At 43.0% G+C, this 243,151-nt stretch overlaps 2 protein-coding genes across 5 annotated transcripts in view; one reads left to right on the forward strand and one right to left on the reverse strand.

The window, feature by feature from the left end:
* Positions 1-51,670: 51,670 nt before the first annotated feature.
* Positions 51,671-199,714, forward strand: tmem181 (transmembrane protein 181). Of its 3 annotated transcripts, XM_078556829.1 has the most exons (18): positions 85,896-85,977; positions 86,834-86,982; positions 93,219-93,322; positions 127,640-127,701; positions 129,889-129,979; positions 137,373-137,494; positions 163,066-163,188; positions 165,221-165,301; positions 169,506-169,605; positions 170,514-170,644; positions 173,148-173,239; positions 182,356-182,413; positions 183,814-183,916; positions 184,823-184,874; positions 189,869-189,951; positions 190,580-190,669; positions 196,940-197,006; positions 198,491-199,714. In XM_078556829.1, exons 2-18 carry the CDS (start codon positions 86,969-86,971, stop codon positions 198,567-198,569), a joined length of 1,452 nt encoding a protein of 483 aa, XP_078412955.1. In that variant the 5' UTR covers positions 85,896-85,977; positions 86,834-86,968; the 3' UTR covers positions 198,570-199,714. The 3 variants fall into 3 exon arrangements, with proteins under 3 accessions (XP_078412957.1, XP_078412956.1, XP_078412955.1); XM_078556831.1 differs by lacking the exons at positions 85,896-85,977; positions 86,834-86,982 and adding an exon at positions 51,671-51,801; XM_078556830.1 differs by lacking the exon at positions 86,834-86,982 and having other exon boundaries at positions 85,874-85,977.
* Positions 199,715-227,685: 27,971 nt separating this feature from the next.
* LOC144690120 (dynein light chain Tctex-type 1-like) overlaps positions 227,686-243,151 on the reverse strand; it is a 23,617-nt gene continuing 8,151 nt past the window's right edge. Inside the window, exons 2-5 of one of the 2 annotated variants that reach the window (XM_078557597.1) lie at positions 237,943-237,984; positions 237,730-237,853; positions 231,951-232,028; positions 227,686-228,057 (exon numbers count right to left, since the gene is read on the reverse strand). In XM_078557597.1, coding sequence (XP_078413723.1) covers positions 227,987-228,057; positions 231,951-232,028; positions 237,730-237,853; positions 237,943-237,984 — 315 coding nt within the window. In that variant the 3' untranslated portion in view covers positions 227,686-227,986. The remainder of the gene's footprint in view (positions 228,058-231,950; positions 232,029-237,729; positions 237,854-237,942; positions 237,985-243,151) is intronic. The other variant, XM_078557598.1, reaches the window with a different exon arrangement.

Here is a 243,151-nt window from a genome sequence, read left to right on the forward strand (position 1 = left end):
TATCCACCTCGGCCTTAAAAATATTCAAAGATTCTGCTTCCACTACCCTTCCAGGAAGATAGTTCCACAGATTCATGACCCTCTGAGTGAAAAAAATTTGCCTTATCTTTTTTAAAATGGGTAACCGCTTATTTTTAAACAGTGACTCCGCGTTCTAGATTTTTCCACAAGAGGAAACATCCTCTCCACATCCACCCTGTCAAGACCCCTCAGGATCTTATATGTTTCACAAAGGTTACTGATAAAATTAGTACTATGAAAAGATTTACATTATGAGAAAAGTGAAGTTGCAAAGACATATTAGAACAATGAAATTTACATTGAAAAGGGAGAAACATGTATAAAGAAGATGAGGTTGTGTCAGGGAGAAGGCATTCTATGATCCAACATGAGTGAAAAAAGCTTCCAACCTCTATGCATCAAGTTGTTGTCTACAGGAACCGAAGCTAAGAAAACTTACATTGAATATCACTGTCCAGGGTATTGTATGCTTTGCCTGGGTCTGTTGAAATTTATTTGTTTTACTTTTATCTTAACGGAGGTGTAACGGGGGGTCAGATTAATTAGGGGAATTACAAGTTAGTATAGTAGTAATTTGTAGACCTATGTATGTGCTTAAAGTCTTTTCTTCTATTAATAAATGTTTAATTGAGTTTTGTAAAAAACCTCTGAGACTTGGTGGACTTATTACTCCTGAGTTCAAGGCATGCATCTCGAAATAAAATACAAATTGCAAAACAGTTGTGGCAGCTGTTTCAAGTTTCCCTCTGGGATTTGAGCAGCTCGACATTTACCATCTGCTGTGACATAACAGTAAGGTGACCAATACTGTACACGGTACTCCAAATGTGGCCTCACTAGTGCTCTGTACAACTGAAGCATAACCTCCCTACTTTTGTATTCAATTCCCCTCACAATAAATGATAACATTCTATTAGCTGTCCTAATTACTTACTGTACTTGCATACTAGCCTTTTGTGATTCATACTCTAGGTCAGCCAGATCTCTCTGCATCTCAGAGCTCTGCAATCTCTCACCATTTCGATAACATGCTTCTCTTTTATTCTTCCTGTAAAAATGGACAATTTCACATTTTCCCACATTATAGTCCATTTGCCAGATCTTTGCCCACTCACAGAACTGATCTTTATCCTTTTGTAGCCTCTTTATGTCCTCTTCACAGCTTATTTTCCTACCTATCTTTGTGTCATCAGCAAATTTGGCAACCATCCCTTCAATCCCTTCATCCAATTCATTCATATAAATTGTAAACAGTTGAGGTCCCAGCACTGATCCCAGTGACACACTACTCGTTGCATCTTGCCAACCTGAAAAAGTCCCATTTATGCCTACTGTCTGCTTCCAGTTAGTCAGCCAATCTTCTATCCATGCCAATATGTTACCCCCTATACCATGAGCTTTTATCTTCCACAATAACCTTTGATGTGGCACTTTATTAAATGCCTTCTGGAAATCTAAGTACAGTACATCTCCTTGATCCACAGCACAAGATACTTCCTCAAAGAAGATATCTATCTTATACTCTAACATTCAGAATTAACAGGCAAACTGTAGACGAACGCACATGACACATTAAGTGGCAGATATGACAAAGTCAGATCCTACTGATTTCTCAGCAACCCACTCAGATGTCAATGACCATAATAACCAATACTATGTTAAAATTCCGTCTCCCTTATGAGGGATTTCAACTCCTCACTTTCGAAAATCTAGCCTCTTCAAAAGCCTCTCTGGCCCGGACTCTATCAATGACTGCTTCCTCCCTAATTAAGCTAAGAAAGCCCACCTGCTGTTTAACACCTGCTGTTTCCAGCTGTTAGTCCCTTAAGTTAACATGGCCCCAACCTTTTAAGTGTAAGACTCCAAGCTGCTTTAGTTGCATTTATCTCATTTTCTGAAGTTAAACTTTAATCTTCCCAGAACTAAAAATTACCTCTAAAATATTAACATGAACCATGACCTAAATATTCATCACAGGTGTTACAAGTCCACAATTTGCAAATCCTGAGTGGCAGGTGGTGCTTGGAGGCCAGATAGATAAGTTCTTGGGAGGTTTGTGCTCCAATGCTTTGACTTTGCTTCTGTGTATTTCTAACAAAGTTCCTCAATGTGTTTGGTACCTTCCAAATAAACTTTCCCACTTTAGTTTGTCACTCCTATTAGACGGCGGGGATATTTGATATTTTCAGGGGTGCTTTGAGTACATCCCTAAAGCCTTTCAATTGTCCTCCTGGGAGTCTCCTGCCACCACCATGTTTTGAGTAGAGCAGTTGCTTCAGGAGTCTGCTGTGAGAGTTAAGAATGACATGTTCTGCCCAGCAAAGCTTGTTTTGAGTGATTAGCACCTTAATGCTGGGCATGTTGGCTTGGGAGAGGATACTGCTGTTAGACTGCCTATCTTGTCACCAGATTTGGAGAATCTTGCTAAGGCAACATTGGTGGTACTTCTCCAGTGCTTTGAGGTGATGGCTTTAGGTGGTCTGAACCTCCGAAGCATATCGGAGTGGAGGGATCACTGCTGCCCAGTAAACCATGACTTTAGGTTTGGGTTGGGATCCTGGCCCTCAAATATCTTTTTCCTCAGTCGGCTGAAGGCTGAGCTGACACATGGAGGCAATTATGAATTTACAGTACAGACGGAAAACTGTTCAACCTACACCACCTTCAACCAGCGTGCAGATGTCACTTGTGTGTGCACTCACGCAGAAACTCAGCTTCAGGTCATTGTCAACTCCTTCTCAGAAGCATTTGATTAAATGGGTTTTTCACTAAACACCCAGAAAACTAAGGTCCTCTTCCAAACAGCTTCCCCATCAATTAAGGTCAACAGCGAGACCTGGAGAATTTTCCATATCTTGGGAGCCTCCTCTCAACGAAGGCAGACATATGCATTTGTAGCCTGATGATGTCAGATGCATCTTGAGCATACTTTTTGAATACTTGAACTCGTGCCACCGACATGAAAGGCATTAGGATCAACTGCGCATGAGCACTCAGCACACACTATGGCCACCAGCACATGCACAGATTCTCTCAACAAGATGGTGGGTGCGTGCTGTTTTGCTCCCAGGTCAGTTTCACACTGCAACTTTAACCACTAAATAATGTCTTTCTTTTGATTTATTTGAACAAGTGGATAGGTATTGTGCAGGGAGTTTCCATAAAGTCCCATTATTTCCATTGGTAGATATTGACCTTCTAAATCCCAGGGCCATGGTTTCATGGTGATTTATTTTCTTAAGTACTTGGTTCAAAAAACTTCTTTATAGATTTTAAACCAATGGTGAGAGTTCACAGCTAAGAGCATGTAATTTTGGTTTCCATGACTGGTTTTCATTCAGACTAATTGGTTGTTGGGGAAAACATATCTGTTTTTACCATTACAGGAATTTGACTTTAAAATGGTTGCAATTAATTTTCCATCACCTGATTTTGTTTTAAAGGAGACAGTCAATAGACACCAAGCTTAAAAAAAACTGCATAATTCAGTGACAGAAAGCAGAGCTGCACTTAAAAGCATCGCTCATTTTAAACAGCCTGACCTTGACACTGCATCTGCAGTGGAAGTGCTTCCCCCTAGTTTTGTGGCACAGATAAACAGAGCCCTTTTTGACCACTGGCATGTTGTAGGCGCTGTGTCTTTGTGCTCATTTAACTCTAAATTCTTATTTAACAATGAAGCATCAAAATAGATGTGGTCCATGCTTGTCAGTATTAGTTCTTCAATGATTAGCTCTTGTATATTTAACTTGGGGACATTCAATCACTACTCCTTTCATTTATAGAGCATTTCTAAGGCATAAAAAGATTCCACAATATTTAAATTAAAATTGTTATGGGGATGCACAAAAATAAATCAATAAAAGTGGATGTGAGCCAGGATATGAGACTTAGGAGACTGATACCTTTGTCAAAGATATATTTTCAGGCCTTTAGAGTGGTGGATGGGTACTGGAAAATAATTCCAGAAAATGGGCCAAGACAGTTGAGTCTCTGTCACAGTGGGGTGTACCGTCGTCTCTCAAGATAAGGCTTTTGTTGTGGAGCATAAACACCAGCATGGACTTTGAAGAAGAGTCATACGGACTCAAAATGTTAACTCTGTTTCTCTCTCCACAAATACTGCCAGACCTGCTGAGCTTTTCCAGCATTTTTTGTTTTTATTCCGGCAAGGATTAGTCAGGCAGAACAGATGGTTTCTGTGTGCTATTTTCTATGTAATGGCTTTATTGGCAGCTCTCAAATCCAGAAAGAGCATAATTACCTCAGTGGATTCCTAGGTATGCTCTCTCAGATCTTAACAATGCTACCTACCTTTACCCAACATCCATGATCATGAAGCGAGGCAGGTAGGTTGGGATGGTAGATGGAGAGGGGAAAAGGGAGGACAGGGAAAGGGAAGGGGGTGGAGGGCAGAGAAGAGGGAAGGAGACCCGAGGAAGGGATGTGGGTGAGGGAGCGAGGGTTATTTTTTACCTGGAAAACTGTTGCATCTGGTGCATGGACAAGACGGCTGTTCATATCAGATTAACAGTGAATCTTGGTCAGCAATGTTGTTTCGTGGAAGATCATTGATGAGCTGGCAATCTTATTCATTGGAATACTTTGATCTGATATCCATATTCAACAAGGAATTTTTGTAGTATTTCCTCCCAATAAACTGGAAAAGGAATTTGCAGACCAGAGCCATGACTGAGACGTGGTTGAGGGAAGGGCAGGATTGGCAGCTCAACATTCAGGATATAGAGCGTTCAGGCGAGACAGGAGAGGGGGTAAAAGAGGAGGAGGCATTGCATTATTAGTTAAGGAGTCAGTTACTGCAGTAAGGAGAGATGATATCTTGGATGGGGCATCGAATGAAGCTTTGTGGGTAGAGCTTGGGAATAAAAAAGGGGCAACCACATCATTAGGTGTTTATCATAGACCCCCAGATAGTCATGGGAAATTGAGGAGCAAATATGTGCATAATTTGTGGAGGTGTGTAAAAACAATAACAATAGGGTAATTATATTATGTGATTTCAACTTTCCCAACAGTAATTGGGTTAGACATAGTGTTAAGGGCTTGGATGGAGTGGATTTCTTGAAATGTGTACAGGAGAACTTTTTAGGTCAATATGTAGAGGGTCCAACAAGGGATGGTGCATTGCTGGACCTAATTCTGGGGAATGAAGCTGGACAGGTGGCTGAGGTGGTGGTGGGCGAACATTTTAGCGATAGCGACCACAACACAGTACAGTTTAAGTTTGTTATGGACAAAGAAATCGACAAGTTGCAAAAAAATGTTTTGGATTGGGGGAGAGTGTATTTTAGTAAATTAAGGCAGGGCCTGGCCAAGGTAGACAAGGGAACAGTTACTTGTGGGGAAATCTACAGAGGAGCAGTGGGTTGTGTTCAAAAAGGAAATGGGGAGAGTACAGGCTCAACATGTTCCCTCTAGGGTGATAGGAAGGAGTAACAAGCCCAGAGAACCATGGATGACCAGAGATATTCAGGATACGATGAGAAGGAAAAGAGAGGCTTTTAGCAGGTACAAGGGAAACAAATCTGCAGAGGCATTAGTGGAGTACAAACAGTGCAGAGTGGAGCTTAAGAAAGCAATTAGGAGAGCAAAGAGGGGATATGAGAAAGCTCTGGCTGGTAAAAGTAGGAAAAATCCTAAGATATTCTATAAGTATATCAATGGGAAGAGGATAACCAGGGAAAGAGTAGGGCCCATAAGGGAACAAGAGGGCAATTTATCAATGGAGCCAGAGGACATCGCTGGAGTGTTGAATGAATACTTCACGTCCGTCTTCACCCAAGAGAATGAGGATGAAGGTATCGAACTCGGAGAGAGAGACTGCGAGGTTCTTAAGCAAATTGATAAAGGAAGTGACAAGGTATTGGAGGTGTTGGCAGGCTTAAAAGTGGACAAATCTCCAGGTCCGGATGATTTGTGTCCCAGACTGCTGAGGGAGGCAAGGGAGGAAATCGCAGGGGCTCTGACCCAAATTTTTAATTCCTCTCTGGCCGCGGGGCAGGCGCCAGAGGACTGGAGAACATCTAATGTGGTTCCGCTATTTAAGAAGGGTTGTAGAGATAAGCCAGGGAACTACAGGCCAGTGAGTCTCACGTCAGTGGCAGGGAAAATATAGGAGAAAGTTCTGAAGGAGAGTATCTATCTCCACTTGGAGGGGCAAGGTTTGATCAGAGATAGTCAGCATGGCTTTGTCAGATGGAGGTCATGCCTAACAAATTTGATTGAATTTTTTGAGGAGGTGACCAGGTGTGTAGATGAGGCTATTGCAGTTGATGTAGTTTATATGGATTTCAGCAAAGCCTTTGACAAGGTCCCACATGGGAGACTTATAAAGAAGGCAAATGCACATGGGATACAGGGTAATTTGATAAGGTGGATTCAAAATTGGCTTAGTTGTAGGAGACAGAGGGTGATTACAGAAGTCTGCTTTAGTGACTGGAAGCCAGTGTCCAGTGGCATACCACATTATACCATCCCCTATTATTCGTTATTTATATAAATGACATAGATGACTATGTTGGAGGTAGGATTAGTAAGTTTGCGGATGGCACAAAGATTGGCCGGGTGGTTAACAATGAGGCTGAGTGTCTTGGGCTACAGGAAGATATAGACGTGATGATCAAATGGGCAGATAAGTGGCAGATGGAATTTAACCCTGAAAAGTGTGAGGCAATACACTTTGGAAGGACTAATTTGACAAGTAAGTATTCAATGAACGGCATGGCACTAGGAAGTTCTGAGGAACAAAGGGACCTTGGCGTGTGTGTTCATAGGTCTCTGAAGGTGGAGGGGCATGTTAGTGGGGTGGTAAAAAAGGCATAAGGGACACTTGCCTTTATCAATCGAGGCATAGATTATAAAAGTAGGGAGGTCATGTTGGAGTTGTATAGAACCTTGTTGAGGCCACAGCTGGAGTACTGTGTGCAGTTCTGGTCGCCACATTATAGGAAGGATGTGATTGCACCGGATTGGGTGCAGAGTAGATTCACCAGGATGTTGCCTGGGATGAAACATTTAAGTTATGAAGAGAGCTTGGATAGACTTGGGTTGTTTTCACTGGAGCAGAGAAGACTGAGGGGTGACCTGATCGAGGTGTACAAGATTATGAGGGGCATGGACAGGATGGATAGGGAGCAGCTGTTCCCCTTAGTTGAAGGGTCAGTCACGAGGGGACATAAGTTCAAGGTGAGGGGCAGGAGGTTTAGGGGGGATGTGAGGAAAAACTTTTTTACCCAGAGGGTGATGACGGTCTGGAATGCACTGCCTGGGAGGGTGGTGGAGGCGGGTTGCCTCACATCCTTTAAAAAGTACCTGGATGAGCACTTGGCACGTCATAACATTCAATGCTATGGGCCAAGTGCTGGTAAATGGGATTAGGTAGGTAGGTCAGGTGTTTCTCACGTGTCAGTGCAGACTCGATGGGCCGAAGAGCCTCTTCTGCACTGTAATTCTGTGATAGCTGCATCTTTAGAAAATGCTCATCAGTCTTAGCCATCATTTCATGACTACCAGGTTTAAGACCACATTAGAAAAGCAATGAAGGTCATAACATATTATTTGCGAACTTGACCAAACAACATATGGGAGTAATACTGCACTTACCTAATTGTACTTTCAGCTGGTAAAACAGAGTGGAAGAATGTAAGCTTACCACTGATTCACTGGTTGATCGTCCACTTGTCTTTTTCTGCTTTTCGCTGCTCCTACCAGGAAATATGCTGTTATATTTCCATGACTAACTGGGGGGCTTATACTGTGTGAGGGCGAATATCCTTGATCACCTGCCAAGTGGTATAACTATGTCAAAAGGGGAAGGTAGGTAGTGGAAACCAATATCCCACAACTCTCTAAATCTCACTGATGTCTGCAAGTATCTGGTTGTGCACACCAGCAGCCTACCCTGGGATCTCGGCTTGCTAGTTGTGCAAAACTAAATGAGGGGCCCTTCAGCTTCCTCTGGTGTGGTATGGGGACATCATGCCTTCAAAGTGTACAAAGACTGGGAATGGCAGATGAAGCAGAAGATCCTAACAATGGACAATGCCTCAGAAGGCAGAGACAGCAGGGTGTGTGACAAATCCATGGTGCAGTCATGATGCTTAGTAAGGCAAGTGGCCAGTCACCTGTGAAGAGCCTGGGACCTTACACAGTATAAGCTGCCTAGTCAGTGATGGAAATGTGACATTAAATCTCCTGGCAGGAGCAGCTACAAGCAGAACAGGCCAGGAGGATAACCAAACAGTGAATCGGTGGTAAGCTTACATCCTTCCACTCTGTTTTACCAGCAGTAAGTATAATTATAGCACCAAGCAGTGCAGTATTACTGACCAGCAAAATAGGGCAACTGGTCAGGTAAGAAAATCCCAGTGAGAAAATGCCCTTTTAATTTTGACAAAACATCTAGTATCTGACTTGCATTTCAGCATAGAGGCATAAATGTAAATCTTTCCCTTGTATTTATGTAGGCCTGGGAACAACAAAATAGTTAAAATACTTTGAGGATAGGTTGGTAGATTTTCATCTAATTATTACTAAGTAAAAGATAGATTCATTCCTGACATTACAGCAGTGATTAAATACAATATTTTAAATGCTGTTATAATACTGGCAACACTGGTGCTCAATTGGGTGCTTTGAGATGTCTCAAAATATGTCCTTCTGAAAGGTGCTTTATAAATACAAGTTTGTTTTTCTTCAAGACTCCAATAAAAGGTGTAGACCAAATCTTCCACCTTCTTCATCTCATCCATGTTCAGTTATTGTCTCCCGGAATAGAACTGTAAGTATTTTGGATTCAGGACATGGATGGTATGCACAAACTGCTGTGATGTGACACTCCTTGTCGTGGTTATGTTGAAGCTCATATGATAATGACTTTGTCATGAAGCTATTAATGTATATAATATTATTGGAAAAAAACTTCTTTTAAAATAGAGATTTAGTCTGTGGGTGTGTCTTAGTTGGATTAAAGCCAGCTAGTCTGGGTGCTTTGATGTGTACTAGTTTTGAGATGTAAACAGAGAGGTAGAATGCATTTGCATTTTTTGAATAGAGCATTCAAGAAGTGAGGTGAAAACTGATGCCTATCTAGCAGATACCAAGCAATATGTTTATATTACTAATAAAATTGGTACAATGAAAGAGGTTTTATTGTTAGCAAGGTTTAGTTCAGAGGTTGGTGATACAATGAAAATTTATCAGTGGGGGTGGTAGGTATAAGTTCAGCAGTTTTGTGTGCGCAGGGCAGAGGCAATGTAAGATCAGAAAACAGCTGTAAGCCTCCAACTGTGTCCACAGGAACCAAAGTGAAAAGAATCTCATTTTGAATTCGTAAGGTGAAAATGCTTTGCCTGGTTTTTGGTTAAATCTATGGGTTGCTGTTGCCTTAATGGAGATTAGTTTGGGAATATGTTACAAGTTATGAAAGTAGTAATTTGAAGCCTTGTGTATATATATATTTTAACCTGTGTAAATTAATAAAATGTTTCAGTTAGTTTAATGTAAAGCCTTGAGGACTGGTGGTCTGATTCCTGAATTTAGAGTCGCATCTCAAACATAACACTTAAAATGATAGGTTATGACAGTTGTTTAAAGTTTCCCTCTGGGATTTTTAAATAACTCCGCTTTATCAACTGCATTGGTCATAACAACTTTGCAAACAAAAAGTATCTGGAAATAGATTGCAGTGAGACACAGAGCTATCAGTTTGGAGAGATTCTCATGTGGTGCCTTGATCTGCTGCTGTCCTTTACCCTGGACACTACCAAATGAGTATTAGGCCCCAAATCCTAGGGGAGAGATCCATGTGGTGTTTGGTTTGGTCAATTTTGGTGGAAAACTTGAGGAGGTTGGCAGCTACTGTGTGATGGCATACTTCCCATCAATAGCAAGGCAGTGACATCTTTAGTGCTCTGCTCATAGTCTTCTTCTATCTAGACTACAATCATCATCACGGGAAGCTTTCAAGATTGGATCTGCATAAACTAGGCGTGGAGTTAGCCTATTAGACCCTTAGTTAGACCCCAAGACAGCAGGCGACTATATGCCGCACTTGACCATCAGGGGTTATCTTCCTCTCAGCACTTAGGCTGCAAAATTCAGCTCTGCGTGATTGGCAGTTTCCAAAGCTGGTTGGCTGACAGGCACCACAAAGGGCACTGGTGGTGGCAGTGGTGAGATCAAGAACGCTGTCATCTTGAGAAAGGTTTGAACTTGATGGAGTCACTGACGTTTCCCCTGGGCAGCACCTCAGCAATCCTGTAACCTGCTGTAGTACAGATTTCTGGACTGCCACAAGATCCTGAACCTTCATCTGAGCACTGACATCCACAGGCATGATGGGAGCAGTCAGCCTGCATGGCAACAAGTTCATGTTTCATGACCTCAGTCTGAGCTTCCACAGCAGTACTCGGACCATTGGGTGATGTCTACTTGTGCTGCTATGGATGCTGAGACATTGGCCATCTAATCCTGCTTTGTGGTCAGGTCTGTAAGTGGCTTCATGGAGCTGGGCACCACATCCACGTCAGAAAGGTTGGGCTCTAAGCTCTGCACGATACCCTGTGTCAAATTGAAGCCAGCCTCCGCCATGCTCCTTGACAATGCCAACAGGCTTTTTGGTGGGCAAGCCAATGTATCAAGCATTTCTATGTGCCCCAAAGTTCTCATCTGAGCCCTCTGCAGCAGCTCCAGGATGTGACCTTGTCCTCCAAGGAGCTGACACCCATGCTATCCTTTTACCCTCCCATGGCTGCAGCCCCTTCATGCCTGGTGACTAACAGAATCACAGAGTCTTTACAGTGCAGGAGGTGGCCATTCGGCCCATCGAGTATGCACGGGCTAACTGAAATAGCAACCTACCTAATCCCACTCCCCTGCCTTATCCCTGTAACCTTGCACGTTCTTTCTTTTCAGATAGCAACCCAATTCCCTTTTGAATACCTCGATCAAACCTGCCTCCACCACCTTTTCAGGAAGTTCATTCCAGACTCCAACCACCCTCTGGGTGAAAACATTTTTCCTCATATCACTTCTGCTCCTGTCACCCATTATTTTGAATCTGTGCCCTCTAGTTCTTGATGTACACTTGAGAGGGAACAGTTTCTCACTATTTACCCTGTCTATACCTCTCAGGACCATGAATACTTCTATCAAGTCTCTTCTCAGCCTTCTTTTCTCCAAGGAAAACAGTCCCAGCCTCTCCAATCTATCTACAGTTCTTCATTCTGGGAATCATTCTTGTGAACCTCCTCTGTATTCTCTCCAATGCCTTCACATCCTTCCTCAAGTGTGGTGCTCAGAATTGGATGCAATACTCCAGATGAGGCTTAACTAGTGTCTTATACAAGTTCAACATGACCTCCTTACTCTTGTACTCAATGTCCCTATTAATAAAACCTAGGATACCATATGCTTTAACTGCTCTCTCAACATACCCTGCCACCTTCAATGATTTATGTACATATACGCCAAGGTCCCTATCTCTTTGAAGGTAGCCCATTGTTCAGCCACTGCCTGTTCCACCAACATTTGATTCCAACTCATTTGACCCAGATGCATTCTCATCCCATCGAAGTTGGCTTTCCCCCAATTAATTATCACTGCTCCAGATTGCTCCTTGTCCTTCTCCGGATTGACCTAAACCTTATGATACAATAATCACTGTTCCCTAGAGGCTGTCCCACTGATCTTTGATCCACTGTGCCAACTCATTCCCCAGAACCAGTTCCAACAGTGTCTGCCCTCTCAATGGACTGGAAACATACTGCCGCAGAAAATTATCTTGAACACACTCCAAGAACTCTCGCCCTTCTTGTCGCTTAGCACTATTCCAATCCCAGTCTATATTTGGAAAATTGAAGTCCCTCATTATAATTACTCTATAATTCTTGCACGTCTCTGTAATTTCCTTGCAAATTTGTTTCTCTACATCCTTTCCACTAGTTGGTCGTCTATATACTACACTGATCAATGTTATTGCACTTTTTTCATTCCTTACCTCTAGCCAGAGAGATTCCATCCTTGACCCCTCTGGAACATCCTCTCTGTACAGTACTGTAATGCTATCTGTGATACCAAGTAAAGGGTTAACCTAACAAGAACATGTCAGAAAACAGCTAATGCAGAGAGATGGGCATGACCAGGGACTGCTGATCACATTCCTGAATGATAATAAGCTTACTTGAAATTGTTTAATCACATGAAGATGTGGTATTTGCTGTGATGTTGCACTTTAATGATATCACAACAGAATTGATCACATTTGGAGCTGGAGGCATCCTCACCATGAGGTGGGGCCCATTGTGTCCTGTTGTGAAGAACACAAGAGATGAGTTAATCAATAGTACAATACCACTGATAAGCTGAATTCCAGCAGTTGTGGTCATGCACGAAGAAAGAAGGATGAAAGGAAGACTGAAGGCCGGGCAGGAGAACCCGGGACCAACACTCCAGAAGCAGACCCGAAGCTGGACTTTGTGAGCAAGTACCCCACCAACAGGCTTGATCAAACTGAGGACAGATGGGTAATATTACACACACAAGAGAGTATTTGGTTAATGTAATTGGGATATTTAGTGATGAAGCTACCTTTAGTAAAATAAAGCATTGTGATCATTTAATTGGAAACTTGTGCATCCTGGTTGTTACTCGATACCACTGGCAAGCGCGTAGGACATGCAAGACGCAGGTCAACAGAGTGGCAACCATGAGGGACTTGACTGTGATACTTCTTGTCAAAGAGATTCCCTTGAAACCGAACTAAGCAAAATTTACCAGTGAACGGTATTGAGTAACAACCAAGAGAAATGGCTGTGAAACCAGGATGAAGGCAGGAACTGCGTGCATATCTGGATAGGAAGTAGCCATATTGGTACAAAGTTTTGGCCTGTGTGACAGATCCTGAGAAACCTAAAGGAAGTCAGGTGTGGGAGGTAGCCCCAAAGCAACAGGGTAAAAAGGCAAAGGGGTTGATTGGACCAACCGCGATGCTCCCTGTTACTTAGCAAGAGATGATTCAGAGGAGAGAAATAAGAAATTGGAAGAAGAGAATCAGAAATTATGAGACGAGTCAGAAAATCTGAAACAGTGGATCTGCAGCCGCTGAAGCAAATCAGCATAGCTCGGTTATACAAAACAAAAACAAAAATACCTGCAAAAACTCAGCAAGCCTGGCAGCATCTGTGGAGAAGAACACAGTTAATGTTTCGAGTCCAAATGACCCTTCAACAGAACTACATAAAAATAGAAGAGAGGTGAAATATAAGCTGGTTTAAGGGGGGGGTGGGACAAGTAGAGCCAGTGATAGGTGGAGATAACCAAAAGATGTCACAGACAAAAGGAAAAAGAGGTGTTGAAGGTGGTGATATTATCTAAGGAATGTGCTAATTAAGGGTAGAAAGCAGGATAAGCAAGGTACAGATAGCCCTAGTGGGGGTGGGGTGGGGTGAAGGAATTGAAAAAGGCTAAAAGGTAGAGATAAAACAATGGATACACTTAAAAATAATGGAAATAAGTGGGAAAAGAAAAATCTATACAAATTATTGGAAAAAAAGGGGGGGATCGGAAAGGGGGTGCAGATGGAGGAGAGAGTTCATGATCTAAAATTGTTGAACTCAATATTCAGTCCGGAAGGCTGTAAAGTGCCTAGTCAGAAGATGAGGTGCTGTTCCTCCAGTTTGCGTTGAGCTTCACTGGAACAGTGCAGCAGGCCAAGTGGGCATGAGAGCAGGGTGGAGTGTTGAAATGGCAAGTGACAGGAAGGTCTGGGTAATGCTTGCGGACAGACTGAAGGTGTTCTGCAAAATGGTCACCCAGTCTGCGTTTGGTCTCTCCAATGTAGAGGAAACCGCATTGGGAGCAACAAATGCAGTAGACTAAATTGAGGGAAGTGCAAGTGAAATGCTGCTTCATTTGAAAGGAGTGTTTGGTCCCTTGGACGGTGAGGAGAGGGCAAGTGAAGAGGCAGGTGTTGCACCTTCTGCGGTTGCATGGGAAGGTGCCATGGGAGGGGGTTGAGGTGTAGGGGGTGATGGAGGAGTGGACCAGGGTGTCCCGGAGGGAACGATCACTGTGGAATGCCGCCAGGGGGGGTGAAGGGAAGATGTGTTTGGTGGTGGCATCATGCTGGAGTTGGCGGAAATGGCGGAGGATGATCCTTTGAATGCGGAGGCTGGTGGGGTGATAAGTGAGGACAAGGGGGACCCTATCATGTTTCTGGGAAGGAGAGGAAGGTGTGAGGGCGGATGCGCGGGAGATGGGCCAGACACGGTTGAGGGCCCTGTCAACCACCGTGGGTGGAAAACCTCGGTTAAGGAAGAAGAAAGACATGTCAGAGGAACTGCTTTTGAAAGTGGCATCATCAGAACAGATGCAACAGAGGCGAAGGAACTGAGAGAATGGGATGGAGTCTTTACAGGAAGCGGGGTGTGAGGAGCTGTAGTCGAGGTAGCTATGGGAGTCGGTAGGCTTGTAATGGATATTGGTGGACAGTCTATCACCAGAAATTGAGACAGAGAGGTCAAGGAAGGGAAGGGAAGTGTCAGAGATGGACCATGTGAAAATGATGGAGGGGTGGAAATTGGAAGCAAAATTAATAAATTTTCCCAGGTCCAGACGAGAGCATGAAGCAGCACCGAAGTAATCATCGATGTACCGGAGAAAAAGTTGTGGGAGGGGGCCGGAGTAGGATTGGAACAAGGAATGTTCCACATACCCCATAAAGAGACAGGCATAGCTGGGGCCCATGTGGGTACCCATAGCCACACCTTTTATTTGGAGGAAGTGAGAGGAGTTTAAGGAGAAATTGTTCAGAGTGAGAACAAGTTCAGCCAGACGGAGGAGAGTAGTGGTGGATGGGGATTGTTCAAGCCTCTGTTCAAGGAAGAAGCGGAGAGCCATCAGACCACCCCGATGGGGGATGGAGGTGTAGAGGGATTGGACGTCCATGGTGAAGAGGAGGCGGTTGGGGCCAGGGAACTGGAAATTGGTGATATGATGTAGGGTGTCAGAGGAATCACGGATGTAGGTTGGAAGGGACTGGACAAGGGGAGAGAGAATGGAGTCAAGATAGCAAGAAATGAGTTCCGTGGGGCAGGAACAGGCTGACACGATCGGTCTGCCGGGACAGTCCTGTTTGTGGATTTTGGGTAGGAGGTAGAAGCGGGCCGTCTGAGGTTGGGAGACTATCAGGTTGGAAGCTGTGGGAGGAAGGTCTCCAGGGGAGATGAGGTCAGTAACAGTCCTGGAAACAATGGCTTGATGTTCAGTGGTGGGGTCATGGTCCAGGGGGAGGTAGGAGGAAGTGTCTGTGAGTTGACGCTCAGCCTCTGCGAGGTAGAGGTCAGTGCGCCAGACACCAACAGCACCACCCTTGTCATTTTTTCATTGAGAACTGTCAGCGTGACATTAGTCGTCTCAATTTCTCTGCTCCTCTCACCCACTCTAACCTGTCTCTCTCTGAACTTGCTGCACTCTGTTCTCTCAGGTCCAACCCTGACATTGTCATCAAACCCGCTGACAACCTGATAGTCTCCCAACCTCGGACAGTCCGCTTCTACCTCCTACCCAAAATCCACAAACAGAACTGTCCCGGCAGACCGATTGTGACAGCGTGTCCCTGCCCCATGGAACTCATTTCTTGCTAACTTGACTCCATTCTCTCTCCCCTTGTCTAGTCCCTTCCCACCTACATCCGTGATTCCTCTGACACCCTACATCATATCATCAATTTCCAGTTCCCTGGCCCCAACCGCCTCCTCTTCACCATGGACGGCCAATCCCTCTACACCTCCATCCCCCACCGGGATGGTCTGATGGCTCTCCGCTTCTTCCTCGAACAGAGGCCCGAACAATCCCCATCCACCACTACCCTCTCCGTCTGGCTGAACTTGTTCTCTCACTGAACAATTTCTCCTTAAACTCCTCTCACTTCCTCCAAATAAAAGGTGTGGCTATGGATACCCACATGGGCCCCAGTTATGCCTGTCTCTTTATGGTGTATGTGGAACATTCCTTGTTCCAGTCCTACTCTGACCCCCTCCCACAACTCTTTCTCTGGTACATCGATGATTACTTCGGTGCTGCTTCATGCTCTCGTCTGGACCTGGAAAAATTTATTAATTTTGCTTCCAATTTCCACCCCTCCATCATTTTCTCATGGTCCATCTCTGACACTTCCCTTCCCTTCCTTGACCTCTCTGTCTCAATTTCTGGTGATAGACTGTCCACCAATATCCATTACAAGCCTACCGACTCCCACAGCTACCTTGACTACAGCTCCTCACACCCCGCTTCCTGTAAGGACTCCATCCCATTCTCTCAGTTCCTCCGCCTCCATTGCGTCTGTTCTGATGATGCCACTTTCAAAAGCAGTTCCTCTGACATGTCTTCCTTCTTCCTTAACTGAGGTTTTCCACCCACGGTGGTTGACAGGGCCCTCAACCGTGTCTGGCCCATCTCCCGCGCATCCGCCCTCATACATTCCTCTCCCTCCCAGAAACATGATAGGGTCCCCCTTGTCCTCACTTATCACCCCACCAGCCTCCGCATTCAAAGGATCATCCTCCGCCATTTCCGCCAACTCCAACATGATGCCACCACCAAACACATCTTCCCTTCACCCCCCCTGGCGGCATTCCACAGGGATCGTTCCCTCCGGGACACCCTGGTCCACTCCTCCATCACCCCCTACACCTCAACCTCCTCCCACGGCACATTCCCATGTAACCGCAGAAGGTGTAACACCTGCCCCTTCACTTCCCCTCTCCTCACTGTTCAAGGGCCCAAACACTCCTTTCAAGTGAAGCAGCATTTCACTTGCACTTCCCTCAATTTAGCCTACTGCATTCGCTGCTCCCAATGAGGTTTCCTCTACATTGGAGAGACCAAACGCAGACTGGGTGACTGCTTTGCAGAACACCTTCGGTCTGTCCGCAAGCACGACCCAGACCTCTCTGTTGCTTGCCATTTCAACACTTCACCCTGCTATCATGCCCATATGTCTGTCCTTGGCCTGCTGCATTGTTCCAGTGAAGCTCAACGCAAACTGGAGGAACAGCACCTCATCTTCCGACTAGGCACTTTACAGCCTTCCGGACTGAATATTGAGTTCAACAAGTTTAGATCATGAACTCTGTCCTCCATCCCCACCCCCTTTCCGATCCCCCTCTTTTTTTTCCAATAATTTGTATAGATTTTTCTTTTCCCACCTATTTCCATTATTTTTAAATGTATTTCCATCCATTGTTTTATCTCTACTTTTTAGCCTTTTTCGATTCCTTCACCCCACCCCACCCCCACTAGGGCTATCTGTACCTTGCTTATCCTGCTTTCTACCCTTAATTAGCACATTCCTTAGATAATATCACCACCTTCAACACCTCTTTTTCCTTTTGTCTGTGACATCTTTTGGCAATCTCCACCTATCACTGGCTCTACTTGTCCCCTCCCAACCCCCTTAAACCAGCTTATATTTCACCTCTCTTCTATTTTTATAGTTCTGTTGAAGGGTCATTTGGACTCGAAACGTTAACTGTGCTCCTCTCCGCAGATGCTGCCAGACTTGCTGAGTTTTTCCAGGTATTTTTGTTTTTGTTTTGGATTTCCAGCATCCGCAGTTTTTTGCTTTTAGCTCGTTCATACATATATCTAACTTACAGACCCAGGCTGTAAAGGCTGAGAACAGCTGGAGTGAGACTGAGAAGGAAGTCCAGAAGTTAACAAAAGATCTGGGTAATGCCCGACAAATGTGCACCGATTTAAAGGCAGCACTTACGGTGTTGAGTAAGGAACAGCAAGCTGAAAAACCATACTAAGCAGACCATACTAAATGTCAGAAAGGAATAGATCAATTAAAAGCACAGCTGTCCACCCAGAGAGGAATCATTTGTGCTATGGGTCAGAGTAATAACTACACTGATGAAGGTGACTCTGAGGAAGTGGATTGGGGTAGTCTGGCAGAGGAAGTATGCAGGTATGTATACCATGATGATCGTGACTGGGACCAACCTCCTCTGGAACCCATACCGGCACGCAAAACACCACCTGTACCTATGGTTCTGTTTATAACTCAGAGGACAACAAATGCAGCAGGGACGGAAGCCACATACAGTACTCCCTATTCAGTCACCCAGTTACTGGACATGTCTAAATTAATACCGAAGTATGATGGTACCAGAGATCCATTTCAAATGTTCACTGCCGTCACCCAACAGAGAGAGATGCATCGGTTGGATGAAAGAGAGGAAGTGAAGCATTTGGGTATGTGTCTGGACCCAACACTGTTTTCGGTGTTGGGCCAGGAACAACAGAGAGGACAGGGGACAACCCAGGCAATGAAGGATGCAATTTTGAATGTAGCAGGATGGGGAAGGGGAGATCCCGCAGAAGGATTACATAGATGATGTCAGGGTCCAAATGAACACGAATGACTGTGGGGAAATTTCAGTGGAGTGTATGGGCCAGACCTAGATAGAAAGGACTTAACAGGTGACAGGAGAAGGAGATGGTTGCGTACCCTTATCTCAAAATCTAACTCAGAGACACAGGTGTGATGTATTTGAACCAGAAGACAATACCCATACGGAAGCTCGGGTACTAAAGCATATGACCAAGAACGGGAAAAAGGGATAAATAAGAAAGGCAAGGTACACGCCCTCTAACCCAATTTGGGAGGAGGTCATGGGGCAGTAGCCTGGCGAAATGAGGGTCTGGGACGGCCGGGACCTCGCAGACCTCCTCCACCGTATCGAGGATGTTGGCGAGACCCACACTGGGGTATTCTCCAGCCTTATACGGGGCACCGTCTGGACAGTGGTGGAAAGTTAACGGGAAAATGCTTTTACTGTGGAAAAATAGGACACATGGCGAGAGATTCCCAAGGTCTCAGTCTAGGGAACGAGCCTTTGGCTCGCGAAATGGGAATGAAACCGACACGGAGGGTGCAACTCGCTGTAAGGTAGAGGGAAACCAAGGAAAGCTGTACCCAGTACATGATTTGCGACAGGTTAGATTTATGGAGGATGATAGTAGTGATGAGGACTGATGGGGACAGGTCTAGGTTGAATAGGTGTGTGAGTGTGAATGAGATTCCTTTGGGCGACGGGTGGTCACCTGCGGGGTAGGAGGCCGCTCTGCTAAATTTTTATGGGACACCGGAGGTTCTAAGACAATCTTAAACACTAGCCAAGGATACAGCCCAGATTGGCAAACCATAGTTTTGAGCGGATTTACAGGACATTCACAAACTGGACTCAGAAATTACCTTTTCGAATGGGAAATTATGAATTCCAACATAAGTGTGTTCTGGTAAATTTGGGGAAGGATGATTTGAATATTTTGGGAGTAGATGCTATGAGGAAGCAGGGCTTTATGTGGGACACAGTTAACCATTGTATCTGGCGCCACCCCGACTGAATGGGACCATTACAAATGCCCTCAGGGGAATGTACCAAGCAAGCTTGTTGTATGGCTACCTTTTGGGTAAAGCCAACAGGAAAGTCAGATGATCCGGAAGTGCAAAGGGTAATTCAAATGCACGAGCAAGCCTTTGCCACCCATAAGCATGATTGTGGAAAGATAGAGGGCGAGGTCCTCTTGGAGGGGCCTGACCATCGCCCGCAGAAACAGTCTGGCTTCCTGTGTAATGCTGAGGAAGACGTCAGAAAGATAATGGATAGCTTGCTCCAACAGGGAGTGCTGTGACCGGTGGCATCAACCACTAACTCAGCTATATGGCCCATTCGGAAGCCAGACAGATCCTGGCAATTAACAATTGACTATAGATAACTTAATAAGACAATACCTGCTGTCTCCCCAGCAGTAACCACTAGCCCTGAAACACTGATGAAGCAAATGCCGAGAGCTAAATGGTTCACAGTTCTCAACATTAGTAATGTCTTTTGGTCTGTGCCTTTAGCTAAGCAGTGCCAATATAAATTTGCATTTATATTCCAAGGACAACAGTGCACATGGATTTGCCTCCCCCCAGGGATTCCATAACAGCCCCTCAATCTTTCACCAAAGGATGGCAACGGATTACAAAGGTTCTCATGTCCAGAATGTTTAGTACAGTATGTTGATGACTTATTGTTACAGACAGAGACCAGGGAGGAACACCTAACACTGCTAACCGAACTGTTAGCTCTATTAACACAAATAGGAGTCAAGGTAAACTCTAAAAAACTCCAAGTAATGAAAGAAAAGGTGTCATATTTAGGCATTGTATTATCCACAGGAATACATTCCATGGAGGACAATTGGATGTGTGCCATACGTCAACTCCCCATCCCAATGGATGTGTAGCCTCTATGATCCTTTTTAGGATTGGTAGGCTATTGCCGTAATCATATCGAGGGTTTTGCGGAAAAGGCTGCCCCCTTGTACACACTGTTAAGGAAAAATGCACCTTGGGAATGGAATGACAAGCACACTCAGGCAGTGGTTGATCTTAAGGAAGCATTGTTACGGGCACCTGCTCTCCAGGTACCTAATCCAGGGGATCCTTTTGCTTTGGAAGTAGCTGCGGGAAGGGAAGCTCTATCTGTGGTACTCCACCAGAACAAACATGGTAAACTTTGTCCTGTGGCATACGCCTTGAGGGTCCTAACGGCAGTAGAAAAAGCCTATACAGTCTGTGGAAAGCACTTATTAGCTCTCTTCTGGGCAGTGCAACATTTTGTTTATATCGTAGGACTTAGTCCTATAACAGTTTTAATGTAACATACACCCATCCAGCTGCTTTTAGACAGACGTCTGAAGGATGGAAATGTTTCCCAAAATTGCCTTGCACGTTGGACCCTACTGCCCCAAGGCAAAGACGTATCTGTACAAAGGACGCATATGACACCTCTGTTGGCCCCTAATTTACAGTACCATGGTGAACTCCACGAGTGTAAGGTTGTGACACCTCGGGCCCCGAAGGTCCCTTCATGTCAAAGCCTGTGGGGGGAGAAGAAAAGGAAGCTCCATTAAAAATCTTTGTAAATGATTTGCCTATGGTAAAAAATGGTGTTAGGAAAACAGGGTGTGGTATCCTGGTAACATAAAATGTCAAACAATTAGCCTGAAACTACCATTGGACATGTCAGCCCAAGGAGCAGAGTTGGCAGCAGTAGCCTATATAGTGACGCACCCATATAAATTCCCACCACCCCTAAATATATACTTAGACTCGATATATGTATGCAACAGCCTGACAGAATTCTTGCCCCTATGGGAATTTGTGTCAGCAGACGGAAAGCCATTGCCATCTGCGCCCTTACTAAAGAAAATTTTACGGCTGCCACAACAGCTAACAGCCAATATGGAATAATCAAGGTTAAAGCCCACAGTAAGACCGCGGCATAGGCCAAGGAAAATGGGAAAGCAGACCTTTTAGCAAAAGAAGGAGCAAGATGGTTAGGTAAAGGATGGGTTCCAAAGGAAAGTACTGATGTAGAAGAAGTAGCAGCAGTAAAGGTGTCACAGGCAAATATAGAAGACTTAAGGGAAGCGCAAGGGAAGGACCCCGAGCTAAAGTTAATCCAACAAGAACCCCCAGATAGATGGCCCACAGAATGTAAAAGGGAAGAAAATAATATAAGAATAAAGGAGGGATTGATATTGAGGAATGTACTATACGTAATGCCAGTACAGGATAGAATCACAGAATCACAGAATCACACAGCGCAGAAGAGGCCCTTCGGCTCATCAAGTCCGCACCGACACATGAGAAACACCTGACCTACCTACCTAATCCCATTTACCAGCACTTGGCCCATAGTCTTGAATGTTATGATGTGCCAAGTACTCATCCAGGTACTTTTTAAAGGATGTGAGGCAACCCGCCTCCACCACCCTCCCAGGCAGTGCATTCCAGACCGTCACCACCCTCTGGGTAAAAAAGTTTTTCCTCACATCCTCCCTAAACCTCCTGCCCCTCACCTTGAACTTATGTTCCCTCATGACTGACCCTACAACTAAGGTGAACAGCTGCTCCCTATCCTCCCTATGCCCCTCATAATCTTGTACACCTCGATCAGGTCGCCCCTCAGTCTTCTCTGCTCTAACGAAAACAACCCAAGTCTATCCAACCTTTCTTCATAACTTAAATGTTTCATCCCAGGCAACATCCTGGTGAATCTCCTCTGCACCCCCTCCAGTGCCATCACATCCTTCCTATAATGTGGCGACCAGAACTGCACACAGTACTCCAGCTGTGGCCTCAACAAGGTTCTATACAACTCCAACATGACCTCCCTACTTTTGTAATCTACGCCTCGATTGATAAAGGCAAGTGTCCCATATGCCTTTTTTCACCACCCCACTAACATGCCCCTCCGCCTTCAGAGACCTATGGACACACACGTCAAGGTCCCTTTGTTCCTCAGAACTTCCTAGTGCTATGCCATTCATTGAATACTTACTTGTCAAATTAGTCCTTCCAAAGTGTATTGCCTCACACTTTTCAGGGTTAAATTCCATCTGCCACTTATCTGCCCATTTGATCATCACGTCTATATCTTCCTGTAGCCCAAGACACTCAGCCTCACTGTTAACCACCCGGCCAATTTTTGTGTTAACCGCAAACTTCCCCCCCACACAGTCATATATGTCGTTTATCTCAATGACAAATAATAGGGGACCGAGCACAGATCCCTGTGGTATGCCACTGGACACTGGCTTCCAGTCACTAAAGCATCCTTCTGTCATCACCCTCTGCCTCCTACAACTAAGCCAATTTTGAATCCACCTTATCAAATTACCCTGTATCCCATGTGGATTTGCCTTCTTTATAAGTCTCTCATGTGGGACCTTGTCAAAGGCTTTGCTGAAATTCATATAAACTACATCAACTGCAATAGCCTCATCTACACACCTGGTCACCTCCTCAAAAAATTCAATCAAATTTGTTAGGCATGACCTCCCTCTGACAAAGCCATGCTGACTATCCCTGATCAAACCTTGCCTCTCCAAGTTGAGATAGATACTCTCCTCCAGAAATTTCTCCAACAGTTTCCCTACCACTGACATGAGACTCACTGGCCTGTAGTTCCCTGGCTTATCTCTACAGCCCTTCTTAAATAGCGGAACCATATTAGCTGTTCTCCAGTCCTCTGGCACCTCTCCCGTGGCCAGAAAGAAATTAAAAATTTGGGTCAGAGCCCCTGTGATCTCCTCCTTTGCCTCCCTCAGCAGTCTGGGACACAAATCACAAATCAGAAACCAGATGATTTATCAGAATCACGATATGCATGAGCATCAAGGCATTGAACCCACGGAGACCCAATTTAGACAATTATGCTGGTGGCCCAGTATGGGAAAGGACGTAAAACACTATGTAGAAAACTGTCTAATATGTACTCAGAATAATCCAGACCAATATGCAAACAAGGCAGAATTGAGACATACTCGACCAGTGGCGGGACCATGGATTAATTTATGAATTGATTATGTAGGTCCATTGCCAGCCTGTAAAGGAGGTTATAAGTTTATTCTAGTCATAATAGACACCTTTAGCAAATGGGTAGAGGCCTTTCCTATGAAAAACAATACCGTGGTTAACACTGCAAAGTTACTGATACAACAGGTCTTCACAAGATGGGGATTATCTAGGAGTATAGACTCAAATCAAGGGTCATACTTTACTGCCCAAGTGATGCAGTTGGCAATGAAATTGCTAAGAATCCAACAGAAATTCCATACAACCTACTATCCTGAATCCAATGGTATTGTAGAAAGAATGAACAGAACTTTGAAAACTATGCTCAGGAAAGCAGTACAACAGGTACTGCAAAAGTACAACCTGGGACAGAGTGTCACCCTATGTCCTAATGAAAGTATGAAACACTGTATTAAGTTCCACTGGATTCAATACCATGAAGTAATGATGGGGAGGAAGATGAGAGGGATTGAGCTCTTATTAGGAATAGACTTACCAGAACCACAGCTAGAAGCTATCAACCATGAGACCTACATAAAGGAACTAGTAAAAACTTTACGAGCATTACGATTGGCAGTAGCTGTAATATTGGGGAAAAGGCAAAGACAAAGGAAAGCTTATTTTGATGGATAGGTAACCCCTGTCGAACTATTGATAGGAGAACAAGTGCTGGTGAGAATACAACAAACTGAGAGTTTTCTGACCCCAAAATTTGCAGCACCATATATCATTTTGGACAAACCCAGCCTGTCGGTATACAAGTAGTATCACATCAATCAGTTAAAACCATACAAGGGGCCACAAGGGAAACAGGCTGGATTCTGTGAAGAATATCACTCGAAAGCAGTTCAGTTGGATTCTTTAGATGATGCAGGGAATCAGGAAAATCGAGTAGGAGTGCAGATGGGTTTGCAGAAGTAAAAAGGGAAGAAAATGAGGATGATGAGGAAAACATAGGGATATCAGAGGAGGAAGGGAAAACCATAGCAGACCTGATAGCCAGAAGGAATAAAGAGATACTAGAGATATTTGATGACCCCTCAGATGAGGAGGACTTTGAAGGATTTTGACTGAGAGGAACTGATATTGCCTTAATTTGCCCCAACAGGCCAACACAAGGGAGCAACGCCATGAAGTGGCTTGCGATATTCAGATTCTTGTGTTGGACAATCTGGACTGCCAGAGCCAGCCAAACGAACTGTGACCAGATATTAGGAACGCGGACAGAACAGAATAAGGTAATTTGGGAAGAGGCATGGACAGACTTGGATTTCTGGGAATTTTGCTGAGATGAAACTAAGACCCAGGGAAATGTGGTAGATCCAGAAGCGTTGGTAATGGCACAATTGGCCCAGTGCCCTAGCGGAAAATTGCAGCAGAAATTAAAGGACTGTAAGAACTGTGAATGCCCTGAAATGTCACCAATACCCATCTCAGGACTGGTGGTAGGGCCACCATACAATATACATCATGAATGCTATGTGAAGTTCAGAAAGACGTTGTTTAATCTGGATCCTATGTGGCCCACTCAGTGTGATCATACCTTATCTAAAGTAGTTATTCAGAATTATATTAGGAAACTATTAAAACACTGGCATTGGAGAGCTCATGACAGTGACGGTCTGTCTTAAAAGCGTAGAGAAAGGTCAGTGCTAGAAACCCTAATGGGATTAATGCGTGCAAGACTTGGAAAAGTTGATTCAGCTGATCAGGCAGCATTGCATGGATATTTGACTCAGTTTAGCTACCAATTAAAGAAAATCATACTCCAGGGCACAGAAATAGGTAAACATTTGATAAGCAATTTGGGATACAAGTAAATACAACGGAAGAAATTAAAAACATAACTGAGAAAATTCGGAAGTGGTCAGAGAATCTAGCCATGGCCCAAGGAGAAATTAATAATGCGACCAATATTAATATTAGTTGTTTAAAATATGCAGACTGGTGGAAGTCTATAGTTGAGGCCACTATCATGGCCTTACAATTGGGAAAGGCACCAATATGGGACAAGGGAGAGGATACCATCAATAACTATGTATAGCTCGTCCCAATACCAAAGAATAAACACAATATCTAGTTGATTGGATATGTAGTTCAAGACTGGGTAACAAAGGGAAGTACAGACAAGGTACACCCTCTCCTCCCGATGGGGAAAGTAACCTTTAAGGATGGGCTCCCAACGAGGCACTGATGGAAAGCCTCAAACTGGATAGGACGGAATGGTACTAATATTATCGGGATTGATACAACTAACTGTGAGCTGGAACATGCCCATGGTTGGCTCTGTCCTTTTGTAAATCTCAAAACCCCTGAAAAAACCTATTTGGCATAAACGGTTTGATGATAATGGATCAGTGTGGTGGTGCATTGTCGCCAGTAATAACTGGGCCCTATGAATCAACAAAACTGAGTGTAATTCATACCCAGAATCAATATGAGTGAATGGATCATGGGGTGATATGAATAATACCATTCACTTTCATTGGTTGCACATGGGAGAGCGGAGCATGTCTGTCGATTCCCCAAATCTTCCATTTGATTACCCACCCTGAAGCTAGATTACATTAAATTGAATGCTTTAATGCAAAAGAGTAAGGATAAGGTGTGTCAGACCGAAGTCTTAATTAAACAAAATACTATAGAGATCCACCACCTGCCAGAAGTGGGAGTCAGTGAAATAAGTAATGGGTTCTCCTTGGACTTTGATTGTTGTATGTGTTGTGTTGGGTATTCAGGTAATGGTGTTATTCTGTGTATGTTGTCTGTATTTCCGAGTGAATCAAGAAGTTTGTTTTGTGTACCAGAGATTGTCTCACATGTAGTGTAGGTTGTAATCATGCTATACCTAAAGCTAAAGTGGAATTTAGAATGAAATGTAACATGATGAATCAATGTACCTTATGTGTATGATCCTACTTGGCTTAGCCTCGAGGATCAAAGGGGGAACTGTGATACCTAACAAGAAAACAGCTGATGCAGAGTGATGGGCATGACCAGGGACTGCTGATCACATTCCTGAATGATAATAAGCTTACTGAAAACTGTTTAATCACATGAAGATGTGGTATTTGTTGTGATATTGTACTTTAACGGCATCACAACGGAATTGATCACATTTGGAGCCGGAGGTGTCCTCACCATGAGGTGGGGCCAATTGTGTCCTGTTGTGAAGGACAACACAAGAGATGAGTTAATCAACCAGCAGGAAGGGCCCGAGAGATGAGTTAATCAACAGTACAATACCACTGAAAAGCTAAATTCCAGCAGCTGTGGTCATACTTGAAGAAAGAAGGATAAAAGGAAGACTGAAGGTCAGGCGAAGCAGGAGAACCCGGGACCAACACTCCAGAAGCAGACCCGAAGTTGGACTTCATGAGCAAGTACCCCACCTGCAGGCTTAATCAACCTGAGGACAGGTGGGTAATAACACACACATAAGAGAGTATTTCGTTAATATAATTGAGATATTTAGTGATTAAGCTACCTTTAGTAAAACAAAGCATTGTGATCGTTTAAGTGGAAACTTGTGTGTCCTGGTTGTTACTCGATACCACTGGCAAGTGCAAGGACGTGCTAGAAACAAGTCAACACATCTTTAATCAATATTGCCACTCACCGCCCCTCTTTCTCTTCCTTTCCTGTCTCTCTTAAATACCCAGGAATATTTAATGCCCAGTCCTGCCCTTCTTTGAGCCAGGTCTCTGTTGTAGCAATAATACCATAGTCCATTTGTCAACCTATGCCTGTAGTTCACCAGTCTTATTAGTCACACTCCGTGCATTCACATACATGCACGTTAATCCTGATTTAGGTTTTTTAAACTTTCCGCCTTGTTCTGACCCTATCTAATGACTTACTGTAGCCGACTCTAGTTCTATCAAACTCTCCAAGTATTCTATTTACCTTGATATTACTCTCTGATATATCCTCCTTATCAATGAATACTTCTCTTCTTCCCACTGCCAGTTTTCCTCCTCTCCTCTCCAAATTTCCCCTCAGGTTCCCATCCCCCTGCCAAGCTAGTTTAAATCCTCCCCAACAGCACTAGCAAAAGTCCCTGTGAGGACATTAGTCCCAGTCCTATTAAAGTGTAAACCATCCTTCTTGTACAGGTCCCACCTACCCCAGAATCGGTCCCAATACCTCAGAAATCTAAAGCCCTCTCTCCATTTCTCCGGCCACGTGTTGAACTGCTTAATTTTCCTAGTCCTATGCCCACTAGCATGCGGCACTGCGAGTAATCCTGAGATTATTGCTCTTGAGGTCCCGCTTTTCAATTTCCTTCCTAACTCTTTAAAATCTGCTTTCAAGAACTCATCCCTTTTCCTGCCTGTGTCATTGATCCCAATGTGGACCACGACCTCTGGTTGCTCGCCCTCCCCAAAAAGAATCAACTCGTGTGGATCCCACTCTACGCTACTCTCTAAACTATGCACAGTACCAGTAGTGGCTGCGAATGTAAGATCGCGTGACTATGTTTCTTCTTCATTAATTTCTTCCCCCTCCAGACCTTCAGCTTCCTGCACCGCCGAATGGCCATGCTGCAATTCTTAGGTTTCTTAGGTATCTGAAAATATAAAGGCACAAAAGCAAGATACGGGCGAGAGAAAGGGTGATGGAGGTAAACAAGTGTTGCATTGTTACATCGCCTGCAGCTTTTAAATCATCACAAGTTGAGGGATGAGGGTGATGTGGGGTGTAAGAGGATGGGGCATACCTTCATCCTCCAGGGCTTCAGCTTTGTTGTTGTCCACTGCCTCAGTGACTGCCACTTCAATTATTTCTAGCACCACCCCCTTGGTGGGGTTGAGGATGTGAAGTCGTGTACAGACCCCTGCCCATTAGGTGCTGCTTCCACCTATCATGAGCCAGCATGCCCTGCAAGAAAGGGAAATTTGCTGGTGAGTGTGATGCAATGTGTTTGGGTGATATGCTTGCCGCAGTTGTACACAAGTTGTGAAATGTGAGATCAAAAAGCAATAGAGAAATCAAGAAAATCAACTTCTAACATAGAGCATAGAGCACAGATTTTCGTACTGTTGCAAGATCCTGAACCTTCATTTGAGCAATGGCGTCCACAGGCATGATAGGAGCAGTTAGCCTGCATGTCAGCAAGCTCATATTTCATGACCTTAGTCTGAGCTTCAACAGGAGCATTTGGACCTTTGGCCAGTGAATCTAAGAAAGAGTCTTTCAGACTTGCCAGCAGAAAATTTAAGGGTTGAATTCTGTTGGCCACCGACCTGAAACATTGAGTGGAATTTTCCATCCTGGAGGCTAAGTGCAGAGGTGGGCGGGAAAGTTGGCATGATTCCCATTGGGTGGCGGGGCAGATTTTTCCACTTTTCAGTTCATTAATCATGCATCAACGAGGAGCTCATCGAATTTTGTGGCGCTGTTACCCCATGGGTCGAAGGACCTGGTGCCATATTTAAACCGCAACAAACATTCACTCACTGCATGCCGAGTGTGTTGTGAACTTCTACTTCACCATGGCGCCCAAACGTTCCAAACCCTCATCTCCACAGTTCAGCAAGGCCTCCCTGGGTATTCTCCTTCAGGCCATCCATCAAAGGCAGGAGATCCTCTTTCTGAGGATGGGAGCAGACTCTCACCTGACGACGCTGGCCTGGGAGGAGGTTGCCAGGGAGGTTAGCACCCACGGCCAGCAGAAAAGGACCATCCTGCAATGCAGGAAATGAATGAATGATCTGATGCGCTCCTCCAGGGTAAGTGAAATTTCTATTCACTTCAAACTCACACTCTCATAAGGGCATCAGGCAATCTAAGAGTTAGAGCCCACAGGGATGTCACACATGACCAGCTGTCATGTGATGCAACGCCCCACATTCATTCAAGGGTACAAAATAAAGCCCCACACTAGCTCCCACCCCCCCACAACCCCACCCCACCCCCCCACCCCACCCCCACCCACCAATTATCTCTCATCTTGTCCCTCAGTTCCATTGAGTCTCAATCAGTCCCATTGGGTGAATCACCTTTAATTCCACACCTACAATATGAACAAAGGCACTTCTTATATGAAAATAATGGCTGAACAATACACATGTAACTCTTGCATCTCAGACAGACATTATGTGACCTCATGAGAACTGTTCATTAAGTTAGTGATTATCTGATGCTGTCGCAGTGAAATCTGTAGTTTGTGGATGTGTCGCGACCAACATTGGAATCTTTTCACCCAAGCACACTTTGCAATTGCCTTTCTTTTATGATTGAGAGGTTTTGGGCAAAGTAGTGTTCATCCTCGATCACCATAACCTTTAATGCCTCCCTGCAGCGATTTTTCATCTCCGCATTTAAGGCTGAATGTTATTCCTCTATTAGTTCCCACTCTTCCCCATGCATGACCCTGAGCAATGGAAGTTGGTTCTCCTCGGTGACACTTGAAATGTCTGCTAGACAGGAATGAGTATGTGCTGTCAGAGGTGTGTGCTCATCCTGATGAACTTGTTTACTTACCTGTGAGGATCTTACTTTGCTGCTGAATGGCTGCCTAGTAGTGTTTCATGGAATCCCTCTGTGAAGTCACAGAACACAAATTGAAATGGAATTAATTGCATGACTGTCCACTCATTGACTTAGGGTTCATAGAAATGATTGGCCTTTGTAAGATGGACAATGTCAAGGACTGTAATGGTATGAAAGTGATGCTGCAGCACATCTCCTGAGTGCTCTGCAGTATCTATGACGGGAATAAGTTACCATTGACTGTTGTGTCAAAACTGACCAGCCCACGTCTCTCCCAAATGTCAAGGCAATGCAGGATGTAGACTTGGCAGATTTCCAACGAATGGAGGGTAATGAGTGTTCGTCAATAATCACATGATGCCCCTGCTGAACCACTGTGAGGACAATGCTAACTGAATTGCAGCTTTGGGTGTATGCTGTCGTGTAACAGATCATTGTATCAAGATGCGACCTCTGCATCAATCATGCTTGAGAGCTGGCATTTGGAGAGATGTTGCTATCTGGATGTAGCCCCCTCTTGAGATGGTCATGCACTAACCATTGATGAATGTTATTCCGATTAGTGCCGTCTTGCTAAGCTGCTATCATATTGGCATGAGTGCACGCATGTGGGCAATGATATTTCAGCTACTTGAAGGATGCCATGCCCACTGACTTGTTGCCAGCAGAGAGACCAAACGCAGACTGGGTGACTGCTTGGCAGAACCCCTTCGGTCTGTCCGCAAGCACGACCCAGACCTCCTTGTCGCTTGCCATTTCAACACACCACCTGCTCTCATGCCCACATGTCCGTCCTTGGCCTGCTGCAATGTTCCAGTGAAGCTCAACGTAAACTGGAGGAACAGCACCTCATCTTCCAACTAGGCACTTTACACCCTTCCGGACTGAATATTGAGTTCAACAACTTTAGATCATGAACTCTCTCCTCCATCCCCACCCCCCTTTCCAATCCCCCTTTTTTCCAATAATTTATATATATTTTTCTTTTCCCACCTATTTCCATTATTTTTAAATGTATTTCCATCCATTGTTTTATCTCTACCTTTTAGTCTATTTTGATCCTTTCCCCCCACCCCACCCCCACTAGAGCTATTTGTACCTTGCTCGTCCTGCTTTCTACCCTTAATGTCACCTATTAGCACATTTCTTAGATAATACCACCACCTTCAACACCTCTTTGTCCTTTTGTCTATGATATCTTTTGGCAATCTCCACCTATCACTGGCCCTCTATCTAGCTCTACCTGTCCCACCCCCCTTAAACCAGCTTATATTTCACCTCTCTTCTATTTTTCCTTAGTTCTGTTGAAGAGTCATACGGACTCAAAACGTTGGCTGTATTCCTCTCCGCAGATGCTGTCAGACCTGCTGAGTTTTTCCAGGTATTTTTATTTTTGTTTTTGTTCTAGCTGAGCGCTTAAATTGGAGGGAAACTTGGAATAGTAATCAGTGACTAGGAGAAAGTCATCACCATGGATAGTGAATAAATCTGTTGTGATTTTAGACCAAGGTTCTTTCCATGGATGTGGCTGGTGACTCTGGCATGGTCACACATTCTCACTGTCTTCTGGATATCGTTATCGATCTCAAATAAACAGTGTACCTTGCCAGGCGACTTGTTTGCTCTTTGCCCATATGCCCCTGGTGTAACTGTGAAATTATACCCTGGTGAAGAGCTTCGGGTACAAGCACCTGTTTTCTCTTGAAAATCATGCCTTTGGAGATACCTTTTTAATCTCTGTATGGCCAAAAACATCTGAGGGTGCCTGGCAACTCTTGTACCACATCAGGCCAACATTCTACAATGACTCTCCATAATGCCTTCAGTTGTGGATCATTTTCCGTTTCCTCCTGAGGTGTTGACAAAATTCACCAATCGGCCTTGAGTACACCTGCTATGTCAAAGTCTATGTCATCTACTTGTAGGTCCAGCAAGGTATTTGCAGTTTTTTTTCAGATTGGGTAACCTGTTTGTCTGAAGTAATCATTTTGCTACCAGCTTTGTAATGAACTTCAGAGTCGGAGCCCTGCCTTTTTTTCAGAAGTCATTGTAGTCTGGGTGACATACTGGTCAGTGGCTTGCGCCAAATCATTTCCAATAGTTTGTAATCAGTTTCCACAATGAATCATTTACCAAATAGGCACATGTGGAATCTTGTGATAGTGAATACCAGAGCAAGTGTCTAACGTTCAATATTGAAATAGTTGGATTGCGCTTGTGGACCTAAATGCAACTGGTTTGCCATCTTGCATAATGCACACTCCTAACCCTTATTGAGATGCATCGATCTCTAAGATCATCTCTTTTCTAAGGTCGTAGCACTAGAACGCATGTCTCTACTGACAATGCCTGTTTAAGTGACTCAAAATCTGTTTATGGTCCTCTTGGCATACATACATATAAAGGAACATCCTTCCTTAGCAGCTGAAAAATCCAAGGCATCTTTGCATGTCCTCTTTGTCCTGAGGAGTAGGCATGTCTCGTATGTCTTCGAGTTTGCCTGGGTCAGAATGGATCCCGGAATAGATAGAACCAAAACCGTTAATCTGACCCACATTTGCCTGGCATTTCTTGCTGTTGAAGACAAGTCCTTCAATCAGTGAGTGCAGATTTTGGTCATGCTCTTGTCTGGTTTTGCCCATCAACCGCAATATCTTTGGCAATACAAATGCATCCAGGAATATTTTCTGTAATTCTGACCATATGCTGCTGAAACAGACCCCGACTGATAGATAAATCAAGGGTAATCTCTGGAAACAGTATGTTCTGAATGGTGCCCTGAAAGTAGTGATTTCTTGAGATCCCTCTGCCAAATGAACCGGCAAATATCGATGTTTGGCGTCCAATTTTGGGAAAAACATTGCTCCTGTGAATTTGGGATTCAATTCCTCTAATGTTAGAATCTTATGCTGGCACCTCTTTGGAGCAAGATTTGGAAGTCTTGGGTCTAAACATACCAGGACTGTGTCATCTTTCTTCACTCCATGTTATCCAACTCACTCTTTAGCTCCTCCTGTATGTGTATGCTACACTTTCTAGGAACGTCGATCGGTGGAATTGTCTTTTCACTGCGGTGTATTACAGCATCACCTCTGAAGTTTCCTATAGTGTCAAATCTCTCTGGGTTTATTTATTCTTTGGCAAGGCCAGCATTTCTTGGTCTCCAATTGCCCTTGAACTGAGTGCCTCGCAAGGCCATTTTAGAGGCAAGTTAAGAGTCAACCACATTGCTGTGGGTCTGTAGTCACATGTAGGCCAGACCAGGTCAGGACGGCAGATTTCCTTCCCTAAAGGGCATTACTGATTCAGATGAGTTTTTACAACAATGATAGTTTCATGGTCACCATTACTGAGACAAGTTTTCAATTCCAGATATTTTTTAATTAATTCAATTTACCAGCTGCCATAGTGGATTCAAACCCATGTCTGCAAAGAATTTGCCTGGCCATTTAGATTACTAGTCCAGTGACATTAACACTAGGCCACCATCTCCCCCAGATGGATACATCTGCTGTAGGTCATGGGCTGACTCATTACAATTATTCTTGGCCTCTTCTGCCATGTTTGGTATCTAGGTGATCTCGTACGATAATAATGTTGAGTTCCATACACATGATACTGCTTGTCTGTTCATGTCCACCAAGTAGAAAGCTTGTAATTTCCATGCAGACTTGCTGTAGCTGCTTATTGATGTCAATGTACCTATGTAATGACGGGGTGACCCATTATACGCAGTTAGGTTGGTTGTTGTAGTTTGTATCATTGACTTCCAGCAATCCAGATACATGTCCTTCAGAATTCTGACAGGTACGATATTCAAGCTTGCTCCCGTGTCTGCAACAGACCGCATTTTCCACACAACTTGCTTGCTTTCTGCATCATGGCTACCAAGCTAATACTGGTAGTTGCACCTAATGCATGCAGGTATTGTTGTCCAGCTACAATGGCTTCATATTTTCTGCCATCATTTAGCAGTGTGTTAATTTCGTGACCTTTTTTTTCTCCAAAAGATCCTTATGGAAAGCTTCAATTGGAGTTGAAGGTATAACCAGCTCCATTATTCACTCGGCCAGCTCAGCTCCTGAGAAATCACAGTCCTTGCCCTTATCACAGCACATGGACGACTGTGGACAAGTTGATCAATTGATTCTTGTGGCTGTGGCCTGTAAGCCATCAGCTCTAAACGGTGTATTCTAAAATTCACCTTTAATGAAGCTGATCCTCCAGCATGTTCTGCAGTTTGGCAGGATCATTCCGATCCTCCACAGACAGGCTCGAAGTGTTGACCCTGTGCAACCCCTCACTTCCAATGGCTATCTTTATTTTCACCACTTGCTCATCTGTTTCTGTGATGAAAAAATCTAAAAAGCATAGCTCCATCCTCCTTTGTTCAAAAAGCCTAAACTTGGATAGCACATCTGTGGCCTTCCAATTCATGCTGGAGAATTTAGTTAAAAGCAGAATACTACAGATGCTGGAAATCTGAAACAATGACAGAAACGCTGGAAAAACTCAGCAGGTCTAACAGCATCTGTGGAGAGAAAAACAGAGTTAACATTTTAGGTCTGTATGACTCATACAGACTCGAAACGTTAACTCTGCAGAATTTAGTGGTCATCTTCCTGATGTTTCCTGCCATTTGTGAATGCTGTCAATGTGTAGGCAATTTGTAGCTTCTCTACTCTGTGGGGACATTCAGAAGTGCAGCATGTGTGTGTTTTTCTCTCCCTTGTTTTTGGCTGGAGCTTGTGGTTTTTTCTGTTTCACGTGCTTTCCGTCTTTTGAGCAGGAATGACACCTGAGGATGTTGCAATGGCCTGCAGTTTGTACTCGACTCAAAATCAACTGCCCGATTCAAAATAGACTAGCCTGATTCACCACCAATCCGGCTACCACACAAATCAGGTACTCACTGTTCTGTGTAACACTGTCAGTAGAAGGACTCTGCCTCCTGGGCTCTTCAATGCATATATAGTCTTTGTACAGCACAACATCTTGTCTGTGGCTTTTCCTGTGATCTTCAGATCTTCATCATTTGGTTAAGAGGAACAACTGCTGTTCACCGTGTTGTATTTTTATGTTTACATAATCCTGAGGGGCATGGACAGGGTAAATAGTGAGAAACAGTTCCCACTAAAGAGAGCATCAAGACCTAGAGGGAACAGATTCAAAATCATTGGCAAAAGGAGTAAAATTGATGTGAGGAAATTTTTTTCATCCAGATGAGTCAGGAATGAACTTCCGGAGAGGGTGGTGGAGACAGGTTCAATCGAGGTATTCAAAAGGGAATCTGAAAGGAAAGAATGTGCAAGGTTGCGGGATAAGACAGGACAGTGGGACCAGGTAGAATGCTCTTTCAGAGAGCCAGTGCAGACTCAATGGGCGGAATGGCCTCCTTCTGCACTGTAACGATTCTGTGATTCTATGATTCTTTTCACTTAATACAAACTTACCAGTCTCACACAGGACTGGTAAACTAAACATAGGTTTGGTTTATTTGATGTAGTACAGGATTGCTCAGCAGACAGATTTACTATAAAGATTCAACAGCTATTGTCAACAGGAAAGTATAGTTGCAACTCCTTCACACCACATGCTGCTAGCTAAACTGAAAGCTCCTCTGAACAACGTCTGCTGGTTACATGGTTAATATCCTGACAACTTATTAATTAGCATATTCTCTCAAAGTGATGTCACAACACTTTGAACCATTAAATGCCTGTTGATGCACAACTAGCAGGCTCAGAAATTCTACAAATAATATAAAATGAAAGATATGTGATTGATAGCTCTTGCAATTATTGTTGGGCTAAATTATTCAGTCAAAGCCCAGACTTTTGAAATGAGCTGAGTCTTTCTGGTAAATGTAGACATTTAAAAAACCAAAGGCAATCCAGTTAATAAATGTAATCATGTTATTGTTAAATATGAATTTTAAAATTTTGTTTTATACCCTTTATTAGACAATAGAAATTTGTTACTATGGGGATTTGGGAATTGTGGGATTTCTGTGATCAAATTGCGCAGCCTGGGGCCAGATTATACAATTATTTTGAACTGTTTACACAGGAAAATCCCATTATAAATGTGGACTTAGGAATTTATAGCGGGACAGTGACTGGGGTTTGTGTACAGTTGGAGTGAATGAGAAGAGATTTGATCCATTTGAATTGTGTACAATGGGAGTGAATAGGAAGGTGTGTGTCTGCGTGCGTGCATTTTGGGGTGAAGCTACAGCTATTTGACATCCTTTGCCTTCCATCTCACTACTTGACCCAATGGAACTGGGTCTGTACAGAAACTCATAGGAGAAGGTAGATTATTGATGTTGTGGAAGATGTTTTAATTTTTTGTGCTAAATTTAGTGGTGTCTCCAAAGCAAACAGGTAACCTTTCAACTTTCAACCCTCTCCCTTCTAAGGCCCTAGTCCCACATGGATGGCTGCCTTGGTACTCCGACACAAGCATTTGCTAAAAATTTGTGAGCGTCTTCAGGTAATGGTTGGAGCAGCGCATGGGGATTTGCATTACCTGCTCAGGGAGAGTGCAAGGGATCCATTCCCATCAGACCATTGCCATTAACCTATTACCCTTCATTACGCTATTCACAAAAGAGCTGTGGGTGCAGTTGCAGAGTAGATGGGAGGAATGAGATGAGGAAGATATTTTAAACAAAAACAGAATATGCTGGAAAAACTTAGCAGGTCTGACCCTTCTTCAGAGCTTCAGACGGACTCGACAGGTTAACTTTGTTTTTCTCTCTCCACAGATGCTGTCAGACCTACTGAGTTTTTCCAGCATTTTCTGTTTTTGTTTCAGATTTCCTGCATCCACAGTATTTTGCTTTAATTTATTGAGGAAGATATTTTAACTGATTTTCTGCATGAAGGCATGGGTGCCCGGCCCTTTGCACCATGAGTAAAGTTTTTTGTAGGAAACTTTTTTCTCAGATGATTGATCTGACTCTCTTCTCTCCACTTTGTGGCCGAGTGGGCTAACAGCAGCGCATGCGCAGGCATGCAGTGTGCCTATGCAAAAACCACAGCAGTCTCCCAGTCTCTGCCCAAGAAATACAGGACCAATGGTGTCCCAGGGAGCCAAAGAATGGGATGCAGGAGGAAAGGTGAAATTATGGGACAATAACAGAATGGTTTGTCACCCTGCATTTAAAATAACAGTTAACTTGAAGTTCGGGTTAGAATGCGCCTACTGTCAGAATCGGGGGAACTTAATCAGCAGAAGCAAGGACCTAGAGGGGAGAAAGGACCAAGGATGAACAGATGTAGTGATGAGCTCCCTAGGGAGCTGACTGCCCAGGAGTCATTATGAATCCATACTTTCGAGGTTATTTTAATTTCGCATCAGGATGGGGTAACTCCTTTGGCTGGCTTAGATTGGATGTCAGATGAGGAGCAGCAACAGCCTGCTCATTACAAAGCTGTAGTTGCTGTTATGAGGATATGCTTTTTGAAGAGACAATTGCTAATTTTTCTTTTTCTGGCTGGATTTAAAAAAAAAACTGGGACCCTTTACAGATACTGGGAAAACTGCCCAGGCTGTTGCAATGCATTCCACCAAATGGGATGAAGACAGACACTCAACCCCCAGGGGAACATGAAAGACCCCATCCCCTGTCAAATCACACCATCGTGAGACAATTCAAATGTTTCCGAGATGAGACATCAAAATGCAATTACCTGTTCTGAAACAATAACTGCATCAACAATAAATACACGACCTAATAGAATTTCTCTGAAATATATACCCAGCAAAGTACTTCAAGGGCCTTACCACGCAAGAGAGGAGAGAAAAAAGACAATTCTGTACTGAACACAGGCTGTGTGCTCTATCTCTCTCTCTCTCAGATGTGTGGTGTTTGGTTTGTAATGTAACTATCTTGAGAAGAAAAAATGGCTGTGAACCGAGATTCTTCCAAAAAAACATGGAAATCTGCTCCATACAACTACACCCAGGAGGATAGCTGAACAAAACAGCTGCAACATCCCATAAAAAATTGAATTCTTACAGAATTGGCGAAGTCAGTCCTCTCTAAAAGACACTGTTATGGTCAAAACCTGCTGTACAGGTTTTCTTGGGTTTACAATACTAAAGTGCTAAAATGTCCACATTCAAAGCTAGTACCTTCCTTCACCAAATTGAGGTCACTTTAGATGGCTTGACAGCCCTGTCCTTTGAAGAGTTAAAAAGCATAGCTAGGCAGTTGGAGTTAGAGTTTCACTCAAAAGCCAGGAAACTTGAAATTTTAAAACTCATGGCCAGACACTTGGATTGTGAAGTTGAAGAAATTGAAACAGACAAAATAGCTTTTGCAAAACTACAGGTCGAACAGAAAAAAACTAGAGCTAGAATTCCAAGCCAGAGAAGGAAGAAAAGCAGAAAGGGAGATAGAGGAAAGGAACAGAGAGTGAGCTTTCCAAAGAGGCCAGCAAGAAAGGGAGGTGAGAATATTTGAACTGCATAGGGACAGGTTGCCTGTGCCCACTGAAAACACCCTAGCCTTGGCATGAGTGTCAGGTTTTTCAAGCTTGCCCATTTAATCCCTAATTTTAATCAGGAACAGGTAGAAGACTTCTTCATCTCTTTTGAGAGAGTGGCTCAGCAAATAAGGTGGCCAGTAGAGAGCTGGATCCTGCTGTTGCAAAGTAAACTAACAGGAAAAGCTCACAAAGTTTACTCCCTATTGCCTGATGAGAGTTTGGCAAATTATGAGGTGGCAAAAATTGCAATTTTAAATGCATACGAACTAGTGCCAGAGGCATACCATTAGAAATTCCATACCCTCCGAAAGTGGCAGGACCGGGGGCATACATTGAATTTGAATGGTTGAAGCAGCTCAAGTTTGATGGGTGAATACAAGTGCTTAAGATTGAGGCCATGAAAGAAAACCTTTTATAAATAATGTTCCTCAAAGCGTTCAAAAATTCACTCCCTCTTATCAAAACGCAAAAAGAGCAACAGAAAGTGGCAAGGGCCAGACAGGCAGTGATCCCAGCTGATGGTTATGAGCTTGTGCAAAGCCCTCATCCCAAAAGAAACCCTTCCCTGATTACCCACAACAACCTGAAAAGTATAGAAGGTGGGAGTTATAGGAAGCCGAGTACACACGGAAGAGAAGGGATGGCTGAAAACATAGGGACCCTTTCACAGGCCAGAAAGAATGGTGCTGAGAAGAGGACTGAAGCATGGATGCCTTTGTGTTTCCACTGTCACAAGACCGGACACCTTCGAGCTGATTGCTGAACATTACGGGAAAAGTCCGTAGGATCTATTGGGGCACACAAGCCCTGTGCAGAAAAAGAGAGTCAGACAGAGAGCATAACAGACCAGGCTATGGCTCTGACTGCAGCAGCAAGTCCCTGTAAAAGCACCCCTGTGAGTACACGTTAGTTTAGCAAAGTCTCTGAGAATTACAAAGATTTTGTCAGAAGAAAAGGTTTCCCATTTCCCCAGAGTGAGGTGAGTAAGCCCATAGTCATACTGAGGGATAGTGGGGCCAGCCGATCTCTACTGCTGGGAAGAGGCATGACCTTTCCGCCAGATAGTGCAGTACAGGCCAAAGTGCTGGTAAAGAGTATCAAGGGAGAGTACATGCCCTTACCTTTATACAGGGTGCACTGGAATGCGACCTTATTTCAGGACCAATGAGAAGCTGAGTGAGGTCAGGGAAACAGTGCAGTTGCAGGAGAAAGTCCCTGGCATTTTTCCTGACTGTGTGGTGACCCAATCTATGGCCAAACAAGTCCCTTCAGAGGATGTCAGTAAGGCACTGCTGATGGGTTACCCTGTCGTTTGATTATCCAAAACCTTTTTCAGAAGTTTAGAAGACCCTAAGGATGTAATGAGTGGGTCTTCCTTCATTGTGGCTCAGCAAGCTGACCCCATGCTAAAAAAGTTAGCACAGACTGCCCTAACTGAGGCTGAAGTGGTGGGAGTTGCTGAGTGCTATTATTTTAATAATGAGGTGCTGACGATGAAGTGGAGACCTCCTCACAGACCTGCAGACAAGGAGTGGACAGCGATCCACCAGCTAGTGGTACCGTTGAGGTACCGAGGGGAAATATGAGGACGGCCCACAACATCCCAATGACAGGGCATGCAAAAACCCAAGCTCATATAAGCCAGCATTTTTACTGGCCTCACCTCCACAAAGATGTGGTGAAGTTCTGCAAAACCTGCCACACCTGCCAGGTTGTGGGGAAACTCCAACCTGCCATTAAACCTGCACCTATGATTCACCTTTGGGGAACCCTTCAGTGAAGTGCTAGTGGATTGTGTGGGACCCCTGTCAAAAACAAAAGGTAGCTATCAGTATATTCTTACTATTATAGATGTGGCTACCCAATTCCCAGAGGCCATTCTCCTGAGAACTATCTTTGCCAAGGTAGAGTGGAGGGATTAATGCAATTCTTTACCCAGTATGGACTGCCCACTGAGATCCAGTCAGATCAGGGCTCAAATTTCATGTCCAGAATATTCCAGAAAGTCATGAGTAACCTGGATGTAACCCAGCTAAAGTCCTTAGCATACCACCCACAGTCACAAAAGAGCTTTACAACGGTACCACCAGACCCTAAAAACAATGATCAGAGCCTTTTGTCATGAATACCCCCATGACTGGGATAAAAGACTGGGTTTCCTTTTGTTCGCCACCAGGGACTCACCCAATGAGTCTCCTGGGTTTACCCCTTCTGAATTAGCTTACGGACACCAATTGAGGGGTCCCCTGAAACCAATCAAGGAGAAGTTTCTGGCGCAGAAGAAAGAGTGTTAAACTATTCATCTGTGCTCCATGAGTGGCTCACAGGAGCCTGTCATGTGGCTCAGGAGCACTTAAAAACCTCCCAAACAGCTATGAAAAAGTAGCCCAGTTCTGTGGCCTGTACAGGATAGCAAAGAGAATTGGGGAGGTAAACTATTTAATCACCACCCCAGACCATAGGAAAAAACGGTCATGTCAACATGCTAAAAGTAGCACAGCTGGGAATGGGACAAGGGGTAACAGTCTGTCAGATAACAGAAGAACTGGAGGATGAAAAGGACAGGGAGGATGAATTGGAGAGAGGCCTGTGCGAGACCCAAATTGAACCCATACCATCCAACAAACACGGAAATTTTAGAGAAATTAGACACCATATTCACCTATTTAAATGCAGAATAAAGAAGCGAGCTGGCGGGGCTGCTTATCACGTTTAACAGCATCTGTAGAGACGAACCAAACTGCAAGACTTTAGCTCTACATGCTGTGGATGTGGGAGAGACCCCTTCCATTAAGCAGAATCCCTACCATCTAGGTCAGTTCGACCCAGGTCCAGGAGGAGATCAATCAATTAATAAATTAATCAAGATGAGTAAAAGCAGCTGCAGTTTCCCAGTTGTTCTCGTGCCTAAGCCAGATGGCTCCACAAAGCTCTGCATTGATTACCGAAAGATTAATACAGTAACCAAAGCCGAGTCCTACCCAATCCCACGCCTAAAAGACTGCATAGACAGAGTAGGTAACACAGCCTACATCAATAAGGTAGACTCATTAAACGAATACTCGCAAGTGCATTTGACCACCCGAGCGAAAGAGATCGCGATCTTTGTAACTCCAGGTGGGTTATACCAGTGTCGAGTCATGCCGTTTGGGCTCCGAAATGCCCAGCCACCTTCCAAAGTCTGATGAAACAGTCAGTGGCGGGCCTACCCAACTGTGTAGTGTACCTAGAACAAAAACAAAATACCTGGAAAAACTCAGCAACTCAGCGGAGAGGGATACAGTTAACGTTTCGAGTCCGAATGACTCTTCATCAGAACTAAGGAAAAATAGAAAAGAGGTGAAATATAAGCTGGTTTAAGGCTAGTAGTCTAGTGTATCTACTAGTACCTACTAGCGTACAGTGATACCTGGGAAAGCCACCGAGAATAACTGGATACCCGCTTCCAGAGGTTACAGTTAGCTGGCCTAGTGGTCAACCTCTCAAAAAAATGAGTTGACTAAGGCTCAGGTGACCTACCTAGGACATGTGCTGGGTCAAGGACAAGTACTGCCCAGAGCTGCGAAGGTACAGGCACCACAGCAAAATGGGAAATAATGATATTCCTACAGATGTGTGGTTACTACCATAAGTTTGTCCTTAACTTCAGTACTACAGCTGCCGCACTAAGAGCCCTATTCCAGAAAAAATTAAAGTTAGTGTAGGCAGAGAGATGCCAAACAGCTTTTGAGAAGCTGAACGCCAACAAACCAGTGTTAGCAGCTGCAGACTTCAACAATGCATTTAACGTAGCTATTGACACTAGTGACCTTGGGGTAGAGGTTGTCCTACTCCAGGGGGATGAATCAGGCATAGAGAGACCGATTGGGTATTTCTCCTAGAAATTGTATAAACACCAGAAATGTTATTCCACTGTGGAGTATTACAGACCAAGATGGGAGGAGTGTGCAGTTAATTCTAGCCCCAGTTCTCCACAGGTTGTAACAATAGGTTAAATGTATAATTCACCCACAAAACTGGCAATTGATACTGTTTTTCCCAGCATAAAAAGACTCTAACCAGGCTTCTTTCAGTAAACACAAAAACATTTTTAAAAATTCATTTACGTGATGTGGATGTCGCTGGCTAGGCCGGCATTTATTGCCCATCCCTAATTGCCCTTGAGAAGGTGGTAGTGAGCTGCTGTCTTGAATTGCTACAGTCACTGTGGTATAGGTACACCCACAGTGCTGTTGGGAAGGGAGTTCCAGAATTTTGATCCAGCGATAATGGAGGAATGACGATATATTTCCATGTCAGGTTGGTGAGTGGTTTGGAGGGGAACTTCCAGGTAGTGGTGTTCCAATGTATCTGCTGCCCTTGTCCTTCTAGATGGTAGTGGTCGTGAGTTTGGAAGGTGCTGCCTAAGGGACCTTGGTGAGTTCCTGCAGTGCATCTTGTAAATAGTACACACTGCTACCACTGTCCCTCCACCACCAGTACCACTGGTGAATGTTTGTGGAAGGAGTGTCAATCAAACTACTTTTTAAAAAAACAAGTTAATATTACAAGTTGTAGTTTAGAAATGTAACAATTTCCCCTTTTAAAAAAAAACATATTCGAACTCCCATACACACTCACAAACACAAAACAGGACAAAACAAATACAGTCCCCTGCAGAGGCTGGAGTAAGGGAATGTTTCTTTTAAAAGGATAAAATTCAAAGAGATCTCGAAGCTGTTGATCAAACAGAGTTCTGTTCACAATAAATCTGCAAGTCCTTTCAGATGGATTTGAGGTTTGAGGATCTGAAGACTCTTGCTTATCACAACTTTGCAAACTCTTAAAAAAAACAGATGATTTATTCTGATGAGATATTCCTGTGGAAAATTTAACTCACTCTAGACCTGCATGTAACACAAAGGTAAGGCAGAGGGAAAGAGAGTCTTTTCTTGCAGCCTGCTTCTTAGAATCTCACACACTCACTCACTGTCTGACTGAGAGTCTTAAAGACGAAGATGTTCAGTGAATACTTCTCTTAGGCCAGTTGTTTTTAACCAATCAGCAAGAGCCTTTAGCTTGACAACAGCACTTCTTTGTTAACTTAGATATACAAAGTATCTCTTCCCTCTCCTTGGCCGGGATTTTCGGCCTCATCGCGGACGGGACCCACCGCGAGTGAGGCGGTGCCCCAGCTAGAAGCCTATTGACTTACAGCGGGACTGGAAGATCGCGGTGGTGGGTGGGTGCAGAAAATCCCGCTGCTTGTGTTCGTGCTGGACATCTATCTTGACCTGTGGTTTCTTGAAGAATGGCATATTTACAGCCTCGAATTAATATTGGAAACTTTAAAAATAACTCAGGAGGAAGAATGTCCAAAATTCAATGTCCTTGAAATTTTCCAAAAACGGGTTCCTCACAGGAGAAAGAAACTTTGATTATTACTAGCTCTCAAACAGTTTGATATATATGTCCGAAACAGTTACACAAAGACTACAGGGATTACAATTGTTTGGCTTTGTGGAAAAGTCAAAACCAAAAATGTGAGGCTGCTTCCTTGGAACAGCCATATCACTTAAAAATTATCCACATTGCAAGAAAAATAATGTGACTGCAGATGCTCTGTCCAGAGTTTAAAACCCACAGAGGAACAACCACCAACAGAGCAGAACCAAAAGACTAAAAGGGAAGATGAGGGTGTGGATTTTTTTATTGTTTATTCATTTATTGGATCCTGGTGTTGTTGCTAGGCCAGCACTTATCGTCCATCCCTTACTGCCCTTGAGAAGCTGCCTTCTTGAACTGCTGCAGTCCTTGTGGTTAGGTACACGCACAGTGCTGTTAGGGAGGGAGTTCCAGGATTTTGACCCAGTGATAGTGAAGGAACTGTGATACATTTCCAAGTCAGGATGGTGAGTGGCTTGGAGGGGAACTTCCAGGTGGTGGTGTTCCCATGTATCTGTTCCCCTTGTCCTTCTAGATGGTAGTGGTCATGGGTTTGGAAGGTGCTGTCAAAGGAGCCTTCGTGAGCTTCGGCAGTGGATCTTGTAGATGGTAAATGCTGCTGCCACTATATGTTGGTGATGGAGGGAGTTAATGTTTGTGGAGGATGTCAATCAAATGGGCTGCTTTGTCCTGGATGGTGTCAAGCTTCTTGAGTGTTGGTGGAGCTGCACTCATCCATGCAAGTGGGGCGTATTCCATCATGCTCCTGACTTGTGCTTTATAAATGGTGGACAGCCTCCCCTTTAGCTCTAAAGAAGTCATATGAACTCGAAATGTTAACTCTCTCTTTCTCTCCTCAGATGCTGTCAGACCTGCTGAGTTTTTCCAGCATGTTTAGTTTCTGATTCAGATTTCCAGCATCCGCAATATCTTGCCTTTATCTTCGTGTTTAATTCACTGCCACTTCTCTTCAAGGAATGCCTACCTTGAAGAAGTACTGCTCTTCTCTACGACAGGATTTCCATTTGTCTCTTTTGCCCTGTTCACCTTCATTGCTTTCCATTTCCCTCCTGGTGTTTGACCAGGTGTTTACCAAAACTTGCTTTCACAGTCATATTTCCTTCCTCAGTGACTTTCCGTCTCCGACTTACCCCATGTGGATTCCAACTGAAGTTTCATCCCTCATGTTTTGAGTCGACCTAGGATTACAGGTATCTCCGGAATATACAACGCTCCTCGGACTGCTGTTCTCGCCGCATCCTGAGATCCACACTCAGTGCCATGTGCCGCCATATTAACACACTCAACCTCTCTCTCCAGCAGCACCGACTCATCTTATCTCAAAGCTGTCCGTGCCCCCTGTTTCACTTTATTCTTCGCCTTAACAAGAAACTTTGTCTCTTTATTTCAGGTGCGAAAGAACGCAAGCTCCAACAACTCATTGATACCAAAGCCCATCCAGGACCCTCCACCCCTTCCCATCCCTCTGACCCCATCCCGTCTTCTAATCCCAGCCCTTGCCGTGTATTCACCACACCCCCTGACCTTCCCCTCTCTGATGCTGAACATTCTGCACTCAGCAAAGGATTCAGCTTCATACCCTTACGCCCTCATCTCAATGAATTCCGGGCTCGGCACGATGCTGAACTCTTCTTCTGCCGCCTTCGTCTCCGTGCTCACTTCGTTGGGCAGGAGTCCTCTCCCCGTTCAACGGATCCTTTCACCCGCCTCCAGTATTCTCCGTCCACCTGGGCCCCTCCCTCTGGCCTCTTACCTGCCCTTGATCTTCTCATTGAGAACTGTCGGCGTGACATCGGCCATCTCAATTTCTCTGCTCCTCTCACCCACTCTAACCTATTTCCTTCTGAACTCGTCGCACTCTGTTCTCTCAGGTCCTACCCTGACTTTGTTATCGAACCTGCCAACAAGTGTGGTGCCATTGTTGTCTGGTGTACTGACCACTATCTTGCAGAGGCTGAGCGCTAACTCTCAGATACTTCCTCCTACCTCCCCCTGGACCATGATCCCGCCAATGAAAAAAACACTTCCATTTAGCTCTGAAGAAGAGTCATACAGACGCGAAACATTAACTCTGTCTTTCTCTCCACAGATGCTGTCAGACCTGCTGAGTTTTTCCAGCATTTTTTGTTTCTGTTTCAGGTTTCCAGCATCCACAGTATTTTGCCTTTAGTCTTTGGAGAGTCAAGTGGTGAGTTACTCGCCACAGGATTCCTAGCCTCTGACCTGCTCTTGTAGCCACAGTGTTTATATGGCTAGTCCAGTTCAGTTTCTGGTCAATAGAAAACATAGAAAATAGAAGCGGGAGTAGGCCATTCGGCCCTTCGAGCCTGCTCCGCCATTCATTATGATCATGGCTGATTATCCAACTCAATAGCCTGCTCCCACTTCCTCCCCATATCCTTTGATCCCTTTCGCCCCAAGAGCAATATCTAACTCCTTCTTGAAAACATACAATGTTTTGGCCTCATCTACTTTCTGTGGTAGCGAATTCCACAGGCTCACCACTCTCCGGGTGAAGAAATTTCTCCTCATCTCAGTCCTAAATGGTCTACCCGGTATCCTCAGACTGTGACCCCTGGTTCTGGACGCCCCCACCATCGGGATCATCCTTCCTGCATCTACCCTGTCTAGTCTTGTTAGAATTTCATAGGTTTCTATGAGACCCCCCTCATTCTTCTGAACTCCAGCGAATATAATCCTAACCGACTCAATCTCTCCTCATATGTCAGTCCCGCCATCCCAGGAATCAGTCTGGTAAACCTTCGCTACACTCCCTCTATAGCAAGAACATCCGTCCTCAGATAAGGAGACCAAAACTGCACACAATATTCCAAGTGTGGTCTCACCAAGGCCCTGTATAATTGCAGCGAGACATCACTGCTCCTGTACTCGAATCCTCTCGCTAAAAAGGCTAACATACCATTTGCCTTCTTTACCACCTGCTGCACCTGCATGGCTTACCTTCAGCGGCTGGTATACGAGGACACCCAGGTCTCGTTGCACATTCCCCTCTCTCAATTTATAGCCATTCAGATAGTAATCTGTCTTCCTGTTTTTGCTACCAAAGTGGATAACCTCACATTTATCTACATTATACTGCATTTGCCATGCATTTGCCCACTTACTCAGCTTGTCCAAATCATACTGAAGCATCTCTGCATCCTCCTCACAACTCACCCTCCCACCCAGCTTTGTGTCATCTGCAAATTTGGACATATTACATTTAGTTCCCTCATCTAAATCATTAATATATATTGTAAATAGCTGGGGTCCCAGACGAATCCCTGCGGTACCCCACTAGTCACTGCCTGCCATTCGGAAAAAGACCCGTTTATTCCTGCTCTTTGTTTCCTGTCTGCCAACCAGTTTTCTATCCATCTCAATACACTACCCGTAATCCCATGCACTTTAATTTTACACGCCAATCTCTTATGTGGGACTTTGTCGAAAGCCTTCTGAAAGTCCAAATAAATCACATCGTCGAAAATTTCCAGTAGATTTGTCAAGCATGATTTCCCTTTCGTAAATCCATGCTGATTTGTCCGATTCTGCCACTATTTTCCAAGTGCTCAAGTAAATCTTTTATAATCTTTTATAATGGACTCTAGAATTTTCCCCACTACCGACGTCAGGCTGACTGGTCTATAATTCCCTTTTTTCTCTCTACCTCCATTTTTAAATAGTGGGGTTACATTAGCTACCCTCCAATCTGTAGGAACTGTTCCATAGTCTATAGAATCTCGGAAGATGACCACCAATGCATCCACTATTTCTAGGGCCACTTCCTTAAGTTCTCTGGGATGTAGATTATCAGGCCCTGGGGATTTATCGGCCTTCAATCCCATCAATTTCCTCAACGCCATTTCCCTACTAATACTGATTTCTTTCAGTTCCTCCCTCTCACTAAACCTTGTGTTCCCGAATATTTCTGGTATGTTATTTGTGTCCTTCTTCGTGAAGACAGAACCAAAGAATGTATTTAGTTGGTCAGCCATTTCTTTGTTCCCCATTATAAATTCCCCTGTTTCTGACTGTAAGGGACCTACATTTCTCTTCACCAATCTTTTTCTCTTCACATACCGATAGAAACTTTTACAGTCAGTTTTTATGTTCCCCGCAAGCTTACTCTCGTATTCTATTTTCCCCTTCTTAATCAATCCCTTGGTCCTCCTTTGCTGAATTCTAAAGAACATAAGAACTAGGAGCAGGAGCAGGCAATTCAGCCCCTCGAGCCTGCCCCGCCATTCATTATGATCATGGCTGATCTCATTTCGGCCTCAACTCCAATTTCCCGCCCTCACCCCATAACCTTTCAACTCATTACTAATTAAACATCTGTCTATCTCCTCCTTAAATTTATTCAGTGTCCCAGCATCCACTGCACTCTGAGGTAGTGAATTCCACAGATTCAGGACCCTTTGAGAAAAGTAATTCCTCCTCATCTCTGATTTAAATCTACCACCCCTTAGCCTAAAACTATGGCCTCTTGTTCTAGAATGCCCCACAAGGGGAAACGCTCCACGTCTGCTTTGTCTATCCCCTTTAGCATCTTATATACCTCAATTAGATCTCCTCTCAGCCTTCTAAACTCTAGCGAGTATAGGCCTAAACTGCTCAATCTCTCCTCATAAGACAAGCCCCGCATATCTGGAATCAAGCTAGTGAACCTCCTCTGAACTGCCTCCAGTGCAACTACATCCTTCCTCAAGTAAAGGGACCAAAACTGTGCACAGCACTCCAGGTGCGGTCTCACCAATGCCTTGTACAGTTGCAACAACACTTCCCTATTTTTATACTCTATTCCTTTAGCAATAAATGCCAAAATTCCATTTGCCTTCCTTATTACCTGCTGTACCTGCATACTAGCTTTCAGCAATTCATGCATGAGGACACCCAGATCCCTCTGCACTGAAGCATTCTGAAGTTTCTCTCCGTTTAATTAATAAGTCGCCTTTTTATTCTTCCGACCAAAATGGATAACCTCATACTTATCCACGTTAAACTCCATCTGTCAAATTTTGGCCCATTCACCTAACCTGTCCATATCCATTTGTAAATTTCTTATTTCTTCATTGCAACTTACTTTCCCACCTATTTTGGTGTCATCTGAAAATTTAGCTATAGTACCTTCTATCCCTGAATCCGTCATTAATATAGATTGTAAATAGTTGGGGCCCAAGGACCGAACCCTGTGGCACCCCACTAGTTACAGCCTGCCATCCAGAAGAAGACCCATTTATCCCGACTCTCTGCTTTCTGTTGGTTAGCTCTATCCGAGCTAATATATTACCCCTAACTCCATGTGATCTTATCTTGTGTATTAATCTTTTGTACGTCACCTTATCAAAGGCCTTCTGGAAGTCCAGATATACTACATCTACAGGATCCCCATTATCCACGTTGCTTGTCACATCTTCAAAGAACTCTAGCAAATTAGTCAAACACGACTTACTCTTCATAAAACCATGCTGACTCTGATGGATTGCATTTTGACTTTTCAAATGCCCCATTACTACTTCCTTAATAATGGATTCCAACAATTTCCCAACAACAGACGTTAAACTAACTGGTCTATAGTTTCCTACTTTCTGCCTCCCCCTCTTTTTGAATAAGAGCGTTATGTTACCTTTTTTCCAATCCACTGGAACCTTTCCAGAATCCAGGGAATTTTGGAATAATATAGCCAATGCATCCACTATTTCCGCTGCCACTTCCTTTAAGACCCTGGGATGTAGGCCATCAGGTCCTGGGGACTTGTCACCCTTTAATCCCAATATCTTGCTCAGTACTTTTTCTCTAGTGATGGTGATTGTTCTAAGTTCCTCCTTCTCTATATCCTCTGCACTACCTGTTACTATTGGGGTGGTACTAGTGTCCTCCACTGTGAAAACTGAGACAAAATATTGATTAAGCGTCTCTGACATTTCTGCGTTCCCCCTATTAACTCCCCAGTTTCGTCCTCCAAGGGACCAACATTCACTTTAACTACTCTTTCCTTTTATATACTTGTAGAAGCTTTTGCTATCAGTTTTTAAACTGCTCCCAATCCTCAGGTCTGTTGTATTTTTTTAGGCAATTTGTATGCCCCTTCCTTGGATCTAATACTATCTCTAATTTCCCTTGTAGGCCATGGTTTGGGCACCTTTCCTGTTTTACTTTTGAACCATACAGGAATAAATAATTGTTGCAGTTCACCCATGTGCTCTTTGAATGTTTGCCATTGCCTATCCACCGTCATCCCTTTAAGTAACATATCCCAATCCATCATAGCCAACTCGCGCCTCATACCATATTTTCCTTTATTAAGATTCAGGACCCGAGTCTCAGAATCAACTACGTCACTCTCCATCTTGATGAAGAATTCTATCATATTATGGTTGCTCATCCCCAAGGGGCCTCGCACAACTAGATTGCCAATTATTCCTTTCTCATTACATAATACCCATTCAAGGATGGCCTGTTCTCTTGTTGGTTCCTCAACGTATTGGTCCAGAAAACCATTCCGGACACACTCCAGGAATTACCCCTCCACGGTATTGTTACTAATTTGATTTGCCCAATCTATATGCAAATTAAAGTCACTCATAATTATAGATGTTCCTTTATTGCATGCGTCTCTAATTCCCTGTTTAATGCCATTCCCAACATCACCACTACAGTTTGGGGTTCTATATACAACCCCCACTAACATTTGTTGCCCCTTCGTGTTTCTCAGCTCTACCCATACAGATTCCACATCATTGGAGCTAATATCTTTCCTCACTATTGTGTTAATTTCCTCTTTAACCAGCAATGCAACTCCCCCACCTTTTCCTTTTTGTCTGTCCTTCCTAAATACTGAATACCCCTGGATGTTCAGTTCCCATCCCTGATCACCCTGCAGCCATATCTCCATAATCCCGACAATATCATACCTGTTTACATCTATTTGCGCGGTTAATTCATCCACTTTATTGCGAATGCTCCTCGCATTAAGGCACAAAGCCTTAAGTCTTGTCTTTTTAACATTACTTATCCTATTCCCACTATTTTTCACTGAGGCCCTGTTTGATTCTTGCCCTTGATTTCTCTGCCTATCACTTTTCTTATTCCCCTTTCTGTCTTTTGTTCTTGTTCTTGATTCCCCCTCCTCTGACTCCTTGCATAGGTTCCCACCCCACTGTCATTTTAGTTTAAACTCTCCCCAACCACTCTAGCAAATATTCCCCCTAGGACATCAGCCCCGGTCCTGCCCAGGTGTAACCCGTCCAGTTTGTACTGGTCCCACTTCCCCCAGAACCGGTCCCAATGTCCCAGCAATCTGAAACCCTCCCCCTCACACCATCTCTTCAGCCACGTATTCATCCGATATATCCTGCTATTTCTACTCTGACTAGCACGGGGCAGGTGAAGACTGTCAAACTCACCCCTATGGTGTTGATGAGTTCTTACATGCAGTTTGAATGCTTTCCCCTTGATAGTGTGTTGACGTGATGTTTTTGGACAGGCTGAGATGGAGATAGATGGAGAGGGTTAAGTGTCCACTCACTGTGTAGATCTCAGTGCTGCTAGTTTGCAGCCAGCATCCCACTGATGCATAGATGGCTGTGTGATTAACTGCCAAATCATCATTCCCAAACAAAGGGGCAACTAATTTGTTTCATCACACGTTTAAAAAAGATATTTACTGGCATAACAAAGGCAAATAGCGGATTCTGATGATTCCATACTCATTGTTTCCAGAGTTCATTACTGAAAGGGGACTGCTGCCGCCCGAGAACACCAGCAAGCCATGGATTCAGAATACCTAACCTTTGAAAATCCTCTCTATACAGAACTGAAATATTTCTGTAAGAAGGTGAAAGGAGTTTACATGGATTTAAAGGAAGATCTGATTCCCGACAAAGATGATCGATATTATAGGTGGGAGATCTCCGTTCCTTAGCTACCACTTCAGTTAGTTATATAATAGTCTTTTATATGGAGATTTTAAAAATTGGTTTTCAATGAATGTATTTTTAATGTATTGTAAATCTGTATTGATTATTGCAAGAAAACATTTCCCAGTGAGATATTTATTTTAATTCCTCCTCTTAATATTCCATCGTTGAGATCGGTAACAGAGCGTGCCTCGAAAATTTGACGTTGTTCATTCAGGGGGTGAAGCAAATTGCAGTAGTTTCCACCCAATGCATCACAGGCATGGCATTGAAATAAATGGCTGTTGAATTGTTTATTGCGGGTGAAATTGATTAAGATTTAGGTTCAGAGCTGGCCTCAATTTCACAATGCGACGAAGCCGAACCCCAATTAGATCTTGCCTCTTGCTGGAATCTATAGTGACCAGAATAGGTTGCATCTATTTAAGAACACAGCAGCAAAGATTCCAAACAAGAAAGTATATGTATTGGGTGTAAAAGACCAAGCAAAATTCAACCTTGACGCACCCACTGCTCCCCTTCCCTCCGCAGAATGCGGTTGTGTGCGCGCAGAGGGGGCGAACAGCTCAACCACAATATGTTACATATGTTGGAAGATATGTTTTAATGTCCGAGTTGCAGGCGGTTATAGAGCTGAGAAAATGGCGGAGATTATGAATTATTCATGAAATGGTGGGTATACCACAGTTAGAATATGTATAGGAGACATTGAAACGGCTAAAACGAATGTATACTCAGAAACTTTGATAGCGTCTTGGCAAGTGAGGAATATTGCCATTCATTTAGTTAACGGTGTATTTCTTTACGTTTTATAGAGGGGTGAATGTACCTGGAATGTTTGATATTCTAAAATACATATTAAGGAAAAAAGTGAAGGAAGGTCAAGGGTGTCCTATTAAAATAAGATTTGTTGTTCCAACACATTGATCCAGATTTTGAATCTATTGACCCCAACTGTATTGGGAGCGGAGATGCTGGTTTGATATCTGATGGGAAACCTTTTAATTCAGCTAGTTCATTCTCAACTCAAATATTTAAAGGACCAGTCATAACGTGGAACTTGGAGGAGGTTGAGGTTCTGAGCTCTGCATCTTGTTCTTCTTTTAGGTGCAAACCTCACCACTGTGCAACGTCCAACACAACCATTCTGGAAACCCTGGCTGGTGCGTGCTGAAGGCCTCTGAAGAAGGGTCATGTGAACTTGAAACGTTAACTTTGTTTTTCTCTCTCCACAGATGCTGTCAGACTTGCTGAATTTTTACAGCATTTTCTGTTTTTGTTTCAGATTTCCAGCATCCGCAGTATTTTGCTTTTACCTCCTCCAGATCTGTCTGGGTACCTGAAGTGCATTCCCAGCATGCGGAAGGCTTGATCTACCACACATCTGGTGGTCATATGGGGTTCATTAAAGTGCTGTAGGCCCTCATTGATTGGGTTTCTGGCGGGTGTCATCAGCCAAGTTTGAAGTTTGCAGCTATCCCTTAAGATTACTTGCTGGTCCAAAGATATCATTCCATCTCCCCAGGAATCTGACATGCATTCACCTAAATATCTTTTTGTAATTGCACATTAGTTGCACATTGATGGAGTGTAAGACCTTGTAGCTGATGAATGTTCCTGATTGATCTGGGGGTGCCAGATTGCCTCTTCTGTGCAGCTGATGATGCCCTGCATGTGTAGAAGCCAACCACAGATACAAAACTGAGCACCTATTCATTCTGACTAGTACCATCATTGGCAAAGTTATCATAATTGCTGGCCTTGACAAACAAGACATCAGTTTCCTATCTTAGGCATTTATGGGCTCTGATCTGGGAGACCTTTGATATGACTCCAGCAGAACCCTAGAAAGATCTGGAGGCGAAACGGTTAATCGTAGAATGGGTAAGCACAGAAGGAGGCCATTTGGTTCATCATGTCTTTCTCAGCAAGAACAATTCACCTAGTGCTACTCACCTGCTTTACTTTCGTACTGCCCTATACATTTTTCCTCTTCTGATAGCAATCTAATTCTCTTCTGAAAGCCATGATTGAATCTGCCTCCACCATACTCCCAGGCAGTGCATTGCAGATCCTAACCACTCACAGTGTCAAAAGGTTTTTCCTCACGTTGTCATTGCTTCTTTGCTAACCACCTTAAATCAGTGTCCCCTGGTTTTTGATCCTTCTACCAATGGGAACATTTTCTCCCTATCTACTCCATCCAGACCCCTCATGATTTGGCATAACTTCATCAAATATCCTCTCAACCTTCTACTTTCTAATGAGAACAGCCCCAGCTTCTCCAATCTATTTACATAGCTGGAGTTTATCATCCCTGGAACCATCCTTGTGAACCTTTTCTAATACTTTCATATTCTTCATAAAGTGTGGTGCCCAGAACTGGACACAATACTTCAGTTGAGGCTGAAACAGTGTTTTATACAGGTTTATCATAACTTCTTTGCTTTTGTGCCCAATGCCTCTATTTATAAAGGTCAAAGTCCTGTATGTTTTATTAACCACGTTCTCAACCTGCCCTGCAATCTTCAATGATTTGTGCACATATAACCCCTCCGCTGGGGGTCATCTGATCCGACTGTCTGCCCCTCTACCACAGCTATGTTCGCAGCTGGATGGCCCTGGAAAGGGAGCATGTGGTGTTCACCGGTACACTTGGGGCCTTCCATGACCGGTAGGCATCGCGGGGGCTGAGGTAGATCATCACCTCCAGGAATGATATTTTGTTTTAGTTAGTTAAGTTTCCTTTGACGTTTTGATTTTTGTTTCAGTGCCCCACCAGGGGCTGTCATCCCCTCTCATTTATTGATTTTTGTTTTACTAAAATGCATACATCCCCTCCATGCCTGGACTCCTCTGCAACGGCACCCCATTAGAATAGTACCTTTTATTATATGTTGCTTCTCCATGTTCTTCCTACCAAACTGAATCGCTTCACACTTCCCTGCATTAAATTTCATCTTCCCCTTGTCTGCCCATTCCATCAACTTGTTTATATCAAGTTTAACACTAACCTCCTCACAGTTCACAATACTTCCAAATTTTGTGCACCATACACTAAAGCTTAGATGATTAATATATATCAGGAAGAGCAGGGGTCCTAACTCCAACCCATGGGAACTCCAGTATAAACATTCCTCCAATCAGAAGAACATTCACCACTACTCTGTTTCCTGTCACTCAGCCAATTTCATATCCATGTTACTGTCCTTGTTATTCTGTCAGCTCTAACTTTGCTCACAGGTGTGTTGTGTGGCACCGAATCAAATATCCTTTGGAAGTCCAAGTACACCATATCAACATCATTACCCTCATCAACCCTCACTGCTGCCTCTTCAAAAAAACTCAAGCAAGTTAATTGAACTTGATATTCCCTGAACAAGCCTGTGCTAGCTTTCCTTAATTAATCCCCATTTGCTGCAGTGACTGTTAACATTGTCCCAAATTATCATTTCTTTAAGCTTCCCCAGCACTGAAGTTAAATTGACTGGCCTGTAATTGCTGGACTTATCCTCACATCCTTTTTCGAACAACAGTGTAGCATTTGCAATTCTGTCATTTGGCATCTCCGCTATAGCTAAGGAGGAAAATTATGGACAACGCCTTTGCAATTTCCACCCTCACTCCTTTCTGTACCCTTGGATACATCTCATCAGGCCCTGGTAACTTAACAATTTTAAGTGAAACCAGACTATTGATTACTCCCTCTTTATCAATTTTTAACCAATCAAATATCTCAACTACCTGCTCTTTCAACATGCTGGGCAGTATCATCTTCCTTGGTAAAGTTAGATGCAAAATATTCATTTAGTAACGGTATGATGACCTGCCTATCTTTAAAAATGACTCCCAGGGAGATTCCGAGCTCGTCCCAATAAGGCCATAATGGTCTTTGCAGACATGCTGAATTGGATCAGGCCATCCTTCAATGATGGTTTTCCACGGACTTTTTAAAGTGGATTTTTTCACTGTTTCTCCTTGTAGCTGCTGGCATTCTCATTGCACAAAATGTACCAGATCAATTTGGAGAACATCTTCAAGTTCAATGTCAATGAAGTTAACTTGTGGATCCATGGATACACCTTCTGTTTTCACTGATTTAGGCAATCTGCTAAGCGTATCTGATGTGACCATCAAGTTACCTGGCTTGTACCTAATCTCACAGTTGATTCTTTATCAAGAGATGTTGCAATCTTGGTGGCGCACTGGTCAATGATTTTTGCCAAATCACCTCCAGTGGCTTGTGGTCAATCTCTACCACAATCCTTTTGCCAAATAGATAGGTATGAAAATGTGTGACTCCAAACACTAAACCTTATGTTTCCCATTTGATGTTGGAGTAGTTGGATTGCATTACAGAAGTATTTGAAGCAAATGCAATCGGTTTGCCTTTTTTTAGTATATATGCTCCCAGACCTTTCTGCGAGGCGCCTATCTCCAGGGTAGTTGTCTCCCCAGGATCACCAAATTGCTTGAAAGAGATCCTGGCTATCAGCCCAAAAGGGAGTTGTTGAAAACAGTATCACCTGAATGGGGTACAAAATGTTGTAAGCTCTTGGGGCTTCTCTGTGAGACGTACAGAGCAGTAGCTATGCTTGGTATCAAGCTTCGAGAAGAATTTTGCACCTGAAAATCTCAGAATTAACTCTTATAATATGGGTATTTTATAAGGACAACATTTCAACGGTGGGTTTCAACATCATGGATCGAGACATACTCTCAATGGTCCATTCTTTTTATTCAAAAAACTTAATTGAGTTGCACCAGACTGAATACCCTTGTACTTGTTTAATGATACCGCCTTTCTCTGTTTTGTCTAATTCGATCTTTAATTGGTCTTGTAAGTGGATGCTGCACTTACGTGAGGGATCAATTGACAGACTGGCATACTCCTGCTAATGTAATGTTGCAGCACTCTTTAAACTGCCAACTTTGTCAAAATATTCTGGATATTTTGATTTTAGTTCATGAACTGAGGTGATAGGAGTAGTTTCTAAGGTTGATCTGCTGTATGAGGTCTGACTAATTCCGTGGATTGTGACTCGTGTGAGGTCATGGCATATAGCTAGACCTGTGATTGCTGAGCCTTCAGTCTCCATGATGTAGAACATTTGTGGCACGCAGGAGGATTGATTGTACATGCGCTCCGGAGCTATGGAAATTTCATACGGAATTAGTGAACTGTTGTACATTGAGAGTTTCACAGCAGTAGATTTCGCAATGGCCCTCCATGTCTGCAAATACATGTCTTTTAGAATTTGCAGGGGTGATATGATGGCACTCGCCCTGTGTCAATCTTGGCATCTTGGCCAATAATAAAAAGTTACCAACTTTCTTAGGACAAATAATTTGAATCTTGGCAAACATGCCTCGTGGTGAGATGGCAGCTATGGGCAGAATTTTGCCGTCAGCAAGCAGGGGGCAGGGCCCGCTTGCCGATGTGTAAAATGACACGGAATGATGTCGGGCGGAACCCCCGACGTCATCTTGTCCCATTTAAATTTTCAGGAAGGCGGGGGCACAGCAAAATCAGCTGTGCGCCCGTCGACCTGTCAATGGCCAATTGAGGCCATTGACAGGATCATTTAAACAATTAAAGGACCTGCCCGTCCAACCTTAAGTTTGGCGGGCAGGCCAGGAGCCCCGGCGGCAAGCAGAAAAAACATGAAACCTCATCCACCGGCAGGATGAGGTTTCATGCAGGGTTCTAAAAAGTTTAATAAAGTTTTACTGTAAGTTATCAACATGTCCCATCTCAGGTGACATTGTCACATGAGGGGGACATGTTAGGGAATTTTTTTTTTCTATTCTTAATCTTTTTAGAAGTGTAAGCGATCTCCCTGAGGCAGCACTTAGCCTCAGGGAGATGCGTGCTCTTTCATGCGCATGTGCGAAAGAGCGCACTCTCGCATTTGGGGAATCCACCCCCACCCGCACAGGAAGCGCATAGAGCTTCCCAACAGGCGTCACGCTGGGCGGGCCTTAATTGGCCCGCCCACGTAAAATGGCGGCGGGGCCCACTTCTCCGGCGGGGATCGTCTCCCCGCCCGCCGGAGATTGGGTCAGGCCCGCCCACCCGGCAGGCAGAAAATTCTGCCCTATGTTTTCCACGAGATTGATGGTGTGAAACATGTTTTCACCGCTCTTCGTCTTGTCGTGCACATCATCGTCATTTTTCTGGTTTGTTAATCACCTCGTGTATGTTTCTGATGGGATACTGTATGGTCATTCTTATTGCTTGAAGGTACTCATTGTGTTCAGTCTATTTGGATCAGTGCATGGCTCTTTGTAGCTGCATCAGCCTTTGCTCTAGTGTACCGCTGCTTCCATTGACCTTTTCTGCCATATGCCTTGCAGAATTGATTAAAAGCTGGGAATTTCCTTGGTGCGTGCAGAAGGCTACACCTTCCACATGGCTTGTTAGGCTTAGGTGTTCTAGTAAGCCCGTCAATAATTTGGGTTGTGCTTAGGACCTGTAAACTTGGTCAACCTGCAAGGATCAGTTCATACTTACGTCCATCCTTGAGTAGCTCTTTGATGCTATTATGTTTTGGGCTTGTCTTTCTTTCTGGAATGCTTCCATGGGAGTGGATGTGCTCACCAACTCAACAATTCTGTCTGCTAGTTCTGTGTTTGAAAAATCATAGTACGTACCCTTTTCTCTGCAACTGCTGATTAAGTGGCCTGTGGATTCTATAGGCTGTTGCCAAAATGACATGAACTCTAGTTGATGAGTACAGAAGTTTAATCTGATACTGAACTGGTCTTCCAATACAGTCCATAACTTTTGGGGATCCTTTAGCCCTTCTGCCTTTAATCATGTCGTTTTCAACCTGTGTATCCCTTTGACCTCGCTTCTCTTATAGTACCTGGGCTGAGTGTCACTGTAGCTGCTTTTGTGTGCTTTACCAAAGCTCCGCCCATTATAATCGTAACATTCTCTGGCCTGATTTTTATGATTGTTTTGTTTGTTTTTTGTTTTGTTTAATTCTCCCTCACTTGCTATTGATCCAGCCCACACCCTGCTTACTTGCCTTTCTCGACTGAGCTAACTCGTTGCCATACCACTCGACTTACTGTCCTATTCATCATGAGGGATCTGTCTGCTTACCAGCTCTTTATAGGAGTGCTGTGTCTTCAAAGCTTTTCTGCGTAGTCAGCATGCTGCGGTGTCAAAACTCTCTGACCGTTGCAATCTGAGGGTCATCTCATGTCATGTAGCAAGATCTAAGACTGTTCACCAGGCCATAGCTATATTGAATCTTGCTGTCAGACTGGGCACTATGTTGTTTAGATGGAACCACTGCTGCACACTATGTTGTGTGTGTTATAATAATATAAAGGCACCAATCACTCATAAGGGATTGTACAAACACACTGTGGATTCGTTTATTAAGAAATGGCACATGTGAACATATATACATGAAGAGAAAGTTTGAGCAGAAGGGCTGTGCATGTGCGCTTTGCTGAAGTGAAACTGAGGCTGAATTACATTACACACTTCCCTTAAAGTGGTGGCATGCTGCTATCCCTGAACAACAGCTATTACTTTTCCAATCTTCCTTGTTCTCGACTGTTCAGCTGAGTCAGCCATGGTGCTATGGATTTGACCCTGGCTGCATGCCCCAGATGAACTGAACACTGGTTGCAGACTGTGATGTACCCAGGGGTCTCCTGCACTACTTGCCTGCTCCTTCTTGACTATCTGACGGACACCCACTCCCTCTGGCTGTAGAGTGACCACATTTATAAACATGCTATTCACAAAAATCTCAACATTGCGGATGTGTCACAGTGATGCCAGTTGCTTGAATCCCAAAACTGGGAGCTTGAGCTGCTGCAGCTGACAATGCTTTCTGCACATATGGTTAAGTTGGGACAAGAGAAGCATCCTGGATTTCCCACATGGTGCAGGATGCACACTCCATGGGTCTAAGTTGCCCTGCCATTCCTTCCTCTATTTATAATAGGGGAGGAGGTGGCATAGTGGTATTGTCACTGGACAAGTAATCCAGAGACCCAGGGTAATGCCCTGGGGACTGGGGTTCGAATCCTGCCACAGTGATGGTGGAGTTTGAATTCAATAAAAAAAATCTGAAATTAAAAGTCTGATGATGACTATGAAACCATTGTTGATGTTGTAAAAACAATCACTAATTGCCTTTACTAATTTGCTAGTTCACTAATTCCCTTTAGGGAAGGAAATCTGCCACCCTTACCTGGTATGGGCTACATGTGACTCCAGACCCACAGGTCTCTTGACGCTTAAAGATAATTAGGGATGGGCAATAAATGCTGGCCTTGCCAGTGATGCCCACATCTCATGAATGAATTAAAAAATAACTATTAAACATCTACTTAGAAGAACAAAGAATAAAGAAAAGTACAGCACAGGAACAGGCCCTTCGGCTCTCCAAGCCTGCGCTGATCATATTGCCTGTCAAACTAAAACATTTTGCACTTCTGGGGTCCGTATCCCTCTATTCCCATCCTATTCAGGTATTTATCAAGCTGCCTCTTAAACACCACGATCGTACCTGCTTCCACCACCTCCTCTGGCAGCGCATTCCAGACACTCACTACCCTCTGCGTAAAAAAACTTGCCCCGCACATCTCCTCTAAAGTTTTCTCCTCTCACCTTAAATTTATGTCCCCTAGTAATTGACTCTTCCACCCTGGGAAAAAGCTTCTGACCGTCTACTCTGTCCATGCCACTCATAATTTTGTAAACTTCTTTCAAGTCTCCCCTCAATCTTCATTGCTCTAGTGAGAACAATCCGAGTTTCTCCAACCTCTCCTCATAGCTAATAACCTCCAGACCAGGCAGCATCCTGGTAAACCTCCTCTGCACCCTCTCCAATGCCTCCATATCCTTCTGGTAATGTGGCGACCAGAATTGCATGCAATATTCCAAGTGTGGCCTAACCAAGGTTCTATATAGCTGCAGCATGACTTCCCAGCTTTTATACTCAATACCCCTGCCAATGAAGGCAAGCATGCCATATGCCTTCCTGACTACCTTATCCACCTGCGTTGCCACTTTCAGTGACTTATGGACCTATGTACACTCAGATCCCTCTGCCCGTCGATGCACTTAAGGGTTGCTTCTCTTGTGCTGATGTCACTTTATTATATAAGGTTAACTGAAGTGTTTCAAGAGATCGAAAACCCTTAGATTATAATTTATAGTTGATTGATTTAGATTAAATGAAAAGATTAACAGTATACTCACCTCAGCCCGCTTTCTGTCCCTGCAGTCTCTGTTGATCGTGATGTCACTATGACATGACTTTTTGATTTCCCCTGTGTTTGATTTGGCTCCTAGTATGCTTTGACTGCCACTGATATTGTGAGGCCACCAGGTCCAGCAGGTAAAGGGTCTTCTAGAAGCCTGCAGATGTCTGCCACGACTTGATGCGAAAACTTGAGCCTTCTGAAACACTGTTCTTTAGACATGTCAAAGAAATTCAAGCTCTGCCTATAGACCCCTGGTTGTGCCTAGTGTCTCCTATGAACTGCAACCCTCTGTTGCTCCCCTTCTGCTATTGCAGATGCTACTGTTTCTGGGGCCCTTATTTTCACATCCCACGTGGAAGGACTCTTGAGAATCATGTGCAGTGTAAAACTCTAACATCTCCTCCACCCCCCAAATCTCCCATCTCCACCTGTGTTCAACTGTCGCCCACTCGACACCCCATGTCCAACCTCCCCCACCATGCTCCCTCTCCAACCACCCCCCAACCCACTCTCCAATCTCCACCCACCCCCCCCTTCAACCTTCCCCAAACCCCCTCCAAATCTCCCTCCCAAACCCCCCCTCCAATCTCTTCCCCTTAAACCCTCAACCTCCCCCCTCCAGCCTCCCCCTTCCAACCTCCCCATCAGTAACCATCAGGTTACTGATTCACTATGAGCCCATTATTGCAGTCCTTGCAATTTCACCCCACAAAGCCTGTTCACAGTGAACTTTCACGAGCAACAAAATAAACAGAACTCCAGCCATGATTCCACAAGCTAATTATGGATGACAAAGGACATCTGGCTCAGCTCATCTCAACTACAACTCAAAAGTGCTTACTTAATTGGCTGTGAAGCAATTTGCAACATTGTGAAGGGTGCTGTATAAATGTATGTTTTGTCTTTTTTTCATTATACCTGCATGCAGTAAGCAGAGTAATTGTAGCAATGGTGAAATTGGAGGCTCAATGCTGAGTCTCTAAGAATAATTTATCACAGAGTAATCAACTGATTTTAGGAAAGTGGCTACAAAGAAATCATTACATTCACAAAACAATTTAACTCTGTAGCTAATATAACCTTATCATTTTGATTTCTTTGGTGCTAACCCACTGTTGTACAATTGTGTTGTATACTGTGAATTTACAGCCTATCCACAGATTCCATATGATGTTGCATTACATTTGTACTAAATAAATGCACTGATAGTATTTTAAAAACATTCTAATTGTTGTTTGAGGTGTGAGAGAAACAGGAAAATTAAGTGCAGAAATGTAATTAATAAATAGGAAACTCCAACACCTTCAACCACTTTCAACTTCTCCCACCCCCACCAAGCTCTCCCCCACCCCCAACACCCCCTCCCGACACCCCTCCAATCTCTCCCCTACCCCTGTACAACCTCCCCCCACACCCATTCTCCAGCCTCCCTCCCCAATCTCCACTCCAATATCTCCTTCCAATCTACCCCGAACCCGACCTCCAACCTCCTTCCAACCTCTCCTCCAAACCCCCCACCAATCTCCCCCCCAACCTCCCCACAACCCCCCTCTCCAACCTCCCACCCAACCACTCTCCAACACACCCCCTCCTACCTCACCTCAACCTCCCATTACCCCACACACAGCATCCAACTGGTACTAAAATTAGAGAGACTTCACTTGCCATTTTTGAACTGAAAGCACCCTCGTGACAGTTGTTGCTGCTTCCGAGCTTCAGGCAGCTTTGTGGTTTTCTGGCAGGCTTTCAAAAAAAAACAAAACCACAAAGCTGCCTGAAGGTTGGAAGCAGCAGCACAGCAACTCAGTGAAATTGACTGGACACTGACAGACTGGCTTTAAAAAAAAACGGAACTCAGCCTGACAGTTCCAATTTTTTAAGCCAGTCTTTCAGGTCTGGCTGCTTGGTGTGGATGATGAGAACTCTGTTTAAAACACTGAACCCAGACCCACCCTAGCCCCTGGGCCCCAGTATTTGGCACCGTCTGCACCTCCCGCTCCTGGCCGTGTCTGTGAGGCCCAAACTATGGGAGCCAAAGTGATACCCACCTCTGCTGCAATTCAAAAAACCTCCAAATTGTAGAAAGCAAACTCTCAACAAAAGTACAGTGAACAAACGCTTTCTCACTTGTAAGTAAGAAAGCAGCTGAGTAAGCAGTAAGTAGAGTCATAGAGTCATTACAACACAGAAGGAGGTCATTCGACCAATTGAGTCTGTGGTGGCTTTCTGTAGTGCAATCCAGTCCGTCCCATTCCACCCAATTTTATCCCTGTAGCCCAGCAAGTTCATTTCCCTTAAAAATTTTCTTTTGAAGTCATTGATCATCTCCACTTCCAACATTGCTGTAGGCAGAGAGTTTCGGGTCATTACCACTCGCTGTGCAAACAACTTCTTCCTCACATCCCCCCTGTATCTTTTGTCCAAAACCTTAAATCAGCTTTTCCTGGTCTATTTTACCTAAACCTGTTATAATCTTGTACACCTCTATCAGTTCTTCCCTCAACCTCCTTTGCTCCAAGGAGAAAACCCCCAAATTCTCCAACCTAACCTTTTAGCTAAATTCCCTCAATCCTGGATCCATTCTGGTAAATTTCCTTCATACCCTCACAAGAACCTTCACATCCTTCATAAAGTGTGTTGAACAGAACTGGATGCAATACTCTATTTGTAACCTAACAGAGCTTTATAAAAGTTTAGCATAACATCCCAAGATCCGATGTGCTTTGCCAACTGCTCTCTCTGAATGTGTCCTGCCATCTTCAAAGATCTATGCACATGAACGCCCAAGTCCCTCTGTCCCTGCACACTCTTTAGAACGGTGCCATTAAGCATATATTGCCTCTCCCTATTCCTTTTGCCAAAATACATCACACACATGTATTAAATTTCACCTAGCACTTGTCTGTCCATTCTGGTAGCCTATCTATGGCCTTTTGCAGTCAATTTGTATCATTCTCACTGTTTGCCATACCTCCAAGTTGGGGATCATTGACAATTTTTGAGATTTCCCTCTGTATTCCAATATTATACATATATCACAAAAAGCAGCGGTCCTAATGGTTCACCACTATCTATCATCCTTGAGTCCGAAAAACAGCCATTTACCACAGTTCAGTTCTGAAGAAGAATCAGGTTTGACTTGAAATGTTAACTGTTTCTCTCTCCACAGATGTTGCCAAACCTCCTGAGCTTTTCCAGCATTTTCAACTTTTATTTTGGGTTTCCAGCATCCGCAGTATTTTGCTTTTATTTTTTCCAGACTGCTGTTTTCGGCCCCTAAGCCAATTATTATATCCAAACTGACACTGAATATTGTTTCATTATTTCCATAAGTTTGATTCAACCCTCTCAATTGTTGTGTTCTCACCTTTCTTTCACTGGCAAGTGTTAGGAAGCCCAGAAATCTGTAGATGTGGTGTTAAATTTTAAAGTGAGTTTGTGCATTTTAATGAAGTAATGATCCAAAAGAAGCGGACAACAACTTCAACTCTTCACGCCGACAGGGTAACTCTCAACTGCCTCCAAAGTGCACTACATCTTCCTTGGGATCCAAATTGTCCGAGAAACCCTCAACTGCCCATGGCCAGTACTACAAACATGATCTCCGTGCTGACAGGGAAAATCTCAATTATCGCCTAAGACCTAAACCGGTTTCTCCTCACTTAGTGTACACAAAGATGGTTCATGTAACCCTTTTTTTTAATGTCAAAAAGGTGTTGTAACCCCACCTTAGCCAATGTTGCTGGCCATTGTTAATTGGTCAATGATGTTTTAAGGGTTAATTTCATTGGTTCTAGCTATTTGCGCAAATTGCCTTAAACTTAAAACACTGGCTGCTCCAAGCTATGTTTCTTATCTTAGTGTCTTTACAAGCATCCCATTCTTTAAGATCAGAACTCAGCAATCAAGGAAGGTATGTCCCTGAGAGGGAGGATCCCAAGTTCAGGGTTTCTCTTTCCAGACTGTGACAGCACTTTTAATTCTTTTAGAAATATTAGTGGAAAAATACAGAAATATAATATAACCCAGCTTCTTATTGCCTGTTGATCATTAATTACTTATTCTTCATTAATAGGGTAATTGAGGTACTTCCTTTTAATACAATCATCTGTTGCTAGTTGCTGACTACTTCCAAGTTGAAATAGGTTAGCTTGAGATAAAAGTTTAGCAACGTCAACATGGCTTCTTTTCTGCCCACATTAGTGCAAAATGGTGACTTGACTAAGTTACTTCTTTGCAGGTTACATAATTATATAAAAAGCCTATAATAATAATAATATGATCAAGCTTGAGCAAGCACACTAAATGCTACTGAAATAAATCTATAATCTAGGCCAGTTTACAAGTTGAAATATTACTCCATTTGAACAATTGACTTTTGTTAATAGACAATCTGCATCTCCATTGTGCGCAAGGGACATAATACTCTCATGTTACCATTCTCCTTGATGTCAAGGGCAGTCACTCTCACCTCACCTCTGGAATTCAGCTTCTTAGTCCATGAGGTCTGAAGCTGAGTGGCCCTGGCAAAACCCAAACAGAGCATCGGTGAACAAGTTTTTCCTGAATAAATGGCATTTGATAGGATCACCAGCGGTACTTCCATCACTTTGCTGATGATTGAGAATAGGCCAACGGGTGGTGGTAATTGGCCAGATTGGATTTGTCTTGCCTTTTATGGATAGGACATGCCTGGGCAGTTTTCTGTATTGTCAGGTGTTGTAGCTGTATTGGAACTGCTTGGCTAGGGGTGCAGCTAAATTTGGAGCACAAGTCTTCAGTACTATAGTTTAGATGTTGTCAGGGCTAAAGACTGGCACCAATGATGCTAGGGACCTCTGGAGGAGACTGAGATGGTTCCTCCAATTGGCACTTCTGGCTGAAGCTGGTTCAAAATGCTTCCACCTTGTCTAATGTGTTGGGCTCTCCCATCATTGAGGATGGGGATGTTTGCTTTATACATAATGCCATAAATATTGTTATACACACCCTTGTGCAAATATCTTGCTCTTTCACTTCCTATTACTCCTACATGATGCAATCCCTATGACTCCAGCAGAGCTAGAGCAGGCTTCTCGTTGCCTATCCTGAAAGAAACGATACCCGATCCAATGTTCTCTGGGCTTTGGAGCCTATCAGCTGTGCAGAGGCAGGGTTGGCCATCGGGATAAGAGGCAGCATGTAGGGCTCTGTCTGGATTGGTGGGAAGGGTGGGAGACACAGGGATGAGAAGTGGGATGAACTTGAGAAGAATCCTTACCTCCATGTGCCATTTATCCATCTTTCCTCTCATGGTCCACATGCATTCCACTACTTATTAAAAGCTGGAGAGCATTTTATTGCATTTCAGTGAGGTGTTGAGTCATGAGGGCAAGATGTTCCATTCAACAAATATGCAGTTCGTGTGCAACCACAGTGAGAAATTCATCTCGGTGAATGTCCGCTATCCTGGCAGCACCTGTAACGCTCTCACTTTCAACAGTATGCACCACCCATGCTGTTTGGCTTCTAAGACACACAGAGGATAGTCGCTCGAAGACGAGGAGTACCCCCACTGCATTTGGCTCATGACCCTTTTTTGCTATCCCATTATGCAAGATCAGAGGGCCTTCAATAAGAGCGCATGTAATAATGTACAGCAAGTCATTGCCCTGCTGGAGGAGAGATTTTGCTGCCTAGATTGATTGGCATGATCTTTGCAATACATGCCCGAGAGGGACTCCAGGTTTGTGGTCATGGGCTGCGTCCTCCGCAATCTTGCTATTATGAAGGTTCAGTAACTTGTAGCTAAAATCCCTCATTCCTGGAACCATTCTGGTAAATCTTCTCTGTATCCTCACATCCATACTAAAGTGTGGTGACCAGAACTGGATGCAATACTCTGGTTGTGGCCTAAACAGTGCTTTATAAAGGTTCAGCATAACTTTCCTGCATTTGTACTCAATGCCTCTATTTATGAATCCCAAGATCCCATATGCTTTGCTAACCACTCTCTCAAAACGTCCTGCCACCTTCAAAGATCTATGCACATACATATCTGGGTCCCTTTGTCCCTGAATACTCTTTAGAATTGTACCATTAAGTCTTATGTTGCCTCTCCCCATCCCTTTTGCCAAAATGCATCACCTCATACTTCTCTGTACTAAATTCTATTTGCCACTTGTCTCCCCATTCTGCTAGCCTGTGTCCTTTGCAGTTGATTAGTATTATCCCCACTATTTGCCACTCCTCCCAGTTTGTTATCATCGGCAAATTATGAAATTTTATTCTGCATTCCAATATTCAAGTCATTTATATTTATTGAAAAAGCAATGGTGCTAGCACTGACCCTTGGGGAATACCACTGTCTACCACCTTCCAGTCTGAAAAATAACCATTCACCATGACTCGCTGTTTTCTGTCATTAAGTCAATGTCTTATTCAAGTTGACACTGACTCTCCTATTCCATGAGTGCTGATTTTGTTAACCAGCCTTTTATGTGGTATTTTATCAAACATTTTCTTAAAATTCACATAGGCCTGAATTTTCAGCTCGGCAGCTGGGCGCGATCGGTGGGCCCAGGAGCAGTCGGGAAATGGACTACCAACCGTGATTGGCCACTGACCACGATTTCACGCTGGCTGGCCAATTAACGGCCAGTCAGTGTGAAGCGTGCTGAAAAGCTCAGCGTTGCTGGGGTGGGAATGGGAGGAGGGTAGGTGATGACATCAATGCGGGCGCGGGCGAGCGCTGACAGAAAGCTTCCTGAAGGCAGAGAGCTTCCTCAGGAAGCTGAAGACCCGAACCCAGGAAATAAAGTTTTTAAAATCAGGAAAAAAATGTCTAAGCATCACAATCAGGCACCTGAACATATATATTATAAAAATACTGTCCACAAATTTTTATTTTATTTAATAATGGAAACCTCACCCCACTCTTGGATGAAAAATGTAAAGGCCACCTGGTTGGATTTGCCCGTCCGCCAAGCGTAAGGTTTGACAGGTTACATAAAATGACAGACAGTTGCACTATTGATGGGTTTAATTGCCCTTTTAATTGTCAGTGGGCACGCCAACTGAAATATCGCGCGAGCGTGGTATCACGTTGGGACACTCACCTGACCTCATCTCGTGCGATTTCACACCTGATCAGGTCGGGTGCACGCCCACCCAATCAGCATAAAATTCAGGCCATAGATATAATGCATTGTTTTCCCTTCATTAATCTTATCTGCTACTACATCATAAAGATCAAATAGATTAGTCAAGTCCAACCTGCCTTCTACAAATCCGTAATGGCTACCCTTAATTAACTCACACCTCTCTTACTGCATGCTGATTTTTTTCCCTGATTATTGTTTCTAAAACTACTGATGTTAGACCACCAGCCTGCTACTAGGAATGTTCTTATACCCTTTCCTGAATAAGAATGATCTGTCATTCTAGCACCGCCCCCATATCTAGGGAAGATTGGAAAATTATGCTGAGCCCTTCCATTATCTCCACTCCCATTTCCTTTAGCAACCTAGGATGCAAGCCATCTGGACAATTCAAAACATAGCCAGTCTTTGAAGTACATCCTGCCTATCATTTTTCACCCCAACCATTACTACTCCCATCTCTACATCAACTGATATTTTGTCAGTACTTTCTTTAGTAAACACTGATACAAAGTACAATGAGTACTTTAGTATTCTAGCCTTGCATTGTACCTCTAAACAGATATCACCATCTTTGTCCCTAATAGGACTCACTCCACCTCTTCCTACCCACTTACTATTTACATGCTGTTAGAAGGTTTTTGAGTTCCCTTTTATATTGACTGTTACCCTCTTCTCATATTCCCTCTTTGCCAGTCTTATTTTCCTCTTCACTTCCCCTCTCAACTTACAACTTATTGTATCGGTGCGGTTCTCGCTTGAAGAATTTACCTTCTTTTTTTGTTTCATCATATTCTCTATTTCCCTCACCAATCAAGGAGCTCTAGCCTTCCCCTAACCTTGGTTCCCCAATCTTTTGCCTTTGTTGGAATGTACTTAGCTTGTACCTGAAACATCTCTTTAAAGATCACCCATTGTTCCAGTACAGTTTTTCCTGCCAGTCTTTGGTTCCATTTGACCCTAGCTAGATCCTCTCATGTCCCATTGAAATTAGCCCTCTTCTAAATTAGAGCGTATAGTTTTTAGATTGTTCTGTGCTATCCGCTGCTCCTGCATCAGCATCCTTCCATGGTCATTCAGCAAACCAATCCATTCGAGATAGGGTAGCTTCTTATGGTGCAAGTTTGCTGATGGCTGAAAAGACCAATCTGTGATAGGCAGGTTTTGCCATAAATTCCATTTATAAAGTGGTTATCAGGAGTTGTTATGCTTTGATGTCTTAGGCGTTGACACCTGTTGCCAAGTTGCTGTAGCCACTGATCGTCATGCTGGCTCACAGGTGACATCTCCACTTACCTCTGTCATTGGCTAGTGTCTTCCAGGTATGAAAATCGTGTAGGGCCTTCATGTCATGCTTGCAAGCATCCTTGAACTGGAGCTTTGGGCATCCTACTGTTCTTATGGCTCCAGCTACCTCGCCATACAGAAAATCATATGAGTATACAAATTAGGAGCAGGAGTAGAGAGGACTGAGTGATCTCTAAATGGATTAACACCTGTGGAATTTTTTCAGCTGTCTTTCCCCAAGTGTCACCTATCAGTTTCACCAGCGAGGTTACACAGAATGCGTTGTCCCATTGCTGGAGATGGATCTCTTTGAGAAGCTTTGTCAGACTGAAGGCATACAGCTATGAGCATACTGAGGATAGTGGAACAGCTTTTGGCTCATGAAGGCTGCCATTGCAATTGGGATGCTGCACCTCATGTCAGCATGGACATATGCTCCCGGGGCTACGTCATCCTTCAAAGGATCAGGATAATGTGAGCCTGTTGTGTAACTATTCACTCTCATACTGAAGTGCATGGTTGAAGTTAAGAGGAATAGCAACATTGGTGTTCATGTTGCCCCATGATGGACAACACTTATCCAAGAGGAGACTCACTGCAACTCATCATCCTCCTCATAGATTCTGGTGGCTATGAGGGCCTTATGTACACATCTGTCTTGTCTGGCCCATGCTATGGTCTCTTCCCCTGCAGCCTTGGCTTCCTCGATCTCAATCCCTTCGATGTCCTCCTCATTGGAGGAGATGTGCAGCTCCTCCGTGTCGGCATCTGGAAAGCCCTCTGCCCTTTGCAGCATCAGGTTGTGAAGCACGCAACAAGCCACGATGATCCACTAGAACCTCTGGGGAGTGCACTGGAGTGCTCTGCCAAATATGTCAAGGAATCGGAATCACATCTTGAAGCTGCCAGTGGTGTGCTCCACCAATGTTTAGGTAGCAGCATGAACATTGTTGTACCTTCTCTCTGCAGGTTCCTCAGCCATGTCCTTTGTGGGTACCCTTTGTCACCGAAGAGCCACCCCGATCCTGTGTGACCCCTTGAAGATGTCCAAGATCTATGATCTACTCAAGATATAGGAGTCGTGGCAGCTTCCTGGATATCTGGCACAAACCTGCAGGATTTGTTTGATATGGTCGCAGACCAGCTGGACATTGAGCGAGTGGAAACCTTTCCTGTTGATGTATTGGAGTGCCTGTTGCCAGGGAGCTTTTATAGCCACATGAATGCAGTCGATGGCACCCTGCACCTGTGTGAATCCGGCAATCTCAGCAAAGCCCAGTGCTCTGGTGTCCTGGCTTGCTTGATCTTTGTTGAAGTTCATGTAATTGTGGGCCTTGGCAAAAAGGGTGTCTGTTACCTCCTGTATGCACTTATACATGGAAGCTTGTGAGATCCTGCAGAGGCCCCCAGTAGAGCCCTGGAAATAGCAACTCGCGTAGAAGTTAAGGACAGCAATGACTTTCAGAGCCACTGGCAATGGATGTCCTCCCAGATCCTGTGGCGCCAATTCCTGGAGAATGTGGCAGATGTGAGTCACCAGATCCCTGGACATGCAGAGATGCCGGCAACAGTATCTTTCACTCATTTGCTTAAAGTACATGCATGTACTCTACACCGTTGGTCTTGTGAGCCACCTACACACGACGTTTCTGTGAACCTCATCCTCTGTGTCCAGAGGGGACCGTGCTGCCCCTTGCTCATCAGGGTGAAGCTGCCACTTTTGGTGAGCCAGGCGCCTCCGTTGCAATCTTCTCCTCCTCGCCTGCCTGTATGCAATTATGCAGGCAGCAATAAATCCAGGCTCCATCTTCCTGATGGTCTCCTCTCTGCAGCATCAATGAGAAACAGATATGAGTCACCATTAGCCTCCAAAGGTTCTATTTCTGTTGATGACTCATCAATGAATGTGGGTTCAAGGGTTCCAGTGTCGGTAACTATTTGCCCTTGAAATCCTGGCTAGTGCAGGGTGCATTTCGAGGTTTTTTTCCTCCCCCCCTCCCCCACCTTTACATGATGAGTATGAGATTGCTTTGGCCAGGTGTTTGGATGTGCTACTTTTAGCCCAGGTGTTGAGATCCTCATTCACTGCACTCTAATACAATACTGTTTGGAATACTCATGAGGGAAAATGTTTAGTTAGGAAATTAGATTATTTGAGGGGGGGCCTGAGCCTTCTCTTCTGTGAACCTGCCAGTGCCATGATTCTAACACACATTTGAAGCTTGACCAGTTGCCCTAATTGCTTGGAACTTTGTTATCACTCTGGGGAATTTCCATGCTGTGAACAAAGAATTAATACATGGAGATTGATTAATGCCACTTTTTGCTATTAGTCTCGCATGAATGTGCTTCATAGCTTCACTCTCCTGATTCTCTACATTGTCATTGAAAAGCTCCTAACATTTCTTGGCTGTGCCTCTCTCCTCATTTGGGAATGCACAGTTCAGTTGGATGCCCCTTTAATCAGTCCCCCAATGCAGTGCATCAGTCCTCCAATTGGCTCTCAGAGCCCTCATCAGCAGATTATCTTCTCATTTTAATTTTGTATTGGGCCATCGCTGCAGGTTGGAAGATTATGGTGCTGAGGTCTCACTACCAGACCAGCTTGGACCCCACCCCGCTGTGTGAATGTGGAAATCCCTCCTAGCTTAATGTTCGGGTTTACCTCCCTCCAAGACCTTTCAATCCTCGCACTGTATTCCTTGATCCCATCACAACTGTGGTGGATATCCCTTTGTTACCCCCTGAATATTTTGAGGTGGATGTGCCCATGCCCCATCTGGACCTCACCCTGCCCATCTTGCGGCCACTTGCTCAGTGAAATATATACCCACCCCCGACACCTTTGAATGCCCCCACAATACCTTTTCCCCATCTATGGGCTGCAGATGTCTCCCCTGACTTAGTGTCCCACTTTCAGCTCGGTATAATGCCAGAAACTCCACGGTCCAACACGCGTAATGTTACAAGCACACCCTGTGCACAACATGCTGGGCATGACTGAGAGCGAACTGACATGCTCCTCCTCCCTGGACTGGGACAAGGACAGTCTTTGCAAGCTCAACAATGTAAACTGAAGTGCTTTTTCACTCAGCGATCCTCCCAAACCAGCCTAACTCGCTTATATCATTCTGTAACCTACTCTCTCTATCCTGGTGTAGAGGACACTTTTCTCCCCACAAACCACCTCAGTCATGTGTCTGAATGCAACCTTCCCAACTCTTCCTCCCCTGCTTGATGAATGCCAAGATACTTTTGGAGATTTGCCTATCAGAGGATTGCTGCATTCATGATTTTGTCATTCTATGAGATGCCCAGAAAGCACCACAAATAGTGAAGATGAAAGTTGTTGAGCACTGTGGCTGAAAGTTATCCGCGTTTCTCAGCAAAACAACAAGGTGCTGAGAACCCAGGCCTCAAAAAGCAGCATCTTGGACTCAGCTTGATGTTATTCAATGCATGTTTCGTAAGTCAGCCAAAGCTAATTTTCCAATGCGTGTATCAAGTTCTGCATGAAAAGACAGGTTGTCTGATACCATGGATCAAAGTAGCAGATTTTGCCAACCACTTCTAGTGGGGTGTTATTTAGTGTGATCAACGGCAGAAATTTGACACCCTGTCCCATAATCATGGCTTTCTTGAAGCTTATAGTAAGGGAGAACAAGTTACAGGCATGGAAGAGATATTCCATGAATCTTTCTACCTGAGTTACCATGTGAATGATGAGTGCGGCATCAGCAGCATAGAAACATCTCTGATCAAGACATGTTGTATTTTTTTTATCTTCGCTTTCTGTCTGCACAGATTGTAAAGTTTGCCCTCTGACCTAGTATGCAGTACCTAGTACCTAGTTTTTCATATCTGGAGGGATGGCAAAGGTCAGGAGCTGCCCCTTGATTCAGGGATGACTTCTACTCAAGGTAGTGAGTTTCTGTCATGGGTCTTCAAGTGACTGAACAGGTTGATTCTCAACCCACATATCTTTGGGCATATGCAGCAGGATATCCCATGAGGTAGTGGGATCTAGACCACAGCATTTGCTTCCTTTTCCTTCCTTCTCTGCTGCTGCTCTACCTCATCATTAAGACATTGTGACTCAAAGCGTCAAGTAGCCTGATGGACAAGTTGTCGCCATTTTGAATGATTGGTAGAAAGCTCTTTCAAGTCTTTAACATCAATGTTGCCGCACTTCAAGGAGAGCTTCAGAGAAGCTTTTCCTTTGTTCTCCCCTGGAACATTGAACATTTGAGAGGTGAGAGAACAGGACCAACGGGGAAGACAGTTTTCAGCCAACCGGATACAGTGTCAGTCCACTGGAGTTGATTTTACAGGAGTTTTTCCTGAGTGCTTGAGTAGTTGACTCCAAGAAGGACACGAGTGTTTGTTTGACAGTCCTCCCATTGAATCTGGAGGATCTGGCAGAGACACTGATGATGGAATTTCTCTGCGCTCTTTATGTGTCACGGATACACATTCCAGATCTCAATGCAGTATAGGAGCATGGTGATGACAACTGCTCTGTGCGCTAGAATTTTTGTTGACTTGCGCAGAGCTTTGTTGTCAAATACTTGCTGTCCTAGTTTGTAGAAGGTTGAACTGGCGCAGTTGATCCAGTGTTGGAACCTCTTGTCAATGTGGCCTTTAGAGAAAGGTGGCTGTCAAGGCATGGGAAGTGTTCAACGTATTCCAGAGTCTCTCCTTCAATACATATGGGAGGTGAAATATTTGGCTGAACAAGTGTGGGTTTATATATGAATTTTGTTTGGCAACATTCAAGGACAGGTCAAATTTCTTGTATGCAGAATTAAGAGACCAAATCTGGTGCAGAATGGCAATAACACTGCAGTCATCCATAAACTGTAAATCATGTACATTGTGGCGGTCAGTTTAGTTTTGGCACAGAGGTTGCCACGGTTAAAGAGTTTTCCATCTAGATAGTATTTAGTACTGACGGCAGCGGGCAGTTGATCTTTAATGAGGTGAATAGCCACTATCAGGTAGATTGTAAACAGTATGAGGGCTATCATTCAGTCTTGTTTGACCAAAGTGGGGACTAGGACATAGCCCTGTTTAACTCCATTACCAGTCTAAACAATATGACATGATGATCACTCTTACCCTAGTGCTCTCTCACAGACATTTAGTCCACCTGACACACCTCATTCCCCAATTTGTCAATTAAAGGAGTCCCATGAAAAAGGCAGATGAGCTGGGGATATGGATAGACACTTGGAATTATAATGTCACAGGTATTATTGAAACATGGCTTAAAGGAGGTCAGGAAGACAGTTGAGCATTCTTGGTTGGAGGGTTTTCAGACAGGATGGATAAAAAAGGAGAATTGCAATTTTGGTTAAGGAAACAATTATATCTGTGAGGAGTGTGAAATGCCAGATGGATCATCAAATGAGGCCTTATGGATTGAACTGAAGAACAAAAGATGAGCAATCACACAATATTTGCTAAAGAGCTCCAAACAGGCAGAACAAAATATAGCGTAAATATTTAGGCAAAATTATAAGAAATATATAAACAACAGGTCAATACTAGTAGGGGACTTCTAGCCTTATATTAACTAGGATAGAATCAGTGTGAAAGGTATTGAGAGCACAGAGTTCTTAAAATATATATGTAGGAAAATCTTTTGGCCAGTCCATAGCAAACCCAGATAGAGAAAGGGCAGTTCTGGACTTTGTTTTAGGGGACTTAGCTGGGCAGGTGGAAGGAGCATCAGTAGGACAGCATGAGTGGTAATGATCATAATTCAGTTAGATTTAACGTAGTTATGGTAAAGGACAAAGACAGACCAGGAATAAAAATTCTCAATTGAAGAAAGTCCAGTTTTGCTAAGTTTCAATGTGATTTAGCAAAAGTGGACTGGGAAAGAGCTACTTTCCCAGGTAAATCAGTGCCAGAACAGTGGGAGCCATTCAGCATGGGTTCAGAATAAATATATTCCCAAAAGAGAAAGAGTGGAACTCCTAAACATAGATCAAGTTGGATTTCAAGGAGCATAAAAGGGAAGGTATGTCAGACCCTGAGCATCCAATATTCCAGAAAGCCTACAGTGGTATAGAAAGTACAAAGGTTGAATTAAAAAGGAAATTAGGAGAGCAAAGAGAGGGTGTGAAAAGATATTGGCAAGGAAAATCCAAAGATGTTTTATGAATACATAAAGAGCAAGAGAATAACTGAGGAAAGAGTAGGTCCTCTTAAAGTCCAAAATGTAACGTGTGTGGAGGCAGAAGATGTGGACATGGTTCTTAATGAATAGTTTGCAACTATCTTCACAAAAGAAGGGTATGATATATACATTGTAATTAAGGAGGAGGAGTATGAAATATTGGATAGGATAAACATAGTGAGAGAAAAGAAAGTAGATAAATTTCCAGACTTGGAGCAATAGAGGAAATGGTGGAGGCTCTGACCATCATTTTCCAATTATCTCTGGCTTCAGGTGTCATGCTGGAGGACAGATGCACCATTGTTTAAAAAGTGAAGAAAGGGATAATACAACTTAATTACAGGTCAGTCAGCCTAACCCTGGTGCAGGAAGGCAGCTTGCCACCACCTTCTCAAGGGCAATTAGGGATGGGCAATAAATGCTGACCTAGCCAGTGCCTCCCACATTCCATGAATGAATAAAAACAAAGGAAAATATCTGACTGCAGGAAAATATGAGTGAACTGGTCAGGTGGGCAGAATACTGGCAAATAAAATTCAGTCAAATTCAGCATTTGGAGGGAGAAAACAAGGCAAGGAGATACACAATAAATGGTAGGGTACTGAGAGTTGTGAAGGAGCCGAGGGACCTTGGAGTACGTGCCCACAAATCACTAAAGGTAGCAGGACAGGTTAAGATGGTTAAAAAGGCATATGGTCTACTTTCCTTTATCAGCTGAGCCATAGAATATAAGAGCAGGGAGGTTTTGCTAGAACTGTATAAAACATAAGTTATGCTACTGCTGGAGTAACATGTACCACTCTGGTCACCGCATTACAGGAAAGACGTGATTGCACAAAAGAGAGTACAGAGAAGATTTATGAGGATGTTGGCAGGTCTGGAGAATTTCAGTTATGAGAAAAGATTGGATAGGCTGGGGTGGTTTCCTTTGGATCAGAAGAGGCTGAGGGGAGGTATAATTCAGATATACAAAATTATGAGTGGCTGTTACATCTTCTAGTTCCTATAAATTAGAAATAATCTCACTTTAGATTTAAAGTGCTGGAGCTTCATCGAGTGTATTCCTTGCACGTCTCCACACAGCTGGTAGGCTGACACAATGTTACTGGGTATCTGACTGCAATGTGTCAGTCAATGTGGCACCCTGGGATATATATTCACGTAACAATTCATTCCAATCTCTTTATGAATCATATAACAATCCCTCTTTTTAAAAAAAAAATAAATATAATGCCCCTATATCAATGTAACTGTTCCAATCATTAACTTTTTTGAAACTAGAAAAGATTAACAATCGATTTCTATAATTAAACAGATCACTTTGCGTCTTTTATGGTTTGTTTTCTTTTCCAAAAATCTTACTCACGGTATCACTTAAGTAGTAGGATATTTTGCTGCTATCTTGTAGATTTGGCATTCATGGCTGTCAGTGGTGAGTTGACATGCTGCACAGGCGATGTTGTGCATGTTGTTCTTGGTGTTGTAGGAGTCTTGCTCGATATTGCTGTTAAACTTGCTGGTGATGTTGTTAATGTTTCACCACTTGTTGGTGATGCTGCTGATGTTGTCTTGGCGGTTAGTGATATTGTTGGTGTTGTTGATGATCTTTTCTGCTTTTCCAGCTCAAGTGTAAGTCAAATATAGGCTCTGTTCCTTCTAATTTGCTTACCAGTTTCGGTCACAATGATGTATGACCTTGGAGTCTTAGCTTCACCAACAACGTTTACTGGGTTCCAGGTTTTTATGATTGAATCCTGTACATGTACAGTTTGTCCTTTCAACAACTCGGGCAGGGACTTAGCAGGCTTGTTGAAGCATTGACCTCCTTCTACCTGTGCATCAATGAGTCATTATCTGACTTCCTCCTAGTCACTTGGAGGGAGTATCTTGCTTAGCAGAGTTGCCTTATATTTTCTTCCATTCGACAGCTGTGCAGGCGATTTCATGTCAGCCTTGAAAGGTGTAGATTGGAGTGACAAAAGGCATGGTTTGGGTCTTACTTTTTCTATCAGCATTTTGTGAGGTTCTCTTGACTGCCTGGATATATCTTTCTATAAACCCGCATCCCCTTGGGTAACGTGGTGATGAGGTGATGATGCTGAATCTATACTGTTCAGTGTGAACTCCTTAAATTCTCTGGAGGTGAACTGGGTCCCATTGTTCTTTCAAGAATCCCTTGCTCAGTGAACAGAACTCATACTGCTGAGATGATTGTTATAGTTCTCCAGTTCTGGGTGCCACACTTTACGAAAGATGTGAAGGCATTGGAGAGAGTGCAGAAAAGATTCACGAGAATGTTTCCAGAGTTGAGGAACTTCAGTTATGCAGACAGATTGGAGAAGTTGGAACTGTTTTACTTGGAGAAGGCTGAGATGAAATTTGATAGATGTATTCAAAATCATGAGGGGTCTGGACAGAGTAGATAGGGAAAAACTGTTCCCATTGGTGGAAGGATCAAGAATGAGAGGGCAGAGATTTAAAGTAATTGGCAAAAGTTAGGATCTGGAATGCACTGCGTGAGAGTGTGGGAAGGCAGGTTCAATCGAGGCACTCAAAATTAGATTGTTATCTGAAAAGGAAGAACATGCAGAGTTACCGAGAGAAGGCAGGGGAATGACATTAGGTCAATTGCTCACTTTGAGAGCTGGTACAGACTAGGTGAGCTGAATAATCTCCTTCTGTGCTGTTATCATTCTGTAATTCTCTCAAATCTTTCCCCTTTCAGATAAAAGGGAACTTTGAGTAGTAGTCTGCAACTATGAAATACCATTCTTGATTGTGTGTGAATAAATCGGCTCCCACACTATGCCATGGTTTGGGTGGCACTTTAGTAGCTATCATTTCCTCATTCTGCTGTGTATTTCTGTACTTCTGAATACATTGCATGTAGATACCAGTCTTTGTAGATGCCGATCCAGTACTCAGCTGATCTGGCTCTGGTCTCAGCTGATGTTAGAGCTTTGGATGCGAATGCTATTGGTCTTCCTCTTGTACCAGGACTGTTCCCAGTCCTTTCATGGAAGCATCTACTTGCGGAGTGACAGATATCATTCTGTTTTAGTATGAAAGACTTTACTCCTTGTATACTATTTCTTTGAGTTTGTTGAAACTCCTCTTGTGTGACTCTGAGCACTGGTACTCAACATCTTCTTTCATCAGCTCTTGTAGGTTTACTGTGTGTTCTAACATGTGAGGTATAAAAGAAGTCATGTACTCAGTCAAGCTAAGGAACCTTCTCAACTCTTTGAGCTTCCATCTCAGAGGTGGTTGTGATGTTTTCAGGACTCGGTTTGACTCCGTCAGATGTGTACACCATTCCGAAGAACAGGCATTCTATCACCTTCACATTTACCTGCATTTAATTTGCTCCCAGCTTTCCTGGTTCTCTCCATGGCTTCATGTAGATGGTGGTCATGATCTTTTTTCCTTTACACCATAGACCTGAATATCATCAGTAATGCCAACTGCTCCTTTACATCCTCAGTATGTCTCATCTACTTTGAGTTGGAAGACATCCAGGCTCACTTTAAGGCCAAAAAGTAGGCATAGGAATTTGTACCACCCAAATGTTGAATGCTGACAACAACGAAGATTCCTTGACAAGCTTCATGTTTCAGAAATGAAAACAAAAAATGCTGGAAAAACTCAGCAGGTCTGACAGAATCTGTGGAGAGAGAAACAGAGTTAATGTTTCGAGTCCATATGAGCTCTCTTCAGAAGGGTCTGAAGGGCTGAAAACGTTTGCCTCTCCCAGTGCTGGTGTGATCTCTTCCAATGTTGGAATAGGATAGTGCTTCCTCTTTATTCCTTGATTAAGATCTTTGGGATCCAGGCAAATTCTTAGCTATGCATTTGGCTTCTCGCTCACCACAATGGAATTTACCCAATCTGTAGGCCCAGTGACTCTGGCAGTCACCTTCTTTTCTTCCATCTCTTGGGGCTCGCTTTTAAGCTTTCCTTTTAGTTCTATTGGTACTTTTTGTGGGGGATGAATCAATGGTTTCTTCGTTGGATCAGTAGTGATGCGATACTCAAAAGCTTCAAAGCATCCAACTGTCTCATAAAAACACTCTGGATACATTTGTACCAGATCTTCCTTGCTTCTGATTGGAGGAAGCTTTTAAATGGGTGCACTGCCTTCAACCCTCAGTATTGCCTTCTTCACCTCCAAACTGAGATAAGCTGAAGCTGTTTGCAACTGCTCAAGCCCAGGATAGCAGAACCGTATGTTTCAGTGATATAGGACATATAATTAACATCTTTGCTTTGTGTCCCTTTGGTTGTTTCAAGCTGTTAAATCTCAGTTCCTCCATATGCTATTAGCATGACATTGTGCGGTTTAGAGCACATTTCCTTGGGCACCCATTTACTTGGAAATTTTCAGGAAAGATTTTCTGGTATAGTTTGGGTGGGATGATGTTACTCCATGCTCAGTATCAAGCTTTAGCTTCAGATTTATGGTTGTGGGCTTATTTCTCACCCTCTTCCTGATCAAAATGGTGTCATTCATAAATGCTTTAATCATAGGAAATGATTCATCTTCAAGGACTAAGAACATTCTGGAAGAATTTGTGTTTTTTAAAAGACACTGTGCCTTAAAAGGTGAATGCAAGGACTCTGGTTGCTGCTGTTCCTGGAAAAGACAGCATTTTACAAGAAAAGGTAATTAAGCAGTTTTAAAGAAGCTGGAAACCTCTTGGCCCTGGTGGACTGTTTACAAAAGGGCTGCATGGTGGAAAAAAACATGCCTGGAAAACTGTTTTTAAAGCTGATGGGCTGGTTTTACTTTGGGGAGAAAACAAGAAGGATCAACTACCTGGGTAGAGAAGACAACAACTCCTGAAGCTCCAGACCCAGTTGGGAAAGCAAAAATTGAATGGAAGTTGCTCTACATACTGAAATTGACTGACTGTAAGTTTTGCTTGAAGGCTATCTGAAAAGTAGTGCAAGAGTCATCAATTGTTTCGCAGACCAGTGCTGAGAGCCCAACTGCATAACCTGGTCTCCATTTCAAGGAATCCATCATCTATCCTTTTCTCTTGAACCATTGACTTTTAACCTTCTGGCAAAATTCCTCCATTTTATTTTATCTTTTTGTTTGTGTTTTAGGGTATTGAGAATAATTATTATACTTTCCTATTTCATACTGTATGTTAATAAGCTTTGTCTTTCTACTTGACAAGTCTGGTTTTACAGTAAACTAATAATTTTGTCGTTTATTGAAGAAACCTGGGCATTGAGTGGTCATTCTGAGATTAACAGGAAAAGCACATATTTGGCCATCTCGCTAGTTGGAAAAATCATTTAAATATATGTGGTGTACCCATGGGGTAGTGGAACTAGAGACAGACAGTGCACTCCTCCCATCTCGGTCGTAACAATGGTTGTGTGAATTTCTTTTCTCTGGGAGCTGTTGCATCCAGCCATTTTATGCAGTTGTATGGTTCCTATGTCTATTGTTTTTTTTTAACTCATTGTCATCTTCCAGGGTATGGATATTTTGGTTTCTTTTACCTCTCATGTCTCTGATAACTCATTTACTATCTTCTTTCTTTGTTCTGTACATCTTTTCCCAGTGATTTGGTTTTCCATAAGTTCTGCAGTTTGATTCATATGTGGGACATTCCCTTCTATATGTGAACTCATGTGGTCATCCACAGCTCTTGTACATCTTTCTCTCTGTCAGGTGTGTATTCTTTTGTTGCTATTTCACTGCACCAACCCTGCTGCCTTTCTGTTGACTGAGCTGAAAGCTAGCCGTTTGAGTAGTCAGTGTCTTCATCTATCATGGTTGCATGTGCTCAGGCAATGTCTAAGCCTGCAATATTGTGAACTTGTCCTTTCCAATCAATTCTTTTTGTCCTTCAGGGTGTGCAGAGCCACAGATGAGCTGATCTAGCAACCTTTCATCTTTATCCTTAAATTTATGCTTTGGCTGTATTTTTCAATCTTGTTATGAAATTGACATCAAGCTCACCTGATTCCTGTCTTAGGCCTTGACATTCATCTCAGTAGGTCTGATGATTTGACCTTGGCTCAAAATGTGTGCTGAATTTTTCAAAAATGTTGTCAGGCCTTTGCTGTAATCTTCTTGCAGGCTCTAGCTATCAAACAAATTTAACCCTTTCTCTCCTGCCCACAAAATGATGTAGTTGACCCTTTCCTCTTCACTAGTGCCTTTTAGAAAGCTATTGAATGTCAGCCTGCACTTTTGTTTAAACTTCTCAAATGTCTCTACAACATTGGGTTGGAGCTGTATGTTTATTGCTGCAGTGGTCTTTTCATTTTCGAATGATTCACTTAGGTTTTCTCTCTCACTGGCCTAATTCAGGTTGATTTTTAATCTAATTCAGTATTAAATTTGTTTAAAATGTTTGGGTTTTTAGTCACAACCAATGCCACCAGTTACATCTTCTGGTTCCCATAGGTTAGAAATAATCATCCTTTAGACTCAAAATACTGTCATGTGCATTTCTTGCATTTCTCCATTTGGCTGGTAGACTGATACAATGTTATTTGGAAGATGATTGCAGTGCAACAATGAATGTGGCACTCAGGGATATATACTCACATAACAATCAGTTCCTAGCTCTTGATAGGAGAGAGAGTAATAACCAAGGGGCATAGATTTAAAGCAATTAGAGATATGGAAGGGAGTGGGGAATGGGGAGCTGAGAAATGTTTACACATTGGATGGTGGGGTTCTGGAACTCACTGCCTCAAAGGGTAGAGGCAGAGACCTTCACCTCTTTTGAAAAGTATTTGGATATGCACTTGCCCTAACCTACAAGACAATGGACGAAGAGTTGGAAAGTGGGATTAGGCTGGAGAGCACTTTCTCAGTTGGCAAAGACATGCTGGTTGAGCTGAGTGGCTTCTGCTTTAGTTGTTATGGTATCACAGACTAATAGCTATATTCCTCCAAGATTTATATGGGTAGCGTTAGCTAAACCAGACATGATCCGCTGAGATGGTAGTCCTGATAATGGAAACTTTAAATGGAAATAACCTAAAGATGGATCTTGAAGATTTCAAGTGATGGGCTGTGACTATTTCCTTTGGCAGCTTGTTCCATTGTGGGATTGTCTTTGGGAAGAAAGGTTGTTGATACACTGTCTTGGAAACAAATGGTCTTTGTGGTTTGTATGGATGACTACCTCATGTTTTGTCATTGCCAGAGAGCATCAGGTTCCTGTTTCTGTCAATTCCTGATAGTCTATTCCATATTTTATAGAATGTAGTGAGTCTATTTTGCTCCCTCCTTTGCTGTAGTGATTCCCATTCCAAATCTTTGATCAAAGAAGCAACACTGATGGATTTCCCATACTGATTTGTGCAGACTTGTGCAGCATGTCTTTGAATCACTTCAACCTTATTTATATTTCTCAGCATTTCCCACACACAACTTGCACACTCCAAGACTGGATGAACAAATGTTTGCTAAGTTATAACTCTGATATTTTTGTTGCAATACCAAAGATTCCTCCTCAGAAATCCAAGAACTCTATTTGCTTTGCGTGTTATCTGTTGAATGTGGAATCCCCATTGAAGGTTATTTTTGAGATGAAGTTCTAGGTATGGCTGTGTATCTGCTTGTTGGAGAATTTGATTACAGAACTTAAAGCTATTGTTGTAGGATGTTGTATACAGTTCAGTAGGTATGAAGAAGTCTTTGTAGTAATATGTAGATTAACTGTCTTTATTGACTCTTAGAACTATTTACAAATATACAATAAAAGGGTACAAACTAGGAGCTGTCTGGTATATGCGACTTACTGGTACACATGGTCCAACTCTAGACTGACCCTGGGTGTGAGTCATGTGCTCTCTTACATCACTGTGTAGGCAGTACTGTACTCCAGTCCCACATTAATCCTATATGTGCCAGACCCTACTGCACCTCCCTTCAAATCTTTTATCCAGTGCATTTTAAGTGATTATATCCAATGCATTTTAAGTGATTATAGTTTACCTTATATCTTACATTGTTATCACTATCATACATTTACATTGTCCTTACTGCATTTTCACTACCCCATCTCCCCCCTTCAACTCCTTGAATTCAAGGGTTCAGATGGGGTCTGGAGGCCTTATAACCCTTTCATTTCTCATTTGCACTATTGTTGAAGGAGTGGTAGGCTCTGTTGCTGCTGGTTCTTCCTGCAGGTTTGGAGATTGTCCTGGCATCTAGGTATGTTTTCAACCTTCTCTTCCATTCTTTCGTGTTGAACTGCACATGGTCAGTTCGGCTGTTGTGCTGATCTGTGGTTGCTACGCTAACTCGTTTCTTGTGGGGGGGACAAACATTGTACTCATCTCCTTGTTGCTTTCTTCCCTTCTTCCATCATCGTGTGGGTCATCACAGCATGTATGGAAGTTTACGTTTCAAAAAATGGAACCCTTGTTCCCACTTGTTTCACAATTTTACTCAAATTTTTGAGTAATTTCTTCTTTTCCAGTTGTTTTTTGAGTTTATGAATCTTTTCATTCAGCTCAGCAACTCCTCTGCTAAGTTGAGTTGTCTTTGTTTCAGAGTTATCTAGGAACTCATATATAAATTTTACAATTTCACCTGGGCATTCAGTTCTGTTCGGAATCTTTCTTCCATTGTCATTGACTGTTCCTTGGGTTCTTTCAATTCACTCGTTAGATCGTCAATCTGTTCTGTAGAAGTTCTCTTATCTGCTTTCAAAGTCTGGATTTTCTTTTCCATATTGTGTATCTCAGTCTTCATGTTGTGCAGATTGGACCAAAGTTCAAGAAGTTAATCAGTTGTGGATTTTAATTCTGCTTTCATGCGATTGTTATGATGCATCAGCAAATCTTTCTCATGTTCCAGGCATTTTGCATGATGCTTCCTACAGACTTCTGATACTTGAACTGCATCGTTTTATTTGGAGATCTATCTTTGTTGAGTTTGCTTCAACAAGTTTGTCATGTAAGCATTTCAAGTCCTCTTTCAAGTGTCCTGTGTCATGTCAGCAACATTCCAGTATCCTCATCAGTTCTTGTTTTTCCTTTACAAACTCATCTTTCGTATGTGAAAGTTGGTTCTCTACGCTGATCAGTTTTTCATTACCAGAGCATAATTCCTCTGAGCTATCCTTCAAGTTCACATTCTGTAATTGCTCTTCGGCCAATTGTTTCTGAGATTCTTCACACTCTTTTGTGAGAAGTTCTACTTGCTCTTGCCTTTCTAGGTTCTTAATTTTCATTTTTTCATAGATACCTTTGGAAATTAAATGTTTTCCCAAGTTTTCTTCCAAATGTCCAACCATTTTCCTCAGCTCTGAGGTCTCTTTCTTGTACCTCTTCGCTTCCTCCTGGAATATAGAAGTTTATGCAAGTTCTTGGGTTTTTCCACAAGCTGCCACCACGTTATAGGGTGTTGGATACAGTTTGGTAGGTCTGAAGAAGTCTTTGTAGTCATACAAGTTAACTGTAAGTCTTTATTGACTTTTAGAACTATTTACAAATATACAGTAAAGAGTACAAACTAGGGCCTATCTCGATACTTGCTTGTAGGCACGATTCTGTCCAACAATAGACTGACCCTGGGTGTGGGTCATGTGCTCTCTTACATCACTAAATGGGCGGAACTGTACATTAACCTTGTATGTGCCAGACCCTTATACCATCGCTATCTGTTGGAGGATCCTTTTTATTGGTGATGCACCTGACATAGCATTTTTGGCATTGAATGCCATTTCCCATTGGTCCTGTCATTTTTTGCAATTCCAAAAGATCATCTTGCAGTGAATTGATATGATCATGAATTTTACTTGCTGTATAAACCACGCAGTCATCTACAAATAGTTGTACCGTTTTTTCACTTTTTGGGAAGGCTGATTATGTATGTCAAGATGAGTAAAAGTCCCAACACAGCTCCATGGGCACTCCGGAGAAGGCATCCCCAGGAGAGGATGATCCCCATCGCATACCATTCTTTGTCTTTTGTTGGTAAATAAGTGCCAGACCCAATTTAATAAGGTCCCTGATTCCGTAATAGTGCCTTTCCTTTGTACAGTAAATTTCTATGATTCATTGTTGTTTATTGGATGCAAGAAAAAAGGAAAAAGTCAAAATGATGTGGATTCTGTAAAATTCTCCTGACAAGCACTAAAAACCACTAAATCAACCTTTAGCAAGCTGCCAGCACATGATGGGGATTGACACCATTGCAGCTTTTGGCCAGTGCGTCGTCGATTGCGCCTTACGTATGATTGTGCGTGCGACCGTTGTGAGGTGGCTGTTGCCAGGGTCGAGGGAGAACAGAAGGAAGTCAGCAGAGTATATTCGGGATCATGGAATTGTAAGTCTTGCTTCGGAAGGCCGGGTTTCACGTTGTGGGGACGGGACGCGAAAGCGTTGCCAGCCCAGCCCAGCCCGGTGTCCCTGCTCTAGCTCCCGGAACAAGGGGCTGGATGCCTGTTGAACCGGGCCTATGGGTGAGAACACACCTGAGAAGAGACCGGACCTGAGGGTTGAAGTGTTGGGGTTCAATCAATGACTGAAGGGGTCTTAGTGTTGAGAGGTTGGAGCTCTGTTATGCAGCCTGGAAAGATGAGCCAAATGTGGCCCTAAGATAGCGAGTGGTATGAAAAAACTAAGCGCGGAATATTTAACTTCTAGAGTAGGGCAAGGGGCCACTAACTATAAGAACTAACTTTAGGATTGATATCCGGAAGTTCTATTTCACGCACTTGGGACTGGATTCCAAGGTGAAACGGTAGTGGTGAAAACTCTGCAATAATTTAGTTTCTGATAACAATAGGGCATCTATAAGATTTAGTTGCCATGTTTCCCGATTGGAGCACAAGTACTGTTCGGTATTTGTAGTTCCCTTTGTGAAATTCCGAGTAGGTTTGTCTCTACTGTGAGCCGAGAGGATTGTAGTTCTTACTGTCCAGTAAACAGCTGGATTAATCGGAGGAGCTACCACCCCCCCCGTGGAGTAGTTCCATTTTTGTGAGATCATGGTAAAGGTGTTAGTGTATTATAAAATAATTATCAATGGGAGCAAACTTTACAACAAAAATAAAACCATTTTAATATGAACTCCTAAGTCACTGCAAATTGAGTGCTTCTGTGAACTTTCCTGCCAAGCTGCATTATCCTTCTGTTGGAATCAAGCTTCTTACTTTAAAGTCATTCCTCAGACTTTGCAGCTTCTTAAAGTTGAATGGGGCCTGGAATATTTGTCACCAGGTTGCTAGTTCAGAAGCAGCTTTGTGTCTACTTGCTACCATTTTAAGAGAGGTAATGGACACCCTTCTTATTCCTGAACCAATATTTCTGCAGTGATGCTTTTGAAAAGGTCAGTAGTTGGTGGAGAAAAATGATATTGAAGTGTATGTTGACTGAGTGCTGTGTTTCTCACCTGAGATTGAAGGCGTGGGGGAAATGTCAATTCTTGTCTAACAATGAACTTTACTGTTTATGGCATGACCATTTCCTGGCTGGAAGATCTAGGGAGATCCAGGTGAAATTTGGATTTAAAAATCTTGCATGCAAGTTGCTGTAAATATGGGCTGCTAATGGCACAGTGAGGGAAAACAGGCATCGAGGATCTGAATAAACAAGGCAAGTAATTACATATCTCTTTGGATCAGATTGAAGGATTGTAAAAATAATATCACAAGGAATAAGAAGGAAGTGTAAATTAAAGTGTGTGAGTTCAGTGTCAAATCAGGTCCTGAAATAGGGGAAAATGATTAAATGAGATAAAAGAAAATAAAAGGAAAAGTTTTTAAAAAGTTAAAATTTAAATATCTTCAATTTAACCTGAAAGAGTGAGTGTGCAAACTTTTGTAACAGTTAATTTTTAATGTAGCAAAGATTGGTTAGCAGTAATTAACACTTTTCTCATCATTAAAAGGGTACTTGGACTGAAATGGTCAAGACCTAACTTTCTGTAGTGAATTTGGTTCCTATCTGCCATGCAAATATGGCAAATTCCTGCCATTCAGCACATTAGTTGGGAGGTGGTGGCATAGTGGTAATGTCACTGGACTAGTAGTTAGCCCAGGCTAATACCCTGGGGACATGAGTTCAAATCCCATTATGGCAGCTGGTGGAATTTAAATTCAATGACCATGAAACCATTGTCGACTGTTGTAAAAAGCTACCTGGTTCACTCATGTCCCTTGGGGTAGGAAATTGGCCATCCTTACCTGGTCTGGCCTACATGTGACTCCAGGCCCACAGCAATGTTGTTGACTCTTAAATGGCCTAGCAGGCCACTCAGCCTCAAACTCTACAAAGTCTATAAGGAATGAAATTGGATGGACTACCTGGCATCAACCTACGCACCGGAAATTGGTATACCCATCCCTGTCGCTCTGGAAAGTCGTCCTAGCTAACAACTGGGGGCTTGTGCCAAAATTGGAAGAGATGTCCCACGGACTAGTTGAGCAACAGCCTGACAAATCATACCTTGCAGACAATGTCCCAGAAACCACCATCACCAGAGGTGGTGGCATGTTGGTATACAGTCAGGAGGAGTTGTCCTGGGAGTTCTCGACATTGACTCTGAACCCCATGAAGTCTCATGGCATCAGGTCAAACATGGGCAAGGAAACCTCCTGTAGATTACCAACTACTGCCCACCACCTGCGTTTCCCCCCCCCCACCCCCTCAGCTCCTGCAGCTAATGAATTAGTACTCCTCCATGTTGAATATCAGTTGGATGAATTCACTGAGGGTGACAAGGGCACAGAATGTACTCTGGGTGGGGGACTTAAATGTCCATCACCAAGAGTAGCTCGGTGGCACCACTGCTGATTGACCTGGCTGAGTCCTAAATAGCCAGTATCTCAGAGAAAGTTGATCTCCTTCTCCAGATCCTTTAAAAAACTGGGGGTAATTTCCCCTTATGTACAAAATCCCAGTAGTATTCTAGCCTTCATGCACACAGGCTCACGACCTTTATGAATGTGGGCACTGTGTTGATTGCAGTGTCTCCTGTGGGTCTTTTGGCATGCCAAAAGTTCTCTCTCAGGCGGTGAGACTTGTCACTCTGAAAACACACAGGATGGTTTCCTCCTTGTTTACCATCTGGGTTCCTTTTAAAAGTTGTGGATTGCTCTGCATTTCCTTCATTACTTCCTTTTTCTCTCGAGCCTGCTTTGGCTTCATCTACCTCTCTGCTATCCCTCCTTAGCTGTAAGAAATACCAACCAGTCACTAGTTTATGTTGAACTTGGGGTCTTTGGGTTAACTCTTGGGCAACTGTTATGAGGGCTGCCTGTCTGGCCTTGAAGATTCTTTGTTCTTCCACATGGGTATTCACAGAAAGGGAAAGTGCCATTTTGAATTCTGAGGAGGATGACCTCTCTATGAGGCTTTCATAGGTGGACTCTATCTTAAGTGCCCGTATCCACTGGTTGAAAGCAAGTTGCTTAATCCTTTTGAATTCTATGTAATTTTGTTTGGGCCATTTTTGGAGAGCTCAGAATTTCTGGCAGTATGCTCCAGTACCTGCTCATATGCACATGGCATAGCCTATTTGGTCGTCTCATAATTTGACGAACTCTCATTGGACAAAAGGGAATAAACCTCCTGGGCCTCTCCTGTTTATTTGCTTTGCAGTAGCAGGGTCCAGCTCTCTGCTGGCCACTTCAACATCTCACTTATCAAACTTTGGCGGGAGAACTTTCAAAGCTTAGCAGTCAGTCCTAAGCTAGGGGCAGCTCCCTCACTAGTGGTTCCTTCACTAGATACATTGGGTCTTTCCCTACTCAATTTGAGCTGTTTTAACTTTTCTTGTTGCTCTCTCTGGAAAGTGTGATCTTTCTCCTGTTCCCCTCTTTGGCATTCTCTTTCACTTTCTTTTTCTTGTCTCTCTTTCCAGAAATTCTAGCTTTAGTCTCTGCTGTTCCAGCTGTATCCTTGCTAATGCAAAACTGTCTTTCAAATTCTATGCCTGTCTCTTTCTTCCGGTTTAATTTCAAAATGGTTGGCCACAGATTTTGGATTTCCTAGCTTTTGGGTGGATATTTACCTTTAAGTGCCCAACTACCCTTCTTCACTCTTCAACAGATAGGATTTCTAAACTGTCCATACTTACCTCACTCTGTTCTAGGAAAGTACTGGCTTCAAAAGTGGACATTTTTAACACTCTAGTACTTCAAACAACAAAACCTGTTATTGAAGTTTTTAGAATACTTATAGGTAGCAATTTGGTTCCCCGCTTTCAGCTTTTCTTTTGTCTGTGGGTTTGGTCACGGACGTAGTCTCCAATTTTCTGTCACAACCAGGTGGAGAAGGGTCAAATGACTCACCTCTTTGTCCATTCCTCGTTTGACCAAAACAGGTTTCTTTGTTTGAAAAGGACATTTGCCAATTGAATGAGTATTTAACTATTTATGCACTGCAATCAAAGAGCCAATTGGATAGTTTTCTTGAGTTTAACAAAGAAAGAGGTTAGTTTTATTATAATTAAATCGATCTAAGTAAAATAATGCTTCCCCACACGCACACACATATACACAAGTGCAGATTACAGAATGGGGCCAGATAGGTTGGCCAAATTAGAGTCCACTAAAAAAAAGGTAAAATAGTATGCAGTTCATAGTTTGATGATTCAACTGATTTCAGGCTGACGTCGGTCTTTACGCTCCATTAAAAGTTGTAGATGATGGAGTTGATTGTTTTTCTGGGGACATAGCTGTGCATTTGAGTTCTTTTTTTAAAGTTTCTGTCTGCTGCACATGGAGAGAGTTAATAATAGCAGGCAGGATGCAAAGCTTGTGAATCATGTGGAGAGAGACAGAGGCAGGAGCAATCCCCAATTAGCTTTTCAGCTGCTTGTATGGTTCTGCTGACCATGTGCTTAAACACACACACAAGGGGTTGGCTGGTTATATGACCACCCTTCCAACTGCCAGTAATTCGGAATTGTAACTTGATTAGCTGATCGGTCTGGAAGTTAACTTAAAACCAGGATCCCATTGTCCAAGCAGTTAGCCTTTAATGGTCTGTCCCCAACAGTTGAATACCGCAAGTGATTGCCACAGGTGTCTTGTTCGTGAGACAGATATGGGGCCTTTCACACTCCTCAGGGGATCATTGTCTTTGGTGGGTTTTGCAGACTTGCTGTCTTCATTGCAGTGGGCTTGGAATGTGGAATTATAGTGATGCAAATTGGGTGACCATCTTGACTGTGTGCTCGAGTCACTTTTAGTGTGTGTTTTTACAAAGTCTGCTTTTTAAAGTCCAATTTCTTGTTTCCAGCTAGTGGATTAAAATCAGCGTTTGGCTTAAAGCACATCTTCATGACACACAGTAAATGTCTTTTTGGGCTGAAGGATGGTGGATAGTGGTGTGCCCCAAGGCTCAGTGCCAGGCCCAGGGCTTTTGTTTGATATATAAATGATTTTGGAATACAGAATAAAGTTTCAAAGTTTGCAGATGATACCAAACTTGGGCGACTGGCAAACAGTGAGGGTGATAACCAACTGCAACAGGACATAGATAAGCTATCAGAATGGTGAGACAAGTGGTTGACAGAATTTAATAGAGAGAAGTGTAAGGTGATTCATTTAGGCAGAAAGAATAGGGAGAGGCAATATTGAGTGAATGACATATTTCTAAAGTGTGTGCAGGGACAGAGGGAGTTGGGGGTACATGTGCATGGTTCTTTGAACGTGACAGGACGTATTCAATAGTTAGCAAAACATTTGGGATCTTGGCTTCTAACTAGAGGTATTGAGTACAAAAACAGGAAAGTCATGTTGAATGTTTATAAAGCTCTGGCTAGACCACAACTAGAATATTGCATCCAGTTCTGGTGGTCACTCTTTAGGAAGTATGAGGAGGTGCACAGAAGATTTGCCAGAATGGTTCCAGGATGAGGGATTTTAGCTACAAGGTTAGGTTAAAGAAGTTGGGGTTGTTCTCCTTGGAGAAGAAGAGATTCAGTGCAGATTTGATATAGATGTACAAGATTATGACAGATTTACATGGTTGAATGCACAGCTACCGGTGGTGGGACAAAAGGAGTGGGGATGCACGAGGCACAAGGAATGGTGAATTTTGGCAGAGAGAGGATTATATGGTTGGAGAAGATTATAGAGATGGGAAACTGAGGAGATGAAGGAATTTAAAATGAGGATGACTATTTTAAATTTGAGATGCTGTAAGTCGCAGTGGTTGGCAAGGATGGGAGTGATGGATGGTGGTATTTGGTGCATCGATGGAATTAAATTCCATGTCTCATGGATAAGGGAGTATAAGCCTATATAGTCCAGGAGTTCCCAAACTCTGGGCTGCAATCCCAAACTATGGGTTGCAGAGATGACGTTTGGGGTCGCAAGCTCCCCCTCCTCTGAGCAGCAATGGTGACTGTGGAGAGGAGACTTTCCTCCGGTGGAGGCTCTGGTGGAACAGCCTAGACCCACTGAATTGATGCCGCCAAACAGCAAGAGACTGACAATGTCCAAATTGTCCTTTAACATCAGAGGGCAATTTTAGTGATGAGTTTGAGTGGGCCCGGGATGTTTGTGCTCCATCTTGGTGTGTGTGTGTTTGGATGAAGTCTACAGGAATATATAAAATAATACCATTTTTACAAGTATTTTTAAAAACTCAGATTTTCATATTTATATTATGTATTATATGTCGATCCATAAGTATGCACTCAATGTTATACTGCTTTATCGCTGTTTTGTTTTTGCTGGTGTCTGGGGTTATGTTAATTTTCAAGTGTTAAAATGGGGTCACATTGCAAAATAGTTTGGGAAGCACTGATATCATCTTTATGATCTTCAAAAGGTATTTGAGAGTCTCATAATGCTCGTGTTTGAGAGTCTCTAGATGCTGGGGGAGGCGGTGGTGCAGTGGTATTGTCACTGGATGAGTAACCCAGAGACCTAGGGTAATGCTTTGGGGACCCAGGTTTGAATCCCGCCATGGCAGATAGTGAAATTTGAATTTAAAAAATCTGGGCTTAAAAGTCTAATGATAACCATTGTCGATTGTCATAAAAACCCATCTGGTTCACTAATGTCCTTTAGGGAAGGAAATCTGCTGTCTTTACCTGGTCTGGCCTACATGTGACTCCAGACACAGTAATGTGGTTGACATCTGAAATGGACTAGCCCACCATGTGGACTGCAGCAGCTCAAGAAGGCAGCTCACCACCATGGGATGGGCAATAAATGCTAGCCAGCAACACCCACATCCCATGAATGAATATAAAATGTTTTTCTCTGCAGTACAAGAGGAAATATAACAGGATGGATAGAAAGTTGGTCCGTAAAAGGAGGTGAATTCTTTGGATTGGGAAGTGGTGTTTCTAAATGCTCACTAATTGTATTGTGAATTATGAATGTTAAGAGCTGGTAAACAAAGGACTTTTAAACTCACTGGTCTGTAATTGCATTCCCTTGAATGGGCTATAACGTGGTATCAACAGTTAACCATGTAGAACTTGGTGGTATATATGGCACGTTATGTTCTCTGATAAGTTTGTGTTGAATGTAACTTTAGGTCAGTCGTTCTAGATATTTTCTTTGTTTTTTGCATTGACGTTTTGATGACTTTTCTTTGCAGGATAGCACCAATGCGATTATATACGCTCTCAAAGAGGCACTTTGTCTTGGTGTTTGTTGTGTTCTTCATCTGTTTTGGGCTGATAGTTTTTATCGGAATAGCTGGTAAGTACAAAAATACAGAACTTGAATTTAACAGTACTCTAGAGAGATGCTAATTGTTGATGATAAAGCTCTATTCAAATTATCACAATAAGGGGATTTCGCCTTCTGAGATGTGATCATTTTCTGCACCTACTGACTGTTTGCTTTTGAAATTTGATCTTGAAATATGGGTGACACTGACCATTCATTTTATGCCTATCCCCAATTGTTCTGAGAGAATTGAATCAACAATGACCCACCTGTGTTTTTACAACAATCTGGTAGCTTTTGTGTTGTTTTCTTTTAGTGTCAGTCGGCAAATTACCAGATTATAACATTGGCTGTAGAGCAAGCTCACGTTTGTTTGTATCTCGTGTGCATTTTGGGTGAAATATGAAAATAGTTCTTGTACATAGAACTCTTTCCAAAAGCAAGCCCACATTTGCTGTAAACCAAGACATGTAATCTGGCATAAAGACAGAAAGTGCTGGAAATACTCAGCAGGTCTGGTAGCATCTGTGGAGAGAGAAACAGAGTTACGTTTTGAGTCAAATATGACACCCTCAGAATTCATGTGATCTGGCATAGTGGGCACATGGTAAGTTATGAGTCACATATTTAAAAGCATTGGATTACCGCCATAAATTCTTGACCTCTTCAAACTGGCTTTCTGATAGACCATAAATCCAAATTATTAAAAAATAAAATTAAATAGAAACAAAATGAACACAGCTGGATTCACTATATTATAGAAATGCACTCAAATTATTGTTTTTTTTAAAGTAATAAAATTCCTGAAGGTTTTGTAATCCTTGTAACCTAAGTTACGACTGCGTAAGGAGGGGTAAAACATGACCACCCTACCCTACCACCCCAGGTCTGATTGTAACAGGGTCTTTTGTGAATTTAGAGGATTGCTTTCTAATACTGCAGGTGTCCCACTATGTATGCTCTCAGATTGTATCGAATTAGCTAGACAGGTTTTCTGAGTTTACACAAAGTGCAAAATAAGTTTATTGACAATACTTCCCAAATTAAAAAATAACCTAGGTAAATCGCAACCACCATTCCATGGGTCCATACACACACTAGTACAGATGGTAGAATAAGAGCATAGGCTTAAAGATTTTTTACAGTTTGTGAAGAAGTTAAACAAACAAAGAAATATATTTGGCTTGGCTTGATGCGGTGATTTCACATTGCAGCCATTTGTTCAGTTGTCTCCTGGCTGTTGTGTGGAGCACATTTCCACGTTTTATTCCCAAAAGATTTCGGTTTGCAGCAGATTTCTCTTCTCTGGATGGTTACTTTGCAAATCCTGACACAATGCTTTAGAGAGAGTGAGAGAGACAGAGAAAATGCTTCTTTGCAGGCTTTCAGTACAGCATTCTGAACTCTTCACTCCTCTGTCTAGCTTGGTAACCAGTTCTTCCGGCTGACTGTATATGCCAGAGGAATTCAGTTACCATGCTTGTTGTAGTCATTGTTTTTTAGAACAGTTAATTGCATTTTGATGTCTCATCTCAGAAACCTTTGGAAGTGTTTCAGTATAGTGTGAAAGCAAACAAGAGATGGTGTCTTTCACGTTCCCTAGGGGGTTTTTGGTATCTGTTCCCTTTTCATCCCACAAGTTGTACATTGTGGCCGGCTGGCAGTTCTCCATTGTCTTAATAGAATTACAGTTTATTGTTTCTTTAAAATCCAGCCATAAAAGACAATTGGAATTTTTTTTTGAAAAAAGCACAACTTCGCAATACTTGGGAAAAAATATCTGCTGCAGAAATGTTACCGAGCACCAAGGAATCCTTTGTTTGTATATGTCCATATATGTCCATAGCACAGCAAGAAGGGAACTGCTGAACTGGAAGAAGGCTCCAGTGTATATTTCTCTCTTAGCGGGGCTCTGAGCACAGAGCTGTTGATGAACACCAGCCAGAGGAAACCTTAGACAAATGGCCACTAATATCAACTAACATCTTCAACTTGTCAGCACTGTTTCCTTCTCTCAGCCTAGTAGTCTTTAATTGCATCTTTATGACAGAGACAACTACCTGTTGGTTTTCTATCCTTTCTTTGCTGCACACTGTCTTGCCTTCAGTATTCTCTTGTGTACCTGTGGCCATGCATTTTTCCTCCAAACAAATGAAACATCAGAGAAGGATAGGAATTCAACCATGCTATTTACGTAATTGACTGTAGATGTTGAGAGTTTTGGTAACGCGTGCATTTTGTTGGAGTTAGCAGCTCCCAGCCACACGTCAGCCAATGCAAAGGGACTAATATACAGAGCAAACACAAACTTCCAAAAGAAATATTAAAAGTAGAAAGGCTTTCATGATTCAAAAGAAGGCAGATCTCTGTCTTCATACCTGTCATACATTTATTGTTTGTGGAAGATAATCTACAATAGGTTCGGGCAGTATTTCACTGTTAATATCAAAATTTGACTTTAATGTTGCATTAAATTACAGCAGGTTATTATAGTGTAGAGGTTAAAGGTAAAGGTTTACAGAAATGCCCTCAAGTTACTGATTCTTTTCAAAGTATTAAAATTCCTGTAAATCTGTAATTCACTCCCCCAAAAAGCAGCTGAGACTGGAATAATTCAAAATTTCAAGATTGATATTGATGATTTTGATGAAACAGGTTGAGGGGCTGTTGTCCACTCTTTCTCCCATATTCTTGTGGCAGTCCTAGAAATTAATAACAATTGTTTTCAAGTAGATTAGAGTTCCCGTTCTGCACAGCACTGACACAGCCAAGTTTAGAGAGAAAGGGATGAGGCCATGAAGGGATTTGAACATGAGGATGAGAATTTTTAAATCAAAGTGTTGGTGGATGGGGAGCCAATGTAGGTCAGTGAGCACAGAGGTAATGGGTGAATGGGACTTGCTGCGAGTTAGGGTATATGCAGAAGCGTTTTAGATGAGTTGAAGTGGAATGCGGAGAGAAGATTGGAGGCTGGTAAGGAGAACAATAGAATAGTCAAATCTGGTGACAAGAGGTATGGGGGAAACTTTCAGGAGCAGGTGAGCTGTGATAGAAGCTGAGTCAGGCAATGTTGTGAAAGTAGGTGGAGTCTTTATGATACGGTGTTGGAACGTAGCTTAGAGGCAAAAAGAATGCGGAGATTGGAAACAGTCTGTTTCAATCTGAGACAATGATCAGTAATGGGCATGGAGTTTGTGGTAGGACGTGGGAGCAGTAAATGTTGCTGCTACAGAAAGCACAACAGCTCTTGAACCCTCCTAATGTCTGGCTATCATTTATTTTTTGGTCTGCCATACGAATATGGGAAAAAGAGTAGGCCATTCAGCCTCTCAAGCTATTTTGTCAACATAACTTATCAATATCAATCTTGAAACTTTGAATTGTCCTAGTCTCAGCTGCATTTTGGGGGAGTGAATTACAGATTTCCACTATCCTTTTGTGTGAAGAAGTGTATTCTAACATCACTCCTGAATGGCCGAGCTCTAATTTTTAAATTTGTGCCCTCCTTGTTCGGGACGTCCCACCAGACAAAATAGTTTCTCACTATCAGATTCTTTCAACTTCTTAAAGAACTCAATTAGATTATCCCTTAAATCATTATTCAAGGGAATATAAGCCAAGTCTAACCAGAGTTCTGTGCAGCTGTGATGGAACTTCCACGCCTTTGTCTTTCAGTCCACCTGCAATAAAGGCCAACATTCCATCAGCCATTTAATTATTATTTTTGTGCCTGTTTACTAGTTATTAGTGATGTCTGTACTTAGATCTCTAAATCTCTCTAGACCTCCACAGTTCCTAGCTTCTTGCCATTTAGAAAATACTGTCATCCATCTATCTTGCATTCAAAGTGAATGACCTCATACTTTTCCATATTAAACTTCACCTGCCATGAATTTTCTGCTTCCAGCCACACTATTTACTGTGCTGCCTAACTTGGTGTCATTGGATGGATGACTCTATTCCTTCATATTTATAAATAGTGAAAAGCTGATGCCCTAGTATTCCTGCTACATCTTGCCAATTTAAAGGTGTACCCATTATCCCTATTCTGTGTCTCTTTGCTTATAACCAATTTTATACCCATTTCTAGAGGCTGCCTTCAATTCCATTGAAAACAGTTTTTATGACAATCACCATTATTGAGAATTTAAATTCCAACAGCTGCCATGGTGGGATTTGAACCCTTGCCCCCACTGTGCTATGCTGGGCCTCTGGATTACTAATCCAGTGACATTACCACTACACCACTGCCTCTTCCCCCATAAGCCTCTTATGTGGAAACTTGTTGAATGCCTTTTGGAAGTCCATATAAATAACCTCCATATATATTCTTGTTTGTTACCTCCTCAAAAAATTCACCTAGGTCATTGAGTTGACTTACAATTTGCCAATTTGTGTCGTGTTTCTCTGATGATCTCATGTTTGCCTAAATGTTCAGCCTCTCAGCCCCTAATAACAGATTCTAGTAACTTGTGCGAAACTGAGGTTTCACCAATAGGCCTATAATTTCCTAGTTTATTTCACCTACCTTCTTAAAATGAACCTACTTCTTTCTCACTTCATGTCCTGGCTTTGCATTGCACTGTAGATGCAGGTTCTGGACTGCTCTAATTGTTCCATCATCTGTACCATGAGAGGAGTGATTTTCCTCTGAATCATTGATTTTTGACAGTCTAGGCCTCTATATCCTGGCCTTGGAATCCTCAGTGGAGGCTTCTTGCTTATATCATCTCTGGATCAAGGTAGCTGTCTCCTTGAAGTTACCTACTAGCTCCTCCTGCTCATTGCTGCTTTATGATCCATTCGTGTTGGATTGTCAATTTGAGACTTGTTTGTGACTGATTGACACAGGTACAGACCGTGATTGAGTGACAATAGATTTATTAAGCAACACAAGCTAAACTATGTAGTACTTAACATTAGGCAGCAGTAGCTCTTTCATCGATGTCTCCGGTCCTTGCCTCCTGAATGGCTGTGGCACAGTCTCTTCAAGTATTCTGTTGACTGATGATCTTAGATTCTGGTGTGCACCAATGTCTTGACGTGTCTTACGTTTATCCTTTTCAGGGTGTTGACGCCTTGTCATACTAACATGATTAGATTTGGGTTATGTCATTGTTGCCCCGTGACCATGTGATGGCTTAGTAACCTAACATGATTGTATTAGAGTTAGCAACTTTGTGGACTCACTTGTTTCTGTTGACGTTACTCATTTCTGCCATAATGCTTAATGCAAAAAAAATTGTTTTCCAATATTTAATCAAAGGTCAGGGTTTTCTCTATCACAAACACTTGTACATTTATATAAAAATTGTATATAAATCAAACGTTCATATTTATTATATTCAGCAAGGTTTCATTGTTATGTCTTGGGGTTTCTAACTTTAAAGCAACGTATTAATACAGTGAAGAAAACACAACTTGTCTAAATTAGGGGATTTCTACCCACAAATTAATTAATTTGTTAAAGTTAACAAGTGTCTGCTTATGCAGCTGATCAATCTAAGTACCCTTCCTCTCTAACCATACACAGAGCGTAACAAACAACTTGAATTGACATTTTTTGAGCAAGGCTAACAGTCATGCCCTGTTATGAAAACAAATGCTGGAAAAACTCAGCAGGTCTGATGAAATTTATACTGTTAAAGGAGAGTGGAGCAGGTGAAGCTGGATAGAAGGTCAGCAATTGGTGGGGGCTAAGGAGAGATTGACAAAGATGCCATGAACAAAAAGACAAAGGGAGTGTTAATGGTAGTGGTAAGGGTTAAAGAAGGTGCTGATAGTGGCATAAAGGTAACAAAGAATGTGTTAAAAGCAGAACAAGGGTCAGCACTCTGTGAAAGAACAACATGGCACCAGTGACAGATGGCCCTTGTGGGGGTGGTGGATAGGGAAGGGGGTAAGATAGAGGAGAGAGTTCATGGTCTGAAGTAGTTGAAATCGATGTTAAGCCCAGAAGGCTGTAAAGTGCCTAATCAGAAGATGAGGTGCTGTTCCTCCATTTTGCGTTGGGCTTCACTGGAACATTGCAGAAGGTCAAGGACGGAAATGTGGGCATGAGAGATGTGTTGGAACGGCAAGCGACAGGAAGGCCTGGGTCATGCTTGCGGACAGACCGAAGGTGTTCTGCAAAGTGGTCACCCAGCCTGCGTTTGGTCTTTTGTTATGACCAATGCAGTTGCTAAAGCGGAGTTATTTAAAAATCCCAGAGGGACACTTTAAACAACTGTCATAATTAATAATTTTAAGTGTTACGTTTGAGATGTGACCCTAAATTCAGGAATCAGACCACTAGTTTGAGGTTTTACATTAAACTAAATGAAACATTTTATTAATTTACACGGGTTAAAATATATGTACACATGGCTACAAATTACTACTATCATAACTTTGAACAAATTTCCAAACTAACCTCCGTTAAGGCAACAACAACCCATAGACTTAACCAAAACATCAGGCAAAGCATTTTCACCTTACGAATTCAAAATGAGGTTCTTTCCACTGTGGAGCCAGTTGGAGGCTTACAGCTGTCTTTTGATTCACATTGCCTCTGCCCTGCACACCCGAAAACTGCTGAAAACTGAAAACTACCACCACTGATTGAATTCAAATTCTCATTGTCTCACCAGCCTCTTTGAACTCCACCTTTTAACAGAGAAGAGTACAGTTGACGTTTCGAGTCCTCATGACCCTTCAACAGTTCTGTTGAAGGGTCATGAGGACTCGAAACGTCAACTGTACTCTTCTTCGCCAATGCTGCCAGACCTGCTGAGTTTTTCCAGGTATTTTTTATTTTTTACTTTTTATTTTTTGTTTTGGATTTCCAGCATTCGCAGTTTTTTGTTTTTATCCACCTTTTAACAATGAAACCCCTTTCATAGTGCCAATTTTATTTGTAATATAAACATATGGCTTGGTGTCTGTCAGAAAAGTGTTAAGTTTTCACCCCACTTCTTGAATGCTCTATTCAAAAAATGCAAATGTACGCTATCTCTCTGTTTTCATCTCAAAGTAGTACATCAAAGCACCCAGACTAACTGGCTTTAATCCAATTAAGACATACCCGCAGACCAAACCTCTTTGTTAAAAAAAATTTCCAAAATATTATATACATTAATAGCGTCATAACACATCCCAATGTAGAGGAGACCGCATTGGGAGCAGCGAATGCAGTAGATCAAATTGAAGGAGATGCAAGTGAAGTGCTACTTCACCTGAAAGGAGTGTTTGGGCCCTTGGATAATGAGGAGGGAGGAGGTAAAGGGGCAGGTGTTGCAACTTCTGCCGTTGCACGGGAAGGGGATGAAGTGTTGGGGGTAGCGGAGTGGATCAGGGTTTCTAAATTACAAAAATAAATTGTTTCTCGATGTTGTGTGACACTGGGCCAGGCCCTTTCTGAATTGACCTTCTGCCCCTCGATGTTGTCACGCGAGTATGAGTGCATGAATCCTGAGCCTGGGAGTAAGCTGGGCACAGCCGCACAGCGGTGTAGTGGTAAAATCTGCAATTAAAAGCTTAGTGACCATGAAACTATTGTCGATTTTTGTAAAAACCCATGGAGTCGTTTAGGGGACTGACACCAACGCACGAGGGCGAGAGCATAGCCAAGGGTGGATATGGACTACATCATTGAGAATGCACCCTGGCTATCAAAACATGGACTCGTTCGTGGTCTCGCTCCAGGACAATCGGATCTAGGGCGTTGGAACTTTGCTTCTGAGTGGAGTGCCCGCCATGCAGCTTGTTTGAGAGCATTGAGGAGAGATAGCCACTTGAGAGGGACAGTGCTGCTTGAGCCCCCTCCCACACACACACACACACACACACACACAAACACCTTGCCCCGGGCACTGCCACCTAGAACAACAGCAGCAGACACTTATGAGAAAAGTTATTACTCATGGATTAAAAGGGACAGTAGAAACGTGGATACAAAATTGGCTGAGTAATAGGAAGCAGAGAGTAATGGTCAATGGGTATTTTTCAGGCTGGAGGAAGGTTTCTAGTGGAGTTCCCCAGGGGTCGTTATTGGGACCCTTGCTTTTCCTGATATATATTAATGATCTAGATCTTGGTGTGCAGGGGACAATTTCAAAGTTTGCGGATGATACAAAGCTTGGGAGTGTTGTGAACTGTGAGCAGGACAGTGTGGAACTTCTAGAGGACATAGACAAGTTGGTGCAGTGGGCAGATAGGTAGCAGATGAAGTTCAATGCAGAGAACTGTGAGGTGATGCATTTTAGTAGGAAGAACATGGATAGACAATATAAAACAAGGGGTGAATTTTTGAAGTGGGGCAGGAACAGAAAGACCTGGGTGTATATGTGCATTGATCATTGAAGGTGGCAGGACAGGTGGAGAGAGCAGTTAGTAAGGCATATGGTATCCTGGGCTTTATTAACAGGGACATAGAGTACAACAGCAGGGAGGCTATGCTGAATTTATATGAGACACTCGTTAGACCTCAGCTGGAGTATTGTGTACAGTTCTCAGTGCCACACTACAGGAAGGATGTGAACACATTGGAGAGAGTGCAGAAGAGGTTTACAAGAATGGTTCCAGGGATGAGAAACTTCAGCTATGAGGATAGATTGGAGAGTTTGGTACTGTTCTTGGAGAGAAGGTGGCTAAGAGGAGTTTTGATCGAGATGTTCAAAATCATGGGGGGGGCGCTGGACAGAGTAGATAGGGAGAAGCTGTTCCTGCTTGTAAAAATATCAAAATGAGAGGGCACAGATTTAAAGTGATTTGCAAAGGAAGCAAATGTGACGTGCGAAAAACCTTTTTCACACAAGTAGTTTGGGCCTGGAATGCACTGCGTGGAAGTTTGGTGGAGACAGGTTCAATAGAGGCATTCAAGAGGGCACTAGATGATTAATTGAATACAAACAATGTGCAGGGGTATGGGAAAAAGGCAGGGCAATGGCACTAGGTCATAATGCTCATTTGGAGAGCTGGTGCAGACACGATGGGCCAAATGGCGGCCTCCTGTGTCATCAAAGTTCTGTGATTCTGTGACACATGAGAACACCGCTGCCTGCAGGTTCTTTCCAAGGCACACACTATCATTAAAAACCCATCTGGTTCACTAACATCCTTTCGGAAAGGAAATCTGTTGTCCTAACCTGTTCTGGCCTGCATGTGTATCCAGACCCACAGCAATGTGGTTAACTCTTAACTGGCCTCTGAAAAGGCCTAGTGAACCACTGAGTACAAACTGCCACAAAGTTAACAAAAAGGAATGAAACCAGTTGGGTCACCCAGCATCAACTTAGGCATAGGAGTAAACAGTACATCCAGCCCTGTCAACCCTGCAAAATCTTTCTTACTAACATCTGAGGGCTTGTGCCAAAATTGGGAGAGCTGTCCCACAGACTAGTCAAGCAACAGCCTGACAAAACCATACTCTCAGAATAGGATCATAGTAACATAAGAGCAGGAGTAGGCCATTTGGCTCTTCGAGCCTGCTCCATCATTCAACTGGATCATGGCTGATCTTCTCCCTAAACAGCAAATTCCCACACTATCCCCGTATCCACTGATGTCAGTGGTATCTAGAAATCTGTCGACTTCTGCTTTGAACATACTTTGAATGACTGAGCTTCCACAGGCCTCTGGGGTAGAGAATTCCAAAGATGCACCACCCTCTGACTGAAGAAATTCCTCCTCATCACGGCCTTATTCTAATACTGTGTCCTCTGGTTCTAGACGCCCCCAACTAGGGGGAAACGTCCTTCCTGCATCTACCCTATTGAGTGCTGTAAGAATTTTGTACACTTCAATGAGGTCACTTCTCATTCTTCTAAACTCTAGAGAATACAGACCCAGCCTCCTCAATCTCTCCTCATAGGGTAATCCCGCCATCCCAGGGATTAGTCTGGCGAACGTTTGTTGCACTCCCTCCGTTGCCAGTATACCCTTCCTAAGGTATGGCGACCAAAACTGCACACAATACTCTAAGGTTGGTCTCACCCAGGCTCTATTCAACTGCAGCAAGGCTTCCTTATTCCTGAACTCTTACCATCTTCCAATAAAGGCTAATGTATCATTTGCCTTCCTAATTGCCTGTTGCTTTCAGTTGTTAGCTTTCAGTGACTTAAGAACAAGAACTTTCAGGTCCCTTTGGACATCAACACTTCCCAAACTCTCCCCATTTAAGAAATACTCTGCATTTCTGTTTTTCCTACTTAACTTAATTAATTAACTTCATAGAAACACAGAAACTAGGGGAAAGGAGTAGGCCATCTGGCCCTTCAAGCCTGCTCCACCATTCAATATGATCATGGCTGATCCTCTATCTCGATGCCATATTCCCGCTTTTTCTCCATTCCCCTTGATGCCTCTAATATCTAGAAAGTTATCAGTTTCTTTTTCGAATATACTCAGTGACCTGGCCTCCACAGCCTTCTGTGGTAGAGAATTCCACAGGTTGACCACCCTCTGGGTGAAGAAATTTTTCCTCATCTCAGCCCTAAATAGACTGTCCTGTACCTTGAGACTGTGGCTCCTGGTTCTAGACTCCCCATCCAGGGAAACATCCTTCCTGCATCCAGTATGTCTAGCCCTGTTAGAATTTTATATGTTTTAATCAGATCCCCTCTCATTCTTCTAAACTCAAGTGAATACAGGCCTAGTCAATCCGATCTGTCATCATCAGGTCAGACCTGCCATACCCGGTATCAGCCTAGTGAACCTTCACTGCACTCCCTCTATGGCAAGTATATCCTTTCTTTGGTAGGGAGGCCAAAACTGCACACAATACTCCAGATGTGATCTCACCAAGGCCCTGTACAATTGCAGTAAGACATCCTTACTCCTGAACTCAAATCCTCTTGCAATGGAGGCCAACAAACCATTTGCTTTCCTAATTGCTTGCTGCACCTGCCTATCTACCTTAATTGACAAATGTACAAGGATACCCAGATTCCTTTGTACATCCACATTTCCCAATATATCACCATTTAAGTAATACTCTGCCTTTCTGTTTTTCACACCAAAGCGTATAACTTCACATTTATCCACGTTATACTGCATCTGCCATGTGTTTGCCCACACACGCAACTTGTCTAAATTGTCCTAAAGCCTCCTTGCATCCTCCTCAACCCCGCCCAGTTTTTTGTCAGCAAACTTGGAAATATTTCATTTGGTTTTCTCATCCAAGTCATTTATATATATTGTGAATAGCTGGGGCCCAAGCACTGATCCCTGCAGTACACCACTAGTCACCGCCTGCCACCCAGAAAAAGACCCATTTATTCCCACACTCTGTTTCCGGTCTATCAACCAATTCTCAATCCATGGCAGTATATTACCCCCAATCCCATGTGCTTTAATTTTGCCCAGAAGCCTCTTATGTGGGAACTTATCAAAAGCCTTCTTGAAATCCAGACACACCACATTTACTGGTTCTCCCTTACCTATTCTACTAGTTACATCCTCAAAAACCTCCAGTAGATTAGTTAAGCATGATTTCCCTTTCATAAACCCATGCTGACTTTGTCTAATCCTGTTAATGCTTTCCAAGTGCCACCCACCAATCTGTAGGAACTGCTCCAGAGCCTATAGAATTTTGGAAGATGACCACCAATGCATCCAATATTTCCAGGGCCACATACTTTAGTACTCTGGGATGTAGATTATCAGGCCCTGGGAATTTTTCAGCCTTTAACCCCATTAATTTCTCTAGCACCATTTTTTTTTACGAATATTGATTTTCTTCAATTCCTCCCTCTCACTAAACCCTGGGTTCCCTAACATTTCTGGGAAATTATTTTTGTCCAAAATATATGTTCAATTCTTCTGCCATTTCTTTGTTCCCCATTATAATTTCCCCCGTTTCTGACTGTAAGGGACCTATGTTTGTCTTCGCTAACCTTTTTCTCTTCATATATTTATAGAAGCTTTTACAGTCAGTTTTTATGTTCCTTGCAAGTTTACTCTCATACTCCATTTCCCCCTTTATCAATCTTTTTGTCCACTTTTGCTGAATTCTAAATGGCTCCCAATCCTCAGGCTTGCTGCTTTTTCTGGCAATTTTATGTCTCCTCTTTGGATCTGATATTATCCCTAATTCCTTTGATAAGCCATGGTTAAGCCACTTTTCCTGTTTTAATTTTGCACCAGAGAGGAATGGATAATCGTTGTAATTCATGCATACGTTCCTTAAATGTTAGCTATTGCCTATCCATTGTCAACCCTTTTAGTAAGGTTCCCCAATCTGTCATTGCCAATTCACGCCTCATACCCTCATAGTTCCCCTTATTTAGATTCAGGACCCTAGTTTCGGATTCAACTTTTTCACTCTCCATCCTGATGAACAATTCTATCATTTTATGGTCGCTCTTTCTCAAAGGCTCTTCCACAACAAGATTGTTGATTAATCCTTTCTCATTGCACAAAGCCCAGTCTTGGATAGCCTGCTCTCTAGTTGGCTCCTTTTTGGTCTAAAAAAACCATCACGCACACACTCCGAGAAATCCTCCTCCACAGTATTATTGCTAGTTTGGTTTGTCCAATCTATATGTAGATTAAAGTCACCCATGATTACAGTTGTACCCTTATTGCATCTCCATCACTGTTTGGGGGCCTATAGACAACCCCCACCAACGTTTTCTGCCACTTGGTGTTTCTTATCTCCACGTTTTTCCACATTATGTTCCATCTGCCATGTCAATTCACTTAGCCTGTCTAAATCCCCCTGAAGCTTCTTTGCATCCTCCTCACAACTCGTATTCCCACCAAGTTTTGCGTCATCAGCAACATCGGAAATATTACATTTAGGAGAGAATTTTCTCCCTGTTGTGGGGGCGGGGGGGGGCTGAGTGGGAGCGAGCACGGGCACGGGCAGGCGCGCAACTGATCGCCGCCATTTTACGTGGGCGGGCTAATTAAGGCCCGCCCAGTGTGATGCGCACCTGGAAGCGTCCAGCGCTGCCTGTGTGGGCCGGGGGGCAGAGGGAGAGTCAGGACAGCATGTGCGTGAAAGAGCGCAGAAATCTCCCTGAGGCACAGAGCTGCCTCAAGGAAATTAATTACATTATCAAAAATTGAAAAAAAGAATAAATAAAATTATTCAGACATGTCCCCTCATGTGACATTGTCACATGAGCTGGGGCATGTTTATGAATTTTCTTGAAACATTTTATTGAATTAATGAGCCCTTCATGAAACCACATCCCGCCCGTGGATGAGGTGCCATGAAAAATGTGAAGGCCACCTGGGCTCTTCGCCTGCCTGCCAGCCTTAAGGTTGGACGGGCAGCCCTGACAATTACTTAAATTAACAGGCCTTTGACATTTCAGTGGGTGTGCAGCCGACTCCGGTACGCATCTGCCGAACTGTAGATAGGAACAACGCATGGTGACATCGGGACGCATGCCTGATGTCATCGCGTGTCATTTTACACGTCGGCATTTTACACGCCGAACAGAAGATTCTGGCCTTAGCCACCACATCCAAATCGCTAATATAGATTGTGAATAGCTGGGGCCCAAGCACTGATCCTTACAGTACCCCACTAGTCACAGCCTGCCAACCTGAGAATGATCCATTTATCTCTACTCTGTTTTCTGTCCATTAGCCAATTCTTAATCTATGCCAGTATATTACCACCAATCCCATGTGCCAGTTGCATCCTTAAACTCCCAACATGATTTCCCTTTCATAAATCCATGTTGACTCTCCCCACTTGTACCGATACTTTCAAAGTGCCAAGTTATCATATCCTTTCTAATAGATTCTAGCATTTTCCCTACTACTGATGTCAGGCTAACAGGTCTGTCGTTCCCCTTTTTCTCTCCTTCCTTTCTTAAATAGTAGGGTTACATTTGCTAGCCTCCGATCCACAAGCACCATTCCAGAATCGATAGAATTTTGAAAGATGATCACCAATGTATCCACCATCTCCACAGCCACCTCTTTCAACACTCTGGGATGCAGATCATCAGACCCAGGAGATTTATCAGCTTTCAGCCCCATTAGTTTCTTCAGCACTACTTTTTTTTACTAATACTAATTTCTTGCTGGTCCTCAATCTCAGTCCCAGTCCCTTGGCTCCCAATATTTCAGGGAAGGTTTTTGTATCTTCCTCCATGAAGACAGACATAAAGTATTTGTTTAGTTTTTCTGCCTTTCCTTATTCCCCATTATAAATCCTCCATTCTCTAACTAATGTGCCCACATTTGTCTTTACTAACCTTTTCCTTTTTACATACTTATAGAAGCTTTTATAATCCATTTTTATGTTCCTTGCTAGTTTACTTTCATATTCAATTTTCTCTTTCTTTATCAATTTCTTGGTTCTCCTTTGCTGAATTTTAAAATGCTACCAATCCTCAGGCTTACTATTTTTTTCGTCAATTTTTTATGCCTCTTCCTTTGATCTAATAGAAACTTTAACTGCTCTTGTTAGCCAAGGTTGGATCACTTTTCTTGCTAGCTTTTTGTGCCTTAAAGGAATAAAAATTTGTTGGAAACTATGTATCAATTCTTTAAATACTAGCTATTGTCCGTCTACTGTCATATCTTTTAATGTTGTAGATTGGGGAACCTCAGCCAACTTGCCCCTCTTACCTTTGTAGTTTCCTTTGTTTAGGTCAAGGATCCTAGTTTCGATTTGAACTACATCATTTTCAAACTTCATGTAAAATTCCATCATCATCTGGCCATTCTTTCCCAAAGACTCCTTTACAACGAGATTATTAATTAGTCCTTTCTCATCGCACAATACTAGATCTAAAATAGCCCGTTCCTCGACTACAGCTCCTCACACCCTGCTTCCTGTAAGGACTCCATTCCATTCTCTGAGTTCCTTTGTCTCCTTCGCATCTGTTCTGATGATGCCACTTTCCAAAACGGTGCTTCTGGCATGTCTTCTTTCTTCCTTAACTGAGGTTTCCCCCCACCACTGTGGTTGACAGGGCCCTCAGCCATGTCTGACCCACCTCTCGCACCTCTGCCCTCACACCTTCCCCTCCCTCCCAGAACCATGATAGGGTCCCCCTTGTCCTCGCTTTTCACCCCACCAGCTTCCGCATTCAAAGGATCATCCTCTGCCATTTCTGCCATCGGCAGCATGATGCCGCCACCAAACACATCTTTCCCTCATGCCCCGTCAGCATTCCATAGGGAACGTTCCCTCTGGGACAGCCTGGTCCACTCCTCAATCACCCGCAACACCTCATCCCCTTCCCAAGGCACCTTCCCATGCCATCGCAGAAGGTGCAACGCCTGCCCTTTTACCTCCGGTCTGTCTGCAAGGATGACCCAGACCTTCCGGTTGCTTGCCATTTCAGTACACCATCCTGCTCTCATACCCACGTGTCTGTCCTTGGCCTGCTACAATGTTCCAGTGAAGCCCAACGCAAACTGGAGGAACAGCACCTCATCTTCCGATTAGGCACCTTACAGCTTTCTGGACTTAACATTGAGTTCAACAACTTCAGAAAATGAACTCCCTCTTCCATCCTCACCTTTTTTTATTCTCTTTCTTCTACATTCATTTTTATTTTTATCCACTTATTTTATTTTAATTTATTTATCTGTAGTTTTATCCCCTTTTTTATCCCATTTTCTATCCTTTATTTTACCCACCACCCTCCCCCCAACCCTATCTCCTACAGGACCATCTGTCACTTGTTCCATGTTGTTCTTTCATGCAACGCTACCCTTGGTCTGCTATAATCACATTCTGCTTTCTTATCTTTATGCCACTATTAGCACCTTTTTTAGCACTAACCATTACTAACCACTACCATTAACAATCCCTTTGTCCTTTAGTTCATGACATCTTTGTCAATCCCTCCTTCGTCCCCACCTATCGCTGGCCTTCTATCCAGCTCCACCTGCCCCAACCCCTTGAACAGTATAAATTTCATCACATTTCCACTTCTCTTCAGCTCTGAAGAAGGGCCATATGGACTCAATGTTAACTTTGTTTTTCTCTCTTCGCAGATGCTGTCAGACCTGCTGAGCTTTTCCAGTATTTTCTGTTTTTGTTTCAGATTTCCAGCATCCGCAGTATTTTGTTTTTTGCTCATTCTCTCGTTGGTTCTTCAATATACTGTTCTAGAAAACCATCACATATACCTTCTAGGAATTAGTCCTCCTTTGCATTTGTGCTAATTAGATTTACCCAGTCCATATGTAGATTGAAGTCCCCCATATTTACTATATTACCCTTGTTACATGCACCTTTAATTTCCTGATTTAAATACCGTACCCTATGTTATCACTACTATTTGGCAGCTAATAAACAACTCCTACCAAAGTTTGCTGCTCCTTGCTGTTTCTTAGCTGCACCCAAACTGACTCTACATCTTGATTTTCCAATCTAAGGTCCTTTCTCACTAATTATTGATTTCATCCTTTATTAACAGAGCGACATCACCTCCTTTTGCTTTTTTGCACATCCTTCCTAAATGTCAAATACTCATGAACTTTCAGTTCCCAACCTTGGTCACTTTGTAGCCACACCTTAATGGCAATTAGGTCGTATCTGTTTACTTCTATTTGTGCCATCAATTCATCTACCTTGTTGTGAACGCTACATGCATTCAGATACAGTGCCTTTAATTCAGCCTTCTTATTTTCACAATCTCTAGCCTTAACTGCTGGTGTGCTCTTATGTTTGTATGCTCTGTCCCTTCCTGCCATGCTCTGATAACAATTTACCTCTTTGCTATCCTGTTCGCTTACCTTCTCCTCTCTCTTTAGTTTATCACATCTTCCCTATTTAGTTTAAAGCCCTCTGTACTTCCCAAGTTACATGGCTTGCCAGAACACTGGTCCCAGGACGGTTGAGCTGAATCCCAATACAGCCCCCACTTTCCCCAATACTGTGCCAGTGCCCCAGGAATTGAAACCCAATACGACCACACCGATCTTTGAGCCACGCATTTAACTCTGTAATCTTATTTACTCTACATCAATTTGCTTGTGGCTCAGGTAATAATCCAGAGATTATTACTTTTGAGGTTCTGCTTTATAATTTAGCACCTAGCTGCTCATACTCTCTAGGGACCTCCTTCCTAGTCCAACCTGTATGTTGGTACCTACGTGGACCACAACTACTGTGTTGACTCTGTCTTTGAGTACATCTGACGTACGGACAAACAAATCTTACTACTGGTAGCTTGTTTTAAGTCGACTTTATTATATCACACAGATTTACTTAAAAACACTTTACCAAAATAACTCTAAAAGCTTACACAGTTTGGAATGTAATGATACTACCCATTCAAGGAGAGATGATCAGTGTTTGGCTTGGCATTAGATCTTATCACTGAGTCACTGACTCAAGGTCCACTTTGTGAGGGTTGTTCCTGCAGGTCTTCACTGTCAATGTCTCCGAAGTTCCTCCTTTTATACAGTTGCACCCAGCATTGAGAACGTTCTTAATCACATACTCATGTGAATCGTGGTCATCCGTTTACTTAGCGATAAATGTAAAACAGGTTACATCTGTTACATTGTTCCTTGTGATTAAGTTAGTTTCTCATTTGTGTTGATTCATCCAGTGGCGGGTGGAGGTGGTACCTTCTGTTCCCAGCAATCAACCGTCCCTTCTCCTTTTGCTGATCATTTCCATTCCTGTGCACTACTTCTACATTGACATCCTTTACCATCATGCTCCATGAATATTGCAGCTTGCTTAGCCTTTCCGGCTACCGTCCCCCCTTTGATCCATTGGAAGGGTACTGCAAATGGATCACTGATATACACCTCTGAATAGGCAGTATCATCACCCTCCAAACTGTGCATGGTACATGGATGGTTTACAACAGTTACATGATTCACAGCTATTTATCGATAGACCAGACATTTCATTAATCAATCGCTCCCTTTTCCGCACGTATAATTTCATATCTAACTTCCTTTCCATTTCAATTTTCCACCGTTTGAGCATTAGTACAACGTACATTAAATATATCAAAGTACAAAATATCAAGGTTACAGCCCCGTGAGAAATAATTCTTACCCATGGACGAATCTGTACATTTGTCCCCCAATCCCAAATATCATCCCACCAATTACTCTCCTTAGTAATGCTAATATCCTTAGCTATTCCTGCGATATTTTGTTCAATTTCTAGGTAGGTCGCAAAGGTTTTAGTTAACTCCTCCTTTATTCTCGTCAAATGTTCGGGCAATAACTTGATTTCTGTCAAATAGCTTTCCTTATAATTTTCCCTTTTATTTCTTCTGTTACATTCACATCAATTCCTTGTCTTTTATGAATGTCTACTAACTCGATCCGCCCTATTCTGGTTGGGACTTCTGGTTGCAAACAGAAGGTGGCCCCATTAATAGGTGCCCATTTTGAAATATTGTTTCTTTGATGGTCACACAGTACACTCTTCTGCCCATGTATCTTATTCGGGTGGTACTACCTATTGTCCTTCTCGCTTCCAAAGTGCAATTCACCTTTCCTTTTGCTTTAAATCCACACAGGGCTTGCTCATTCGGAACTGTGGCTGGACTGCTTTTTGTACTCTGGGTAAAATTGTGACACAGGTGTGTGTTGTTCCATGTAATTAAGCAGAAAGGGTTTCCTAGGCCATTCTGAGTGTCAATATAGGTAATGTTTGGGCTCAACTGTAAAGTACTGGGCTCAACACACACACAAAACATACAGGGGTACTTTTTTCATTCACCATTAATTTCGATCCACGGTCAGTTCCCAGTCCCTTCCAGTATAAGTTCATGGATTCTTCTTCCCCATTTTGACTGCGGCGGCCATTTGTGCAGCCTGGACATTGTCCAATAACTGTTGCATGGCTTTTCCTTGACTGAGAGCTGTCAGTTCAGGTTCGGGAGGTCGAGTCCCAGGAGGGCTTCAGTTCCTCTCGTGGGACATCCTGTCTTGGGTAAAACCTGTTGAGCTCGATACCGTGTTGCGTACCAGCATTAGGACAAAGGGTAGGACCAGATTCCAGGTGGAATTGTTCTGTTGGTTGGTTTTCTGGCTCATGCCTTTCAGGGTTCTATTCATCCTCTCTACTATACCACTAGCTTGCGGATGGTAAGCTATATGGAATTTCTGATTTATTCCCAATAAGGCCATTACATTGTGCATGACCTGGGCAGTAAAATGGGTACCCTGGTCGGACTCAATACTATGTGGGAGTCCCCATCTGGTGAATACTTGCTGCACCAATATGTCGGCAGTTAATTTAGCTGTATTAGTCCTAGTGGGAAATGCTTCAACCCACTTGCTAAAGGTGTCAATGATTACCAGGATATATTTATACCCCGATATAAAAACAAAAAGCTAAAAGCTACTGCGGATGCTGGAAATCAAAACAAAAACAGAATTACCTGGAAAAACTCAGCAGGTCTGGCAGCATCGGTGGAGAAGAAATCAGTTAACGTTTCGAGTCCTCATGACCCTTCGGCAGAACTGAGTATAGTTAGGAGAGAGGTGAAATATAAGCTGGTCTAAGTGGGGGGACGGGGGGAGTGAGAAGTTGAGGGTGGGGTGATTGTGGGGATAAGCAAGCAGTGATAGGAGCAGATAATCAAAAGATGTCACAGACAAAAGGATCAAAGAGGTGTTGAAGGTGGTGATATTATCTAAGAAAAGTGCTAATTAAGAACTGAAGGCAGGATACTCAAGGTACAGCTCTAGTGGGGGGGGGGGGGTGGAAAGACTAACAAAGTTTTAGATTTAAAAATAATGGAAATAGGTGGGAAAAGAAGAATCTATATAAATTATTGAAAAAAAAAGGGAGGGGGGAGAAACGGGGTGGGGATGGGGGGAGGGGGAGTTTAAGATCTAAAGTTGTTGAATTCAATATTCAGCCCGGAAGGCTGTAAAGTGCCTAGTCGGAAGATGAGGTGCTGTTCCTCCAGTTTGCGTTGGGCTTCACTGGAACAATGCAGCAAGCCAAGGACAGACATGTGGGCAAGAGAACAGGGTGGAGTGTTAAAATGGCAAGCGACAGGGAGGTTTGGGTCTTTCTTGCGGACAGACCGCAGGTGCAGAAAAAACGCAAACTGGGCGACCGCTTTGCAAAAAAACGCAAACTGGGCGACCGCTTTGCAGATAAACGCAAACTGGGCGACCGCTTTGCAGAACACAGATAATATCACCACCTTCAACACCTCTTTGATCCTTTTGTCTGTGACATCTTTTGATTATCTGCTCCTATCACTGCTTGCTTATCCCCACAATCACCCCACCCTCAACTTCTCTCTCCCCCCGCCCCTCCCACCTTAGACCAGCTTATATTTCACCTCTCTCCTAACTATACTCAGTTCTGCCGAAGGGTCATGAGGACTCGAAACGTTAACTGATTTCTTCTCCACCGATGCTGCCAGACCTGCTGAGTTTTTCCAGGTAATTCTGTTTATATTTATACCCCTCCTTGCATGGCAGCAGAGGGCCTATATAGTCTATTTGCAAATTCGTCCAGGATCCATTTACTGGTCTAGTGTGTCTAAGTTCTCCCTTGTTAGCATGATCGTCAGAGTTATTTTGGGCACACACCAAACAATTGTCCATATAGTGTTTTACGTCCCTGTCTACATTGGGCCACCAACACAAGCTTTTAATTTGCTCGGTGGTTGTTTCCTTGGTGCCCCTGAATATCATGGCATTGGTATATTACCTGGTTGCAGTCTTGGGTTGGTACCACGTACTGTCCATCCTTAAGGACGAGTCCGTCCTTGATTTGTATCTTAGCTTTCCACTTGTTATATGCCGTGGGGTATACTCCATCTCGGATTTGTTCTAAGTCATTATCCATTCCTTGGGCCTGTATTAGGTTCTCAACTTTAGTCCGATTGACAATGACTGTGTTTGCTTGCTCACCTATTGGGGGTTGCCATGGTTCCCCTCTTCAGGCGCCTTGTTTTGCCAATTCATCTGCTCGTCTGTTCCCAGCAGGGGAAGATTTATGGTGAGCTTTCACTTTGATTATACCGTACTCCTACCCTTGCGCTGTTTGGACAATGGGCGTGGATGACAAAGGTTCACCGTCCGCTGATACAAAGCCTCTTGCTTCCCACAGGGGCACGAAATCAATTAAGCTGCTGCATACATACATGCTAATTCGGCATTCTGAGCGGTCATTTGAGCTGGCAGTTTTAAAGCTATCTCTGCTAGTGGTGTACCTTGGTAGTCTTCTGCATAGATGCCACATCCTGTCCTCCTAACTTCGTCTTCTATCATGGAGGACCCATCAACAAAAATTTTCAGGGTCTGACTAGTAATATCGCCCCCAAGCCCAGGCTTCCCCCCCTTTTTTTGGCACAAATGGTCCCTTGGGATCATTTGCTGTCAATACCTGACACTCATGCGGTTCACCTCTATAACTGAGGTTGTCAGCGAGAAAGGTGGGTGCTTTAATCCGTTTGGCTGCAATATCTCGACCCTGCAACATCAGAGCCCGTCGGGCTATACGATTTTGGCTAATGGTACTGCTCTTGATTCGTCCGTCCAGCAACAGCTGGATGGGTGTATGCTTTTTGAGGACTGTTGAGGGGTTCAGGCCAATTACGTACACGAAATGTTGTACCACCCAAAAGACCACCAGAAGCTGTCACTCACAGATAGAAAACCCTTATTCTACAGGGGTTAGGAGCTGGGATGCATACGCAACTGGTCCGAGTCTCCCACGGCGCTCCTTTAAGAGGACCGCCGAGATGGTATAGTCTGTTGCAGCAACCTCCAGAGCAAAGAGGAGTGCTGGGTCTGATACCTGCAAGGCCGGAGCCTTGGCCAGGGCTTGTTTTAGCCTTAGAATGGCCTGAGTGTGTTGTTCCGCCCACAGCCATGGGGCATCTTTCTTCAGAAGGTCTGACAGTGGGGCGGGTTTGGTGGCAAAACCATCGATATGGTTCCGGCAATATCCTACTAATCCCAAAAAAGGATCTGAGGGATTTCACATCCCTGGAGAGGGGTAGTTGTGATATTGCCTTGATACGTTTAGCCTCAATCTCTCGCTTCCCATAGGTTATCGTCGTTCCCAAATGCGTAACTTGAGATTTCATAATCTGGGCCTTTTTTTGGTTAACTTTAAGTCCCAAAGAGGTGAGGAGGGCTAACAATTCACTGAGGAGTTGGTGTCTGTTTGGAGGAGGAGACCATCAATGCATTGAATTAATCATTTGGGTCAAGTAAAGCTAGTGAGCCCCTGCGCTAATTTCTGATGGAAGGTCGAGGGGGAGTTATGAAACCCTTGAGGTAGACAGGTCCAAGTGTATTGTTGACCTTGAAATGTAAAAGCGAATTTGTATTTACGCTCCCTTTGCAAAGGAATGAACCAAAAACCATTACTAATATCCAGAACGGTAAAATATCGGGCTTGTGGAGCTTGTTTCATCATAGTCTCAGGGCTGGTTGCCACCGTATGCGCGGTCAGTGGGGTAGCCTTATTTAACTCCCGGTAGTCGATCGTTAGTCGCCAAGAGCCGCCTGGCTTCCTAACTGGCCAGACTGGTGAGTTGTTTGTTGATGCCACAGGGCACAACGCTCCCTGTTGTAACAGACTTGTTATTACCTTCAAAATTTCACTCCCTGCTTGCTTGGGGAACCTGCATTGTTTATGTGGTTTGGATTGGGGCCGTCTATGACCACGCCTATCATTCGACCGCAGTCATATTTATGGGTTGCAAAGGTGGATATATGCTTGACAATAAGTTTTTGTACCTCGGGATCATCAGACATGTCCATAGGTTTAACCCAAAGTTCCTTGACTGCTAATTCTCTCGGGGTACGGTGGGGATTTCCACCGACACCTCCGCTACTTCACCCATTTGCCAAATGCAGCAATTTACTGGATCAAATGACAAATTACACTTTCTCATTAGGTCAGAGCCGAGAATGTGCTTTGCTTCAGGGTTTAAATTCACTAATACTGCCAAGTGATAACAAGACAAATCCCCCAACCTGAATTCTATAGGGCTAGTCTCAAATCCCTTCTGTGAGTGTCCGATGAAACTACTCAAGATGATTGTTCTTTTAGTGCACCACGAGAATTCTGTTCCTTTGGATATATTAAGGGTGGCGCGGGAACCTCCAGTATCCCATAAAAGATTCGGCGGGGTGGCCTCCTACCTCACCTTCCACTAGAGGTCATCCTACACCATCCCACTTGGCACTACAAATCCATTCTGGAGAGGCCTGACACCATCATGCACTCGGACCTTGGTCCAGGCACTGAGGGTATAGGTGATTTCCTTGATTGGTGGGCCCGTCTTCAGCGACCATGTGCATTGGACTCCTCCCTTGGGGTCCTTCTAAGGGCAAGACCTGGTTCTGGCTAGGCCCCATCCCCTCCGGTCTCTGCCCTGCATTCCCTTGCATAGTGTCCAACCTGACCACAATTATAACATTGTCCCTGACTGCTTTGATTTCGCTGTCGTCGTCCTCTACCTTGATTCTGATCCTGACCGTGGTCCCCTCCCCATGGTAGTCACATATGTAGGCGGGGATCCCCGAGGAGAGTTTCCTCTTCCCCTGCCCTTACCCCATCCTTCATTTCTCCATATCAGACCTTGACTTTGATTTTTAACCTGGTTCATTCGCCCTTCTTTGTTCATTTTTGATTTCCCGATCTCCTGGACCTCCTTTTCCCAGGCTGTACCATATATCTCAATACCCAGGCTTCTGTCTGTAGGGTCAAATGCCTTGCACGCCTTTTTACTTCCCTCAGTGGAATGGGAAATTAGGGTTATGGTCCATCTAGTGGTGTGGGGTGCCTGCAAACCCTGTCTACTCAATCCTGGTCCGTATACTCCATTGAAGTGTGTCCATAGGCAGCTGGTGAAAGCCGTCGGGTGCCCCCCTTTATTTTGCCTACATTTATTTAGACTCTCAACTGGGTCCCCTTTGTCACTACCTACTGCCGCCAAAATGGCCTTCTTCATTTGTGGGAGAATCCCTCCCCCAGTGTTCTGAGGGTCTGGTAGCGCAGAGTGCACTGCAGGGATCAGACACATTAAGAGGAGTTTTTGCTCTTCCGCGTCGTCTAGGCCATGCAAGGCCCTCTGCTGATGTACGCGGTCAAAGAAATCGTGGGGGCGTCATCCGTACACTGGAACGGATTAATTTTCTTGGCTATTTCTGACAATTGAGCCACAGTGAAGGGCGTACTGTAGGTTATCGGCCCCTGTCCAGCAGCTGCTGCCGATCTCTTCGTTCCGTAGTGACTGGGTTCATGGGGTTAGGCTCTGGTGGCGCCAAGGGTATCTGACCCTCCGTCCAGGGAGGTGGAGGTTCCTAATCCCATGAGCCTTCTCCATCTTCTTCTCCATATTTGTGAGCTGCTTCTTCTAAATAACCCCAGTCAATGTTGTCATCGCCTCCAGTACTTCCTTCCAGCTCCATAGCTCCAAACGCGCACATTAGACTTTTCCGAACTGAGAGTTCTGATTTTAATTTGTCGGATTCCTGCTGACACTTGGTGTGGTCGACAGCTTGGTGTCTATCCTCTCTGCCTGACTTATGTAGAACCTTTACTAAACTAGCTAAACTGTAAGCTAGCGCATTTCTCGGTCATTTCTGCAATCGCCCTATGGGCGGTGTCACATTCTCTGGCGACCTGTTCCTTTTCCTGGTATGCCTTTTCACACTGCGCTTGGAACTGATTCATATGGATCTGATTTTTCTGTTTCTCATCCGACACTTCTTTCTGTAGCTCAACTACTGCTTACTTTGCAGCTTCTAGTTCTTGTTTTAGCCTTGTGTTTTCTATTTCCCTTTCACATAATTCTCTCATGCATCTGGCTATCGTTGTAGCCTTATTGAGCTTAGAGGCGCATTTTGCCTGTCCCTCTCTAGCCTCTTCCCAGTGCTTCTGTTCAGCGGGTCCCGGACCCTCCAATGCCTTATCAGCATATTGGACCCATTTGGGCCATTTGTGGTTTAGGTACTCCCGGAGCACCTTCTCCCATTCTGGCATTTTACTGGCCATTTTCCCTCCGTTTGTCCGCTACGTCGGTGTTTCGAGCACAGTAGTGACTTTAAGGTGATCACGTAACAGGGACCATCCAGGGACGCCAAAATGTTGACTCTGTCTTTGAGTACAACTGACGTACGGTCAAAGAAATCTTACTACCAATAGTTCGTTTTAAGTCGATTTCATTATATCACACAAACTTACTTAAAAGCACTTTACCAAAATAACTAAAATCATACCAAAGGATGTGATTGCACTGGAGGGGGTGCAGAAGAGATTCACCAGGATGTTGCCTGGGATGAAACGTTTAAGTTATGAAGAGAGGTTGGATAGACTTGGATTGTTTTCGTTGGAGCAGAGAAGACTGAGGGGCGACCTGATCGAGGTGTACAAGATTATGAGGGGCATAGACAGGGTGGATAGGGAGCAGCTGTTCCCCTTAGTTGAAGGGTCAGTTGAAAGTTCAAGGTGAGGGGCAGGAGGTTTAGGGGGATGTGAGGAAAAACTTTTTTACCCAGAGGGTGGTGACGGTCTGGAATGCACTGCCTGGGAGGGTGGTGGAGGCGGGTTGCCTCACATCCTTTAAAAAGTACCTGGATGAGCACTTGGCACGTCATAACATTCAAGGCAAATGGGATTAGGTAGGTAGGTCAGATGTTTCTTGATGGGCCGAAGGGCCTCTTCTGCACTGTGATTCTGTGAACTCTAAAAGCTTTGGAATGTAATGATACTACCCGTTCAGGGAGAGGTGATCAGCCTCTGGCTTGGCGATAGATCTTGTCGCTGAGCCCCTGACTCAGGGTCCACTTTGCGAGGATTGTTCCTGCAGGTCTTCGCTGTCAATGTCTCCGAAGTTCCTCCTTTTATACAGTTGCACCCAACATTGAGAACGTTCTTAATCACATACTCATGTGAATCGTGGTCATCTGTTTATTTAGCGATAAGCGTAAAACAGGTTACATCTGTTACATTGTTCCTTATGATTAAGTTAGTTTCTCATTTGTGTTGATTCATCCAGTGGGGGGGTGGTGAAGCTACAACATGGATGGTGATGCAGGTGTCTGGGGCGTTGGCTGTAAGGTATGTATGACTGTGTCAAGCTGTTGCATGGCTAGTCTGTTGGACAGTTCTCCCAATTTTTAAGCAAGTTCCCATTTGTTCGTAAGGATGACTTTGCATGGTTAACTGGGCAGGGTGTGATTTTTTTTGTTTCTGGTGCCTGGGTTAATGCTAGGTAGTCCATCTGGTTTTATTGTGCTGTAACTTCGAAGCTCCAGGGCGACGTATTTTGGGGATACCCCAAAGGTGCGCTGGGGAACCCCTGCCCAGAAGTTCCAAGGTAAGGATTGCATGGCAATTGCCTGGGAAGTGCAACCTTCCCATGGGCAATTGCCGTGCACTGGGAACCATCTGAAAATTGCGACTTAAGTTTTGGATGGTCCCAACTGTATTATATCAATAGTTACCCAGAAAAAGTTAGAATTAAAACCACTTCTAACTGCTGGGTAACTATTGTACAGACCCACACTGACCTCCCCCAACGGAATTCCCCTCACACCCCAAATCCCCAGAGGACTCCCACCACCCCTCAACTATTCCACCCCTCAACTATTTCCCCCCCCCCACCCCTCTCCCCCGCAACGGCATTACCCCCAAGGGCCTGACTCGGGGCAGTGGGGGAGGGTGCGGCAAAGGGCCTGGCCAGGTGTGGCCCAACCCAACTTTTGTTGCATATATTAAAAAAGAAGGGGTCGTGGCTTGCTTACTTACCTTTGACTCCACGGCCCTCTATGCTAGGGGGGGCATGCTACACTGCTCAGATCTCACCCGGCCCAAGTTGGAAAGTCAGATGAGATAGGATCGGCTGGATTTTCAGGTAAGAACTTTCAAGCAGAGTGGCAATCCGACTCAATTGCTGCTCCATCGAAAGTTACGGCCCATTAAACTGGAATTAAAATGGTCACAGCTGGAAAGAGGCCATTTGGCCTGCAAAGTCCACTCTGGTTCTCTGCAAGAACAATTCAGTAAGACCCACTCCTGCCCTTACCCTTTTACCCTGCACATTTTTATCTTCAGGCGCTTATCCAATTCCCTTATTGTATCTGCCTGCACCATCCTCTCAGGCAGTGAATTCCAGATTGTAGCCATTTGCTGCATAAAAATAAATGTTTTCTCATGTCACCTTTGGTCTTTAGCTCATCAACTTTAAACCTGACCCCTCACCAAAGGAAAAACAGTTCATCTCCATTTATTCTGTCTAGGCCCCTCATGGTTTTGAATGCTGGTATCAAATGTCCTCTCAACCTTCTCTTTTCTAAAGAGAACAGCCCCAGCTTTATCTATCTATCTTCGTAACTGAGCCCCTCATCCTTGGAATCATTCTCAAACTTTTTCCTGCATCTTCCCTAAAGTATGGAGAGAATTGGACACAATATTTCATCTGAGGCCAAAGCACTTCTTTTTATAAAAAAGCACCAAAACATTTGTACACCATTCCTCTATTTATAAAGCCCAGGATCTCATATCTTATGAGCCGCTTTCTCAGCTTGCCTTACCACCTTCAATGATTTATGGACATAAATCCTCAGCTTCCTGCACCCATTTTAAAATTGTGCGTTTTGGTTGAATTACCTCTTATTTTTCTATCGTAATGTGTCCCTTCATATTTCCCTGCATTAAATGTCATTGGCCATGTGTCTGCCCATTCCACCAGCCTGTCTGTGTCCTCTTGAAGTCTATCACCATACATACGAACTAGGAGCAGGAGTAGGCCACTCGACTCTTCGAGCCTGCTCCACCATTCAGTAAGATCACGGCTGATCTGACTGTAACCTCCTGCCTACCCCTGGTAGCCCTTCACTCCCTCGTTTAACAAGAATCTATCTACCCCTGCCTTGAAAACATACAAAGACTCTGCTTCCACTGCCTTTTGAGGAAGGGAGTTTCAAAGACTCACTACCCTCAAAAAATTTCACCTCACCTGTCTTAAATGGGCGACCCCTTATTTTTAAAAAGTGACCCCTAGTTCTAGATTCTCCCACAACAGGAAACATCCTCTCCACATTCACCCTGTCAAGACGCCTCAGGATCTCATATATTTCAATCAAGTCGCCTCTTACTTTTCTAAACTTCAGTGGATACAAGCCGAGCCTGTCCAATCCTTCCTCATAAGGTAACCTGCCCATTCATGGTATTAACTTAGTAAACCTTCTCTGAACTGCTTCTAATGCATTCACATCCTTGCTTTTAAATAAGGAGACCAATACTGTACACAATATTCTAGATGTGTCCTTTACAACTGAAACATAACCTCCCTAGTTTTGTATTTAATTCCCTTGCAATAAACTACAACATTCTATTAGATTTCCTAATTACTTGCTATACCTTCATATTGCTATACCTTTTGCGATTCCTACACCAGGACACCCAGATCCCTCAGAGCTCTGCAATTTCTAACCATTTAGACAACATGCTTCTTTTTCATTCCTCCTGCCAAAATGGACAATTTCACATTTTCCCACACTATACGCCTTTGGCTTAACCTATGTCCCCCTTATGCTGTCTTCACAACTTACTTTCCTACCTATTTTTGTATCATCAGGTAATTTACTAACTAAATCTTTGATCCCTTCACCAAGTTACTTATATAAATTGTAAAAAGTTGAGGGCCCAGCACTGATCCCTGTGGCACACCATTAATTACATCCTACCAACAAGAAAAATACCCATTTATGGCTATTCTCTGTTTCCTGTTAGCTAGCCAATCTTCTATCGAAGCCAATATGTTACCCCCATACCATGAGCTTTTATTTTCCCACAATAACCTTTGATGTGGCACCTTATCAAATGCCTCTTGGAAATCTAAGTACAGTACATCCACCAGTTCCCCTTTATCCACAGCACATGACTCCTCCAAAGAACTCCAATAAATTAGTTAAACCTGATTCCTTGGAGGTTCTTAATACTTCCAAGTTTTGTGTCATCTGAAAATTTTGAAATTGTGCCCTGCACAGCCTAGCCTAGGTCATTAATATATATTATGAAAAGCAGTGTTGCTAGTACTGACCTCTGGAAATCACCTCTATACCTACCTCCAGTCCAAAAAGTAATCGTTGGACAATACTGTTTTCTGTCACTCAGCCAACTTCATAACTATACTGCTACTGTCCCTCTTATTCCATGGGCCTCAACTTTTCCTGGAAAGCCTACTATATGGCATTTTATCAAAAGCCTTTTGGGCATCCATATACACCACATCAACTGAATAATCTCCATCAATTCCCTGTTATTTGATCAAAAAACTCAATGAAGTAGTTTCACTCTAAATTGTTCTTTGTCTTTTTCCATAGCTAATATAAACTTTAAAATACTATGATCACTATTTCCTAAATTTTTCTTAGAGTACACTTGATCCCAGTTCTCAGAATGCCCCCTTCCTCTTTGGTCAGAAATGTCCTGAGTAAAAAAATTCTCTTGAGCATACCTCAGAAATTCTTTTCCCTTTCTTCCCTGTACACTATTCCTATCCCAATTTATTTTGAGATAATAGAAGTTTCCCATTATCACTACTCTGTGGTTCTTGCACCTCCTGTTTTTCTTTTCCACTAGCTGGTGGCCAGTAGACTATACGTGGCCAATAGAATATACTCAGTAGTGTAATGGCACCTCCATTATTTCTTCACTCTAACCTAATACATTCCTGTCCTTGACCACTCCAGGACACCCGCTCTCTTCAACACCATAATATGTTCCTTGATCACTGCTGCCACCATCCTTTGCTTACCTATCCTTCCTGAGCGTCTTGTATCCAGGTATATCTAGTACAAAGTCCTGCCCCTCTTTCAGCCAGGTTTTCTTTATCATTGCACTATCATATTCTCTTGTAGAAATTTGTGTCTGCAGCTCACCCATCTTATTTACCATGCTTGGTGTATTTACCTACATGCACTGTAAACCTTTCTCTTAGTCCTACCCCATGTAATATCGTACTATTTCTTACTTTAGTACTAACTGTCTCATACAATGCTTTATCCACCTGTTTCTCCTTTCCAAAGCTATATCCTGGTTCTCATACTCCTGCCCAGCTTAAATGCTTCCCAACAGTACCAACAAACCACCACATAAGGACATTAATTGAAGCCCTGTTTAGATGGAAACTGTCTAACCTATACAGGTTCCAAATCCCTTAGAACTTGTCCTTATATCCCAGGAATCCAAAGTCTTGCCACCTGCACCATCTCTCGAGCCACACATTTAGTTTTGTTCTATTCTCTACTCACTAGTACGTGGCACTGGGAGTAACCCAGAGATTCCCATTTTTGAGGTTTTGCTTGCTAGTCTCCTTCCTTGTTCCTTAAAATCTGCCTGCAGGACCTCATACCTCTTTTTGCTCTGTCATTGTGTACAGATTATGGACCACGATCTCCGGCTGTTCACTCTTCCCCTCTCAGTGCTCAGCTGCCGCTCATGATGTTCATGACCCTGGCACCAGGGAGGGAACAGACATGCTGGATTCATACCTTTTGCCACAGAGGCACCAGTCTGTTCCTTAACTACAGAATCCCCTATCACTTTCCCAATCTTCCTCCTGCACCCCCCTACACAGCTAATCGATCCATTCTGCATATGACTGCAGCATTTTTAATCCCATGCTGTACCAGATTTGAAAGCCACTCTTGATCTCCTCAATTCTGCATATAAGAAACTTGGTCTGTCCTTGAATGTTGCCAAAACAAAACCCGTATATCAGCCCACACCTGGTCAGCCAAATTTCACCCTCCAAATATGTTGAAGGCAAGATTGTGGAATATGTTGAGCATTTCCTATACCTTGGCAATCACCTGTCTCAAAAGGCCACCATTGACAAAGAGATGTAGCACCGGATCAGCTGCACCATTCCGCCTTTTACAAACAATGGCTGTACGTGTTTGACAACAAAGACCTCCACAAGCCACCTGCACTGCAGGAATTCATCAAGGCCCCTTAGACAGCACCTTCCAAATTCATGACCACTACCACCTTGAAGGACAAGGGCAGCAGACAGATGGGAACACCACCACCTGGAAGTTCCCCTCCAGGTCACTCACCATCCTGACTTGGAAATATATCGCTGTTCCTTCACTGTTGCTGGGTCAAAATCCTGGAAGTCCCTTCCTAACAGCACTGTGGATGTACCTACACCACATGGACTGCAGCGGTTCAAGAAGGCAGCTCACCACCACCTTTTCAAAGGCAACTAGGATGGGCGATAAATGCTGGCCCAGCCTGCAAAGCCCACATGCCGTGAATGAATAATAAAAAAAAAAAGTCAACAGAAGTCCTAGTATATCGAGCAGTTGTCATTGCCACACTCCTGTACTGCAGTGAGACCTAGACTCCAGTTTGCGTTGGAGGAACAGCACCTGATCTTCCGACTAGGCACTTTACAGCCTTCCGGACTGAATATTAAGTTCAACAATTTTAGATCATGAGCTCTCCTCCGTCCCCACCCACTTTCCGATCCCCCCCCCTGCCCTTTTTCCAATAATTTATATAAATTTTTCTTTTCCCGCCTATTTCCATTATTTTTAAATGTATTATCTCTACCTTTTAGCCTTTTTCGATTCCTTCACCCCACCCCATCCCCACTAGGTCTATCTGTACCTTGCATGTCCTGCTTGCTACCCTTAATTAGCACATTCCTTAGATAATATCACCACCTTCAACACCTCTTTTTCCTTATGTCTGTGACATCTTTTGGTTATCTCCACCTATCACTGGCTCTACTTGTCCCACCCCCCCTTAAACCAGCTTATATTTCACCTCTCTCCTATTTTTATGTAGTTCTGTTGAAGGGTCATTCAGACTCGAAACGTTTACTGTGTTCCTCTCCGCAGATGCTGCCAGACCTGCTGAGTTTTTCCAGGTATTTTTTTTGTTTTGGATTTCCAGCATCCGCAGTTTTTTGCTTTTACCAAAACAAACACAGTCCCCTGCAGAGGCTGGAGTATGGGAAAGTTTCTTTTAAAAGAATAACATTCGAAAAGATCTCGACGCTGTTGACCTAACAGAATTCTGCTCACAATAGGTCTGGAAGTTCCTTCAGACAGAATTTTTGGTGAAACTGTGCTTGATGACTCTTATTTGTCACAACTTTGCAGACTTCCATTAAAACGGATGAGTTATCCTGATGAGACGTTTCTGGGGAAGGTTTAACACAACGTTGGAGCAGAGAGAGGGAAATAGAGAGTCTTTTCTTGCAGTCTGCTTCTAAAGCACCCCATACACACTGTGCCTGATAGTTTTAAAGATTAAGATAGTTAAAGAATACTTCCCTTAGACCAGGTATTTTTAACCAATCAGCAAGAGTCTTTAGCCTGGCAACAGCATCTCTTCCCACTCTAGGTGTTCTCCGCTGGACACCTATCTTGACCCGTGGTTTCTTAAGAATGGCATAGTCACAGCCCCAAATTAATATAGCAGACGTTTAAAAATAATTCGGGGGGGAGAATGTCCAACATTCAATGTCCTTCAAATTTTCCAAAAATGAGTTCCTCACACTAGGAGGCAGTTGATGAATAGAAAATAAATTTATGAAAAGGATAGTAATAAAGAAGACATACTAAAAAAACATCATAATTGAAAGTTGGTGAATCATCTGATTTGCTCACTATGGCAATTCTCATTGGATACAGGAGTATCCAATAGGACTGGAGGTTGCTAATCAGCTGTTCAAGAACGCGGAGAGGGATAAAGCAGGAAATTGCAGGCCAGTCAGCCTAACATAGGTGGTGAGAAAATTATTTGAAACCGTTGTTGGGGTGGAGGGCAGGCAGCCTGCGGGGGGAGTTTGGAGTTAGTATGGGAGGGATGGAATGGGAATGGGGATGGAACAGGTAGAAGGGTTGGGATTGGGGTAGCATGGGTGTGATATAAGATGGATGAAAGGAATGGGATGGATATGGCATGAGAGGGATGTAATGGCATTGGATGGGGATCTAAAGAAGTGCAGTTCCTTCGGGTAGTGTCCTAGGCCCAGTCATCTTCCATCAGTGACCTCGCTGCATCGTAAGGTCTTAAGTGGGGAAGTTCGCTGATGATTGCACATTGTTCACTACAATTTGCAATTCCTCAGATAGTGAAGTAGTCCATGTCCATATGCAGAAAGACCTCAATATCCAGATTTGGGCTGAAAAGTGGCAGGTAGCAATTGCACAAAACAAGTGCCAGGCAGTGACCATCTCCTTGACATTGAACAGTATTACATTGCTGAATTCCCCTAGCACCAACACTCTGGGGGTTATCATTGATCAGAAACTGAACTGGATCAGCTATATAAAACTGGCTACAAGAGCAGGTCAGAGGCTAGGTATTCTGCGGGGAGTAACTTGCCTCCTGACTGCCCAAAGCCTGTCCACCACAAGACACAAGTCAGGAGTGTGATGGAATACTCTCCACTTGCCTGGATGAGTGCAGCCCCAATAGTACTTGAAGTTCAACACCATCCAGGACAAAGCAACCCATTTTTTTGGCACCCCATCCACTACCTTCAACATTCACTCCATCACTGACACCCAGTGGCAGCAGTGTGTACCTTGCACAAGATGCACTTCATGAACTCACCAAACCTCCTTTGACACCACCTTCAAAACCTGCAATTTCTGCCACCTAGAAGGTCAAGGGCAGCAGATGCATGGGAACACTACCACTTGCATGTTCCCCTCCAAGCTGCACACTATCCTGACTTGGAACTATTTCGCTGTTCCTTCACTAACTCCAGGTCAGCATCCTGGAACTCCATTCATAACAACACTGGGTGTATCCACACCAAAAAGGCCTGCTACAGTTCCAAGAAGGTGAACCACCACCTTCTCAAGGGGAGTTATTGATGACCTTATATGCTGCCTTACCAGTGATGCTCATAACCTATAAAATAATATATTTTAAAAATTATGGTTTCAGTGGAAAACTTGGGTAATGTTGGTGGTGAAATGGAGCAGTGTGTTAGACACCAACTCTCTGCACAGGGTAGTAGGATTGAATTTTATGCGTCTGCTACTTGCTGCATTTGTTAGTGAAGAGTTGAGAAAAGAGACATGCTCTCGAAGTTTTTCATTTGCACTCATCAAGGCAGACGCATGAAGTATAAATTGTTGTTCCCTTTGAAATTTGGTGTTCTTGAGTCTCTCCAAGGGTGCAAGACGAAAAGCTTCAACAGCATGTTTCATTTCTCAGCAATGCTTCGTGCATTGAATCACCATTATCAACTCCAGTCGGGGGTAGAGGAGCTGGCTAGAATGCATTTGTTTCCACACAAAACAGGAGAAAAATTTATCCTAGCATATTCTCCTAAAATTGAGGCAGGTTGGGAAGAAAGGCATTAATCTCCCATATTGTTCACCACCCCTTCTCACCCCACCTGAGATATATGTGCTTTATTTCTCACGATCTATTCCTTCTGATTTCAGGTCCAGAAATTATTACATCCAGAGCATTGCCACCAATTTCACCCAAAGGCAAAGATAGTCTGGTAAGTGAGTACTGTGAAGCATTTATTTGTTTCATATAAGGTTTGGGGAATCTGCTAACTAGCTTTTACTGTTCTCCATTCTTTGCCCCAGTTTGCTTCTTGTTGGCAGGGTTAGTGTTTTGATAGGGGTCTCCTTTTCTGATCATAAGACCAGTGGTAATCCATGAAATCATTGGATACTGTCAGTGATGCAATCATAAAACCTACACCAGGAAATTCTATGTTACATCATGATAAAAGTTCTGAGTTCTTTCACATATGTTACTTTAGGTGGGGGTAATGTTAACATTCAGCCTCCTTACTACCTTTTCTTCCTCCCACGTTTTCACACCTTGGAGTGCTATTTGTATTATTACTGTTTTTAAGCAAGGAAGCTGTAATGAATCATGAAGCCTTGCCTCACATACAGTTAAAGTGCAGAAGAGGTTAGCATGTGAAACAGGGATGTCAAACTCAATTCAAATGGTGGGTCTGATCAAACATCTTGGCACTTGCTGTGGGCTATATTGAGCAAAAGTTATTTGGACATTCTTGGGCAGTGGTATGTGTTTTGCCAGATATAGGGGTGTATATCATGTGTCATGTATTCTAATCTCTGGCCACGAGGTCCTGCACCTAATCTGTGCCAGCAGCATGACTACTGCCATATTGAACCTCACTGTTTTCTGGTAGAACTGCTGACTGCATGAATGAACATTGGATTAATTTAAATATGAAAAATTCCATAGCAATCCTTTTAGCTACCATTGGAGGCCAATGAAGGAGTATTAGGAAAAGCTATCTTTAACTGGCTCTTCTGTGGAGTGTAGAGGAAGCAGAACTGCCAGCCTGTAATTGACCCTTTTGTCTTCTCCATTTCCTGATGTAAGATCAGTGAGGGCAACTCCTTATGTATCATGAGAATCCTCAGTTGCCCATTTCCTCCTGGCCCAACAGTGCATACGATCTTTCACAATTTCCCACAGTATGGCCCCCAGATTTCACTCTCATCTTCTGTAGCTGTCTCTCACTTGGTGCAGCTTCCGCTTAAGATGATGCTGCTGCTGTTCCCAGCTCTGCATGAAATGCTAGGTGCATTCCAATTTACCAGTACTTTTTTCCTCTCCTAAGCCCCAATTCCTCAGTCCTCTAGTTGTCCTTTTCCTCTGTCCACCTGCCCAACCACAATCCCCGAACCATTCCCAGCCTTCTGTCTGTCCTTCTCCTCCTGTCCCAATTTCAATCTTACCCTGTCCAGCCCATGCGGAGTCCCAATCACCTGCCCCCTAGTCTCTGGTAATCCGCTTTCAGTCCAACCCCACAACTCTTTGTCCCATTCACCAGCTGCTCCCTTTATCAGCTCAGATCTCCCTGCTGTTAGAAGCCGAGTCCGGGAGATTCACGCGCCATTACAAGACACATAGCAACCTTAAGCACAGAACTTGAAAGCTGTCCTGCAGCTACACGTTTGACATCTCCGATGTGAAGAAACAACTTTCTAATTTTGAGGCATGTGGGGCTATGTAAATGCCTGCTTGAATATCTTTAGTTCAAGTCACTTCTGTTCACAGATCAAACCACCTGAGTTCACCCATGAGATTGATGACATGCATTTATGGGTAAAGGAGTAAAAACACGCTCTGAATAACTGAGCTTCAAGAGACTGGCATCACACATAGTCTAGAGTGGAACTCAAGCCAGCCTGGGTTACAGAAGCTAAATTTTGGATTCTGGGAGAATTTTTTTATTCATTCATGGGATGTGGACTTTGCTGGCTGGGCCAGAATTTTTTGCCCATCCCTAGTTGCCCTTGAGAAGATAACGGTGAGCTGCTGCCTTGAACCGCTGCAGTCCATCTGGTGCAGGTACACCCACAGTGCTGTCAGGAAGGGAGTTCCAGGATTTTGACCCAGCGACAGTGATGGAATGGTGATATATTTCCAAGTCAGGAAGATGAGTGACTTGAAGGGGAACTTCCAGGTGGTGGTGTTCCCATGTATCTGTTGCCCTTGTCCTTCTAGATGGCAGTGGTCGTGGGTTTGAAAGGTGCTGTCTAAAGAGCCTAGGTGAATTTGAAGCATTTAAACTAAATTGCCCAAATCCCATCTGGAATTTGAAGCCATGATGTGATTCAATTAGTAGCTACTATACCACCAAGTAATCATTGGATGTTAACAATTAACTTTTTATTTTTCCCCTCATCACTAGACTAGCCCTTTAAAGCTACAAACACCTGGATTGTCCACATACAATCAAGAGCTTTGGCTAATGTGCCACTTTGAACTGAACAAATCCACAGGTATGATTATCCAAATAAGGGGCAAGTTATTTTGCCATATAGTTTGAACATGTATAAATTAGTGATTGCCGTCCAGTCTCAGACCTCAAAATTTAGACTGCAACATAGATTTTGAGATGAGCAGGAGGGCTCATCTTAACTTTCCGTCATGCTGAACACTTTGAAAGGAGAGAATGGAAATTGTGGATCTGGCGCTTAAGGGCTGATTGACTCTGCACTCCTATTGGGTGTATCATAGGAAGTTGTAGATGTGCAACCTGTAAATTACCACTAATCAAAATGAAGTTGAAAAATCATGGGCTATGACCTTGCAGTAAACTCTTTGCAAACGCTGCTGTCTGCAGGTAGAATTCCCAAAATGCCTGGTATGGTGCACACAGTTATGGCTCCCTCAATAATGGAGGAGATGCAAAAATTAAAAATTTCAACTGATTAGAGAGCCAGCATGGATTTGTAAGGCGCCTGACAAACCTGACTGAATGTTTTGATGACGCTGATATACAACCACTTAGTGTGTCAGTAATACTTAGCTTTCAATTTTTCATTAGCCTCACTTTCTTAATTCTGAATTACAGCTTATGTTAGTTTCTTGTATAGTGACACCTCTGATGAATCAAAGAATTGCAAACAAACATTCAAAATAGGACTCCTGAACTCCCAATGGGAACAGGGATAGGCCACTTGGCCCCTTGAACCTTTTCCACTATTCAGCAGGATCATGGCTGATCCGTGACCTAACTCAATATAACCTGCCTTTGCCCCACATCCCTTTAATACCTATTTGGTTAACAAAAATCTATCAGTTTCCATTTACAAATTAACAAATGATCAGCATCAGTTGACATTTGTGGAAGAGTTCAGAATCTGCACCACCCTTCTTGTATAGAAGTGTTTCCTAATTTCACTCTTGAGAGTGCTGACCCAAATTTTAGAATATGCTGCCTAGTCCTAAACTTCCCAACTAGCAGAAATAGTTTTTCTCTATCTGCCCTATATACTCTCTTTAATATCTTGAAAACTTTGGTCAAATCCTCCTTAACCTTTTTAAATTCCAGGAAATGCAACTCTAACTTGTGTAATCTCTCCTAGTAATTTAATCCTTGGAGCCCAGATAAAATTCTGGTAAATCTACCCTGCACTCCCTCCAAGTTGTGGTGCCCAGAGCAGCTGACAGTACTCCAAGTGTGGTCTAACCAGTCTTTTCATACCTGAAGCCTAACTTCTACCCGCTTGTATTCCAGTCCTCTAGATATAAAGGCCAGCATGCTGTTTTGATCATTCTCGACCTTTCATGACATTTGAATAATCCATGTATCTTGAGGCTAAGTCTCTTTGGACTGCCACTCTTTCTAGCTTAGCACCATATAGAAAATACCCTGTTCTATCCTTTTTAGATGACAACATATTTGCCTATGTTGAAATTCATTTTCCACAGTTGTGCCCATTCACTTATTAATATCTCTGTAATTTTATGCTTCCATCTACACTGCTTACAATACTGACGACCCTTGTGTCATCAGCAAATTTGGATGTGCGGCTTTAATAAATTTGGTGAAAATTTGAAGCCCTAACACAGATCCTTGTGGGACACTACTCATCACATTCTGCCATTTAGAGTTAACCTGCCTATTATTCCTACTCTGTCTCCTGTCTCTCAGTCAATTTCCTAACTTGATCAATAACTTGCCTTCAATTCCATGAACCATCAACTTTATTTAATGGTTTCATTTGAGGATCTTTAACAAATGCCTTCGGGAAACCATGTTAATAACATGCATTCCTGTTCACTAATTTCATCACATCATCAAAACATTTAGTCAGGTTTGTCAGGCATGACCTATCCCTTACAAATCCATGCTGGCTCTCTGATCAGTTGAAAATTTTCAAGATGTTCTGTCGCCCTTTCCTTAATTATAGACTCTATAGTAATTTTCCAACAACACCTCTTAAATAGTAGAGTGACATGCAGTTTTCTGAATCGAGATACCTTTGGATGATTATAGTTAGGTCACCTGCAATGTGCTTACCAACTTCCTTTAAAACCTTGGGATGGAACCATCTTGTCCTGGAGATTTGTCACTATGCAGTGCATTTATTTCTTCATTACTGCTATTTTGCTTACATTAATTTTGGCGAATACCTGTCTGATTGAATATTAGTTTCCTTGGGAATATTGGCGTGTTGACCTCTTTTACTGTAACTAATAACTCAGTGATTATTCAACATGTCTGCCAGTTCCAAATTTTAAGCATCACTTAGCAATTTTCAAGGGACCCACTTTTCTACTGGCCACCTGCTTTTTTGTAATCTGATTAAGAAGACTTTTTGTTTTGAGATTGATATCCCTTGATTATTTCTTTTCATCTTTTTGTAGCTCTTACCATCTGTTTTTCACCCTTTGTTTTTCTTTGTACCTTTCCCATTTGGTAGAATCTGTTTAGATGGTAAATTTGAGTTTTTCTAGTGCACCAGCTAAATTTAGACTAGTCTGATGGGCTGATTGTTATGAAAGTGTGCTGAAGATGGGGCTTCTCATGAGAGTTCTGAACAGTGCAGATAAGGAAAACTGTTCCCATTCATGGAAGGATTAAGAACAAGAGAACACAGATTTAAGGTATTTGGCAAAAGAAACAATGGCGACATGAGTAGCAAATGGTTAGGATTTGGAATGCACTGCCTGAGTGCGATGGAGGCAGGTTCAATCGAGGCAATCAAGAGGGAGTTGGATTATTATCTGATAAAGAAGAATGTGCAGGGCTACAGGGAGAAGATGGGGGAGTGGCATGAGATAAATTGCTCCGACATGAGCTGGTGCAGACACAATGGGCCGAATGGCCTCCTGTGTTGTAATAATTCTGTGATTATAAGCATATATTAATCAAGAATAGTCAGTGTGGATTTGTTAAATGCAAATTGCCAATGACAAATTTTATAGTATTTGAAAGTCACAGACAGATAAAGGGAAAGTAGTGCATTGTGATTTTCAAACAGCATTTCATAAAGAGTGGCACAGAAGTCTTGGTGAAATACAGACATATGATGCAAGAGAAACATAGCAGCATGAATAGGAATAAAAATGCTGGAAATACTCAAATGTTAGGCAACATCTGTGGAGAGAGAAACAGTGTTAACGTTTCAAATCGATGACCGTTCATCAGAATTTGGAAAACTTAGAAATGTTTTAAGCAAGTGAAAGGGGGGAGTGTGGAAAAAGAAGAAAATGGAAGGCCTTTGATAGGTGGAAAACAAGAGACATTAAATGCCAAGGGAGTTGATGGTGCAGGGCCAAAGGGAGTGGCAATTGGACAAGTAAAGTAACAAAAGGTATATCTGGAGGAAGTGTGAATGGCAGAATGACGAACAGCTATCGTTTGAAAGCAGAAACAAGGGAAAAATAGACTAAAACTTGCAAAAAAAAAGGAACAAAATGGAGGCAGAGATGACTGTCTGAAATTATTGAACTCATTAATGAGTCAGGAACGTTGTACAGCGCCTAATCAAATAATGTGATGCTGTTCCCCAGACTTACATTGAGTTTCATTGGAACACTGCAGACGGCCCAGGATAGAGAGGTCAGCATGAGAACAAGATAATGTATTATTAGCAGATGAGCGGAAGCTCGAGGTCACGTTTGGAGACTGAATGGAGGTGTTTCACAAAGTGGTCACCAACCTGTGTTTGGACTGCCCAGGTTACAGCAGGATGCATTTTGAGAAGTGAATACTAAATTAAATGGTCACTTGGGCAAGGTACTGGAAGATTGCTAGGTTTTATGAAGTCCAGTTAAGAGGAACTATTTGTACGTTACATCTATGTCATTGAGCTGCCGGTGCTGCAGCCAAACATAATGCCTGTTTTGGTGCTTTTACAGTGGTTGTCAAGGGTTGCATCCTAGTATCATGGTCCTGGGTGTTGACCAAATGTCATTGTCCAGGACATTGCCATTCCACCATCTATCAGCATTAACAATGTGATGCAGGAGGTTATTGAAAACTTCGCATATCTAGGCTTCATAATTGCTAGCAATCTGTCACTTGATGCTCAAATCAACATATGCTTTGTATAAGCTGTAGAAGTTATGTCCAAGCTGAGTAAGGGAGTGTAGAACAACAACAACCTGACTGAAAACACCAAACTATAAGTCTACCAAACCTGCATCCTCAGTATACTCCTCTGCAGTAGTAAGACTAGGACAACATATACTAGGCAGGAGTAAAGGCTGAACAGTTTCCACCTTCACATTCTCAGATGTATCCTCGGCATCTCTTGGTAGGACAAGGTCACCAATTCAGAGAGGCCTTGGAACTTGTTAATTGCATTAGCATACACTCATTGCTAAGCTATGTCTGCGCTGGCTCAACCACATTCACCGGATGGATGATGGGTGTATACCTAAAGACCTTCTGTACAGTGAACTGGGCACTAGGTCATGACCTCCTGGGCACCCATACCTCTGGTACAAGGACATCTACAAGCGAGATATGAAGATGTGGGCATTGACACTGACAACGGAGAGGCAGATGTTGATGGCCGTGACCTAGGAGCATTGGAAATAGAAGCAGGAGTAAGCCATTCAGCCCCTTGAGTCTGTTCTGCTATTCAACAAGATCATGGCTGATCTTCTACCTCAGTGTCATTTTCCCAATCTATCCCCATTTCCCTTGATAGCTTTATTATCTAGAAGTCTATCGATCTGTGTCTTGAACATACTCAATGACTCCACAGCCCTCTGGGATAGAGAATTCCAAAGATTCACCACCCTTTCAATGAAGAAATTCCTCCTTTTTTCAGTTCTAAATGGCCTACCTCTTATTGTGAGACTCTGTCCCCTGGTTCTAAACATCCCAGCCAGGGGAAATGTGCTTCCTGCATAAACTCTAGAGAATATAAGTCCAGTCTCCTCAACCTCTCCTCAACCAATCCTGTCATCCCAGGGATCAGTCTAATGAATCTTCGTTGCACTCCCTCTATGGCAAGTATATCCTTCCTTAGGTAAGGAGACCAAAACTGTACACAATACTCCATGTGCAGTCTCACCAAGGCTGTATGCAATTGTAACAAGGTCTCTTTGGACATCAACTCTTCCCAATCTCTCACCATTCAAAAATACTCTGCATTTCTATTTTTCTTACTAAAGTAGATAACTTCACATTTTTCCACATTATATTCCATCTGCCATGTTCTTGCCCACTCATTTAGCCTGTCTAAACCCCCTTGAAGCCTCTTTGCATCCCCCTCACAACTTACATTCCCACCTAGTTTTTTGTCATCAGCAAATTTGGAAATATTACGTGTAGTCCCCGCATCCAAATCATTGATATAGATTGTGAATAGCACTGATACTTGTGGTGCCCTAACCTGAGAATGACCCATTTATTCCTACTCTGTTTTCTGCCCGTTAATCAATTCTCAGTCCACACCAGCATATTATCCCAATCCTGTATGTTCTAATTTTGCTTACTAACCTCCTGTGGGATCATATCGAAAACCTTCTGAAAATCCAAATACACCACATCCATTGGTTTCCTCTTATCTATTCTGCTAGTTACATCCTTAAAAAAATTCCCAAAGGGTTTGTCGAACTTGATTCCTCTTTCATAAATCCATGTTGTCTGCCCAATCCTACCATTATTTTCTAAATGCCTAGTTATCACATCCTTTTATAATACATTCTAGCATTTTCTGTACTACTGTTGTCAGGCTAATAGGTTTGTAGCTCCCTGTTCTCTCTTTCTCGCCTTTCTTAAACAATGGGGTTACATTTTCTATTTTCCAATCTGCTGGAACCGTTCCAGAACCTATAGAACTCTGGAAGATGACCACCAATGCATCCACTATCTCTACAACCACCTCTTTCAACACTTTGATCATCCAGTCCAGGGGATCTATCAGCTTTCAGTTCCATTAATTTCTCCAGTACTACTTCTTTCCTAATACTAATTTCTTTCAGTTCCTCACTCTCGCTAGTCCCTTGGTCCTCTAGTATACCTGGGAGGCTTTTTTGTATTCTCCTCTGTGAAGAGACACAAACAATTTGTTTAGTTTCTCTGCCATTTGTTTATTCCCCACTTAAATTTATGCTATATGCCAAATAATGATTTTTAATACACTGGCTGGAAACTTGAATTGAACTTTTGAAAACAGACCTTTTAAAAACACAGTCACTAAAGTGATTTGAACTCAGCCCAAGATGGCTGACCCCAATTTGCATTCTTATATGTTCCACATTCCAATTCATTGGAGTGGAGTCAGTCTGTCTGCAAAATCCAAAGACAGTGACTTCAGGGGAGTGTGAAGGACTCGCATCTCCTGTCTGATTAGCAAAATATCTGTGGCAATCATCAGAGACATTTAACTATTGGAGATGGGCCATTGCTTGGATAATGCGACCCTGACTGAGTTAGCTTGAGATATGAGCTAATCAAATCACTTTTGGAATACATGGACAATGTGTTTTTGAATGCCCCTGGCAGTTGGTGAAGGAAAGTTACGTGACAAGTCAGCCTTTTGTATGTTTTGAACACATTTTCTCAGAATAGAGGTCAAGCAGGTTAGGGCCTCTGGAAGTTGTTTGGAGGGGCATTGCAAGAGGTGAGCAGAAGCTTAAAGCTCAGCTGGTTACGATGAGGGCCCAGAAAAAACAAAAGCCAGGTAATCCTTCTGAGCTCACTGTCTTCCTCTGCAACAAATGTGGCAGAGACTGCTGTGCCAGAGCAGGGTGCCCAAGCCACACCAGGTGATGTTGAACACAAAGTTGACCACCATGGTGCAACCATTGCCTTACGAGACAGAAGGCTGCCAAATTATTACAGTAATTGTGCAACCATGAGACGATGTTTCGACATTTTGAGGGATTATGTTTTTAGCTAAATGGGAGATATTTTATACAATAGGTTCAAACCTTCAGAAAGGGTCATAGATCCCAGGAGTGGGTCAGTTAGATGTGTAAAACAAGCTTTATTAGTCAAATGGAGGACAACAGAAAAAGTCTGAATAGCTAGGGGGAAAATGTTTGAAATTTTGAAGATATGTATAAGCTTATGCACTCTTGCAAGCTAAAAGCTGGTCAACTCATAAACTGAAATTTTCAAAATGCGCATGAAAAATCCCATCCAGGATGATTTGGCTATAAGAATGGTTATGAACCCATACGTGGATTCAACTGTGGATTTGATAGTGACGCCTGTTCCCGATTATGCTTGTAAGTGCTGTACTCAGATAGTTCATCAATTACTGTGGCGCCTTGTGGGCTATCCATGTCAGGGGCATGACAGATTTATGATTGGTAGTGTATCAGCTTCATTTAATTTGAAAAACTGGATGTGGGTTATCATCTTTTGAATAATGTATGAACATAAGAGTGTTTATTAAATCACATTTTGATTTTCTTTAGGTGTAGAATTCACAAAAAAGATCTCAATGATGGTTGCAATAAGTGGAGTCATGCAAGACACCAGTGTGCCAAACATCAGAGTTGATGCTCACAATCACACCCGGTCACTTCATTGTACAAATGTAAGTTTTTGCAACTATTATTTCGAACTGTGATGTATAGTACTTCCTGCTAAACCCACTAAGCACCACGTAATTTTCTGCCCTGCTCATATTTTCAAAAATGAGAATCATGCTGGGAACTGAATAGCTCAGTTAATTAATAGTGTTATTTCTTCTTTGGAATGAGGTTTGAATTCAGCCTTGGCCAATGGAATGAAGATCTCTCTGGAAGGATCCACTTGAGCAGCTTCAACCCGGTTGCTAAACAAAAATACTTTTACTAGGGAGTATTTTCACTTCACTGGTTCTGATGAAAGGTCATCAACCTGAAGCATTAATTCTGATTCTCTCTCCGTAGATGCTGCCAGACCTGCTGAGTATTTCCAGCATTTTCTGTTTTTTTTAAATTTCCGGCATGCGTAGTATTTTGGTTTAGCATTCTTACATTGTTGGGACCGGAAGGAGCAAAGGTAACTTTGCTGTAAATTCATTGGCATCTTACACTGCTCGAGGTGCCTGATGCAGGTACTGGGTGTAGCCCTGTCAGAAATTGGCTCACAACTATTAAGAGAGGGCCAAGACTGGTGAGACATCCCCGATTTTAAATCTTTAACCTTGCCTTCAAATCCTTTCATTAATTTGCTCCATCCCATGACTGCAGTCCTCTCGCATTATAATAAACGTGTCACTGCCCCATCCTTTGGAACTCTAAGTTTAAAAATAACTTAATGATTCATTTTTAAGGAAGAATAGTATTGCTGAGTGCTTTTTGACTGGGCCTCTTATTTCACTGACCTCAACACTGTAAAATAAAACAATCATGACAGACTTTGGCAGATGAACCTTGGAAAACAGTCCTGATGGAGGAAAAAAACCTACTGCTTCTCATCCCCAATTGCAAATACCACACAAGATCAAGGGCAAATTTGAATATATTTTTAGAAAACCCATATTAGTAAAAGTAACCAATAAGCTGTCTAAAATCCCAATTGATTGTTTAATGTCTTTTAGGGAAACAAACCTGCTTTCCTTATCCTAAATGGCCTAAATGCGACTCCAATCCCACACCAGTGTGATTGATTCTTAATTGTTCTCTGAATTGGGGTAGTAAGAGACTTGGCCGTGTGAAACAGCCATTAGCAGTTCAATAAGGTGGCCCACCACAAGCGATGAGTATTAAATGCTAACCTTGCCAGTGATGCCCATATCTTGATAATTAATTTAAAAAAAATAAAACTCAGTTGTATGCAACTCTTGGTCCCCAAATATAAATTGAATCTCGTTAAACCCTGGTACGTTGTGACTGTTGTACAAATCACTAAAATTGGCGATGCAAGTTAATAAGGCTATTAAAAAAAAGCACTGGGGTTCATTTCTGGAGGATTAGAATTGAAAAGCAAAGGTGTTGTGTTAAATTTGCATAGAACTTTGGAGTACTAGACAGAGTTCTGGTCTCCATGTTCTGGTCCCAGGTGGGTTGAAGATGCAAGAAAGATTTATAAGGATGATACCAGAACTGAGAGGTTATATCTTTTAGAAAATTCTGAACAGGCTGTAGCTCTTTTCTCTAGAAAAGAGAAGTCTTTGAGATTATGAAAGAGTTTGAAAAAGTAGATGTACTGAAGATAATTCCATCAGTGCCAATTTATGGACACATTTGGGCTGTTTCCACTTGTTAGGAGACCAAAATGAGGGGAAAGAAATAATGGGACTCTAATAAATTCAATAGGAAATTTAGGAGGAACTTCTTCGCCTAGAGAGCGGTGAGAGTGTGGAGCCTGTTATCAAAAGGAGTAGTTGAGGCAAATATTACAGATGCATTTAAGGGAAAGCTAGGTCGGCACATTAAGGAGAAAGGAATAGAATGTTTTGCTGATGGGGTTAGATGAAGAGGGATGGGAGAAGGCTCTGGTGGAGCATATCCAGTTAGGCCAATTGACCTGTTTTCCTGCTGTACATTCTATGTAACAAATAAAATTAAGTGTGAGGCTCTATTGTAACATGGGCAGTTTCCAGTGGGGACTATTTGTTTGGAAAAGTAAATGGTGACTTGTTTATTAATATGCATTAAAAACTAGGTGGCACAGTGAGTGAGGCACTGCATTTCACCTCTGGGACAAGGGTACAAACCAGCAAGGATTGTTGGAAACTCGATTTTGGAAATCTCTATAGCATGGAAACAGAAAAATGTGCCCCTAATTTTGAGGCCACAGGATGGTTTGTGTATAAAAATGTCGACTGTTGCATTAAGGGGTGCTTTTCTGAGATTGGACCTCAGGCATTTCACAATGCTGTCAAAACATGGGAAGTTCAGGAGAACAATTAAATAGAATCACAGAATTGTTACAACACAGAAGGGGCCAATTCATGACTGTGCCAGCTCTCTGTAGGAGTGATTTAACCAAGTGCCATTTTCTCCCCATAGCCCTGCATGTTCTTCACTTTCAAGTAACAATACAATTCCTTCTTGAATGCCTCAATTGAACCTGCCTCCACCACCCTCTTGGGCAGTGCATTCCAAATCCTAACCACTTGCTGCGTGAAAAAGTTTTTCCTTGTGTCGCCTGTGCTCCTTTTGCAAATTATCGTAAACCTGTGCCCTCTCATTCTTGATTCCTTCACCAGTGGGAACAGTTTTTCCCTATCTACTCTGCCCAGACCCCTCATGATTTTGAATATATTTATCACACCTCCACACAACCTTCTATCCTCCAAGGAAAACAGTTGCAACTTCTAGCTATGTAACTGAATTTCCTCATCCCTGGAACGATTGTTGTGAATCTTTCTTGCACTCTCTCTAATGCCTTCACATCTTTCCTAAAGTGTGGCACCCAGAGCTGGATGCAATACTCCAGTTGAGGCCAAATCAGTGTTTTATACAAGTTGATCAAAACTTCCTTGCTTTTATACTCTATGCCCCTATTAATAAATTCGGCATTCGACAGGATCTGGACAACATTCAGATTTGGACTTATCAGTGGTAAGTAACGGTCGCATCTCACAAGGTGTTTTAATTCTCCAATACTGGAGAATTAAAACACCTCTCCTTGATGCTGAACATCCTTACCATTGTTGAATCCCCAGCATCAACACCCTAAGGATCAACATTGACTAGAAACTTAGCTGGACCAATCATATAAATGGGGTGGCTGCAAGAGCAGGTCAGAGGTTGGGAAATTTCCAGTGAGTAACTCATCTCCAGACTCCCCAAAGCCTGTCCACCATCTACAAAGCAGAAGTCAGGACAGTGACAGAATACTCTCTACTTGCCTGGATGAGTACAGCTCCAACAACTCAATTTAGGACAGAGCAGGCTGTGTGATTGACACCATCTTAAATATTCACTCCAGGGCTCCTTTAATAGCACCTTTCAAATCTGCAACCTCCACCACCTAGAAGAACAAGGGCAGCTGGTGCATAGGAATATGCCATCTTGACTTGGAACTGTATTTCCACTCCTTCACTGTCGCTGGGTCAAAATTCTGGAACTCCCTCCAGTTTGGGTGTATCTATCCCAAAAGGACTGTAGCAGTTCATGAAGGCGACTTGCCACCAACTTCTTAAGGGCATTTGGGGATGGCCAATAAACACTGGCCTAGCCAGCAATGCTCATAACCCATAAATGAATTAAAAAATCCTCCATTTCAAGAGGATGATGTATAATGTCTAGAAATTGCACAGTGTCAGGGAAAACATGTTTTTAATCTTTCACTGAATAAAATTTCATATCAGTTCTGTGATTTTTATTGTACTTGGCTTGATTCCCAAGGTATTTTGTCTAAGATTATCTGCCAATTTTGATTATCCACTTTTTGGAATAATTGATATTCCAGTAGAATTGCACACAATTTGTTCACCAATCTTCTGTGTTCATACTTTCTGCCTTTGACAATCATAGAGGAATCTCACTCCTCTCCATCGCCTGTGAAATCTTTCTGAACTGTTTCATGCAACAACGCAACCAGGATCTGCTGCCAGAGAGTCGGTGCAGTTTTGAAAAAGATCAAGGAACCACTGATATGGTGTTTGCGGTTAGACCGCTGAAGGAGAAAAGCCAAGGGTAGAATATGGATCTGTACACCACATTTGTTGATCAGACCAGGCCTTTGATACAGTCATCTGAGAGAGCCTTTGGAAGATAATGGAGAAATTCGGCTGCCCTGAGAAATTCATCACAGTGGTTTGATGGACCCATGACAATGTCCTGGATAATGGTGAGTCTTCTGACCTAGTCGCAGTCACTAATGGAGTTAAACAGGGCTGCATACTAGTGCCAGCCTTCTTCAGCATGTTTTTTCTCTGCCATGGTCTACAATGCCTTCCATGATGGTGATCTGGTGCAGGCACGATGGGCCAAGTGGCCTCTTTCTGTGCCATCAACTTTCTATGATTCTATGATACTGGCATCAAAATCAGATATTGCATGGATGGGAAGCTGCTCAATCTGAAGTGAGTTCAGGCAAAGACCCAAGGTCTCCAAGGATGTACTTCACGATTTCCTGTTTGTCGATTACTGTGCACTAGCTGCCAGTTCAGAGCTGGACATGCAGTGTAGCATGGGCTTGTTCTCCAATGGTTGTGACAACTTTGGCCTTATGATCAGCCGAAAGAAAACTGAAGTAATGTATTGCTCCAGGAAAGCCCCACCTTGAGCCCTAGTTTTCAGTCCATGACCAGAACCTGTCAGCAGTGGATAAGTTCACTAATCTCGGCAGCGCACACTCTCGAGCTGCCTAAATTGATGACAAGACACATGCCAAAATTGCCAAAGCAAGTGTAGCCTTTGGCAGATTTTGAACATCAGTTTAGGAACAAAGAAGAGTAAGTCGGCCTGAAAGTCTACAGAGCCCGTTTTGCTCTACGCATATAAATCTTGGATTGTGTACCAGCATCATGCCAAGATTCTCAACCACTTGCACTTGAGCTGCCTTCGGGAGCTTCTGAAGATTAGGTGGTAGGACAAAAAAAACCAGACACTGAGGTGTTCAACTGAGCCGGCATGCCAAGCATCCACATCATATTGAGACAGTCACAATTGAGTTTGGTTGGTCAAGTAGCCAAAATGCCTGACACTCATTTGCCAAAGCAAATCTTCCTTGGAGAGCTCATGGTGGTCAAAGGAAGTGCTATAAGGACACTCTAATGGTTTAACTTAGAAGTTTTGATATTGACTCCCAAGTCCTGGGAGAAACTCCTCCAGGATCGCTGCACAAGGTGCAACCAAAAAAAAAGTGTGACTTCTTTCAAAAGAAAACGCATTCCAGAAGCAGAGAGAAAAAGCGTGGAGAGGAAATCCAATCCAGCAACTTGTCCAAAACTCAATTGTTTGCATTGTCCTGTCCTATTTGCAGAGAACCTTCCAGACACAGATCGGCCTTAACAGCCACGTTCGTACCCACCAGAATCCTACCAACACTCCAGATGATGAACGTGGTCATCTTCGTCTCAAAGGATGAACAAGCAAACGTTCACACTACAATGTTTCAATAGTGCCAACCCCAATTTCAGTTGCTGTGCTCTAAGCAGAGTTCAATAAACCAAGGCAAAAGGGGGCAGTTCTATTTGGCATACAATGTAAACGGTTTGATAAACAAGAGAAGTCTCATCATACCTCCCTTGTCTGTTTGCAGCTGTCATAGCACCTTTAATCTCTGGTAGCACCTCACCCCAAATCATTCAGAAGCTAAGCCCCCTCTTCGGAAACAGCTGGTGCAATGTGAGCTGTGCTGGGACTTTTTCTGTTCCTGATCTTCTAATCTCATTTAATTGATGCTCTTTTAATGCTGAATAATACTGCTTCAATTGAATCTCAGTCCCCACATTATCCAATTCAATTTAAAAACATACAACCTGAATTCTCTCAATTATCACTTCTGCACTTACTTAATTGTATATGGTTTAGGCTTTGAAACCAAATGATTTTAATCCAGAAATTATTCTTTTTGCTCTCCTTTTGGTATCAATATCCTTCTGAAGAAAGGGTAGTTTGAAGTGATGCTTGCATTGTAGGGATACAGATTTATGAACCTGACCAGTATGTCAAATAGTGTCACTATTCTGCGTATTAATCAAAGTTGCTATTAAGAATTTAATCATTGCACACAGTATTAAACAATTTAGACAAGCAAATCAATAGATGCATACAGACTTAAACCGAGGATAACGCTAACAAGGCAGAAGAATTATCAGCTTCCTCATAGCTCATGAACTTGTTTCTTGTTCCTGGACATTCCCTATAAAGTTTCTTTTGGCTCCTCCAATTACAGGTAAAGAACCTGTCTTGATGTTCCATTTTTTTTTTTGTCAGTTGGTTTGTGAATTAAAAGTGCACACATTTTGGCCACTCCACTGAATTCATTAAATTGGCTGGGCTACTGAAATCCGAATGAACTCAAATGTATCCTTTCCACTGTGTAAAAGTTTCTGTAGCCTTTTGTTGAAGTGAAACCATTGTTGTTGGCATCCCACCATCTATGAGAGATGACGGACATGCAGCAAACAATCCATTTAGGTGGTGTGTCTTCATTTGGTCCGCCTTTGTCGATGGTTGTGAAGCTCAATCCTTGAAAGGCAGCTTCTGCCGCAAGTGCTACACATGAATCTGCCAAATGCTGTTGTGGGTGGTTGTTATTAGCACTGGCATCTTTGCTAAATTGCTGTAGCTAATGGCTGCTGTGGTAATGTATGCCAGCCCACAGGAGATGTCACTATTTCCCTGTTTTGCCAGCTAGTGATTCCCAGTGCAATAGTCTGTTCAGGAACATTTCTTTGAAGCAGAGCCTTGAGCACCCCACTGGTTGTCTGGCTCCGGCTACCTCAACATGCAGAAGGTCCTTGGGTATGCAACTGGCTTCCATCCTGCGGATGTGCCTGATCCACCAAAACTGCCTCTGTTTGATTAATGCCAACACGCTTGGGAGCTCTGCCTTTGAGAAGACTGCCGCATTTGTGATTTTGTCTTGCCAAGGTATACCCATAATGTGCTGCAGACAGCAAAAATGGAAATTATTGTGTTTCTTTCCCTGGTAGCTGTATGTTGCCCATGTTTCACAGCAATACAAAAAGATCCTGAGAACACAGCCATCAGCTTAGTCAACTTGACATTATCCCATATGGTTTCGCGAGTTAACCAAAGGTAGAAGCTATTTTCCCTATGTGTGTATTGAGCCCTGCATCAAGGGACAAATTGCCTGTCATGGTGGACCCAAGGTTTACAAGTCACTTCCAGTGGGGTATTATTTAGTGTGATTAGGGGCAGAGATGCAACACCTTGTCACAGAATCACAGAATCTCAGTGCAGAAGAGGCCTATCGAGTCTGCACCAACACGTGAGAAACACTTGACCTACCTACCTAATCCCATTTACCAGCACTTGGTCCATAGCCTTGAATGTTATGACGTGCCAAGTGCTCATCCAGGTACTTTTTAAAGGGTGTGAGGCAACTCGCCTCTACCACCCTCCCAGGCAGCGCATTCCAGACCGTCACCACCCTCTGGGTAAAAAGGTTTTTCCTCACATACCCCTTAAACCTCCTGCTCCTCACCTTGAACTTGTGTCCCCTTGTGACTGACCCTTCAACTAAGGTGACCAGCTGCTCCCTACCCACCCTGTCCATGCCCCTCATAATCTTGTACACCTCGATCAGGTTGCCCCTCAGTCTTCTCTGCTCCAACAAAAACAATGCAAGTTTATCCAGCCTCTCTTCGTAACTTAAATGTTTCATCCCAGGCAACATCCTGGTGAATCTCCTCTGCACCCTCTCCAGTGCAATCACATGCTCCCTATAATGTGGCGACCAGAACTGCACACAGAACTCCAGCTGTGGCCTCACCAAGGTTCTATACAACTCCAACATGACCTTCCTACTTTTGTAATCTATGCCTCGATTGATAAAGGCAAGTGTCCCAAATGCCTTTTTCACCACCCCACTAACATGCCCCTCCGCCTTCAGAGATCTATGGACACACACGCCAAATTCCCTTTGTTCCTCAGAATTTCCTAGTGTCATGCCATTCATTGAATACTTCCTTGTCAAATTCCTCCTTCCAAAGTGTATCACCTCACACTTTTCAAAGTTAAATTCTATCTGTCACTTATCTGTACATTTGACCATCCCGTCTATATCTTTCTGTAGCCCAAGACACTCGACCTTACTGTTAACCACCCAGCCAATCTTTGTGTCATCCGCAAACTTACTAATCCTACTGCCCACATAGTCGTCTATGTTGTTTATATAAATGACGAAAAACAGGGGACCCAGCACAGATCCCTGTGGTATGCCACTGGACACAGGCTTCCAGTCACTAAAGCAGCCTTCTGTCATCACCCTCTGTCTCCTACAACTAAGCCAATTTTGAATCCACCTTATCAAATTACCCTGTATCCCATGTGCATTAGCCTTCTTTATAAGTCTCCCATGTGGGACCTTGTCAAAGGCTTTGCTGAAACCCATATAAACTACATCAACTACACTACCCTCATCTATACACCTGGTCACCTCCTCAAAAAACTCAAATCAAATTTGTTAAGCATGACCTCCCTTTGACAAAGCCATGCTGACTATCCCTGATCAAACCTTGCCTCTCCAAGTGGAGATAGATTTTCTCCTTCAGAATTTTCTCCAATAGTTTCCCTACCATTGACGTGAGACTCACTGGTCTGTAGTTCCTTGGCTTATCTCTACAACCCTCCTTAAATAGTGAAACCACATTAGCTGTTCGCCAGTCCTCTGGCACCTGCCCCGTGGCCAGAGAGGAATTAAAAATTTGGATCAGAGCCCCTACGATCTCCTCCCTTGCCTCCCTCAGCAGTCTGGGACACATCATCTGGACCTGGAGATTTGTCCACTTTTAAGCCTGCCAACACCTCCAATACCTTGTCACTCCCTATATCAATTTGCTCAAGAACCTCACAGTCCCTTTCTCCGAGTTCCATACCTTCATCCTCATTCTCTTGGGTGAAGACAGATGTGAAGTATCACACTGCTGACTTGTGCCTTACAGATGGTGGGCAGGATTTGGGGAGTCAGGAAGTGAGTTACTCGTCACAGGATTCATAGCTTCTGACCTGCCCTGGTAGCCACAGTACTTATAGGGCTAGTCCAGTTCAGTTTCTGGTCAATGGTAATCTCCAGGATGTTGATAGTGGCGATTCAGTGATGGTAATGCCATTGAATGTCAAGGGGCGATGGTTAGATTCTCTCTTGTTGGAGATGATCATTGCCCGGCACTTGTGTGGCATGAATGTTATTTGTCATCTCAAGCCTGGATATTGTCCAGGTCTTGCTGCATTTGGACATGGATTGCTTCAGTATTTGAAGTGTCGCGAATGGTGCTGAACATTGTGCATTCATCAGCGAACATCCCCACTTCTGACCTTATGATGGAAGGAAGGTCATTGATGAAGCAGCAGGAGATGGTTGGGCCGAGGACACTACCCTGAGGAATTGCTGCAGTGGTGTCCTTGAGCTGAGATGACTGATCTCCAACGACCACAACCATCTTCCTTTGTGTTAGGTATGATTCCAACTATTGGAGAGTTTTCTCTGATTCCCATTGATTCCAGTTTTGTTAGGGCTCCTTGATACCACACTCGGTCAAATGTGGCCTTGATGTCAAGGGCAGTCACTCTCACCTCACCTCGGGAGTTCAGCTCTTTTGTCCATGTTTGAACCAAGGCTGTAATGAGGTCAGGAGTTCAGTGGCCCTGGCAAAACCCAAACTGGGCGTCAGTAAGCAGGTTATTGCTAAGCAAGTGTTGCTTGATAGCAATGTTGATGACCCCTTCCATTACTTTTCTGATGATCAAGAGTAGACTGATGGAGCGGTAATTGGATGGATTGCATTTGTCCTACTTTTTGTGTACAGGACGTACCTGGGCAATTTTCCACATAGCTGGGTCGATGCCAGTGTTGTAGCTGTACTGGAACAGTTTGGCTAGTTGGGTGGCATTTCTGGAGCACAGATCTTCAGTACTATTGCAGGAATATTGTCAGGGCCCATAGCCTTTGCACTATCCAGTGTCTTCAGCCGATTCTTTATATCACGTGGAGTGAATTGAAATGGCTGAAGATTGTGATGCTGGGGAGCTGCAAAGGAGGCCGAGATGTATCATCTCGGTACTTCTGGCTGAAGATTGTTGCAAATGCTTCAGCCTTATCTTTTGCACTGCTGTGCTGGGCTCCTTCATCATTGAGGATGGGGTTATTTGTGGAGTCTCCTCCTCCAGTGAGTTGTTTAATTGTTCCCCACCATTCACGACTGGATGTGGCAGGACTGCAGAGCTTAGATCTGATCAGTTGGTTGTGGGATTCTTGGCTCTGTCTATCACTTGCTGCTTTTGCTGTTTGGCATGCAAGTCATCCTGTGTTATAGCTTCACCAGGTGGACACCTCATTTTTAGGTATACCTGGTGTTGCTCATGACATGCCCTCCTGCACTCTTCATTGAACCAGGGTTAAGCCCCTGGCCTGATGGTAATGGTGGAGTCAGGGATATGCTGGGCCATGAGGTTACAGATTGTGTTCAAGTACAATTCTGCTGCTGCTGATGGCCCACAGCGCTTCATGGATGCCCAGTCTTGAGTTGCTAGATCTGTTCAAGATCTATCTCATTTAGCACGGTGGTAGTGCCACACAACGCGATTGAGGGTATCCTCAATGTGAAGACGGGACTTTGCCTCCTCAAGAACTGTGTGGTGGTCACTCCTACCGATACTATCATGGACAGATGCATCTGTGGCAGGTAGGTTGGTGAGGATGAGATCAAGTATGTTTTTCCCTCTTGTTGGTTCCCTCACCACCTGCCGCAGACCCAGCCTAGCAGCTATGTCCTTCAGGACTTGGCCAGCTCGGTCAGTACTACTGACTGACGTTAGTAAGGAGGACCTTTCAGGGTTGACAGGACAGGATGTGCCGTTGTCATTTCTGGTGCTTGGGTCAATGCCGGGTGGTCCATCTGGTTTCATTCCTTTTAGACTTTGTTGTGGTTTGTTACAACTAAGTGGCTTGCAGAGGGCATTTAAGAGTTAATCATATTGCTGACTCTAGTAAGCAGGAACTAAGGCAGGGTATGTCAAATTAGGGTCAAAGACTATTATATGCTTACAGGCGCAGGACAAATCCAGACTATTTGATGAGTAATTTGTATTATATTTACTAAGGAAGAGGATGCTGATAATATATTTGTAGAAGCAGTGATAGTGGAGGTAATGGATAAAGTGAAAATTAATAGGATGTATTGGAGAGGCTAACTAGAGTGGATGAATCACCTCATCCAGATGCCTTGTATCCCAGGTGCAGTCCCACTCCATCAAAGGTGGAACCAAAGAGATCATCTGGTGTTTTGGTGGCTGGCTCATGCGGCACAAGCTGCATGCCATCTTTTTGTTTGGGCACTGCCTCTTTGTATTGAATGCTGCCCAGGAGTTTGAGCTCTTTGGATGTCCTTGCTGTTTGACAGACACCAGCTGACAATCACGGAGCTTTATAAGGCTCTGTATGGTTGTTTCAGGGGTGGGATTACATAAGGAAGCAGGTGTTTACACCCACGTGTCATTGTTTTCCCCCATTGTTGTGGCCTGTGATGCACCAGTCATTGGGCCAAGGGGTAGAATTATTGTCAGTCAGAAATAGTGGCAAGAGGCTGATGTCCTCATGACCCTTGGTGTAGTATACAGAATCACCAAAGTCAGTTGGAAAAGTGGGACCCAAGGAAACTCCAAGTGTTCACCAGAGCACATGGTAGTATCATTGTCATCCGGGAATGATGGCATGAGGCTAATGTCAGTGAATTGTGTAGGATCGCAAAAGTCATTTGGAACAATGCGCCTGCTCGATTCAAAGACACCTGCCAGTTGTGCAACACATTACTCAGTCCAGTGCCTTCCATGAAGACCCTCCATCTCATCCACCAGCCCTTGCTGCCAGTTGTGAATCTGACGTTCCAGTCAGTCCACACTTGTTGGAAGCTCGCTGCACAGAGGCACAACAGGATATAATACACCCCAAGTATGATGTTTGCAGTTATCCAATACTTTTCTTTGTTGCTGAGTGGCCTTGGCTGGGCCTCAGTAACAACTACAGCATCCATGTCTGCCATTGTGGGTGACCGCGAAGCTTTCCTGCAGCAGTTGGGGGCATGTCTCTCCAGAGACGAGCATAGGTGCCTCTGCATAATCATAGTGTGTATGCAGGGTAACAAATTCTGAATCCAGAAGCTGCAGCAGCAGGGAGCTTGGCCATCATGTATCTGCAGTGTGCACTCCTTTGCACCGGAAGCCACAGTCACTGACCCCATGGCCTGTTGCTGGACACTCGCTTGATAGAGGCAGGTATGATTTTTATGCATTGTCTGCAGTGACTGGTGAACCCTGAATAGAATAATTGTAGATCATCAGGTGACTGCAATATGCTTGAAAGAGGCTCCCTGCAGGAATGTGGAATAGGAATGATCCTGATCCAGGACATCATTGCGGAAGACCAAGGCTGAGATGCATTCATTTAAGGATGAGGAGCAGTAGAACTCAGCTGGATTATTGGTGTTGTTTCCAAAAGATAAAATGTTACTTTGAAAGCAGGATGTCCACATCTCCTTCTGTGGAGGCAAGTTTATAAGCAGATACTCCTGCAAAGGACGGTGGAGGTGCCCAATCCTCTCTATATTTCGTATCATTTGCTCTTCCGAGACAGGCCGTAAACAATTGTTGCTTCTGACCACAGTCCAATGAAGATGGCACATGCAATATTTCAAAGGACGATGGAGAGTTTGCTATAGGGGCCACCATGGGTTGTAGTATACCCTGACGATGTCCTTGTAACTGGATTGACAGAGGCCACGCATTTAGCAAATTTAGAGGAGGTATTAAAAAGATTTCTGGAAGCGTGATGTGGCGATTGTTGCTTTAAGGCCAGCCATACTCCAGATGTAGAGATGTGCCACCGGGAGAATTCTTTGGTTGAACAACTAACTTTATTTGCAGAGCTGTTGGATTAGCTGCCTACTTCTAGCAAGGCTACAATACACTTCCCCCACGTTAGGAAAACTCCACCCCCTTAAGAGATTCCCCACGCTCAGTGTTGATTGGCTGTTCTGACCACGTGACCCTTAGTCAGTAAGGCTGGCCTTAAAGCAACAATCATCATAGTACAAAATGTCAAATGCCACCACTAGGCTACTCTCCTCAAATGGTGCTTGGTTCCCACCAAACAGGTTTCCCAATCTAGTTGTATTAACAGCTGCAGATGAATGTCAGTGTTCACACAAAAAAGCAGGTATCCCAAATAAACTGGCAATTTCGCTAACTGACAGATATTCTGATAATGATGGCTTTTCTTCAAATATAATCGATGAAGAGGAAGGTCTTTCTCATTGCCTCTGAGTTTCAGTATACAGATTGAACTGAGGACCACTGACCCTGTCTTTTTAAAAAATGTTGTAACATTTATTGTGACATTGAAGTACCAGATGTGCCAGGTGTAATAGATTTTCATTAATCAGGAGTAAAACAGATGGACCTCTATTTACAACCAGAACATGTCTCATCTAATCTCTGTTATACTTATTGAATTCGAATTCCCAGTGTGTATATTCACTTATGCATTAACTACATGGCTTTGTTGCATACTAACTATATGGACTTCTTCACACTTTGTTGAATCAACTGGAGTAGCCATCATAGACATTAGCAGATCAGGAAGGCTGCAAATAGATCATATGGGAAACATGAGATGAATGGACACAGAAGGAATTTCATAGACAGTATGAGAAAACAAATAGTGGAGAATTTGTTGTTCAATATAAGCTCAGAAGAGGAAGAGAAATGGACTATAGCAGAGGATAAGCAGTTCCTGACTGTGAAACATACTGTAGGCGGGTAAAGCTGGTTATCCAGGAGCACATGGTCAGGGGATTGGCAGTGGTGGGTCTCATCTAGACATGTTTGATAAAAGTAGCATTTAAATACTAAACAGGGCTAAAATAAACCCATTATTAGAGACAGGAAGTTGGACAATAGCAGATGGGGATCAAGAAGGGGAGAGGTGAAATAATGTAGTAAATGGACATGATTTGTATCCACAGCAAAAGGGCAGACCAACTTGAGAGCAAGAAAAGCTTTGCTTATACTATCAAAATAATATCAAATAATATCAGAAATACTCACCTCTGAAACAATTCACTGTTTACAAATTTAAAATCTCCTGTTGGAGCCTGCAGCTGCCAGGTGGTTTCAATAGTTGAGCTGCTAAGCAAGTTCCTGGTGAGTGGTTGGTGAAGTCACCATGTAAGTATTGGTACCTGATGACATCACCACGCAACTGCCTGTGTGTGTGAAGTCGCTGAACACATGCGCAGAAGGCATGCTTGAATTAGTATGGCACAGGCTGGCGCTTGGGTTTATGGGCACATTCAGAGGTGCTAACGAGGTATTTGCACGTATTTTGTGCATGTACAACAATTCCTTCCTATCGCTATCAGGAGTTAGTGTTTATAAAAGGCAGATCATGCTTGACTAACCGTTTGGTGGAGTAACAGAGAAGGTTGATGAAGGGAATGCAATGGTAGCAATGGAGAAGCCTCAGCTCTTGCAGCTATCCAACAAGTTTGATGTTCTTGAAGCTTGTGTGGATGAGAGCAGGGAGCGCGGGTAGGATGAGTGAACTAACTACTGCACTGTGTTGCAGGAGGCCATTCAAGTGAGGGGAGTAAAAAGAAATATAGTTGTAGAAGGGGATTGTAGTAGGGGGCATTATAGTTAGGGAGATAGATATTGTTCTCTGCAGTCAAGAGCATGAGTCCGAAGGCTGTGTTGTCTACCCGGTGCCAGGGTTAAAGACATCTCCTTGCGGCTGGAGAAGAATTTGGAATGGGTGGGGAAGGATCCAGTTGTTGTGGTTCATGTAGGTATCAACAACATAGGTAGGACTAAGAAGGAGATTCTGCTGAGGGAGTATAACCAACTAGGGATTAATTTAAAAGGCAGAACCACAAAGGCAATAATCTATGAACTACTGTCTGAGCCACGAGCAAATGGCATAGGGTAAATGAGATCAGAGTTAAATGTGGGTTCAAAGTCTGATATACGAGAGATGGGCTTTGATTCATGATGCACTGGCACCAGTACTGAGGAAAGAGGATGTTGTGCTGTTGGGGATGACCGTCACCTGAACCATGCTGGGACCAGTGTCTTGGCAAATCGTATAAATAGGGCTATGGAGAGGGCTTTAAACTAAATAGTTGGGGAAAGGGTTCATGTGGCGGGAGATTTGGAAAGTTGAAGAGTAAAGACAAGGCAATAGTGCAGGGTAACAATACAGGAAATGATAACTAGCATGTGTAGAAAGGGACAGAGCATACAAACTTATAAGTGCGCCAACAAATAAGGTCTGAGTAGGGCAAACCGGTAAAAAGACAGAATTAAACGCTTTTTATGACTATGCAGCATCCATAACAATGGACGAATGGGATTTTACATGGCCCTTGTGGTTTCACGCTCAGCACACGGGCCACTCAGCCAGGCAACCATCATGTTATTAATTAAAACTCGTTCCGAGGTGAGATAAAAGGTGAACAGGATCTTGGCAAGTTGAGTAGGTAGGAGGTGGTTTTCATACAGTTCATTGCATTTTCTCTGTGTTCTGGAGGACTCTTTGGTTTACCAGCATTTTCAGAGGCTTTCTGCCGAGCCCCCTTCAGTGCACTATTCTGTGCAATCTGTATTTCAGCATATGAGAATTGTCTACTCTGCTGGAGGGACCTCCTCAGAAGAGGAGGAGGCCAGGTGTCTGCAGGCAGCGTCCCAGAGTGTGACCTATGGAAAGAGAGGTGCAGCAAGTGGGGGTGCAGGGCCAGCAGGAAGTGCAATGCAGAAGGGACCACAAAAGCCTACAGCTAGAATTTATGAGCAGCGCTCTTGCTACCTCGACATGTCTGAGGTCCAGTGCCGAAGGAGGCTGCACCTCTCTATGGAGGCTGTGATCTTCATTTGCCAGATGATTGGCCCAGAGATCGCTTCAAACTCTGTAGCTGGCCTTCCTATGCCAGTTGCTCTTAAGGTCACAGTGGCCCTGAATTTTTTTGCCTCCGGTTCTTTCCAGAGCTCAGTGGGAGATCCGTGTGTTGTTTCCCAACAACTGTGTCAAGCTGGTCAATGATGCTCTGTTCAGATGGGTGATTAACTTCATTCATTTCCGGACTGAAGAAGCCAGCCAGGTTGAGTGAGCTAGAGGCTTTGCTGCAATTGCTGGGTTTCCCCGCATCCAGGGAACCATGGTTTGCATGTGGCCATAAAGGCACCAGCGGGTGAGCCAGGTGCCTTCATCAACAGAAAGGGTTCTACTTCCTGTACATCCAGCTTCTTTGTGACCACAAGTCTCAGATTTTGCAGGTCTGCGCCAGGTACCCTGGCAACTGCCATGATGTGTACATCCTGTGACACTCCCAGTGTGAAGGCTATTCGTTGCTCCAGCTTGGTTAGATGGTTGGCTCCTGGGAGACAAATCCCCTGAAAAGGTGACTCATGACGCCACTCCAACACCCAAGGACAGAAGCGGATGAGAGGTACAATCAAGGTCATGCTCCTACAAGAGCGGTAATTAAGAGGATCATTGGGCTGCTCAAGATGAGGTTCTGCTGCCTAGCGGAGCACTTAAATATCCTCCAGAGTGTGTCTCACTTATTGTGCAGAGCGTAGCAGCCAACAACAATCTGGCTCTGTCAAGGGGGACCAATTGGAGAACGAAGACAGCGATCCTACTCCACATGCGGCAGAGGACGACTGAAGTGCTGGATCTGAGGAGGAGCTGGAGGTGCCCCCGGGTGAGGATGCGGAGGCCGATGTGAGGATCCCTATGGGGTGGTAGGGAGGCCCTGATTCTGAAAACTTTCAGCTAGGCATCCAATGCAAGGAGTCGAGGCGATGGCAAGCCACCTTAATAATCTTTCCTGACGAGACAATCCTATCACTCACATGTCAAAGTCTGACCTCTGAAATAAAGTTTACATCTCTTCCTCTGTGTCACATGCAAATCCCAGACATATTCCCTTACCAAAGCATGAAGCACACTAGCACCATTGCACAGAATGGGACAATTTTATAATGAAGCCACATTTACAAATGAGCCAGTGCACACATGGAAGGAAACATATATCACCCGTGACAACCCCTGTTGTGATCATAGTGACTTAAACTTCCATTTGTGAGCTGGCAACTGGATTTGAGGCAGCCTGCTGACTCTAATGCCCTGTTGGCCTCGACCATGGCGGCCGTACTCTGTGCAGGCCCCGCCTGGGTGGGAGAGTCCAGCACCATGGCTGGGCACGCCTCAGCTGTCACAGTCTCATCAGATGCAACAGCAGCTGGCAGAGGGGTGGAGGAGCAGATTTACTAGGTGCCTCATCCATATATCACAGTGGCAGTGACCTCCTGAGGTCAGTGCCAGTTTGTGGGCTTACAGGTTTGAACGCAACCCTAGAAACCTTTGAGTTCCTGGAGTTGCATCTCCATGAGAGTCACCACACTGTCTATGGAGGAAGCTGTGTGCTTGGAGCTGTGGGTCAACACAGTGCTCAGGCTCTGCATGGACTCCTCCAAGACAGATCATGGCACACAAACCCTCAGGGATCTCTGCCAGATCTTCCCATGCATCCTGCTGGACATCCAGCATCTGCCACATGATGGATGACTTCAGAGGTGGTTAATCTGCCTCAGAGTCAGCATCGTCCTGGTCTCCAGCAATCCTCCGGCTGCCGGCGCCCTCTGGACCCTTTGCCTCCACAAGCTCCTCAGGTGAGCGTGATGTCCCCTCACCATTTAGCAGTACTTTGCAGGTCAGTATATCCCACTGGGCACTCACTGCCTTCAGAAGAACATGTAGGCATTCATCAGTAAAACAGGATTAGAGTGCCCCCGGGCATTGCCTTCCTGTCTAGCATGGGATGCAAGTCCTGAGGCCATAATTTCTGCTCTGACAGCAAATATCCTTCCAGGCACTGACAGATTCACATACAGCTCCCTGAGGCTTCTGACCACCTCTTGGCAGCTTTCAGGGAGCTCCTAATCCACTTTAAATCATCCCCCCCCCCCACCCCCAGAACCCCATTGGACCCACTGCCTGCCATGCTGCCACCTCCGCCGGCAACACTGAGCCAGTCTCAGTGTTTTTCACGCTGGCCGGCCGTTAATTGGCCAGCCAGTGTGAAACCAGGGTCAGGAGCCAATTACGGGCGGAAGCGGATATCACATTCTCTTCCGGGCCCACCAATTGCGCCAAGCATAAAATTCAGGCCATGGTTGCAAAGTGACCACGGCTGGGAACTGAACATTCAAGCGTATTTGACATTTTGGAAGGACAGGAAGAAAGTAAAAAGAGGTGGGGTAGCTCTGTTAATAAAGGATGAGCTCAGTACAGTAGTGAGAAATGATCTTAGTTCAGAGGATCAGGTGTAGAACTAGTTTGGGTGGATATAAGAAATAGCAAAGGAAAGAAGTCACTGGTGGGAATAGCTTATAGACTGCTGACAGTAGCTATAACTCTAGGACAGAATATAAATCAATAAATAATGGTAGGTTGGAAAAAAGGTCCTGCAATAATTGTAGGATATTTTAATCTTCATATAGATTCCATGAATCAAATTGACAAAGATGGCCTTGAGGATGAGTTCATAGTGTACTTGCGACAGTTTCCTATAGCAATACATTCTGGAATCAACCTGGTAATGTGTAATGATACAGGATTAATTAATGACCTCGTAAAGAATCCTGTTGGAAAGGTTGATCATAACATGATAGAATTTCATATTCCATTTGAAGGTGAGAAATGTGGGTCAGAAACTAGTGTCTTAAACTTAAATAAAAGCAAATTACAAGGGTATGAAGACAGAGTTGGTTAAAGTCATAGTAATTTATGGCACAGAAGGAGGCCATTTGGCCCATTGAGTCCAGACTGGCTCCCTGCAGAACAATCCACCAATTTCAGTCCCCCACTTGATCCCCATAGCCCTGCAAGCTTATTGCCTTCAGGTGCCCATCAGTTTTCTTTTGAAATCATTGATTGTTTCTGCTTCCACTACCTTCGTGGACAGCGAGTTCCAGGTCATTACTACACACTGCATACAAAAGTCCTTCCTTACATTTCCCCTGTATCGTTTGCCCAAAATCTAAATCTGTGTCCCCTAGTACTTGTACCATCAGCTATTGGGAACAGCTTTTCCTTGTCTACCTTATCTAATCTGTCATAATCTTATACACCTCTATCCAATCTCCTTTCAATTTCTTTTGGTCCAAGGAGAACAACCCTAACCTTTTCAACCTAATGTTCTAACTAAAATCCCCATCCCAGGACCCATTCTGGAAAATCTCCTCTGAACCATCTCAAGGACCTTCAGGAAAGATGTGGTGTGACGACCAGAACTGGGCTCCATGCCCTATTTGGGGCCTAACCAGAGCTTTGTAAAGGTTCAGCATAACATCGCTGCTTTTGTACTCAACGCCTCTATTTATGAAGCCCAAGGTCCCAATTGCTTTTCTAACCATTCTCTCAATATGTCCTGCTCCTTCAAAGATTGTTGCACATTCACCCTGAGGTACGTCGCTGCATACACTTTAGAGCTGTACCATTAAGTCCATATTATTTCTCCCTGCCCCTTCTGCGAAAACACATCACTTCACACTTCTCTATATAAAATTCCATCTGCCACTTGTCTGTCCATTCTGCCAGCCTACCTATGTCCTATCATCACCACTGCTTGCCATTCCTCCAAGTTTAATAGCATCGGCAAATTTTGAACTTTTTCTCTGTATTCCAAGATCCAAGTCATTTATATATAGCCAAAGAATCAGTGGTCTTAGCACTGACCCTTGGGGAACACCACAGTTGACCACCCTCTGGTCTGAAAAACAACTAAACTACCATGACTCTCTGCTTGCTGTGCTTAAGCCAACTTTTTTTTTCAATTGGACACTGACCCTCATCTTCCATAAGACTCAACTTTGTTAAACAGTCTTTTATGCGGTACCTTGTCAAACGCTTTCTTAAAATACATGCAGACAAAATCCACTGCACTGCCTTCATCAACCTCCTCTGTTCTTCAAAAAATTCAATTAGATTAGTCAAGCACCATGCTGGTTCTCCTTAATTAATGCAAACCTCTCCAAGTGCCTGTTCATTATTTCCCTGATTATGGATTCCAAAACCTTACCCACCACTGATTTCAAATTAACTAGCCTGTGGTTGCTGGGACTGCCCTTACACCCTTTCTTAAATAAGGGTGTCACATTTGCTACTCTCTAATTCTTTAGCACCTCCCCATACCAAGGGAAATTGAAAGATTTAGGCAAGCCCTTCTGCTATCTCCACTCCCACTTCCCTTATCAACCTGGGGTGCAAGCCATCCAGCCTTTCCGTTACCACCTCCCTTTCAATTTTCACACTATCCGTTGCCTCTATTACCTCTACTTCTACCAATATAGTGTTAGATTTATCTTCCTTGGTAAAAACCAATACAAATACCTCATTTAGTATTCTAGCCTTGCCCTGCGCCTGTAAGCATTTCTCACCACCTTTGTCCCTCATAGGACCCAGTCCACCTCTTATTACCTACTATTATTTACATGCTGGTAGAAGATTTTTGGGTTACCCTTTATGTTGACTGCTGTTCCATTCTCATATTCTCTCTTTGCCGGTCTTATTTTCCTCTTCCCCTCTCAACCTGTTGTGGTTGAGCTGGTTCTCACTTGAAGAGTTTATTTGGCATGCATTATACACCCTCCTTTACTGTTTCATCATAATCTCTATCTCCCTCATCATCCAGGAAGTCCTGTTTTAGGCTCATTTACTTTTTGCCCTTGTTGGTATGTACCTAACTTTAACCTGAAGCACCTCTTCCTTAAATATCACCCATTATTCCTTACAGTTTTTCCTGTCAGTCTCCTGTTCCATTTTGCCCTGGGATAGATACCTGCTCATCCCATGGAAATTAGCCTTCTTCCAGTTTAGAAGTTCCATATTAGATCGTTCCTTCCACTTCTCATTACTAATCTAAACTTTATGATATGATGATCACTCTTATCCAAATGTTCCCCATCAGATACTTAGTCCACTTCATTTCCCAGCATCAGATCCAGCAATGCCTCCTTTCTAGATGGGCCAAGAACATATTGATCAAGGAAGTTCTTCTGAACACAATTCAGAAACTCCTCTTTCTTAACCTTTTCTCTAACATTAACCCAATCAATATTTTGGTAATTAACGTCCCCAGTACCACAGCATCATCATACTATAATTCTGGCACATCTTTGTGATTTCACTGCAGGTTTGTTCCTCTTTCTGCCACTATTTGAATGCCTATAGGATAGTGCAAATTGCATGATCTTCCTTGCTCCTCAACTCTTCCCAAATGGACTTTGTCCTTGCCGTTGTCGAGGACATCTCCCCCTTACAACGCTGCAGTGTTTTCCCTAATCAGTACTGGCGCCTCACCTCCCTTTCTTCATTCTCTATTTTCTCTTAACATGTCATATCCTTGTATATTAAGCACCCAGTCCTCACCATTTTTAACCACGTTTCTTTTATTGACATTAGATCATAACCCCACACTGCAATTTGTGCTTATAGCTAACCAAACGTGTTCACCACCCTTTCTGCATTTGTGTACATGCGTTGTAACCCTATGCTTGCATTCTCCTAGTCGTCCTTAGTCAGTTCCTAACTAATATGGTACCACATCCTTCTCTGCAGTAATACTCACTTTATGCACCTACTCTTTGGGCTGAGGTTAAGTGTCGGACCTGCGCTGGTTCTTCTCAGGAAGGCCCACTGAACCACATGCCAATCAGGCAGTTGCAAGGTCACCAGCAGGCCTTCTCCTGGAATAAAGACCCTGGGGGCAGAAGTCCCATCTAGTGAGAACTGCCAGCTAATCAGAGACTGGCAGCTCTTGCGCTCAGCAGCACCACTGTTGTGGCTGTGGCTGCTGCCGTAAGGACACCTCACCCCCGGAGTTCCAGGATTGCTGAGGACCCAGGCTACAGGTAAGTTACGTAGGGGGCAGGCAGGCAGGGTGGGGTGAGAAAAGGTGGAGGGTCGGAAGCAAGAGTCCCCCTTTCCTCGGACACTAATTGTCTCTGATCTAGGGATCCCCCCGCCTTTCCATCCAAGGTCACTAGTGGCCCAGACAGGTTCACCTGTTGTGAAGGCTGAATGGCAACAGGCTTGCTTGCAGCTAGATTAATCCCAGTGGCGGTGTGGAATGAGGCCCTTAAATTGGTTATTAATTTGCCACTTAAGGCCCTCAATTGGTGTTGGGGGTGGGAAGGCCTATGGTCATTGAACTTAATTCTAGCGAAGGCAGAAAGGTGGCAGGGTTCAGGTACACTATCGCCTTTAAGTGCCATTCTCACATCCAAGCTCGCCACCAGCAAGAGCAGAAGATTCCACCCTTTTTTACTTCAGTATGTTGGTGCCCATCCCCCTGTCAATTTAGTTTAAACCCTCCCTATCCACACTAGTGAACCTCCCTGCTAGGACGTTGGTCCCAGTCCTGTTGAGGTACAAGCTGTCCCTTTTGAAATGGTGCCTTCTGTTCCAAAACTGTTCCCAATGCCTCAATAATCTAAAGCGGCCCCCACTGCACCACACCATGCTTCAAGCCATTCATTGATCCTCCCCATCTTTGTGCTTCTACTCTGACTAGTGTCTGACTAGCACTGGAAGTTATCCAGGATCACTACCCTTGAAATGGAATGACAAAATAGGTTATAAGTTAAGGCAGTAGAGAAGCAGACATATTCCTTTGAGAAAGAAAGACTCTGCAAAAGGATGCACCATCCCTGGCTAAGTAAGTTAAGGATGGTATCAAATTGAAAGAAAGGGCATCCAATGCTGCAAACATTAGTGGTAGGCTAGAAGATTGGGAAAATTTTAGAAACCAGTAAAGGATGACTTATTGGAGTATGAGCGAAAACTGGCAAAAATGTAAGACAATAAAGGAAGAGAATAAAATCCTCTACAAGTATATAAAAAGGAAAAGAGTAGCTAAAGTGAGGTTCCAAGGAAGAGTTACATTGGACTCAAAATATTAACTCTGTTTCTCTCTATGCAGATGTTGCCGACTGCTCAGATTTTCTAGCACCTTCTGTTTTTATTTCAGTTATCCAGCATCAGTATTTTGCTTTTATTTTAGCTAAAGTGAGCATTGATCCGTTAGAGGTGGAGACTGGGGAATAATGGGAAACAGGGAAATGACAGACTTTGAATAAGCATTTAAATCTGTCTTCATGGTAGAAGGCACAAAAAAAAATCCAAGACTATAGAAAATCAAGAGGCAAAAGTCGAGGGGCAACTTAAAACAATCACGAGAGAAAATGTGCTTGGAGAACCAATGGGTTTAAAGGTTGACAAGCCCCCTGGATCTGCCTGTATCCTAGGATCTTAAAGGAAGTTGCTGCCACAATAGTGGATGCATTGATTATAATCTTCCAAAATTCCCAAGATTCTGGAAAGGTCCCAGTAGATTGGAAAACCACAATTGTAACACGTCTATTCAAAAAAGGAAGGAGGCAGAAAGCAAGAAACTATAAGCCAGTTAGTCTAATATCTGTCATTGGGAAAATGCTGGAATCCATTACTAAAGAGGTAGTAGCGGAGCATTTAGAAAATACAATCAGACAGAATCAACATGGTTTAGTGGAAAGGAAATTGTGTTTGACAAATTTATTAGAGTTCTTTGAGGATGTAACAAAGCAGGGTGGATAAAGGAGTACCAATAGATGCAGTGCACTTGGATTTCCAAAAGGCATTCAATAAGGTGGACCAAACTGCTTCTATTTCTTATGATCTTAATGGTTGTTCCCATACGGATTTTAAGGAAGTGTTTGTCAAAATACCACATAAGAGGCTTGTTAACAAAATTGAAGCCCATGGAATGGTGGTGGGGTGGAGAGGTGACGTGGTGGTTCAGTGTCCAATTGGATATTTAAAAATAAAAGCAAAATACTGTGGATGCTGGAAATCTGAAACAAAAACAAAAATAGCTGGAAAAACTCAGCAGGTCTGACAGCATCTGCAGAGAGGAACACAGTTAACTGTGTTCCTCTCCGCAGATGCTGTCAGACTTCCTGGATATTTAAAAAATTGGCTTAAGGATGAAAACAGTGAGTCATGGTAAATGGTTGTTTTTTCAGACTAGAGCATGGTGTTCCCCAAGAGTCAGTGCTAGGATCATTGTGCTTATATTGGAATAGAGAGTCAATTTTCAGAATTTGCCTACGATACCTAACTTGAAGTTTGGGCAAATAGTGAGGATCATACCAATCAACTGGAACAGGACATAGGTTAGCAAAATGGGCAGACAAGTGGCAGATGTAATATAATACAGGGAAGTGTTAGGTGATCCATTTTGGCAGAAGAGATATGGACAGGCAGTAAAGACTTAATGGTACAGTTCTAAAGAGTATGCAGTGACAGACTAACCTAACGTTTCAAGTGCATAGATCTTTGAAGGAGGAAGACATATTGAGCAGTTAGAAAAGAAAATGGACTTCATAAATAGAGGTATTGAGTACAAAAGCAGGGAAACTGTGCTGTACCTGTATAAAGCTCTGGTGTGTCATAATTAGAATATTGCACCCACTTCAGGTCACCACACTTCAGGGAGAATGTGAGTGTCCTTCAGAGGGTGCAGAGATTTACCAGATTGGTTCCAGCGATGAAGGATTTTAGCTGCAAGGGCTAGGTTTGGAAAGTCAGCATTATTCTGCTTGGAGCAAAGGAGATTGAGGTGAGATTTCATAGAGGTGTTAAAGTTCTGACAGGTTTTGAGAAGGTAGACAAAGAAAAGCTGTTCCCACTAGCTACTGGCATAAGGACTGGGGTACACAGATTTAAGATTTTGGACAAGAGATGCAGCGGGGAGACCTGAGGAAGAACTTTTATGCAGCAAGTGGTAATGACCTGGAAACTCATTGCCCACCAGTGTGGTGAGAGTGGAGATGATGAATGATTCCAAAAGGAAATTGAATGGACACATGAGGGAAATAACTTACAGGGCTTCGAGGATAGAGTGGGGGTATGGGAATGACTGGATCATTCTATAGAGAGCTGGCATGGACACAGTGGACTGAATGGCCACCTCCTGTTCCACAATGGCTCAGTGATTCTCTCCTCTCCCCCACCTTTCCTCTATACTTGCTTAAAACACGTTACTTCTCCAGAATTCTCCAGTTCTGAAGAAGGCTCATCTACCTGAAACTTTGACTGCTTTTTTCTCCACAGATGCTGCCTGACCGAAGTATTTCCTTCATTCTATGTTTTTATTTCAGATTTCCACATCTGCAGTGTAACTACTAATCCAGACCTTGCAACTGTATTGCTAAGGAGTTTTATGTTTATGTAGGTAGCTTCAATGTTAAATTTTGATATAAGTTTGGCCAAAAATCAAGAAAACAAGAAGTGTGTGCATGCTCAAAACTTTTAATAGATATAAAATTTGTTACCATAATAAGTCAACTACCTTGGACCGTGAAATTACATGGTCACAAGAATGTTTTAGTTCACTGTTGGAACTCGACTAACGTGCATTTTTACGTTTTGTTTAAGTGGCTCTGTGATGAAATAATTGTGCTACACCTTGGTTATCTGAACTACACAGAATACATGATCACTGTCACCTTCTACAATCTAGAAAACACTCAGTTTTCAATAAGGAATGTGACTTTCACTGTAAGTACACTCTCTGTTTTCATGGGCTTGATTGTCAGGTATTTTCCTGATAGAGTAGACTGAACTAAAATTGTAAAGTAACATTTGTGCCACACAAGTGCCAGGAAGTGACCATCTCCAACAATAGAGAATCTAACCATTTCCCCTTGTCATTTAATAATATTCTCCTCACTTAACACCCCCACTATCAACATGCTGGGGGTTACCATTGACCAGAAACTGAACTGGATCAGCCATATAAATACTGTGGCTACAAGAGCAAGTCAGAGGCTAGGAATTCTGCAGCAAGTAACTCACCATCTGCCTCCCCAAAGCCATCTATAAGGCACAAGTGTGATGGAATACTTTACATTTGTCTGCATAAGCGCAGCGCCAAAAACATTCAAGAAGCTTGACACCATCCAGGAGAAAGCAACCTGGCTGATTGGCACCTCATCTATCACCTTAAACATTCACTCCCTCCAAGACAAAGTCACATCTGCAGCAGTGTGTACAATATAAAAGATGCACTGCAGCAACTCACCAAGGATCGTTGGACAGTATTTTCCAAACCTGTAACCTCTACCACCTAGAAGGACAAGGGCAGTGGATGCCTGGGAACACCACCACCTGCAAGTTCCCTCCAAGCCACACCCTGACTTGGAACTATGTTGCTGTTCCTTCACTGTCACCAGGTCAAAATCCTGGAACCCTTCCTAACAGCACTGTGGACGTACCTACACCACATGGACTGCAGCGGTTCAAGAAGGTGCTCACTACCACCTTCTCAAGGGCAATTGGAGATGGGCAATAAATGCTGACCTAGCCTATGATGCCCACATCCTGTGAATGAAAGAAGAAAGAAATAATCTATTTAATTGGGTTTATAGATACCTTGTTTACTTATATTTTTTCAAGATTTAAAATGTTGAGTAGCATTTCATTTTATCACACATATACCTTGCATGTTCTTTTGAGGAACAGCCTCTGATTCAATGATGTAAGTTCTGAAATTCAACCTTCTAACTGTAGACTTTTTATTAGCTGATTTTACTGAGTCCTTTCATTTCTAGTTCCCTTTTTCTTACTACAATTTTCCCCCTCTTCTGGAGGCACTACCTTGATAGATTTTTCCTATATCTGAAGGTTATCTTAGCTATCTCATTTCACAATGTAATGACTAAAGGAAGTCCACAGGCATAATTCATACGTCCTACATTTTTGCACAAGCCAAACAGCATAATCAGCTGATTCATATCCTGACACATTAAACCCTTTCTGGGAAATGAACAACTTAACCATTTCATTATTTCTATTTACAATCCAAACCCATGAAGCATTTATAAATATAAAAAAAGCAAAAACCCAAATGAGATTAGTCCAAACCTAAGCTAATCATATACATGTATGGTTGTCTTACAATTAGGGGCTTTGTTCCTTTTCTGTTTGTAATGTTCAGCTGAGGGTGCACAGCATTTTTATAGAGGTCAACATGAGAAACCTGATGGTTGGCTAAAGTTGGAGTCCTCAAGCTTGTTGGCTGAATTGGTATTAGGTAACTACAATATATGTACTAACCTCATGTGGTGCAAAAAATCCATGCTATTAAGTGTCCTCAGGTGACTTAAAAAATGACTGGTTGCATTTTTCTTACTCGCTAATAGATTTGTGTTGAACTTGCCTTCAAATTATTATTGATTTTGTAATGTTTGAAGTACATAGCCAACATCCTGCATCAGCAGCGACTGACATGTGATCAGTTTTGCATAAGCAGATAGTGACATCACCATAGGCTTACTGAGAAATAAACTGCAATTGTTTTTTCAATCTCAATGTACATTATTAAGCAGTATACCAAGATTAAAATGTGGATGAGATTTTAATTTTGTGGCTGTTTCAAAAATCTAGTATGTTTAAGCTACAAAAAGTTATTTTAAATGTTTTTCCAACTATAAGTGCCTGATAGCTTCATAATGTTTAGCTAAAGCATTAAAAGCAAGTTAGGTTTAAAATCTATCTTTTTTCATGCCAGTGTTAAATTTTCTTCTAACAGCTGAAGATGTATAATGCCTCATTTTCGCAAGTGGAAATCTGGTTCCGGTTTATCTTTGTTGTTTTCACCTTCATGGTCACAGTAAGTATAACGTGCTACCAATAATTAGTAGTCTGATACATGATGTCCTGATATTAGGAGTGATGGTGCTCAAAGTCCTTTATATCAAAATGCAGACAGCTTTATATTGTATCTTGCACCTTTCGATTATGTGAGCTGAATTAATGGATAATGAATTGTTAGTCATAGTATTGATTGAAAAGGTTTGTGTGAAATAAAGTTAGTTTTGGGCCAGTTCTCCATTTCTTTTTGGATTTTTATTGATTCATGGGATGTGGACATCCCTGGCAAGGCCAGCATGTATTGCCCATCCCACATTGCCATTAAGGTGGTAGTAAGCAACCTTCTTGAAGTGCTGCAGTTTGTGCGGTGAAGATATTACTGTAGTGCTGTTGGGTAGGGAGTGCCAGGATTTTGGTTCAATGGAGTGAAGGAATGGCAATATATGTTCAAGTCAAAATGATACATGACTTGGAGGGGTACTTTAGATCTGGTGGTGTTCTTGTGCACTCTCTGCCTTTGATTTTATAGTGACAGAGGTTGCGGTTTGGGAAGTGCTATTGAAGAAGCTGGGGTGAGTTGCTGCAGTGCATCTTGTAGATGGTACGCACTGCAGCCATGATGCACAGTGAATGTTTGGGCTGGTGGGTGGGGTGCCAATTAAATAGGCTGCTTTGATCTGGATGGTACCAAGATTTTGAGTGTTATTGGGTCAATACTCATTTGGGCTATTAGGGAGTATTCCATCACAATTTTGACTTGTGCTTTGTGGATGGGAGTCACTTATTTAAATTTGTGTGTCGTATCTAACTGATTTTGCACTTCCTCAATCCATATGAACATCGTTTCCATCCCTTTGTCGCCTCATCTATTCCATAAACACAGAAAATGCTGAAAATACCCAGCAGGTCAGGCAGCATGTGTGGCATTTTCTGTTTTTATTTCAAATTTCTAGCATCTGCAGTATTTTGCTTTTTTATCATCTTCTGACAGGCCCCCCATGTTCTTTGCTCTAAAAAATGTTTTTTATATATATCTCACACTCTTTTCTCCCGTTGAAGAATGGTATGGAATGTTACAAGGATTTTGCAGGCAGATTAACAACCTGCCTTGAGTTGCGCGAATTCCCTTTTCATGGCCAACAAGCCCTGAAGAGGGTCTTGATCCAGGGGCCTTCTGGCTCAGAGGCAGGAATGCTCTAAACATTTCAGGTAATCTTAAACTCTGCTGCCAGTATTCTATCCCATATGAAGTCCCACTCATTTCTTTTTCCTGTCCATGTTGACCTATTGTTATGATTCCAGCTGGTGTTATTACTGGGCATGTCAGATCCCAGAATGGAACCTGGTTTAATAGATCATGATTTTTAACTTTTTTTTTAACTTTCTTTTTAACCATGGAGAGTATTTACTGAACAGATTCACAGGAGTCTGCTGTTAAATGTTTCATCTTTTTGTTAAAAAGTTATTAAACAAGAAACACTAACTATATTACACTAGATAGCAAACAGGTTGGAAAGATTTTCAATACTGACACCAAAAGTACAAATGATTCAAACTCACTCTTTCCCTTTTACTCCAGCAATAATCTTTACAGACCCAATACTACAGTGAAGCTGTACCACACCAAGAGTAGAGCTGGTTCAGTTGCAAAGAGAGTTCTCTTCCACAATTGGTATATCCCTTGAGATATCCAGAAAACTCACTCTAAATTCACTCTTACTTTAACTTTAACTAAGCAGTACATATGTGTTCCTCAACAGTCTGGCATCATTTCCAGCTAGAGAGAACCTTAAACTTTTCTGCCTCCGCTCTGTGGTATACTCATACCATCTGACTTCAAAACTACTTTCTGTTCCTGCTGTCTTTGTGGGTCTCTCTCTCTCTGGACTCCTGTTGCTAGGCAACTGCACAATTTTTTTTCTACTTATGTGTTTGTTTAACTTCCCTAAGCTACTAACTCCACCCCCCCCACCGCCTCACCACCCCGCCTGCTTAATAGCCCAGCTCTTTACTTCAAGAATCGGAAAACCTCATTAAAAATGCAAGCATACAAACAGAGCCTAGAGACTTCCTGGTTTCATCTCTTAGAAAATTCTAAACTGAAACCAAAACCCAGGTTTTACCTTTCTTAACACACAAATAAAAAATATATAAACTAAACTTAAATCTATTTCTTATTCCTAACACCCACAAATACAAATATAAATTACTTAAAACTATCTCTAGTTCCTAACACTATATTGGCTCTCCTGTCTCCAATTTAAAATTCTCGTCCTTGTGTTTCATGGCCTCACATTTTCCTCATATCTCAAATCTCCTACACTAAAGATAACCTCTCTCCACTTTCCCTGTTCTTCCAAATTTAACCTCGTGTACCTGTCCCTCTACTTTCACTTCACTTCACCCTTGACTTCAGCTGTCCAGGCCCCAAGCTCTGGAATGCCTTCAACTAAACCCTTTCACCTATCCATCTTCCTCTTGAGCTTGTAGCTCAGCCCATCTCTTTGACTAGCTTTATAGTCAACCCTCCTCATGTTTATTTTTCTTATCTGATTCCCTCTGTGAAGTGCTGCAGAATGTTTTTCTAAGTTACAGAAAGTTGCTTTGTAACATAAACTAAACTTGCCCATAAAAGCAGGCATTGCATGAAATAAGCCATTCCATGAAGTTTCACCTGCAAAAGCCTGCACCTGTCTCCTACATTCCCTAGCTTCTTTTGCATACCTGGGTCTTGCCTGAATGAAGAGGCTTACTCAATGTGCAAATTCTTAGACACCACTAGTGTCACCCTATGCATGTCACACTAGCATACCTTCCAAAATGTTGCTCAGCTTCCAGAATGTAACGGTAGGCTAGCACTTTCTTCTGAGTTCAATAAAGTTCTGAACATAGGGTGGGACATAGCAGCACAAAGTGGTAGCATGCTTAGTGAATGACCAATCAAGCTGTTAATTATTTTAAAAAGTCTGGTCTGAAGATAAATTTTCTTCTGGATATAGCCTTCTAATTGAAAATCAGATCCGGGGAAAAGATTTCCATCACTATGGGTTGTACCAATGCCATTTACACAGGCAAACTCTATTTTTCGCAATAACCAAAACTCTTCATAGAATAATTGAATGGGTACAGAACAGAAGAAGGCCATTTGGCCCACCATGTCTGTGCTGGCCCTCTGACAGAGTAATTCACCTAGCCTCACTCTCCTTTCTCCTTGTAGCTCTGCAATTTTTTTTCTTTTCTGATGATCAATTCCCTTTTGAAAGCCTCAGTTGATCCTGGCTCCACCACACTCAGGCAGTGTAATCCAGATCCTAACCACTCACGTGAAAAAGTTTTCCCTTATATTGCCATTGCTTCTTTTGCCTGTTCTTTTACTTTAAATCTGTGCCTTCTGGTTCTTGATCCTTCTACCAATGGGAACAGTTTCCCCCTCTCTACTCAGTTTAGGCACCTCCATTTTGAATAACTTTATGAATATTCCTCTCAGCCTTCTCCAAGGGGAACAGTCCCAACTTCTGCAATCTTTTGCGTAACTGAAGTTCCTCTTCCCTGGAACCATTCTCGTGAATCTTTTCTGCACCCTCTCTAATGCCTTCACATCCTTCCCAATTTAAAAATTCTGGACTTTGCTCCGTGCAGTGTTCTATATTTGGAAATAATGGAAGTGCTCCAACCCCTGACCACCTAGTTACAATGCCATGGGACATCAGTTCATTATTAAAAATACTATACCTATGTGATTTTAACATTGTATAATTAGAAAGTTCCAGTAACATTACTGATTGGTCTATAACAACCATATGATCAATACCGAGCAGTCATATTTGGCAAATAATTTCAGAAAAATAGTTGTGTTGCTTTATCTGTTTTTGCTGCTGGGACTACTGACCCCCGCCCCCCCAGAATGCTCGAACCCTTGCCACCCACCCTGACCTTCCACTAGTAGCAGTTCTCCTGGCAATCTGACTTTTGCTACTGTTGGCCCTGCCCAATTCAGCCTCCCTGGTATTTTTAAGAAGTCTACTTGCACCATACCAGTACTCCATGCATCTTTTCTAACTCCATTGGTAAATGGCAATTGAACAAGAGTACAAATTGGGGCCAAGCTTAAAAGTTAGATAAGTTTTGTTTTCTGACAGAGTGATAGTTTTACTCCTAAGTTTGTGATAATGTGGATTGAAATGTTCTTATGCCTGAAGAATCTTTTTTTTTTGATCCCACAGTGCTTGTTTGCTCACTCTTTGAGGAAGTTTTCAATGAAAGATTGGGCGATTGAGCAGAAATGGATGTCCATTCTATTGCCTTTGTTACTGCTTTATAATGGTACGTGTCAGCAATACGTAGATGTTGCACTTCTTGGCATAGGACTAAAAGTCTTCTTTTCTAAATTGAAATATTTTCACCTTATATTAACAAAGCTGTTATTCATTCATTTTGCCAGTTCCCTTATGAAGCAATGGCAGTAGGTTTGCACTTGCTCTCCTTCCTGTCTTTTATTAGAGTTCAAATCAATTCTTGTGAATGTCTGAGTCTTTTACAACTTTATTCTGAGTTCACACAAAACTCTTTCACTTGGTCTACACTAGCCTTTATATCTTTGGCAACTTTTTTTCATTCTTTGAATGTAACCTTCTTTAATTACTCTCCATTTTTTGTCTTGACTACCCTTTGTGGTCAAATATCCTTGTTGTTCAACTCAGCAGCTGACCAGAGAGGCAGCAGCGACTGAAGTTATTTCAGAGTGAGACATTATTTATGGTAGAAGTTTATTTATTTGCCTCTCTTCCCTAAAAGTTCTTTTCTTTCACTCATGCTGGCATTCATCAAATGATTCAATGTTATTCACTCCCTTGCTTTAAAAATACAAAAACCTGCCTTATACTCTTCCATCTGAATAAAGCAGTCATGTCTGCACGCACAATACAGAAATGGTGCAACATCCAGTCTGAGATCAAAAGCTACTGCCTGCAGGCAGCCTTATTGATGGATCAAGAATTCCTACCTATGGTATGCAGCCAATCCTATCAAGAGATCAGGAATCCCAGGAAGTAGTGAATAATGCTCCTTGAACTGTTTGATATGTTTGAAAACAGAAAATCCCCAGACCACAAATTCACAAACTAGGTACACATTTTATTAAACAGCACATGTTGCCGTGGTGCTTTAAGTTCAGATGCACTGTTTCTACAAAGTGCTTCATACATTTATACTATTTTCCTTTTATTTTTTAGATCCATTCTTCCCACTTTCATTTCTTGTAAACAGCTGGTTTCCGGGAATGCTTGACGACCTATTCCAGGCGGTCTTTCTGTGCGCGTTATTGCTGTTTTGGCTCTGTGTTTACCATGGATTCCGTGTGCAGGTAAAGAATTGCAGTGGAGCTTTGCAAAATTTGTTGCCTGCCAGAAACTGTTTCCCCTTCCCCAGTGCCTCTTTCTTGCATTCCCTGCCATTCCATCACCTCTCTCTGGCCCCAGTGGTCCCAATGCATCTATTCTTCACCAGCACTCTTTGCCCCACCTAGTGAGCCCCAATTACTGTAAGCAACAACAACTAGCCATTTAAGAAGACATTAGGTCAGATGAGCAAAATCTGGTCAAAGAGATAGGTTTTAAAGGAGGATAACAAGGCAGAAAGGTGTAGGGAGGGAATTCCAGAGCTTAAGGCCTAGGCAGCTGAAGGTGTGGCCACCAATGGTGTGGCCACCAATGGTGTGGCAGTTGATATCAGGGATTACGAAAGGCCAGAATTAGAGGAGCGCAGTTATCACAAAAGGTTGTGGGACTGGGCGAGATTACAAAAATAGGGAGGGATGAGGCTATAGAGGGATTTGAAAACAATGATGAAAATTTTAAAATCAAGATGTTGCTTGACCGGGAGCCAATGTAGTTGAGTGAGCACAGTAGTGATAGGGGAACAGGACTTGGTGCAAGTTGAGACATGGGCCGGGCAATGTTGGATGACCTCAAGTTTATAGAGGATAGAATATGGCAGACCAGACAGGTGGATGTTAGAATAGTCAAGCCTAGATGTAACAAAGGCATGAATGAGGGTTTCAGCAACAGATGAGCTGAGACAGGGCAAAGTAGGGTCATGTTACGGAGATGGAAATAGACGGTCTTAGTAATGGCATGAATATGAGGTTGGAAGCTCATCTTGGGGTCAAATATGATACCTGGGTTGCGAACTGACATAATTTCAGACTGTTGTCAGGGAGAGGGATGGAATCAGTAGTTAGGGAACAAAGTTTGGAGTGTAGAATCAAAAACAGTGGCTTCAGTCTTCCCAATATTTAATTGGAAGAAATTTCTGCTCATCCAGTACTGGATGTCTGATAAGCAGTTTGATAATTTAGCAATAGTGGATGAGTGAGAGAGGTGGCTGTGAGGTAGAGCTAGGCGTCATCAGTCTGTATGTAAAATCTAATGCTGTGATTTCAGATGATTTCACCAAGGGGCAGCATGTAGTTGAGAAATAGGAGGGAACCAAGAGTGCACCCTTGGAGGACACCAGAGGTAACGGTGCTGGGAGTGGAGAAGAGGGCCATAACATGGTGAATGGTCAGGGTGAGAGAGAATGATGGTTTTATTGGGGACTCGGACATTAAAGGTGGAGAGAGATAAGGGTGTGGTTGAGTAAATCATTAGCTGCAGAAAATCTTGTGACAAACAGAGGGCCAAAGGCTAGATAGATGGGATTTTGAAAGTGTAGTTGGTAGTGAACTGGCTGATAGTTTTTTCCAGAGACAGATACAATAAGATTGGGGCATGGGAGGGAGGAGGTATGGGTGGTGAACGTTGCAAAGGAAATGATCAGTGATGCCCTTATTTGTAGTTGATACAATGGGACTAGCAAGTGACCATGTGAGATGTCAAGGTCAAGAGGATGGCTAGGTCAGGGTTAGTCATAATTATGAGCTGGGGAGTTCACATGGAGGGAGAGATTTAGGGATGATAAGAGGGCACTGAACTTGGGGCGAGAGAGCATGATAGGTTGAGGTGAAGATTGAAATCACCAAGGATGAGAAGCAGAGGTTGAGGGAGGAAAGCAGTGAAGATATCTTGGTGTTGCTTGGGAGGGCAGTAGTGAACAGTGATTTTGAAAGAGAGGTGTGGGGGATGGAGCAAGATGAAATGCTCATAGGAGTAGACCAAGGGGTAGGGAGTCAGTGTTGTCTGGTGATAAGAGCCACACTGATACTGCGGCAGTCTTGGCTGGTAAAGAATTGCACTACTCAGGTGGGTGGTGCAAGAATTCCCCACCCAGGTGGGAAAGCTTCATTAAGGGGAAAGGTCTAATGTGATGATCCCTCAGCCAGATTTCCTTTAAGGCCATGATGTCGATGCAATCATTCTCAATAAGTTCATGGATGGCAAGGGCTTATTCACAAGTGAACTGACATTCTGGAGGGAGATGCATAGAGAGGAGGTGGGAGGCCAGAGTCCACAGGGTCAACAATGGGAGGGCTGAGTTGGAAATAGGAAAAAGATGAAGATAATAGGAAGGAACCCAGAGGTAAAGACGGAGGCCCTGAAGTGGAATAATGATGATTTAGGTAGGATAGGGTCAACATGGAACATCAATAAACTGTTGTATGAGTTCAGAGACCTGTGCAGCAAGTGAAATCTAGAAGTTGTTTTGAGGGTAGAATGTCAAAGGGTGCACTGATGGAGGTGTTTTCATAGGAATGAAGATCCAGGAGGTGTACAGAGGGGATCAGTTGCAGGATAGGAAGATGATGGCGAAGTTGAAGGACACCTAAAAATCCAGAAGCAGCCCAGGGGAGTGATTTTCTGACTAGCTCTGTTGACATTATGGATTTATTCAAGTCTAATCAACTGTGTACACTTTTATTTCTCATTCAGGGAGAGAGGAAGTTTATGAGTTTCTATTTGCCCAAACTGTTTATTGTTGGTCTCCTTTGGCTGGCAGCAGTGACACTAGGGATTTGGCAGACGTAAGTAGCAGAAATTTTATAAGTTTTTCTTTAGGACCTTTACCTAAAAACTATTGAAGCTAATTGGCAGATTAGCAGTTTTGTATGATGCTGGTCCTACACTCTTTTACCCAACTTTGACATAACATCTTTGGCAATGCTTGTGGTGGTTTCAGCAACATGTGACAGATTGCTGATAACCGCAAAGCTTACACATCTGTTTGGTTCTGTTCATACAAAGCTTTTATCTCTTCAAGGACTTGTCTGACACCATCTTCATTAACGGCATGTGAAGCTATCAACACTCTTGAGCATCAGATTGTCAATACTGATAGATAGTGGTATGGCAATATCCTGGACCATGACATTTGTCTTTCTGATGCTGTTGGTCAAACCAAACTCTTCACAGGCATGGAAGAGTCTGTCCATTTGCCACTGAAGGTGTTCTTCAGTATAGAATGCTAGTGTAGTATCAACAGCATAGAGCAACTCTCTGACGAGGACTTGGTGCACTTTTGTCTTAAATCTCAGGTGGTCAAGGTTGAACAACCTTCCATCAGTTCTGGTACCTGAGTAGACACCCTCGGTTGATGAACTGAAGGCATGTGACAGCAGTAAAGAGAAGAATATGCTAAAGAGCATCAGTGCCAGAACACAACCCTGTTTTACCCCACTACGGATCTCAAAGGGTTCTGATGTTGCCCTGTCATAGCTGACCTTATCCATCATGTTGCCATGGAAAGAGGGTCACACTGAGCAGCTTCGGAGGGCAGCCAATTTTCTTCAATAAGCTTAAATAGATTGCCTCTCCTCATTTGGTCAAATGCCTTGGGTGAGATTGATGAAGGCAAATATATCTTCTCTTGCAGCAATCTGACTGAGAACACAAAAGTGTGAGTCAACCAATCCTTGGTGTCTCCTCTACAGTAGGGAAACCTGGACAACATATACTAGGCAGGAGAAAAGGCTGGACAGTTTCTAGCTTCACTGTCTCTGATGTATCCTCAGCATCTCTTAGCAGGGCAAGGTCGCCATCTCAGAGATCCTGGAGCATGGTAATTTCATCAGGATACACTCATTGCTAAGCCAATGACGTCTGCGCTGGTTCGGCCACATTCATCGGATGGATAACAGCTGTATACTCAAAGAGCTTCTGTACAGTCAGCTAGCCACTGAGTCATGACCTGCTTGGCATTCATCTCTCTGCTACAAGGGTACCTGTAAGTGAGATATGGAATTGGTGGATATTGACACTGACAACTGTGAGACTGTTGGCAATGGCCATGACCTCTGGAGGTTGAGTGTTTGGAAGGGTATTGGAAGAGGAGAGCAGAAATGTAACGTTCGGCTGGCCAAGATGAGGGCCCAGAGAAAACAGAAGCCAGTGAATTCTGCAACTTCTCAGCACACTGCAAATGCTGCAGAGACTGCCATGCCAGTTTGGGGCTCCTGAGCCACACCAGGTGGTGATCAACACAAAGTTGACCACCATGGTGCAAACTATTGTCTCACGAGACAGAAGTCTATCAGGATGATACTGGTGAAACTTTGTTGCTGTAATAGCAGCAGTCCCACATCAACTAGCCACAATATCCATAAGCTTATAAAGAAAGAAAGGGTTGTATTTATTTAGTGCCTTCCATGACTTCGAGAGGTTCCAAAGCACTGTATAACCAATAAACTGAAGTGTAGTCACAGTCATCATGTAGAGAAACACTGAAGGTATTTTTTGCACACAAGGTTCTGCAAACAAGTGGTAGCTGCTGTTGGTACAGCACCCACCTGAGGCCTCTAATGGTGGGAGGGAGGGCCACAGGGTGAGGATCACAGGATAGGTGAGGTGAAGGTGGGGTGTGGTCAGCAGCAAGGGTAAGGGTTGGCTCTCAGCAGACCCCACCTTCCCGATGCCAGGCCCCTGCATCAGGCACTGGAAGCTCGCTAAACACCTCGCATTGGTTTGCTTATTGTGCTCCCCACTTGGTGAGTCGACCAACTGCCTCTGGGTTAATGCCAGTCGTGGCTGGGTGAGGCCCTAGAGTAGGCATTGATTGTCCACTTAAGGGCTTCAATTAATGGTGGGGCCGAAAGACCATCCACGACCCTTTCCACCATGGACTCAATCAGAGTGGAGGGTTCCATTTGTCGCCCTGCTGCCCGACTAGATGCCACCAAACTTGCCCTGGGGGAGGGCATTAAATTGTGTGTGTGTGGGACCTTATTCTGCACAAATTATCAGCTGCCTTTGTGTACATATCACTCCAAAATTAATTGAATGAGTTATGAAGTGCTTTGGCTCATCCTGAGGATGTGAAATATAGCATCTTTCACATCCTCTTTCCCAAATGCTTCAAGCATTAAAATTAAATTGTAATCTACTGTTTTTGTCAGCAGCTGCAAAATAATTATTCCACCACAGGTTGAAACACAGACAAAAAAATTGATACAAAGACTAGAGACCCACCACCTGCTTCCTTCACCCTATTCCCACCAAACTGCAGATCAGCCAGTTTCCCTTCCTGGCCCCCGTTTAGTTGATACTATTGACGTTTCTTTCTCCTCAGGTACTGTTCTTCTCCCCTTCAAATCTGCCTTCATCACCATAGTCTTCTAAACAAAACACCCTTGACCCTTATGTCCTTGCAAATTAACGCCCCACCTTCAATCTTCCTTTCTCTCTGATGTCCCCCAAGTGCAGATCTATCTTTCCCAAACTTTGTTGCTATCCCTCCAATCAGGATTCTGCCCTGCCACGTATTGAAATGGCTCTCATCAAAGCCACAAATGACATCCTTTGTGACTGTGGCCATGGTAAATTATTCCTTCTCAGCCTGGGGGGCTGAGAGTGGTGTATTGAAGGGGGAGATGGCTGCATAGTGGTATGTCCTTGTAATCCAGAGACCCAGCCTAATGCCCTGGGGACATGGGTTAAAATACCACCATGGCACCTGGTGGAATTTAAATTTATATTCATTCATTAATAAACCTGGAATTTGAAAAAAGCCAGTCTCAGTAGTTGTGACCATGACAACCATCATTGAATGTTGTAGAAACCCATCTAGTTCACTAACGTCCTTTAGGGAAGGAAATCTGCCATTCTCACCTGGTCTGGCTTACATGTGACTGCAAATTTACAGCAATGTAGTTGACTCTTAACTGCCCCCAGTTCAAGGACAATCAGGAATGGGCGACAAATGCTGGCCTTGCCAGCGACGCCCAAATCTCATAAAAGAGTGAAGAACCTGCCTGCAGCCTTTGACATGGTTGACCACGGCACCGTCCTCCAAAGCCTCGATCATCTATCTATGGTGGGACTGCTCTTTCCTGGTTCCATTCTAATCTGTCCAGTCCTGGCAAAAGACTCACCTGCAGTGACTCCTCATCCTACTGCTGTACTCTTACCTCTGGAGTCATTTAAGGAACTATCCTTGCAGCACCCCCTGTCCCCACCCCATTTCTTGTCCACATGCTGCCCCTCAGCACATCGTCCGAAAACACACAGGCTTCTGCGTGTATGTTGACGATACCCAGCTGTACCTAACCAACACCTCTCTCGACCCTAGATGTTTTGCCGATGTTCAGTACTGAATGAATGGATTGTTTTTCTACTAAATATTGAGAAGACTGAAGCCATTGTCTTTGGTCCCCACCACCAACTCTGTTCACTAGGCACCAATTTCATCCCTTTGCCTGGCAAATGTCTGAGGTTGAACCTGACCATTGGTGGTGTTTAATGTACCCTGAGATGAGCTTCCAACCACGTATCTGTTCTGTTGTCAAGACCACCTACCACCACGCCTACAGCAGACTCCAGCCTACCTTAGCTTATCTGCTGCTGAAACCTTCATCCATACCTTCGTTACTGCTAGGCTTGGCTCTACCACTATTCTCCCAGCTTGTCTTCCATCATACACCCTCCATACATTTGAGGACATCTAAACTCTGCTACCCGTATCTTAATTTGCACTTCCATTCAGCCATCAACCCTGTGCTGGTTGATCTCCCTTGACCCCCGATCTGATATGAGTCAAGAGGGAGACCATTCGGCCCATACAGTCCAGGCCAGCCCTCTGTAGAGTAATCCCATCAGTCTCATTCCTCTGTTCTATCCCTGTTGCCCTGCAAGTTTACTTCTCTCAAGTGCATATTCAATTTCCTTTTTAAATCATTCGTTGTCTCCGCTTCCATCACTGTTGTAGGCAGGGAATTTCAGATCATCATCACTCACTGCATAAAAGTGTTCTTCCTCATATCCCTTCCTGTATCTGTTGCCTAAAACCTGTGTCCCCTTGACCTTGTACCATCAACTAATGGGAACAGCTTATTGTTGTCTGCATTATCTAAACCTGTCAAATTCCCTCAATCCTGAAATCATTCTGGTAAATCTCATCTATGCCCTCTCAAGAGCCTTCACATCCTTCCTAAAACGTGGTGGACAGAACTGGATGTAATACTCTGGTCATTACCTAACCTGAGTTTATTAAGGTTTAGCGTAACGGATGTTATGTTTTGTACTTCTTTAATACTCAACACCTCTACTTATAAAGTCCAAGATCCCATATGCTTTGCTAACTACTCTCTTAGTATACCTTGCCACCTTCAAAGATCTATGCACATGAACCCCCAGGTCCCACTGTGACTGCACACTTTTTAGAACTGTGCCATTAAGCATGTACTGTCTCCTCCCATCCCTTCTGCCACAATGCATCAGCGCACACTTCTCTATATTAAATTCCACCTGCCACTTGTCTTCCTATTCTTCTAGCCTATCTGTATCCAGTTGCAGTGATTGGTATCAACCTTATTATTTGCCACAACTCCAAGTTTGGAATCATCCGCAAATTTTGAAATTTTACTCTATTCCAATATCTAAGCCATTTATATATATCAAGGGGAGAATTTTCTCCCCGCCGGGGGGGTTTGGGCGGGAGCGGGCAGGTGCGCAGCCATTTTACGTGGGCGGGCCAATTAAGGCATGCATGCAAAAGAGCACAGAAAGCTGCCTCAGGGAGATTATTAAAATTTTCAGAACTTATAACTAAAGAAAAAAAAATTTTAAGACGTCCCCTCATGTGAAAGTGTCACATGAGTTGGGACATGTCTATGAATATTAATAAAAATTTTTATAAAACTTTAAATACCTTCATGAAATCTCATCCCGCCCGTGGATGAGGTTTCATGATAAATGCGAAGGCTGCCTGGGCTCTTCGCCTGCCCGCTAACCTTAAGGTTGGACAGGCAGCTCAGTTTATTGTTTTAATTGATATTTAAATGGCCTTAATAGGGCTTTGACAGTTCAGCAGGTGCGCAACCGACATGGGTGCATGCCCACTGAACTGAAAATCTGAATGACGCGCGGTGACGTCAGGACACACACCCGACGTCACTGTGCGCCATTTTACGCATTGGCAAGCGGGCCCTGCCCCTGCTAGTGGAGCTGAAGCTTCTGGCTCAAGAATAGCAGAGATCTGACACTTGGGAAACACCACTGTTTACCATCCTCCAGTCTAAAAAACAACCATTTACCACGACTTACTGTTTTCTATCCTTAACCCAATTTTTTGTCCAAACTGACACTGACCTTCCTTCTCCACGAGCCAAATTTTGTTAACCAGCCTTTTAAGCAGTATTCTATTAAATGCTTTCTTAAAATCCATGTAGGCAACATTCACTGCATTGCCTTCACCAGCCTTCTCTGTTACTTCATCAAAATATTCACTTAGATTAAAAAAGCATGATCTGCTTTTTACAAATCTGTGCTGGTTCTCCTTAATTAACTCAAAGTTCTCCAAGTACCTGTTAATTTTTTCCCTGATTATTATTTTACAACCTTACCCATCACTGATGTTCAACTGACCAGCCTGTAGCTACAAGGAATTTTCTTTCACCCTTTCTTGAACCTGGGCATCACATTTGCCACTTTCCAATCCTTTGATACTTCTCCCATATTAGGGATGATTGGAAGATTATGGTAAGCCATTCGGGCCAGGCAACTTATCCACTCTAAGCATAGCTACCTTTTCAGTACATCTTGTCTATTAATTTTCACCCATCCATTACAGCTTCTACCAGCCTTTTATTGGCATCTGCTTCCTTAGTAAATACCAAACAAATACTCATTAAATATTCTAGCCTTGCCCTGTGGTCCTGAGCATATATCATCCACTTTGCCCTAAATAGTCCTCTTGCTGCCCGCATACTATTTAGATGCCAGAAGATTTTTGTGTTCCCTTTTATGTTAACTGCCAAACTATCCTTGTATTCTCTCATTACCAATCTTATTTTCCTCTTCACTTCCCTTCTCATCTTACTGTATTTGGGTTGGTTCTCACTTGAAGAATTCATCTGACATACATTATGCACCCTTTTTTTTTGGTTCCATCACATTCTCTATCTCCATCATCCAGCCTTGGCTGTCATTCCCTAGCATTTCCCTCTTGTTGGAATGTACCTTGTTTGTACCTGAAACATCTCCTCCTTAAAGATCACCCATTGTTCCAATACAGTTTTTACAGTTAACCTTTGGTTTCATTTTCCTTGGTTAGATCCCCTCTTATCCTATTGAAGTTAGCCATCTTCCAATTTAAAAGTTCTCTTTTACATTGTTCTTTGCTCTTTTCCATTACTAAACTAAACCTTATGCTACAATGATCACATTTACCCAAGTGTTCTCCCACAGACACTTTGTCCATTTGGCCAACCTCATTTCCCAGCACCAGATCCAGCAATGCCTCCTTCCAAGTTGGTCCGAGAACATACTGGTCAAGGAACTCCTCAAGATCGCATTTCAAAAATTCCTCCCCCTCCTTAGCCTTTACTGTAACATTAATTATAATTACAGTCCCCCAGTATCACTCGGTATCAATTCTTGCATGTCTCTGTAATTTCCTTGCAGATTTGCTACTTTTTTTTCTCTCTCTCTCTCTATTTGGAGGCTGATAGAATATCTCTAGTAGCGTGATCAAATACTTTTTGCTTCTCAGCTCTAACAAGATGGATTCTGTCCTTTCCCACTTAAGGACATCCTCTCCTTCCAACACTACAATGTCTTCCCTAACCTCCCTTTTTCTCTTCCCTATCTTTTCTGAACACCTTGAATATTTAAGTGCCCAGTGCTCACAATTTTTAAGTCATGTTTCCGTTATTGCTACTACATCATATTCCCAAACACCTGTTTGCCCTCATAGCTCCGTGCTCACCTGCCTTAATCACCACGCTTTATGCATTTACATTCACAAATCCTAAACCTCTCTTTGTATTCCTCCTAGTCTTCTTAGAGGTGTTCAAAATCAACAGATGAAAGAAAAAAGCTGTAGCCTTTTTTATGAGTAATGTAATATATCTGCTCCTATAAGGGTAAAATAGTTTGCAAGATTGATTGTTACAGGACTCAAGTAAATATTAGTATTTTTTTAATAAGACTGCTTGCCTTTGAAGTACTGATCATTCATTAAATTATAATGAAGACTATCTGCCCTCCATGTTGGATGCTAACACTTGTTACTTACACAGTGGCGGTTTAATGGAGGATAAAAGGCCAAATTATTTCACTTCAGAAATGCTTCAGCACCTAAAAAAATCTTCCAGGGGCTAGATTTTCAGCTTGGCGTATGGGCACGTGCCCGACACGCATGAGTGTAAAATAGTGCATGATGACGTTGGGTGAGCATCCCAACGTCATTGTGCACTCGTGCGATATTTTGGTCAGTGGGCGTGTATGTGGCAGCACTCCCACCAACAATTAAGAGGGCTGTTGAGCCCATTAATCTATAAATTAATTAAGCGGCCTTTGGATTTTTGTGGAAACCTCATCCGCAGACAGGATGAGGTTTCCGATGTTAATTAAAAATTTTTAAAACTAATTTTTAATATGTCCCTGCTCGTGACAAGGCTGAAAGAAACTCATTTTGAATGTGACTGTCCAGGGTGTGCTCTGCCAGGTGTTTCTTTAAATCTGAGATTTACTGTTGCCTTAAAGGGGGTGTAACTGGGAGATTAATTAGGGGATTTTTGTAGTTATTATAGCAGTAATTTTGTAGATGTATATACGTGTTTACAAGTTTTTTGTATGAATAAATGTTTAGGGTCATATAGGTCTACAGCACAGAAAAAGGCCCTTCGGCCCATCGAGTCTGCGCCGGTCAAACAAGTACCTAACTATTCTAATCCCATTTTCCAGCACTAGACCCATAGCCTTGTATGCCATGGCATTGCAAGTGCACATCCAAATACTTCTTAAATGTTATGAGGGTTTCTGTCGCTACCACCCTTTCAGGCAGTGAGTTCCAGATTCCCACCACCCCCTGGGTGAAAAAATCCTTCCTCACACCCCATCTAAACCTCTTGCCCCTTACCTTAAATCTATGCCCCCTGGTTATTGATTCCCCCATCAAGGGGAAAAGTTCCTTCCTGTCTACTCTATCTATGCCCCTCATAATTTTATATACCTCTTATAAAACCCTCTTGAGAGTTGGTGGTCTTATTACTACTAAATTCAAAGCCTGCATCTCGAAACATATAAATTGCAAAAAATGGATTATGACGTTTGCTTCAAGTTTCCTTCTGGGGTTTGAACAACTCAACCTTTACCATTGGCTGAGTCATCATAATTTTCATACAGAGTCACATGAACGGGGACATGTTCTCATTTTTGAAAACTTTATTTTTAATGTTAAAAATCATCAGCTGCCTGAGGCAGCTCTGGGCCTTCAGGGAGCTTTCACTGAGTGCACACACGCGCATGTGCACACTTCAGCGCTCACGCTCCTCCCACCCCCCCCCCCCCCCACCCCGGCAGTGCTGAGGTTATCAGCATGCGTTTCACACTGGCTGGCCGTTAATTGGCCAGCCAGTGTGAAATCACGGGCGGCACACTGTTGCGCAGCCACTCCTGGGCCTGCCCAATGAGGGGAGAATCCTCCTCCAAAGTGTATTAGGTTGGTCATTCTTATTAAGTCAGTTTCTTTGGAAATACCCAGTAAGTCTGTCAGTATTCTGCTGGAATTTACACACCCAAATTATCACAGTTGTTTTTTTCTCGTTGCAGATGCTGACCTGTTTATTTTATCATTTTCTGTTTCATTTTGATTTCCAGCGCAGCTTTTCCCTATTATCTTAAACTCTCCTTGAAACTTTTTCAGAGTTAACGAATTACGTGACCCAACATATCAATACAGAGTGGACACAAGTAACTTCCAGGTGACTAATACTCGATTCTGAAAAGCTCATAAATGCAGCTGAGATAAACTTAGTGAATATATTCTCATGTAGATAATGCCAGAACCCTTGGTTGAGTGATGTCTTTCAGCAATTAGTTTTTACATTGTAGCGACTGTCACAGACTGAGATATTACTAGTAATTTTTACACCAAACTGATTCTGTGATAGTTAACTGACTATGCAAATAAAAAGCTGCATGTGCACGAAATTTACTAAAATTGCCTTTGTAATTTTGGCTTGAATTCTGTTTGGGGATGCAGAGCAAAAGGGCCATGTGGGCATACAAACTGCTGGATGGCAGGGTGAACTTCAGCTCTGCAGCCATATTTTTTAAAGTTCATGGGGACTGACTCACATGAGAATGAGCCTGCCAATTTACATTGGTCAGTGTCTTCATGCCTCTAGTCTCTAAACGATGTCAAGAAATTTGATGTCTGAGCTTTTTTTTAAAAATAGCTTTACTTAGAGCTGCTAAGGGTAGAATTTGGACAAATTTCATTTAGACCTAGCTTTGTTTTCTATGATATTATGAAACTCTCAAACATCCTTGGTAGTGTGATGGTACTTTGTAGATAAGATGCCGTATAATATCTGTTCTAACCTCTAGAATGCTTTCATATATCACAAAGCTGACCGCATAGATATTTGAATTAAAAAGTTTTGTCAACTGTTAATAGAATGCATGTTTTTGTGTAACGTTGCATGCTGATCTACAGCTTTAAGCACACTCTCTGTTTATATACTAGCTTGTTTCAGTTGGTATTGACTTCCCTGAGTCTGGAGCCCCGTTGCAGGCGTGCGTAATCTAGGCTGATAGTTTAGTACAGGACCCAGAGTGCTGCATTGCCAGAAATACTGTCTTTCAGATGAGACTGTAGACTGAGATTCTGTGCACCTGATTGGAGAGTTTGGTCATTGTTTGGCCAATATATTCTCTTCCCTATCACCACCAGAAACTGGTACAAAAACAGAAACAGAAATACCTGGAAAAACTCAGCAGGTCTGGCTCTTCTCCACCGATGCTGCCAGACCTGCTGAGTTTTTCCAGGTATTTCTGTTTCTGTTTTTGTTTTGGATTTCCAGCATCCGCAGTTTTTTGTTTTTATCTCAGGTTAACTGGTTGTTCACTTACTGTTTGTGGATCTTGGTATGTAGAAAGCAACTGGCATTTTGACTGATTGACAACTAAATTGGTTAATTGGTTATGAAATGCTTCGGGACATTCTGAGGACATCAAGTACTGTATAAATGCAAGTTTTTTGTTTCTTGTATACGGTCTTGTGGGATTCAAGTGATGTATTGAAAAGATATACCAACTTGCCTTGTTATATGAAGAAAATGCCCTTATTTTCAATTTTATTTTTGCCACTGTTTTGTAGGGAATGAAGATTTTCTTCCTGATAGTGGGTTCCTTGTATATACTATACCTTGTTTTCCTGATTGTGAGGGCCTGCTCTGAACTGAAAAATATGCCGTACTTTGGTATGTGGAATTTATTGCTGCATGAAATTTCTGCTAAAATATTCACTTATCCGAAATGACTGAGAATAGGTTTGGTTGCATATGGGTGTATTATTGTTAAACATGAACCAATATAAAGGTTAATCCAAGTTCTCATTAATTTGCATCTATCTATAGACTTACTGCCAAAGTCAATTTATATAGTGGTCCTGATTTAACATCCTGGCACTGGCATGGGACACAATCAGTAAATGTAATGTGGACAACACTGAGGTAGAAATTAGTTTGAATTTTCCTCCAATTAGTTGGACATTTCTTTGTTCTCCATTCGCACATTAGTGGAAACAATTTTTGACTATTTAATGACAGTAAGGTTCTTTGGTTTCATTCACCCATTTAGCTGCTCTAACTCTCAGCACTGCTTCAGTTCACCATGTTACAGTTACTCGGTTGCTGGGTGCTGCTGCTCCAAGTTCTGCTGAAAATGCTTCAGTCCTCTTCTCTTCTCCCAGCACCTTACCCACCCCCATCTAAAACTTTTCCACAAATCACTCCAGTGCTGCATATCTATACTGGCAGGAGGGGGCCCTGGCGCACCTGGGAGAGGGAGGAGCAGTATTGCTGCACAAAATTTAGAGGCACAGGACTCTTGGGCTGTAAGAAAACAGTGTATGTTGGGTCACTGATTTAGGGTAGGCATGTAAAGATCATTTTAAACATAGCTTGAATGCATTTTAACTATTTCAATTAAGAAAATGTAATACTTCTATGGAAGTTTGTGTCTTGCTGTGCTTGTACTGTTTGTTTTATTGAGTCTTTTATTAAATTCTGTTTCCCAGTTTCACTTCTCTGTTTTAATATAGCACAAATCCCATTCTAATATATTTCTGATGGGCGACTGACATCTGTATATGCTTTTTGTTTCAGATCTCCGACTGAAATTTTTGACTGGGCTAACATTTATTGTCCTGGTAATAAGGTAGGAGAGACCATAGGTACAGATGGAAGTAAGCCAGTTAAATAATAAAGAAGCTATGGGGGCTAAATTGGGCCCATTTTCAGACAGCCTCCTAATATTTTAAAATCCGTCAGTGACGTGGCGCAAATGCACTGGAAGCCATCTTTAAGTATGTGTGCAGTTAATAACTGCTGGCAGCATGTAGAGCATGCAGATTATGACATCAATCAACACGCAATGGTGAATTGATGCCAGCACTGCCCTTTTGGAATGCCATACTCGAGTCTATGGCCTGAATTAACCTCGTACTGCTGAATGGATTTTAAATACATGAAGAAACTACACAACTTAAAACCTACTTAAAAAGATCATGAACTAATTACAAGTTAGTTATTGGATTGTTCCTTCTCGCTGTTTGTGCAATTGTATGTGTTTGAAGCTTTCCTACACTTGAGTGGGCGATAGGGAGTAGTCAGGCTGGTGATTAAGTGCTTTTTTTGTTAATTTAAAAGCTTGTGATGGAACAAGTTGCTTCCAGACATAGGTGACCTGAGTAGGTCTTCCTTTTACTGTGGGAACGCAGGGGAAGATGCTGGAAGAAGGATTTAAGGGAAAAGGGCTCTTAACAGGAAGCCATATCTACAAGGGCCTTCACGGAGCATTTTTCTTGCCTGAACTTAAGTGAGGACCAATGGACTATCTTCACTTCACTAAAGAGACCATGACTGAAATATGACAACTGCAACTCAAGGCAGGACAAAGACCACATTGCCTGTGGCTTTTAACTTTTATGCGTCTGGCGCCTTCCATGCTGCTGCTGGAGATATAAGCAACAGGTGACAGTTTGCAGGATAAGCGAGGTCACTGAGGCTCTCTATACAGAGACAACTTCATCTCATTCCCTCTTGTCAGAAACAAACAGATGGAGTGAGCAAGAGGCTCTGCATGCATGGCAGACTTCACATGGTACATGTTACCATCGACTGCATGCGCGTGGCCTTGTATGAGCCTCGCGAACTGAATCATAAGATATTCCATTCCATCAATGTGTAGAGTTATGTGAACACAGGCAGTGCACAATGCAGGTGAGTGCCTGTTATCCTGGTAATAGTCATAATTTTTTCATTCTGTGGCAGTCCTCTGTGCCACCTGTATTTGAACCACCACTATAAATCAAAGGCTGGCTACTGGCCGACAAGGATTATCCACTGATGACATGGCCCAAGACACTGGCCTGGAACCTACACACAGGCGCATAGTACAGTAGGCCTACTATCAGAGCTATATTGCCATAAGGAATATTATAGATCATAGTAATCGGCATCGTCTAGCAATGCTTCAGCTGCCTACACTTCTGTAGAGGAGCCTCTCCGTACACAGCTGAGCAGTATCAACATTTATGGTAGTATGCTGTATATCGTTGCGGGAACAGCCCTTGTGACCGTCACCATCAATGAGCTAGACAGGAAGGAGCAAGTAGAAATTACTTTCTGCTCAGGTCCTACATGGTGAAATAATTACTGAGTGAAATAGTTATGAACCCCATAGAGACTTTTAAATAACTTTTAAAAAGATATTTGAATTCCCAGTGACTGACTTAAAGGAATTGCATGCCAAAATTTCAAATTTCAAGATTTTTACTCTTAACAAGCAAGGAACATTACCTAGTAGGTGACTAGTACTGTAAACTACAAAAAAAATTACCTTAATTTGCAGTCTTAACATGACCAATAACCCCACGCTGCATATATATACTTTCCTGCATGCTCTGCACAGCTTACAGTCTTTAAAGTACATTGTCCACAGTCACTTCCAGATTCCAGTGGACTCACGTCTCCCCATTTTGCCAAGTAACATTGAGCGACTGTTGAAAGGCGCTTCCCTCAGTTTTCAAAGAATTCCCGAATTGTTAGCCCACTCCAGTGATTTCTCCTCCCAGCCTTGCCAGGGAAAATCTTCCAGAGTCTTTAGAGTGCCAAGAGATGCGCCTCTTCAACCAGAGACTGTCCTCGCTCCTACATTCTGCCTGTTAGTTCACAGAAAAGCAGCACATTCCTCTCTGCTGACTACAGTAGCGTCAGCCTTTTGTCTTTCTGAGAGACCTCTCTCTTTCTGTCCAAAAACTCCGGAGGCAAAGGCCTAGATTTTCATGTAGATTCAGGAAAACTCGACTTCCGCACTTTTGCGGCTTCCAAACAGCACATACGACCCGTGATTTTGCTCGGGATTTTTGTTACTCCATGCAGGGTTTGCAGTGCAGTTTGCTTGCCACGGTGTAGGACAGGAGGAGAGTGGGTGCCCTCACACTCTCCACCCAAAGCCTATGCCCCCTCAGATCCACTAAGCCCCCCCAAACCTCCATAGCCATTCATCCAGCATCTACTTTGCAGTCCTCTGGAATCATGTAATAGCATAGGAATTATTTTAAATGCAGGTGTAAAAGATATTGTCACATGGGGTTTAATGTAATAAAATTATTATTCAAAGGTTTGTCATTGATACTGCTAAAACACTTCTCAATTGGAAAAAAAATCCTTTAAGTAGCCATTAGGTTGTGTAAACAAAAAAACCAGCAGGTACTCTGAAACCTCATCAAAGGCTGAGTATGTTATCACAGCCTCAAAACAGTCAATCATTGCTTTGTGTTAACAGAACTGAGTACTCCAAAGTTTTTGGAACTCAGCCAAGCATTCATAATGACCACAGCTATCAAAAAAAGGAACTAGACAGGTGACAGGGATGGAAGCAGGTGTTTTCCTCAGAGGGGACAGCAAATTCATACCCCAGGGAGCCATTGCTCTCCCCTGGTGTAGCACCTCAGCAATCCTAGTAATCTGTTGGAGAACAGATTAGATTTCTGTGACACCCTGGAAGCCCCTTTGTCAGTGGTATCCAGAGCCATAATGGCAGCAATGAGAGCTTGCAAGGCAGCAGTCTAAAGTTAATACCGCAGCACTCGGACCTGCTATGCAAGTTTGTACTGTAATACAAACTGTGACATTCAACATCAGATGCTGCATTATGGTGTGTTGCACAGGTGTGGGTGTGCTGGTGGAAGTGACCACTTGTTCCATGTTGGAAAGGATAGAAGTGTTGGTGCTGAAACCTTCCATTCTCTTTGACATTGCACTAAGCAATTGAGCACATTCACCTGTCAACCGCCTTCTGTAGTGTAGCCCATCAAAATTCTCATCTGAGTCTTCTGTAGCAGAACCAGTGTGATATCTCATCCTCTGGTTAGCTGGCATCTGCATTACCGTGCCCCTCCCCCCCCGACTCGTGTGCCTATGTCTCACTATGTGCTTATCCATAAGAACATAAGAAATAGGACTAGGAGTAGACCATGTGGCCCCTTGGGCTTGTTCCATCATTAAATACTGCTCATGACTGATCATCTGTCTCACCTCTGTTTCCTGTCTGATTCCCATATCCCTTGATTCCCCAACCAAAAATCTGTCTTAACTCCCTATTGAATATGCTCTATGATAGTGCATCCGCAACCATCTGTAGCAGAGAATTCCAAAAATTCACAACCGCCTGAGGGAAGTAATTGCTCCTCATCTCTATCCTAAACGGTTGACCTCCTTTATTCTGAAACTGTGCCCTCCATTTTTAGATTCCCCAGTCAGCGGAAATAACCTCCGTGTTTACCCTGTCATGTCCCCTCAGGATCTCGTACCTTTTAACGAGATCACCTCTCATTCTTCTGATCCCTCTCATCCTAACTTCTAAAATATGTGCAGTGTTAACTCTAGAACCTGGCATTTTCTAGTGTAAGATCAAGTGGTGACACTTGTTTATCTCTCCCTGCACTGACTTGGAAGGTTCAGTTCTTGGGTATCTGATATGACTAAGGGACATAAGTTAGGTTGTGTTGGGGCAAGAGGAGAATGCAAAAATTGTGTATTGTGTCTGCAGCTTCCAAGTCAGAAGAGATTGTGGGATGAGAGGGAAGGATAGTTAAGTATGCAGATACTCTCCCCATCAATCGCTTCAGATCTACCACTGACCACCGCCTCAGTGATGCCCTTTCCAGTGATAGCTGACATTGTGTCCTCAATGGAGGATAAAACATGCAGGTACGCTTGTCCTCCTTCAGTTCTTGCTGCTGCTGGCTGTTATGCGCCAGTCTCTCCTGCAAGAAAGAGGGAACTATGTCAGCAAGTGTTCTGCAATATGTGTGGGTGATGTGGCTGCCATGATTAGATAGCTATGTGCGAGATGTGAGTTATGGGTGTGAGGCTTGCCACATTGCTAAGTGAATGTGGGCAAGATAAAGCATATGAATGTTAGGGTTGAGTCTTGATTGATTGAGATTGTATGTATGGGGGTGCTGTAGTGAATTGAGCAGTGTATGGGACTAGTGGTGCAGTTAGGAGAATATACCATTTAAAGATGAACACACTTAACGTGGCAATTAGTGTGAGATCATTAAACTTCTTGCACTGCATCTATGGTCTAGGAGGAACACACTTAGCATTGACATCCGGCACTATTATTTCCACACTGCCTCCTGAGCATGTGTCTGCAGGGCCTTCTGTGCCTCTGTGGAATCAGGGCATCTCTCTTTCTTTCTTTCTGCCTCTTCCACTGTTGTGTCTAAAAACCTTAGTTACACGGTCTCTCAGATGCTCAGTCATTGCTCAAAATGTTAGCACAGAATCCGTTTTCAAAGAATTTCACACCACTTATTGCAGCCACAACGTAGTTCTCCTTGAAAGTGGTGAAGGCCACTTATGAGAATGCAGAGAACCATTAAATGTTAGAATAATGTCTGACCATATTTCTTGATTATTTTTCCTCTTGAAATCCTAACTAAAGCAAATTTTTCAAAAATTGGGTTGGTGAAATGTTGGTATGACTATTTCAGAAACTAATATCACTTTAACTGCCCTTAACCTGACCTGAGATTTTTGCAGTTACACCTCATTTTCTCAGTATCACTTTAAACATGTAATTGTAACATTTTCTTTCTTCTCTTGATAATTATTTTTGTTTCTTAACTTTTTTTTCAGCATTGTAATATTATACCTGAGGTTTGGAGCAAAAGTTCTGCAAGATAACTTTGTAGCTGAGCTCTCAACTCATTATCAGAACTATATCCTTTAGTGTGCTTCAACTTGATTTCTGATGGTGACTAATGTTTAGACTGCAATAAAAAATTTGGATTGTGATGTAATACTAGCTAGTGCAGGTGTATAAAGATGCCAAGCCTATACAAGTTTAGCATGTAATTTATGAGGAATTCCATTTAACGAGAGTAAGTGGAATTAGACTATATTTATTCGATCTTAATTGGACAAAGAAAAAATTCTATAGGACAGACTTGCAGTGGAGACTGAAAACTGGGGTCAGCTATGGCGGGGCATTTGGGAGGGGTGGGGCAACAGGGGTGTGGTGGTCACTCAGGTTCAGACAAATCATTAACATCTGTAAGAAAACTTCAGTGAGAAAACCCTTGAGAAGGATAGTTTGAGCAGGTGTATTTTTATGTAAATTCAGTTACCACCTCCTAATATTTGGGACAAGTGGAGAAAGGCCAAGCAAGTGCAGCATTGTTAACTTTCCTAATGTAATGATGAATATTTCATTGTTCTTAAAATTGTCTTGTGTCAAATTTCTTGTGTTGAGCCAATGCTTATTGTCACAGAGTGTTTTTTTAATGTTTAAGTTATTTTTAATATTGCATTTCCATGTGTTTGATTCACTTCCTTTACTAAGGCTACCAGCTGAATTTTTATCTTTCTATGGCCTGCTGAACTACTACCTGTATACATTGGCATACGTTTATTCCCCTTCAAAGAATGCCATGTATGGTATGTGAAACTTTATACATGATGTGGTGATTGGCTGTTTGGCTAGCCTTTGAATGAACATTGCTACAGATGTGATACTGAGGATTTGTCAAAACGCAATATAGAAGTTATGTCCAAATAAAACTTTGGTTGAAGTTAACAATTGGTTGGATGAATAGAATTTTATTAACATGATGTTGGAACAATCTTTTTGAGGCAAATTACCATTGTGGTTAAATTTCTGCCATCTTCAAAGAAAGAAAAGAGCCTGTATTTTATACAGTGCAATTCACGTGCTCCATATGTTTAAGTGTACTTCACAGCCAATTAAGTGCTTTTGAAGTGTAATCACTATTAGAATTTAGGGAAAGACAGCAGCCAATTTGTACACCAGAAAAGCAATGATATGAAAAAACTTGGCTTGTATTTCCTTTAAGTTTAAATAGTGAACTAATTGAGATGTTTAAAAAAAAGAGTATTCAATAGGGTAAATACAGAGAAGCTAGGGGAGCACAGAAGTGGAGCATAATATTAACATGAGAGTTAGGTATTCATGACTAAAATCAGGAAGCACTTTTCACACACAAAATAGTGGGAACCTAGAACACGTTTCCCTCAAAGTTACCAATGCTAGTAAAATTAGAATTTTCAAGGCTGAGATCAATAGATTTTTTGTTAGGAACAGGTATAAACACATGTGGATTAAAGGAGGGCAAATGAAATTGAGATACAAACCAGCCGTGATCTAAATCTGAGAACTTGGGGTCAGAGCAGCAGTATGGAGAGAGTAGTGAGTTCCTGAGAATAGGCCTCAATCGGAGACTCAGAAGGTAAGGGAATGTGAATGTCAGGGAGAGGTAAGCTGACATCAGCACAGGGAAGGAGCTGATTGGTGAATAGCTGGTGAGATCTTTTGAACAAGTCTTCAATCTATTTCCAGTAAGTTCGGATAGTAGTCTACTGAAAAGAGGGCGTGTCAGTTCTGTTAAATGCACATTGTGTGCCATGTGTGAACTCCAGGATTTTTGTGGAGCAGTTTCTGTGCAGGAAATATTGTCAGCTGGAGGGGCTGAGCCTCTATTTTGGAGCTTGAGCAGCAGCTGGTGTCTCTGCCATGCATCTGCGAGCTATGTGGATTGCATGTTTCAGGAGGATGTCACCCCACCCCAGCTTAAGAATGTATAGACAGAGGACTGGGTAACCACTAGACCAGTATTCAGTTCTGAGTACTGGTGAGAGTGATGGTCCTTCTGTGGACTGCAGCTGGAGCCAAGTACAAGGCACCATGGTGTACAGTGGAGAAAGAAGGAGGTCAGAAAATAAATAGTAATAAGTGGTTCAATAGTTAGGGGGATAATCGGGTGTTTCTGCAGATGTGATTCCAGGATTGTGTGCTGCTGATGCCAGGGTCACTTGAGTCACTGCAGAACATTCTGAGGGGGGAGGAGCCAGAGGTTATATTGGTAGCAATGACATAGGTAGAAGGATGAGGTCCTGCAGGCAGATTTAGGGAGATGGGAAAGGAATTAATGTGCAGAATCTTAAAGGATCTCCACTTTACTCTTGGTGTCACATGCTAGTGAGTAAAGAAATAAGAGGATACTGCAGATGAATGCATGACTGGAGAGATGGTGCAATAGGGCTTAAGATTTCTGGCCAAGGAACAGATACTGGGGCTATGTGGGACCATATGGGTTGTACGTCATCAAAGCCAGAATTGTTGTGTGGAGGCTTGCTCCTGTTGTTTGGGAGAGTTTAAACAGGGTTGGCAGGGCTATGAGAATCTGAGTGTGGATTGAGAGGGAGAGAAGCGAAGCTGGAAATGGAAGGCAGATTATTAAGTGAATATTTAAGGCAGAGGAAACAAAGGCTTGGAAATAGACCATAAAGGAATTTGGCAGTACTTAATGATATATACTTCAATACAAGGAGTCTAATGGACTAAGGAAACAGATAGACACTTTGAGGATGATATCACAGCTATTACTGAAATATGGGATAAAGAAGAGCAGAATGAAGCTTAATACAGAGAAGTATGAAGTGATTCACTTTGATAAGAAGAACGTGAAAAGAGAATATAAAATACAATTCTAAAGGGGGTGCAGGAGGCACCTGGGTGTAAATATGCATAATCATTTAAGATTGCCTGACGGGTTGAGAGAGGGGTTAATGAGGCATACAGCATCCTGGGCTTTATCAGTAGGGGCATAGAGTACAAATACAAAGAGGATATGTTAAACCTGTATAAAACAGTGGTTCGGCCTCAGTTTAAGTATTGCCTGCAGTTCAGGGCACCACACTTTGGAAAGGTGTGAAGGCATTAGAGAGAGTGCAGAAAAGATTCAAGAGGATGGTACCAGGGATGAGGAACTTCAATTACATAGATAAATTGGAGAAGTTGGGACTGTACTTATTGGAAGAGAAGGTTGAGAGGAGATTTGATAGAGCTATTCAAAACCATGAGGGGCCTGGACAGAGTAGAGTAGATGGAGAAACTGTTCCCATTAGTGGAAGGATTGAGAATCAGAGGGCAGAGATTTAAGGAAGTTGGTATAAGAAGCAGTTGCAATATGAGGGAAAACCTTTTGGTGCAGTGAGTGGTTAGGATCTGGAATGCGTTACCTGTGTGTATGCTGGAAGCAGGTTTAATTGAGACATTCAAGAGGGATTTGGATTATTATTTGAAAAAGGAAGAATGTACAGAGCTATGTGGAGAAGGTGGCAGAGTATCACTAGGTGAATTGCTCCTTCAGAGAACGAGCCGAGACACAACAGGCCTTATGGCCTCTGTTCTGTAGTCATTCTGTCAAATAGCTACTTGAAGGTAAATCAGTGGCAGAGCATTGGGGGGCATTCAAGGGGAAGATAGGGAAGGTTCAGAACAATTATGTTCCCACAAAGTAAAAATGTGAGACACTCAAATCTAGACTCACAGGATATCAAGGAGCACAGAGGGTAGGATAAGGCAAGTACCAAAGGGCAGGAATGGGGATGTTTGCTGATGATTGCACAATGTTCAATACCATTTGAAACTTCTCAGATTCTGAAGCAGTCCATGCCCGCATGCACCAAGAGTTGGGCAGCATTCAAGCTTGGGCAAGAAACATTCACATCACACAAGTGCAAGGCAATAACCATTTCTCCATGATATTCAATGGCATTATCATTGCTGAATCCCCCGTCATTAACATCCTGAATGTTACCGTTGATCAGAAACTTAACCGGACCAGCTATATATATACTGTGACCACGAGGGAGGTCAGAGGCTGGGAATTTTCCTCTTCACTCCCCAAAACTTGTCCACCTTCTCAGAGGCAATTAGACATGGGAACAAATGCTGGCCTCACCAGTGAAACCCACGTCCCAAGAGCAAATAAAAATGTAGTGGTTTAGATTAAATGTAGATTAAGAAGTTTGCAGGTGTGACCACAATTGGACTGTGTGGTTGACAGTGAGAAAGGAAGCTGTAGACTGCAGGAAGATATATATATAGTTTGGTCGAGTAGACAGAAAGGTGACAAATGGAATTCAGTCTGGAGAAATGTAATGTAATGGCTTTGTGAGCGAAACAAGGCAAGGGAATACACAATAATTGATAGAATACTGAGGTGTAAAGGAACATGGGGACCTTCGAGCGCATGTTCACAGAACCCTGAAGATAGCAGGATAGATAGATAGATAGATAATGTGGTTAAGAAAGCATTTTGGATACTTCGCTTTATTGGCAGAGGCATAGAAAGTAAGAACAGGGAGGTTATGCTAGAACTGTAAAAAACACTACTTCGATCACAGCTAGAGTACTGTGTATAATTCTGGTCACTGCATTATGGGCAGGAAGTGATTGCACTATAGAAGGTTCAGAGGAGATTTAGATCATAGAATCATAAAAATTTATAGCACCAACTGGTCCATTGTGTATGTGCTGGCTGACAAGTAGCCATCCAGTCTAATCCCACTTACCAGTTCTTGGTGTGTAGCCTTGTAGGTTATGGCACTTCAAGTGAATACCCAAGCACTTTTTAAATATTATAAAGATTTCTACATCTACCACCCTTTCAGGCTGAGAGTTCCAGATCCACCCTACCCTTGGGGTGAAAGGCTTGCCCTTCAAATTCCCTCTAATCCTTCTATTTCTTACTCTAAACCTATGCCCCTTGTTATGGATCCCTCAACCAAGGGAAATCTATCTAGATCTCCCATGGTTTTACAGACATCAATTAGGTCTCTCGTAAGCCTCCTTTCTTCCAAAGAAAACAGCCCTAGCCCATCCAGACTTTCCTCATAACTAAAATTCTCAAGTCCAGGCAACATCCTCATAAATCTATTTTCCTAAAGTAGCTCTTTAGGGGGCTCTTGTGAGTTTTAAGTCAGAACAAAAATGATGAATCTTACTTTTGTAGCCAATCATATGACTTTCATAGTAATAAAATGCTGCTGTTCCCTGGACATATAACTTCCACCAAATGTTAGAATGTCATTGAGCTCAACTCTCACATTACAGTGGGTATGAATGAAATTGAGTGTTCAAGGCTAAAAGTAAAAATTACAGGCTATATGACATTGCATGCACCTTCCCAGTTGAGATATTACACTCTAAAATGATTGCTAGTGTTTCATTCATTGCAATTTAAGTCTTTGCACCAAGTAGTACACAACTTATTTTTAGATTTGGATTTAAAATTGCAGTATATTTTCAATGCCATCTAATGGGGTGGATACATGGACCGGAGTTATTTTAAAAATCTAGTTACATTTCAAACTAAGTTTGGCCCAATTTAGATGTGTTTACAAAACTGAAGCCACTTGCAGCTCCTCTTACTCCCTCACTCGCTTCCTCCTTCTCGCCACCCATCTCCCAAGCCCTCACTCACACTGAAGGTTCAGCAGAGGCTAGAGGCAAGTGAGAGAGGCGGTGAGCGGGAGGGTCGGGGAAGGAACGGACAGGCGGCAGGGTTAAGGAGTGGGAGAGGCGGCGAGAAAATGTTAATTTTTTTTTACATTTTAAAATTTATTTTGTTCTAAAAAGTATTTCATTTATGAGTATAGGAATTTAGGATCGTATAGCATTTCAACTTTTCAATATTTTTTTCTGACAAGAAAGATCTTACAGAACCTAATTACGGGTTTTGCATTGGTTGTAATGGGAAAATATGATTTGCTTATGTTATTTCAATTAAAGTTGCACTTTTCAGGAATGTAACTACAATGTTTAGTGATAAATTACTGTACCTGGACTCCAAGAGTTAAATTAGGAGGAGAAATTGCACAAACTAAGGAATTTAAAGGGTTAGGGGGTGATTTGATCAAAGATTTCAAGATATTAAAGATCGGGTAAATAGAAACTATTTCCACTGGTTGGGGTGTCTAGCACTACTAGCCAGAACTTTCAGGAGTAAAATTAGGAAATACTTCCTCACGAAAAGTGTGGTAGAAGCTTGGAACTCTTTTGCAAATGGCAATTAATGCTAAAGATTGATGGATTTTTGTTAACCAAAGGTATTAGCGGATATGGGAAGTTAGGTCATAGATCAGCTGTGATCACGTTGAATGGCAAACAGGCTTTAGAGGCTAAATGGCCTACTCCTGTTACTATAACTTTTACAAAAAGCCAGCACAAGCACAAAGATCCAGACAACCCTTTGCTCTCCCCCCACCCCCCACTTTAAACCAGCTTATATTTCACCCCTCTCCCAACTTTACTCAGTTCTGCTGAAGGGTCATGAGGACTCGAAACGTCAACTCTTTTCTTCTCCGCCGATGCTGCCAGACCTGCTGAGTTTTTCCAGGTAATTCTGTTTTTGTTTTGGATTTCCAGCATCCGCAGTAGTTTTTTGTTTTTAACCCTTTGTGCTGTATCATTCTGTGAATTACCAACAGACTTTCATCTAAGGCATTAAATATTACTTTTTTCTTAACACATCACAAAGAGCAGTGAATTTTTGAGTACATAAGCTGTGCTATCTTTTGTATATTTAATTTTTGAGACGATACATTCACCAAACACAAGGTATGATAGTCAAAGCTGACTCATGATGAGGCTGCCTGGAATGCAATCAAGTGTTTCAGAGACCTGACACTTTTTTCAGTTAGAGCACAATTAGCTATTTTGGTGTATTGTGAGAATGTTGCTGTTTTCATGGCAGAATATTGCAAGAAGCTGCAGATCTTTAATGTACTGGGATCTGTACCAAGTAGGAAACACTAGCCTCTCTATATTGAAGAACCGTTACATTCATTTGTCAGATAAGCCTTTGTAGAGAAAGTTATTTTAATAATATTCTCTCTCCTTAGAATCCCAGCTAAAGGATAACCCAGCCTTTTCCATGTTAAATGATTCTGATGATGATGTGATTTATGGGTGAGTTAAACGCTACCATGGCTTAAGACCATAACTGGTTTTATTATTAACAACTGGGCCATTTTTGACACTTGAATCATCTTGTGTTTGTGTTGCTGTCGTTTGCCTAGAAAATTTTGTGTCTTTTAGGAATGTAAAATTTTAGTTCTGGAGGCTTTCAAGTGCTAATTGGAAGATTATTAATTTACTGTTTGGCTTCTTCAAGCATTGTATTTAACGCTGTGCAGTGCTTCTGAGGGATTGTCTAGGAGTGTTTTCCAGGCAGTTTTTTTTTTGCGAATGTGATCTTGACTAGCTTGCCTGGGGATTCTCTATACCTTGAGCAATGGGCTAGCTTGTGAAATAAAGGATGCTTTTGAGAACTGTATTTTATCTCTGCATCACTCGAAGATATGCAAGGTATTGATCAGAAGGCATAAAGGAAAAATGTTCAATTTTTGGTTTGCATCATAACCAATTCTGGTGTATACGGATTCCGGTCCATACTTGGACACAATTCTTGGGTTCATGCAGAGAAAAGGTGAAAGCTGCATTGGTCGATTTTTTTTTTCTTCAATAACAGTTGTGTAGCTTCACTTTTTGGGAGTGTAAAATGTATCATGATTCAGAAGTTCAACAGAAGAGTGTTTCGTTTGTTCCATGTGAAACATCCACCTCTGACATTCGGCAAGTTCACTGATGGATCGTGAGTGCTAGATTTGTCATTAGAGGTTGGTATTCTTTCCACTAAGCTCCACATAACCCAGCTACGGCTATAGTACCCTTGTTTACAGGGTTATCAGTTCTCTGCATGGCCCTAGCTGTTTTAAGTTGCACACTTTGGAGCCCTTAAACCTCTCAGTTTGATTTGGAAATATTCTAGCCCAAGCATGTCAGATATGCAACAGACCAGCTAAAAGTTTCTTGGCCGATGTGCATGAGCTATGAAGTACCAAAATATTTCATGCACCTTTCGCAAGGTTCATCAGGATGTGATAGTGCAGTTATATTACTGGGCTAGTAAACCATAGCCTGGAGTAGTGATCTGGAGATATGAGTTCAAATTCCACCACAGCAGCTAAGGAATTTAAATTCAGTTAATTAAATAAATCTGGAATAAAACACAAGCATGAGTAATGGTGACCATGAAAAAACCAAATTGTTGTAAAATATCCATCTGGTTCACCAATATCCTTTTAGGGAGGGAAATGTACGATCTTTACCGAGTCTGTACAATATGTGAATTCAGAGCCGCAACAATGTGGTTGACTCTAAACTACATTTTAAATGGCCTAGCTAAAACAATTGTGTTCAAGAGGTGGCTCACCATGACTTTCTCAAAGGTAATAAATGCTGGCCTTGCCAGTGAGCCCCACATCCTGTGAATGAATAAAAGAAAATTGAAATAGTGCAACAGATATCCATTAACCTAATACGATCCTTTGAACCAACAGTTTTTGAAAGTTAAAGTTTTTCTTCAATAACTTTGAACTTTTCCATGTTAGGAGTGATTATGAAGAAATGCCTCTACAAAATGGCCGTGCCATTAAATCAAAGTATAAGGATGAATCTGACAGTGACTGAAGTACATCTTCAGAGGACTAATCGTTACCAAGAGTACATACACTTCACTGAATGCTGAAAATGAATGGAACTGAATTTTCTTCGAAATACTTTTCACACCACCATCCTCTTATCCATCTCAATTCCTGTAACTAAAGTCATCTTCATCATGACTTCATAAGTAAATATTTAATGGTTTCATTCTCCGAGCACCTCGTCTTGCTGTCCTATCCTCATTCAATATCTTCTGATTTGTGAGCAAAGGAGCAGCCATGCATGCTTGAAGATGAGGTTTATTTTTTCTTCCATGGGGAGAAAGGGAGTATAGTTTTATTTTTTGTCAGAAATCAGCCCACTAAATTTCTAAAACCATTTGTACCGCGTAGCGTCATGAATGTTTGTGTTGTGAACCTGTTTGTAGGCTAAGTACTAATATGCAAGATGTTCAGAGCTTTGCAGCAGGGTTAAGGTGTAATGCTTTTAAAGCAAAAATTAGAATGCTGCTTGTGAGCAAGTTTATTTATTGCATTTTTAAAATCAAAGAAATCTTAAAATATATTGAGCAGCAGACTCGGGGCTGAAATTCTAGTTCCTATCAATATTAGCATAAAAAGCAGATCTGAGTATAAAACACTCCACTTTACAAAGTGGGATTTACTTTGTTAAAAAAAATGAAACCTGGAATTTCAGCCTCCATTTTAGTTGATGCTGCTTTTAATATGAGGCTGTACATTGTACCTTTGTTAAATAAGATTTATACTGTCACAGTTTGGGAGCTGATATTTGCAAGGAATCTGCAGAAGTTCATTTGCTCTGATCATGTCATTGCAGCAAGTTACTGTTCTTGAGGTTTGTTTTTCCACTACATCAGTAAAAATCAACCTCCACTGCTCCATAATAGTAACTTTTTGACTATTAATACTTCTTGGAAAGTTTCTGCATCCCTGGGCTGGCTGACTTTTTTGTTTTGATGTTGTACTTAACATTCAACTTTTGGAAGTATTTTGCTGCAATAGTAACTGTAAATTACTAATCTAAATATGGAAAATTCAAATTGCGAATACTTTATTTCTCTTCTCCCTATCTCTATCTTCCTGCCCCATTCTCTATCTTAATGTAATTGTTATTTTATCCTAACTAATTAAACTTATTCTATATTTGCTAAACTTTGCTTCTATTGGAAACTACATATGCTTATGTTCTCCCTTCCAGGTTAACAAGTAGAAATAGTTTATTTAAAGATAATGTTGTCACGGCGCTCAAATAGACTCTCCAAATTTTGATCTTGTATACAAAGCATACCAGCACAATAGATATGGGAATGAAGAAGTACAATGCAAGTAACATGAGTTTAATGTTTCTTGGGCTTTGTCCTAAGAAAGAAAAAAACTTGTATTTATAAAGCACCTCTTCTCTCTCTAGGGCATCCAAAAACACTGCATAATCAATAAAGTGCTTTGGAAGCAGAGACACAGTTATGATGCAAATGTGACAAAACCCTTCAAACAACAATTGAGATAAATGAGCACAAATACAAAGTAAAATACTGCAGATGCTGGAATTCTGAAATAAAAACTGAAAATGCTGGAAATACTAAGCAGGTCAGGAAACATCCGGAGAGAAATTGACTTAACATTTCAGACTAATGACCCTTCATCACAACAGTTCTGATACTTGGGTATTGCTGAAAAAAGACATTTTGCCAAAGATTTTCATCTTGCACTCATCAGGACAATCACAAGAACACCAATGTCAGAGGAAGCAACAAATTTATGCCGTATGAGAAGAGAGTGCTGATTGGTTGGCAGGTGGACTCTGATTGGTAGAGGTGTTGCAATAGAGAATGCACAAGTTACTGGTGACTGTGACTGACAGTTAACCGTCAAGCATTGTTTGACATTTAAACAGGCAACTTGACTATGATTGCCTTGAGGAAAGAACCAGCGAATAGCTATCACTTATTTTGTTTAGCTGAAACAGGTGCAATGTGTGTATATGTTCTTTACATATGTATATGTGAAACAGCTAACTTCACCTATTGCTAAAATTTTTGAGATAATTTGCCCCTCAAAAATTTTAGCAACAGGTTTCACACTGCTACTACGCAGTAGCAACACTGTATTCGCTACCAACAGGATACTGCCGTCAAGCTAAAAAGACGTTCTGCCTATCACACAAATGAGTAATGTGGTATATGAATTTCAGTGCCAGTGTGATGCTAGATATGTACGCCATAGGTCTGAAAGACTGGCGGATTTATCAAATAGCACATCCTTTCCACTATTTGCAACGGGCAAGGTACAGACCGTACCCAACCAACCCGTGCTTGCAAAACTCAAAACACAGTGTCCAACATTAGATCTAATTCTGCAATTGGACAACATTTGCTAAATAATCCTCTGAGCTAAAAATTACGTTGACAACCAATTTAAGACTGCCAGTCGGGCTTGCGGTGTGGCACGTTTGCATGTGCTGGAACCTACATATATGTTAATACACAGGGCCCTGTTCTGCAGACAGAAAGAACATATACACACATTGCACCTGTTCAGCTAAACAAAATAAGTGATAACTATTTTCTGGTTCTTTCCTTGAGGCAATGCCTTGAACAATCATAGTCAAGTTGCCCGTTTAAATTTCAAACAATGCTTGGCGGTAAACTGTCAGTCACCATTAACTTGTGCATTCTCCATGGCAATGCCTCTACCAATCAGAGTCTACTTGCCAACCAATCAGCACTCTCTTCTCATACGGTATAAAGTTGTTGCTTCCTCTGACATTGATACTCTTGCGATTGTCCTGATGAGTGCAAGACAAAAATCTTCGACAAAATGTCATTTTTCAGCAATATTCAAGTACTACCAAGATCTGATGCCACAACTGGTTCTGATGAAGGGACTGTGATCTGAAACTTTGGGCTGGGTTTTCATGGAGGAAAAGGGAATGTCGAATCAGGAAACTTCTCAACCCGGCAGACCTGTCTCCCTTAAAAAGTCCCTCGCACATCATATTTTCATGCTGGGGAGGCAGGAATGGGAAGCAGTCAGACCCACTGTCTCCGGAGGCAGGCACAAGACTGCAACAGAGGCGGGCAAATCGCAGTCTGGAATACCCACCTCCATTTACTGGGACTTCGGCCTAGTTGTAATGATGAACGTCAGACCCTCAAACCCTGACTCCTCACCCACCCCACATGCCCCCTCATATTCACTTTGCTCCCTCCATGCGCTGTCAGATTCCCATGCCTCCTAGATGAAATCCAGTGAGCCTAGGTGAAAGCACTTGAAGGTGTTTTTTCACAATTTAAAAGGACTCGGCATTTAAATCAATTCAAATTATTACACTAGAGATCCCAAGCAGTGTTTTCTTCAGTTTTGAATGCATAACAGCACTTCTTAAATGTATCTCAACACTTATGCAATGTAATGGTCAACTTATCTTTGAAGGACAGAGCCCTATAATCAAACACTGCAGTAAGACCCCCATCTAACTTACAAGACAGTATCTAACTATTGAATCTGAAAGAACAAAGTTTTTTTTTAAAATTTCAAAGCCTGTCAATGAAAGGATTCCAGGAGCAGGTGACTGTTCTTTTGGTTCCCCACTTGGGAATGAGGTTTCCTTCATGGGTCATGCCTCCTCTAAGAGGCTGAGAACCATGTCTGCTTATTGAAGGGGCCCGACTCCATTAAAATTATTGGGGGGAGGATTAAATTGTCTGTCCCTACACGAGCCAGCAAGGGTGTGAGTGCTATATGCAGGTGAGCCACCCGCACCTTATATCAACTCGTCGAAAATCTGGACAGTTAACTCTGTATCTCTCCACAGATGCTGAGTATTTCTAACATGTTCTGTATTGAGGCAAAAACCAGGATTCTGGGAGAACTCCCCACTTTCCTTGGAACACTGGGATTTTGGTTCAACATCTCATCCAAAAGCTGGCACCTCCACCAGAGCAGCACTCCCTCAATACTGCACTGAAGTATCAAGCTGTGGTGGGATTTTTTGACTTTGGTGAGAGTACTGGTGCTTGAACCAAGACCGACCATGAGGTTGAATTCACAGAATTGTTACAGCACAGAAGGAGGCCATTCAGACGGTTGTGTCTGAGCAGGCTCTCAGTAAGTGCAATTTACCTAGTGCCACCCCTCTACCTTCTCCCCTTAGCCCTGTTCTTCCTTTTCAGATTACAATCCAATTCCCTCTTGAATGCCTTGATTGAACCTGCCTCCACCACACTCAGGCAGTGCTTTCCAGATCCTAACCACTCACTACGGCAAACAGTCACAAATTCTCCAATCTATCTTTGTAACTGAAGTTCTTCATCCTTGGAATCATTCTCGTGAATCTTTTCTGCACCCTCTGTAATTCCTTCACATCTTTCCTAATGTGTGGCAACCAGAACTGGCGCAATACTCCAGTTGAGGCTGACCAGTATTCTATACAAGTTTGACATAACTTCTTTGCTTTTATACTCTATGCCCCTATTATTAAAACCCAGGAAACTATGCTTTATTAAACATGCTCTCAACCTGCCCTGCCACCTTCAATGGTTTATGCATATATGCATCCAGGTTTATTTTATTTTATATTGTCTCTCCATGTTCTTCCTACAAAAATTACTGACTTCACACTTCTCTGCATTAAATTTCATCTGCTACTTGGTTCGCCCATTTCACCAATCTGTCTATATTCTTTTAAAGTTCTACTCTATCCTCCTCACAGTTCACAATTTCCAAGTTTTGTATCATTAGCAAGTTTTGAAATTGTGCCCTGTACATCAAGGCCTAGGTCATTGATACATATCAGAAGGTATGTATGACCACTGGGGAACTCCACTACAAACATTCCTCCAGTCTGATGAAACATCCATTAATCACTACTTTTTGTTTCCTGTCAATCAGCCAATTTTGTATCCACGTTGCTACTGTCCCTTATATTCCTTAAACTATAGCTTTGCCCACAAGCCTGTTGTGCGGCACTTTATCAAATGCCTTCTGGAAGTCCCTGTACACATCAACAGCATTGTCCTCATCAACCTTCCCTGTTACCTCATATAAAAAAAAACCCCAGGAAGTTAGTTAAACGTGATTTGCCCTTAAGAAATCTGTGCTGGCTTTCATTAATTAATCTGCATTTGCCCATGTGATTTATTAATTTTGCCCCAAATTAACGTTTCCAGAAGGTTCCCCATCATCGAGGTTAAACTGATTTGTCTGTAGTTGCTTTAGACCTTTTTTTGAACAAGAGTGTAACATTTGCAAATTTCAGTCCTCTGTCAAAGGAAGACTGGAAATATGGTCAGTGCCTCCATAATTTTCACTGTCTTTTACTGTATCTTAGGACGCATCCTATCCAGTCCAACTGATCTATCAACTTTAAGTAGAGGCAGCCTATCCAAAACTTCCTTTCAATCAATTTTAAACCCTAAAGTGTCTGAATTACTTCCTCTTTCACCATGACTTGCGCAGCATCTTCTTCCACGGTAAAGAAAGATGCAAAGTATTCATTGAAAATCTCAGCTATGCCCTTGCTTCCATGTGGAAATCCCCTTTTTGGTCCCTAATCAGCCCCACTTCTCCTTTTACTGATAGCTGACATTTTGGACTGCTAGCCTCTTTTCATATGCTCTCTCTTTGCTTCTCTTATTTGCTTTTTCAGTCCCCCTCTGAACCCTCTGAACCTTCTATATTCAGGTTGGCTCTCAGTTATATTATCCACCTGACACCTGTCATCTAGGGAGCTCTGGATTTTGTTTGCCTTGTCCTTTCCACTAAACAAACTATATCTTCTCTAAAAGCAAGCCTATTGTTCAGATACTATTTTACCTGCCAACCTTTGCTTCCATTTGACCTGGGCCAGATCCATTCTCACCCCATTGAAGTTGGCTCTCCCCAGGTTAATTATTCTTACTCTGGATTGTACCAGGTCCTTTTCCATAACCAGCCTAAACTTTGTGATAGAATGATCACTGGCCCCTAAATTGACACTTGATCCACTTGGCACACCTTCTTTGATTTATGTCAATCGGTAGGAAATTGCTATGCTTAACTGCATTGAGACATGTATCACATGAGGCCTTGTCCATGATAATTCTGGTGCATAATCAGGAAGGCTAATAATGACTGACCTCTAATCCCCCTGGGTTGTAATAATGGACAATGCATAGACAAGTAAACTGATCCATGAGAATTGAAGGTTTAAAACATTGTTTAGTTTCTGGAGTCTGTACCATTCTTATTCTCCATCTATCACAGTTCTCTCTGGTTTCTCTCCTTCCTTCACAAGTTATTATCATAAGCCTTAATTGGCTACCAGTACAATAGTATAGCACCCAATGAGACCATTTGGCTTATCAGGTCAGAACCAGTACTTTCAAAGAACAATCCAGTTAGTCCCACTCAGTTTTTCTAATTATGTGGTATTTTATCTTTTGGCCTTTTGTAAGTCCAAATACATCTCATCAATCAACTACCTCATCAAAAAAGTTTAATCAAGTTAGTCAAACACGATTTGCCCATAACAAATCCATGCTGCCTCACCTTTATTAGTCCGTACTTATCCAAATGGGTGTTAATTTTCTGCCAGATTACAGCTTCTGAAAAATTTCCCTGCCGCCAATATTAAACTGACTTGTAATCGCCAGGCTTACCCTTCTCTTTTTTGAACCAGGGTGTAAAATCTGCAATCCTTCAGATCTCATGTACAACCTCTATCTAAGCAGGATTGGAAGATTGTGCAAAGCACCCTGCAATGTCTACTCTAACTTCGCAACAACAATTTAGTTATGTAGCAACTTTGAAGTAGTGAAGCATTCCAAGATTCAAAGTATGACACTGAGCCACATAAGGAGATATGTCAGATGACTGAAAGCTTGGTCAGAGAGGTAGGTTTTAAGAAGTATCTTAAAGAAGGAAAGCAAGGTAGAGAAATGGAGAGGTGTGAGGGAATTCCAGAGCTTGGGGCTTAGGCAATAAAAGACACAGCCACCAACGGTGGGGCAATTATAATTGAGAATGTACAAGAGGCCAAAATTAGAGGGATGCAGATATCTCGGATGGTTGTGAGGTTGGAGGAGATTACAGAGATGAGGGAATAATTTGAAAATTAGGATGAGAATTTTAAAATCAAGCCAACATTGATCAGTGAAAACATAGGTGATAGAAGAAAGGAACTTGTTGCGAGTTACGACATGGGCAGCAAATGACCTCAAGTTGATGGAGGGTAGAATATGAGATCAGCAGAAGTGCATTATAAGGGGTGAGTCTAGACATAACCAAGGCATGAATGAAGGTTTCAATGGCAGATGAGCTGAGAAGGATGGAGTCGGAACAATAGAGATGGAAATAGGCAGCCTTAGTGATGACACAAATATGAGATAAGAATCAAATATGACACCAAGATTGCAAACAGACTGGCTTAATCTTGGATTGTTGCCAGAGAGAGGAATGGAATTGATAACTAGGGAACAGAGTTTGGAGTGGGGACTGAAAACAATGGGCTTCAATCTTCACAATATTTAATTGAAGAAAATTTCTGCTCATCCCATACTGATGTCAGATATACAGTCTGATAATTTAGTAGAGTTGAGAGAGGTGGCGATGAAGTAGAGCTGGGTGTTGAACATGTGAAAACTAACGCCATGCCTTCGGATGATGTTACCAAGGGGCAGTATGTAGGTAAGAAATAGGAGAGGACCAAGAATAAATCTTGAGAGGACCAAGGATAAATCCTTGGAGAACACCAGAGGAAACCATGTGGGAACAAGAAGAGATGCCATTGCAAGTGATTCTCTGGCTACAAATAGATGGATAAAAATGGGACCACGTGAGAACAGTCACAACTAGTTGGACAACAGTGAAGAGGATAGTTTGGTCAACAGTGGGAAAGTTTGCCTTTGTCACAGGAATTTGTGACTTTGGTAAGAGCCCTTTCAGTACTGTGGCAGGGGTGGAAACCTGATTGGATGGATCAAACATGGAGTTCCAGGAAAGATAGAACAGCCAGGGTGAGATAGAGTAATGGTTTTATTGAAGACTAGGACATCGAAGGTGGAGGTGATGAGGCAGTTGAGTAAACCAGTAGCTGAAGAAATATTGTGGCGAATGGAGGGCCAAAGGCTTGATAATCGGGATTTTGAAAGTGCAAATGAAAGTGAATTGGGGAATAGATTTTTCTGGGAATGGATACAGAAGAAGGTAGGATTAGGGATGAATGGGGGATGTGGGTGATACAAGGAAGCGATCAGAGATGGCTTTATCTGTGATGGAGACTAAGGGAGTAACAAAACCACATAAGATGGCAAGTTCAAGTGGGTGGCCCTGAAAATGGGCTGGGGAGTTTACATGGAGGGTGAGATTAGGGAGTATAAAAGGGCAGTGAACCCAGAAGAGAGAGAACTTGGTGAGTTGAGATGGAAGTTGAAATATCTGAGGATGAGAAGTAATTTGATGGAGGAGCTGAGAGAGGAAAGCAGTGAAAAAATGTTGATAACATTTTTATTGCACCTAGAAAGGTTGGTATAGAATTATGATTTTGAAAGAGAGTTGAGAGTTGTGGAACAAGGTGAGATACTCAAAGGAGGAGAAAGTGTCAGAGGAGTAGGGCGTTAGGCCAAGGTGTGAGATTGTGATAAGTGCCACACTACCACCATGACGGTCTCAATGGGATCGTGGTGGAAAATGTAGTGCTGCAGGAGGGCTTCATTAAGTGGGAAGGTGTCATCACCCATCAGCAGGTTTCCATTAAGGCCATGACGTCAATGCAAACATTCACAATAAGTTCATGGAAGGCGAGGGCCTTTCTCTGAAGTGAACGGTCATTCTTGGGGGAGAATAGAGGGGTGGTGGGAGCTGACCTGGCAGAGTCGGCAATGGAAGGGGTGATTTGGACAGGAAAAAGATCACCGGATCTTTACAGTGAAGAAGGAGGCCATTCGGCTCGTCGAGTCTGTGCTGGCTCCCTGAGAGAGCATTCCACTGAGTCCCACTCCTCTGCCTTATTCCCATAGCCTTGCACGTTCTCTCTCAGGTAGCAATCCAATTACCTTTTGAATACCTTGATCGAACCAGCCTCCACCACCCTTTAAGGAAGTTCGTTCCAGACTCCAACCGCCTCTGGGTGAAAAAAAATTTTCCTCACGTCACATTTATTCCTTTTGCTAATTATTTTGAATCTGTGCCTTCAAGTTTTTGATACTCTAATGAGTGGGAGCAGTTTCTCACTATTTACCCTGTCCATACCCCTCAGGATCTTGAATACCTCCATCAAGTCTCTTCTCAGCCTTCTTTTCTCCAAGGAAGAGAGTCCCAACCTCTCCAATCTATCCTCATATCTACAGCTCTTTATCCCTGGAATCTCCTCTGTACTCTCTCCAGTGCCTTCACATCCTTCCTCAAGTATGGTGCCCAGAACTGGATGCAGTACTCCAGATGAGGTCTAACTAGTGTCTTATACAAGTTCAACATGATCTCCTTACTTTTGTACTGAATGCCCCTATTAATAAAGCCTAATATACTATGTTTTGCAAGGTTAACCTCCAGTGGGCATAATAGGTGGGAAAGTTGGTGAGAGAGTGGGCAAGAGGGGTTGCTGCTCATGATGAGCCAGCGCCGACTGCCCGATGAACTGGTCGAAGGATACCAAGAAAGACAGAGAGGGATTTATCTAACGGAGCCAAGAGTGGCAAGAAAGCAGGAAGGTCAAGGAGTACTGAAGGGTTGGGGTATAGAGTTTTGGGAGGGCAGAGTACCTGGGAGTGGAGAAGTGAAGGGGTACATGACAATAGAAGAGAGTCTAGGAAGTGTAAAGAAAAAAGGTAAAAGAAAGAGCAAAAATTGAAATAGATTGATGAGTTTAAGCCCAGAATGGCATCAAAAATGCAGATGTGAATGGATGCAGAGTTTGTAAGTTACATTAAGTCTAGTTACATAGACATTAGAGGATACATAAAAACACAATAGTAAAAAGGCAATTAGGAAATAGAGGTGATAATAGGAAGTAGTTCAGATTTAAAGCTGAATGATCTATGGGGAAATAATGACAATTTGAGAAGGGTGGAACTAGAATGAGCATCAGCGAACTGTTGACCAAATTTGGAAACAGATGAAGTGGGCAAACTCCAGAAGTTGCTTAGGGTAGAGTATTGGTGGATGCGCTGATGGAGATATTTTCATAGGAATGAAAATAGGATCTACACACTCAGTTGTGAATTTGGAGGACATCATGAAATCCAAAAGCAGACAGGCTTTCTCTTCTGAAAATTCTAGCCAACTTCAGAATGAAGCTGAAAAACCAGTTGAACCAGTGACCAGACACAGGCTCAGCAGGAGACTGAAATTTCTCAATCTCAACAGGGGTGAGGGCTGGGCAGTAAACTGATCCAAGGTACTTCAGATCAGGCTTGTCCAACCTTTCCAGGTGGGGGAACCACATTTCAAAATTTTTTTCACTCAAGGTGCTAATGTGCAAATTTTGGAAAGATAAAGTTTGGCACAATGTTTAAACATGAATTTCCAAAAATGACTGAGATATGAAAGAGTCAACTTGCTGAGAAAAAAAAGATGAGTATTAAGAGTGTTATAGGGTGAGTGTGTTTGTAGCTGGTTCTCTTCCAGTCTCGGGGTGCTCACTCGCTCTCTCTTACCCATTGTGACAATGGATGAGAGTGCATGTTGGTGCGTGAGGGTGAATGAGAACCCTGACAGGGATTGAGCCAGACTTACACACACACTCTGCTCCTGCTCACACTCTCTCCCCCTACACACACACACTCCCGGTCACACTGTCTCCCATTCTACTACCCGTCACTCTCTCTCTACCTCTCCCCACACTATCTCCCTGTTTTTCACAGAATCACAGAATCTCTCAGTGCAGAAGAGGCCCTTTGGCCCATTGAGTCTGCACCAACATGTGAGAAACACCTGACCTACCTACCTAATCCCATTTACCAGCACTTGCCCCATAGCCTTGAATGTTATGACGTGCCAAGTGCTCATCCAGGTACTTTTTAAAGGATGTAAGGCAACCCACCTCCACCACCCTCCCAGGCAGTGCATTCCAGACTGTCACCACCCTCTGGGTAAAAAGGTTTTTCCTCACATCCCCCCCTAAACCTCCTGCCCCTCACCTTGAACTTATGTCCTCTTGTGACTGACCCTTCAACTAAGGGGAACAGCTGCTCCCTATCCACCCTGTCCATGCCCCTCATAATCTTGTATAACTCGATCAGGTCACCCCTCAGTCTTCTCTGCTCCAACGAAAACAACCCAAGTCTATCCAACTTCTCTTCACAACTTAAATGTTTCATCCCAGGCAACATCCTGGTGAATCTCCTCTGCACCCACTCCAGTGCAATCACATCCTTCCTATAATGTGGCGACCAGAACTGCACACAGTACTCCAGTTGTGGCCTCACCAAGGTTCTATACAACTCCAACATGACCTCCCTACATTTGTAATCTATGCCTCGATTGATAAAGGCAAGTGTCCTATATGCCTTTTTCACCACCCCACTAACATGCCCCTCCGCCTTCAGAGATCTATGGACACACACGCCAAGGTCCCTTTGTTCCTCAGAACTTCCTAGTGTCATGTCATTCATTGAATACTTCCTTGTCAAATTACTCCTTCCAAAGTGTATCACCTCACACTTTTCAGGGTTAAATTCCATCTGCCACTTATCTGCCCATTTGACCATCCCGTCTATATCTTCCTGTAGCCCAAGACACTCAACCTCACTGTTAACCACCCAGCCAATCTTTGTGTCATTTGCAAACTTACTAATCCTACCCCCCACATAGTCATCTATGTCGTTTATATAAATAATGAATAATAGGGGACCCAGCACAGATCCCTGTGGTACTCCACTGGACACTGGCTTCCAATCACTAAAGTATCTGTCTGTCATCACCCTCTGTCTCCTACAACCAAGCCAATTTTGAATCCACCTTATCAAATTACCCTGTATCCCATGTGCATTTGCCTTCTTTATAAGTCTCCCATGTGGGACCTTGTCAAAGGCTTTGCTGAAATCCATATAAAGTACATCAACTACATTACCCTCATCTACACACCTGGTCGTCACCTCAAAAAATTCAATCAAATTTGTTAGGCATGACCTCCCTCTGACAAAGCCATGCTGACTATCCCTGATCAAACCTTGCCTCTCCAAGTGGAGATAGATTCCCTCCTTCAGAATTTTCTCCAATAGTTTCCCTACCACTGACGTGAGACTCACTGACCTGTAGTTTCCTGACTTATCTCTACAACCTTTCTTTCAACACTCAGGAAGCTGGATACCATTTAGGACCAAGCAGCCCACTTATTAACACCCCATCCACCACCCTCAACATTCACTCCCTCCACCACTGACAGATGTTTTCCATGTACAAGATGAACTGCAGCAAGTCACCAAGGCTCCTTTGACAGCACCTTCCAAACCTGCAACCTCTACCTAGAGCAGCAGACACATGGGAACAGCACCACCTGCAAGTTGCATCTACTCGACACCCCATGGCTTTGCCTTCACTGTGGCTGGCTGCCTTCTCATAGACATTTTCTATGTCCTAAAGTCCTGGTGCAGTGAATTAATGGCTGTCCAGGTGCATTTTAAATATGGCGCCTGGACATGATGACAGGATGTGCAATTTCATGAGACTCGATGTAAAATGTGTGACTGCATAATTAATGAAGAGAGCAGCACAGTGGCACATGACTTGGCGTGCTCTCTCATCCCGCTCTACAGCAGAAGCCACTCCAACCTCCCACCCCTGCCACGGGACTTGGATCAAAACTTAGTCAAAACATAAATTTTATGATTGTTTTGATTTAAGTAATCAAGTTAGAAACATGGTAATCAGGTAATAACAAACATAGACATACAAATTCTACTAGAGAAGGAAATAGTGCCATATTAGATAGGAGCAGACTAAGAAAGACCAAGAGGAATACAAGGACAAGTTTAAAATGCATGTATGTAAATGCACAGTGTGTGGTGAATAAGGTTGGTGAGCTCCAAGAACAAATATCCGTGAGGGAATATGATGTAGTGGTACAATGGAAACATGGCTTAAAAATGGTGAGGACTGGACACTTAATATTCAGTATTCAAAAAAGATAAGGAAGGAAAAAAGGGTGGAAGAGTAGCAGTACGGAATAGTGAAGACGTAGCATTGGAAAAAGGGGAGCAAGGACAGAACTCATTTGGTTAGAGTTGAAAAGCAAAAAAGGGGATGATCACTGGGTATTCCATAAGCCTCTAAATAGTGAGTGGGAGATAGAGGAGCAAATCTGCAGGGAAATTTGCAGCGAGATGTGAAAGAACTATAGAGTGGTCATATTGGGGGACTTTAATTAGCCAAATATTGACTGGGTTACTGGTAGAGTAAATAGGAAGGAAGGGAAGAATTTCTGAAATGTGTTCAGGAGATTTTCCTCAGTCCAACTAGGAAGGGGGCATTGCTGGATCTGGTACTGGGATGAGGTGGGCCAAATGACTGTGGGGGAACACTTGGGTAAGAGTGAAAATAGCATTGTAGGTTTAGATTAGTAATGGAGAAGAGCAAGGAACAATTCAAAGTACTACTTTGTTTCAGGTATTCCAGATTTTTCTGGAACTCCCTTCCTAAAAGCACTATACCACATGGACTGCAGTGGTTCAAGATGGCGGCTCACCACCACCCTCTCAAGGGCAATTAGGGATGGGCAATAAGAATACTGGCCTAGTCAGCAATGCCCACATCACATGGAAGAATAAATAAACAAAAGGTACAAGCTAGGTATGTATGCTAAGGATGAAAGGTTAGTGAACCAAAGCTAGGGCTCCTTGGATGACAAGGGCGATAGAGAATGTGATGAAAAAAACAGAGTGCATTTCCGCTGAACTCTTCAAGCAAGAACCAGGCCAAATATAATGAGTTGAGAGGGGAAGTGAAGGGTAGAGTAAGACTGGCAAAGAGAGAATATGAGAATAGATGGCAATTAACAAAAAAGACAACCCGAAAATCTACTAGCATGCAAAGAGTAATTGGGTAGTAAGGGGTGCGGGGGAGTGGGCGTCTAAGCGACAAACAAGGTGATATATGCTTAGAATAGTAGGGCAAGGCTAGAATATTTGAGTATTCTGTATTGGTGTTTGCTAAGGAAGAGGATGCTGAAAAATACTGATAGAAGTGGCAATGGCAGAGGTAATGGATGGGATGAAAATTGAGAAGCAGGATGTACTGGAAAGGCTGGCTATGTTTAAACATACATACAAACAAACATATGAACAAGGAGCAGGAGTAGGCCATTCAGCCCCTCAAGCCTGCTTCACCATTTAATAAGATGATGGCTGATCTGACAGTAATCTGAAATATGCATCCCACCTACCCCCAATAACCTATCATCCCCTTTCTTACCAAGAATCTATCCACCTCTGCCTTAAAAAATATTCAAAGACTCTGTTTATGTCTTGGGTAAATGAATTTGTGGGCCAACCGAATTCTAACTGCATGCCTCTCTATGTTCTTAATTGCTGCTCGCAATCAATAACGGGAGAGACTGATGTAAGAATAAAAAGATTTATTGAGACATAGTGCAATTCTGGGAAAATTCAGCCCTAAGTGTGGTAGCGGGCGTGTAAAATGGAGTCCTACCCGCTGATGAAAAGGGCGGGTTTTCACGCCCTATCTTCCCGAGCCCGTCTCATTATATATGCACTCTCACGAAACACACCGTTTCCATGGCGGGCAGGGTCTCATTCACCCGCTTAGCATCACCCCGCTGTTGCATCACGCCGGCCGCCATCTTTAAGAGGCAGCTGCCAGCAAAGTGCTCATCACCACCAGCTCACCACTGCTGCCTGGAAGACATGGCCAGCAAAGGCAAAAAGACTGCAGCCCTCACTTCAATGACAGGTCCCTTGAGCGACTGCTGGATGCCATGGAGGCCCACTGGGATGTGCTTTATCCTGGCTCTGGCCGCAGGATAGGCAGCAATGTTACCAACCCAGCTTGGTAGGCGGTGGCAGCATTGGTCAGCGCCAATATCCTTCAGAAGAGGACAGCCATCCAGTGCCGCAAAAGGATGTATGATCTCCTCTGTTCCGCCAGGGTAAGTCACTCTTTTCGTCACTTCCAATTCTCACACTCACAAACCCATCACACACCCACAGGGCCCTCACTGCCAGTGCAAGGTACATCAGGATTCACTCTTTCTCACAAGCCATCATTGTCCTTGTTGCAACCATGGGACCTCTCACCACCCACACAGGTCAGGCATACTTATCATCTGGCCCGGCAGGTGTCCTGATGCACTCTCCCCATCTCTATCCATGCAGGACAAACTTGTTCACAACAGAAGGGAAAGGTCGCAGACAGGTGGAGGGATGCTGCAATTCAAAGTTCTCTCAGAATTTGAAAACACAGCCATCCAGCTGGCCAGCGATGACCGGGGCCGGTCCTGTGCTGAAGGTGAGGTCTGCGCTGCTGTACTAAGTGAGGATCCAGCAGTGCAACATCCATCAGACAACCATCCGTGAGTGATGTGTCCTCTTTGACAGGCCACTGCCATGCACTAATTATCTCCCCTTGCTTTTGCAGGCACATCTGGGAAGCAGCAGATGGAGTCCACGAACCAGAGCCCCCAAGCAAGCTCCGAAGAAATCTCCAAAGAGGAATCTGGAGGCACCCTCCCTGAAGTCCCGTCACAGCGCACGCCCACACCCTCCACCAGCGCAGAGACACAACACCTCGGTGGAACCTAGCTTTAGAGTAGCCTCAGGACCACAATCTGTTGAGCACATTGCACTTTCTGATCCATAGCTGGAGGACGCAGGGATTTCCCAGGTCTCTCGGAGAAGGAGGCCAGAATGTAGCTGAGTCCAAGTCAGATGAGGAGCCTCTGGACTCGGTCATGTCACAGTTGCTGGAGTTGCAAAGGCAAGCTTGGGAACATCAGGAAGGGATGGCTGCTGCACTCCTCAGATTGCAAGGCACGATGGAGGAGTCCATCAGTCTTCAGGCTGATGTGATAGCGCCGGCCTTGCAATGCACTGAGGTCAACACTGGCAGGATGGCGGCTGCCATGATGACCTTGGTCCAGGATGTCACTTCTGCTCTGCTACATCACTGATGCCATAGTTGGCATCCAACAGTGTGTATGCGAGAGGGGTGCTAGGCAACTCAATCTCACTCCAGCTACCCCTTCCGCTCACAGGGTCAGCCAGGGGCCCTCGGGCACCCATAGGGAGGAGGATCAGCAGGTGCACACTCTGGGGCCATTCACTCAGGGGACTCTGGGAGTGACTGAATCCCCTCTTCCTGTGACCTCCACAGCTGCAACTTCACAGGCCGAGGAGGGTGCCACTGCCACACAGCACGACCCTGAAAGCAGACCGAAGCCCACCAAGTCTCGGCCCTCCAGAGGACTCTCGCCAAAGTCATCACAGACAGGACGTCAAAGTCAGCACGCTGTCTCCACCTCTGCTGTGGATGTCTGGGGAGCACTAAGAAGTAGCGGCAGGGTTAGGAAAGTTAAGGAGAATTGATTGCACAGTCTGGGCATGGGTATTAATCACTTGTACATAATGTTCACTATTGTCAATAAACTCCCAGAATGTCTCCCTGCCAATGGTTCCTTGCTCTGATGAACAGTGTTCTTGTCACTCAGATGTGAAATCTTTCTGCACAAGATAAAGGCAGATGTCTCAGTCCTGGACCTCTTCCCTGTGCTCTGTGCGACCTTCAGGCCACAGTGATGGTCCAGCCTCACACCCACTGGAAATATTTCTGATGCCTGCACCTCAGCAGTGCTGGTCATTGCTGCCAGAATGTAGTGGGCAGGCGCCACAGAGTTCTCTCATTCTGTGTGCTCTCAGCACCTTAAAGGTGGGGCTGGCCCCCATCACACCAGCATCTGTGACCAGTGATGCTGTGCACCAGCTCCTGAAGGGCTGAGGTGCTGAAGGCGGACACAGCATCAGATGCATTTAAAGTTTCACGGCTGCGTCTCTGAGTTGGCCCTGATCATGGAGCACAAGTGAGCTGCCCTCGGCCAGACAGGAGTTAGACGTTCTCAGAGGCCATGTGAAGATCTATGGAGTGTCCTTACTGCATGTTGTCATCATCCTCCTGTGATCGAGCAACTATCAGGGCCTTCACTGCATCTGCATGACAGGAGCATTCTCTCAGAAGGTATTGGCGCTGCCATAAGCCAGACTGGAGTCAAACGTTCACAGCTGCGATGTGAGGATCTATGGGGACAGCTCACTGCACGTCCGTCATCATCCTCCACAAATCTGGCAGCTATGAGGGCCTCCCAAGTGCGCCTGCCTCATCTAGCCAGTGCGAGAGCCTTATCCCCATCATCGTCACCACTGAGGACCCCCTCACCCTCATTCCCATCATCGTCCTCCTCATCAAAGGAAACGTGCAGCTCCTCCATCTCCACCTCAGCCAGCTCCTTACCCCGTTGCAGCGCCAGGTTGTAAAGGGTGCAGCAGACGACGATGATGTGTGACACTCTCTGTGGACTGTATTGCAGGGCTCCACCAGGCTGGCCCAGGCACCAGAACTGCATCTTCAACACCCGATGGTCGGCTCCACCAAGTTGTGAGCTCCTACATGAGCCTCATAGCGTTGCTCTGCTGCAGTCTGAGGCTGCCGCACGGGTGTGATCAGCCACGGCCTCTGCAGGTAGCCGTTGTCCCCAAGAAGCCATCCCTGCTGCCTTTGTGGACCCTGGAAGACTGCAGGGATCTGCGAGTGACTCAGGATGTAGGCGTTGTGCACACTCCTTGGAAACCGTGCGCACACCTGCAGGATGCATTTCTGGTGGTCGCATACCAGCTGTACATTGAGTGAGTGGAAGCCCTTGCAGCTGATAAAGTCCAATGAGTGTAGCCATGGAGACCTGAGCACCATAAGAGTGCAGTCAATCACACCCTGTACCTGTGGGAATCCCGAGATCAGGGCAAATCCACTGGTCATTGCATCCTGGCTGTTCCGGTCCTGGGTGAAATGCACAAAGTTGTGTGCCATGGAGAAGATGGCATTCGCGACCTCATGGATGTATTTGTGGGTGGCAGATTGTGAAATCCCACAGAGGTCACCTGTGGAGCCCTGAAAGGAACCACTGGCATTGAAATTGAGCGCAGTCACTTTCACAGCCACTGGCAGCGGATGCCCTCGATGTCCCCTTGGCGACAAGTCCTGCAGTTCCCAGTTGCCTGCACTGTACAGTGATTCGGCAATGCTGTCACATGGTCAGTACACTTGCATTCTCTTAAAGAGACAGGGTACCTCGCTTTACCACATCCCTCCCTCTTTAATTAAAAGTACAGCTAACAAGCTTAAAACACAACCAATTACCCAAAACTGTTTACAGGTCGTGTCTCTCAGGAGGCCTTCTCGGACGTGTTGAGTGTCTCAGTTCAACAACCTCGGCTGGATTTTCTGTGACCTACTTTTCTGGGACCTCCTTTTCTCATTAATAGTTTCCTGGAGAATTGCATATCGTTGCACCTTCTCAGCTAATTCATTCCTTAACTCGGCCAGAGACAGGCTTATCTCTTCCTTTTCTTCTTCATATCTTTTTCGTGGCACAAATTGGGAGCTGATTGAATTATGTAGCACACAGAAGTCCTTTAATAGATCTTCCATTTCCTTTCGAAGGAAGTTGGCTTCAGCTTAAACTCTGTCCCAGCGTAACATTCTACGGTCTTCCCCTGTTGGGTCTTTGTGTACTCATTTTTTCTTGCAACAACACTTCTGGTTTCGAATTGGGAGCTTAGTGGGCCCTCCAGATTTATCTCTCCCAGCCAGTTCTCAGTCCCCCGCCTGACATTACAAATAGGGGTAATTTTGCAGACTGTTCCCCAAACTGCACCTTGACTTGACATACCCCTTTCACATTTATTTCTTCACCCGTGTCTGTCCTCAGCTTTGTGTCAGAAACTTTTAACTTCAAAAGATGGGTTCCTTTACTCAGATATCTAGATCTATGCTCTCCAATGATGGATATTGACACTTCCATATCAACTTCTATCTTAATGGGTTGTCCATTAACTGTAATGACTACTTGGTTTGGCTTGGTTCTACCCATTTTGAGGTTATATAATGAATGGATGTCTGATTCTATTTCTTCTGGCTCTTCCATGAGGCACATTTCATGATTTTTCCTTCTGCCTTTATAGTGTTGTTTTAGCCTTTCTCTGCAGTGTCACCCTATGTGGCCATAGAAGTGGCAGAAAAAGCACTCGATTTGTTTGAGTTGTTGTTCACTTGCTGGAGGCCTGGATGTATTTCTCTCATTCATTTTGTGGGTTTTCTCTGTAGTACCATTGAAAAACAATGGTCTGGAGCTAAAGAGAGTTTCCCGCCTTTCTGTGGAGTCCAAAGTTTCTGCGCCTTTTGTTGCTGAATTGTCTCGCCCGACCAGATGGATGGCACATTTTGTGTATCTTTTATAACTTTGGAATTTCTAACAGCACTCTCCATTGTGGTAGCTAATTCTAGCCTTCAGTAAGCCTTACTGAATTCTAGACTAGGTTCAGCTAGCAAACGCCTTTGGATAGTATAATCTCCAATCCCGAATATCAGCTGATGTCTCAACATATCACTAATAGATGTTCCGAATTCACAATGCTCAGTTAATGCCTTTAAAACAGCCCCATAGTCAGCCATTGTCTCCTCCAGAAGCCTGTTCCTTGAATTGAACTTGAAGCACTGCATAGTAACTGAGGGCTTTGGCCTCGGGGCTCAGTACAATTTTTATTAACTCGTCAAAGGTTTTCGAGTTTGAGTGCTAGGTGACGTAAGGCTGTGGATCAGCCCGTACATTTTGCTCCCACAGGAAGACAAAAGAATCGCCCTCTTCTTCTCCCCTGCAATTGTCATTAGCGGTAAAAAAGAACGCTGGACATACTGAGACCAGTCATCTGAAATGGGGTCAAATGGATCGACATGCCCACACTGCGGCATCATGAACGACTGTAAGGTGATTGCACTTCCGATAGGCTTTCCAGGTAATGACAAATTTAGGCATTTGGCTTACCACGGAGTTGCGCTCTCTCTGGGGTCTTTTATAATTTTCTGTCCATAACTATTTTCATGTATTGCATGCCACTTTAAGAGCAGTCACCATTTTTTTAAAACTCTGTCTCTGCAGCTGTCGGCTTTTCTCTTCTGGGTTTCGCACTCTTCTCTAGTTTTGGTGGGATCCCCATGATTGTGATTCTGCAGGGTTTTGAAAAAATTTTAAACTGCAGCATTGCTTTCTGCTCCGATTGCCAGCTGTCGCATATTTCACAAGATAAGTGAGTAAATAAGAGGACCAATACTGTGCATACAGTATTCCAGGTGTGATCTCACCAGTGCCCTGTACAACTGAAGCATAGCCTCCCTACTTTTTTTAATCAATTCCCCTCACAATAAATGAGGACACTATTAGTTTTCCTGATTACTTGCTGTACTTGCATACTAACCTTTTGAGTTACAGTGGATAAGTCACCTGGTCCGGATGGCTCCCAGGTTGCTAAAGGGAGTGGGGAAGTGAGAGGCTTGCCATAATCTTCCAATTTTCCCTATATATGGGGGAGGTGTCAGAGGATTGGAGAGTGGCAAATGTGACATCCTTATTCAAGAAAAGGAGAAAAAAATTAACAGGCACTTGGAGAGGATTATGTTAATTAAGGAGAGCCAGCATGGATTTGTAACACACAGATTATGCTTGACTAAAGTAATTGAATTTTTCAATAAAGTAAGAGAAAGTTGATGAAGGGAATGCAATAGATGTTGTTTATACAGCGTTATAGATAGTGTTCTAAATAGTGTGTTGAAAATAACTTTATTTATTGGACTGAACAACAGTGTTTCAGTGACTTAAAACAGCAGCTTCTAAAATGGCTGAACATTTTCATGACTGTATCTTAAAAATTCTAAGGCCATTAACAATGGTTGTCTAGAAAAACCCATCAAAGATAACCACCTTAGAGGAATGTGAATGACCAAATTTCCTGACCCAATCACAAAACATCCAATCACCTATGCATTCATCTTGGTCAGGGACCAGTCATTAGACAAAATGACTTTGGACGATGGACCCCGCCTGAGAAAAGAACTTGTCCAACCATAATCTAAATGTGGACCTGGAATCAACTTGCTATGGCCATATTTAGATAACTGGTCAGCTGCTGAGATGGGATCATGTGGTGAGCCAACTAACCCTCTTTTGTGTTTTTAAGAAACTGCTTTTCCCCAGTCCAGAGACCAGAATTTGCAAAGAACAGGTGAAGATGGTCCCTGAGTGGATACACTGTCTCTCCATCTATCCTACAAGTTTGAGCCCTGCCTGTTTTTTGACCACCCACATACCCCAGGCAGTGTTTTAAACCCAGCAGCTGCTGCCTCCAGAAGAAAAGATAAATTGTCCTTCAACATCTTAAATCACCTTGACACAGAATCCAGAAGTACCATTGAGCCCAGCTTGAAACCATCCAAAACATCAATCTACATATATAACTCTGACTTTTATTGGACTTTAAAAAAGACTATCCTCCCATGCTTGAATACATGTGTGTGAGAGAGTTGGAACGTTGTTATTTTTATTTTGACCGGGTGTTGACTGCAATAAATATTCACTTCTCTCATTTTTTTAAAAACCTATGAGAAAACCTGCCTGTGTGTGTCTTTTACAGTCACAGCACTTAAACAGTTGAACTTTCACTGAATTGGTGAGCATATCCCTTTAAAAGAAAACCTGTTGCTGTCAAACAAAGAGTGGGAAAAGAGAGGAGCCACTCTACCCCTCCTCACCTGACCATAAAAATGGATTTAGAAAGTGTTTAACAAGTTACATCATTAAAAGCTGAATAACATGTCTCATGAAAAGGAGGGTCAGTGTCAGCTTAAATAAACAATAGGCTTAAGGACAGAAAACAGTCATGGTATATAGTCATTTTTCAGACTGGAGGATGGTGAACAGTGGTGTTTCCCAAGATGCAGTGCCAGAAACTTTACCTTTTTGATATATATATAAATGACTTGGATATTGGAATGTAGAGTAAAATCTCATAACTTACCAAAGATACCAAACCTGGGGGTGTGCCAAACAGTGAGGATGATCCAAATCAACTATAACAGGACAGAGATAGGCTAGCAGAGTAGGCAGACAAATGGCAGATGGAATTTAATACGGAGAAGTATAAGGTGATGTACTTTTGGCAGAAGGGATAGGAAGAGGCAACATAAGACTTAATGGCACAGTTCTAAAGAACGTGCAGGGACAGAGAGACATTGGGGTCCATATGCAGAGGTCCCTGAAGGTCACAGGACATATTGAGAGAGTAGTTAGCAAAGCATATGGTATTTTAAGCTTCATAAATAGAGGTATCGAACACTAAAGCAGAGAAATTATGCTGAACCTTTATAAAGCTCTGGTTACACCACAACTAAAGTATTTTGTCCAGCAGTCACAGAATTTTAGAAAGAATGTGTGGGTCCTTGAGGCGATGCAGAGGACATTTACCAGAACGGTTGCAGAGTTGAGAGATTTTAGCTATAAGGTTAGGTTGGAAAAGCTGAAGTTATTCTCCTTGGAGCAAAGGAGAGTGAAGGGAGATATAATGGAAGTGCACAATATAGGTTTAGATAAGATAGACAAAGAACTGTTCCCATTAGCTGATGATACAAAGACTTGGGGGAACAGTTTGGGGGAAGAAATACAAGGTGCGTGATAAGGACCTGGAATTCACTGCATACGAGGGTGGTGGAAGCAGAGATTAATAATTTCTAAAGGAAATTGGTTAGACACCTGAGGACAATAAACTCACAAGGCTATGGTGATAGAGGAGGGGAATGGGACTGATTGGATTGCTTTACAGAGAGCTGTCATGGACCCAATGGGCTGAATAGCCTCATCCTTTGCCCATAATGACCCTACTTGCTGTATCAAAACCCCTCATAATTTTGAATGACTCTGTTAGGTTTTCTCTTAGCCTTCTCTGGTCTAACAAGAATAATCTTCACTTCTATAATCCCTTTCATAAATCCTCAATCTCTGGTCAACCACCTCTGTACCCTCTAAACGGTCTTCATAGCCTTCCTAAAGTGTGGTGCCCAGTATTGTACATAATACAGTACTGAGCTGAGGTCCAACCTGAGATTTTCAAAGGTTTCACAAGTCTTCCTTCTTTTCATATTCAATGGCACTATTTACAAAACCAAAGCCATACATTTTCTCAACTGCCTTATCACTTGTCCTGCCACCTTCAAAGATTTGTGACTATGTCCAACCCATTCCCCACAGTTCCTCTCCTCTTGCAATCTTCTCAAAGTTGTACCATTTAGATCAAAATGCCCCTCCATGGGCAGGATTTTACATCGCGCTGGTGGGCAGGCGGGCGCCCAACCTGATCAGGTGTAAAATCACATGCAATGATATTGGGCGAGCATCCCGACATCATCGTGCACTTGCATGATCTTTGTCGGCGGGCACGCGCAATAGTCAGCAGTGCACTTGCTGACAATTAAGAGGCCTACTAAGGCAGCTTAAGCAGGTAATTAAGTTGTATTTTTTGCTGCCAGTTCAACCGTTCGGTTGGCGGGTGGGCAAATCGGCCAGGCAGCTTTTGGATTTTTTATGAATCCTCATCCACGGGCGGGATGAGGTTTCCAGAAGTAAATGTTTATTTTTTTAAATGTTTATTTTTGTGTCCACAAATCTTCAGCTCCCTGAGGCAGCTCTGTGCCCTCAGGGAGCTTTCAATGCACGCTCCCCTGCGCATGTGTAGACTTTTGTGCTCGCACTCCTCCTGCCCCCACCCCGGCAGCGCTGAGCTCCTCAGCGTGCATTTCATGCTGGCTGGCCATTAATTAGCCAGCCAGTATGAAATCGTGGTTGGGGCCTGATCCTGGATCATTTCACAGCCGCTCCCGAGCCCATCCGCTGTGCCTGCCCGACGATCGGAAAATCCTGCCCTATGTTTTTTTCTGCCAAAGTGCATCACTTCATAGTTATCCACCTTAAATTACATCTGCCATGTGTCTGCCCAATTCACTTGGCATTGCAATAAATGGAATCAGCTACAAACTATTGTAATTTACACATAACACTTGAGTACTGCTTTGGGTTACATTAGAGTACTTAAGTTGAAGCTTGGTGAGTGAGGGAGTTCAATGAAGAGGGGAGGAGGTGCTCCTTTTTCTACCTTTCCTCAGAAAGAAGAGTGGTGGACTTGGTAAGTCCACTGTTGAGTATTTCTACTGCCCTTAATATTATCTAAACTAGACGAAGTAAAAGTAAAGGGAGTAATTTAAGGGTTAGTCATGGCAGGCAGCTTGGCCAGGTGGAATGCTCCTCCTGTGTGGATGTGGAAATTCAGGGACACTTCCAGTGTCCAGGGAGTGTCCACATGTGCAGGAAGTGTCTCCAGCTGCAGTTACTCGAAATCCACGTTTCAGAGCTGGAGCTGCAGTTGGAGTCATTGTGGAGCATCCGCAAGGCTGAGATCTTCATGGATAGCACATAGAGTGAGGTGGTCACACCGCAGATAAAGACTGCATGGTCAGAAAGGGAATGGGTGACCGCCAGACAGAGTAAAAGCACTAGGCAGGTAGTGCAGAGGTCCCCTGGGTCCATCTGTCCATCTCCCTCTCCAACAGATTTTCCATTTTGGATACTGCTGGGGGGGATGGTTTCAGGGGATTGCAGCAACAGCTAAATCTGTGGCACCGTATATGGCCCAGCTGCAGGGTTGGGGGGGGGGGGAAGGGAGAAAAAAAGAGTGGAAGAGCAATAATGATAGGGGCTTTTATCATAACTGGAACAGATAGACATTTCTGTGGCTGCAGACAAGACACCAGGATGATATGTTGCCTCCCTGGTGCCAGGGTCAAGGATGTCACTGAGCAACTGCAGGATATTCTGAAGGAGGAGCGTGAATAGCCAGGGGTAATGGTCCATATCGGTACCAACAACGTAGATGAAAAGAGGGATGAGGTCCTAAAAGCAGAATATAGGGATCTAGGAAATAAATTAAAAAGCAGGACCTCAAAGGTAGTAGCCTCAGGATTTCTCCCAGTGCCACATGCTAGCGAGATCAGGAACAGGAGAATAGACCAGATGAATGCGTGGCTGGACAGATGGTGTAAGAGGGAGGGATTTAGATTCACGAGGCATTGGAACTGATTCTGGGGAAGATGGGACCTGTATAAGCTGGACAGGTTGCACCCCAGCAGGACTGGGACCAATATCCTTGCAGGGGTATTCCCTAATACTGTGGGGGAGGGTTTAAACTAGAGTGGCAGGGGAATGGGAGCCTGAGCTGGGAGACACAAAATAGGAATGAAAGACAGAAAAGTAGAAAGCAAAAGTGGAAGGCAGAGGAAATGAGGGCTAGCAGCAAATAGGGCTATTGTACAAAAATTATGTGTACAAAAGGTTAAAAAGACAAGTCTAAAGGCACTGTATCTGAATGCCTGGAGCATTCGCAATAAGGTAAATGAATTAACAGTTCAAATAGATGTAAACAGGTATGATATAATTGCAATTATGGGGACATGGTTGCAGCATGAACAAGACTGGGAATTGAACATCCAAGGGTACTTGATATTTAGTAAGGACAGACAAAAGGAAAAGGAGGTAGCGTGGCGTTGTTAGTTAAGGATGAAATAAGTGCAATAGTGAGAGAAGATATTGGCTTAGAAAATCTAGATGTAGAATCAGTCTGGGTGGAGCTAAGAAGCAAGAAGCAGCAGAAAAAATTAGTGGCAGTTGTCTATAGGCCTCCAAAGAGAAGTGATAAGGTAGGGGAGGCATTAAACAGGAAATCAGAGATGCATGTAACAAGAGTGCTACAGTAATCATGGGTGACTTTAATCTGCCTATAGGCTAGGCAAACCAAATTAGCAATAATACTGTGGTGGATGAATTCCTGGAGTGTGTACAAGATGTTTTTTTAGACCAGTACGCCGAGGAATCAACTAGGGAACAGACTATCCTAGATTTGTTTTTGTGCAAAGAGAAAGGGTTAATTAATAATCTTTTTGTGCAGGGTCCTTTAGGGAACAGTGACTATAACATGATAGAATTCTTCATTAGGATGCAAAGTGAAGTAGTTCAATCGAAACTAGGGTCCTAAATCTTAACAAAGGAAACCACGAAGGTATGAGGCATGAGTTGGCTAAGATAGATTGGGGAACTTCATTAAAAGGCATGACCGTGGATAGACAATGGCTAATATTTAAGGAATGAATGTATGCATTGCAACAGTTACACATTCCATCCTGGCGCAAAAACACAACAGGAAAAGTGGCCCAACCATAGCTAACAAAAGAAGTTAAGGATAGTAGTAGATCCAAAGAGGAGTCATATAAAGTTGCTAGAAAAAGTAGCAAGCCTGAGGACTGGGAACAGTTTAGAATTCAGCAAAGGAGGACCAAGAGATTGATTAAGAGGGGAAAAATAGAGTATGAAAGTAAACTTTCAAGGAACATAAAAGCCGACTGCAAAAGCTTCTATAAGTATGTAAAAAGAAAACAATTAGTGAAGACAAGTGTAGGTCCCTTACAGTCTGCAATGGGAGAATTTATGATAGAGAACAAGGAAATGGCAGGGCAATTAAACAACTACTTTAGTTCTGTCTTCACAGAGGAAGACACAAATAACTTCCCAGAAATTCTAGGGAACCAAGGGCCTAGTGAGAAGGAGGAATTGAAGGAAATTAGTATTACTAAAAAAATAGTGCTGGAGAAATTAATGGGACTGAAAGCCAATAAATCCCCAGGGCCTAATAATCTACATTCCAGAGTACTAAAGGAGGTGGCCATGGAAATAATGGATGCGTTGGCTGGATCCGAATAGAGTACTTAAAAGTCAAGAAGAATTTTAAATGTGTACCTAAGTAACCAAAGATGATGAAAAGCTTGGCACCCTATTCGGATGTAGACATTTCCCCTTTATTGACACATACTTAACTTCTGGCAATAGTCTCGGTCCTGAATTTACTCAGGTGAGGCCAGTCCATTTGAAAGAGTGTGAATACCTTTGGAGGTTACGAAGGAGGAGATTACAGAGATAGGGAGCAGAGATGCCATGGAGGGATTTGAAAGGGATGAGAATTTTAACATCAAGGTGTGCTTGACTGGGAGCCAATATATGTGAGTAAGAACATGGGCAGCAGAGCTTTGAATGACCTTAAGTTTATGGAGGCTTGCATGTGGAAGACCAGCCAGGAGTGCATTGGAATAGTCAAGTTTAGAGATAATAAAGGCATGAATGAGGAATTCAGCAAGTGAGCTGAAGCAGGGTGGTGTTAGTGATTGCATAGTTAAGTTTTTGGAAGCTCATTTTGAGATCAAATGTGACACCAAGGTCGTGAGAATTCTGATTTAGTGTCAGGGAGAAGAAGAGTCAGTAGCTAGGGAACGAAGTTTGGAGAGAGAACAGAAGAGAATGGCTTCTTGTCTTTCCAATATTTAACTGAAGGGAATTTATGCTGTTCCAGTACTGGATGTCAGATAAGCAAACTGATAATTTAGCAGCAATAGTGGAGGAGTTGAAAGAGGTGATGCTGGGTGTTGTCAGCATACATGTGAAAATTAACATTGTGTATTTAGATGATGTCACTGAGAGACAGCATGTAGATGAGAACTAGGAGAGGCCAAGGATAGATCCTTGGGGGACACCAGAAGTAACGTGCAGAAATGGGAGAAGAAGCCATTGCAAGTGATACTCCAGCTGCACTTAGATAAGAAGGGAACCAGCCAAGTGCCATCCAACCCAACTGGTCTAGTGAAGAGGCGTTGGAGGAAGACGGTATGGTCAAAAGTATCAAAGATTGCAGACAGGACAAGGAGGGATAGCTTACCTTCATCAAGTAATATCAGTCACAAATAACACACTATAAGAGCTGTTTCAGCACTGTGGCAGGGGGAATCCCTCATTAGCGGGATTCAAACATGCAATTCCAGGAAAGGTGGACACAGATTTGGGAGGCAGCAACATGTTCAATCACTTTGGAGAGGAAAGGGACGTTGGAGATGGTGCGGAAGACACTGGGGCTGACCCCCACTTGATTTCTTGTGAAGAGAGTTGATGACGGCAGATTTAAAGGAGAGAGGAACAGCAACTGAAGAGGGAGAACCATCAGCTAACATGAAGAGCAAGTGGGCAAGTTAGGTAGTCAGCAGTTCTGAAGAGTCATAAGGGCTCGAAACGTTAACTCTGTCTTTCTCTCCACAGATGCTGTCAGACCTGCTGAGTTTTTTCAGCAATTTTTGTTTTTGTTTTGGGTCAAGAACATAGTTGTCAAGGAAGTTTGCTTGAGCAGATTTCAGAAATACTTCCCCTCCTTTCCCTTTACTCTAACATTATTCCAATTGATATTTGGGTGATTAAAGTTCCTCATTATCACTGCTCTATAGTTTGTGCACATCTCTGTGATTTCCCTGATGATTTGCTCTCTCTTTGCTCTCTTGCTCTCACTATTTGGAGGCCTATTAATGCCCCCAGTAGTGTGAGCATCCCCTTTTTGCCTCTCAACTCTAGCCAAATAGACTCTGTCCTTAGATCTTCCAAGGACATCCTTTTTTTCCAACATTACAATCCCTAATCTCTACCTCCCTTTTTTCTTTCCCTACTTTTTTCTAAACACTTAAAAAAGCACCCAGTCCTCACTATTTTTAAATCACGTTTTCACTATTGCCATTTCATCATACTCCCACATGGCTATTTGCACTTGTGGCTCACCAACCTTATTACATTCTAAACTTGTGTTTGTATTCCTTGAAGTCCTTATTAGACTGCTCCTGTATGGTACCACTTCTTTCTCTAGCAACCTAATTTTTAAATGCACCTTATTAGTCCTTTCTACTTCTACATGCAGATGCCTATCCCCAGTCAATTTTGCTTAAACTAAGGTATATTTGTAGGCTCTAAATTACATCCACAGATCTTGAAGTACTATTACTTTCAATCCAACATATCCAATTTAAATGAGTAATTCTTCTAGTTAAGAACATGTTGTATTGTAGCTATTTGAATATTTAAATATTAAATATTAATTTTATATTCAAAGATTTTTTAAGTATAGTTATCATGCCAGGAAACGAAGTAAATAGTCCAACTGTACCAAACCTTGAATAATGTAAAACAGACGTGAATTAAACATTTCACATTTATTTAAAAACCTCAACACTGAAGCAACTTTACATGAAAACACTAGTGTAAGTTGCATTTGTTTACTTTTCTTGGCAGCATAGATTAAACCAATGCTATGTTAAAACTATAAAATTTCGCACTAAAACGCAATACCAAAGTTGAAATAGTAAAACAACATATGCTGACTGTAGTTTAAAGATATTATGTAATCATTAAGGCAGCAATCAAGTGTTGCACAAGTACATCTTTCACTTGAAAACCATGTCATTTGAGGATGAAGTCTAGCAGCAGTCTAGGCTTCAGATGCACAGCCCAAAGACACTGACTATACAAAACATGGTCTTATTCTCCCATCTCACGGTGCAGCTTCCTGAAAGCAGTAAGAGAGGAGGTGAAGAATCCTTTCAACATAACAAACATAAATATGTGCAATTTAAATTAGAACTAGTCAGTACACTCTACAGATTTGACATGTGGAAGAATTTTTATTTTTAATCTTTCCAAGTATGCTGTGTAGCAATCCCAGAAAGGAGTGTATCTAGATTTAGATTTTGGCCTTGCCATCATCTAATCAGGAGGTAATCCTGGGTTTGCTCTTCCGCCACAATGAATTCCTCCCAATTCTACAAGCAAACAACTGGCATTAGGTCAGATTCTCATCCCATAAGCACTTTGGACAGTGAACTCTTTTCCAAGTGATACAACTTCATCCCACATTTCAATGATCATATAAACGGGCATCAACAAAGGATATCAAATCTTATCACATGTTGGATATGCCAAAGCCACTCTGTAGGTTTTCATACAAAACTGGATACAATTGTGGAGTGAAGCTCATGTAATAAGCACAGAGTTTAACTTAGTACATGAATTATAAACAAATACAATACTGTGAACTGTGATCCTCAATGATTGCTAGTAACTTCACACCTGCATATAATAGAAATAGATTTGACTTATTTAGTAATGACAAAATGGTGGCTTGACCATGCCAATTCCTTAAAAGAGATTTGAATGAATGTTCATTTATAAAATTGCTTTCTGCAGCTGCCCATGAGGTGAGAAACATTACAAACATGAACATTCCCTTGTTAATGGTATTTTTTATGTAAATGAGTTTACCTGCCATAACCAATGGGCTTGAAACAGTTTGACAATTTCACAGCTTTAGTCAGTGGTAAATAAGCTGCCTACTAGTGGGAGGCGCTGGCATAGTGATATTGTCAATGGAGTAGTATTTTCCAGGGACCCAGGGTAATGCTCTGGGGGGCTGGGTTCAAATCCCACCATGGCAAATTGTGAAATTTGAATCCAATAAAAATCTGGGAATTAAAAAAAATCTAAAACCATTGCTGATTGTTGTAAAAACCCACCTGGCTCACTAATGCCCTCTTAAAGGTTGACTCTTAAATGCCCTCAGGGCAATGGGCAATAAATGATTGCCCAGCCAGTGACGCCCACATCCTATGAATGAATAAAAAATAATCTGAATGCATGAAGCATTCATAACAGATGAATTGATGGCACAAATAAAAATGGTTGCAAGGTGACCAAAGCTGGGAACTGAATATTCAAGGTTATCTTCAATAAGATCAGTATAGTAATGAGAAATGATCTTGGCTTGGAAGAATCAGTTTGGGTGGAGATTAAAAAAAAAACAAACTAAGTAAGTTACTGGTGAGAATAATTTATGGGCCTCCTGTCAGTAGGATAAAAATCAAGAAATAATCAAGGCCTGTAAGTACTGCAATAATTGAGAGTAATTTTAGTCTTTATGTAGATTGGACAAATCAAATTAGCAAATTGAGGGCAAGTTCATGAAAGTGTATTTGGGACAGCTTCTTTGAACAATAGCATGATAGAATTTCGCATTTAGTTTGAAGATTATAAACTGGGGTGTGAAACTAGAGTCTTAAATAAAAGCAATTACAAAGGTATGAAGACAGAGTTGGCTGAAGTAGATTGGGAAAATATGTTAAAAGGTAAAATGGTAGATAAGCAGTGGCAGACATTTAAGGAGGTATTTCCAAATACTCAAAAGATATATTCTACTGGTATACAAAGATTCTGTGACAAGCATGAACTGTTGGTGGCTAACTAGGAAAATTAAGGATAGTATCAAGTTGAGAGAAAAGGCACACAATGCTGCGGAGATTAGCAGCAGTCCAGGAGATTGAGAACATTTCAGCAACCAGCAAAGGATGACTAAAAAAAAAGAGAGAAATTAGAATGAGAGTAAATTAGCAAAAAGCAGCAAGCAGTAAGAGCTTCTACAAGTATATTAAAAGGAAGACAGTAGCTAAAGTAAGCATTGGACCCTTAATGTGTGAGACTAGGGAATCAATAATTAGAAACAAGGAAATGGCAGAGACTTTGAATAAGTATTTTATATCTGCCTTCACAGTAGAAGACACTAAAAGCATCCAAAGAATAGAAAAAAATCAAGGGGCAAAAGAGAGGGAGGAACTTAAAATAATCACTAGAGAAAGCAAGAAAATTTAGGCCAGTTAACCTGACATTTGCCATTGGGAAAATCTGCAATCCATTATTAATTGAGCAGCAGGACATTTAGAAAATCATAATAAAACCATGTTGACTCTGCAAATGAGTAATGTGGTGTATGAATTTCAGTGCCAGTGTGATGCTAGGTATGTAGGCCATATGTCGCAATTACTGGCAGATCGTGTCAAACAGCATGTCCATTCCGCTGTTCGCAATGGGCAAGGTATGGACCATACCCAACCAGGCCATGCGTGCAAAACTCAAAACAGTCTCCAACATTGGACAACATTTGCTAAATAATCCTCAGGTGTGCTAAGAATTACGCTGACAACCAATTTAAGATTGTCAGTCGGACTTGTAGTATGGCACATTTGCATGTATTAGAAGCCCAACATATATTAATATACAGGGCCCTATTCTTTGCAGCCAGAAAGAACATGTACACACATTGTGCCTGTTTCAGTTAAACAAAATAACTGACAGCCATTCGTTGGTTCATTCCCCAGGTCAATGTCTTGAACAATCAGAGTCAAGCTGCCTGGTTTAAATTTCAAACAACACGTGGCAGTTAACTGTCAGTCACCATCAACTGGTGAATTCTCCATGGCAACACCTCTACAAGAGTCCACTTGCCAACCAATCAGAACACTCTTCTCATACAGTATAAATACGTTGCTTCCCCTGACATTGATATTTTCTTGCGAATTATCCTGAGAAGTGCCAGACGAAAAGCTTTGACAAAAAAAAAATCTCTTTTTTGTAAGCAATACTCAACTTTATTAGAATTCCTTGAGAATGAACATGCAGGGTGGATAAAGGGGAACCAAGAGATGTAGTACATTTGGATTTCCAAAAGACATTTTATAGACTGCCACCTAAAAAGTTATCACACAAGCTAAGAGCTCATGGTGTTGGGGATAATTAGGAAGGCAAATGGAATGTTGGTCTTTATTACAAGAGAGATAAGTAGGGAAGTCTTGCCACAATTGTACAGGGCATTGGCAAGGTCACACCTAAAGTACTGTGCAGAGTTTCGGTATCCTTATTTAAGGAAGGAAGGATGCATTGGAAGCAATTCAGAGAAGGTTCACTGGGTGGATTGAAAAGGGTTATTTTAGGAGGAAAGGTTGAGTGATTGGGCCTATGCTCACTGGAGTTTAGAAGAATGAGAGGTGATCTTATTGAAACATATAGATTCTGAGGGGGCTTGACAGGGTAGATGCCTAGAGGATGTTTCCCCTCATGGAGGAATCTAGGACTAGGGAACAGAAATTCAGAATAAGGGGTCTCCCATTTAAATTGGAGGGGAGGAGGAATTTTTTTCTCTCAGCGGATTGTCAATGTTTGGAATTCTCTCCTCTAGTGAGCAGTGGAGGCTGGGTCATTGAATATATTCAAGATTGAGTTAGATGGGTATTTGATCTACAAGGAAGTCAAGAGTTATGGGAAGGCCAACACTAAAGTAGAATTGAATCCGCGATCAGATCACCCGCTCTTACTGAATGGCAGAGAGGTTCAAGGGGCCAAATGGCCTTCTACTGCTTCCATTTCTTATGTTTAAAATACAGTTCAACGAGCTAACTTTCTGACCAGTCAGAATGTTGGATGAGTAAGAGAACAGAAGGAAAGTGGAAGCATGCAATATTTGCATTTTCACAGCACGTTATTTTAAAACTTTTCAAAGCACAACAAAAAAATGTATTTTTAGAGTGTAAAGATTATCAGGCAACAGATTCCACTATTACAGATTTACATACTCACCATCAGCATTATTGTCCCAGAAACAGGAACTAGCTGTGTGCAGACCAGCTCCATTCTTCTGCATTATCACAGTGGTTACTAAAGCAAAATACAAGTTAAATGGGTTAAGATCTCAGTGGCAACCATATTGGTCATGTTTTTGTAGAAGGCCCAACACATCACTAAAGTTACCAATTACTGACGGTTCTAATGGCACAAATGTAACATCTTTTCAACTTGCTTTAAATAGGTTGGATAAAACACGTGACAAAGCAATATATCTACAATAAAGTTGCAATTATTGTGAAAGGATAATGGAAAAGAATTAGATAAGGTGGTTCCAGTTGAAGTATTGGCATGGATATGATAGACTGCATGTCTTCTGCCTGCTGTACTGTAACTTCTGATTCTAGGACTCACCCATTTAGAATTGAATATTACATGCTTCAGTTTTTTAATGTTAAGTTGCCATTTAGTGCTTAAACCATTCAGGATATGGCAATCTTCAAGTTCCAGCCACTGTCAATACAGATTTGCTGTCACAAAGTACTCTGTTTTGTCTGCTCTTCAAATATAAAGAAAACTGACCAGCTAAAAGTAGACATTTAAGATATTTTCATATGAATAGGAGAAGGAAAGTTTACTCAATGCTCACCCTACCTATGGGATTGTTAACTTGTACTCTGCCCTTCCCAAGCACCAGGAATGCTAACTTCTGGGGGGGGTTAAAGAAATAACCAGTGGAAAAACTCAGCAGGTCTGGCAGCATCTGCGGAGAAACAGTTAATGTTTCGAGTCTAATATAACTCTTCTTCAGAAATGCCAGATGCTGCTAGACCTGCTGATTTTTTCCAGCACTTTTATTTTTATTTCAGATTTCCAGCAATCGGAGCATTTTGCTTTTATTACAGAAATAACCATTGGTCAATTTCAGGAAAAAAAGCCTAGGAAAACAACTAATCTTTAAGAGACTATGACTACTCATCAGATATCTAATCCCCTGTTCCATCACATCAGTATACTTCAACCTCTTAAGTAACATATAGACAGGATGGTCAAATGGGCATATAAGTGGCAGATGGGATTTAACCCTGAAAAGTGAGAGGTGATACACTTTGGAAGGAATAATTTGACAAGGAAGTATTCAATGAACGGCATGACACTAGGAAGTTCTGAGGAACAAAGGGACCTTGGCGTGTGTGTCCATAGATCTCTGAAGGCGGAGGGGCATGTTAGTGGGGTGGTGAAAAAGGCATTTGGGACACTTGCCTTTATCAATTGAGGCATAGATTACAAAAGTAGGGAGGTCATGTTGGAGTTGTATAGAACCTTGGTGAGGCCACAGCTGGAGTACTGTGTCTAGTTCTGGTCGCCACGTTATAGAAAAGATGTGATTGCACTGGAGGGGGTACAGAGGAGATTTACCAGGATGTTGCCTGGGATGAAACATTTAAGTTATGAAGAGAGGTTGGATAGACTTGGGTTGTTTTCGTTGGAGCAGAGAAGGCTGAGGGGCGACCTGATCGAGGTGTACAAGATTATGAGGGGCGTGGATAGGGAGCAGCTGTTCCCCTTAGTTGAAGGGACAATCACAAGGGGACATAAGTTCAAGGTGAAGGGCAGGAGGTTTACGGGGGAATGTGAGGAAAAACCTTTTTACCCAGAGGGTGGTGACGGTCTGGAATGCGCTGCCTGGCAGAGTTGAGGAGGCGGGTTGCCTCACATCCTTTAAAAAAGTATCTGGATGAGCACTTGGCACGTCATAACATTCAAGGCTATGGGCCAAGTGCTGGTAAATGGGATTAGGTAGGTAGGTCAGGTGTTTCTCACGTGTCGGTGCAGACTCGATGGGCCGAAGGGCCTCTTCTGCACTGTGTGATTCTGTGAACACAGACCAGCGAAGAGATTATGCCTGTCTATTTGGCCAATCCTACTTTATCTCTCGTAACTTGTAATCATTCTGGCTGCCGAAAATGTATTCACTCAGAGTTGACAACATCCTCTTTTCTTGGTTTGCTACTTTACAAATTTACTGCATCAAATTAAAAAAGTTATTCAACTATATTTTTACTTCACCATTTAAGCTTGTATTGATGTCATTTTGCCCTTGAGTTTGTACTAATATTAAATATTAGGGAGCCAGTTTATCTATACCTCGATCCAATAAACTTTAAGCTGATTAGGTATTTGCACACACAAGCTAGCTGGCCTTTCCGGCGGCATAGAGGTATCTGTGATTTTATTGGCCGAACCTCATTTAAATTTAGCAGCTCCCCAGACGGAAGTATTGACATTCTTTCATGTAGACTGCTCCCATTTGATTTCCACTCTCGTTTCCCCTCCCACTGTCATGACTTGCATTTCTCTATGTTAATCATAGCCAACTTTGTGGCCCAATCTCCCAAATGTCTTTTGAATATGACATACTTATTCCAAATCTGGTTCCAGTGGCAAACCTGGAAAGTTTCACTTTATAACTCGAAAACAACCAGAATGAATCTTTGAGGTGCCCCTAAATCCATGTTGACACTGCTCCCTTAACAACTACCCTTTACAACTAGTGTCAACCATAGAATCACAGAATGGTTATAGCACAGAAAGCCATTCGACCCATCGTGTCCAAGCTGGCTTTTTGTAAGAGCTACTCAGCCAGTCCTAATTCCATGACTTTTCCCCGGGCCCTGAAAATTTTTTCTCTTAAGATAATTAAATTCCTTCAAAGATTTGTGAAAATATACTGACAGGTCCCTCCGCAACTACACCCCCTTTATGATTATCTCCTTTATTCTGCCTTTCCTTGTATCACTTCCCATTTCTCTGCATTAAGTTTCATCTGCCACAGGTTTGCCCATTCTGCCTGTCTTATGTCCTCGAGGTCTATCACCATCCTCCTCAAAGTTCACAATACTTCCAAGTTTTATCATCTGCAAATTTTGAAATTATGCCCTGTACACCCAAGTCTGAGATAATTAATATAGATCAAGAAACGCAGTGGTCCTAATACTGACCTCTGGGGAACCCCACTATATACTTTCCTCCAGTCCAAAAAATAACCATTCACCACTAATCTCTGTTTCCTGTCACTAGACAACTTAGTATCAGTCTGGCCACCATCCCTTTTATTCCATGGGCTTCCACTTTACTGGCAAGCCTGTTATACTCTTTCGAGTTATCAACAGTCACAGATTGCAACTCTGAGTACAATCACAGTTCTTGGTTTTCCAGGAGTGGGACATGAACCCACAACCCTCTGATTCAAAGGCGAGGGTGCTATGAACTGAGCCACAGCTGACACCTCGGCAAGCCTGTTATGTGGCACTTTATCAAATGCCTTTTGAACATCCATGTAGACCACATCAGCCCCATTACTCTCATCAATCCTCTCCATTACTTCATCAAAAACCTCAATCAAATTAGATAATTGCAATTTGCCCTTAACAGTTTCATCCTGGCTCTCGAGTTAATCCACCTTTGTCCAAGTGACCATTAATTTTGTCCTGGATTATCACTTCTGAAAGTTTTAACATCACCAAGGATAAGCTGTAGCTGCTGGATTTATCCTTATACCCTTTTTAAAAACATTTTCAATTCTCCAGTACTCTGGCAGCACCCCTATGTTGAAATATTATGGCCAGTGACTCCACAATTTCCACTCTTACTTCCCTCAGATCCTTGAATGCATCTGAACTGGTCCTGGCAACTTTAAGTACAGTCAGCCTTTCTAATACATCCTTATCAATCTTTAGCCCACCAGTGTCTCAACTACAACTTTGGCAGTATCTTCTTCTTTGGTATATCAGATGCAAAGTAGTCATTTGGTAACAGCCATGTCCTCTGCCAGCATGTGAGAGTCCCTAATCAGGCTTATTCCTCCTTTTATCAGACATTTTACTATGCCTATGGATGACTTTTTGATCCCCTTTTAGGTAGGTTGTCAGTCTCTTTGCTACTATTATTTATTTCTTTTTTCACTTCCCGTCCGAACTTTCTATAGTCAGCCTGGGCCTCGCTTGTATTATTAAATTGGCATCTGTCATATCTGTCAATGTCTCACATTGTCACCCTATTTCTGCTTCATTTTATTCTCTCTTTTGTCAATCAGTGAGCTCTACCTTTGTTTGACCTACCTTCCTCCTTCATGGGAATGTACCTTGACTGTACCTGAAGCACCTCCTCTTTAAAGGCAGCTCATTGTTCAATTAATGTTTTACCTACCAATCTTCAATTCCAATTAACTTGGCCCAGATCTGTTCTCTCCCCATTGAAATTGGCACTCTCTCAATTTATTATTTTCATTCTGGATTGTTCCTTATCCTTTTTCGTGGTTAACTTTAACCTTCTGATTCAATGATCACTTTCCCAAAGGTGCCCATAGTGATACTTGGTCCAGAGGTGTCAGCTGTGGCTCAGTCCATAGCACCCTCGCCTTTGAATCAGAGGGTTGTGGGTTCATGTCCCACTCCTGGAAACCAAGAACTGTGATTGTACTCGAAAGGGTTGCAATCTGTGACTGTTGATAACTCGAAAGAGTTTCAATGATCACTTTCCCAAAGATGCCATATTGATACTTGGTCCAGAGGTGTCAGCTGTGGCTCAGTCCATAGCACCCTCGCCTTTGAATCAGAAGGTTGTGGGTTCATGTCCCACTCCCGGAAACCAAGAACTGTGATTGTACTCGAAAGAGTTGCAATCTGTGACTGTTGATAACTCGAAAGAATTTTTTTTTTTTGATACTTGGTCCACTTGGCCCACCTCATTCCCAAGAACCAGATTCAGCAGTGCTTCTTCCCCATTGGACTGGGAACATACAAATGGAGAAAGTTCACTTGCACGCACTTTAGAAACTCTTCTTCCCTCTGCCCTTTACACTATCATGCTTTCCCCTCTCTTGTCCTTTTTCTATATATTTAACTATAGATTCTATGGTCAGAATTTTCCAGCCCCATGTGGCAGGCGATTCAAATTTCCATTCACTTCGGCGGGACCGGGATACTGTTGGTGGGAGGGGCCAGAAAATACCGCCCTATGTTACTGTGTCAAAGGCTTTGCTAATGTAGATTTACATTTTCAGCTAACCCTGTTATATCCTCAAAAAAAAAGATTTGTTCAACAAGCTCCACTGTTTGCAAAAATCTACTACTAAAAATTTACTACTTACACTATGTTTTTCCCAAATGTCCCACTTCCCCTTGCTACACATCATCTCCAACCATAGTTGATGCTGACCTGCTCCCAATGCTCTGTGCAGAATGGTCTGTAAATGTTTCTAGACGATATGCATGAGTTTCTCACAATGGCATCAGTGAAGCATCTCCTCACAATGCAAAGAGGAAAGTGAGGTGCTCCTCTCATGATTTGGCTAAGATTCTCTCTCCTGATCATTGTCCAACAACTTTTGCTGTGAGTGAATATATGTGGATATTTGTCAAGGCTCACCAGTGATGCCTCTACAATCTATTAATAATTTCCTGTTTAAACTTACAGATAAACATCCCGTTGACTGAAGTGGCATACAGTAGTAGAACCACACTCCAGCAAGACGGGAGTGGGAGTAACGAGATGTCTTTTAAAAAAAAAATGGCACATTACTGGGATATTATGTTGCCTCTCTGTAGTATACTGGTGTAAAATAGTCAATCAGTCCATGCAGATCACATGGCACCATGAGCAACACAAAGACTGCATTGCAAGGCATTTTGCAGAGCAGGTGCAACATTATACCAGCGTCACAAATACTGAATATGATAACTAAATATTACTTCTGTCTCACTTAGTCATTTTAATATTTTGCAACACTTACCAATATACTTGAAAGGTTTCCCCAGCTTTGTGAGCTGACTCAGACACAGTTCTACTAAACTTGTCGTCCACTGATTAACTCTGTTAGGCTGATATGCATTTCCACCAATTGCAACCTCAATTGACTGCAAATAATAGAAAGTTAATGAGTTTCAACAGCTAAGTATTGGTTGAGAATTTAAATAGATTTTAATTATTCTGCATAACACCTTACCTCTTTAATAATGCCACTAATTTCATCAACAATAAAGGCAGTCTCAAAAGGAAAAAAAATACAGGTTAGTTTTTGTCTTAATATCTTTCTAAAATGCTATAACATTATAAGAAATTTATTCACTGCAGCAACGCTTTCATAGAGACATGGCAAGAACCATCAGTTTACAATAAAAAATTAAATGTTAGGTGGAAATGAAAAATTGCTCTGTCCTGTATATCAACTTATTGCATTTCGCAACACGACTGATTTAAAGGCCAGTTTGCTAAAAGATTACAATTTCCCCCATGTTCACTAAAAACTACTGCCTTATGCTTTAACAATTTATCATAAAATACCTGGACATTATACTAGAAAATGCTCGGTTATTTCCCCAAAGATGCAATACCTACTTTGAGGGTGGAATGGTTGAGATCAGAACAATCACAGTAGTATCTTACACACCAATGAAGTCTACAACTGCACCCAAAAAAACTAGTGATCTCATATCAGTTGTCACAGTTCAGGCTTCCTTCCTGAACATCACTTGTTAACAAAAATCATGGGTTCCAACAGCAGATCAAACTTCCTATGATTTTAACCTTGTGCCCAATACTAAGTACAGTACATTCAGGATTAACAATTAACTTCCAGATATGGTGCATAGTACAGTGAGCACGTGGAATACATAACATGTCTTCTTCTCCCTCAAAAGGCAGACTAAACAGCCTAAAACTACTTGGTTAAGTTTATTGACAAATTAAATTCATAAACTGAGAGATGCAGCAAAATATTAAAATAGAACAATATTTAATAAAATAAAATTGGGAGCATTTCGTAAAGTGTTAAAATAACACTTCTAACCGTTGAAAGAAATAGTCCTTTGTAGACCTTTACAATGCATTGCTGCAGATGGACAAGAGAAGAGACAGTTATCCGTGAAGTCTAATTTCCAACCTGAATTGAAGACTGTGGGAGAATTTCCCAATACTTAAACAGCATTAAAGCTTGCTGAGTGAGAATTGGCAATCATCCATGATGAAAGAAAATACAGTGAACTATGGCATAGCTGCTGACAAGCATCTATTAGGATTTCTGTGGACTGTTCAAAGCCTGATTAATATCCACATTGAGGGAATGAAGATTTTGCAGTTTATTGCCCATCCCTAGTTGCCCTTGAGAAGGTGGTGGTGAGCTGCCTTCTTGAACCGTTGCAGTCCATGTGGTGTAGGTATACCCACAGTGCTGTTAGGGAGGGAGTTCCAGGATTTTGACCCAGCGACAATGAAGGAACGGTGATATTTCCAAGTCAGGATGGTGAGTGGCTTGGGGAGGAACTTCCAGGTGGTGGTGTTCCCATGTGCCTGCTGCCCTTATCCATTTAGGTAGTAGTGGTCATGGGGTTTGGAAGGTGCTGTCTAATTCGCCTTCCTGCAGTTCATCTTGTAGGTGGTACACACTGCTGCTGCTGTTCATCAGTGGTGGAGAGATGTTTGTAGGTGGGGTGCCCAACAAGCGGGCTGCTCTGTCTTGGATGGTGTGAAGCTTCTTGAGTGTTGGTGGAGCTGTACCTCACCCAGGCAAGTGAAGCGTATTCCATTATACTCCTGACTTGTAGAGCAACTGGTCATAATCTTCTAACCCTCCTTAGATAAAGGACTGGAGAATTGCAAATGTTATACCATTGCTCAACAAAAAAAAAGGTAGGCCCAGCAATTATAGGCCAGTCAGTTTAATTCAGTAGTAGAAAAACTTCTAGAAACAAAATTAGCAGTCACTTGGACAATTGTTGATTAATTAAGGAAAACCAGCACGCATTTGTTAAATGCACATTGGGTTTATCCCACTTGATTGAGTTTTTTGATGAGGGTAATTCTGTTGATGTGGTGCACATTGATTTCCAAAGGTGTTTGATAAAGTGCCAAATAACAGACTTGCCAGCAAGCTTGTAGCCCATAGAATAAGGACTGTGACAGCATGGATACAAAGTTGGCTGAGCCACATGAAACAGACTATTGGTGAACAGTTGTTTTTCATACTGGAGGAGACTGGGGCTCCCAGGTTCAGTATTAGGACCATTAATTTTCTTGATATATATTAATGACTGGAATGGGCTGACATGTGGCAGATCAAGTTTAATACAGAGAAGCATAAAGAAGCATTTTGGTAAGAAGAATGAGGAGAGGTAATATGAAGTAAATGGCACAATTCTCATCAGAGAAGATTGAGAGGAGATTCGATAGTTGTTCAAAATCATGAGGGGTTGAGACAAAGTATATAAGAGAGAAATTGTTCTCATTGGTAGAAGGGCTGATAACTTGAGGACACAGATTTAAGGTGGCAAAAGAACCAAAGGCAACCTGAGGGAAAACTTTTTTTTAATACAGCGACAAGTGAGGATCGGGGATGGTGGAAACACATTTAATTGTGGCTTTCAAAAGGGAATTAGATTAGCACCTGAAGAGAGAGAAAATTGTAATGCTATGGCAAAAGGGCAGGGAGGAGGGTGGTAGGACTAGCTAAATTGCCCTTGAGAGTCAGGCACCAACTTGATGGGCTGAATGGTCTCCTTCTATGCTGTTATTCTGTGATTGTGATTCTGTATTTTTCAACAACTACACGATAAAAGCTGAAAATACAAGTTAAGACTCTGTCTTCCTTAGATATCAATTTGTTTCTTCCTTCAAGAATCTTGCAAAGTATTATTTCACAATTGAAAAGTATTTATGTTCCAGGAGAAATAATCACAATTTTCAACCCCCATCACAGCTCATATAATAGGTATCAGATTGATTGTTCTCTTCTGCACTGGCAAGATAGCCTGGGCACAGACAGGCTAAGTAAGTGGGCAAGAACATGGGCAGATGCAATCTATTGTGGAAAAATGTGAAGTTGTCCACTTTGGCAGGACAAACAAAAATGCAGAGCATATCTTAAATAGGGAAAGATTGGGAAATGTAGGGAGAGATTGGGAAACATTGGGAAAGATACCTGGGTGTTCAGTCACTGAAAGCTAACATGCAGGTGCAACAAGCAATGAAGAAGGCAAATAGTGTGTTGGCCTTCCCTCCCCTCCTCATCTCCCCCCACAGTCCCTTTCCCAACTTCATCTCCCCCTACACCTCCCCCATTTCATTCCCCAAACCTCATCCTCATCTCCCTCTACTCCACTCCCTCATCTTCCCCTACTCCCCTCGCCCAAACCTCATACTCATCTCCCAAAATCCTCATCCTCATCTCCCCCACCCCCTTGCCCCCATCTGCAAACCCCCACCCCTTCCCCCATCCTCATCTACGCCCACCCCCTCCCCTATCCTCATCTCCCTCCACCCTATTCCCCAATCCTCATCCTCATCTTCCTCTACTCCCCTCCCCATCCTCATCTCCCTCTACTCCCCTCCCCCCTCCTCATCTCCCTCTACTCCCCTCCCCATCTCCCTCTACTCCCCTCCCCATCTCCCTCTACTCCCCTCCCCCCTCATCTCCCCTACTCTTCTTGCCCAATCCTCATACTCATCTCCCAAAATCCTCACCCTCATCTCCCCCACCCCTCCCCCCATCCCATTCCCCAATCCTCATCCTCATCTCCCTCTACTCCCCTCCCTCATCCTCATCTCCCCTTGCCTAATCCTCATACTCATCTCCCAAAATCCTCACGCTCATCTCCCCCCACCCCTCCCCCCATCCCATTCCCCAATCCTCATCTTCCTCTACTCCCCTCCCCATCCTCATCTCCCTCTATTCCCCTCCCTCATCTTCATCTCCCCCTACTCCCCTCGCCTAATCCTCATACTCATCTCCCAAACTCCTCACCCTCATCTCCCCCACCCCTTCCCCCATCCTCATCTACACCCTCCCCCTATCCTCATCTCCCTCCAGCCTATTCCCCAATCCTCATCCCCCTCTACTCCCCTCCCCATCCTCATCTCCCCCCATTCGCCTCCCCATCCTCATTTCCCCCTATTCCCCTCCCCCATCTCCCCCACACCCTCCCCATCTCCCCACAACCCCCTCCCCATCTCGCCACCACCCCACCACCCATCCTTATCCTCATCTTCCCCCTGCTTCCCCATCCTTATCTCTCCCCACCCCCTCCCCCCCATCCTCACTGACATCATCCCCCTCACCATCATCAACATCCCCCCTCCTCATCACACCCCTTCCCATCCTTGTCTCCCCACCTTCATCTACCCCTGCCTACCTCCTCATCCTCATCTCCTCCTGCCCACCTCCCCATCTCATCTCCCCTCACCCCCTCCCCATCCTCATCTCCAAGCACCAGCCCATTCTCATCTCCAAGCACCAGCCCATTCTCATCTCCAGCCAACCCCCTCCCCACCCTCATATCCGACCACACCCCCATCCTCATTTCCCCTCAGCCCTTCCCCATCCTCATTACCCCCCACCCCCTATCCTAATCGACCCGGAACCACATCCTAATCTCCCCCCGCCCCCCAACCCATTTTAATCGCCCCCCCGCCCCGCCCACCTCCGCATCCTCATCTTCCCCACGCCCCCTCCCCTCCCCATACTCATCTCCCTGACACCCCCTCCCCCACCATCCTCATCTCCCCCCCCACGCCCCCGTCCCCATCTCCCCGACCCCGCCTCCCCATCCTCATCTCCCCACCGCACCTCCCCTCCCCGCCTACCTTCCCTGTCCTCATCTCCCGCACCACCCTCCCCTCCCCAACCTCATCTCCCCCCACCCCCACCCCATCCTCATCTCCCTCCACCCTATTCCCCAATCCTCACCCTCTACTCCCCCTCCCCATCCTCATCTCCCTCTATTCCCCTCCCCCATCCTCATCTCGCCTTACTCCCCTTGCCCAATCCTCATACTCATCTCCCAAAATCCTCACCCTCATCTCCCCCACCCCCTTCCCCCCCACCCCTTCCCCATCCTCATCTGCACCCATCCCCATCTCCCCCCACCCCCTCCCCATCTCCCCACCACCCTCCCCTTCCCCCCACCACCCCCTCCCATCTCCCCACCCACCTCCACCCATCCTCACTAGCACCATTCCCCTCCCCATCATCAACTTCCCCCCTCATCACACCCCTTCCCATCCTTATCTCCCCACCTTCATCTACACCCGCCCACCTCCTCATCATCATCTCCCCCAGCCCATCTCCCCTCACCCCCCTCCCCATCCTCATCACCAAGCACCACCCCATTCTCATCTCCAGCCAAACCCCTCCCCACCCTCATATCCGAACACATCCCCAT

The sequence above is a fragment of the Cetorhinus maximus genome, chromosome 14, assembly GCF_964194155.1.
Source record: "Cetorhinus maximus chromosome 14, sCetMax3.hap1.1, whole genome shotgun sequence".
Classification (NCBI taxonomy): Eukaryota; Metazoa; Chordata; class Chondrichthyes; order Lamniformes; family Cetorhinidae; genus Cetorhinus; species Cetorhinus maximus.

What these genes read in the sequence shown, in the direction of transcription:
- tmem181 (XM_078556831.1), top strand. Translation starts at nt 51,671, where the DNA reads ATGGATTCAGAATACCTAACCTTTGAAAATCCTCTCTATACAGAACTG. An exon ending in ACCATGGATTCCGTGTGCAG is followed by an intron (nt 170,645 to 173,147) that starts GTAAAGAATTGC and finishes TTTCTCATTCAG; the next exon opens with GGAGAGAGGAAGTTTATGAG. An exon ending in CTCAACTCATTATCAGAACT is followed by an intron (nt 189,952 to 190,579) that starts ATATCCTTTAGT and finishes TACTAAGGCTAC; the next exon opens with CAGCTGAATTTTTATCTTTC.